Below are 274,672 nucleotides of genomic sequence, written 5' to 3'. Positions count from 1 at the left end.
TATTACATGATCACAGTATAATGTAATACCACAGCTAAATGTGACTTGTACAGACATGTAGTATCAGGATGGAACCTAGTGATTTGAAGTATCTGAAGAAGGAATCTGATGGACTAAAATCTGTGACCATTTTTAAGGCTGTGTTGTCTAGTGCAGAGAACTCTAACTCAATTATGTAATCAGGCCCTCATAAAAGTTGTATGTATGGGACATACATGTTTGACCTGAACCCCTAGCCCCCATCCCTTCTGTGTTAACAGATCTGAAGGAGCCGTATAAATGTAAGCAATAATGGTGATGGCACCATCTAGCCTTTTCAATGGGCTTTGGGGAGCTTCTGCCATATTGTTTACACCTATCCGGTTTCATGGGATCTGTAAACAACGAGGGACTTGGAGCTGCTTTCAGTCTACTCATTGTATTTCATTTGGTATAGAATGTTTGTAAAATGGAACGTAAAACTAAAATTTCCCAAGACTCAGTCCTCCCCTTTAGTCATGTCCTGGGTATTTTGTCACCTCCAGCTAGTAGCTACAGTATCTGATCCCTAGTTTTGTTAAATACATACACAGGTTATAACACGTACATGTGTGTTAAATTGGCATGTTGACAGGTAAGTGTTAATATGTAATAACTAACTAAGCAAGCCAGTTAAAAAACAAATGCTTATTTACAATGACAGCCTACCCCGGGCAAACCCTAACCCGGACGAGGCTGGGCCAATTGTGCACCGCCCTATAGGACTCCCAATCACGGCCAGTTGTGATACAGCCTGGAATCAAACCAGGGTCGGTGGTGACGCCTCCAGCACTGAGTTGCAGTGCCTTAGACCGCTGCGCCATTCGGGAGCCATCATTGTAAATGTACGAATTTGCTCTTAATTAACTGACTTGCCTAGTTAAGTAAAGGTTAAATAAAAAATCATTGAATCATTGAAATAGTTGTTGGAAGCCCATTTGATGCAATCTTCCTGGGAAAACACTGATGTCATCTAAATATATTAGGGGTGCATTTCTGAGAATTACAAGTGATGCAATTTCCATTCACATAAACTGAAAATAACTTCATAGTGCTGTTTCTGCATAAAGCTTACTTGAGTCTTAGTGGATCTGGAGCCCAAATGCATCAGGATCCTTATAACAGAGAAGGTAGTTATTCCAGAATACCTACATTTCATTTCAAGGCAATTAAATGTTTTATCATTCAAAATATCCAGGGGCGCAACTTTCACTGGGGACAGGAGGGGGGGGACATGTTTCCCCCACATTCTGAAATGTCATTTTTGTCCCCCCCCCAATTTTATGATTGGAATGTGATACAAAACGAGGCAATGGTGTGCTTTAGAAAGATGCGGACACCTGCGAGTGGTCGGGTAGGCTGTTTGGAGTGTTTGTCCGATTGGATAAAAAAGGTATGTCCCCCCACTTCTAAAACCAAAGTTGCGCCCCTGAAAATAGCTACCATTAAATTTCCATTCTATTAAAGCACTACAATAGAGTGAACCGAAAACACTTCCATATATCCAGTGCATTCCATATCATAGAACACTCCCCCTTTCTCTCTTTTCAGCTAATGCATATCTGTGATGTGACCTACCTGAGCTCCCCTTGACAGAACTGGGTTTTCTTGATGTTTACTACATGAAAGTTTGTCCTTTACATCAATTCAACGTCTATTCCACGTTGGTTCAACCAAATTTCATAGAAATTATGTGGAAACAACGTTGATTCAACCAGTGTATGCCCTGTGGGTGGTTTGCTCTCTCCCTCTCTGTTTTGTTCATACTGGGAAGGTTTTACACTCCTGTGTAACTCTGTCATGTCACACTATTTCGTGTACTATTCAATCCCAACTTGAGATATGCAAATATGAAATGACACATTTCCTGTTGATATCAATGAATTATTAGCGCTTGAGTAATGAGTGCGTCATATCTCAATGATTCTACCTTCTGTATGTGTAGAGTAGGCATATTTTATCTGTAGCACAAAAAAATGAGCAGTACTGTTTTGCAGTGATGTAAAGTTCTACTTTAGTAGTTTTGGGGGGTATCTGTACTTTACTATTTATATTTTTGACTACTTTCACTTTATACTTAATACATTTTCCCTGAAACCCAAACGTACTTGTTACATTTTGAATGTTTAGCAGAACAGGAAAATGGTCCAATTCACGCACTTATCAAGAGAACATCCCTGGTCATCCTTCTGCCTCTGGCGGACTCACTAAACACACATGCTTTGTTTGTAAATGATGTCTGAGTGTTGAAGTGTGCCCCTGGCTTTCAGTAAGTACATAAACATTTTTAAAAATGGTGCAGTCTGGTTTGCTTAATATAATGATTTTGAAATTATTAATACTTAAGTATATTAAGTATATTATAGCAATTATATTTGCTTTTGATACTTAAGTATAGTTTAAAACCAAATACTTTTAGACTTTTACTCAAGTAGTATTGTACTGGGTGACTTTCACTTTTACGTGAGTCATTTCTATTAAGGTATCTTGACTTTTACTCAGGTATGACAATTGGGTACTTTATCCACCACTGCTGTTTTGACTGGTATTTACCTGGTATTTGATAGGAAATAATGTGGTAACATTGGGTATTTTCTGGTACTTTAAACCTATTGGTGGCATGCGTAGAGAAGTGGCGCCCTCGTGCTTTGACTGAGGGTGCCACATGTTCTGACAGAGATGTACCGTTAGGCTTATTCCTTAGAACATGTAAACGCTACATTCACGCTAAACAGTAGACTACAAACCACAACAACATTAGGGTTTGAGTTACTGCTGTTATTGGGTAATAATGAATAGAAATTGGGTAATGGCAATATTAAACCATATGTACTGTAAATATATTTGTATACAAACTTTATGAGTATTCTATTTCAAGTCCATTCAGTCCAGGCCAGAAGGTAAAATAAAATAGATTTCAGGACAAGTTATAATTCCTAATTTAAATGGATGAGATGGTAATAGTTTGTCATCCTACCATTTGATGCCCTATTTGATCACAATTGGTATTTTGACATTTACTGTGTGCACTTAAACCACATTCTGTGCAGAAAGAGAATGTGTTTAAAAAAAAGAAATCATCAGTTTTATTTCAACATCAAAACATAATGATTTGATACTAAATGACCATTATCATAACACAAGATAGGCAGTGCAGCAGCTTCATTAGAATAGGGCCCTCTGTGTAACGGTTGTGAGTAGCCACTGGATGGAACTAGTAAACATCCTATCCCTACTATCTCACTCTGCACATTGTAGAAATCAGGGGTTTGCTACAGTAGATCTCAGTGTTGTATGTGCAGTTCAAGCGCAGGCTGTGACGGTGACATAGTTCCCATACGTCAGTGATCATTTAATATTCATTGATTTTGTTTATTCATTAGGCATATAAATCATTATGATGACAAATGTGTTGACATTGAGAACATGAGCATTCTTAGAAAATGGCTCACATTGTATCAACGCATGATTTTTTTTCTCCAACGTGATTTTCATGGCATTTTGACCTTTCTTAACAGGTTCCCTGTCTCTCTCAGAAGGTCGTTTGCTTAGCAAGGCCTAAGAAGCCATTTTCTTTTTCTCCAGAAGTAGCTTTCGAATTCTCACAACCTAAATGTCAAGCATATTTTCCACGGTCTTGTTTTGTACTCTGCACCTGTGTACCTGGTTGGATGTGTGTACACTACTTTGAATGGGAGCAAGCTTTTATACTCTGTACTGTACAATCAAGAATGAATGACAAGCTGTCTGACCTGCAACTTCACTCACCTGTGACATGCACGCTTCCAGTAAATGGTCCAGCCTAGCACCGTTAATCAGGTTAAAAAAAGGTTATTTGAGTCACCATTCCAAATATTAATGTAGCCGACTGTAAGCCAGAGACATAAACAAGCATTTACAAGAAGTCAGATGCCTTACCAATTCAGTGCTACATTAGTAACACTATTACAGATTGCTATTTTGTGACCAAGAAGAGGTTGTACCTACTGAGATGCAAGCCAGTTGCAGTATCACAAGACATAGTCTGTAACTGTGATAATCTTTGTTCATGGTTGCTAATGATTGCCATCAAAGGACCCAAATCGTTCACCATAACCGAAGGAAAATAGTCGTTAGTCTCAAATTATTGATCGTAAACTTTACCGCCAAACACAAAATCAGCACACATCCAAAGTCCTGCTACTTGTAACATGTTCTATAATTTTTTTTGTTTCTGGTTTCTCCATGTAATTCCATGCGATGTAACTTTTTACCCATGTTGTCTGTTGCTATCTACATGACAAACACAGCTGGACAAAGTTGTTAAAGGAAACATAAAAGATGTCCATAACACTAGTATAATCATACAATGTTTTCACAGTCTGAGTATTGAGACAGATACATAATGAGTCCATTCTGTCTACCAACTCTGTGGCATTGTGGTTAGTGTCAGCCCTGAGATTTACATTTTATCAGACACTCTTATCCAGAGCAACTAGGGTTAAGTGCCTTGCTCAAGGGCACATCGCAGAGATTTTTCACTTAGTCAGGACTTGAACCAGCAGCCTTTCAGTTACTGGCCTAACACTCTTAACCGCTAGGCTACCTGCTGCCCTGGAAGGTAATTAAGGACGATTGGGAGTTTGATCCCCGGCCGAGTTATACTAAAGACTGTAAAAGTGGGACCTGCTTGGCACTAAGCATTAAGGAGATTGAGGAGATTGAGGGTAAGGCCCTGCAATAGCCTAGCGTCCCTTCCAGGGGTGTACTTCTACATCAAGATGCCTCACACTACAGAAACAGGAGATAGACTCCTGCCTCTATTAGCCGTTCTGGCTCACACAAGCCAAGGTTTGTGCAAGGCTACTTAATTAAGTACCATTTGCAGTATGGATCTTTGCAAGGGAGAAGATACACCATTCTAGCAAAGAACTATAGGCAAATTCAAAGTATTTGATAGTTCTTCATTTTAATAACAATCTCACTGTTAATGGAACTGGTTTCTAGTATTTGTATGTATTTCTGAGTGTGTGTGTGTGCATGTGTGTGCGTGCGTGCGCACTTGTGCGTTCCTGTGGGCCATGTCAGTTTAGTGTTATTACTGTATGTAGAGGTGTGTGTGACTCCTATAGTTTAAAAGTGGACAAACAGGCAACTGCCTACATTTTTGTCTGCACCCGACATCATGACTTTGAACCCATTGGGACAGAAAATACCCGTCCTGTATCCTGTATTTACACAGAGGTAAATAATACAACCTGTTCATCAGAGGGAAGATCACTGGGTTTGCATTCCAGGTAGAACATACTGCTGGGGTCCTTGAATTAGAGTCTGACGTTAAATAGCTTGAAAGTTTGTATGAACGTTCGCTACCAGAGACAGTTTGTAAACTAGAATGGAATGTAATTGCTAAGATTCTGGCTTCGTTTTTTTATTTTATTATTATTAAACCCAGACATGTTGGTGGCTTGCTTTTTGAACCAAAGGCGCAGGGGCTTGGGGAATGGCTCCTGTTGCTTGGGGGTCACGGGTTCAAGTCCAAAAATATAATGTTGACGGGAAGCTAATGGACATGGAGGGTACAGGTGGTCGCCCATCCTTACAATGAGCTGAACACAGATGCAGCTAAAAGCATGTAATCTACAGTCCATGGCTCCACTCAGTCCAACACACAGAAAACAATAACAACCTCACACTGAGTCGCTTCCCTTGCCCCCTCCCCTCACTTGGAGGAGTGGGATGAAAGAGCAGAATACAGCTCTCAAAAAGAGCATGATGGTGCTGTGATGCTAGACAGGCGTCCGCTTTTTCAACTGCTTCATGGAAGTATAGGGCTACGTTCACCCAGTGTCAACCCACTACAACTACCACTGAAGCCTCCCAATCTCCAGTGCTGTTTGTTAAATTAGCGCAATTGAATTTATGAAAACAACAGGCGCATGATGCTCATTACACAAAGTCCTTGTTTGTGCGAGCACCTCACGAGGGGCAGCCTTGAATTGCTCAGTGACACAGCATAAAAACTCCCAGAACGGAATACCTCTTATCACACTGAGGAACTCTCTCCAAATATCCCCAAAATATCCACTTTGGGCACGTCAGTCAGGCAGAAATTCAGGAAACTAGACCCTATCCCTAACAAGTTATTAAGTTAGGTAGGGAAGTGTTGGACAGCTGTTCATTCAGTTTTGTGAAAGCCATTTAGTGCCTGCACGCTCACACAGCCACTGTAGCCCATGCCAAAGGCCTCTTCTAGGAGTTAGATTTAGCAGTCTTTTCCCAAACCTCTTCTCAAGTACCCGTGGTGAATGTCACTGTTTTGATCTATTCCTGATCTAGTACACCTGGTTAAAGTAACACGCCATTGGTCAATTCAATCAGGTGTGCTAGTTCATGAAGTAGTGACTATTTTGCTGCAGATCAAGAAGGGTGCACATGCATCAAATCCTCCCCTCTACACTGGTGGTACATAATAACACACTTGTAACAGTCGCATGATTGTGTCAGTAGCATTTCTGTGAGAGACTCACATGCCAGTAAGTAGTGTGAAGCCGATAGGCCAGTAAGTAGTGTGAAGCCGATAGGCCAGTAAGTAGTGTGAAGCCGATAGGCCAGTAAGTAGTGTGAAGCCGATAGGCCAGTAAGTAGTGTGAAGCCGGTAGGCCAGTAGGTTGTGTGAAGCCGATAGGCCAGTAAGTAGTGTTAAGCCGATAGGCCAGTAAGTAGTGTGAAGCCGGTAGGCCAGTAAGTAGTGTGAAGCCGGTAGGCCAGTAAGTAGTGTGAAGCCGGTAGGCCAGTAAGTAGTGTGAAGCCGGTAGGCCAGTAAGTAGTGTGAAGCCGATAGGCCAGTAAGTAGTGTGAAGCCGATAGGCCAGTAAGTAGTGTGAAGTCGATAGGCCAGTAGGTTGTGTGAAGCCGGTAGGCCAGTAAGTAGTGTGAAGCCGGTAGGCCAGTAAGTAGTGTGAAGCCGGTAGGCCAGTAAGTAGTGTGAAGTCGATAGGCCAGTAGGTTGTGTGAAGCCGGTAGGCCAGTAAGTAGTGTGAAGCCGATAGGCCAGTAGGTTGTGTGAAGCCGGTAGGCCAGTAAGTAGTGTGAAGCCGGTAGGCCAGTAAGTAGTGTGAAGCCGATAGGCTAGTAAGTAGTGTGAAGCCGGTAGGCCAGTAAGTAGTGTGAAGCCGGTAGGCCAGTAAGTAGTGTGAAGCCGGTAGGCCAGTAAGTAGTGTGAAGCCGGTAGGCCAGTAAGTAGTGTGAAGCCGATAGGCCAGTAAGTAGTGTGAAGCCGATAGGCCAGTAAGTAGTGTGAAGTCGATAGGCCAGTAGGTTGTGTGAAGCCGGTAGGCCAGTAAGTAGTGTGAAGCCGGTAGGCCAGTAAGTAGTGTGAAGCCGGTAGGCCAGTAAGTAGTGTGAAGTCGATAGGCCAGTAGGTTGTGTGAAGCCGGTAGGCCAGTAAGTAGTGTGAAGTCGATAGGCCAGTAGGTTGTGTGAAGCCGGTAGGCCAGTAAGTAGTGTGAAGCCGATAGGCCAGTAAGTAGTGTGAAGTCGATAGGCCAGTAGGTTGTGTGAAGTCGATAGGCCAGTAAGTAGTGTGAAGCCGGTAGGCCAGTAGGTTGTGTGAAGCCGGTAGGCCAGTAAGTAGTGTGAAGCCGGTAGGCCAGTAGGTTGTGTGAAGCCGGTAGGCCAGTAAGTAGTGTGAAGCCGGTAGGCCAGTAAGTAGTGTGAAGCCGATAGGCCAGTAAGTAGTGTGAAGCCGATAGGCCAGTAAGTAGTGTGAAGCCGGTAGGCCAGTAGGTTGTGTGAAGCCGATAGGCCAGTAAGTAGTGTTAAGCCGATAGGCCAGTAAGTAGTGTGAAGCCGGTAGGCCAGTAAGTAGTGTGAAGCCGGTAGGCCAGTAAGTAGTGTGAAGCCGGTAGGCCAGTAAGTAGTGTGAAGCCGGTAGGCCAGTAAGTAGTGTGAAGCCGATAGGCCAGTAAGTAGTGTGAAGCCGATAGGCCAGTAAGTAGTGTGAAGTCGATAGGCCAGTAGGTTGTGTGAAGCCGGTAGGCCAGTAAGTAGTGTGAAGCCGGTAGGCCAGTAAGTAGTGTGAAGCCGGTAGGCCAGTAAGTAGTGTGAAGTCGATAGGCCAGTAGGTTGTGTGAAGCCGGTAGGCCAGTAAGTAGTGTGAAGCCGATAGGCCAGTAGGTTGTGTGAAGCCGGTAGGCCAGTAAGTAGTGTGAAGCCGGTAGGCCAGTAAGTAGTGTGAAGCCGATAGGCTAGTAAGTAGTGTGAAGCCGGTAGGCCAGTAAGTAGTGTGAAGCCGGTAGGCCAGTAAGTAGTGTGAAGCCGGTAGGCCAGTAAGTAGTGTGAAGCCGATAGGCCAGTAAGTAGTGTGAAGCCGATAGGCCAGTAAGTAGTGTGAAGTCGATAGGCCAGTAGGTTGTGTGAAGCCGGTAGGCCAGTAAGTAGTGTGAAGCCGGTAGGCCAGTAAGTAGTGTGAAGCCGGTAGGCCAGTAAGTAGTGTGAAGTCGATAGGCCAGTAGGTTGTGTGAAGCCGGTAGGCCAGTAAGTAGTGTGAAGTCGATAGGCCAGTAGGTTGTGTGAAGCCGGTAGGCCAGTAAGTAGTGTGAAGCCGATAGGCCAGTAAGTAGTGTGAAGTCGATAGGCCAGTAGGTTGTGTGAAGTCGATAGGCCAGTAAGTAGTGTGAAGCCGGTAGGCCAGTAGGTTGTGTGAAGCCGGTAGGCCAGTAAGTAGTGTGAAGCCGGTAGGCCAGTAGGTTGTGTGAAGCCGGTAGGCCAGTAAGTAGTGTGAAGCCGGTAGGCCAGTAAGTAGTGTGAAGCCGGTAGGCCAGTAGGTTGTGTGAAGCCGGTAGGCCAGTAAGTAGTGTGAAGCCGGTAGGCCAGTAAGTAGTGTGAAGCCGGTAGGCCGGTAGGCCAGTAAGTAGTGTGAAGCCGGTAGGCCAGTAAGTAGTGTGAAGCCGGTAGGCCAGTAGGTTGTGTGAAGCCGGTAGGCCAGTAAGTAGTGTGAAGCCGGTAGGCCAGTAGGTTGTGTGAAGCCGATAGGCCAGTAAGTAGTGTGAAGCCGGTAGGCCAGTAGGTTGTGTGAAGCCGATAGGCCAGTAGGTTGTGTGAAGCCGGTAGACCTACACATTAATCTCATTTTGGGGATTGTCACCTTCGCACTTGTTTTTGTAGTGGTTTGTCACATTTTGAATGGTGACCATTTGATAGTGTGAGATCCCGTGAGATGAAGTGACGGTGACAATGAAAAATTAACACTGGAGGGGGGGTTCATCCTCTCCTGTCTGGCCAGACAGAAGTTCAGAGTATATTTATTTATCCGTTATTTTACCAGGTAAGTTGACTGAGAACACATTCTTATTTTCAGCAACGACCTGGGGAATAGTTACGGGGGAGAAGAGGGGGATTATTGAGCCAATTGTAAACTGGAGATTATTAGGTGACCGTGATGGTTTGAGGGCCAGATTGGGAATTTAGCCAGGACACCGGGGTTAACACCCCTACTCTTACGATAGGTGCCATGGGATCTTTAATGACCTCAGAATCAGGACACCCGTTTAACTTCCCATCTGAAAGACGGCACCCTACACAGGGCAGTGTCCCCAATCACTGCCCTGGGGCATTGGGATATTTTTTAGACCAGAGGAAAGAGTGCCTCCTACTGGCCCTCCAACACCACTTCCATCAGCATCTGGTCTCCCATCCAGGAACTGACCAGGACCAACCCTGCTTAGCTTCAGAAGCAAGCCAGCAGTGGTATGCAGGGTGGTATATAGTATACCAAACATTAAGAGCACCTTACTAATATTGAGTTGCCCCTCCACCCTTCCCTCCCTTTTGCCCTCAGAACAATTAGTCAGGGCATGGACTCTACAAGGTGTCGAAAGCGTTCCACAGGGATGCTGGCCCATGTTGACTCCAATGCTTCCCAGAGTTGTGTCAAGTGGGCTGGATGTTCTTTGGGTGGTGGACCATTCTTGACACACACGGGAAACTGTTGAGTGTGAAAAACCCTGCAGCGTTGCAGTTCTTGACACAAACCAGTGCGCTTGGCACTTACATTTTGCCCATTCACCCTTTGAATGGCAGACACAATCCATGTCTCAATTGTCACAAGGCTTAAAAATCCTTCTTTAACCTGTCTCTTCGCCTTCATCTACACTGATTGAAGTGGATTTAACAAGTGGCATCAATAAGGGATCATAGCTTTCACCTGGATTCATCTGGTCATTCTATGTCATGGAAAGAGCAGGTGTCCTTAATGTTTTCTATACTCACTGTATGACCATGTGGAAAGGCCAACCGTCACGTTCTAGTCCATGAGGCATGTATTGACTGTGATCCAGCGGTGTAGTGAACTTCACCTCTGAGTGGTGATAATGTAGCATTCATAAAGCCTTTATGAGCATGACATAGAGGGTTATAATGCTCTACATAATATTAGACTCTTTAATATACGTTTATAAAGCCTCAAAACAAATGTAGCCTCTTATGGAATGATGAGACACCTGTTATGTCCTTCATAACAACAAATAAATAGTAAGAAAGTGAGCCGGGTCTGGTTTCAGCAGAAACATCTACAGTTTCATGCGTCGGTTGGTTTCACTGTGGATCGGCATGTTACTGGCGGTCATGACGTGGAGGGTGGACTGGCACGTGTTGCTGCATGTTGTGGACAGTTCCGTTGGACACGTGTGTATTTTTGCAGCGCTCCTCCAATCTGACCTGACCATTCGTTTGCGTGTTTGGGTGCCTTGTGAATGAAGCACAACAGCAGGAGATGAGCTGGGCTCTTATCATGGCTATGTGAACGTCAACAGAGGGATGCGACCCCCTAACCCCTTCCCCATTAGAGAACAGGGGCCAGGAAAATAACCGTCTGAAAAATAGATTACATAATGGGTTTTACATAACGACCTCAACAATAGAGGGTAGAGGAGCGGAAGAATTTGGAAATTATGCAGTTGACCTTGGCATTGAGCGCCCAGACTGGTCTTTGAGGCACAGCACGGGCCTCCGAAGGGTTAGTCTCTAATGAGAATGGTACAGTGTGCCTAAATGCAGTCATAACAACAGCTATATATGCCTTATCTAATTGGATAATGGGGATTATGATTTTCACTCTCAACACAACTCTGTATTGACAGTTAGGCCTATTCCACCTGAATGGCCATTTTGTACCTAAAGGTACAAAGTGTTGTGAATAGTGACATGGTGAAAACTAGTCCAAGGGTCATTTGACAAACAACTATATTTATACGTTTCTATGGTGCCCTTATGTTGTGACAAGATTTGCCACTTCTGAAAAACAGTAAACACACCTGTGGTATTTTCAGAGTACATGACCCCAAACTAGTCATGACCTCCAGACTACTGACACTTACTGTTGCCCCCCCGTCATGGTTAGACCGTAAACATACAATACATCCCCAATGGACTTAGAAACAGCTAGAGGACAGATATGTATGTGTCCTAATTCTGACCCAGAGACAGCTAGCTGTTGAATTTAATATTCTATACACCACATTACAGACGTGGGATGTTTTAAAGTGTCATCCTGGCTCAATGTACGTAGAACAGATAGCATTTTTCCCTCCATGAAAGATAATTATTACCCAGAAATAAAGAAGAGGGAGGATATTGTTGGGGGTTCCGTTCATCCTATCTTCCGTTAGGGCAAAATATTCTGCCGATTGTCTACCGTCCAAGGAGAATTAGCTGAGGATGACTATTGGAGAAATATCCCACCCAGCAGATACTCTTAGCTCATCGTTTTGATGAGAAAATAAATGGACAAATATTGTAGCCTCACAGCTGAACTTATAGGGTTAGCTGAAGAGACTATTTGTTTACTTTTGTCCAGATGCTGACCTAAACCACAACCTGCTCTAACCATAGGGCATATCAACATACAACAAGCATTTATTCAATCCTGTTGCCAAAAGAGTAAGACACAAAAATGACTGCTTTATACCTCTGGTAGGTTTTGTGTGCTTGATCTTACAGATGAACACGTTTCGAAACTTCCAGAACCATTAACATTTTTAATGATTAGGGTACAAAAACAATGGGCTGTGATACATACATTTTACGACAAACAATCTTGAACTGGATTGTCTCGTGAAGTCAGAGGTCATTCTGGGGTCAGATGATGTACACAACAGTACACCAGAATAAGCAGAAAGTCATCTGTTAGTCAGTCACAACTGTGTTGAAGACAGATGTGACACACACAACTTGGAAGGATAATACACAACACTTAAAAGACTGAGAGGACATGGCTAAATGGTAACCCTAATAGTGGCTAAATGGTAACCCTAATGTTGGCTAAATGTTAACCGTAATAGTGGCTAAATGCCCGAATGGAGACTAAATGGTAACCCTAATGGAGACTAAATGGTAACCCTAATAGTGACTAAATGGTAACCCTAATGGTGACTAAATGGTAACCCTAATGGTGACTAAATGGTAACCCTAATGGTGACTAAATGGTAACCCTAATGGTGGCTAAATGGTAACCCTAATGGTGACTAAATGGTAACCCTAATGGTGGCTAAATGGTAACCCTAATGGTGGCTAAATGGTAAGCCTAATGGTGGCTAAATGCCCTAATGGGGCCTAAATGCCCTAATAGGGCCTAAATGGCAACCCTAATGGTGGCAAATGGTAACCCTAATGGTGGCTAAATGCCCTAATGGTGTCAATTTCCTCCATGTTGGATAAAATGCTGTATGAATCAAACACACTTCTGAAAGTGTAATGCAGAAACCCCTTTGGCAACTTTTGAATTCCAGTCAGAATTCCTGACAGGAATCATAGTGCTTTGTGTTATTATTATGTTTTACCTATTTGAACTAATTTGTCTTACCGGTAATCAATTTCCGATGGAAATCGACAATTCTATATTTATTCAGATAAAATGTATAAATAAATACAACTTCCTATGGTTTATGGAGTAGCTCTTTAGTAGTTTCCATAGTTAAAAATGTGAATTAATGTACAAATTGAAAACAGGAGACTGGAATTTGATAATTGGTCTGATGTCAAGCCAGAGTCCCCAAAATAAAAATATGGTCACAGAGAGGGACTGAACTGAGGCACCTATTACTGTATAATTTAATTTATGACCAAGACTGTGGAGCCATTGCTATACCATTGATCAAAACCTGGTGTGCATGAATGAGCTTGCATGCATGGATGAAGAGTACAAATATTACCCAGACATAATGACAAGAAGTACACCCAAATCTGAGTTGAGGAGACAGTAACCATTGTTCTGATCAAGAGTCTAATCGGAATTTAGGCAAGTACTTTGCAAAAGACGTTTGCTGAAGTGCGAAATGATGTAATGGAAATGATACCACTCAGATGTGTCGATGTTCGTGTAATTAGGGATCTTCTAACCATTCATAACGATGGCTTTTTGTCAGTGCCCCTGTTATGCATGTTTGGATTTAAAGGGGCCATCGTAAGTGACAATGCCTGTGAACAAATTGCTCTGCTGAGCCCTGTCTTAAACACTGATCCCAGAGCTGTGACTGAATGGCCCCTACCCACCTGAGTAAACAGCTAGGAACAGGGACAGGGAGCCATAGGGGGCCTTCTATTTTTCAGTTGGTTGGGGAACTTCCTCTGTGTCTGTCTGTGAGATGAACTGAGTACACAGATGTTCTCTCATGCAAAAATAGACACATTTTCACATTCACTCTTGAGTACTGTTTGTCCCTCTAACAATTCAAGTCCACGTCATGTTGAGAGCCAATAAAATACAGTTGTTTATTATTCTACAAGAACAGCTGGTGTCTGCTGTTCGAAAACGCTTGGTCTTCCTATATTTGACTCAACACATCCATCTGAAGCCTGACTTTACATAATGCATGTTAATTTTCCATCCTGATTATTGACCATATTGACCATACAGCCTAATGTATTCTACACAACAGAGTTGTAGGCTTGACTCAAAGTAGAAAAAAATATGACATGACACTCCACCCAGACTTACCAAGTCTTTCATGACTTAAGACTCCAATTTTTATGACTGAGCAACTTACGGCAAACCTTACACTAAGACCGAAAGGGTCTTGAGTAAGACTAAAACTAATGACTGAACAGATGAGTTATACCATTTCAACACCTTTTTGATACAAATACCCTTCCCACTTTCACTATGTTCACAGGACGACTTCTTGAGACTTGACGCTCTTAACTTGGAACCTTCTTGAGACTTGAAGGTCAATACTAACTGTGATTAACTACAGCAGAGGTATTGGGTTAGCATACGGTGAGTATTCTACCAAGTTCAGTTTAACACAAACTTCTACAACCTCAGGCAATCTCAGAGACATAACTTGTCTGAGTCTGAAGTGTAAGACACTCTGTATTTATGACTTGACTTGATAATAGACTTGATACGGAGGTACACACAACAGGGATGTAAGTCTGCTTGCATGTGTTGCTGCTGCACTAACATGCAGCTTACAGAACTGATGCAGCAGGCAACACTGACATCTGTGGAGTTGTACCAGTTGCGTCTCACAGCCGTCCAAAAAACATGGCTGATTTGATGTTACTCCGAACTTGAAATAATTGGGACTTGGTCCCATGTCTACTGTAACTTGACCGTGTCAGATCATGAAAATACATTGAAAATCTGGATATATACTTGGACTTTTTGTCAGTTGCTACTGGCTAAACCCTATTTGGCTCAGTGACCCCATTTCCCATCTGCTTTCTATTTGACTGACAGGTATTGGGGTTGAGCAAAAATCACTCTACTGAAATGGACACCATACCTACCCACTATTTAAAGCTGCAATATGCAACTTTTTGGGTGACCCAAACAAATTCACATAGAAAGTTATAGATCTGTCATTCTCATTGTAAGCAAGTGGTAGATCTGTTCTGTGTGCAGTATTTCTATGCTTCTCATTCTAAAGTTGAGTTTTTGTCTTTTACTTTCGGTTTTGTACACCAGCTTCAAACAGCTGAAAATACAATATTTTTGGTTATTGAAAATATATTTCACAGCGGTTTAGATGGTACAACGATTCTCTACACCAGGGGTATTCAACTCTTACCCTACGAGGTCCGAAGCCTGCTGGTTTTCTGTTCTACTTGATAATTAATTGCACCTAAATCAGTCCCTTATTAAAGAGGAACAATTAAAAAATGAAGTGGAGCTGGCTTCGAGGTCCAGAGTTGAGTTTGAAGGCTCTATACTTTCTTGTTTGTTTTGTCACATAAACTGAAATTAGCAACCAGGAAATGGCAAAGACATTTCTGCATATTGCACCTTTAAAACTCAGGGGGCTGAATAAATTTGGCTTGGCCCCTAAGACCCTAAGAAACTTTTACAGATGCACAATTGAGAGCATCCTGTCGGGATGTATCATCGCTTGGTATGGCAACTGCACCACCCGCAACCGCAGGGCTCTCCAGAGGGTGGTACGGTCTGCCCAACGCATCACCGGGGACACACTGCCTGCCTTCGAGGACACCTACAGCACCTGATGTCACAGGAAGGCTCTAAGGATAATCAAGGACATCAACCACCTGAGCCATGGCATGTTCACCTCACTGTCAACCAGAAGGCGAGGTCAGTACATGTGCATCAATGATGGGACAGAGAGACTGTAAAACAGCTTCTATCTCAAGGCCATCAGACTGTTAAATAGCCATCACTAGCCGGCTAGTGGAACACTAGTCATTTTAATAATGTTTACATACTGCTTTATCCTCTCATATGTATATACTGTATTATAAACTGAGTGATTTGAACCCTGCATGCTGATTGTCTGACAGCAGTGGTATATCAGACCGTATAACACAGGTATGACAAAACATTTGTTTTCCTGCTCTAATTACATTGGTAACCAGTTTATAATAGCAATAAGGCATCTTGGGGGTTTGTGGTATATGGCCAATATACCACGGCTAAGGGCGGTGTCCAGGCACTCCGCAATGCGTCGTGCGTAAGAACAGCCCTTAGCCGTGATATATTGGCCATATACCACACCCCCTTGGGCCTTATTGCTTAATTCTATTCTACTGCATTTAGTCAATGCCACTCCGACATTGCTCGTCCTAATATTTATACATTTCTTAACTCAATTATTTTACTTTTAGATTTGTGTATTGTTGTGAATTGTTAGATACTACTGCACTGTTGGTGCTAGAGACACAAGCATTTTGCTAGACCCACAATAACATCTGCTAAATACGTGTATGTGACTAATAACATTTTATTTCTTTTAAAGACAGATGGGCACAGTCATGGCTAAAATAACATCAGAACTTGTATAAACACTAGACCTGTTTCAATAGAGTGACTCCCATTTGGCTAACAGATCAAAACATGCAGTATTTGTTGCATAGACTCTCTTGGTATTTATAGAGCTATACCTGCAAGCTAAAGACTCACCCATATCTGATCAATACATGCTATGTTGAAAACCATTCAGCTTTCACAGAGAAAGACCAGGATAAGCTTTTATTTTATTTTACTATAAATTGGTTGCTTTATCCCCAAGAGCAAATTAGGGATTTGTTGGTATAAAAAGGTGATGTAATCTTTCCATAATACAGATGGTTTCCTATTGTTTATCTGGCAAAATGTCTGGCTATAAGTAGATTAAACAATGTAGCAACAAAATGGCATTCTCCAAAAATGGCATTCTCCAAAAATGCTAGCCAGGAGATTTTTTTCATTGCTAAATAACAAGCTAACGAATTTAAAAACATGTTGGAGGAAATGATAACGTCCCAGGGAAGTAAAAAAGAAGCTAAAATGTAAAAAGAGAGAACTATCACTTTAAGGTGTTGTTAGAACTCACTAAATCAGACATCTTACAATAGTCCAAATTACCATTCTACTATTACAGGTTGCACTAATTCTGGGTTGGGTGGTAGCCTAGTGGTTAAGAGGTTGGGCCAGTACCAAAATGTTGCTGGTTTCAAATCCCCAAGCTGACAAGGTGAAATCTGTCAATGTGCCCTTGAGCAAGGCACTTAACCCTAATTGCTCCTGTAAGTCTCTCTGAATAAGAGTGTCTACTAAAATGTAAAAAAGGGTCACACTGCACAGATCATTGTACCTTTATAGACCATACCAGTTTTTATTCCAAGTCTTTACTAAGTCCCCCCCCCCCACCTAAAGGTTTATGAACACCTGCTAAAATAGTATTTAAATCCAATTCACCATTATTACTACAAGGGAAATTCAATGGCAATTTCCAATACATCACGAGAAACAATTATTGAGAGGTTTTTGGGGGGTGGCATAGGGAGTGGGGAGGGTCTCGTTTTGAAAGCTTTGTTTTGAGTAGGATAATTGAGTATGGGAAGGTGGCGTGAGCATTATACTAGTATGAGGTTACTCTGGGGACTGTGACCCCAGTCACACCTGTCACTCCTGGCCCCTGTACCCCCGCACCCCCCCAAACCCCTATCTGTGTCCCCTCCCCAAATCTAAAGCCAGTCTATTTCAGCTAACTGGGTCAGCCACCTCTGCAAGCCATGTTTCCCTCCTCTGTGAAATACCCAACGCCTCAGCCACTCTGACGCAGGAACCTGAGGAGTGTGTGCACCATGTGTGCCCGTGATTTTACCATAAGGTACCTTTACTCAATCCCACATAGAAGTCATCATTCTGCTATATCATCCTCCCCTTTTAAACAGGCTGTTTCTTGTAATATCATACCCACCCCAAATACTGTTTATACCTCCTTTATCATAAAGCAGAACTTGTAAAAACATGGTGAATTATTGATATAGCACACTGTTACTGGCAATACATATTTAACTAGTATGTTATCAGAAATGCTTGATATCACGGTTAAATATACAAAAGGGAAAATACTTATTTCAAAGGGAATAGCGGCACCCATGCCGTGTCTGCTCTGGTGTCACCTGACTCCTATCCACAAATGGTTCCCTAGATCAGACCTACAGGTCTTCATTGCAAACTTCATTACAGTGTAGGAGTCTTTAATCACTGTCAGCTGGTAGGCACCGGTCCTCCTCCTGTGAGTGCTTTAGTAGGTATCACTCTCTAAACCAGAGCGTGACAGCTGATCTCAGATAATGCACGACAGAAGCCAGCCTCTCCGTGAAATTGTTTAGAAATAATTTATCCATTAATATTAGCAGATCCAGAATCAGAGTCCTGATAGGGAAACATTAGAGTAACATACTCACCATCTGCTGATGTACTGTAGTGTGGCAAGTAGCCTAGAGGTAGCCTAGTGGTTAAAGTGTTGGGCCAGTAACTGAAAGGTTGCTGGATCAAATCCCAGAGTTGACAAGGTAAAATGTCTGTTGTTCTGCCCCTGAGCAAGAAAAATGTATCAACCCCTACAAAAATGTCCATTATTTATAATCTGCATAATAATCAACATTTCCTGTTGCTGCAGGATTATTTTCCTGCAGCATGGTAATTTTCCTGCAGCAATTGATGTTGACAATTGATCTCTATGTGATATACCAACATGAAGTTTGCGACCAAAACATCATACTGTACATATGGGTTATGTAGTTGTCACTTAGATCAGGTGTTCCCAAGCTTTTTCATTCAGGGCCCCCTTCCAGCATTGGGGAACATTCCGCGTCTCCCCCTACATCTGTACTGTATGTTGACAATTGATGTCTATGTGATATATCCCCCCCCCCCCCCCCCCCCCCCACCTATTTCTATGGGAATAAGCACTGAATTTTGCAGCTGTTTAGCTTCTTTCCTGCAATTCTACACATTTTGTCATGGGGTAAAAATAAAATGTTGCTGTTTTAAAGCTAGTTTTCTTGCAATTCTATACATTTCATGTGGTGTTTGAGTGACAAAAAAATTACAACTATATCTATAGCTAAAATAAAGGTTAAATTAAATAAAAGTCATAGAAACAGAATGGATAAAATATGTAATTGAATGTCATATAAAACAAGGTCTCTAGAAGCCATGCTTTTCAACCCAGAACACAAAGGATAATGCCAGAATAGCATCTCATCCTCACAAGTAAAAAGCAGAAACTGACTGACCTGACTAGTGACTAGTGACATTCAAGTATGTTTTTAATCTGAGCAGCATTTGTTGTTTTTAGAGAGACTGTATGGTCAGACAGAGTAATCATGAGACTTTGCTTCCAAATCATGGGGAATATGTTTTTGCCAGTAATCACATAAACGTGAGGACTTGTCAAAGTCCTGCCATTGATCAAGATGACATGCCGCTCATGAACCACTTTATAATGTATGGCCGTCACAGTCGAAATAGTGCACATAGTAGACTAAAACTTGAACCCTGAACCTTAAAAAATGGTGTGCAAGGTAATAATGTTGCTGCTACCCGAGTGACTACTCTTGGCTAATGTCTGTCCCGAAGCAAGCACCAATTAGTCTGGAGCTAGCCCATGTTAGGCCCATTCTCCCAGCTAGCTGAAGAGGCCCATCAGCCACTCCTGGGCTACAATACCCGGACCCCTTTTACTGACGGTACGGGGCACGGAACCCCGCCGATCCTTCACGACTGGATTACGACGTAATCTGCTCGAGGAGGTACTCAACTGGCCCCTACATCGCGACGTCCCCTGAATGCCCATCTGCTAGCCTGCTAGCCGCGGCCCGCTAGCTGCTAATAATAATAATTATTATTTAATATCGAGAATTAAAATATACAGTGCAAAACTAAAATAATTCTACATACTCATTTGTTATTAGTATGACTGCTTTCTCGCTGAACAGGAAGTTGTTTTTAACTTATCAGGAAACCAAGTGGGGTTGAATATGTCCCTTTTGATTGGTTTATGGAGTTATTGATGAAACCTTGTCATGCCAAAGTTTTAAATCTGTTGTTAATTGCAGGAAAATAATTTGTGTCAATATCATCTTCAGTGCATGAATGGAGATTTTCTCATTTTTTGGTAATGTATTATATCGTTTTTAGTTTACTTAGCAGGCTTGCTCTATCGGTTCGTTGCTGACTCACAGCTTTGAGAATGTTAAAGCTGATTTTATACAGCTGACTCAGTTCTTTGATTACATTGGCTCCATTGACGTCCTCGCATCTGACTTGCTACTGTATAGAACATTTTCTATTCAACTCACCAACTATGAGGTCACTATATGAGTGTTATTACCTTGTAACAATCATTTTAAAAAATACAGACAATTGCATACAGTTGTAGGATCTTAATTTGAGCCAGTTTGCTACAGCAGGAACATAATCCTGCAGCAACAGGAAATTAGAAATATGTGGATTATAATTCATATAACTCTTTGTAGAGGTTGATACATTTTTGTAAGGGAAAATTAAATCTGAAATTTCAAAGTGGAAATTGCAAACTTCAGAAGCGTTTTTAAACCTCAAATACACTACAAGAAAAGTTATCCCGCAACAGGGTGATCAACTTATGATCCTACATCTGTAGTAGGTTGTTAGGCAATTTATGTAGTTAAAAAAAAAAAAAGTTAGCACCATGTCTTTATGAGATCTCTGTGGCTGTATATATTACACATATATTAAACCATTCATAAATTGTTGTAGAGTGGAGCAAGCATATTTATTTAATATTTTTTTTATATAACCTTTATCTTAACTAGGCAAGTCAGTTATTAACAACAAATTCTTATTTACAATTACAGCCTACCAAAATGCAAAAGGCCAACATAATTAAGCTACTTGTCCTATATCAATATTTTACCTGAAATTATGGTGACTGACTAGGTGGCAATTGTTTTTAATGCATTATTATGATACCTGGGTTATGAAAATGTAATCTATAATAAACTCATTGTCTTCATTTTTAGCATAGCTTGCCCTACAGTGATAAACTGCAAAACACTTTCCCTAATGCTCTAGGATTTAGTTATAGGATTACAAGACAACACATCTTTAGAAAAACACTGTTGGTTGTTGCAATGTTCAATTATTTCATATAAGTAATTACTTTCTTAAAATCAGTTATCTAACTGAAATTAATTTGAAAGTGAACGTGTTGAATGAAAATGCATCCACAATTGAAGGTTTTTGGAAACTTTATGCAGCGCGCGCAAACAATGGTAACCGTGCCCACTCCTTGAGTGCGTCTACTCTACAAACAGAATGTGTAGTGTCAACAAATGAATTACACCAACGTGAAGGCGCTCCAAAATCAATTGTGCTCTTCATATTGCCTACGTTTTACATATTTTAGTCGACCACAGTCACTGCCCATTATACAACGTTTATGTTCTGCCATTGCCTATCGAGGACTGTGAGATACAACAGCCAATTGGTTGCGTTCAGTCGGAGGGTGTCTTGGTAGTGAAACATGATGCTTGAAGAGTTGCCATCACATGGTGGAAATTTCCACTGTGTCGCTCGGTTGTTAAATGGGAAGGGTCTCCCTTACTGGTGTTCACTACGCTTACTTGTCCTCCACCTCTGAAGCCCCGAACAATTAAAATTTAGGTAGGTAGGTCCCCATTTAAGCTTTTTTCCAATGTTTAGCCTGTATATGTTCTCCAATAGTTGTGTAGGTATTGCATACTTGTTTGTCAACGTCGGAATTTTGAAACACTGTATCCCATTTCAATTCGCACCGGAAAGCTAATGGTTAATGTTGACATTATTGACAAAACATCCACAAGAGTAATTATCCAAGGCTGAAAATTGCCGTTTAATCTCTCAGGTAATTTGTTTAGCCAATAAATGTGTCGTTTAAAGGAACTATGGGATATTTAAAACACGTTCTTAGGTATTAGTCCTGGAGTATATTTTCTGTGTTTGGTGTAGCCTGAATGTTAAATAATAATGTTTTTCGCGAAAATAACACGTGTCGAATGTGTCGTGTAGTTTACATGAAGGGCCAATATTCTATTGTAGACCGTTAATTATTATTATAACGCCAGTAAGTGATATTACATGTGTAATTCACTTACTAGCCAAATGCATTAAATATTTTTATGTGTTTTTGGATAAGAAACAATGCAGTTTCTTCCAATGTTTGCAACTGCCCTGCGTGTGCATTTCGCATACTACAAAGGAACGTGGAAATTATTATTTTTACCATTCAATAACCTTCACAACGACACTGTCGGAGTTATAAAGTTTACCTAGGTTTAATAGTTATTTTTGAATACAATTTCTGTATGTGTGTGTTTTTAATAGTTTTACAATTATAAATATAGTAGAAATATCTGGACATGTGAAATAAACGAGAAAGGTATTTTGGAGTGTATGGTTTAGCCTACAGGCAGATTCTACCTTCTTTCGTTGATTGGGGAGGAGCGTATATCTGGAAGATTCCTAAAGGTTAAGTCATTTTAACCCGTAGACTTTTTCTTTATGTCGTTAATAGAGATAGGCTCAGATTTAATTTCACTTCTCTATTTGCTACTTTTTTATTTGAAGATGTAAACCTAGATATATTGTAAAAGTGCAGGGTTCTCAAATCCATGTGGTTTAAAAACACTCCTCTCTGTACCAGCATCAAGCTAAGGTTGTAGCATACATTATTAACCCAGTGAGCCTATCACAACAGAAGTTCAGACCAATATCATAAATACAAATAAAGTAAGTGATTCCGGGAAAGATTTATATATATTGTCTGGTGAACTCCCACTGAAACTGCATGCATTATTAGGTTACTTTTGCCACCAATAACATACTTTTTAGACTACCGTGAGATGGGATTATTTTAAGTAATATTGGTTTTGAGTTGGGCAACCAAATTCAGATGACCAGACCTCAAGTGTGTCCCTAAATGGTAATGTTTCACACATATGTATATGTTTTTATGGCATGAAGGTTCAGGAAGTTAGACATGAAGCTTTAACAAAATGTCTAACTTTTGAATGTATCACGGTGAAAGTACAGGTCTGTTATATAGAGCATACAAAAAGGGGTCATACAGTTCCCATTATTTTGAACTTTACAATGCAATTACTAAATTGTTGCTTGGTAAAATCCAACCCACATCTTGGGTTGCTGACTGTGTCCACAGACTATTTTCTAGGTATCCTTAAAATAAGGTCAATTTGTAATATGGGTAAACTATCTCTATCTTTGTGAAGCCTCTTTTGACACCTGTCAAAGGGACTATTATTAATTAAGTGTAAAGATGTGTGGTGTTTTTTATTTATTCTCACAAATGGTAACACAAATTATAGAGACAAAGATGGGAAATTACTTGCAAATGTGAGAAATACTTTTCACATTTGATATCTTGATTTCACAGCTAATCTACTGATGTAACCATTCGGTGACAGACAGAAGCCTAGGCTATTACAGAGAACACTGTACACCTTTGATTGTTTACGGTCTAATAGAAAATGGGTTCATTCTATGTCAAAGACTTTCATGTCAGCAGTGTGCAGGTGTGTTCAAATGCAGGGGCAGGCCCTGCCACTTTTTCTCTGCACACACATGTCAGTGGGGGTAGAGAAATGAGCATGCTCTTTTCATTGGTCAGTATGAGGTGTGTGATGTAGGGTCTTGAATGACCGAACAGATGTAAGTCAAAAAGCCCAGAGCTGTTCATGTTCGAGCAATGACGGCTGATGCAATTGAGACTGTGTGGAACAGAGCAAACTTACCCTTAAGCCGGTCGCAAAGTCGTGTTTGAGGTGCGTGGTGCATGGCAGCTACTATTAACACTAATCCACTATTATTTCACCAAGGAATCAAAGGATTTCGGGGTGATTTTCCAAAACACTGTCACTATGTCCTTTTGAAATCTGAGAAGGGCATACAATGTGAGGGCTGGCTATTCTTACCACTACTATTGCATAATGCAATGACTAAATAGTTTGAACAATAAGAATATGGAACTTAAATACGCCCTGCACTAGTGATGGTAAGAAATATTTCTTAGACTAGCTTTAATTTTTGTGAAATGGCTTTGAACCAGGTCTCTTAATAATTGATCTTATCTCTATGAGACTAACCTGCATTGATTAATGTAATACCACATCCTACTGCATATTTACAACCAGAGTGATTGCTCTAACTATGATCTTTCTCTTGCATTTCAAAGATGGGGGTAGAAAAAGACTGGTTGTTTTTTTCTTTGTATTTTCTTCTACCAGATCTATTGTGTTGTATTCTCCTACATTCAGTTCACATTTTCACAAACTTCAAAGTGTTTCCTTTCAAATGGTACCAAAACTATGAATATTTTAACTGCTACAGGCAGTTAGATTTGGGTATGTCATTTAGGCAAAAAATGAAAAAAGGGGGACTATCCCTAATAAATTAAATAAAGGTGAAATAAATTATTTTTAAAAATTAGTCTCAGTTTCAAATGTCTCAGGTGCCAGCACGTACTGGCTCGGATATTGCGCAATTATGAGCAAACGGCTAATGACATGCAGGGCCTTACCTGTCCCCGGGAGCACCCTCCTCCCCTAGCAAATTCAAGGCCACTCAGATGTGGGCCTACGTCAAGCAGTGCAACTTCGTCATCAGCCAACAAAAGCCATGGACAGATCAATAGGGACTGATAAGACCATCAGAACATGGGGGACCTGGGGAAAGTGTTCACAAACAAAGTTAGGACGGACCATGTACAGTACCAGGAAGCAACAACGACTACAGCCTGAATCCCATCAGGCCAACAAAATAGATCTTACTGCAGAGGTCCAGCTCAAACATGCAGGGACCATGCTTTGGGTGATCCTCTTCACCACAAACCTGGTCACACATTGTTGTATTTGATTATACCGTAGTAATAGCAGGGCCTCATACATCAGGCTCTTGTGCTGACAAGACCAATACATATCACCGCACTCTTCACAAGATCGTCATGAGTATGTACATTCATTATTATTTTTACAAAATTATGTACAGCATGAGAAATGCCTGTATTGATGCTAAGGCATGAGCAAAGAAGTATGTACAACAAGGTCACTGAGTCGTACGTATGTACATAGTCGCATGGAGACCATGTGTATTTGATACCATTCCACTTATTCTGCTCCAGACATTATTATGAGCCCGTCCTCCCCAATTAAGGTGCAACCTACCTCCTATGATTAGTACAGTACATGCTTGTGACTGTAACTCGTACTGTACCTTTGTACATTGATGGCCTCTATTTTCTTTGACCAAGCCCAACTCCAATTCTGAAGTACAATGGCTCAGACACACTAGTAGGATTGTCAAACGTTTGCCTGCCGACAGTTTTAGCACCTCTCAACAGTGTTGGCAGCCAATCTCTTCTGTGTTCAAACAGCAAAGACCTTGAAGTCGTCAGCGACTCAGCCTTATTCAAATACACCATACCAGAAGGTGGCAGTAGAGTGGTTTGGCAATGCATGTCTGTGTGTGTTGCTTTGTCTAGTCAATGTTAGCGAGCTAGATGCGCTAATGTTGCTATGGTTGTAAAAAGTCATTGTTGATACTAGCCAGATGGCCACAGCTAGCTAGCAAGACAACTTTTTTTTTATGTACTCTCCATTATCACATACAGCCCATATATACAGTTTTAGCTAGCTGGCTAACGTTAGCTAAATGGTTAGCATGATGTGCTAGCTAGGTAAAGATACTGCATTGACTCTCAACAGCTACAGGCAGCTGCTGCTTCATGGAAACAAATACCTTGTGATTTAATTATAATTTTACTAGCTACTGTGGCTAGGTAGCATGCTTGGTTAGTGTTGTGTGTATTGTGCTGCACTTACCACCTCATTTGTTTCATATGAAGTGTGTGTGACGGCATTGCTCACTAAGCAAGCTAACGTTAGCCAGCTAGCTAGCTAACTAATAAGCTAGTACACATTATCAAACCTACCAAAAAAAAGCACAAAACTCCTTACCTAGACGTAAAAGATGTAAACACTTGCTAAAGATTTTCTTTGTTTTATGCAGCTTTATTGTTTTAGGTAGAACAATTCTGATTATAAAGGGTGGATAAGCTCTCCTTTTTTCCTTTTTATTGTCACTCCTTTCGGCTTCACCATGTGGAGGTTTGTGCTCTCTGATTGGCTCAAAGTCAAGTTGTTGGCCACTGCCGACCATTGCGATTCTACGAGTACACCGAAGGTACACCTTTTGTTCTAGCAAGAGAAGGATTGGCCTCCTACTTTGATAAGTACCTATCGGCAGTCAGATTCTCTTGTGTTTCATGTTTAGCAGATTTCACTGAGAGATTGAACTTGAACAATATTGATACTTTCACATGGGTTGCCAATATATTTTAGACTAAACCAGATGTTCTCTTGAACAGTTTGCCTTGTGCACTTCTACAGCACTGTATTGGTTTGATAGATTCAGGAGTAAGTGTTGCATGAAGTGGTAAAAGAATGGCAGTCATGTCACAGCTAGTGTAGAGATGTGAGGTTCTGAGGAATGACTTATATTTAGCTCTGTTGGTATGTGGACTTTGGCCTGATGGGAGTCTCTCAGCCTCTATCAGATAATTTCTCCCACTCCAGCCCAGCTATGCTCTAAGTCAAACCCCATAGATGAATCCAACCCTGTGTTCTCAAGGATAACCTGTGTTCTCAGTGCTAAACTGTGTTCTCATTGTTAACCTGTGTTCTCTGTGCTAACCTGTGTTCTCTGTGCTAACCTGTGTTCTTGAGGCAATCTTGCTCTCTCAATGCTAACTTGTGTTCTTTGGGCTAACTTGTGCTTAATGCTAACATGGGTTCTTTAAGATAGCATTGAGAGAACAAGCTAACTTGGTTCTTAACAAATGCACTATTTGGCTGTAGTCAATATGTATGGAGATCCTCATGGAAATATTTGCATGTTTTGGAGCTTTACCCTCAACCCACATATTCATCTCCATAGACGCCAGCTCACATGCTCTGACCTGTGGGAATGCAAAGGCCTAACCAAACATGTTAGGCAAAGGCCTAACCAAACACCTTGCAAGTTTTGGGAAGGATACCTTTGGGTATTTACTGATACCAGACAGGTGAATAGCAGCAGTGTTATGAAGCAACCTTTTCTATGTGAATAGCTAAATGCTGCATTTGCAAATTTGAGTTTCCGACATTCAGAAACTATTCTCGCGAGTTGAATGGAGAGAAGGGACACCTACATTTAACACTGGGCTTAAAACTGATCAGTGGCCGACATTCAAAGCTTTTCTAGTTGTACAGATGGATACAAGGTCTCACACAGCCAACAATAGTAACTAGCTAGTGTAGATAAGCAGTGGATCAGATGCATCCAGGTAGGCTACACGAGTCAACCCCATCTTGAACTGGGCTCCCATAACACCCAAGGCATTTATGGTGGAGCTGAAATTGTGGCAGGGAGCCTCGGAGAGTGGACATGTAGAATGTGACACGTCTGTGAGAGAGAAAGAGAGGCACATGCCACTCATAATTAACTTGCATGTGCAGACAACATCTAAATAGTTGATTTGTGGGTATCAGCTTGACTGACAGGGTGGTTAGAACACATTAATACCACCAACCTTGTGGGGATATAATCCCCGACCGAGTCATACTGTAAAAAGGGGAACTGATGCGTCTCTGCTTGGTGCTTCTTGATATGTGCTTTGACTGGTTGTAAACCTCTTCGACAAATCCATTAAAGAATCTTCACGGATGTAACTCTACTCTGTGAATTTCGGAGTAGTCCCACATGCAGGATACACTTGACTTTCTCCTAAACGTCCCTGAGGTGTCAGCTGATCACTGTAACCTGAGTCTTTTTTGACATCTTGTACCCGAACTATTGGTATTGACCCCCCCACCCTTTTTTTTTACGCTGCTGCTACTCACTCTTTATTATCAATGCATAGTCACTTTACCCCAACCTACATGTGTATGTTACCTCAATTACCTTGACTAACCTGTTCCCCCCACATTGACTCGGTACCGGTACCCCCTGTATGTAGCCTCGTTATTGTTATTTAAAAAATATATATTCTTAAGCCCTGTTTTTCTTAGAACTACATTGTTGGGTAAGGGCTTGTAAGTAAGCATTTCATGGTAAGGTCTACACTTGTTGTATTTGTAACAAGTGTGTGGAAGGGCTGGTGCATCTCTTGCACTGTATTCATTCCTTATTGACCTTTCAGCATTTGAGGGATTACCAGAAGGAGCATTGTGTTATATCCTCTTTGCTTTTGAATGCCAGTGTTACACACCTGATAGTGCACAGGCTAATGGCTTCTAATGGTTCACCAGACGTAAGCATAGAGTTACATAGCAAAGATCAAAATGTGTCTCTCAACACATTCTAAACTGTTATGATGAAAGGGCCCAGACATTCTTCCAGCAATGTTAATGTTGGACGGAAAGAGATGTTGGTTTGTTTGATGTAACAAAAGCGGCACTTTCCATTACCGTCCTGGTGATATGTCATCTGGCCATTCATTCACCACCTACCGGAGCTATTTGCAGCACGTCACATGGCGTCTGGAGTACCGACTTATTTTGGTTGCCTTAAAATTCCTGCTTTCTATAATTGGTTAGAGAACTGTGGAGGCTGCTGGAATGGGGCTAGCTGAACGATTGCGCTGGCAAGAGTCTGGTGACTGGAGTGCTGTGTACAGTTTGTGAGAGTGCATGCGTCTTTCTTGGGACAAGACCCTGTATTATTGCAGTGACATGGTGTTTCAGCTGTTCCAGTTACCTGCTGGTGCCAGTGGACTGGTTTGGTGTTTTTGTTTTGGAAGATAAGAGAGGTCAGGAGGCCCCTTGGCCTGTAATTGACAACCGCTGTTAACCCAACATGTGGGTCTCCTGCTGCAGAGATAACCCAACTATAGGGCATCTACAGGCCAGATCCTACTCTGCCAACGTCAGAGGCCCCTCGTAAAAAGTGAATAAGTTGGAGGGGGAGTATTTGCCTCCAGTCCAGTGGGTTTTTTGGGAGACCACAGTTGAAGTACTTCCAGTAATGCAGTTAATGCAGGGATCTGGCTCTTGGTCTTCACAGAGACACAAAGGGAGAGAGAGTTCAAATTACTGTAAAACTACAGCAGGAAAACATTGGCTCTTATTTATAGCCCGTTATCCACAATGCTTGGTACTGTATAATCCTCCAGGTAGATGCTTGAGATTTTCAGAATAGGACATTGATTTGATTGAAGATGGCCTCTAATATACAGATGAGCCCAATGCAAAGTGTTCCGTAAGTTCCTCAATGTCAATAAGAAATGTTTACTGGAACAATAATTACAGGAAGGCTTAATTTATATCCACATTTGAAAAGGAGTGTTTGAAGATGGGAATGTTTTGACATGGGGAAATAGCTGGGGTAACGAGTGCAACTGGTCGGAGGGCTAAGCTGTTATTATTTCCGTGGTCAATCCATGTGAGGTCGAGTAAATATGCATCTTGTTTGTGAGAGATGTAATATGACATATCATGACAAATGCCATGATAAAACAATGTTGGTTAGAATGTTTCACTGGCTTCTATAATGTTGAGCATTGCCTCAGCCAATGTAGTAGTTATTGTCTTAATAACGTTGATGTCAAGGCTTTTTGTGTTGTAGTTTAGAATTTGTGTTGTAATGACTAAGCACGTCTCTGTGCGTTTGAGTAGTGGCTGGAGCATGCTTGTTCCAGTCAGTCGCTTCTCCTGTGTGACCTGGGCTGGTCTAGAACCGCTAATGATTGGCTCAAAGATTTTAGACCGTTTGGTGTGAAACCGTTGTACTTCAGAAGTGTGACACCTTTTAAGGAATACTCCCATAGCCAGAAGGAAGTCTGAAGATATCAGGCATGGTCAGTAGGACTGTCACACGAATTAACCTTTTCATTTAATTCTCCCTGTATTCATTTCTCTTACCTTCTCGTTAAAATTTCACTCTGATTGAGCTCTGATTGAATTTCTGAGCTTGTTTTTATAAATTGCACTCACCTCTGAATAGGCTGGATATTTTCCATGTAATTTGCCACAGTGGTGATGCATTGCCAATGGTAGCATAGAATAGTATTTTTGTTTGTGTTTTCGGGCTATTGATGCTTAGTATTTTTCCTAGCCACCGTGCTTCTTCACCTGCATTGCTTGCTGTTTGGGGTTTTAGGCTGGGTTTCTGTACAGCACTTTGAGATATCAGCTGATGTACGAAGGGCTATATAAAATAAATTTGATTGATTGATTGATAGTAGTAGATCATTTTCCGTGAATGATGGTTGAGGTATAAATGGAGTTGACATATCTTCCAGCTTTGGATCGTCCTGACTGACTCAGTCTTTGAATGTTTGAGATAACTTACTTGCAAAATTGGTTTGTTTTGTCTCTTAACTTGTAACTAGTTACAAATACTACATGTGAATATACAACATGCTATTTAGGTTATTCTGTGGAGATTTTAGATCTGTATGTGTGAGTGATGTTATGTGACTGTACTGCTCTGCTTCTGCAGATGTCTTGTGTGGATCAGACAATACTCTCTGCTATAACAGGTGTGGACCAGACAACACTCTCTGCTGTAACAGGTGTGGACTAGACTATACTCTCTGCTGTAACAGGTGTGGACCAGACAATACTCTGCTATATCAGGGGTGGATCAGACAATACTCTCTGCTGTAACAGGTGTGGACTAGACTATACTCTCTGCTGTAACAGGTGTGGACTAGACAACACGTTCAGTAATATTTATTTTATTTCATAAAATGTGGTGGGTTGTGGACTCAAAAGAAGCATTTCATGTGTCTGATTTGAAGTTTCTCTGTGTATAATGTGTGTGTGTGTACGTGTGTATGAGGGGGATTACAAAATTGGACTGTTAAGACCCCATCCTTCAGCGGAGTGTGACCTTGCGCTCAGCGGCACACTCAGCTGTGGCCCCTGATTGGCGGGCAGTGTCACAACCTCCCCAGTGGATGCCAGTTGTCTCTCCGCAGGTTCTGAATGCTTAACAGTACGCTGAGTCAACCCATGGTAGTAGGGAGTAGGGTTAGTGGGAAGGGAGGGGTGTGTGGTTGAGGGCAGGACAGAGTAGGACAGTGACCGCAGCATGAGGACGGTACCGTTTGCACCCAGGGAAGACCACCCGGGGTGTGTGCTTGGCGGGCCATCACAGAACAAACAGCAGTTGATGCAACAACGCTCACTGTGCAATCTTGGCCGAGCTTTCAGGATGTCTGTGTGCTGTCCCTCTCTCTCTCTCTAACCCCTCCCACTCTTCTTCTACTGATTAATTCCTCTCTCTGCCTTTCTCTCTCTTGCTTATTTTTTATTCACTAGGGGAAAGGGGGAGGGGCGGGGCATTTTTTGGCTTCAGGCTCCTGACGTGATTGGCCAGGGTGGGTCCTTCCCCTGCTCTTTAAAAGCCTTCCTCTCACCTGGGTTACAAAAAAGCAGCAGCTCTTGCCTCTCCTGGCTGCTCACTAGCACTGTCCTCATTCTCCCCCCAAACAAGCAAAAAATAACACTTCGGACCCCCTCTCTGTCATCTCTGAATGAGTGAGTATATCTCCTTTTCCACATGATTTATCTGCTTCTCATGTCAGGGAACTTTAGTTACCTTGGTCTAAGTTTGTTATTCAAATAGGCACTAAGTTGTAACTGCTGAGAAAATAAAAATTCTTATAGAAAAAAAGTGGAGGATTTTCCAGTTTTCTTGAGAAACTAGATGCACCTAGCTGAAATAGTTTGTTTTGTGCTTTTGAGATTGTGGGAGGTATTTCATTGGTTGAAGTATTCAGTTGGTTTCCTTTGAGCATTTGTTTGTGGGTTTATTAGATGTTTTGTTGGGTTGTTGAGAAAACCACGCCACTGCTGAAGTGGGACTTGCATAACTTGAGTGGTAGTTTGAGTTAGACAGAGCTAATCTTTAAGCTAATGATGTGTTGTGTACCTCCAGTAAGAATGGGATCCTCTGGTACTGTACTTTTGTTGTGTCCTTAAACTTGGAGTTGAGTGTTATTTAAGTTGCACAGACCCCCTTTCTGCTACTACTGGACAGATAAAACAAATGAAGTTCATGTTTTTCCCATTCAGATGATTGATGTCACGCTGTTGGCAAATTGGATAAGAAGAATCTCAAGTTTTGATCAGTGTTTGTTGTGTCACAGAACTGACTTTTCTATTAAAAGTGTTGAAGCCTTGTTGTATGCAAGTACACTACATTAGATTTAGGCGTTAGGCATTTTCAAGAAGGTTCTTTATTTGCACAATGTACAAGGCTTGGTATCAAATATTGTGTTTGATAATGCAATAAACGATTTGGCATACAGGTGCCGTATCTTAATTTGATCATCCTGTTGTTGCAGGAATTTTCCTTAATAGCAGGACATGGAAACTTGTAGTGTATTTGAGGTTTAAAAAAGCTTCTAATGGTTGTGATTTTCACTTTAAAATGTCAGACTTGACTTGCCCTAATGAAAAATGTATCAACCCCTACACAAAATGTCCATTAATTATAATCCACGTAATAATTTACATTTCCTGTTGCTGCAGGATTCTTTTCCTGCTGTAACACAAATGGTCTCAAATTAAAATCCTACGTCTGTACTTGCGTGCATTTATCACATTGGTTTTATCAAACAGCAAATGCACACACAGACACATTGACAAACACACTGTAACGACTTTAAATCACATTCACTCAGTTGTTGTTATTCAATATAAAACGTGTTTCAAACAATCATATGCAAAAGTACCAGTGGTTTTAACTACAGTGAGTAAAGCATACATTTCAGATGTGCATGAAAGGCAAAGGTTCAAGGATTTTGCTGGGGCTGGGTCTATGGCTATAGGTAGCTTAGTCATAGCATAACACAAGGTATATGCACGGGGAGCAGTGGAGTGCTTAGCTGCCTGGGAGGAGGGGTGAAGTCTGGTTGAGCAGGTTCCTTCTTATTTCCTCGAGGGTAGCACACTGGGGAGGTGTATTTGTATGCAATGCACACTTTCGATCACAAAGATACAAATATCTACCAATAAGAAGATAGAGGCCTACCAGTCAATCTGTCTATCTAGAGGAGACATAGGAAATACTATGACACACAAGTTCCAGGAACTAGGACACACAGCAGTTCCAGGAACGCAGCTGGTCCAGGCACAGCAGGAACTAGAATGCGATCAAACCAGAACTGTGTAGAGTAGACAAGCCAGGCAAAACTAAGTATGTAGAAAAATGCTTCGCAAACAGATAATGATTGGCTTGGCTATGCGTTTCCATACAGGGTAGGTGACAGCAGTCACAACAAAAGAGGTGTGTGTGGTAAGATACAGGTTCAGTCTGTCTATGACTTCTCCACAGCATGGAGTTAAAGGGAAACATGGAACTCCTTACAGGACCTGTTTCAGTCCCGAAGGCCATGGATCTCTGTCCTGACTGGGTACAACATGGAGGACCTACTGTGCATAGGCTCACTTACGTAATGTTTTATTGACTGTTAACGTGGCGCGCTTTGACGATCATGTGAGGATGATGGATTTTATACTTGGCCCAGTTTCATTAATGCCTTTCAATGTCTGGGGCCAGAGTGTAAATAGCCAGAGTGTAAATAGCCAGAGTGTAAATAGCCAGAGTTGAAATAGCCAGAGTTGAAATAGCAAGAGTTGAAATAGCATGTGACTGAAATGTATTTTCTAGCACTAAAACTTCCTTTCGAAGAGTTTTTACAATGCTTGTTTTTTGATGGGCAGCACTGAAATGTTAATTCATGGACTTGGATTGGTGGATGAGGTTATGTTCCAGAGCTGTTTGTTTATGGCTTTGTCACAGCGTTGGACATCCATGTGTGTTACTAAGGTTTAGATGTGTTTCACCATTGTGTTTTTCCTGGGGTGTTGGTCGGTAGGACAGGGGAGGGAGCAGGGTGCCACTTTTGGGAACCTGGATGGACAAGGGCCCTGGCTGCTCGGCTGTTTTTACCCATTCCTGTCAAAGAAGCCTTTGTATGGGAAGAACAGCACTGTGGGTAATTGGCTGTTAAAATCATTTAGCAGAGTTCTGTGTGCGCTCCCCAGTGCCTCATCTTGTTGTTACGTAATAGCAGCAATCAAATGTTCAATAGAATGGAAATAAGAACACATGCCTCCTGCTGGCCCACTACTTCAGTGCACTCGGTGCGTTCAATTGAATTGGGTTTACCGTGGACAGCAATACAGACAGGTCTTTGTAGCGTGCTCTCCCAGAGGTTAGGAACATTTGGTTGGAAACTTGCCTGCCTCATAAGCCGACCTCTTTGACCTGAATTTAGGATTCAGGCGTGTTTTTGACATAATGTTGAGACTTGCTATAACCACCACATTTTATATTGAATGTGGTTATAGCATCATAAAGGAAACTGCACAGCAGCAATAGAACATGGACTTGTGTCTGAAAGGGTTACTTAGAGGTTCTTTTAGGGGAAAATAATGTGTGCTATTCTATTAAAATACATTTTATGTAAAATTGAGGTCACAATTGATATGGGATTTTACGGTCTGTTAAGCAAAAAAAAAGACTACAATTACTTATCTACATCGACTACAAAATCCTTTTGAACTTGATACAGTTAGAGGCCATTTTGTTAACTGTCAGTGTATAGCAGAGTACAAAAGGTATCCAAAACCAGTCAGCATGGAACGTCAAGATTCCAATGCGTGACAGGAACATTGTTTATGAACGACGCCATAGTTCACTGAAATGCATGAGCTACCAACATGTATCGAATGGGGAGATAAAATGGTGCTGCGGGAGGGTGTGTGTAGAACGACACCTTTTCTTCCCCTTGAAGTGTCCTTTGTCAAGGCCCTAGACTGCTTGCCAGTCAGATACGACTCATTGAATGTATCTTCATAACATTAACAGTAACTAGCTCATTGTTGACAGATTAGACAGTCAAATCAGAGAACTTGTGGCCATGACCTTTTTGACTGGACATGTACATCTTTGTATCTTATTAGGGATATTGTCACTTTATAGAGGGCTAGTCAACGTGTAATTACAAAGAAATGATGGCTAGTTGCGGCCCAGAACGTTTAGTCAACGTTTAGACAACATTGAATGATTGGTTGTATGTTTGCTGGTTATAAGGGCTTCCTGCCACATCAGCAGCTCTCTGAATATTTACTATCTCTCCCTTTGCCGTTTTCTGCAGGTATTTGCCCTATAGTGTAAGGCTGAGATAAAGCACGCCAACCTACCGAGTACAACTGCTCTGCTTTGGACCGTGACCCCTTCCCCAGCCCCGCACCACTATAGCCGTAACCATGGACCGCATGGAGCTGAAGAAAGTCTGCACGGAGGCAGACGATGACAGCGCAGACAGTTTGGACGACCGCTTCACAGAGCCCATCGACTCAGAGAAGGCCACCATCAACAGGTGTGGTTCAATACTGTATCAATTATTTTATCTGAGACTTTCTACAGAAAGAAAACAGGAAAGAAAGCACATTTCCTTAGTTGTTGCAACTAGAATGTGTTCTTTGCCAAACTGTACAGAAATGATGTTCTTTATCATAAATGTCTTGTCTCCTACCTATCATTGTCTAATGTACACAATTATTTTCAATACACTGGTTAGGAGAATCTCTCAGCTCATAGCTTCACTGTAAACCGCCAACAGATTATCTACTCTGTAATCTCATTTCTTCAATCACCCAAAAAATGTAAATGAACATATAGAAGCTGGAACTAGCTTAACTGACCTTGTAACCACTCATAAAGTCCAAACATAGCTGTCATAAACTAGTCCTAAAGAAGTATTTTAAACTAGAGATTGATTCAATGATTGTACATCTGCAGTCACTTCCTGGATGAGGATGGAGACGCAGAGAGCCACAAGTTTCTCACTAATGGGATTATGAAGAAGAAGAAGTACGAGGAGTATCAAGAAGAATACGTAAGAAGACTGATGATGAACTATCGATGACAACACATGCCTGTTTGCTCTTGCTTATGGACACTGTATCTCTTAGCAACAACCTTGACCATTTCCTCAAAAGCTGTCTTCTTTTATTCAAACTTTCATTCCGAGGAACCCTTTCGTAGGAACTGGTAGTTACGTGTCTGTGATGGATGGTGCATGCACGTGTGTGTGTGTGTGTGTGTGTGTGTGTGTGTGACGGGTGGTGCATACACGTGTGTGTGTGTGTGTGTGTGTGTGTGTGCGCGCGCGTGTGTGTGTGTGTGAAATGTTCTTGTTTACGATCAGTTGAACTCATAGTGATCTCTCTTACCCTCTCTCTCTAACGTTTTCTCTCTCAGCACCCAGGACATACCTCCTTTGGTATGTCGGTCTTCAACCTGAGTAATGCGATCATGGGCAGCGGCATCCTGGGTCTCTCCTACGCCATGGCCAACACTGGCATTGTGCTTTTTGTGTAAGTGTGTGTCAACTTCTGCCATAGAGACCATGTGGAACGGGGTCAATGTTTGGTTTCTGCAACAGTCAAGTGATTAAAGCACCAGCTATTAAAGTAAAGTATTCTGTCTGCATCGTATAGTATTACTGATAGGACTGAAATAGCTTCAGAGTCCTTGGTATAGCAAGTGGGGTTTGACAACAGGGTGAGTGGTGGGGTATGTATTCGAGAATAGGCAGACACAGACACTAACTCTGGCTCGAAGTCAGGACCTTTTTGTGACATGCCATCCCCAGCATTTATGCAAAGGTAGAGTGAACAACCATGTCACAGCCCCGCCTCTGAACCCCAACACCCAATCCATTCCCAGCTTCCCTGGATTGTGTTTAAGGTCCGTAAGAGTCTGTTCAATTAGTCCCTATAACCAGGTTTCTCAAATGTCCAAACCAGGATGGTGATGCTTTATTTCAGTGCTGTTTCTACTGTATATGGCTGGGCTTTACCAAGAAAGAATTTGGTGACTGAGTACTTTCACTAAGCAAAAATATATCCCTGAAAGTGATTGAAGGACAGGAGACAAGGAAGTAGATTAGGAACCTACTTCCGTGATGATTATGAAGAGTTTCTATTAGGGAGTCCCCTAACGTCAGTCCCCCTCATCAGTTGCGACATCTTACTTCCGCACCATCTATTCTGGGACTCCCTGACATTCTGTAAGGTGGTATCACATAACACCCATTTGATACAGTCATTCACCTGCTTGCCTGTCTCTGGCCAACAATAGTACAGTGAGGGGTAGAGGTGCAACTCTCAATTCAAAAACAACATATGTAATTAAACAGTTAGTTTAATACGTTGGAGCCCATTGGATGCTGGATGATTGGGTTAGAGGCTCCTTGGTGACGAAGGCCCCTTGTGACCTCTTTAAGTGTAAGGATTTAAGGCTGATCATGTTCAGCCGATGCGGGAAACCCATACATCCCGTACATAACTCACAAGTTACTTTATTGACTTATATAATAGCTCAGAGTTTAGTGTGGTCTCTCAGCACTGACACGCATTGGTCTACCACTATTTTGTCTGAGCTGGCACATATATTGACATGGCATGATGGTGTCTTTGACATGTGCTTTAGGCATTGGAACATGGTCTTCTCAAATAGGCAATAAATGCATGCCAGAGAAAGCATCCAGACCCCTCCCCCCCTCAAGTTAAATACGACTGCAGTTCTAAAGCTAAGTTTACCTCCCTAAATAGGTAATGGGGAAAACAGAGTGAGAGTGACTAGGGGGGGAAACTGGTGAAAGTTATTATGTAGGGTGTTTTGTAACCCGGTTGACTCCCCTCCAAGTGTTGTTCATTGTGATTTGCGTAACATTTCCGTATGGTATAGCCCAATGCTCATGTCTGACTGGTTTCTATCCCAACGTAGAGTCCTTCTCTTGGGTGTGGCCATCTTGTCGTTGTACTCCGTTCACTTGCTGCTAATGACTGCAAAAGAAGGAGGTAGGTGTCATTTTTTAACTCATGGAAATGTCTGTCTTTCATCAGCATCTATCTGTCTGTTCTCGCCTTTCTGCTTTTTTTCCTCTGTATCTTTGAATATCACTCATCAGCACATTGTCGTTGTTCTAACAGGCTCTCTCATCTATGAAAAGCTGGGAGAGCGAGCTTTTGGCTGGCCGGGGAAAATGGCTGCGTTTGGATCAATAACCCTTCAAAATATTGGTGGTAAGTGAACAGCTAATGTTGCATTCATTTTAATGTTATGATTCTATATTGAAATGTACATTTGTGTTTGTTTGCACACAGCCATGTCCAGCTACCTCTTCATTGTAAAGTATGAGCTGCCAGAAGTGATCCGTGCCTTCATGGGACTGGAGCAGAGCTCTGGGTAGGTGTCTGTCGGTCTGTCATTGGTTAACTATTTCATCAAATCTATTATTTGTAGTTCATTTGGCACAGGTGGCACAACACGCTACACAGTTTGGTTGGTGTATTGATAGATAGATGGATGGATTGATGCTCTGTGTGTGAGACCTGTTCTCTCTGCGTTGTTTACAGTGAATGGTACATGAACGGAAACTACCTGGTTGTGTTTGTGTCCATCGGTATCATCCTGCCTCTCTGCATACTCAAAAACCTGGGTAAGTGATGTGTGTATGGGTGTATGTGTGAGTGCGTGAGGGTGTGTGTGGGTGTGCGGTTGCGAGTGTGTTTCATAGTGAGTCTTTGTATATTTTGTTTACATAAATGTGTGTGAGAATTTGCTTGATAGTACATGAGTTTCTCTCTAATTCTCTCTCTTGTGTCTAGGCTACCTTGGCTACACCAGTGGATTCTCCCTATCCTGCATGGTGTTTTTCCTGGGAGTGGTAAGTTTAACCTGCCTCCTCTTGCTCTGCTAGTTTAGCATTTTTAGCCCTCTCAATGACTGAACAATGACGGATGATGGTGTTGATATTATATAAAGTACCATCAGATGTGAGATAAGACATTTCACCTTCTGTCAATATGCCAACAACTACAGCTTTTTATCAACTCTGACATTCTTTTTCTGTCCAGTCGTGTTTCAATGCAGACAGAACATACTTGTTGCCAAAATAGTACATTTCCCCTACATTGCTTTTGTATTCTTGGCACACGGCGCCTTGATCGTACCTACTTTATCCTCCGTAAATGTCATCCTGACAGTTTGTAGGGTATTATGCCAATGCTGGCTTTGCTCTCACAGGCAATGTGGGTGATTTGCATGCCATGGTAGTTCCTAGTAACATTTAGAATATGCCTGGTGTGGTGTTCAGCTGGTTAGTTACCGTACATGAGATTAGAGATTAGTTTATCAATAGCCTTCTTTTGATATCTTAAACTCCACTTTGGCCCACTTGTTCTCTAGTGGTGTATCATATTAAACACTGATACAGTCTGTATCATCATTGATGAAATAAATCTGTGCGTGCGGCCACACAGCTCTACACAGGTTTTATACCATAGTAGCTATCAGAGAGACATCCTAAGTAGTTAGTAACCCTGAAATTACATAGTTTAGCGTTCAGCGTCTGTTTCTTTGAAGACAGAATGAAAGATTACAGGATGGAAGGAACTCATTGCTCTGCAATATAATGGAATGCTGCCTATGTAATATAATGCATTTCTATGTTTTCTAATCGTCCCCATCTCACCCCTTTGTCCCGATCTCACTCCTCTCCCCCCTCTTTACCCCTCTGTCCCATCTCACTCCTCTCCCCCCTCTTTACCCCTCTGTCCCCATCTCACTCCTCTCCCCCCTCTTTACCCCTCTGTCCCCATCTCACTCCTCTCCCCCCTCTTTACCCCTCTGTCCCCATCTCACTCCTCTCCCCCCTCTTTACCCCTCTGTCCCCATCTCACTCCTCTCCCCCCTCTTTACCCCTGTCCCCATCTCACCTCTCTGTCCCCATCTCACCCCTCTGTCCCCTCTTTCCCCTCAGCTGATCTATAAGAAGTACAACCTCCCCTGCCCGATGCCCTTCATGTACCATCATACCAACCACAGTATGAATGGAACAGCCCTGGATCCCCACGCCCTGCACAACGGCACCGCCCTCATTGACTTCTCCAGAGCTGACATGTCCCCCGCCTCCTACCTGGACGGCCACCACACCTCAGGGGTCCGCTTCGAACCACACCCCGACGACGTGGAGGAGATGTGCACGCCCAAGTACTTTGTGTTCAACTCTCAGGTGAGTTGGTGAGGTGTGGAGCTACTGTATGTGGGTGGGGTGTGTGCATACGTGTGTGTATATGTGGTGAGTCGGGATGCTTCATGTCATAATTCTGTGTTTTGGAAACAATATCCTATGAAAAACATTCCCAAAAACGGAATTAATCAAGGTTTAGAAGAACGCAATTCTTAACGTACATGAAATCAAACCAAACATAGTTAGCTGCTGTGAGTGTGTATCTGGGCCTGTGTTTCATTCCACGATCTCTTCTCCTGTCATTGCAGACAGCTTACACTGTTCCCATCCTAGCCTTCTCCTTTGTGTGCCACCCTGAAATTCTACCCATCTACAGTGAACTCAAAGAGTAAGTGCATCCAAGTGAATTACAAAAGACACGTTTGCATAGACGCTCATAGAAATTGCTGCGGTACATTTTCACCATATAACTCACATCTCAACTTGCGTCTTCCCCAGTCGCTCCCGGAGAAAGATGCAGAACGTGTCCAACCTGTCCATCCTGGCCATGCTGGTCATGTACATGTTCTCAGCGCTGTTCGGCTACCTCACTTTCTACGGTAAGATATACACACACGCACAATAAGATACATTTGCAGCAATTGTGTTACTTTGTTTCTGATTTTATTGGCGTTATGTGTTAATTTTATAAGTGAAATGTTTGAAAAAGAGCCAGTAGTATGTATTAAAATACACTACTATAACCATTGTGTGTTTGTTTACCATATCTCTCTCTTGGTATGTCTCTGACAGCTCGTATTCCTTCTTTCTCCCAAACACAGGAAACGTGGAGGCGGAGTTGCTCCACACCTTCACCAAGGTGTATAAGTTTGACACCATGCTCCTGCTGGTCCGTCTGGCTGTCCTGACCGCTGTCACCCTGACTGTCCCCATTGTCCTGTTCCCTGTAAGTACAACGAGGCATCTGCTCAAACGCACGCAGGCACACGCACATCCACACTCACACAAGCAGAGACTCGCACACACACGCATGCATGCACACAGACACACACACACCCACATACACAAAACATATGCACATATTCTCACACCTACAATTTATGCAGACACATTCACACGCTGCTCAACACCAGGGTCATTTTATCCAAATGAGCTAAACATCCATTATATATTTTAATACCAACATGAGGGTCTCTTTCTGTATTGGCTGAGTGAGTGGGTGTGTTGACACGGCTGGTTTTCTTGCTGAACTTGGTAAAGCACATACTGTTCTGATGTAATGTTAGCTGACTCATTATTTGACTTTCAGCAATCCCGTCAATCCAACTCCCCAGGTCCCAAATGAGAACCAGCCCAGGTTTTCAAAGCTCTGTTTGTCTGTCGTAAGCTTCCTTACAAGAGCACTCTGTCCCTCCTCCAATCATATTTTCAATCATACTTTAGACACACAAATACAAGCATAAACACAACTTAACACGCACACGCATATACAGCTTTGAAACAATTACACCCCTACACTGCTCCCCACATGATGCCAGACATATTCAGTCTCTTCCTTCTGGGAGACACATAGATGGACACATCAATAGACACAGCATGTGAAAGCACGGAAATGTATTCTCTTAAGTCTCTCTGTATAACAGCGTCTGATAAATGACTAAATGTCAATGTGAAAAGCAGTGGTACAATAGACGTCTTGTTCGTCACAAGCTCTTTAGCCTGGCTGCCAAGGAACACAGTGTAATGTTCACAACTCCCCTGTCTCTCATTTCCCCCTCTGCTCTAAGTTGCACATTGTCACCAGATGCTGTCCTTGCAAATAAATACTGTAAAGTCACTTGCTACCATCCTTATTTTGTTCATGTGTAAGCTGCAGTTTAGCCTTGGTTTGTACAGTTTAGCCTTGGTTTGTACAGTTTAGCCTTGGTTTGTACAGTTTAGCCTTGGTTTGTAGCGTCAGTTCAGGTCTGATACTGTGTTTCTGTTCCACTGGTTATTATGTAATATCCTGTTCATGCGTCTTGCCTGCCTTCCTGCCTGCCTGCCTGTCTGGTGTGTGAGTCACTGAATGAGAGCGTTGGCCTTGCATGGCCGTACCTGACCCCCCTACATGGCTGTGGGCTATATTTGTCTTGGCCCTAGCCTGGCACAGGAGCCCATAAAGGGCTGAGGGTATCAGAAGTGTCATGGACCTCCTTTGTAGCCTACAATGAACCATGCATTCGCACTTAGCAGTGCCCGTTAGAATGGATCCTCTCAAAGGACTTTGTTGACCCAAGGAACATTAAGATGGTAATAATAGATTAGATTTATGGAATGTTTTTTTCTCCAAGCAATCAAAGTGCTATACAGGGGAACGGCACCAAAATTCCACTGTTTACCTACAGTCACTGTAGCTTGCAGGAGTGATGGGAGAGACAGTTTTAGGGTGGAAGGGTTAATGGAGTATGTGTTGGTGATGTTGTTACACTGAGCCACCAGCAGAGGGTAGGGGAGAACTGTCAGCCCCATGGCTCAAGTCAGCCCTGCTTGGAGAGAGAAAGAGAGGTGGGGGGAGTATCCGTTTTGTCTGTGGGCTGCAGTGGTACACACACACACACACCTTGTCTGTGGGCTATACTGATACTCCCACACTCTTACACGCACACACTATCTCTCCCATACACACACACACACACACACACAGAAACTCACACTCACCAGCTCTCTCACTGTGGGAGTGAATGCTTCTTTGGTCATGGAAATGTGCGAGTGAATCTCACAGTCCCAGTGGAAGTTTACAGGAGATAAGCCCTGAGCAGACAGTGGAAAAACCCTCACTGTGACCTCCCCCTTTAGAGAGAGGGAGGGAGAGAGAAAGACAGAGGGAGGGAGGGAGAGGTAATGCACTCACTGACTACTGCAGCTGACACCAAAATGCAGTGTCAGAAGGGAGGCTATATGGACACGCCTAGTGCCCAAATGAATTACATTTCTTGCACTGAGAGTCGAGTAGAGACGAACGGATTGGGTTCAGTCAGTCCCAATGAGCCCTTCCCAGCTACCTAGTTTATGCTTGTGGCTAGAAACTTCAGCGAGAATTTGAAACTTGTCTGCCGAAGTTGAAATCATTTTGTTTTTATCTGAGTATAAATATGTTTTTGAATGTAACGTTAGACGTTAATGCAGGAGTTGTACATTTTTGGTGAAATCTGCAATAAATGTGCTTCAGCTGTCACCATGGTCTGTTATTGGCTACGCTATCTAGCTACCCTTTCCTTACTGTGGCAAGCGGAAGCGAAGTACACTGTTCCCAGTGTTGTTGTGTTGCATGCTTGCAGCACAAACTCTCCCCATTGAGCAGTAGATTGTATCCAGATGGTTACTACAAACATTAGAAGTTATTTATTGTCTAGGCTTCTATCGTACTCGGAATAAAATTATGTTGGATGGAACAAATTGGAGATGGTGACCAATAAGACAAGTTATTTCTCCCTCGCCCATCGACATAATCATCACATTCTTTAACAGGTTTTAACTAGTGCCATGCTGCTGCTGTTGCCAGGTAGCCAGCATTACCTATCTGGGAGAGGCTTATCAGGATGACTAACTGAACCAAACCCCTTTGTCTCGACATTACTCTCAGCTGCGTCACATACACTTCATGGCCAAAAGTATGTGGCACCTTCTCGTCGAACATCTCATTCCAAAATCATGGGCATTAATAATGTGTTGGTCCCCCCTTTGCTGCTGTAACAGCCTCTGCTCTGCTGGGAAGGCTTTCCACTAGATGTTGGAACATGGCTGCTGGGACTTGCTTTAATTCAGCCATGAGAGCATTGGTGATGTTGGGCACTGATGTTGGGCGATTAGGCCTGGCTTGCAGTCGGCGTTCCAATTCATCCCAAAGGTGTTTGATGGGGTTGAGGTCGGGACGGTCTGCAGGCCAGTCAAGTTCTTCCACACCAATCTCAACAAACCATTTCTGTATGGACCTCGCTTTGTGCACGGGGGCATTGTCATGCTGAAACAGGAAAGGGCCTTCCCCAAACTGTTGCAACAAAGTTGGAAGCACAGAATCGTCTAGAATGTCATTGTATGCTGTAGCATTAAGATTTCCCAGATTCGTCCATCGGACTGCCAGATGGTGAAGCCTGATTCATCACAGAGAACGCATTTCCACGGCTCCAGAGTCCAATGGCGGCGAGCTTTACACCACTCCAGTTAACGCTTGGCATTGTGCATGATGGTCTTAGGCTTGTGTGCAGCTGCTCGGCCATGGAAACCCATTTCATGAAGCTCCCAACGTACAGTTCATGTGCTGCAATTTGGAACTCGGTAGTGAGTGTTGCAACCGAGGACAGACGATTTTTACGCGCTTCAGCATTCGGTGGTCACATTTTGTGAGCTTGTGTGGCCTACCACTTCTCGGCTGAGCTGTTGTTGCTCCTAGACGTTTCCACTTTACAATAACAGCACTTACAATTGACCGGGGCAGCTCTAGCAGGACATTTAACCCAACTCCTCTGAATCAGAGGGCACCAGGCGTGTCTGTACAGCCTCTCCCATAGCAGAAAGGCTCCTTGAGTAGGCCGTAGTCAAGCACAGAAATGAAGGGAGGCGATGTGAACATAAAGCAAGTACAGCATGTTGAATACATGTTTGGACACAATCATGTTGATGCGTCTGCTGCCGTGTGCTCTGTAGCCATTGGCTACTGGTCTGTTACACCTGAAAAACTGTGGGGCATAGCATATGCATGGCATCTTTTCCAAACACATTAATCCAGGCCTAGATAACCCAGCAGCAACATCAAACCATTGATTTTCCCCACCTTAACTGCTGCTCAGGCTTCAACAAAGCATCACGTGCACCTCAGCATTTACAGCGCAGTGAGTTCAGTTCACCGAACAATCTTGAGGATATAGCTGTGGAAACATAGGAGAGGTGAGATGAAAGTAACCAGTCATGCTGGCATCACGTTGCCAGGTGTCCAGCCCTCTGAATCACGAGACGTGACATTTGAGATCTTCCCTTGGGAGTCCTTTGCCCTTCATTTGGCAGAGAAGCCTTCAGCACTCAGATTAACGTTTGCTTTGTCTCTCAAGCACTATGTCCTTTATTACAAGCAGGAGGGCTGGGCTTGTGTAGGAGGGGCGTAGAGGTGAAAGGGTGGCCTCAAACAGTAAAGAACTTAAAGGCAACAGTAAAGATACTTGGTCACGAACCAGCAGGTTTTAATGAAACAGTGTTTAGATGTGGTAGGCAGACTTGTCCAGTTCCCATGCTCTCTTTGTTTCATGGCTCCTCAATAACAGGAACACAAATATTTAAATTACCTCAAGTCAACTGTTCATTTTGATGTTTTAAAAGTCACTTAAAGCATTCTTAAGTGTAATGATTCCTGTTTTTATGAGTAATTTTAATTGACCTACTACATTGTTTTTGAATGTTGGTGTGTGATATGATCTGTTATGTTGTGATATTCTATGGCCTCATCTCAAGGTGGTTGACCTTTTCTTGATCGTATCTCTAAATAAAGCAGTGGGACCACTTGTCTGAGAAATATAAACGCAGGAAATAGGTCCTTCTATCTATTAACCTTGGTATTTTCTGCTGCTTATGGCTCTGTAATAAGAAGTGATTCTGTTTGTGTTGCAGTCAGTTATGATGGTTACATTGGCCTAGTAGTGATGTTATTCTTGTGATGGGGTTGTTAGGTTGCTGCTGAGTTTTCCACTAGAGGGCAGGTCAGAGAAGGCAAATCCTGTGGTGCACAAGCACAGTGCCCAGTTGGCTGTGACCAAAAGTAGCCTGCCATGCATGCTGTCTTTTCACAGTGACTTCATGGAAAAACAGCTTATAGTTAGTGAGTTAATGATATATCTGCCCTTGTTATTGCTGTAATACACTATTTTCAGGGTAATTTGGCTGGCTTTACAAAGTGAACCCTGTCACCTGTCTTTGACAGTGGTTGAATAGGCTTGTTGGATGTGGTGGGAAAGGGTTTAACATGGGTTTTATTTCTGATGGTCAGTCAATTGAGGATTTCAAACATCTCAAGTTAAAACCTTTCTATCTTATTCCTGACTTTATGGTGTGATTGTTTCTCTTAATCTTGGATTTACCTTTTTGCTCTTCCCTTTTTAATGTCTTCCTCCCCTATGAAAAAAGCAGGGGCAAACCAAGGCGTAGTAATACTATGCCATATATCTAGCTGTAGCTGAAAAGGTTGCAGCATCTTTCACTTGGTTGGAGCCCAGGAGGCTCCCTGGTTTTGGGCCATGTTGCTAGCTTTTGGCTGGCCTGGTAGACCCGGGTACCTTAGCAGCGGTGGCGCTTTGCCACATATCTCACCCCAGTGAGAGCTGTCATAGCAGGTGGGGGGAGGGAGATGCAGGCAAATATTGCATGGTGCACTCCAAAGGCCCTGTGCAGGATCTCTGTTGGGCGCGGAATAGTTCAGAGCCTTGGCGTACAGGTGGGTAGAAATGTCACGCCCAGGCGCCAGGTTTTCACCGGCCCAATTATGCCATGACTGCTGGGAGAGGGGATTGTTTATTATCAATATGGGGGGGGGGGGTTACTGCCACTCCCTTAAAACAAATAAGGGTGTAAATCTCTGCCACTCCTTCATTCTTTCAGCAAGGTGTCAGTGTCGGCCATTTTGGCTTTAGATCCACAACTCAAGAGAGCAGCGCGCCCTCAACCCTCACCAAACAAGAATTTAGACTGAAACATGAACCAGCCAAGCGTCTCGTCATTCTGCTCTCTAAATGTGTACATAGGAAAGGTATCATTAGTGATAAGAACAAATGAGAGGATATCAGTAAAGGGAGAAAAGGGAAACTGTTAATTGACAAGCGTTGCCTAGGGGCAGAACACGCCTATCCTGCTGCCTTCAGTCCCTCCTTCTCTGGCCCTCGGCTGATGCAATCCCAGGGTGTCGTTGCAGGAGGCTCTCCTGGAGTTAATCCTCTGCCTTTTGAATGGCGCGTTAAGCCCCGCCTCCTCAACCTTTCCCCCTGTGGCCGGCTGGCCCATAGTAGTTCCTTTTCACCTGATGCCCATGACCTCTCACCCAGTGAAATCTTTTACTCAATGCCTTGAGCTGTGCAGCTCTCAGCCTCTTAGCTGGTGGCCTCCTTCCCTGCCTCTCTGCCTGGCTGCCTACTTAGACTCTCACCTGCTGCAGTTGACACACTTCAGTCAGCAGCCAACTGTGGGAATTGGCCTGTGGGCTTAGACTAGTTTGCAGACGTGACTGACGATATTGTTACCTACTCTCCCTTGAATTTGACTATGTGTGTGTAATTGTTTGTGTGTGTGTGCGTTTGTGTGTACAGTGTGTGTGTGTGTGTGTGTGTGTGTGTGTGTGTGTGTGTGTGTGTGTGTGTGTGTGTGTGTGTGTGTGTGTGTGTGTGTGTGTGTGTGAAAGAGAAATAAAGACAAAAAATTGCTGTATTAATCAACACATAAAAAACACTTTACAAGTGTTATCCTAATTGTCAACTGATCGTCAGTATGTCGCGGTTGATCAGACATTATAAAGAGGTTTGTGTTGCAGATCCGTTCCTCAATCAATACGATGCTGTTCAGCCAACGGGAGTTCAGCTGGGTGCGTCACATGCTCATCGCCGCCTTCATCCTCCTGTTCAACAACCTGCTGGTCATCTTCGTCCCCACCATCAGAGACATCTTCGGCTTCATCGGTGAGTCCTCAACCACAGCAGTGGTCCCCAATCCATTCCTGGAGAGCTACGGGGTGTGCAGGCTTTTGTTCCCACCAAGCACTAACACTGATTGATGTCTTGATGTGGAGGTATTTCGTTGAATGAGGTGTTAGTGCTGGGCTGGCTCAAACGCCCGCACCTCCTGAGGCTAGTGCTGTCTAAGTGAGGACATTTGTTTCCCCTCTGACAGGCTCCTCTGCAGCCACCATGCTCATCTTCATCCTCCCTGCTGCCTTCTATCTACGCCTGGTCAAGTCTGTGCCGATGCGCTCCATGCAGAAGATCTCGGTAATTGTGCAGGAAACGATGGTGCACAAACACACGCACACAAACACTCAACTCAAAATCACATACGGTGACTCACACACAGAACAGCCACTCTGACAAACGCAACATATGACACACACATGACATAGCCTGACGAAATTAGCACCCATCAACATGCCCACACAGACACACCATAGCTGTTATTAGAACTGACCCCCATCCACAACAACCCTGATTTACAGCAGTCCCCCAAAACAGGGTTTCCCAGAGGCCCACTGAGATTCTTGCCAAAAAATGATTGCACTGAATGTACAGATATGAACACTTCACACAACCTCCTCTCACAGTGTCGTTATTATTTTTCCTGATGTCTTTTAGGCGGCCATTTTCCTGGTGGTGGGCATCATCTTCATGTTTAGCAGCCTGTCGCTCATCGTGATGGACTGGATCCACAACCCTCCCGGCTCCGGCAGTGGTCACTAAGACGACCCCCCTTACCTCCACCCCCTCTCACCTCAAACCCCCTCCCCTGACTGTGCCTTGGGGGTAAGGTCACCAGGCCCGGGGGGTGCCCCCACACATCACCCACAGACTGAGTACATCAGCGTACTGTAAAGGGGCGGTTCGCTTTTCTCAACCCCCACCCCTTTCCACAAAGTATTACTGGAGGGGACTACGTTCTACGACTGAAACAGATTCTTTTAAGTTCGTTATTCTTTTTCTTTCTTGTTGTTGTTGGATGGTTTAGTTCTGTAGAATCCTCCACAACAGGGGCTCGCCGAAAGGACACAAAGTAATCAAGGAGGACGGTCAGAAACGGGAGAAAAGACGTCAGACGCTGCGGCTGTTGCTGCGCTCCCTGCCGCAGTTGTCTAGATTGCCCATCATCCCTACTCTGTGATATTACCTGAGCAAAGGAAAAATACGAGCAGGGACCTCAACCATTAAACTGTCAAGAGAACCCAAAGAGAACGAGACCTGATCTAAGAGCTGCCACTATTGGAGCTGGTTGTGACTGCAGGTGTGGCTTCAGCGCCATGGGCTCTGCACACATGAAGATTAGAGAGAGAGGTGGGACAAGGGTTCAAAAACAAAGAGCACTTTTAGCATATGTTTCAAGTTTTAATGTATTTTTAACACATCCAGACACACAAAAAACACACACACATACAGCACGCCATCTACACTAATTGGAGCTATTTTGCTTACTGTCAAAATGTATTTTTGTACACCTAGGGGGAGTAAGAAAAGTCGATGACAGGTGTAGTATCTTTTTCCGAGTTAGAGCCTGGAAAAAGTTATTCTGAGGGATATTTGTAAATTAGGTTTGGTAAAGTAGTTTATATCGTATTTTATACTTTTACAATCAATCAAATCACCACAGTTTATGTGCACACACAAATTTCTCAGTGGCTAGTGTGTTGCTCTCAAACATCCCTTGACAGCAATCATGAGATCAGACGTTAGCAATCATACACATTGACAGACACATACACTAAGTCAACATTTTCAGCCATGTCCATTCTCCCAATCAACACTTAACGCGATGATCAACACACACTGTCAGCCATTCTGAAACAGCCGTGTAGACTGAGCTTCAAACAAGAGACTCCATTCAGTGTTATTGTCGCAGAGATTTGAATGTTGCCGAGTTTTGAATGTACCGGTACTTGGCCAAACGTCTACTGAATGACAGTTTACGTGTTTCTTTCTTTGCCTTCTTGTCCAATGTGTCACACTACAGAGCCCTTGGGTCAATTGCAGCGAACAATACCAGGAGATGAGCTCATGTTGATGGCTTGAGATCATTTTCAACTTGTAACTCCATCTCTTCCTAAACTTCATGTGAAGTGAACTGTGCTATGAAATACAACTAGTGAACGCTAGTTTCAGTGAAGAGGAACAACAACAGAACTCTATGAGAGTTAAAGAAGGTCTACTGGCAGTATACCATACAGGTGATTTAGCTATTTGACTTGGCACAGCGATCCTATAACCCATGAGAATGTTTTTCTTTTATCCCAGTGTGTAAAACGATATCTTGTGACAAAATTCAATTGTGGGAAAAAATATTGTGGGTAAAATAAGAAATGGATTGAACCTCCAGACTGTGCTGTTTCTGAGATACAAGATACATTGTTTTATCTGTGTTTGCAGTTCACATCTTAAAGGGGAAATCTGCAGTTGCTACATCTTGAAAAATATAACTTAGAGCTTAGTTTAACCGTCGTACCCCATCAGATCCCAAAATATATGATTAGTTTACTCCAATGTTTGTAAACAACGTAAATGTAAACAATATATAGCCTCAAAACATGGTTAAAACCATCATTTTGATATCATGGATGGTCAGTCCTTGCATCCGTATACCTCAACCTTCAGCTTTTTCCGGAACAGCCGGGGACTACACGTTGTTATTGCTTCAACTGCTGATTGCCCCTTTAAGTTCAACATGGGTCATAATGTCAAATGTGGAAAAGATTAGAGAAATGAAATGCATCTACTGTTACTTAGCAGGCTTATCATTTGGTGATGTTTATACCAGCGATTTGTTTATGCCAGATTGCTGCTGATAGTAGAGTTAACATAAACAGTATGTGTTTATTACTGTAATTGTGACTATTGTTACTGTAATTTACATCATTTCAACAGACCTCTTAAAATGCCCTAATTAATTAACTAACACCACGATAAAGGAATTTCAAAATGTTGTGCAAATTGTGCCGTGCTGAAAAAACATTAGCAGTTTGCATTCGAAGCATAGAATACCTGTTTTCTAAGGTGTTAAAGCGGATGCTTTTTCTGAATGGATCCAGCCAGAGTGGACAACATTTACAGATCCTTTGTGGATCTACATATGCATGAAACAAATTGACATTTCAAATGAAATGCTATGTTATGTGTATGTTTTGGATTACAAACATGGTCTTTTCTGACAACTTGTATATGCTTTGTAAATAATCGTATTATATGGTACTCACTGAATTATGTGTGTGGGGGGTTGTAAGGGATTTTACCAGAAGTCTTCTACAATGTTATTTCAGTATTCAATGTTTTTGATTTTGCTCTATGATGATATTTCTTTCTTTTATGGAAGCTTGTACATTTGTAGAAAATCTCTATCCCTTTTCATTTCTTTATAGTTACATATCTGGAGGACCTAGACCTTGAATTAATGAATGGTTTTGTCGGTAATGTTGTCTGATTCCTCAGTCCTACAGGGGCTGCAGGGTCCAAGTAGAATGTCAGTGTTGATGTCTTGCGAGACTTAGGTAGATATTGCCTATGTTGAGCTGAAGTATTTGATTCATGCCATGCGGGTGGGTGTGCTGTCAAAAGATCAATGACGTTCAGATCACATGCTTTTAGGAAGAACCACCCTACAGCCACATTTGAGATGCGGTCCGCATCGATAGGGGCTGCTGGGTCTTTGCTGAAATTCCTCCTGAGCCTCAGTTACTGTATGTGAAGATTGACAAAAACCTTACTATTGAGTGAGAATGCAGAAACCAATCTTTGCCTTAATAATTGCAAACTTCAGTTCATCTAGGGAGCAAACCTTAGGGTCAGGCACGGCACCAGATGTAAGACCCTCATACAGTGATATTCTCCTTTTTTTCTCTCCCAATGAAGGACCAGAGCGGAGACCACAGATGTTGGGGTCTCAGACACTCAAGAATTGGGTTGGGGAGGGGATCTTTCAGCGCTATGCCCTCAATATCACTCATACTTTAGACTGTCGTAGCATGACATGCTGTAGTCACGACAGCTGACTTTAATATACGTTAAATGACCAAACACTGGCATGCAAACTGCGTGTCATGCATTTGACAATGTAAAGTAGGCTTCATGCCAGAGGGTTTGAGTAATGTGTTACCCCAAAATCATCTGCCTTATCTGTAACCTGGCCTGAAAGAAGCACTGGGTCAGCATCAGTGTCCTGCCGTTCAGTGTCTGCTTCCTGTGGATCAACTAACATTCAAATTGTATATTTGCCTGAACAAAGGGGATTTTTGTATCAGAGAAGCTGTTTCAATGTCATGTAACATGAACAATAAAAATGTGAAATAAACCTGGCTGGATCTCTCTGCTGTTGAAATGAGGTAAAAACAAGGAGTTGTGCCTAGAGTCCACCAGATCAGAGGCAGTAGGGGTGACCAGGGATGTTCTCTTGATAAGTGTGCAAATTGGACCATTTTCTGTCCTGCTAAGCATTCAAAATGTAACGAGTACTTTTGGATTCCAGGGAAAATGTATGGAGTAAAAAGTACATAATTCTCTTTAGGAATGTAGTGAAGTAAAAGTTGTCAAAAATATAAATAGTAAAGTGGATACCCTAAAAAACTACTTAAGTAGTACTTTAAAGTATTTTTACTTAAGTACTTTATACCACTGAATAAGGCTCCTCGGGGGTTTGTGATATATGGCCAATATACCACTGCTAAGGGCTGTATCCAGGCACTCCATGTTGCATCGTGCATAAAAACAGCCCTTAGCCGTGGTATATTGGCCATATACCACACCCCCTCGGGCCTTATTGCTTAAGTAGTACCCAGAATAAACTAAAAATGCAACTAAAAATTGCTCTGATTATTAGCTACTGAAAAATACGACGTGATTTCTTTAGTAATGCATCTTAGAAATTCCTTGACCACTTTAGTATAATCATTTAAGTACCATACCGTAACTCTTTGTAAGTATGTGAAATATTATTGTTATTTTTTTAACATTTGACAACGAGGTCTAATTAAATGACATTTGATTGAACCTCAACTTATGATAACATTTGAATTGAATTTCATTCCTTCTCTTCTACAGCTATAGTGTTAATGTTAATTCATCATTATCTTTCAAGCTCCGCAACAAATATGCAGTATGGCTAATGGACGTGTGCATGTGCATGTGTGAACTTGCTTGGGGTTGTATCTACTCACCAAATCCCCTCTCTCCCTGCCCACAGCTGGTGTTACAACGCCTCACAGGGCATAATAACTCTTCATTTGGGAGCAATTTTACTGGTGTAATGACACAGTGCACTCTGGCCTGTCCAGAAATATACCTTTGTCCTGTCTATTTAACATCCAGCCCTGACATCTAGCACCCGCTTGTCATGTTCCAGGACAGGTCACACACTGGTGGTCAGGTAGGAGCTAGGAGGTGTTGTTCTCTACCCTCCACCTTACCAAAAACATCTAAGATCAGGAATCAGCCTTCAAATTCTGTGGAGCAGGTTGTGAGTTTCATTTGAATTAAGACACTATTCCAACTGTACTGGCTGTACAGTAGCTCAAGTGCATTCAGTTCATGTTTTTTATTTAACTAGGTAAGTCAGTTAAGAACACATTCTTATTTACAATGATGGCCTAGGAACAGTGGGTTAACTGCCTTGTTCAGGGGCAGAACAACAGATGTTGACCTTGTCAGCTCGGGGATTTTATCTAGCAACCTTTTGGTTACTGGCCCAACACTCTAACCACTAACCATTATGAATGCTTTAAATGTTATTTTATTTATGTTATGACATTTGGTGAAATACCATCAGTAAATTTCAAGAAATTGGGCTATTAAGACATACCACTACATTTTGTAGTAAAATATAACAGTAAAAAAATAGAATACTACTTTCTTGTATTATTGAATTTGTTGTGTGTGTGTCTGTGTGTCTGAGTGTGAGCACCAGCTCATAGCCTCACTCAGGATGCAGGTCACACTCCTCTGCATGGTTCCCTGTGGATCTGGTTACATAACGCCTCTGGATCATCCCCTGCCTCTACCACCCCCCTCTCTCTTTCTCCCTCTATCTCTTTATCCTCACCCTGTCCCACCAAGGACACATACTCACTTCATTTCCAGTGATGCGCTGACCCTCCTTCTCTGTGTCCTTCTATGACACTGTGATACAGTAATTCCTCCAATGAGACGTCTCAGAGATCCCATTTCAAAACAGAAAGGTCTAGGCCAATGCCATTTCTGTTGATATACGGCTCTGGTCTAGAGAATTCCATATACAGTAAATATGCTGTACCACAATACTGTGTTTGTTGAAGAGGTAAGTACAGAATCCTCTGTAGTAAGGCTTGTGTAGCACTGTCATAGCAGTGACATAATATGCATTATATGCAGTCATTAACTCTTATGACAGATGACTTAAAGTACTTCTCCAGAACTTTTGTGTAATTTCAGCCAGTAGTTTTTAAGGGGTGCTCACGAGCCAAAACGGGTCTCTGTTTTTTGTGTAGTACGTCATTCAGTTATGTATGATATGTTACGTCCTGCAAATTCACATGAAATGTTACATTCGTACAATATTTTATGAATTTGTTGTGCTTAAGGTGCCGGACTGCATCTTTAACACTATGGCAGATGTCAGCTAATTGACTATCTGTAAGTTTAACCAACTAGCTTAACAAAATAACGGTTTGTGTCACAACTGAGTTAAGTTAGTTGCCATGAGCTGACATCAGCTGTCATGACTGCTTAGGGCATCTGTTATGTCATAGTTTATTTAACTAGGCAAGTCAGTTAAGAACAAATTCTTATTTACAATGACAGCCTGCCAATGTCAGGCCTTACCAAGAAGTGATGAGGTGAAGTGTTACCGTTGAGGATAAATTCCTCTATGCCTGCTGATTTCATTTCCCATTAACCAACAGCACATACATCAATATCTCCTGGCAAAGAATCGGTAGGAATTGATTGTAGCCGGCAAACTGACATATTCACATGAAACTGAGCCATGGTGTGTTGGAATTCAAATGCTGTATACATCTAAGACACATGCTGATGCAGATGCTATTTGAGGTTGTGTACATGTGAGTCATATACAGTGAGCTCCAAAAGTATTTTTGAACAGTGACACATTTTTTGTTGTTGTGGCTCTGTACTCCAGCACTTTAGATTTGAAATTATACAATGATGATTGTGGACTACAGGAAAAGGAGGACGGAGCACGCCCCCATTCTCATCGACAGGGCTGTAGTGGAGCAGATTGAGAGCTTCAAGTTCCTTGGTGTCCACATCACCAACATACTAACATGGTCCAAGCTCACCAAGGCAGTCGTGAAGAGAGCACAACAAAACCTATTCTCCCTCAGGAGACTGAAAAGATTTGGCATGGGTCCTCAGATCCTCAAAAGGTTCTACAGCAGCACCATCGAGAGCATGGTTGCATCACTTCCTGGTATGGCAACTACTCGGCCTCCGACCGCAAGGCACTACAAAGGGTAGTGCGTACAACCCCGTACGTAACTGGGGCCAAAGTTTCTGCCATCCAGGACCTCTATACCAGGCGATGTCAGATGAAGGCCCTGAAAATTGTCAAAGACTCCAGCCACCCTAGACATAGACAGTTCTCTCTGCTACCGCATGGCAAGCGGTACCAGAGCGCCAAGTCTAGGTCCAAGAGGCTTCTAAATAGCTTCTACCCCCAAGCCATAAGACTCCTGAACATCGAATCAAACGGCTACCCAGACTATTTGCATTGCCCCCGGCACCCTTTTACGCTGCTGCTACTCTCTGTTTATTATCTATGCATAGTCACTTTAAGAACTCTACCTACATGTACATATTACCCCAATTGAGGGGCTGATAGTTGTCACCCACTTCACCTGAAAATTAGTTTGCCCTATAGCCAATTCTGTCGATTCAAAAGAATTTGCAAAAAACAATCAGATTTCGACAGAAATATGGCTGAGAGGCAAAGAAAGTTCAAGGAGAGGGGCTACAAAAATGATCAGATTAATATTGCCATTGAGAAAATTCAAAACAAAACGAGACATTACCTTTTTCAAGGTCAGTCTCGCAAAAAGACGCATTCTTGTGTTCTAACTACCCGCTATTCAAAGCGTTCTGAACAAATTAAGGGAATTGTTCACAAACATTGGCACATCCTAAAATCCGGTGATAGTCTCAGTAATGTGTTTTCGGACCTTCCCTTGATCGTATTCTCGTGAGGCAGAAATCTCAGAGACCAATTGGTATACTCCGATTTACCACCCCAAGATATTCCTGAACAACGTCTATTTGCACCCCTACTGGATGGAAATTACAAATGTAATGGCTGTGCTCAATGCAATGGCACTTATAAATGTAGATCCTTCAAACACCCACAAACAGGGAAATCGATCCCAATCAAAGGTGTTATTATGTGCTGCACTAAGGCAGTTATTTATCTTATAACTTGTCCTTGTGGTAAAAATGATGTGGGTAAAACAAAACGCTAATTAAAAGTGACCTTGAAAATGTATTGTTAAAACGAGAGGCTGCCTGGAGCTTTAACATAAAGACCCTTGCTCCCTTCGGTCTTAACGGAGACTTTGATCTGAAGCCATTCTTGGGATTATTGTGACTTTGCCATTGTAATTGTTTATAAGCTTTTGTAGTCAAATGAATTTATGATCGTATGCTATCCATTTGTTGTTTGTATGCTGTTCTTTGTATGCCATTTTAATATTTGATAATTAACCAATGATATTAGGCCACTCTTGGCCATGATTACAGACACTGTGTCTTTTGACACTACATAAACGAGTCATCCCGCAGTGTTTGTGATTATACCCTGATGAAGACAGCTTGGCTGTCGAAATGTTGGTAATTACATGTTTGCATCTGAGCTCCTAGAGTGTGTGGCTCTCTTTAATTTTCATATTACCTCAATTACCTCGACTAACCGGTGCACATTGACTCTGTACCGGTACCCCCTGTATATAGCCTGCACATTGACTCTGTACCGGTACCCCCTGTATATAGCCTCCACATTGACTCTGTACCGGTACCCCCTGTATATAGCCTCCACATTGACTCTGTACCGGTACCCCCTGTATATAGCCTCCACATTGACTCTGTACCGGTACCCCCTGTATATAGCCTCCACATTGACTCTGTACAGGTACCCCCTGTATATAGCCTGCACATTGACTCTGTACCGGTACCCCCTGTATATAGCCTCCACATTGACTCTGTACCGGTACCCCCTGTATATAGCCTCCACATTGACTCTGTACAGGTACCCCCTGTATATAGCCTGCACATTGACTCTGTACAGGTACCCCCTGTATATAGCCTCCACATTGACTCTGTACCGGTACCCCCTGTATATAGCCTCCACATTGACTCTGTACAGGTACCCCCTGTATATAGCCTGCACATTGACTCTGTACAGGTACCCCCTGTATATAGCCTCGCTATTGTTATTTTACTGCTGCTCTTCAATTATTTGTTACATTTATCTTTTTCTTTTTTTAGGTATTTTTTATTAAAACTGCATTGTTGGTTAAGGGCTTGTAAGTAAGCATTTCAATGTAAGGTCTACATCTGTTCAGCGCATGTGACAAATACAATTTGATTTGATTTGAACTACAGTGCAGACTGTCAGCTTTAATTTGAGGGTATTTTCATTCATATCGGGTGAACCCGTTTAGAAATTACAGCACTTTTTGTACCATAGTCCCCCCAGTTTAAGGGACCAAAATTATTGGGATAAATGCAGTTATATGTACATTAAAGTATTAAAAAGTTTCGTATTTGGTCCCATATTCCTAGCACTCAATTATTATGTCACACTTTTGACTTAACCAACTTGTTGGATGCATTTGCTGTTTGTTTTGGTTGTGTTTCAGATTATTTTGTGCCCAATAGAAATGAATGGTAAATAATGTATTGTGTCATTTTAGAGTCACTTTTATTGTAAATAAGAATATAATGTTTCTAAACACTTCTACATGAGTGTGGATGCTACCATGATTATGTATAACCCTGAATTAATCGTGAATAATGAAGAGTGCGAAAGTTACATAAGCACAAATATCATACCCCCAAGACATGTTAACCTTTCCACATTACAATAACAGGGGAGTTTAGCATTTTGGGGGGTATGATATTTGTAACGTTCTCATTCATCATTACTCACTATTCATTCAATACCTTTGGAGCTCAGTGTAGTTGCGTTGTCTTTTCACCATTGACAACATGACATTAAAACTACTCATCTTAAACAGTAGTGCCCATTACAGGACTGGCCTTTCACTTCATATACCAGGCAATTTAGACAGTCTCCCCTGTAGTTATATTGCATGGCTTTTATGGTCCCATACAATCCATATAACCACAAGGTTCCATAATTACTTAGCGTGTATGTATGTAGGCTTAACTGGGCCCCGCCCGGCCACTGACCACACCCATATTTACTTAAATAGTAGTCTTGTTTATTGTTCATCAATGTTCTTGTGGACTAATTATTTGGATTACTTCATACAGACTCCACTGACTTGGTTGGATAAAACATTTTGACATCTTTCTAGACATTGGATTTTGGGTGTCGTCCTCATCCCCATATCATTCTGCAACGTTGAAGATCTTTGGCTGTTGCCAAGGCTGTGTTTATTTAATAGCTACTGCATTCACAGGCAACTCTATACCTTGTGCACACTCTTAATAACTTAACCTGGATCAGTTTGTTATGTTACACAGTGGTGTGACTGCCATGACGAGGTAAATAAAGGCTTGGCTACCCTCTCCTTTTCTCTTCACATCCTCCACATCTTCCGCCTCTCTTTAACCCCTCCCCTTCTCTATTTAACGCCTCAATTCCTCACTGTAACCCCTCCCTCTATTTAACCCCTCCCTCCTTTCTTTAACCCCTCCCCTCCTCTCTTTAACCCCTCCCCTCCTCTCTCTCTTTCTTCCACTCCCACTTTCACCCACTCCGCTCTCCACTACTCTCTCACGCCATCATAAATCACTTTATGTGTTACAGTTGCAGTCAAATATATTGGCATCCTTGCACTTTACAATGATGTGCAATGGAATAGAATGTTCCGTTTGGTCTTTTAGAAAGTGGTTGAATGGCTATTTATACCCTGTAGGCACCTGAAATGTACCACTGGTGAGATAAGTTACACGTAGATGAGAATCACTTGCGTCCAACCAAATTCATTATAATTTTTAATAGTTTAGTCCGGGCCATTTTATGACTTTTTTTTTCTTGGCCCTGTGCAGTTGTATATCAAACAAATACATACAGTATGTGAAATAAATAAAAATCGACTTGTTTTAAAAGAAATAGTAAATTGTGCAAGGGTGCCCATATATTTAACCACAGCTTTATGTCTTATACCTCATCCCTCCATATTCCTCTCATCCAATTTCCTTACCCTCTTACCCAATGTCCCGCTCTTCCTCCTCTTCCACTTTAACTTTAGACATTCTTACCCTATGTGCCTATTTATTTATTTTCCCCCTAAAGTTTCTGTCCCTCTCTCTACCTTCATTTCTTCTCACTCCTTCCCCTCCCTCCCTCAGATCATTATTTTATGAGGATTAACAGTCCTGCACGGTGGGGAGAATTCCAGGAAAACTGTCACCTTTAATAATCCAGTGTCCATGTTTGAGATGCCCTCGGTCAGATCGCATAGTCCTGCCACCCTCGTGTAGCCTGCATTAGGAACATACCGTATGTAAGGGAAACGTCTGGGTCGTATTCACTAGGCACCAAGTGGAAGAAAACGGACTGAAACAGGGAGGCACTAACCTAAACTTGTCCAATAAAAAACTTTAGTTTTCGTTGCAAAACATGTTCGGTTTGCACTAATGACCCTGATGGACACAATCACAGACTAACTGGGGTAGTTCTGTTTCTCCCACTTCTGTTAATGTTTACACAAAGGTTGAAAGTCGTATGTAGGGTTGTGTGACAACGATTATTTGTTTGAGTTTGGAAAACTAGAACTCTCTAGTTCTGTTAGAGATAACTGCTGAAACGTTTTGATCAGCTATTTTGGAGATATCAGTGATGATCAGCTATTTTAGAGATATCAGTGATGATCAGCTATTTTAGAGATATCAGTGATGATCAGCTATTTTAGAGATATCAGTGATGATCAGCTATTTTAGAGATATCAGTGATGATCAGCTATTTTAGAGATATCAGTGATGATCAGCTATTTTGGAAATAACAAAATGTTATCATTAACTTTTAGAGATATCAGTTGTGATCAACTATTTTAGAGATATCGGTGATGATCAGCTATTTTAGAGATATCAGTGATAATCAGCTATTTTGGAGATATCAGTGATGATCAGCTATTTTAGAGATATCAGTGATGATCAGCTATTTTAGATATAACGAAATGTTATCATTAACTTTTAGAGATATCAGTTGTTGTGATCAGCTATTTTAGAGATATCAGTGATGATCAGCTATTTTAGAGATATCAGTGATGGTCAGATGTTTTAGAGACGTCAGTGATGATCAGCTATTTTAGAGATATCGGTGATGATCAGCTGTTTTAGAGATATCAGTGATAATCAGCTATTTTAGAGATATCAATGATCAGCTATTTTAGATATAAGTTGAAATGTTATCATTAACTTTTAGAGATATCAGTTGTTGTGATCAGCTATTTTAGAGATATCGGTGATGATCAGCTATTTTAGATATAACAGTTGAAATGTTATCATTAACTTTTAGAGATATCAGTTGTTGTGATCAGCTATTTTAGAGATATCGGTGATGATCAGCTATTTTAGAGATATCAGTGATGATCAGCTATTTTAGAGATATCAGTGATGATCAGCTATTTTAGAGATATCAGTGATGATCAGCTATTTTAGATATAAGTTTAAATGTTATCATTAACTTTTAGAGATATCAGTTGTTATGATCAGCTATTTTAGTTACTTATAGCCTATACACAGATAAACTATTTCAGTGTACCCCGTTTTATCTGTTTTGGTGGAGTTCAATGGTTTACTGCTCCTACGTCCTTTGCTGGAAGCTGTTGTGTCACACACAAGTGGTGGTCAAGACCCTGTAAATGGCGACACGGTGAGAGAAGCAGTCACTTGGTGTGAGAGAGCAACCTTTGACCACCACCTCCACTCAGAATGACCATGATTCTGACCTCTCAGAAACCCTTGTTACCTGGTCAACATGTGATTGACAAATGGTCCAATCACAGAGACACAGGCTAAGGCGTAATGAGAAGCCATTGGCTTTTCTGAAGCCACGAGAGCCCATAGGCATTTTCCCGTCCCTGGGCTAAACAACCGTAAGAGCACTTCCATGACTATAGGCTACAGATATGTAGAAATAAAGTATTATTCGTGTATGAAAATGTAATGTGATGACATTGCCTTCAATGTTTACATTTTTGACTGTTGCTAAATGAGTCTCACATGCATCAGACTTTAGAGGTCAAGGCAAACAAACCAGCTTGCTTACCATGTTTCTAAATGTAAATACAACTCAAATGGAACCGTGAATGAAGCAGGTTTGGACAATGGCCTTGGAAACTATGCTTAGTTGGCCAATTCAATGCCACAGTCTTGAAATGTTAGCATGCCAGTTGATGGTCACAGTTTGATCCTAATGTACCAGGACAGAAAGTCCTCGAATCCTGAAGTTGATCTCCACTAAGGACCATCACAGAAGCATTCTTCAAGTGGTGCCTGTATGTGCCCCTTTTTGTCACAAACAGGAAATAGATTCATCATGGCACGTTCAGTCTTTGAAAGCCACTGAAATTGATTTACCATGGGTTTTATTGGGGTTTTATTGTGGAATCCCGTTTATTGCATCCTGTTGATAAGATACACAGCTTTGATCCTTTCTGAGTCGCTGGTGTTGTAGCCCTGAAAGAACGTGAGCTTTTCCAATGACATTCCAAACACAGTGATAAGCCATCTCGTGAAGCAGATTGCTCCCACCTAAATCAATGGTTCAGTCCAAAGGTCCTGCTGTAGGATTGAAAGAGACCCTTGCCCACAGAATGGTCTTCGAGACACTTTTCAGACCACTATGTACAGTACACTTTGTTGTTATGATGTGGCAGGACAATGGTCTTTGACAGTATATCCTGTGGCCAACTCATACCATAGAAATGGATTGTATTTGTATGATCCTGCCAGCTCTTAGGAGGGAAAGAGCACTGTCCCAAAAGGAAGTATCCATTTAGTAATTCCCACTGTCTGACAGACTAGTGCTGGATATGAGTGACGCCACCTACCGGAAGACAATTTACTCTTTTTTTTACACTGCATACATTTTTGTACTGGTCCCCCATGGGAATCAAACCCACAATCCTGGCATTGAATGTGCCATGCTCTACCAACTGAGCCAGACGGAACCACAATGGGTCATTCCTAACAGAACCAACCACGTAGCTTTTCAAGCCAACCGCTCTACTCTTAAGACTTACTTTATCAATAGCTACAGTATCTGAGGTAAAAATCAATGATTGGATTGGTATCAGGATGACGGACGTGAGTTGACTAACATTACCTGAAAAGTGCTCCTTAGCTACCCGTATCTTTCATGTGTGAACTTCAAAAGCTGTTCACTTGTTCTTTGGTGGCACTGTTTGTTTTTTGGGAGGAATGTAACAGCAATGTTTTCAAAAAGAAAACGCAGAGTCATCCGGAGTTGCGATAGAGTGGCCATTGATGTTCTCTCCAGGTGTAAACCTGAGAGCACCAGAGGGAAATGACTGTGCAGGAAATAAATTAGACTAGAGACATACAATGAGAGGCATCTACACCGCTAAATAAAAGGACATTTTTGGGCACACATTCTCTCCTTCTTTATAACCATTACATGTCGATCATAGGTGATCCTAGACCAGTGATTAGGTTGTTGCATGTTTTTCCTTGACATAATGCTGATAGCTAGTGTGTTTAGCCTGATTGGTTCATTATGGTTATACAAGCTGAAGGGGAATGTTAATGTTAATAGGAGGATGGATAGCATTACGCTCTTTCACAGGGTATGCGATGCTTGGTGCTGCCACATGGATCTTCCAGGAAAGTAGCAGTAAAGCAACTAGATGACTGCGGAACCAGGCCTATCTGTATATAATGCTGTGGGCGGAAACGTGATGTTATAACATGAGGGTAACCTGTTTGTCGTGTTCCTAGACGCTACCGATTACTGTCCACTGTCCACTGTCATTTTTCCCAAAAGGGAAAAATTGAATGATATACTTGACTTTTCATCTTTACCCTCTACTGTAATTTAACTGAATCCATCTTTGAAAGTAGCTAAAGTTGTAGCTTTTTGGGGAGGAAAAACAGCACGTAGGTCCCTATACTTGCTAGGTCATGCCTGAACACATTTTTGGAGACAACATTCAATATGTTGTTGTGAAAAAAACGATCCAATCACTTATGACGACAGCTACGTTTGCGTGTGAACAAGTTCCTATTTTCCTACAGCACATACCAAGAACTTGAGTGAATGTGAGTGCCTATGTAATAATGAGACTACACAAATAACCCCTGCACAGCGGTAGAGATCATTGGCAGTATGTATCACTGTCTCATATGATCTATCTCAGTGGGTGGGTGAACGGACACCGTAGATTTATATAATCAACGTTGGACACAGAAACAGACAGTCAGAGAGCCAGGCGGCTGTGGGTTCTGAGGAAGAAGCGACTGAGAGGAGAGAAAGCTCCAGGTTTTCATGGGTCCCTGGGTCAGATTCCACAGCCTCTCCTGACCCTTCCATAACTGTGCCGACGGGCCCCTTGCCACCTGGTAACCCAACTCTTCTTTCTCACCCCTCCAGAGGTTCACGCAACTCAAGTCAACCCAGTTCTCTTGGCTCGTCTTGGTTTTTGAAGCACTTGATGGTCATTGCAATCCGTACTCTTTGGTTCTTCCAGACTATGTTCTGACTTTCATAGTCTTCCTCAAGGCAGGACATGAATTGTCACATATGGTATCCTCCATTTTGAACTAATAGCTACAGTCTCACTACCAAGTCTGCAAATGCTGCTGGAATCGATAGGACTCAACAATAATTTATGACTGAACAGCATTAGAAGTGCAGTTTTAGAATGAACCGCCAAGTAAAGAAACAATCATGAAATTCCAAACAAAACTCTTATCAAAGTGTGGTCCACTGTAGAAGGTCAAAGATGCTAGCTATGGTAAGCCATGAAAGTGCACAGTCATAATCCTATTTTTCTTAATCCTGGGCCCTTTTGTCAATTACATTTCTGCATTGAATTTTACTGTATCGTGCTCATCAGTCTTTCTACAATAAAATGGAAAAAAATAAGCGGATGACGTAGCTTATATTAGAGTTTAAATATGGCTGAAAGTGGGTTTAGGTCCCACCTGGCATCTGGAAAGGAGGCGGGATGGAGTGTCTGTGTGTGTCAGGAGCTCCTAGTGTGATGGCCTTGTGAGTAAAGTCCACAGAATCACCTGTTGAAAACCATGAAGGTCAGAAACCAAGGAGAAGAAGAAACAACAAAGATGGGAACATGTCTTATATGGGTCAATCTGAAGACACTGGGAGGTTCAAACAGTCTACACTGGGAGATTCAAACAGTCTACACTGGGAGGTTTAAACAGTCTACACTGGGAGGTTCAAACAGTCTACACTGGGAGTTTCAAACAGTCTACACTGGGAGGTTCAAACAGTCTACACTGGGAGGTTCAAACAGTCTACACTGGGAGGTTTAAACAGTCTACACTGGGAGGTTGAAACAGTCTACACTGGGAGGTTTAAACAGTCTACACTGGGAGGTTGAAACAGTCTACACTGGGAGAGATTCAAACAGTCTACACTGGGAGGTTTAAACAGTCTACACTGGGAGGTTCAAACAGTCTACACTGGGAGGTTCCAACAGTCTACACTGGGAGGTTCAAACAGTCTACACTGGGAGGTTGAAACAGTCTACACTGGGAGGTTCAAACAGTCTACACTGGGAGGTTTAAACAGTCTACACTGGGAGGTTGAAACAGTCTACACTGGGAGGTTTAAACAGTCTACACTGGGAGGTTGAAACAGTCTACACTGGGAGAGATTCAAACAGTCTACACTGGGAGGTTTAACCAGTCTACACTGGGAGGTTCAAACAGTCTACACTGGGAGGTTGAAACAGTCTACACTGGGAGGTTCAAACAGTCTACACTGGGAAGTTCAAACAGTCTACACTGGGAGGTTAAAACAGTCTACACTGAGAGGTTCAAACAGTCTACACTGGGAGGTTCAAGTAGTCTACACTGGGAGGTTGACACAGTCTACACTAGGAGTTTCAAACAGTCAACACTGGGAGGTTCAAGCAGTCTACACTGGGGGGTTGAAACAGTCTACACTGGGAGGTTGAAACAGTCTACACTGGGAGGTTCAAACAGTCTACACTGGGAGGTGCTAAACAGTCTACACTGAGAGGTTTAAACAGTCTACACTGGGAGGTTTAAACAGTATACACTGGGAGGTTCAAACAGTCTACACTGGGAGGTTCAAGCAGTCTACACCTTGGGAGGTTTAAACAGTCTACACTGGGAGGTTCAAACAGTCTACACTGGGAGATTGAAACAGTCTACACTGGGAGGTTCAAACAGTCTACACTGGGAGGTTGACACAGTCTACACTGGGAGTTTCAAACAGTCAACACTGGGAGGTTCAAGCAGTCTACACTGGGAGGTTGAAACAGTCTACACTGGGAGGTTGAAACAGTCTACACTGGGAGGTTCAAACAGTCTACACTGGGAGGTGCTAAACAGTCTACACTGAGAGGTTTAAACAGTCTACACTGGGAGGTTTAACAGTCTACACTGGGAGATTCAAACAGTCTACACTGGGAGGTTCAAGCAGTCTACACCTTGGGAGGTTTAAACAGTCTACACTGGGAGGTTCAAACAGTCAACACTGGGAGATTGAAACAGTCTACACTGGGAGGTTTAAACAGTCTACACTGGGAGATTCAAACAGTCTACACTGGGAGGTTTAAACAGTCTACACTGGGAGGTTTAAACAGTCTACACTGGGAGGTTTAAACAGTCTACACTGGGAGGTTTAAACAGTCTACACTGGGAGGTTCCAACAGTCTACACTGGGAGGTTCAAACCTACAATACATTCACACCACTCGGTAAGTAGGTCATTTTGGATTTACGATGGATATACTATCAGCATCCTGTCATGAATCTGCTTACATGTTCTATGTAGGAAGTAGATGATCATGTTTTTTGTGTGCAATTTTCATTACTATGATTATTATTGGCCATACACGTTTCTCAACTTTAAAACATTAAATTGTCTTTTTTATCACAATCCTTCACCCACGGCACATAATTACTTTAACATTTATCATCATTAGAACTGTAGTGCAAACTACAAAGCAACATTTTAAATGTTTTCTGTTCATATTTTGGAAGCAAAGTGAGCCCTTAAAAGAATCCGACATGCCAACGTTCAGCTCTAGTAACACACTCACACAACTTGCAAACACATCTTTTCCAAGAAAAGCTTGTCCGCACTAAAGGATTGTACTGCTCAAATAAAATAAAAGAGTTGTTCATCAAAAAATGACATGTAAGCAATGAGAGAACAGGACGTATTTTGGATAGAAATGTGTTTAGAAGTGATGTGAAACTAACCTCAGACAAATGTGGTGCTGTTTTCTTTCTGTCTGATGTGGTTAAGCACTGCCTGACTCTGACAATGAAAAGAGCAGTAACAATTTGCAATGAGGAACTATTGGTCTACTAGTTGTAGAAATACTAGTAGTCCGGTCTGATGTTTACGCCACCATTTCAACCACTGTTTCAGCCACCATTTCAGCCACAGTGGAAAATGTGCTTGATTAACATCACAACACCACATTTCCTTCCCCTTCCCAGAAGACACTTGAAAACACTTCTTACAGCTCTTCCTGAGAACATATTTCCTTATCTTCTCCAATGCTGACACTATGTCAGACAGGAAGCTGTGTCATAATGCCTTATGTCTGTCCCCTTAACGTCCTGTCCTCCACAGGAAATGGTCATGGAGATGGTATTTCACAGCACTTCCGGCATGGTACACTGCGACAATGCCGTTGAGCAAAGCGACCAATATCACGCAACAACGACTGGAAGACAGGAACTTTGACTGCCGTTGCTGTGGCAGAGGGAAAACAGTGCACTCATCTGTAAGTAGACCTCGCCTGCATGTCTTCTTCACAGCCTTGTCTCAGTGTCTCTGTTGATGTTTCTTTCATGCTCTACCACTTGTTGAGTGTACCACTTGTGTGTCTAATTACCTCCGCGTATGCTGTTGGATCTTTGTAAGTCTCAGAGTACTTTCTCTAACACTTACAAAGAGTTAGGCCAATGTGTTAGTGGTCTAATTGAGTCTTATCTTAAGCTTGTCTTTATAGTGCCATCTTAAGCCTATCTTTCTAGTGTCATCTTAAGCCTGTCTTTCTAGTGTCGTCTTAACCTTGTCTTTCTAGTGTCGTCTTAAGCCTGTCTTTCTAGTGTCATCTTAAGCCTGTCTTTCTAGTGTCATCTTAAGCCTGTCTTTCTAGTGTCATCTTAAGCCTGTCTTTCTAGTGTCATCTTAAGCCTGTCTTTCTAGTGTCATCTTAAGCTTGTCTTTCTAGTGGCATCTTAAGCCTGTCTGCCTGTCTCTCATTGAGTCTCATTGTATGCCTGTCTCTCTGTCTCTCATTGAATGCCTCTGTCTGTCTGTCTGTCTGTCTGTCTGTCTGTCTGTCTGTCTGTCTGTCTGTCTGTCTGTCTGTCTGTCTGTCTGTCTGTCTGTCTGTCTGTCTGTCTGTCTGTCTGTCTGTCTGTCTGTCTGTCTGTCTGTCTGTCTGTCTGTCTGTCTGTTATTGAGTGTGGTGACTGTTATTGTCAGTGGTATAGTGGTGCTTGGAGAAGTGGGTATACTCTAACTTTGCAAAACATTTTCCTATAGTTGTTTCATGTTTTCACTCTCAAAATTGCACTTTTTAAAGATGTGACGTTTAAAGTCCATAACTGGCTACTGATGTCTTACAATTCCGTGAGCTGCTCCATGCGTCAACAACCAGTTGAGAGCTATGTGCTCTTGCTGCCTGATATTCCGCTAAAACTAGCAATGTGTGCAGCGTGCATGTGAATAGCCTATATTCACATACTTTGCGATTGTGTAGGCTACTTTGTGCATGATTTCGCTATTGTACTACATAATTGAAATGGCGTATACCTTCACTATACTACTTTGATACGCATCAGTGGGGATTATGAAGTAATATGCAATTCCCACTGGAAAAAAGTGGGTATACGTCGTATAGCCCCCACTACACCAATGCTCATTGTAAATCTCTCTCTGTCTCTCTGTCTTTCATCGTGTTCCAGCGTGGGCTGCAGAGAATGTTGTGACTGACGTGCCCTGATTAGTGTGTATGTATACGCATATGTATGTGTGAGTGTATGTGTGTATCTGGCCACCTTTCCCGCTCTTGATCCCCTTAATCCTCTCAGCCCGCATGGCTCAAACAGCCCTGCATTCCCGCAGCAACACCATTTCCCTGAGTTTCCCATCCAGATTGAACCCAAACCACCCCCAATCACCTCGGCCCCCACCTCCCCTCGCTCCCTCCCCCCACCTCTCCATCACATCACACACTGTGCAGAGATGTCAGCGGGTTCACTGCAATGCAGGCGGGCAATCCCATCCCAGGAACTCTTCATGGAAAGTTTTGAAGAGCCTTAGAGGGAGTGGCCTACCCTGAACCCAGGCCCCTCGGGGCAGTGATCCCCCCCATTTGTGCTGCTGTTATAAAGAATGCACCTCTAAACCACTTTCCCACCACTAAGAGGATTACCAAGGTAATGCTTCATATCAAAAAGATGCTACGGCCGATGTAGCCGCTGGGAGACTGAATTGAATTATTCATGTAGAAAATTGATGTCAGACTTTTCAGACTGGACATGGACGCCACTGTCCTGTACTGTGACGAAAACCTAATATATGTCCACGTGAGGGTCAAGACCATGTTGCAAACCATGTCAGTCCACAAACATAACTGATACTGTAGTAACCACTGTAAAAGCACTTTAACTTGCATAAGTATACCTTTTCAAATCACCCTGTTTTAGGTCACATGCTGGGAGAGATAAGATGGGTGGAAGCTAATGACAGCTATTAGCATAGAAATTGAACAGGATGGAAATGAATATTGAATATAGGATGCTTAGCCCTGAAGTCAACAGTCAAAAAGTCTAAATGTGTTCTATAATGTCCATGACCTAATGTACAGACCTTAACATTATAAATATACTACACATTGTTTTTAAAACTCTTTACTGTATTGCTGTTAGGTATCGACAACCAGTTGATGGTCCATTCTATAAAATAAAACTTTTCCACTGCGTCAAATGATTCTGCCTTCATTTTAGCCGTCATCCCACATGACAGACAGTAGTGTTGGTGTCGTGGGTCCCCTCATGCTTTGGTTTTCCACTCTTTGTGATGGTGTTGATGTAGGCAATGTTTACGCACTGTCTCCTGGCCGGCACAGACATCATGTCCGATCAGGATCAACTGGTGTGTGTGTGTGTGTGTGTGTGTGTGTGTGTGTGTGTGTGTGTGTGTGTGTGTGTGTGTGTGTGTGTGTGTGTGTGTGTGTGTGTGTGTGTGTGTGTGTGTGTGTGTGTGTGTGTGTGTGTGTGTGTGTGTGTGTGATACCAAAACAAAACTCACTTCCTCTTTGGCGACATGTTTGCCTTTCAGTCTGATGGCTACTAGCCCTTTGTGTGTCCAATGTGGAATGGCACTCACTAACCTATTTTCTCCCCTCTAAACTTGACAAACGGTGTTCAAGGTAGTACATCCTAAATGCCCATCACCTCATCCCTGAAATGTACATGTTTTGGAAAGCATTGCTTCGGTCACCTGCAAATGAAATCAATGCTATGTCTGTTGTAGAAAAGGAATACAATCCCATAAAAATGTATTTTTTATATATGAACATTTTCAATTTTGATTTGAATGGATAAGTTACGTTACATAGATTCATTAGTAGATATGAACTCAGCGTTCACTTTTAAGTCATTTTGTCTCATCTTTCAGTTAGGATGTTTTACAGATGTTTTGCACTAACTGTTCAGTAAAGATCTGTTACAATCTGTTTCCCTGGCTTTAATTACTTTTGAGATAACTCATGGGATGACGTCATCAGTTTCCACAGAATTTGTCCCTAATGTGGTGCCACCAACAATTATATTTATTTCACTGCTGTGTCCAGTTGCAGCCTTGAGTCATGGTTCATACTGCCTTCCAAGTGTAACAGTAAAGCTTCTGTCCCTCTCCTCGCCTCTACCCGGGCTCGAACCAGGGACTCTCTGCACACACAGACAACTGACACCCACGAAGCATCGTTACCCATCGCTCCACAAAAGCAGCGGCCCTTGCAGAGCAAGGGGAACCACTACTTCAAGGTCTCAGAGCAAGTGACGTCAACGATTGAAACGCTATTAGCATGCACCATCACTAACTAGCTAGCCATTTCACATCGGTTACACAAGGAACAGTCTCCTACCATTAGGACCACTGAGAATGCATTTGAATATATCAAACTCAAATCGCAAATGTTTATGAGTCACTTACTTGGCATGTACTGCATGTTGTAAGCTTTATTTTTAGAAAAGCAATATAATTTCATTTGATATAACACATGACCTTTAAATTTTTAAGGCAACTTCATAACAAAATAAAACTCATATCCATTAAAATGATTATTTACAAACTATTGTGTAACATCATAGATAAGGTCAAGACATATTTTTACAGAAAAGTTTACTTTCAACTGCAGTGGGCCTTTAAAGAGCAGGATTGTCTGTGTGTTGTGTGGTCTAAATGGCCAGACCATGAGACTATTGTTGCCATTGTCCTTAAATGGACTCCAAGACTGACTAGGGCAGAGTTTTGTGACCTCAAATGTGACCTCACACTGAAGGGTACATTCCAGTGTCCTCAAAGGCAATAGCAGTCTCATTGGCCAGCTTATTTAAAGGTGCACCATGCAGGAATTGCTCTGCCATTTCCTGGTTGCTAAAATTCAAATAGTTTGCCTAATTTCAGTTTATGTAACAAAACAAGCAAGTATAGTGTAGAGAATCATTGTACCATCTGTGAAATATACTTTTCATGACCAAAAATATAGCATTTTCAGCTGTTTGAAGCTGGTGTACAAAACCTAAATTAAAAGACGTAAAAATGAGAAGCATAGAAATAGCGCACATAGAACAGATCTACCACTTCTTTTACCAGCTATCAATGGGAATGACAAATCTATAATTCCCATTTCTATGTGAATTTGGTCAGGTCACCCTAAAAGTTACATATTGCAGCATTAAGTAGATGAAAAACTGTCTTTGAACAGATGATCGTGGACTTCAGGAAACAGCAGGGGAGCACCCCCCTATCCACATCGACGGGACAGTAGTGGAGAAGGTGGAAAGTTCCTCAGCGTACACATCACGGACAAACTGAAAGGGTCCACCCACACAGACAGCGTGGTGAAGAAGGCACTACAGTGCCTCTTCAACCTCAGGAGTAGAAATTTGGCTTGTCACCAACAACACTCACAAAAACACTCACGTACCAGGCTGTATCACCCACCGCCTGGTACGGCAACTGCTCCACCCACAACCGCAAGGCTGAGGTCTGCACAACGCATTACAGGGGGCAAACTACCTGCCCTCCAAGACACCTACACCACCCAATGTCACAGGAAGGCCAAAAAGTTAATCAAGGACAACAACCACCCGAGCCACTGCCTGTTCACCCCGTTATCATCCAGAAGGTGAGGTCAGTACAGGTGCATCAAAGCTGGGACTGAGAGACTGAAAAACAGCTTCTGTCAGACTATTAAACAGCCATCACTAACATTGAGTGGCTGCTGCCAACATACTGACTCAAATCTCTATCCACTTTAAGAATTAAAAATTGGATGTAATAAATGTATCACTAGTCACTTTAAAAAATGCCACTTCATATCATGTTTACATACCCTACATTACTCATCTCATATGTATATACTGTACTCTATACCATCTACTGCATTTTGCCTATGCCGTTCGGCCATCCCTCATTCATATATTTATATGTACATATTCTTATCCATTCCTTACACTTGTGTGTATAAGGTAGTTGTTGTGAAATTGTTAGATTACTTGTTAGATATTACTGCATGGTCGGAACTAGAAGCACAAGCATTTCGCTACACTTGCAATAACATCTGCTAACCATGTGTATGTGACCAATAAAATGTTATTTTATTTGATGTGTGCAGTGTAAAGGAACCTCAGCTGCTCTCAGTTGCTCTACCAACTATGTGGTAACATCCTCAGTTACCCCATAAACATGTTGACCCATGAAAAATTTCAGTAAATCTCCTGAAACTGCCTCTGGACACAACAAATGCCCTTTACTTGACAGGCAGATTTGATTGTTTTTAATTTACTTTCTAAAGGCATCCAAATTGAAATATCCCCTACTTAGATGAACCTTTTCAGAATCTGAGTTTTGGGAAGGTGGATAAAGGCTTGGAGTAGGAAAATCCTTCATTTAAACCCAGGCAAAATGAAAAGTCTTTATGAAACAGAGAAGGGTAGGGTAGGGCTCTCGTGCTAGCGAGCTATGTGCCAAGGTTAGCGATCGGACTTCGAAGCCAGTGAGTGTGTGTACGTGTGTAGAGAGAGGGGAAAGCGGGATGCCATGAATGAGTCGGATGCATTGAGAATAACTATTTATCTAGTATCCTTGTGGATAAATGATAACGAAATGGGCCCTCTGCCAAGACAATGGGGAAATTATCTTTGGCCTGGACATGGGTGTGACTGGTTTAAGGCTGTTCTACCCCTACTGGCTGCCATGAGGGTAACAAACATTGCAACAAGTGGCACATAAATGATATGCCATTTTGCTCTGTGCGAACCAGGGGTTGGAACCAAAATGATTTCCCAATCGTTTCGTTCAGAACAGAACCACCATTTTTTTCGTTTCGTTCTACTATTGAAGCAGCAAATTAAAGTTCTGAACTGGTTCAAATCCCCCCCAAAAAGTTGTGATTTATATGGTTCCTGTCTGTTCCTTTTCAACCTGTGAAAGCAACAGTTTTTTACATTTAGTTCATTCAATTACTTCACAAATAAGTGCAGATAGAGCAGGCAAGCTAGTTATTTACATGTGTGATGGACAGACAAGTGTAGCCTAATTCATGGAGCAAGATGCAACTGAAATTTTGCCGATGGGGAGAGAGTGAGAAAGGGTTGAGGAGGAGGCTTGAAGCGCCGGGCATCTTGTTATGACATGCATTATCTGAATTAGGTCCACAGAATTATACCTGGGAGGAGCTGCTTTTATGGAGGAACGTTGAATGTCATTTGATCTAGCTAGCTAGCTAAAAGCTTGTGTGTGCAGAGCAGCAGCATAATTAAATACACTTACCTTTTGGTAGTTAATAAATCCTATGTGAAACGTGATAACTAGACACATATTATCCTTAACTAGCACTGAAAAGTAAAACCATTCTTCTCTTGCTAATAAAAAATCCCTTTGCCTATCTTCTGAATCAAGCTTGTAACATCAGTACAGTAGCCTGGGTGAGGGGCAGGTAGACTAAACATGCACAGACAAATATTTTCAGCTTGCAAGCAGACACGGATATGTTCCTGAGTGAAATGAAACCAAAAGCATCTCTTACAGTAATATACTATATTTGCACTTCGTGCAGATACTTTTAACAGTTGCGGTTTTATTTATACGATATTAATGTGTAATAATTCATATGAATCCATATTATTAAAATATATATATATACAGTACCAGTCAAACGTTTTGACACACCTATTAATTCAAGGCTTTAATTTATTTTTACTATTTCATACATTATAGGATAATAGTGAAGACATCAAAACTATGGGCTAGACAATCTGGACCCTTTCTTTCTAAAAATGATCTGCCGAAATTGTTGCCACCCCTATTACTAGCCTGTTCAACCTCTCTTTCGTGTCGTCTGAGATTCCCAAAGATTGGAAAGCAGCTGCGGTCATCCCCATCTTCAAAGGGGGGGACACTCTTGACCCAAACTGCTACAGACCTATATCTATCCTACCATGCCTTTCTAAGGTCTTCGAAAGCCAAGTCAACAAACAGATTACCGACCATTTCGAATCTCACCATACCTTCTCTGCTATGCAATCTGGTTTCAGAGCTGGTCATGGGTGCACCTCAGCCACGCTCAAGGTCCTAAACGATATCTTAACCGCCATCGATAAGAAACATTTCTGTGCAGCCGTATTCATTGATCTGGTCAAGGCTTTCGACTCTGTCAATCACCACATCCTCATCGGCAGACTTGACAGCCTTGGTTTCTCAAATGATTGCCTCGTCTGGTTCACCAACTACTTCTCTGATAGAGTTCAGTGTGTCAAATCAGAGGGTCTGCTGTCCGGACCTCTGGCAGTCTCTATGGGGGTGCCACAGGGTTCAATTCTTGGACCGACTCTCTTCTCTGTATACATCAATGAGGTCGCTCTTGCTGCTGGTGAGTCTCTGATCCACCTCTACGCAGACGACACCATTCTGTACACTTCTGGCCCTTCTTTGGACACTGTGTTAACAACCCTCCAGGCAAGCTTCAATGCCATACAACTCTCCTTCCGTGGCCTCCAATTGCTCTTAAATACAAGTAAAACTAAATGCATGCTCTTCAACCGATCGCTACCTGCACCTGCCCGCCTGTCCAACATCACTACTCTGGACGGCTCTGACTTAGAATACGTGGACAACTACAAATACCAATACCCATATCAAACACCTCCAATCCAAAGTTAAATCTAGAATTGGCTTCCTATTTCGCAACAAAGCATCCTTCACTCATGCTGCCAAACATACCCTTGTAAAACTGACCATCCTACCAATCCTCGACTTTGGCGATGTAATTTACAAAATAGCCTCCAATACCCTACTCAACAAATTGGATGCAGTCTATCACAGTGCAATCCGTTTTGTCACCAAAGCCCCATATACTACCCACCATTGCGACCTGTACGCTCTCGTTGGCTGGCCCTCGCTTCATACTCGTCGCCAAACCCACTGGCTCCATGTCATCTACAAGACCCTGCTAGGTAAAGTCCCCCCTTATCTCAGCTCGCTGGTCACCATAGCATCTCCCACCTGTAGCACACGCTCCAGCAGGTATATCTCTCTAGTCACCCCCAAAACCAATTCTTTCTTTGGCCGCCTCTCCTTCCAGTTCTCTGCTGCCAATGACTGGACTGAACTACAAAAATCTCTGAAACTGGAAACACTTATCTCCCTCACTAGCTTTAAGCACCAACTGTCAGAGCAGCTCACAGATTACTGCACCTGTACATAGCCCACCTATAATTTAGCCCAAACAACTACCTCTTTCCCTACTGTATTTAATTAATGTATTTATTTTGCTCCTTTGCACCCCATTATTTTTATTTCTACTTTGCACATTCTTCCATTGCAAATCTACCATTCCAGTGTTTAACTTGCTATATTGTATTTACTTTGCCACCATGGCCTTTTTTTGCCTTTACCTCCCTTATCTCACCTCATTTGCTCACATCGTATATAGACTTGTTTATACTGTATTATTGACTGTATGTTTGTTTTACTCCATGTGTAACTGTGTCGTTGTATGTGTCGAACTGCTTTGCTTTATCTTGGCCAGGTCGCAATTGTAAATGAAAACTTGTTTTCAACTTGCCTACCTGGTTAAATAAATAAATAAATAAAAATAATAAATGAAATACCACATATGGAATCACGTAGTAACCAAAACAAGTGACCAAATATTTTACCCAAATATAACCAAATATTTTAGATTTTAGATTCTTCAAAGTAGCCACCCTTTGCTTTGATGATAGCTTTGCACATGCTTGGCATTCTCTCAACCAGCTTCATGAGGTAGTCACCTGGAATGCATTTCAATTAACAGGTGTGCCTTGTTAAAAGTTAATTTGTGTAATTTATTTCCTTCTTAATGCATTTGAGCCAATCGGTTGTGTTGTGACAAGGTAGGGGTGGTATACAGAAGATAGCCCTATTCTTCAGTGCAGTCGCAAAAACCATCAAGTGCTATGATGAAACTGGCTCTCATGAGGACCGCCACAGAAAAGGAAGACCCAGAGTCACCTCTGCTGCAGAGTAAAAGTTCACCAGCCTCAGAAATTGCTGCCCAAATAAATTCTTCACAGAGTTCAAGTAACAGACACATCTCAACATCAACTGTTCAGAGGAGACTGTTTGAATCAAGCCTTCATGGTTGAATTGCTGCAAAGAAATCACTATTCAAAGACACTCTGCCACTGCGAGGACAACCAGCTGTCCGTCCTCTCTCCCTGTAACGCTGTTTTAGGCGTCTCACAGTACGGATATTGCAATTTATTGCACTGGCCACATCTGCAGTCCTCATGCCTCCTTGCACGTTCACGCAGATGAGCAGGGACCCTGGGCATCTTTCTTTTGGTGTTTTCAGAGTCAGTAGAAAGGCCTCTTTAGTGTCCTAAGTTTTCATAACTGTGAGCTTAATTGCATACCGTTTGTAAGCTCTTAGTGTCATGTTCCACAGGTGCATGCTCATTAATTGTTTACGGTTCATTGATCAAGCATGAGAAACAGTGTTTAAACCATTTTCAATGAAGATCTGTGAAGTTATTTGGATTTTTAAAAATTATCTTTGAAAGACAGGGTCCTGAAAAAGGGACGTTTCTTTTTTTGATGAATTGTTGCTCTACATAAAAGATGGCCTGGGCTATAAGAAGATTGCCAAGACCCTGAAACTGAGCTGCAGCACGGTGGCCAAGACCATACAGCGGTTTAACTGGACAGGTTCCACTCAGAACAGGCCTCGCCATGGTCGACCAAAGAAGTTGAGTGCACGTTCTCAGCGTCATATCCAGAGGTTGTCTTTGGGAAATAGATGTATGAGTGCTGCCAGCATTGCTGCAGAGGTTGAAGGGGTGAGGGGTCAGTCTGTCAGTGCTCAGACCATACGCCGTACACTGCATCAAATTGGTCTGCATGGCTGTCGTCCCAGAAGAAAGCCTCTTCTAAAGATGATGCACAAGAAAGCCCGCAAATAGTTTGCTCAAGACAAGCAGACTAAGGACATGGATTACTGGAACCATGTCCTGTGGTCTGATGAGACCAAGATAAACTTATTTGGTTCAGATGGTGTCAAGCGTGTGTGGCGGCAACCAGGTGAGGAGTACAAAGACAAGTGTGTCTTGCCTACAGTCAAGCATGGTGGTGGGAGTGTCATGGTCTGGGGCTGCATGAATGCTGCCGGCACTGGGGAGCTACAGTTCATTGAGGGAACCAAGAATGCCAACATGTACTGTGACATACTGAAGCAGAGCATGATCCCCTCCCTTCGGAGACTGGGCTGCAGGGCAGTATTCCAACATGATAATGACCCCAAACACACCTCCAAGACGACCACTGCCTTGCTAAAGAAGCTGAGGGTAAAGGTGATAGACTGGCCAAGCATGTCTCCAGACCTAAACCCTATTAAGCATCTGTGGGGCATCCTCAAACGGAAGGTGGAGGAGTGCAAGGTCTCTAACATCCACCAGCTCCATGATGTCGTCATGGAGGACTCCAGTGGCAACCTGTGAAGCTCTGGTGAACTCCATGCCCAAGAGGGTTAAGGCAATGCTGGAAAATGATGGTGGCCACACAAAATATTGACACTTTGGGCCCAATTTGGACATTTTCACTTAGGGGTGTACTCACTTTTGTTGCCAGCAGTTTAGACTTTAATGGCTGTGTGTTGAGTTATTTTGAGGGGACAGCAAATTTACACTGTTATACAAGCTGTACACTCACTATTGTGCATTGTAGCAAAGTGTCATTTCTTCAGTGTTGTCACATGAAAAGATATACTAAAATATTTACAAAAATGTGAGGGGTGTACTCACTTTTGTGATATACTGTATATATATATATATATATAAACTCATATACAGTATATACAGTTGAAGTTGGAAGTTTACGTACACCTTATTCAAAGACATTTAAACTCAGTTTTTCAAATTCCTGACATTTAATCCTAGTAAAGATTCCTTGTCTTAGGTCAGTTAGGATCACCACTTTATTTTAAGAATGTGAAATGTCAGAATAATAGTAGAGAGAATTATTTATTTCAGCTTTTATTTCTTTCATCACATTCCCAGTGGGTCAGAAGTTTACATACACTCAATTAGTATTTGGTATCATTGCCTTTAAATTGTTTAACTTGGGTCAAACGTTTTGGGTAGCCTTCCACAAGCTTCCCACAATAAGTTGGATGAATTTTGTCCCATTTCTCCTGACAGAGCTGGTGTAACTGAGTCAGGTTTGTAGGCCTCCTTGCTTGCACACACCTTTTCAGTTCTGCCCACAAATTGTCTATAGGATTGAGGTCAGGGCTATGTGATGGCCCCTCCAATACCTTGACTTTGTTGTCCTTAAGTCATTTTGCCACAACTTTGGAAGTATACTTGGGGTCATTTTGCATTTGCAATAGCCATTTGCGACCAAGCTTTAACTTCCTGACTGATGTCTTGATGTGTTGCTTCAATATATCCACATAATTTTCCTCCCTCATGATAAGATCTATTTTGTGAAGTGCACCAGTCCCTCCTGTAGCAATGCACCCCCACAACATAATGCTGCCACCCCCATGCTTCACGGTTGGGACGGTGTTCTTCGGCTTGCAAGCCACCCCCTTTTTCCTCGAAACATAAGAATGGTCATTATGGCCAAACAGTTCTATTTTTGTTTCATCAGACCAGAGGACATTTCTCCAAAAGGTACGATCTTTGTCCCCATGTGCAGTTGCAAACCGTAGTCTGGCTTTATTAGAGCGGTTTTAGGGCATCTTCACTAGGTCCTTTGCTGTTGTTCTGGGATTTATTTGCACTTTTCGCACCAAAGTACATTCATTTGTGTTCTGAATGTACATTCAAGTACATTCAGAACACGTCTCCTTCCTGAGCGGAATGACGGCTGCGTGGTCCCATGGTGTTTATACTTGCGTACTATTGTTTGTACAGATGAACGTGGTACCTTCAGGTGTTTGGAAATTGCTCCCAAGGATGAACCAGACTTGTGGAGGTCTACAATTAATTTTTTTAGGTCTTGGCTGGTTTCTTTTGATTTTCCCATGATGTCAAGCAAAGAGTCACTGGGTTTGAAGGTAGGCTTTGAAATACACCCCCAGGTACACCTCCAATTGACTCAAATGATGTCAATTGGCCTATCAGAAGCTTCTAAAGCCATGACATCATTTTCTGGAATTTTCCAAGCTGTTTAAAGGCACAGTCAACTTAGTTTATGTAAACTTCTGACCCACTGGAACTGTGATACAGTGAATTATAAATGAAATAATCTCTCTGTAAACCGTTGTTGGAAAAATGACTTGTGTCATGCACAAAGTAGATGTCCTAACCGACTTGCCAAAGCTATAGTTTGTTAACAAGAAATTTGTGGAGTGGTTTAAGTGTATTTAAACTTCAGACTTCAACTGTATATATATGAAAACCGGATGTAATTATTGCGGTGATATTAGCCTTGCAGAGACAAAGAGGCACAATCTTCAAGTAGATCTCCTTTGCTATGCCTTTTTGGTCCTTTACTTTCAAGTTGGTCGCTTCCTTTCCGAGAAAGTGAACAGGAAATGGTTGATAAATAAAATATCTCTACACCTCTTGCAGCCAATCAGCTGACAGTAGGCTTTCGGTTTAGTAACACACTAGAATGCTAGAATGCTAGAATGCTCAGCAGAATTTTAAGGAGGTAGTAATGCTTTAAGCTACTCATACAGGTATTTGGGACAGTAACAGGGTACAGAGGTGACAAACCAAATGATAATTTAAACTACAGTGTCCTATAGAAATATATAATTGGGTGCATTCCATCCAAATCCATAGACAGACATTGACAACATTTAGACTTCACACTCTTGTGTATCAGTCAAAAGTTACGTTAATTTAAGATAATTCCCACTCCCGAGGTGCCTGCCCCACGGCCTGTATCTGGACGCATCAGCTTAAATTATGTTTTAATGTAGCATGGGGCCATGGCAAGGCTGGGGAATCGGCCCAAATCCAGGCCCTGCTCCACTTTCCTGATCCGTCTTAGTTTGGCAGGGTCATTCTAAAGCCCCAAACAATGGCTCCCACAGACCTATACACAAACTAACTCATGTGTGACTGAGAGGGGAATAATGTGTGTGTGTATCTGTGTGTGTATCTGTGTCTGTGTGTCTGTGTCTGTGTGTCTGTGTGTGTGTGTGTGTGTGTGTGTGTGTGTGTGTGTGTGTGTGTGTGTGTGTGTGTGTGTGTGTGTGTGTGTGTGTGTGTGTGTGTGTGTGTGTGTGTGTGTGTGTGTGTGTGTGTGTGTGGTGTGTACATCTGTGTTGCTACGTTTTGGTCTATAGGCTGGGAGGTTGTTCATACCCACACAGGGTTAGTATGTTTTGCATTGTATACTGTTCTGCTATCACATAGAAATTAACCTGGCACTAATAGTGGACATTGTAGGTAGGACTAGTGGGCTCTTTACAGTAATATCTCCTGAATCAGCAACTAACCCTAACCACTGAGGTCCAACTGGTCCACCAAACAACATTAACTTTGTTCATCTGCAAACTTGTTCTCAGAAATCCCTATTTTCTAACAGTGCCATGGGTTCATATGTACTTGAGTCACAAGTTCATGAAGCATAAGTAAAGACCCGACTGCTGCTAATATAATGAATGAAAAAGGGGTTATGAACCCCTCTCTGTTACGAAACTGTGTGATTTCACCTTAATGTCAGACACCCCAGCTGAATCCATCAAAAAATGTGTGGCATACTGAGAAACATTGACCCTGCTACGGACAATAATAAAGTGATAGCCTAATACATGTGTAATAGCCTAACATGTATGGTGTGTGTGTGTGTGTGCGTGTGTGTGTGACACAGATAACAATAACAGAGACAGAGCCTGTGTGTGAAGTCAGGGGCAGCTTAGTTTGTTTAGAAAGAGTGTGTAAACATAACTTTAACAGCATGGGTGAGAGAACCAATGCGTTGCTTACACTCGCAAAGGAGCAGAGTGTGAACCTAAAGCAGATGTAAGGGAGTCACTTCATGACAAAGGATTGGGATGACAAGGATTCCTGGCGCGCTCACTGAACCATCGTCACATGATTCGTTTGCGTACGTTAATCTTCTTAATACTGGGAGGTCTTCTTTGAAGCTTTAGTCGCATTTAAAATTCGACTGACACCCAATCTTGTGCTTTCTCATCAGTTCATCGTCTTGTCAATTTCATGTCCGGGAACCAAATAAAAAACGGTCCAGAAAAGGAGTCATGGCCTAATTATCGGGGTGGGTTAAACCAAAGGAATGTTGGCCTAGACTACTATGGGCTATAGTTTAAAGTATAGACTATTGGCTAGGCTCAGTGCAACACACAGAACAAAACTAATGAGGACACAGTGATCCAAATACATGATCAGAATTTGACTTAAACTTTTTCAATGAGCAGAAATCAAGATAACCGATTGCACATTGTGAAGGGCGGACTGAACCACCCCCTTTCCTGTACCGTGTGTTTGTACACAAACCGCGTCATTCATTCTGGTGTGTGTAAAGTCTATGCCTGTCGCCAAGGCAAAAAGCCACTCCCCTTCCTCCTCGAGCTGATGCAATGCTGGATAGATATAAAGGTGCAGACAAACCCCTCCTCGTTTAGACAACGTAAATTCAAGTTGCGCATCACATCATTGGCAATTTGATTTAATATAACATCTTAAAATTGAGCTTTTAAGCAATTATTATACAAGTGTATCCACATTTTAAGTTATTTTCCTATTTAATTGGGACAATTTCATTGTATCTGAAGTACATTTATTGTTGCTGATAATTGGGAATTTAAAACCTCAAGGATAAATAGTTTTTAGTAGAATATTGGAGACATTCAACGGTGAAGGAATTGTTTAAATTAAAATTGCTAAGGATCGCCACTTTTTCATAGGGATTTTATTCGTTTTATCAAAGGTAAGATTCTGTCTGCGCCGCATCTTTTACTGTCTACCAGGAAATATGCTGGGTTACCCGGTGTAGGCTAATTATCTTGTAATTCTCTATTTATAAATTGTAATTTACAATTCTATAGGGCTAATAAATTGCTGTATTCTGTATTGTAAGTAATTAAGTCTATTCTATTGGAAAATGGGTGAAATAATTAGCCCAAATATTGTGTAGTGAAATAGCGGGCCGATGTATATAATCTCTTGCATGTTATTTCCCTAGTCAATTAGTCAAGATCAGTTAGGCGCAAAGATCAAATGTATTAGGTTATAGCTTTTTATTTCTATATTCTTTATAATATTTATGATGCTATGCTATAGGCCTAGGCTACACAGCGCAACGGGCCAGACTCGCAAGTATATAAATAAATATCACTGATGCTGTAGGCTAGTGGGCCACATTCTTTCTAGAGGAATGTCGTCGGGGCGGTAACCAAGGAAGGAATGTAATGGATTTGATGGTTGAGTCTTTTCACTTATTTGGGATACTTGTAAATAAGAGACATCAACGTCCAATAAATTATGCAACCCAAATGAATCATGCAACTGTAAGCTACAGTTGAGGATATCTAAGACAGATATAGGACTTAGAGCTCTGCGCAAAATGGTGCCAGTCCATAATAGACAAGCACGTGCCTTTGTTTCCATCAGTCAGTCATGGAAGAAATCTTATTAAATGGAGCCCAAAATCGAATTATTGAACAGTCCCATGTCTAAAATGTTTTAGATTAGGCTGTGCTCTATCAAAACCCTAAACTAATAACATGATCTCACATTCTGTTTGAATACACGGGATTTGTTAGTTACATATATTGGCTGATTAAAATGGCAATTCTTCTTATTTAACACGTTGAAATTGGGGATGAAAAGACTTGCGCAATGCTTTTGTCATTCATATTGGGTATGTGACGCTGCGCTGATGTGGATAGACGCGGATGCCGGGCGGCTGGTATTTTTCCACTGGCTCCTGGGATGAGTCAACCCCCCTTCGTCTGGTCACATGACTTCAAATTTATGAGGTAGCTGCAGCGCATTGAGTAGCCTAGTCTCTCCCTGTCCAATATTGATTATTCGACGTCCCTGGTAAAACTCACGGTACAATAAAAAAAGAGAGTGGGAATGGTGCAGGCAAGAAGTTCACAAATTAACACAAATTGCTTCAAGGTTTTCCGTTTGTTTATTTTACAGCATGAAACAGGCCACTGCAAAGACAGAGATGAGCCGCTTCAGCATTTCCCCGGATGAGGATAGCAGTATCAGTTCCAATAGTCATGAATACAGTTCCTGTCCAACCAAGAAGGTTCCTATTGACAGGTGAGGCACTGCAGCCTGCTGGGTCTGAAGATGCTCTGCAGTAGACTTATGCCTGTGTTTCTAACCGCAGAAATGTCATCAACTTGCATATTTTTGTGGAACTTGTATTATGTTTGTTTTAACGGCTGAATTGGAATGGGATTAATCCATTAAATAAATGATTAATGCGTGTTTGATTTCCAGTCAATATCCCGATATGGATGCGGAGAGTCAAAACTTCCTTCCAGACTACCACCTGGACAAGAAGAAGTATGAAACAGATTATGTAAGTGCTGGACTGATAACATATAGGTTACCCAATTTGAGGCTTATGGTTTACTATGTTTTTATTTGAGTTTTTTTTCTTACTGAGTAAATTTGACTTTATTCTCAACAGCATCCAGGCACCGCCTCTTTTGGGATGTCAGTCTTCAACCTGGGCAATGCTATTATGGGCAGTGGCATCCTTGGTCTCTCCTATGCCATGGCCAACACTGGCATTGCACTCTTTGTGTGAGTACTGTTCTTGTGTTCCTGTATGCCAGTGTCAGACTTGGGTTTCAATGAAATCAATTGCACATCTGCATTGCTTGTTGTTAGGGGTTTTAGGCTGGGTTGCTGTATAAGCACTTAGTGACATCTGCTGATGTAAAAAGGGCTTTCTAAATAAAAACTGTAAACTGTACTGCGGGGTCAATCAACGTTCACACTGTGTCATCCAATGGCAATGTCTGCAGCTGGCAAGGTGTGACGAAGAGATAGTGGTGTCTGTTTTAAAGAGGTTAACACCAATGATATATCCCAGGATTGCTGATGCTATGTATTGGCCAATGAGAGGCTTTGAAGCCACCGGTCGGCCATATTGGCAGTCCCCAGAAAGAGTAGTCCTCCATAGGAATGAATGGAATTCTACAGTATTTCAATACAATTTTTCAAGGACAAAATTACATGTATTTAAGTATTTTGTTGTTGTAGAGGGGACAGTAACATTAGTACCATTCTACTTTAAGGAAAAACGTTGTATATATATTTTTTGTGCTTTTTTATGTTTAACTCAAATAATATACTTTCAATTATGCATTTAGGTGTCTGTTAACTCAATAAATGTGGCAAAAACAAATGTACACATTAATACATGTATTTTATTTGATAGCTTCCAAAATTGTTTTTTACAATGGTGGGAGGGTGCCAAGATGAAGGCGCAGTAGCATCAAAACAGCACCCCCTGTCAGTCAACTAGTGTATATATAAATAATTGGAATGAACATACACATCCACAATTGAAATGGAGCTCAGCTTTATGAATCTGGGAAGTAGGTAGTAGGAATTAGGAGTGGCAGGTAACCTAGCGGCTAAGCGGGTTGGGCCAATAACCCAAAGTGTTCTTGTTTGAATCCCTTGGGTGAAAAATCTGTCGATGTGCTCTTGAGCAAGGCCCTTAACCCAAATTGCTCCTGTAAGTCGCTTTGGATAACAGCATCCACTAAATAACTCAAATGTAAGTCAACATCACATTGAATAGAATGCAATATAGAATATCACTGTATGTCACTGTATGTTGCTAGTGTAGAAGATAGTTTGTGGAACTCTCTGAGTCTGAATGCACTCAGTCATATCAGAAGCAATACAGCACATTCTAAACTTAGCAGTGTGATATACCACCAGCTACAGCACAATAAGGTCACACATCTCAATATCTACCAATGTGAGGCATAGATACTGTACATACAACCTGAGCACAGCATTTATCCACAGTCTACTGGAGATGTGTCCTTGTCTAAGACAGGGCATTGGATAACCCTGAAGGGAGTTAGAGTAAGCTGGTGAGACAGCCTACAGAGATCAAAGCTTATGCTACCGCAGGGCACGGTAGCTAGTAGCCACGCAGGTCAGTGTTTACAAACAGCGGGCGTACGATTGTGAGCGCTGGGGTTGGGTGTGTGGCGCACTAGGGGGCCTTTCATTTGGGCCAGTCACTCGAAGCCGGGGGGAAGCCGCTTAGCAGCGCTAATCTTTCTGCATTGGGGCAAGAGTTATATAAAGTGTAAGGTACTGTAAACGGGCCTCACATGAGATCATGAATGGAGCCCCCCCCCTCCCCCGCCATTCCAGTAGACTCTTCTTCTCTCCATTACACTCATTACAAGTCATTTCAACCAACGTTTAACCAAAATCCAATGACATTACATTCTTTGTTGATTTCACGTTGAATTCACGTTAGTTGACAAATCAACCAAATTTAAATCAAAACTAGACGTTGAAATGACGTCTGTGCCCAGAGGGTAGCCAGTCTGAAGGGCCACTTTCTCCAACAGCTTATGAATATGAATTATGAATATAATACCTCTGATTATTTGTGTATCATTGTGAAATAGGAGAAATTCTGTAAAATATATATACCATACTGAAAAAAACCTGGGCACTCAATGCAAAACCCTTTATTCATTTGGCTTCTGCATTTCCGCCAACATACCATCTTCAGTGTATAAAATCATTTGTGTATTTTCACAAAGGCCTCCGTTTAAAAAAATCTTTGTTTGCAAAAGGTTTCCACACCATGGGACTTGCAAACACTTCACCGCTGGGTAGATTCAGTATTTACAGAGTGAAAACAATTACCTTGGGGTCATCTAAGGTATATTTGGTGAGTCAGTGAAGTGCATATGATATGATAAAATGTAGACTAAACTATTATGGGCAGAAGTGTAAACGGTGACAAGTAGCTGAGTTGAGTAATCATCTCTATACCACTGTGTTGTGGTTCTGAAATTGTGTGTGTGAGTGAAATGATTTTCACAAGGCCTTCATAATGTGACCATAGCTTATATTTTTCTCAGTGACAGTGTTAGCTCTGCACGGCTTGGCTGCTAGATAGAATATCCTGACCTGGAGCCCATTGTCCAAATCACATCCCTGTATCTGGATTGTGCATAGCTGTGTTGCATCAAAACTGTCCCCATGACAAGGTCTTTGCAGATCAGCTCACAGACAGAACCTATTGATCCCTGTGTTTGGGTGCTACAGTACAGTAGAGAAGTCGCTTGTATGTCACTTCCCCAGCCTCAACATGGTCAACATGAGATGTGTCCTTGCGATGGTCAGAACACATTTTCCATGTGAATTTTAGCCTTGCGTTGACCTATGGCGTTTTTTGTCTCCACGTTCAGATGGAACCATCGGGAGATCAAGTCAAAATAATGTGTTTGAATTGGGACTGGTGAAATGCACCGAACGGAAACCAAGCTTGCACTTATCCAATATGCACCTATCAGTAGTCAACTGGGTTACAGGGTGTCCGTGTGGTTAATTCCAGTCGATAATAGCCCTTACCAGTCTTGCAGGCAATAGCAGTCCTTTGGCCTGGTTCCGTACCTTACTCGTGATACAATGTTCCTCTTCTCTCCACAGAATTCTCCTGGTGGCTGTGTCCATCTTCTCCCTGTACTCTGTGCACTTGCTTCTAAAGACAGCCAATGAAGGAGGGTCACTGGTCTATGAACAGCTGGGTTACAAGGCCTTCGGCATGCCCGGGAAACTGGCTGCATCCATCTCCATCACCATGCAGAACATCGGAGGTGAGAACTAAGGACACTTCAATGGTCATTCAGAAAGACAGATCAAAGTCAGGGAGACAGTCAACTCCTAGTGGATCAATGAGACTATGTGGAAAAAAGTCCAAAGTCTAAATGTCAGTGGTCACACTCAGAAAAGGAAGAGCAGCCCATTTCCCATAAACCAAATGGTTCTGTAAATGTTTACAATAAATATTTGCAAGGGTACTAGACTTTTCAATGGAACAAACATCCCTTCTGCGAACCAACAGGCCTATTCATCCTTAGTTAGTGCTTCTAGAACCATTTATGTCTCAGAGATGTCTGTTTTGGAACAAAATAAGGCATGTTTTGATGCAATATGACTTTGACTAACCGTGACTTTGCTTTTACCTTTGCAGCCATGTCCAGCTACCTCTACATTGTGAAGTACGAGCTGCCGATCGTTATCCAAGCCTTCGTGGGAGCTACCAACGGGTAAGCAGCTTTGTCTCTAGATTCTGTGTGTGCGTTGGTGTGTGTGTGAGTCTTTTAGTCTGCTGTTAGAGTTTGGTTTGAAAAATGGCCCATGGTTGATTTTGAGAGGTCGACCCTCGAGGTGAAGCAGTGACTTTGGTGTCATTCAAAATGGCGGTGGGTTGTTTTTGAGTGCTGTGCTGGGAAGATGTGAAGAGGCCTCTTTGTCCCTCTCAGCAGAGAGAGGGAGGTGGGACAGTGTGTTGTCGGCAGCCGTTCAAAGGGTCCTTTTAGAAGAGCCAGTGCTGCACAGAGACAGACCTCTGGATGAGCTCATTCAGACCAACCAACTGGCCCATCAAACATTCATGTAGTGTTGCCAGCATGTAGCTAGACCACCCTAAGTGCAGGCTGCTATTTCTGTGTGCATTGCAGACATTCTGCCATGTTTGTATTTTACAACACCAGTCAAATGGGAAACGAACGATACAAAAGTTTTGATATAGGTCATATTTTTTCACAAAAGCTAGATAAATGCTGGGATATGAATGTGTGTAAGCGTGTGTGGGTGTAACTGTGTGTTATTATATTAAACTGTGTGGTGATATGTGTGTACAGTGTATGACGAGGTCTTGTCTCTCCTGTGCGTTCCAGAGAGTGGTATGCGAACGGGGACTATCTTGTGATCTTGGTGTCAGTTGTCATCATCCTGCCACTCTCACTTCTCAGAAACCTTGGTAAGACACAATACAGAGTGTGGCACTTTACTTTGTGTGTGTGTGGTGTGTGTGTGTGTGTACACGTGTGTTGTGAAATGCAGCACTTGTGTAAAATGTTGGGAAAGGGTAGGGGATCATGACGCACTTTGGCAACGTGTGTGTGTAATAGGGGCCAGAACAGTTTGTTTACATTAGATTCCTTTTTGACTGATAAAGTTAATATATTGCCTTAGAAGAGTACATTCTTATTCATTGTAATATGGTTTTAATATATGTTATAACAGGGATATTACACAATTGTTAGTATATTTACTATCTTACATTTCCATAGTATATGAAGTACTCAATGTTTTTTTCTCTCTCTGTTACCTTACTTCAGGTTACCTTGGTTACACAAGTGGTTTCTCCCTGCTTTGCATGGTGTTCTTCCTGATTGTGGTGAGTCAACATCCTAAACTACTCCGCTGTTGTGGTCTTTACAGTTCAGGTTATTGTAGTGAATAGCTCACCTACAGATATGATATCTTAATTTTATCACTCTGTTGTCTAAGATAATGTTCCTGCACAGTAGGAAATGCAAATTGTAGTGTATTTAAGTTTTTTTTTTCACCTTTATTTAACCAGGTAGGCAAGTTGAGAACAAGTTCTCATTTACAATTGCGACCTGGCCAAGATAAAGCAAAGCAGTTCGACACATACAACGACATAGTTACACATGGAGTAAAACAAACATACAGTCAATAATACAGTATAAACAGGTGTGAGCAAATACGATGTGAGCAAATGAGGTGAGATAAGGGAGGTAAAGGCAAAAAAAGGCCATGGTGGCAAAGTAAATACAATATAGCAAGTAAAACACTGGAATGGTAGATTTCCAGATAAATCTTGATTTATCCTAACTAAAATGTATCAACCACATTTCCATTAATTATAATCCATACAGAAATTCAAAATTCCTGTCGCTGCAGGACTATTTTCATGCAGTGAGAAACTGGTCAAATGAAGATAGAACACCTGAATAACTGACACATTGGTTTACAATTCTGACCTGCTCACACTAGCCGGACCATGACCAAGCATTTCAAATGACCTATCCCCTCTATTGTACGTTGCTTTCTAAAAGTAATGAGTTTTAATCTGTAGTAGTTATATCACCAATTAGCAATGTATGTAGCCAATAGTCTGTACCTTTTGTATGGGAGTCTAAATGGGCTTGGTTGCTTTTCCAGGTGATCTATAAGAAGTTCCAGATCCCGTGCCCTTTCATCCCTAACATGGACGTGATACTGAACGAGACGGTTAGCAAGGTCCTGAACAACACGATGGGCTTCCTCAATACCACCGCCGGTGTCTACAACGAGGACGTCTGCACACCCAAATACTTTGTCTTTAACTCTCAGGTGAGAAATGGACAGATTTGTTGAGTGGTAAATCGATAAATAGAAAGAGAACTACTTAATGGATGCCCAAGTGCTTTCGTACCTGTATTAGTTTTTTTTATGTCTGTGCATGTGTCAAATGTCTAACGGTCTTGTCTAACGCTCTCCTTCAGACTGTGTATGCTGTTCCTATCCTGACGTTTGCCTTTGTCTGCCACCCCGCCGTCCTGCCCATGTACGAGGAGCTTAAAGAGTGAGTCTATTGCTGTTTACCCAGCTGCCACACACAGAAGTGCACAATCACACACAAACACACACACAGTTTATATCTGAAGTATCTGTGAAGGAAGAAAGAGAAAAGAGCAGTGGTTCTGTGTTGTCTAAACCTCCTCTTCTTTCCCAGTCGTTCCCGTAGAAAGATGCAGGGCGTGGCCAACGTGTCTTTCCTGGCCATGTTCATCATGTACCTGCTGGCTGCTCTCTTCGGATATCTGACCTTCAACGGTGAGCCAGCCCCGCCCCCCTTAGAAACATATTCATCCATTTTTTAACAGTCGGATACAAAACTAGTTTGAGAAGGAAACAGTCCGTTTCGGGGCTCATACAAACAGTTGTTTTGCAAGGACTGTCCCCCATGAGAAATACACCAATGATCCTGTATATTTGTTATGGCAAGGACATCGCAGCAGGTGTCCAGCCATGTTCCAGACTTCCCTAAAAGTATGGCTACGCAATGGCCCTCGTTAGCAAGGACGACATGACGAAAACGAATGAACGAGGGTGCGAAAGTTACGCACAACCTCGAATAATCTTAGCTGTATTCCAATTGATCTCCCAATCTCAGTTTGATTTGGCTGGACATGTAACAGGCAGGCTACAAAGACCTTTCTGAACGAACACCAATAATACAGCTAAATGAGTCAATGTTGACCGTAGGGGTTATTATAGAGCATTGCTGACCAGGGTTCGATACCCGGTTGGTCACACATGGGCCCTGTGTCTGGATATCTGAATATTTGAAAGGTGTGGAAATGAATTGAATATGTGGCTTTATAAGTGAGAAGGAAACAAGCATAAATTAAATGACCGTATTGGATTGGCTTTACAGTGCATGTGGAGTCCGAACTTCTGCACACCTACTCCAAGGTCTACAAGGCTGACGTGATCCTACTCATCGTTCGTCTGGCCGTGCTGACAGCTGTCACCCTGACTGTCCCTGTGGTGCTGTTTCCCGTAAGCCCGACATCTATCTATCTGTCTGGCTGGCAGCTTGTCTGTCTGTCCATCCATCCAAAACTTGTGAGCGTTGTCAAGTTCGGTATTGCCACCATGTTGACCTTGGTCCCCCGTCTCTGTCTCTCTGTAGATCCGCACGTCGGTCAACCAGCTGCTGTGTGCCTCCAAGGAGTTCAGCTGGATCCGCCACACCATCATCACCGTGGTTCTGCTGGCCAGCACAAACTGTCTGGTTATCTTCGTCCCCTCCATCAGAGACATCTTCGGCTTCATCGGTGAGTGAATGTGTTCAGCTGGTCAGGTGCAGTTCTAGAAGTTGAACAGCACAGAATCCAGAAGTTGTAATAGAGAAAGAAAAGAGGTGAACATCCCCACTGAGCCTGTCATCTTCCTCTTCAGGTGCATCTGCGGCAGCCATGTTGATCTTCATCCTGCCCTCGGCCTTCTATATCAAACTGGTCAAGAAGGAGCCCATGAAGTCTGTGCAGAAAATCGGAGTAAGAAACCATCCCTCTCATTTTTAGTCCATGCAATTGATGTGTTTGTGGGTGTTGTGGTCTGTGACTCCTGGCAAGGAGCGACAATCGTATAGTGGAGAAGAAAGCCTTGTTGTGTTTGTTGTGCTAAGCCCAACCGTCTTGTCCTCCCTCTCTCTCCAGGCATCCATCTTCCTGTGCAGTGGTTTCTTTGTCATGATCGGCAGCTTGACCCTCATCACCCTGGACTGGATCAACAACGCCTCACAAGCCGCCAATGGACACTAGGATACCTCATCCACCAGGGGTGGGCACCACACCATCCGCAGCTCAGCCGCTAAACATCTGACCGCTAAGACTGCTACCCAAGAAGAAGAATATGACCTCACATACAACAATGTTCGGCTTTGAACTCTAAGCAAGAGACTATACCATTCCAATGAGAATGTACTGAACTTTGTACAGTATGCAGTTAAGCCACACAGGTGGTGATTTTCTTTTTTCCTTTCGTTGTGCTTTCTTTGTTTCGTTTCCCGTTTTGGACTTTCTCTTTTTTTGTTATTCTGGTAGAGTTGAAACATTTGACGGTGCCTCAAACAGGGATGGTGTAGTTGTAGAGTTCCAATGCAGCTCATATTCAGGTACTGCGTGTGAGCTCAGCTTTTTGGGCACGGCGACAACTTTTCTCAACCAGGGCCGCACGCAACCGCGGACATCCTGGAATCCCAGAACTCATTAGAGGTGAAGAACGTGACAGCAGACTCTACTCGACGTGAATAATTTAGTGTTCAACTTCTTATTTTTTTAAAACATTGCCAAAAAAGGTATTTGTAATATGTGTTTATATATTTAAAAAGCACTTAATGTTCAGCACACTCGTGAGGAAATTGTATGTTCACGGACTACTAGACCGCTTATCAGTATTTGTACCAAGGCTGTGTGACCTAGCTAGTGGTGTCGGCTTCACTTGTAAAATGCTTAGTATGAATCAACGAAACCTGCCTTCTCAAAACCCCACACTGGAAGTTGCAAAAGATCTCTTTTAAAGAAATGTATTACGCATTGTAATGTATTGAAGACCTTGTTCAAATCTAGCACAGCGATGATACTACTGCTTGTAGATGGGGCATGCTCCCTGTCAAATCCCCCGGATGCTAAGGGGAGGGGGACGTTACACTTTTTCTTTACGGAAGAATATCTTGAATTTGACCACATGCGTGGTTGTAATGTACCTGTTTAACTTGCTAAAATAGTTTGTTTTATGGCGGTTTTGAGACCGCACATAACCAAACGTCACATCAACGTTACATAATGGCTTCCATGCAGAACTGAGGGAAAGCGGAGGAATGTCATGTGAGCTGCTCAGTGTCTGTCAAAATGTCAGTGTTATTCTAACGGTTGGCAGCTTCTCCTTATTAAACATAACCGTAGGTACAAAAAAAGTTACGAAATGATTGATACGGATAGTGTAAAGTTGGCTTGTCACCTCGTCACAAACACGAGGTGAGCGGCTCCCTGCTTCCAATGTTAACCTCACACATCATCCAAACTGTTATTGTCCTGCGATTATTTATGGAAGAACATGAAATCAATGTAATTTTATCTATTTTACTATATTTATATATTGTACATATATATATATATATATATCTATGAGTTGAACTACTGTATATATGCTATGTTTTGTTTAACCTTCTATTGGCATTTCACTAAACTATAAAAATAGCTGGTGAATTTGGTCTTTATCAATTTACCCCCCTATGATTCAGTATGGAGCTGTTCACTTTCATTTCTGGAACCATAGTGAGAGGGTTTTCCCTCTTCCACTTGCTGTAATTCTGAAAGACCATGTTTAAAGTGGAACCTACCAAAGCATAGTGGCAGTGGTCTTTGTGTAACACACTTCTATTTGTGACCCTGATAACCTGTTCTCTCATGCTTTATGCACGTCTTGGTTAGAGAGTATGTGAGCCATCTCTTGACCTCAGGAGCAGAGGGCATCGCCCACCAGTGTTACACTCTTGTTTCAATGAAACACTATGTACATCATGTAATTATTGTCTAAATAAAGTCAAAGATAACCCCACACATTGTCAGGTCTTTGTGTCAGTTCTATTTTGCAGACCAGCTGATTGTGGTGTGCTTTTGCAGGGAGCCCACCGTATGTTGGGAAAGTGATGGCAACTCCTGAGACAAAGAACTGGAACCCCCTCTATTTTGATTAATAAACTGCAGATGAACAAAACAATTTCAGGAGAGAATATTAGATTGTCTAAATATTGTGGTGGGAAATTATGCCACAAGTGAATAAGTTACAGGTCTGTGAGAGCCAGAAATCTTGCTTGTTTGTAGGTGACCAAATACTTATTTTCCACCATAATTTGCAAATAAATTCATAAAAAATCCTACAATGTGATTTTCTGGATTTTTTTTCTCCATTTTGTCTGTCATAGTTAAAGTGTACCTATGATGAAAATTACAGGCCTCTCATCTTTTTAAGTGGGAGAACTTGCACAATTGGTGGCTGACTAAATACGTTTTTTGTCCCACTGTATGTAAATTGCCTCAATATTGCTGCAGCAGCAAATGGGTATCCATAATAAAATACAAATATTGAAATAAGCTTGGAGTCAGGCAATGACATGGTGTGTGGTCCTCCCACTATGAAATGAATTATGTTGAACTTCACAGGGTGGTGAAAGTGCACGGACCAGTATGAGTTTGATGCTCCTTTCCAATAAATATTGAGGGTCTTATTCTGGTGACATGATGATCGATACTTGACTGCCGTTTGACAAATAAAAATGTTCTCGCTCTTATCATTAATAATCTCATCATATATTGTAGACTATCCTACTTGCTGAGCCTACCCGCACAGTATCTGCAAGCTGTTTAGCTAAAGGGCATGTGCCAAGACCAGACTAGGCACATTTGCTATTTTAATGCAACACTTTTTGTGCAAAAACTATTGGTAGAGATGCAAAAGCGATGGAAACACATTGAACCATTGCATTTTTATTCGGTACATGAAAACTTAAGCAAAAAAAGTACATTTTGTTGCACTATGTCAACATGCACTGATTTTTATCCTCAAGGAATCTGTTTGGTAGAAACACACCACTGGGGGGAAAATGTGCATATTTTATTTTTGCATATTTTTTGAATATTCCCATGAAAATCTGTCGTCAATTGGATGAAAACCTAGCCATTTGAAGTGATTTCTGTAAATGAACCACTGTGACAGTCAAGTGGGGTCATTTACCTTCAAATTGCACAATAACACTACAAAACCAACCACATATGATCAAACTCATCCCTCCCCAACCGCCCTGTGGGTTGTCCCTGCCAGTGCGTTCCAGAAACAGTGTTTTATTTTGGGAGCCCTAAACCAGATTTGGTTGAGGGGCCCCCCACCTCACAGGAAAATATTTTAGTGGCCCCCCTCATGATGGTGGAGAGAAAAATGTAAATCTACACATTTTGCCATGGGGCGTATAGAAAATAAATTCCGTTTTACAGCTAATTTCCTGCAATTCTACCCATTTTTCCATAGGGTGGAGAGATATTTTGGCAGTTTTAAAGCAATATTTCGACAACTTTAGTAATGACTTATGCCATATTAATATGATATCTGAGTGAGAATGATTTACAAAATTAATGGGGGCCCCCTGGAGGTAGGTATTCAGCCATGATTACTACAAGTTTAGATAGTTGGCTAACTACTAATAAAAAAATTGTTAGCTGACATGGCTAATTGAGCGACTGTCAGTAGCTGAGTTTCCGTCCAATTGGCGACAGATTTTCATGCGAATCTTCTAAAATCTGCATAGAAACAATATGTGGTTTTTCCCACCAGAGATGTTTCCATCAAATTGACTTGCTGTAGATAAAAGGCTGTGAGTGATGACGTATTGCACAAAATACAAGTTAAATCGGTTTCCATCGCATTTTCAACTCTACTGATTGTTTTCTCACAAAAAAACTCTGGTATTGGCACGTGCCAATACCGCGCGTTATCTGCGCGATGTTGGTTTGCGCGCACCAGGGAAAAACGTTTTATTTATTTTTATATTTTTAAAATCAGATAACAATTAAAACAAAAAAATAAATATTGTGTTAATAAACACATGTAAGACAGTTATATTGCAAATTATATTTTTCATATTATAGTAGTGAAAATGACTTCGAGCCAGGAGTAATGGTTTAGTGACATATTGAGTCAAAATATTTATTTTTCTTTAAATGTCACAATACAAATTAAAGTATTATAGCTGTTTAGGGAATTACTTGAAATATGAACTACATATTATAAATAATTTACAGGAAATAACTGTCCCTCAATGTCATGTCACTGGTCACCCTAAATAAAAAAACACCACTTTGAAAAAAATGACATCCTTGTCAACTTTCTGGTTCAAAGGTTTGTTGGAGGCGGGGCTGTTTTTAAGAGCACATGGTGAGTGCACCCTCTCTTCATATTAGCAATATATGATTAAAATAATTGATCACATTATTACATTTACAATTTAATAAGTGTGGTTTGAGCTACTGTGGCCCCCATTTTAGATATGCCATCTTGTCAGCAGATTTGTCACCGGTGTTACGTCCCTGATGTTACTGTTCCTGCTGGTAACACCAGTGACAATCAATCACACTGCTAACTATTTATATCAATGTAAGGTTTTATACTGTTTCAATATTGTACTTTGTATGGCTTTCCTTTTGATAGATAGAGCAAATAAAAAAGTGCTGCTGAATAGCAAAGGCTCTACAGAGAGCGCAGGGATGCTACCCAGACCGCAGAGAAGCCTACATAAAAAAATCTTACTTATTTATAGGATTTAGATAGTCAAAAAAGAAAGAGAGTGAATGATCTCACATAAAGAGGAACAAGACAGTAGCAAAAGCAATGTCGGGTCAGTCAGAAAAACAGAAAGATGTTGAGCAGGATAGAGAGACCGCTTCTTTTGCAGGGAAAACCCCTTTTGGGTGGTGACACCACAGGAGAGAAACTTGCCAGTGCAAGACTCCTGAGAACTTGCAGTTTACAATGGATAAAATGCACAAACTTGGTCTTTCACAGTCCAGCAACCTGGAGGAGATTGCAGATAGCACAGTTTGCAACAATTCAAAGGCATGCACCTATGGCGAATGGCAAGAAAGTGAACACTCCGCTGCACCGCCTGCTAGACAGCAAATCCAACGAAGAGGTGGAGTGGGGGGTTCACTAAAGTGGACAGTTGACCTCGGTCCGCCACAGGAAAGACAAAGGATACAATGTCTTTCGATAAGGAGGTAAGGGACTCTGGCACTCAAAATACATTGTCAGTGAGGAAGCAGTGAAATGTAAGGCACAGAAGATTTATGGTGTAACCATAAAAGGAACCATGCAAATGCTCCAGGTTCTGAGTAATCACGCCTGGCATCCTAAAATACAGAGACATAAGTTGTCTCTGTTAAGCAGTGCAAAGCATGTGGGATTTCCCATGTCATGGACTCCAAGAAATCACTCTCCCGACAGTGGTGTCTGGACAAGACAGAGCACAACAGAGCAAATGAAGAACAAGAGAAAATTAGCTTAATCACTATGAAGAAGGATATAGCCATAACTGAGGAAGAGCTGGTTACCCAGTTCCAGTATCGGCTCTTTAAATTTAGGAAACATCTGTTCAACAGCCAATGGCAGTACCACAGCTACCGGACCTTGAGAGAGAACCTAACCAATAACTGCCTGATCCATATAGATTTGAGTGAAAACTTCACAAGCAGGTGACGCTCCACACTGATGTCTTCTATGTGGCAGAGGAGTCCCCCATCTCCTTCTGCACCATCTCACCCAGTTTGAAGGCATGACCGCGCAGTCATATGGGCTCCCCTGGACCCCATCTCGGGCATGATTAAACAGCAGTAGCCTACCGTGCAACACTTCTTCAGTAATGGCCATGCCACCCAATATAAACAAAAGGGCAACTTCTATATGGTTGGCACTGAACCTTTCAAGAAGGGTTTCCAGGGGAGTACGTGGAACTTTTTTTGAGCCCAGTCATGGAAAGGGTGCTCCAGATGGAGTGGGGGGTTCACTAAAGAAGACAGCTGACCTCTTGGTCCAACACAGGAAAGACAAAGGATGCAATGTCTTTCGATCAGGAGGCAAGGGGCTCCGGCACTCAAATCAAATTCAGATTTGAAATTTGATTTGATATGAAATACAGTTGCATTATGTCAGTGAGGAAGAAGTGGAAAGTAAGGCCCATAATATTTATGGGGTAACCATAAAAGGAACCATACCAATGCACCAGGTTCTGAGTATCACACCTGGCATCCTAAAATACAGAGACATAAGTTGTCAACCAGCGCAAAGCATGTGGGATTGCCTATGTCATGGACTACAAGATATCACTCTCCCGACAGTGCCGGCTAATGGCAATGGTCTTTCACCTCCACATCAAACAGATGTCATCGACCCGGATACCTCAGCTCCACTTTGTCCAGATGTCAGAGGCTCACCACAATGGACAGTGGTGCATTGTGAACCACGATGAACCACCATACCCTGGCGTTATACTAGAGGTCAAAGAACATAACGTCAAAGGAATGAATGTCACAGGAAGGAAGTCAACAAGTTCTTCTGGCCAAGCCCAAGAGACGATATCAACCGGTATGGGGATGACCACATTGTGTGTCTGATGCCAAAGCCACTGCCAGTGAACAAAAGATCAGCTCAGATTGGCCACAGTATCTGGAAGTACTTGGAGGAGCACCTGAATGTGTGGAAGTGGCAGATGTGAACTGGCTCCCAGAGAAGAAGGCGTCAGTGGTTAGAAAGCAAGGGAGACTGGCTCGGAGATGCTAACATATGGACATGAAACAATAACATGGCAAAGACAAACATATGAACAAACTTTTCTAAAAACAAACACATCTCAAGTAAAAGTGATGTTAGAATGTGAAATAATTAGTACAGGAAAAGTTATTACAGGAAATAGCATGTTAACATGTTTTACTGCATACAATAGGTTTATATCAGTGCTTTTGGGAAGTCTTTGTTTACGTTCAATGTTTGGTTTCACATCGTGTCACTGGTGTTCAAATCAAATTTATTTGTCACATACACATGGTTAGCAGATGTCAATGCGAGTGTAGCGAAATGCTTGTGCTTCTAGTTCCGACAATGCAGTAATAACCAACGAGTAATCTAACCTAACAATTCCAAAACTACTACCTTATACACACAAGTGTAAAGGGATAAAGAATATGTACATAAAGATATAGGAATGAGTGATGGTACAGAACGGCATATGCAAGATGCAGTAGATGGCATCGAGTACAGTATATACATATGAGATGAGTAATGTAGGGTATGTAAACAAAGTGGCATAGTTTAAAGTGGCTAGTGATACATGTATTACATAAAGATGATATAGAGTACAGTATATACAGTGGGGCAAAAAAGTATTTAGTCAGCCACCAATTGTGCAAGTTCTCCCATTTAAAAAGATGAGAGAGGCCTGTAATTTTCATCATAGTTCATATTCAACTATGACAGACAAAATTAGAAAAGAAAATCCTGAAAATCACATTGCAGATTATAGTGGAAAATAAGTATTTGGTCACCTACAAACAAGCAAGATTTCTGGCTCTCACGGACCTGTAACTTCTTCTTTAAGAGGCTCCTCTGTCCTCCACTCGTTACCTGTATTAATGGTGCCTGTTTGAACTTGTTATCAGTATAAAAGACACCTGTCCACAACCTCAAACAGTCACACTCCAAACTCCACTATGGCCAAGACCAAAGAGCTGTCAAAGGACACCAGAAACAAAATTGTAGACGTGCACCAGGCTGGGAAGACTGAATCTGCAATTGGTAGGCAGCTTGGTTTGAAGAAATCAACTGCGGGAGCTATTATTAGGAAATGGAAGACATACAAGACCACTGATAATCTCCCTCGATCTGGAGCTCCACACAAGATCTCACCCCGTGGGGTCAAAATGATCACAAGAACGGTGAGCAAAAATCCCAGAACCACACGGGGGGACCTAGTGAATGACCTGCAGAGAGCTGGGACCAAAGTAACAAAGCCTACCATCAGTAACACAATACGCCGCCAGGGACTCAAATCTTGCAGTGCCAGATGTGTTAAGCCAGTACATGTCCAGGCCCGTCTGAGGTTTGCTAGAGAGCATTTGGATGATCCAGAAGAAGATTGGGAGAATGTCACATGGTCAGATGAAACCAAAATAGTAAAAACTCAACTCGTCGTGTTTGGAGGACAAAGAATGCTGAGTTGCATCCAAAGAACACCATACCTACTGTGAAGCATGGGGGTGGAAACATCATGCTTTGGGGCTGTTTTTCTGCAAAGGGACCAGGACGACTGATCTGTGTAAAAGAAAGAATAAATGGGGCCATGTATCGTGAGATTTTGAGTGAAAACCTCCTTCCATCAGCAAGGGCATTGAAGATGAAACGTGGCTGGGTCTTTCAGCATGACAATGATCCCAAACACACCGCCCGGGCAACGAAGGAGTGGCTTCGTAAGAAGCATTTCAAGGTCCTGGAGTGGCCTAGCCAGTCTCCAGATCTCAACCCCATAGAAAATCTTTGGAGGGAGTTGAAAGTCCGTGTTGCCCAGCAACAGCCCCAAAACATCACTGCTCTAGAGGAGATCTGCATGGAGGAATGGGCCAAAATACCAGCAACAGTGTGTGAAAACCTTGTGAAGACTTACAGAAAACGTTTGACCTCTGTCATTGCCAACAAAGGGTATATAACAAAGTATTGAGATAAACTTTTGTTATTGACCAAATACCTATTTTCCACCATAATTTGCAAAAAAATTAATTAAAAATCCTACAATGTGATTTTCTGGATTTTTTTTCTCATTTTGTCTGTCATAGTTGAAGTGTACGTCTGATGAAAATTACAGGCCTCTCTCATCTTTTTAAGTGGGAGAACTTGCACAATTGGTGGCTGACTAAATACTTTTTTGCCCCACTGTACATATACATATGAGATGAGTAATGTAGGGTATGTAAACATTATATTAAGTAGCATTGTTTAAAGTGGCTAGTGATATATTTTACATCAATTTCCATCAATTCCCATTATTAAAGTTGCTGTAGTTGAGTCAGTGTGTTGGCAGCAGCCACTCAATGTTAGTGGTGGCTGTTTAACCGTCTGATGGCCTTGAGATAGAAGCTGTTTTTCAGTCTCTCGGTCCCTGCTTTGATGCACCTGTACTGACCTCGCCTTCTGGATGATAGCGGGGTGAACAGGCAGTGGCTCGGGTGGTTGTTGTCCTTGATGATCTTTATGGCCTTCCTGTGACATCGGGTGATGTAGGTGTCCTGGAGGGCAGGTAGTTTGCCCCCGGTGATGCGTTGTGCAGACCTCACTACCCTCTGGAGAGCCTTACGGTTGTGGGCGGAGCAGTTGCCGTACCAGGCGGTGATACAGCCCGACAGGATGCTCTCGATTGCATCTGTAGAAGTTTGTGAGTGCTTTTGGTGACAAGCCAAATTTATTCAGCCTCCTGAGGTTGAAGAGGCGCTGCTGCGCCTATCACGATGCTGTCTGTGTGGGTGGACCAATTCAGTTTGTCTGTGATGTGTACGCCGAGGAACTTAAAACTTACTACCCTCTCCACTACTGTCCCATCGATGTGGATAGGGGGGTGCTCCCTCTGCTGTTTCCTGAAGTCCACAATCATCTCCTTAGTTTTGTTGACGTTGAGTGTGAAGTTATTTTCCTGACACCATACTCCAAGGGCCCTCACCTCATCCCTGTAGGCCGTCTCGTTGTTGTTGGTAATCAAGCCTACCACTGTAGTGTCGTCCGCAAACTTGATGATTGAGTTTGAGGCGTGCATGGCCACGCAGTCGTGGGTGAACAGGGAGTACAGGAGAGGGCTCAGAACGCACCCTTGTGGGGCCCCAGTGTTGAGGATCAGCGGGGTGGAGATGTTGTTACCTACCCTCACCACCCGGGGACGGCCCGTCAGGAAGTCCAGTACCCAGTTGCACAGGGCGGGGTCGAGACCCAGGGTCTCGAGCTTGATGACGAGTTTGGAGGGTACTATGGTGTTAAATGCTGAGCTGTAGTCGATGAACAGCATTCTCACATAGGTATTCCTCTTGTCCAGATGGGTTAGGGCAGTGTGCAGTGTGGTTGAGATTGCATCGTCTGTGAACCTATTTGGGCAGTAAGCAAATTAGTTAGTGCATGGACACTGGTGTTCTGGCATCATTTTTATAGAATTTTTAATTTGTATCTACCCAACTACTGCTGCATGCATTAGTAAGCATTTTAAGCATATGATAATCAAATTTTGATGACTCAACCTCAATTATTTCTGATGTTACAACACAAAACACATGGTAGAAATATAAAAATGTCACACACTAGAACTTTCTACATACAGTTTTAAAGTAAATTATTACAAATCTAAACAATTCATGAATATTTGCATGAACCTTTTCAGTCTTTGATTATATATGCAAATTAAAATGTGAAATTACAAATCAGGAAAGCCTGAATTGCCATCTAAAATATAGGTAATGCCAGTGACAAAAAGGCAGCACTAGCATTTTTTTAGGCAATTAATTACAAATATTAAATTGAATTAAACTGGCATGTATGTTGATATATAATGGTAAAGGGTTAACTATTATCTGACTAAGTTTTGTAAAAAATATATACACTGCTCAAAAAAATAAAGGGAACACTAAAATAACACATCCTAGATCTGAATGAATGAAATATTCTTATTAAATACTTTTTTCTTTACATAGTTGAATGTGCTGACAACAAAATCACACAAAAATTATCAATGGAAATCAAATTTATCAACCCATGGAGGTCTGGATTTGGAGTCACACAAAATGTGTGGAAAACCACACTACAGGCTGATCCAACTTTGATGTAATGTCCTTAAAACAAGTCAAAATGAGGCTCAGTAGTGTGTGTGGCCTCCACGTGCCTGTATGACCTCCCTACAACGCCTGGGCATGCTCCTGATGAGGTGGCGGATGGTCTCCTGAGGGATCTCCTCCCAGACCTGGACTAAAGCATCCGCCAACTCCTGGACAGTCTGTGGTGCAACGTGGCGTTGGTGGATGGAGCGAGACATGATGTCCCAGATGTGCTCAATTGGATTCAGGTCTGGGGAACAGGCGGGCCAGTCCATAGCATCAATGCCTTCCTCTTGCAGGAACTGCTGACACACTCCAGCCACGAGGTCTAGCATTGTCTTGCATTAGGAGGAACCCAGGGCCAACCGCACCAGCATATGGTCTCTGAGGATCTCATCTCGGTACCTAATGGCAGTCATTCTACCTCTGGCGAGCACATGGAGGGCTGTGCGGCCCCCCAAAGAAATGCCACCCCACACCATGACTGACCCACCGCCAAACCGGTCATGCTGGAGGATGTTGCAGGCAGCAGAACGTTCTCCACGGCGTCTCCAGACTGTCATGTCTGTCACATGTGCTCAGTGTGAACCTGCTTTCATCTGTGAAGAGCACAGGGCGCCAGTGGCGAATTTGGTGTTCTCTGGCAAATGAAAAACGTCCTGCACGGTGTTGGGCTGTAAGCACAACCCCCACCTGTGGACGTCGGGCCCTCATACCACCCTCATGGAGTCTGTTTCTGACCGTTTGAGCAGACACATGCACATTTGTGGCCTGCTGGAGGTAATTTTGCAGGGCTCTGGCAGTGCTCCTCCTGCTCCTCCTTGCACAAAGCCGGAGGTAGCGGTCCTGCTGCTGGGTTGTTGCCCTCCTACGGCCTCCTCCACGTCTCCTGATGTACTGGCCTGTCTCCTGGTAGCGCCTCCATGCTCTGGACACTACGCTGACAGACACAGCAAACCTTCTTGCCACAGCTCGCATTGATGTGCCATCCTGGATGAGCTGCACTACCTGAGCCACTTGTGTGGGTTGTAGACTCCGTCTCATGCTTCCACTAGAGTGAAAGCACCGCCAGCATTCAAAAGTGACCAAAACATCAGCCAGGAAGCATAGGAACTGAGAAGTGGTCTGTGGTCACCACCTGCAGAACCACTCCTTTATTGGGGGTGTCTTGCTAATTGCCTATAATTTCCACCTGTTGTCTATTCCATTTGCACAACAGCATGTGCAATTTATTGTCAATCAGTGTTGCTTCCTAAGTGGACAGTTTGATTTCACAGAAGTGTGATTGACTTGGAGTTACATTGTGTTGTTTAAGTGTTCCCTTTATTTTTGTTGAGCAGTGTATATGTTAGCTCTTCAAAATCCACCATATAGCCTACATGATCAGATTATTATTATGGACAAAAGAGCGAGATTATTTATACTTGTCAGACGGAAGCCAAAAATCGATCATCATGTCACAAGAATAAATCCCTCGATATTTACTGGAAAGGAGTATCAGTCATCACCTTGCACTTTCACCACCTTGTGAAGTTAACCTGATTTCTTTCCCGATGAGCCCTAATGGGAGGACCATACATGTCATTGTGTGACTCCAAGTTTACTTCGATATGGTTATTAAGCCTATCAATATTTGCACATAAAAATATTTTCGCATAATTCATTTTACCAACACAAAAAGATCCCATCTTGTCCAGTGTATTCTTTGTCAACATTTGGAAAGTTGAGCGTAAAATGTTCTGTTTCCATCAGGCTTGTCATGGTATGTTTTATCCGTCATGTACTTTACTCGCATAAAAAGGTTGGATGGAAACCTGGTGCGTGTCATAAGAGAAAAACAGCGGATGCACAACCAAATTTTGAAAATTCACCTGGTGTATTCTACAATTTTTACTGGATGAGACCCCAACCTAAGCGACCGTTTGTCGCTTATAGCTGGAAAAGGCCCTAATTGCCAAAGTTCTGTGGATTGTCATGTTAACTGTGTTCAAATCTTTTTTATGAAATGGTGGGTTTATAAAAAAAGAAAAACCTGAGATGGTTTTGACAAAGGCTCGCCCTACTGGTGAAAATAGTGAAGCACATTTTCAAGTTAACACTCGACTGCTTGTGTGAAACATTGGCAAGTGGGTCTTCATGACCATAACAAAATATGTCTGTCCTGTGAAACTGTGAAAAATTATGATGCCCTTTTAGTGTTACCAGCTGTTTGAAAAGAACCTGAAATGTCAGTCTGTTTTGGTGGAATGGAGTTTTGGCCTGCTAATTACAGCTACCTTTCAGTTTTCCCCTCCTCACACAGACCTCTTCCCAGACAGTCCTAGTTAAATTCTTGATTGAGAAATTGCTCTTTGCCAATAAGCTATTTATGTATATTTTCTTAAATTATTTTTTAAACAACCACAGTAAAGTACTTAATAGTTACCCAGAAATGATTTGTAGAGAAAAACAGCTGCGTTGGACCTTTACAAAATAGAAATTCTGATGTTAAAATTGATGGATGAGGTCAATAACTTTTCCATGATTGACCACAAACACACACACATAGCCAGACATGAAGCAGCTCATTTATTTCATTGCTCTCTGGTTATTTCGCAGCACATTTAACAAGTAAGGGACATGGCCGTTTTCACCTGATCTGCCAGACCCATACCGTACGCTACAAATTCACTGCTGATTGGACAACTCATCTCCAACTCTCAACCAATGAAGTCCCTGATACAATTACACTCAAAGACATATCCAGTCTACAAGCTTTGAGCTGTGACGACTAAGGATGCATTCTGATCTTTTTCCACTAATTGGTCTTTTGACCAATCAGATCTTTTCCAGAGCTGATCTGATTGGTCAAAATACCAATTAGTGGAAAAATATCAGAATTGGGCTGCACGTGTGATGCAGCCTAGACAGTCATAAAGGCAATGCACATTTACCTAGGCTTTCTCCAGAATGATCATAATATAATATTTATAAAACAAAAACAAAATGAGAAACAATGACAATACTTTTAAACTAAGAAGTAATTAGGAGGACCACGGTGGAGAAGGAGAAATTCATCATACCAGCTGGCTCCACGAGAGGGTGCTCTCCTCTGTACTACCCATAGCACCATGTCCATCTCACCAGAGAACAGGTGCTAACCTTACTGCTCCAGCTACTCTGGGCATCTATCTCATAGTAGTTCCCAAGCCACAAGATCTGCTTGAAATAACGGTCTTCTCACACTACAGTTCCCGATTGGATTATTTCTAAACAAAATATGAAATCTATAGAAAAATCTTCATTCGGTAAGAGATATCAAAAGTCGGGCTCCAGTCTGTCAGCCGGGAGGCTGTTACACCTGGTAGAAATTGCACTTAAGCAGATGGGCTGAGACCGTTTCCCCCTCAGCAGATGTCAGGGTTCATTTCTTGCGAGCGTGTTTGTATTTGTCCACGTAGGCCTTCACCAAGTTTGCCACTTTCCCAGAGTTCACCTCTCCACTCTTGCTGTGGCAGACCTGAAATGTAAAATGCACTCAGCAAATCAAAAAATTCTAAACAGACTGTTTTGATTTATTGGACACCCTATGAGTTCTGCTGGGTTATTTGTCTTATTTTTAATGCTCCTTAAAGCTAAGTATTTTTGATACTTTCTAAAAGTGAAGTATTTTTTATACTACTAAAATCTAAGTGTACTCCTAAAAGCTAAGTATTTTAATACTCCTAAAAACTATGCATTTATAATACTACTAAAAGCTAAGTGTTCTCCTGAAAGCTAAGCAGTTTTAATACACCTAAAAGCTAAATTCAAATACCAATGTCAAAATGTTACTGGAGGTTTATAACCACTCACTTTTTCAACAGCTTTGCGTACAATCTCCTTGTACTCGTCCTTGGTGATGTCCTTGTTTTGGTAGTAGGGTTTCATGGCTGCTTTCACTTCATTGACAGCTCTCTCATGGATCTGTTGTTTCCAAAGCAGATATCAAGTTAAGAAATCTAGTTCTAATCTAATAAAAGGATCCTTAATTATCTGGGTCAGAATGCAAACACAAATCATTCACTAGCAAAGTAGCTCCCCACAGTATATACAAAACAGAAAGTTTAGGAAGCCACTTGAGAATATTGCCTGGTGCTGTGGTTGTTGTTAGTGGCGGTGACATTACCTTTTCTTTCTTGGAGCTGTCTGGGGGGGCGGCCCTGCTGTGCTGGGTGGTGGAGGATGGCATGGCCATGCTGTGGGCCTGGGCTGTGGTGGCGCCACCTACTTTGGTCATGGTGGGCATGAAGGGGGCTTTGCCATGGCCTGCCATGCTGCTCATCATCTGGGAAAGAGACATGGAGGTATTCAGGGGGACAATTCCCTCCAACCGGGACACACTACTATGCAAATACAACACACTTCTGAAAGTGCTATCCCGGAAATACACTATCTACAGTTGATTGAATTAAGTATGTGAGAAGTGAAAATACTCAAACATTGATTGGGTCCAGAAGATTATATTTTGACAAAGGATACAAAATTCTCCTGTCCTTACCTGTGTTGTGCGGCTATCTGCCTGTATGGCCGTCATGCTGCCCTGCTGCAGGGGAGGTGGTGGTGGAGGTGGTGGCGGGAGGCCCTGGGCAGCTGTCACAGGGACCTGCAGGAGAGGCACTGAGGAGTGGTGGTGCATGGGGACCTGAGGAGGCATCCCGAAGGGGGGTGGTTGCAGGCTGACAGGTGGGCCTCGTGGGCCCATTGGGTAATGCAGGACATTCAGTTGGGGAGGCATGACGTTCAGGGTGGGTGGAGCTTCTCCTTGGGCATTGGGCTGGGCATTGGTCTCACTCTGAGCTGGGTCTGAATAGATAAAAACAAATATCAAGAATAATATTACCTAATGTACATCCGGGCTTTTATTACGTTTTGCTGATGCGCAACAGGCATCAGCAATACCATTTCGATATGCATAGTGAAACTAGTAACAGTAATGAGTGCATACACGCCATGTTACACAATCTAAGGGTTCTGACCTGCTGTTGACGTCTCCTCCTGCCTGCTCCAGCTGCCAGAGCCTGCACCTCCCCCTCGATCTCTCCTGGAGTAATAGTTCTGCACGTCTGCCGGGAGTGTCCTCCGCACAGCCCAGCTGGAAGCTGATGACCAGCCAGAGCGGTCCATCATCGATTCGCCCATCTCAGGCTCCTTCCTGCGGCCTCCACGGTTCTCGTTGAATCGACTGTACGCGTCGCTACCTGAATTGTTTGAGGTCCCTGAGAATGTGTTTCTGGGCTGCCAGCGGTTTTCTGCCTGCTCCCCCTGTTGGTTGGAGGTTCCGTAGGCGCCACGGCCTCGTCCTGTGCCTCGTCCACGATCTCCACCCCAGCCTTTATCTTCCCAGCGAGGGCCACTTGTCACCCTGGCCTCTGTGTCAGCACGTGCCTTCTCCATAACCCAGTCAGGATTTTCCCTGCTGGGGGAAACATCTGCAAAGCCACCGTTTTCAGAGCGGCCCGTGTCTCTGGCCGGCCTCTCGGGGAAATTCCTTCGAGAGGAGTCGCTACCCGGCCCAGCCCTCCATCCATCTCCAGTCCAGCGATTCCTCTTCCGTGGTGACTGGCCCCCTGAGTCCGGGCGCTCCGGGGACGTCCCTCTTCGGTAGGACCTGTTTCTGGACCTGGAACTAGATCTGGAACGACTCTTAGAGCGCTTCCTGTTTTTCCTCTCACGGCTATGGTCACGGCTACGGCCCATCCTGGGGGCGTCCCTCTCAGCGTCCCGTTCCCTGCTGCGGCTGGAGGGGGGGCTGCCCGAGGCCTGGCGCTCCTTGTTGCGCTCCCGAGATCTGGACCGCGACCTCCTCAACGAATCCTGCTTCGACTCTCTCTTGGGAGACCAAGTGGTGGCAGCAGAGTGGAAGCGTGACTTGCGCTGCCTGCCATTCTTCCTTTCCTCTACCTTTTCCTCTCCGACCGAGCTCTCCCGCTCCTGCCTGCTACCATTCCTCTTGTCTTCCGGGGCCTGGCTTGTGGACTCGTGAGCTGTACTTTCAGTCTCTTTTGGTGGATCAGAGGCCAGGTTGGTGCTGCGCTCACTGCTGGGTGAATCACAGTCTATCGGTATTGCTTCTGTGTCATCCTCAGACAGACCATCCTCTTTGCTGCCGGCTGCTGGTTTTTCATTTATGACATCCTTTGGATCATGCCTGTCCTCCTCGGACACTTTTGCTTCTGAGGTGCCTGAAACTTTCTGGGACGCGTTCCCTTCTGGAGAGTCACAACGAGTAGAGCCAGCGCAAGATTCAGGCTCTGCAGTAGGGCAGGGAGAGGTCTCTGCTTTCTCCTCCTCCACTGAGGCTTCATCTGATTTCACTTCTGTTGGATCGGCAGTGGCTTCCACAGCGTCAGCATCTTCCTCCCCAAGTTGTCTTGACTGCCCAGACTGGGGGCTCTCCAATGGTCTCTCTGGTGAGTTGGAAGAGGTGGATGAGTTGCTTTTCTCTGGATCTTCTATTTGGTCCGGGTGTTTCCCCCTTGCACCTTGGTCCCTGTCGGGGGAGAGCCCAGGGGTATTCAGCTCTACATCTGACGACAGTGATTTCTGGTCCACTTCCTCACCATCCTCCTCTTCCTCCTTCCCACAATTCTCTTCCTCAGAAAGATCATCATCTTCGCATGGCTGGTCCTTCAGGGCATCACAAGCAGAAGGTTCGGGACGGCCTTCCTCCTCGGTAGGGCTGGAGGTGCGCTGCACAGCCTGTGGGCTCACTGCAGTGTCTGAGAGCTGCTCCCTTTCCTCTACCTCTTTCCTCTGCTGTTCTAATTCCTCCTCCTCTTTGGCTTCCTCTTCTTCCTCACTTCCTGTTGGGCTACTGAGAACGACTTTGGAGGCCTTTTTTCTAGCTGGGGCTTTCCTCTTGGCGCTGGGCTTTCGCTGAGCTGCCCGTTTGCCTTTCCTCTTACCAGCGGCTGCGGTGCTTTTGCCCGCTTTTGTGGGTGGGTTTGTGGAAGTGTCGGAATCTGAAGAGTGGGACTGCGAAGATGCAGGGTCTTGTGTAGGAGCTTGTTCCTCGGCCCTGCTGTGGCGGCCAGAGCGCCTAGTCGTCAGGGCCTCTGTCTGTTTGGAGGGGTCTTTGGAGCCAGATCCACAGGTGCCCTTCTTCTCCTCTCCTTTGGGGCAGGTGACTGCGCAAACTCTTCCCTGAAAGACTATTATGAGACATAATCATGAATTTTAGAAGTATTGTGAGAAACTTAACAATGGTCTTATGTAGCATAAAATTAGGCATAACCTATGGATTAAAAGGTTTGGTTTTGGTGCCTTCACAAAACTGAACTCATGATGCCAGGATACTGAACAACCCACACACATGATGGAAATTATTCTGAAAAAGTATCTTACTGCCACAATGTAGGTTAGTGTAGCGAAGCAGCTTACAGTCCAGTCACCTTGCGTGATCTCATTCAAACCCTGTGATTCAAGCTAACATACAAGGTTTTGGGAGGGGGGGGGGGATCCAAGAGGGTTCCTTTGAACAGACTCACTAAATGGTTGATAAGCATTTCAAAGCATGACTCACCAAAATGCCCCGAGCCAAGATGTGAAGCAATAGTAGAGAACGGTGAGAGGGGTCTCAGAGGAAAGGGGCTGCTACTCCACTCAGAGGGATGGAATAACTGCCTGGGAGGGAAATATCAGATCAGAGCTTCACTCCTCACAAAAACACACTTAAAATCACTGTTTCTATTGAAATACTATCACCCTGCCCAGGGTATTTAACTCACCCTACAACCTATATAATACACTGCTCAAAAAAATAAAGGGAACACTTAAACAACACAATGTAACTCCAAGTCAATCACACTTCTGTGAAATCAAACTGTCCACTTAGGAAGCAACACTGATTGACAATAAATTTCACATGCTGTTGTGCAAATGGAATAGACAACAGGTGGAAATTATAGGCAATTAGCAAGACACATAAAGGAGTGGTTCTGCAGGTGGGGACCACAGACCACTACTCAGTTCCTATGCTTCCTGGCTGATGTTTTGGTCACTTTTGAATGCTGGCGGTGCTTTCACTCTAGTGGAAGCATGAGACGGAGTCTACAACCCACACAAGTGGCTCAGGTAGTGCAGCTCATCCAGGATGGCACATCAATGCGAGCTGTGGCAAGAAGGTTTGCTGTGTCTGTCAGCGTAGTGTCCAGAGCATGGAGGCGCTACCAGGAGACAGGCCAGTACATCAGGAGACGTGGAGGAGGCCGTAGGAGGGCAACAAACCGGGCAGTAGGACCGCTACCTCCGCCTTTGTGCAAGGAGGAGCACTGCCAGAGCCCTGCAAAATTACCTCCAGCAGGCCACAAATGTGCATGTGTCTGCTCAAACGGTCAGAAACAGACTCCATGAGGGTGGTATGAGGGCCCGACGTCCACAGGTGGGGGTTGTGCTTACAGCCCAACACCGTGCAGGACGTTTGGCATTTGCCAGAGAACACCAAGATTGGCAAATTCGCCACTGGCGCCCTGTGCTCTTCACAGATGGAAGCAGGTTCACACTGAGCACGTGACAGAGTCTGGAGACGCCGTGGAGAACGTTCTGCTGCCTGCAACATCCTCCTGCATGACCAGTTTGGCGGTGGGTCAGTCATGGTGTGGGGTGGCATTTCTTTGGGGGGCCTCCATGTGCTCGCCAGAGGTAGCCTGACTGCCATTAGGTACCGAGATGAGATCCTCAGACCCCTTGTGAGACCATATGCTGGTGCGGTTGGCCCTGGGTTCCTCCTAATGCAAGACAATGCTAGACCTCATGTGGCTGGAGTGTGTCAGCAGTTCCTGCAAGAGGAAGGCATTGATGCTATGGACTGGCCCGCCCGTTCCCCAGACCTGAATCCAATTGAGCACATCTGGGACATCATGTCTCGCTCCATCCACCAATGCCACGTTGCACCACAGACTGTCCAGGGATTGCCGGATGCTTTAGTCCAGGTCTGGGAGGAGATCCCTCAGGAGACCATCCGCCACCTCATCAGGAGCATGCCCAGGTGTTGTAGGGAGGTCATACAGGCACGTGGAGGCCACACACACTACTGAGCTTCATTTTGACTTGTTTTAAGGACATTACATCAAAGTTGGATCAGCCTGTAGTGTGGTTTTCCACTTTAATTTTGAGTGTGACTCCAAATCCAGACCTCCATGGGTTGATACATTTGATTTCCATTGATAATTTTTTGTGCGATTTTGTTGCCAGCACATTCAACTATGTTAAGAAAAAAGTATTTAATAAGAATATTTCATTCATTCAGATCTAGGATGTGTTATTTTAGTGTTCCCTTTATTTTTTTGAGCAGTGTATATACACACATTCCATCTACATACATTCATTGTGTGTGGACCAACTCACCTCGAGTTGCCACTGGCAGGAAGGGGTACAGCAACAGGCAGAAATGGGCAGTCCTGTGTTTTGCGGCTACACTGTTTACAGTCATCCTCAGACGGCTCCTCCTCGGGCACCCAAAGGGGTTCTGCACTGCAGAGTAGACAAAGGACACAATATACACACAGAAAAAGGACATCTTTCACTGGTTGTCTTTTTTTATGTCAAAAACATTAACTTGAGATCGAAAGAGTGGATCTATTTCAACTTTGTTAGGACAAATGATGATTAGAACAGGGTTTCCAACAAATTGTGAAGTACCATAAGAAGTAGTTACTGTGTCTCTGCTCGGTGAGCTGCAAATCAAAACCTTAACAAAGTGGCCTACTCACATGCACTGTGTCAGAGTCCCCATTGCTGTGCCTGTCTGGGCCGCAGACCAAGAGCACAGAGGTCCTCTCACCTAGAAAAGAGAGAAAACCGTTCAGGAGGAGGCTTGGCTGTTGCAAATACCAGACAAGCACCCAGTGGGAACAAATGGGCCTATGAGGACAGGGGGCCACGTTGATACTACTTATTCTATGTCAGAGTATTATTGAAAACTCTTGGCTGAGCAAATACGAACATGGGAAATCTAAAATCAAATGTAATGTCAAATGCGCCGGATACAACTGGTGTAGATTTTACAGTGAAATGCTTGTTTACTAGGCCTTCCCCTTCCCTAACAATGCAGAGTTTAAACAAAGTAGTAACACAAGAGGAATACAAAACAATACACAAGCAGATATATACAGGGAGTACCAGTACCAGATCAATGTGCAGAGGTACAAGGTATTTGAGGTAGATATGTACATGAAGGCAGAGTAGTGACTAGGCATCAGGATAGATAACAATAAGAGTAAAATAAATAAAGAGTAGCAGCAGCAAATGATGTGTGAGTAGGCATGTGTAATGTCTATGTACAGTGCATTCAGAAAGTATTCAGGCCCCTCGACTTTCACCACATTTTGTTACGTTACAGCCTTACTCTAAAATTGATTAACTAGTTTTTTCCCCCTCAATCCACACACACACACAATGACGAAGCAAAAACAGGCTTAGACATTACGGCAAATGTATTAAATATAACTGAAATATATTTCCATTAGTATTCAGACCCTTTACTCAATACTTTGTTTAAGCACCTTTGGCAGCGATTACAGCCTTGAGTCTTATTGGGTATTACGCTACAAGCTTGGCACACCTGTATTTGGGGAGTTTCACCCATTCTGCTCTGCAGAATCTCTCAAGCTCCGTCAGGTTGGATGGAGAGCGTCGCTGCACAGCTATTTTCAGGTCTCTCTAGAGATGTTGGATCGGGTTCAAGTCCGGGCTCTGGCTGGGCCACTCAAGGACATTGAGACTTGTCCCGAATGCACTCCTGCGTTGTCTTGGCTGTATGCTTAGGGTCGTTGTCCTGTTCGAAGCTGAACCTTTGCCACATTCTGAGGGCCTGAGCAGGTTTTCATCAAGGATCTCTCTGTACTTTGTTCTGTTCATCTTTCCCTCCATCCTGACTAGTCTCCCAGTCCCTGCCGCTGAAAAACATCCCCACAGCATGATGCTGCCACCACCATGCTTCACGGTAGCGATGGTGGTAGATTTCCTCCAGACGTGACGCTTGGCATTGTGGGCAAAGTGTTCAGTCTTGATCAGACCAGATGATCTTGTTTCTCATAGGCTGAGTCCTTAAGGTGCCTTTTGGCAAACTCCAAGCAGGCTGTCATGTGCCTTTTTACTGAGGAGTGGCTTCTGTTTGGCCACTCTACCATAAAGGCCTGATTGGTGGAGTGCTGCAGAGATGGTTGTCCTTCTGGAAGGTTCTCCCATCTCCACAGAGGAACTCTAGAGCTCTGTTAGAGTGACCATTGGGTTCTTGGTCACCTCCCTGACTAAGGCCCTCTCTAGGAAGAGTCTTTGTGGTTTCAAACTTTTTCCATTTAAGAATGGAGGACACTGTGTTCTTGGGAACCTTCAATGCTACAGAAATGTTTAGGTACCCTTCCCCAGATCTGTGCCTCGACACAATCCTGTCTCGGAGCTCTACGGACAATTCCTTCGACCTCATGGCTTGCTTTTTGCTCTGACATGCACTGTCAACTGTATGACCTTATATAGACAGGTTTGTGACTTTCCAAATCATGTCCCATCAATTGAATCTACCATAGGTGGATTCCAATCAAGTTGTAGAAACAAGATGAACCTGAGCTCAATTTCGAGTCTCATAGCAAAGTGTCTTAATACTTATGTAAATAAGGTGTTTTCATACACACACACACACACACACACACACACACACACACACACACTTGCAAAAATGTCTAAACCTGTTTACGCTTTGTCATTATGGGGTATTGTATGTAGATTGAGGAAAACAATTTATTTAATCCATTTTAGAATAAGGCTGGAATGTAACAAAACGTGGAAAAAGCCAAGGGGTCTAAATACTTAACGAATGCACTGTATGTGTGTTTGTGTTGGTATGCGTATGTTGTTTCTTAGTTGCATCGCATACATTACATATCTGGACAGTTGGACTCTAAACCCATAAAATCTTGCAAGAACCATACATATTTATTATGAAATAGATGCCCCTACAAGGGGTCTGAAATTACTAACCTTCTTCTTGCTCAACACAGAGGGGTCATCATCGCTGCCTGGGGAAAACAATTTATCTTGTTACACCTCATGAATAAAATGCCAACAAATGAGGGAAAGAGGATTTATGCGAGGAGAATAAGCACATACATTTCCGAATAAGGCCTTTGACTTTGGCTTCTGATGTCCTCTCAGTCTTCGTTCTCCTCCATCTTCCTCCTTGTTTCCTTAAAAAAACAAAAACATGTCATAAAAGGAGACTAGATTCAGCCACAGGACAATTTTTTTCTTGACCGGATGGTCAGGGGGCCAGAACAGGGGGCCGGAACTTGTAGACTGCAAATTAACTGCAAGAATCCCAAACAGATATTTGACTAAACATAATCATTTCAAACCTTGTTTACATTTTTGTGCTAAGAAAACTGTGTGTGTGTGTGGGGGGGGGGGAAGCGCCAGTTGGGGAACCCTGGTCTATGGTTTACAAAGGATGGTGCGACAAACAAAAAACATCCAGTCAGTGATAGGTCCTGTGGGCAAAAACAGCTTGTTGATGAGGGGGTCAAGGGAGAATGGCAAGAATTGTCCAGGCTAACATGCAGGCCACAAACAGGCAAATAACGGCGCAGTATAACAGTGGTGTGAAGAATGGCATCTCGGAACACACAACTCCTGGGGACTATTTTCCTGGCACACATAAGGTCTCTTGATAGAAATTGTGCAACGTTTCCATGCCACAAAGACTTCCAGCTGAACTGGAGGCAAAGGGGGGTCCGACCCAGTACTAGATGGGTGTACGTAATAAACTGGCCACGGAGTAAATTTAAAAAAAAATTGTTAACATATGCCACTGCACTGAGGCTAGAAAACACTGTCACCACTGATAAATCTACGAAATTCGATAATTTCAATAAGCATTTTTCTACAGCTGGCCATGCTTTCCACTTGGCTACCCCTACCCCGGCCAACAGCTCAGCAACCTCTGCAGCAACTTGCCCAAGCCTCCCCCGCTTCTCCTTCACCCAAATCCGGATAGCTGATGTTCTGAAAGAGTTGCAAAATCTGGATCACTACAAATTAGCTGGGCTGGACAATCTGGACCCTCTCTTTCTAAAAGTATCCACCGAAATTGATGCAACCCCTATTACTAGCCTAGCCTGTTTAACCTCCCTTTCGTAATGTCTGAGATCCCCAAAGATTGGAAAGCTGCCGCGGTCATCCCCCTTTTCAAAGGGGGAGACACTCTAGACCCAAACTGTTATAGACCTATATCCATCCTGCCCTGCCTTTCTAAAATCTTTGAAAGCCAAGTTAACAAACAGATCACCAACCATTTCGAATCCCACCGTACCTTCTCCACTATGCAATCTGGTTTCTGAGCTGGTCATGGGTGCACCTCAGCCACGCTCAAGGTCCTAAACGATATCATAATCGCCATGCAGCCGTCTTCATCGACCTGGCCAAGGCTTTCGACTATGTCAATCACCTCATTCCTATCGGCAGACTCAATAGCCTTGGCTTCTCAAATGACTGCCTCGCCTGGTTCACCAACTACTTCTCAGATAGAGTTCAGTGTGTCAAATCGGAAGGTCTGTTGTCCGGATCTCTGGCAGTCTATGGGGGTGCCACAGGGTTAAATTCTCGGCAGACTCTTTTCTCTGTATATATCAATGATGTCGCTCTTGCTGCTGGTGATTCTCTGATCAGCATCTACGCAGACAACATCCTTCTGTATACATCTGGCCCTTCTTTGGACACTGTGCTAACAAACCTCAAAAGAGCGTCAATGCCATACAACACTCCTTCCGTGGCCTCCAACTGCTCTTAAATGCTAGTAAAACTAAATGCATGCTCTTCCACCGATTGCTGCCCGCACCCGCCCGACCTAGCATCACTACACGGGACGGTTCTGACTTAGAATATGTGGACAACTACAAATATCTAGGTGTCTGGTTAGACTGTAAACTCTCCTTCCAGACTCACATTAAGCATCTTCAATCCAAAATTAAATATAGAATTGGCTTCCTATTTTGCAACAAAGCCTCCTTCACTCATGCTGCCAAACATACCCTCGTAAAACTGACTATCCTACATATCCTTGACTTCAGCAGTCATTTACAAAATAGCCTCCAACACTCTACTCAGCAAACTGAACGTAGTCTATCACAGTATCATCCGTTTTGTCACCAAGGCCTCATTTACTACCCACCACTGCGACCTATATGGTCTCGTTGGCTGGCCCTCACTACATATTCGTCACCAAACCCACTGGCTCCAGGTCATCAATAGGTCTTTGCTAGGTTAAGCCCGCCTTATGTCAGCTCCCTGGTCACCATAGCAACACCCACCTGTAGCACGCGCTCCAGCAGGTATATTTCACTGGTCATCCCCAAAGCCAACTCCTCTTTTGGCCACCTTTCCTTCCAGTTCTCTGCTGCCAATGACTGGAACGAATTGCAAAAATCACTGAAGCTGGAGACTTATGCCTCCCTCTCTAACTTTAAGCATCAGCTGTCAGAGCAGCTTACCGATCACTGTACTTGTACACAGCCAATCTGTAAATAGCACACCCAACTACCTCATCCCCATATTGTTATTTTTACTCTTTTGCATCCCAGTATCTCTACTTGCACATCATCATCTGCACATCTATCCTTCCAGTGTTAATGCTAAATTGTAATTATTTCACCTCTATGGCCTATTTATTGCCTTACTCTTCTACATTTGCACACACTGTACATATACTTTTTCTACTGTGTTATTGACTACATTTGTTTATCCCATGTGTAAATCTTTGTTGTTGTTTTTGTCACACTGCTTTGCTTTATCTTGGCCAGGATGCAGTTGTAAATGTGAACTTGCTCTCAACTGGCCTACCCGGTTAAATCAAGGTGAAATAAAAAAATAAAAGGTGGGAACAGAAAGACACCTGACAACAGAAAGATTTGGCTGCTACTATGCAAGACATTGTTTGTGGGGAAATTACCTCTGCCCTCAACTTGCAATTAAAACTGCTAAATTAATCTCTTGCACTGCTCACTTAATCAAATGTTCCAGCTGTCTTGATATCCTAGCAAGAAACCATATTGATATAGTAACGCTCCAAGAAATACACCTACTCCAAAGGCATGCAGATAGAATACAGAACCATTTGTAGAAACTGGCTGCTTTTCCATCAGCCCTAAAGGTGTATTCGTATTAATACAAACTCAAAATCACCATCTTGGTTAAGGCGAAGACCAAGACGGCAGAATCCCTTTCCTTAAAATGTATCCATAATGGAAATAAAATGTACTTTATTTATATGTATGCTCCACCTTTGTTTGATCCCAATTTTTTTTATTCTCTGAACAGCCTATTGTTAGAATGAACTGAAATCCAACTAGTTTTTGGGACAGATCTAATAAAGACCAACTACAAACCACACGCAACCAAGGCTCTCCAACATATACTCTCTGATTACAACCTCACTGATGCCCGGTGAGCACATACTCCTAAAGCAAGAGTGCACTTTCTACTCAGAGTACTCGATTTCTCTCTTATCTATACCTTTATTTTCTAAAATTAAGAAAATAGAAATTCGACGTAGTGCCTTCAGAAAATATTCAGACCCCTTGACTTTTTACACATTTTGTTACATTACAGTCTCCTAAAATTGACAAAATTATTTTCCCCCCCATATCAATCTACACACAATACCCCGTAATGACAAAGCGAAAACAGGTTTTTAGAAGTTTTTATTCAGACCATTTGCTATCAAATTGATTGGAGTCCACCCGTGGTAAATTCAATTGACTGAACATGATTTGGAAAGACACACACCTGTCTATACAAGGTCCCACAATTGACAGTCCATGTCAGAGCAAAAACCAAGCCATGAGTTCGAAGGAATTGTCCGTAGAGCAACAAGACAGGATTGTGTCGAGGCACAGATCTGAGGAAGGATACCAAAACATTTCTGCAGCATTGAAAGTCCCCAAAAAGAAAGTGGGCTCCATCATTCTTTAATGGAAGAAGCTTGGAACCACCAAGACTCTTCCTAGAGCTGTCTGCCCGACCAAACTGAGTAATTAGGAGAGAAGGGCCTTGGTCAGGGAGATGACCAAGAACCCGATGGTCACTCTGATAGAGTTCTATAGTTCCTCTGTGGAGATGGGAGAACCTTCCAGAAGGACAACCATCTCTGCAACACTCCACCAATCAGGCCTTTATGGTAGTGGTCAAACGGAAGCCCCTCAGGAAAAATAGGCAAATGACAGCCTGCTTGGAGCTTGCCCAAAAGGCTTCTAAAGACTCTCAGACCATGAGAAACAGGATTCTCTGGTCTGATGAAACCAAGATTGAACTATTTGGCCTGAATGGCAAGCATCACATCTGTTGGCAGCATCATGCTGTGGGGATGTTTTTCAGTAGCAGGGACTGGGAGACTAGTCAGGATCGAGGCAAAGATGAACAGAGCAAAGTACAGAGATCCTTGATATAAACCTGCTCCAGAGCACTCAGGACCTCAGACTGGGGCGAAGGTTCACCTTCAAACAGGACAATGACCCTAAGAACACAGCCAAAACAACACAGGAGTGGCTTCGGGACAAGTCTCTGAATGTCCTTGAGTGGCCCAGCCAGAGCCTGGACTTGAACCCGATCCAACATCTCTGGAGAGACCTGAAAATAGCTGTGTAGCAATGCTCTCCCATCCAACCCAACAGAGCTTGAGAGGATCTGCAGAGAAGAATGGGAGAAACTCCCCCAAATACAGGTGTGCCAAGCTTTTATCATCATACCCAATAAGACTCAATGCTGTAATTGCTGCCAAAGGTGCTTAAACAAAGAACTGAGTAAAAGGTCTGAATAATTATGCAAATGTGATATCAGTTTGTTATTTTTAGTAAAAATGTCTAATCCCATTTTTGCTTTGTCATTATGAGATATGGTGTGAAGATTGATGAGGGAAAAAGTTAATACATTTTAGAATAAGGCTTTAAAGTAACAATGTGGAGAAGGTCAAGGGGTCTGAATACTTTCCGAAGGCACTGTATGAGCTTGTCTGATCATCACGCTTACTACTGCCAACTACAAATGCCAGAATTCTATGGAATGCCATTAAAGGTTTTATAAAAATAATGCAACTGCATTTGCATCTCGGTTGAATAAATCACAAAAATCATCATGGGAAATGTTAACTGCATTTTCAAACAACCCTTTTTTTCAGACCAGGTACCTATTACTATTTCCAAAGTCAAGACAGAACTTAATTTACTGACAAGATTAAGCAGAATTTCTTTACATACCAATTGTATTACTACAAAATCCTGTGTGATCAATATACGGTAATAATTTCTCAGTATGTATTTCTTAGTGTTATTATCCTTTAGAGTACAGGTACAGTGCCTTGCGAAAGTTTTCGGCCCCCTTGAACTTTGCGACCTTTTGCCATATTTCAGGCTTCAAACATAAAGATATAAAACTGTATTTTTTTGTGAAGAATCAACAACAAGTGGGACACAATCATGAAGTGGAATGACATTTATTGGACATTTCAAACTTTTTTAACAAATCAAAAACTGAAAAATTGGGCGTGCAAAATTATTCAGCCCCTTTACTTTCAGTGCAGCAAACTCTCTCCAGAAGTTCAGTGAGGATCTCTGAATGATCCAATGTTGACCTAAATGACTAATGATGATAAATACAATCCATCTGTGTGTAATCAAGTCTCTGTATAAATGCACCTGCACTGTGATAGTCTCAGAGGTCCGTTAAAAGCGCAGAGAGCATCATGAAGAACAAGGAACACACCAGGCAGGTCCGAGATACTGTTGTGAAGAAGTTTAAAGCCGGATTTGGATACAAAAAGATTTCCCAGGCTTTAAACATCCCAAGGAGCACTGTGCAAGCGATAATATTGAAATGGAAGGAGTATCAGACCACTGCAAATCTACCAAGACCTGGTCGTCCCTCTAAACTTTCAGCTCATACAAGGAGAAGACTGATCAGAGATGCAGCCAAGAGGCCCATGATCACTATGGATGAACTGCAGAGATCTACAGCTTAGGTGGGAGACTCTGTCCATAGGACAACAATCAGTCGTATATTGCACAAATCTGGCCTTTATGGAAGAGTGGCAAGAAGAAAGCCATTTCTTAAAGATATCCATAAAAAGTGTTGTTTAAAGTTTGCCACAAGCCACCTGGGAGACACACCAAACATGTGGAAGAAGGTGCTCTGGTCAGATGAAACCAAAATTGAACTTTTTGGCAACAATGCAAAACGTTATGTTTGGCGTAAAAGCAACACAGCTCATCACCCTGAACACACCATACCCACTGTCAAACATGGTGGTGGCAGCATCATGGTTTGGCCTGCTTTTCTTCAGCAGGGACAGGGAAGATGGTTAAAATTGATGGGAAGATGGATGGAGCCAAATACAGGACCATTCTGGAAGAAAACCTGATGGAGTCTGCAAAAGACTTGAGACTGGGACGGAGATTTGTCTTCCAACAAGACAATGATCCAAAACATAAAGCAAAATCTACAATGGAATGGTTCAAAAATAAACATATCCAGGTGTTAGAATGACCAAGTCAAAGTCCAGACCTGAATCCAATCGAGAATCTGTGGAAAGAACTGAAAACTGCTGTTCACAAATGATCTCCATCCAACCTCACTGAGCTCGAGCTGTTTTGCAAGGAGGAATGGGAAAAAATTTCAGTCTCTCGATGTGCAAAACTGATAGAGACATACCCCAAGCGACTTACAGCTGTAATCGCAGAAAAAGGTGGCGCTACAAAGTATTAACTTAAGGGGGCTGAATAATTTTGCACGCCCAATTTTTCAGTTTTTGATTTGTTAAAAAAGTTTGAAATATCCAATAAATGTCGTTCCACTTCATGATTGTGTCCCACTTGTTGTTGATTCTTCACAAAAAAATACAGTTTTATATCTTTATGTTTGAAGCCTGAAATGTGGGAAAAGGTCGCAAAGTTCAAGGGGGCCGAATACTTTCGCAAGGCACTGTACATGTGGTATAAACTAAGTGTGTAAATGAACATGTATATTGTACCTGTAACTCCCACCTCCAACAAAAAAATGACAAAACAAATAAAAACGTGGTAAAAAATGAATATAATAATGCACCACAAAGTGACTGCCATTAAGCTGCACACTGTTTGAATGCTCCCCAAGTTTAAAGACAACGTTTCGACCACAAAGGGTCTTTGTCAGGTTAACTCTGCAGCAGGGCAACCTTTTCACTAACGCAAGACCTCTACTCACTTTAACAAACAGCCACTGGCTTCTGGGTCTGTGCAGCCACACTTCTCTGGCTCTGATTGGCTGACTCTCTTCTTCACAGGAACCTGAGATTCACATCACAACTGAAGTCACAGCACATAAATTCTCCCTGCATAGTGACTAAAGTTATAATATAGCTTGTGAATGACATTTATAAATCGTGAAACATAGAAGGTAGCCAGTGGAGACTTACCGTCACACATCCCAGCACAGCGTCACGTTTGTAGACAACATTGAAAGGCTGCCTGTCCACTGGGCAAGATGGAACTGCCTGCAACTTAAAAACAGACAACAAAAAAAACATCAGTCCACACACATTTTAACCATGTATCGTCTCCTGAGCCTCACCATGGCTTATCACAATAGACAACTTGCCAGTTGCAGCACTATCTGTTGCCAATGAGAGTAATGTGCCTAGGGGGTAGGACAGTACATGGTGCTTACCTCTGCCCATCTGAGGAGGCAGCTGAGGCAGAATAAATGGCAGCAGCTGTCGGGCATGGCCAGGACACAACGGCCCAGGGCGCCCAGGCAGATAGGACACCGCTCCGCCTCTTCCGGCTCCGGGTCTCCCTCTGGGGTCTGTCCGTCTGACAACCAGAGAGAGGTGGCACAACAGCTTGTCATTCAAGAACAAACTTGAGGGTAGAGACGTTTAAATTAAACCATGGTGCCAAAGCCCACTGAAAGATCTTTTTCATGATGACTGGCTGGCAGTTACTTACCATTTCCCGATTCACCCGTCATCTTTGGCACTGTTGCTTTGTCCCTAATGACCAGATGACCCCTGGAAATAAAAATGTATGAGAGATTCTTGTTAACAACCCAGTCACAGTGCCATCATTTAATTACATTGAACTTGAGATGTGTGTGTAACCAAATTGTCAAGCAAGTTTTCCATAGACTTTAATGCATTATTTACACAATGGACAGCTTAATCCTTAAGAGTCTATTGACACACCTGTCCGTTTAAACTAGAGATATCAGTATTTTTACATGGCCTGCGTCGCAATCCACCGCATCCGACTATGTCGGCCTTCCACATCTGCGGTGGAAGGTGGCTGAGCTATAGCTGTGTTTGCCAGACCACGAGACATCCCAAAAATCTGTCTTCTCACGAAAACGTCTGTAGCATTCGAACGTCCTACAAACTATTACTACTCTATGGAAAGGGGAGACTCTCACGAACCCAGCAATGTTGTTTTTTTAGGTCTCACTGCTTTAGTAAGAACTTCTCACTTGTAAGTAATTGTAAAATAGATTTCTGGGGGTTGTATTTTTTTTTTATAGGTACTCAAATGTATCTATCCCATTGTCTGTGAACATCTAATGATACCCGGTCAGCCCATAATTTAAATGCATCATCAATCATACTTGGCTTAAAGTCGCCGTCCATTACAATTACTCGCAGGTCGATCAGGTCTGTTTAGATGCCTTTTATTTTGGTGATCTTTGTCCAGATCTTTATAGTGTTATTTATACAGGTATTTTCTATCTTCCGAGTGTGTGCATTGATTGTCCTCATAAATATAGTTGCACTTATAGTTTTTCCATTTGGTGGATTCCATTTAGCTGTTGATGCCGGGTTTATCCAAACAAAAAATGATTTTAGTTGGTCACCTATATAATAATTCATTAGGTTTGGTAATGCTAGTCCCCCTGCTTATTTACATTGTTTGATTGTTTTAAGTTGGACACAGACTTAATCCTCTCCATATGAATTTACTCAGGAGTTTATCCCACTGTTTAAAAGTGTTTGGAGTAATAGTTTTTGATAGATTCTGGAACAGGAATAAAAAATCTTGGGAGGACATTCATTTTAATAGTTTAAATTATTCCTGTTATTGTTAAAAGGCACCAATGTACATATTTGTAGGTAGGTCCTGTTAAACTCGTTTCCCAGAATTGCAAAGTCAAGTCTTGGGGGATAGTAATCAATAAGTATTTCAGTTTATTTTGATCCCATTTAAGTTTAAACTTAGTTTTGATGTCTTGGGATATTGGTTGACAGTAATTAGTTCTGATTTCCCAGTATTTAGTTTGTATCCAGATACAACATATTGTTTTATTTCATCCATAGCGGCGGGAACTCTAGAGAATAATGTACCATTTACCCTTATTCTGACATTTGGTGTTTTGTACATCATTTGCAGCAAGTTCAGGAAAGTTTCACTAAAGTATTATTTGTTTCTGCATCTAGAGTTAGCATAAGCAATTAGTTTTTTCTTGAGCGTGTTCCATTCCATTATTTATTTCTATGAATTTAACTAGGCAAGTCAGTTAAGAGCAAATCCTTCTTTACAAATGACGTCCTACCCCGGACAATGCTGGGCCAAATGAGTGCCTCCGTATGGGACTCCCAAACACGGCCGGATGTGATACAGCCTGGATTCAAACCAGCGACTGCAGTGACGCCTCTTGCACGGAGATGCAGTGCCTTAGACCGCTGCGCCAATCACATTAAACGTTTGCCTAACATTATCGCTCAGAAGTCTGCTGGACACAAAACCCATTTGCTCAGAGTTTATGATATCTGGGATTATATTACTTAATCTATTTGCAAAAATTGATGTAAGCAATTTTTTTTCGCCGTTCAGCAACAATATTGGTCGATACGATGCACATTCTGCTGGATCTTTACCTTCTTTATGAAGAACAGTAATAATAGCGGAGTTCCAGGTTGGTATGTACTAGAGGTCGACCGATTAGGATTTTTCAACGCCAATAGCGATTATTGGAGGACCAAAAAAAGCAGATACAGATTAATCAGCAGTTATATATACACATACAGTGCCTTGCGAAAGTATTCGGCCCCCTTGAACTTTGCGACCTTTTGCCACATTTCAGGCTTCAAACAAAGATATAAAACTGTATTTTTTTGTGAAGAATCAACAACAAGTGGGACACAATCATGAAGTGGAACGACATTTATTGGATATTTCAAACTTTTTTAACAAATTAAAAACTGAAAAATTGGGCGTGCAAAATTATTCAGCCCCTTTACTTTCAGTGCAGCAAACTCTCTCCAGAAGTTCAATGAGGATCTCTGAATGATCCAATGTTGACCTAAATGACTAAAGATGATAAATACAATCCACCTGTGTGTAATCAAGTCTCCGTATAAATGCACCTGCACTGTGATAGTCTCAGAGGTCCGTTAAAAGCGCAGAGAGCATCATGAAGAACAAGGAAAACACCAGGCAGGTCCGAGATACTGTTGTGAAGAAGTTTAAAGCCGGATTTGGATACAAAAAGATTTCCCAAGCTTTAAACATCCCAAGGAGCACTGTGCAAGCGATAATATTGAAATGGAAGGAGTATCAGACCACTGCAAATCTACCAAGATCTGGCCGTCCCTCTAAACTTTCAGCTCATACAAGGAGAAGACTGATCAGAGATGCAGCCAAGAGGCCCATGATCACTCTGGATGAACTGCAGAGATCTACAGCTGAGGTGGGAGACTCTGTCCATAGGACAACAATCAGTCGTATATTGCACAAATCTGGCCTTTATGGAAGAGTGGCAAGAAGAAAGCCATTTCTTAAAGATATCCATAAAAATTGTTGTTTAAAGTTTGCCACAAGCCACCTGGGAGACACACCAAACATGTGGAAGAAGGTGCTCTGGTCAGATGAAACCAACATTTAACGTTTTGCATTGTTGCCAAAAAGTTATGTTTGGCGTAAAAGCAACACAGCTGAACACACCATCCCCACTGTCAAACATGGTGGTGGCAGCATCATGGTTTGGGCCTGATTTTCTTCAGCAGGGACAGGGAAGATGGTTAAAATGTATGGGAAGATGTATGGAGCCAAATACAGGACCATTCTGGAAGAAAACCTGATGGAGTCTGCAAAAGACCTGAGACTGGGACGGAGATTTGTCTTCCAACAAGACAATGATCCAAAACATAAAGCAAAATCTACAATGGAATGGTTCAATAATAAACATATCCAGGTGTTAGAATGGCCAAGTCAAAGTCCAGACCTGAATCCAATCGAGAATCTGTGGAAAGAACTGAAAACTGCTGTTCACAAATGCTCTCCATCCAACCTCACTGAGCTCGAGCTGTTTTGCAAGGAGGAATGGGAAAAAATGTCAGTCTCTCGATTTGCAAAACTGATAGAGACATACCCCAAGCGACTTACAGCTGTAATCGCAGCAAAAGGTGGCGCTACAAAGTATTAACTTAAGGGGGCTGAATAATTTTGCACGCCCAATTTTTCAGTTTTTGATTTGTTAAAAAAGTTTGAAATATCCAATAAATGTCGTTCCACTTCATGATTGTGTCCCACTTGTTGTTGATTATTCACAAAAAAATACAGTTTTATATCTTTATGTTTGAAGCCTGAAATGTGGCAAAAGGTCGCAAAGTTCATGGGGGCCGAATACATTCGCAAGGCACTGTATATATACACTGCTCAAAAAAATAAAGGGAACACTTAAACACAATATAACTCCAAGTCAATCACAATTCTGTGAAATCAAACTGTCCACTTAGGAAGCCACACTGATTGACAATAAATTTCACATGCTGTTGTGCAAATGGAATAGACAACAGGTGGAAATTATAGGCAATTAGCAAGACACCCCCAATAAAGGAGTGGTTCTGCAGGTGGGGACCACAGACCACTTCTCAGTTCCTATGCTTCCTGGCTGATGTTTTGGTCACTTTTGAATGCTGGCGGTGCTTTCACTCTAGTGGTAGCATGAGACGGAGTCTACAACCCACACAAGTGGCTCAGGTAGTGCAGCTCATCCAGGATGGCACATCAATCAATGCAAGCTGTGGCAAGAAGGTTTGCTGTGTCTGTCAGCGTAGTGTCCAGAGCATGGAGGCGCTACCAGGAGACAGGCCAGTACATCAGGAGATGTGGAGGAGGCCGTAGGAGGGCAACAACCCAGCAGCAGGACCGCTACCTCCGCCTTTGTGCAAGGAGGAGCAGGAGGAGCACTGCCAGAGCCCTGCAAAATGACCTCCAGCAGGCCACAAATGTGCATGTGTCTGCTCAAACGGTCAGAAACAGACTCCATGAGGGTGGTATGAGGGCCCAACGTCCACAGGTGGGGGTTGTGCTTACAGCCCAACACCGTGCAGGACGTTTTTCATTTGCCGGAGAACACCAAGATTGGCAAATTCGCCACTGGCGCCCTGTGCTCTTCACAGATGAAAGCAGGTTCACACCGAGCACGTGACAGACGTGACAGTCTGGAGACGCCGTGGAGAACGTTCTGCTGCCTGCAACATCCTCCAGCATGACCGGTTTGGCAGTGGGTCAGTCATGGTGTGGGGTGGCATTTCTTTGGGGGGCCGCACAGCCCTCCATGTGCTCGCCAGAGGTAGCCTGACTGCCATTAGGTACCGAGATGAGATCCTCAGACCCCTTGTGAGACCATATGCTGGTGCGGTTGGCCCTGGGTTCCTCCTAATGCAAGACAATGCTAGACCTCATGTGGCTGGAGTGTGTCAGCAGTTCCTGCAAGAGGAAGGCATTGATGCTATGGACTGGCCCGCCTGTTCCCCAGACCTGAATCCAATTGAGCACATCTGGGACATCATGTCTCGCTCCATCCACCAACGCCACGTTGCACCACAGACTGTCCAGGAGTTGGAGGATGCTTTAGTCCAGGTCTGGGAGGAGATCCCTCAGGAGACCATCCGCCACCTCATTAGGAGCATGCCCAGGCGTTGTAGGGAGGTCATACAGGCACGTGGAGGCCACACACACTACTGAGCCTCATTTTGACTTGTTTTAAGGACATTACATCAAATTTGGATCAGCCTGTAGTGTGGTTTTCCACTTTAGTTTTGAGTGTGACTCCAAATCCAGACCTCCATGGGTTGATAAATTTGATTTCCATTGATAATTTTTGTGTGATTTTGTTGTCAACACATTCAACTATGTAAAGAAAAAAGTATTTAATAAGAATATTTCATTCATTCAGATCTAGGATGTGTTATTTTAGTGTTCTCTTTATTTTTTTGAGCAGAGTGTATATATATATATATATATATATGTAATAATGACAAGTACAACAATACTGAATGAACACTTATTTTAACTTAATATAACACACCAATAAAAATCTATTTAGCCTCAAATAAATAATGAAACATGTTCAATTTGGTTTAAATAATGCAAAAACAAAGTTTTGGAGAAAAAAGTAATATGTGCCATGTAAAAATGTGTGCTATGTAAAAAAGCTAACGTTTAAGTTCCTTGCTCAGAACATGAGAACATATGAAAGTTGGTGGTTCCTTTTAACATGAGACTTCAATATTCCCAGGTAAGGTTTTAGGTTGTAGTTAATATAGTATTTATAGGACTATTTCTCTCTATACCATTTGTATTTCATTAACCTTTGACTATTGGATGTTCTTATAGGCACTATAGTATTGCCAGTGTAACAGTATAGCTTGTGTCCCCCTCCTCGCCCCTACCTGGGCTCGAACCAGGAACACATCGACAACAGCCACACTCGAAGCAGCGTTACCCATCGCTCCACAAAAGCCGCGGCCCTTGCAGCGCAAGGGGAATTACTACTCCAAATCTAAAAGCGAGTGACGTTTAAAACAGTATTAGCGCACACCCAGCTAACTAGCTAGCCATTTCACATTGGTTACACCAGCCATTAGGCTGATAGGCTTGAAGTCATAAACAGCACTGTGCTTGCAAAGAGCTGCTGGCAAAACGCACGAAAGTGCTGTTTGAATGAATGATTACGGGCCTGCTGCTGCTCAGTCAGACTGCTCGATCAAATCAGACTTAATTATAACATAATAACACACAAATACGAGCCTTTGGTCATTAATATGGTTGAATCCGGAAACTATCATTTTGAAAACAAAACGTTTATTATTTCAGTGAAATACGGAACCGTTCTGTATTTTATCTAATGGGTGGCATCCCTAAGTCTAAATATTCTTGTTACATTGCACAACCTTCAATGAATGTCATATTTATGTAAAATTCTGGCAAAATAGTTCGCAATGAGCCAGGCAGCCCAAACTGTTGCATATACCCTGACTCTGCGTGCAATGAACGCAAGAGAAATGACACAATTTCACCTGGTTAATATTGCCTGCTAAACTGGATTAGTAGTTATAACTAGTGATTATGATTGATTGTTTTTTTATAAGATAAGTTTAATGCTAGCTAGCAATTTACCTTGGCTTCTACTGCATTCGCGTAACAGGCAGGCCACTCGTGGAGTGCAATGGTTAGAGTGTTGGACTAGTTAACTGTGCGGTTGCAAGATTGGGACCCCTGAGCTGACAAGGTGAAAATCTGTCGTTCTGCCCCTGAACAAGGCAGTTAACCCACAGTTCCTAGGCAGTCATTCAAAATAAGAATGTGTTCTTAACTGACTTGCCTAGTTAAATAAAAGGTATAAAAAACGTGTATTTTTTATTTTAAATAATCGGAAATTGGCGCCCAAAAATACAGATTTCCGATTGTTATGAAAACTTGAAATCGGTCATTCCGATTAAATTGGTCGACCTCTATGCCACAGGGTTCAATTCTCGGGCAGACTCTTTTCTCTGTATTCATCAATGATGTCGCTCTTACTGCTGGTGATTCTCTGATCCACCTCTACGCAGATGACACCATTCTGTATACATCTGGCCCTTCTTTGGACACTGTTAACAAACCTCCAGACGAGCTTCAATGCCATACAACACTCCTTCCGTGGCCTCCATCTGCTCTTAAATGCTAGTAAAATTAAATGCATGCTCTTCAACCGATTGCTGCCCGCACCCGCCCGACTAGCATCACTACTTGAGACGGTTCTGACTTAGAATATGTGGACAACTACAAATATCTAGGTGTCTGGTTAGAGTGTAAATTCTCCTTCCAGACTCACATTAAGCATCTCCAATCCAAGAATCTAGAATCGGCTTCCTATTTTGCAACAAAGCCTCCTTCACTCATGCTGCCAAACATACCCTTGTAAAACTGACTATCCTACATATCCTTGACTTCAGCAGTCATTTACAAAATAGCCTCCAACACTCTACTCAGCAAACTGGATGTAGTCTATCACAGTGCCATCCGTTTCGTCACCAAAGCCCCATATACTACCCACCACTGCAACCTGTATGCTCTCGTTGGCTGACCCTCGCTTCGGCTCCAGGTCTTCCATAAGTCTTTGCTAGGTATAGCCCCGCCTTATCTCAGCTCACTTGTCACCATAGCAGCACCCACCTGTAGCACGCGCTCCAGCAGGTATATTTCATTGGTCATCCCCAAAGCCAACTCCTGTTTTGGCCACCTTTCCTTACAGTTCTCTGCTGCCAATGACTGGAACGAATTGCAAACATCACTGAAGCTGGAGACTTATGTCTCCCTCACTAACTTTAAGCATCAGCTGTCAGGGCAGCTTACCGATCACTGCACCTGTACACTGCCCAACTGTAAATAGCCCACCCATCTACCCCATCACATTATTATTTATTTTTGCTCTTTTGCACACCAGTATCTCTACTTGCACATCATCATCTGCACATCTATCACTCCAGTTCTAATGCTAAATTGTAATTATTTCGCTACTATGGCCTATTTATTGCCTTACCTCCCTAACCTTACTACACTTGCACACACTGTATGTAGATTTTTCTATTGTGTTATTGACTGTACGTTTGTTTATCCCATGTGTAACTCTGTTGTTTTTGTCGCACTGCTTTGCTTTAAATTGGCCAGGTCGCAGTTGTAAATGAGAACTTGTTCTCAACTGGCCTACCTGGTTAAATAAAGGTTAAATAAACTTCAAAAAACAAAAATATACACTGTCAAAGTGTACATAGCCAGTTGATAAGTCAACGTCTGCTTGGTGAGTGGAGCAACGGGAAGGTTTGTACAGCTGAATGCATTCAACTTAAATGTGTCTTCCGCATTTAACCTCTGAATCAGGAAGCAAAACAACACCGTCCAGTGAAAGCCAGAGCAAACGGGTTTACCACAGTGGCAAGGGTACCACAAAAGGCCTTGCTTAGCCAGTCTGTCAGCTCTGACTAAAATACAGGCAGGTCTGGACAGAGGCAAAAATATTCAAATTAAATGGGTTACACTGGTCACTGAAGCCAACACTCTCTACCATGTCAAAATAACTAAACGTTAACTAGCCATGTTCTATCATCCAATGCCATCTTGGATTCTTTAATTTACCAGCTAGTTAGCTAGCTTCCTACCATTTAGTAAATTTGGCGAGTTGTGGTCTTGTATTTTATTTTCTGTCCAGCTAGCTAACCAAATACCTCGCAGCTAGCTATCACGTAAGTTACTATTTAATTTAGTAAACATTATGAAATGCCCTGCGGTCGCTGACAATTTAAACTTTGATGTGGCCCATGTGTGATGTAACATGACCCTTCAACTTATACTATTAGAAGTGTGTACTAGTCCCCCTCAAAAGTCAACTAACTTGTTTCGCTGGCTAACTAGCTACTTGTTCTTTCTACTAGTTTGATAACTAAGTTAACTAGCTAGCGTTAGCTGGCTAGTTTGCAATTCAGATAACGGTAACAAGATGGTCATGATCAGGCGCTAGTCAGTTAATTTACCTCACTACTTTTGGTTGATATAGGCTAGTCAGCTGTTAGCTAACGTTAGCTGGCTAGTAACAACGTATTTGTATTTAGGTCAGTAACAAGAAACAAACATGTTCATAGCTAGCTAGTTAATTATTCAACTTGATTGGCTAACGAGACTGGTCTGGCCTACAGTACAGACGCTATATTTGCCACGATAACAGCTACCTAGCTAGCAGCTAACGATATATATATTTTTTGCTAACGATACGTTTGCTTGCTAAATGGGTTAGCTAGCTACGTGTTTGTTGACTTACCCGAAGCTAAATCAATAGCTAAAAAATTGGCCTGGTTGTTTATTTTTTGTTGTCCCACTTATTTCCGTGTATTGGTTAGTCTCCAAAGCTAGACGAGAACCTGAACATAGCCGGATAGATTGCACTGCTAACTCGTTATACATTTAAGAACGTCTCGGCCACATGTCTGAAACCTGTGAAGTTTAAAAGGCACCGCACAGTGTCGCTGCAATACATTTTACACTAGGGAAGAAATCCTTCAACTGTTTCCGGTCCCAGATATAACCGGTATCTGTTTTGTAGCCAATGAAATTAAAATATTTTCAAGAAAGCATTGATATTTTCCTTGCCTTTCCATTGAACGGAATGTATATGCAGTAAAATGACAAACATAATTATACAGGTAACTGGCATGGGGGCTGAAAGTCTAATTTCATAAACAGTAGCAGGAGACTGACAGTTTTAGTGACAGGCCATCAACAGGACATCCAAGTAAAAGGTAAACTACACTCAGAGCCATATATACCCAATTAAGGTAGTTTGGGGGGGACAAACCTTCAGATTGAAAACCATTCTGATCTATTTTCCACTGGGAGGGATGATCTCACAATTAAACGTTCTAAAAACAGCTCAACTTTCTGTAACTGTGTTGTAATTTGATCAATAGAATATACACATTTAGGGGAAACCATTTTCCATTTAAATATGTGTATTTAAAAGGGGATGATCACAGCCATGTAACATTGTAGAACAGAGGCACCCATTGCCTCCTCACACCACAAAACAAGAGCACCAAAACAAAGACAAATAGTTCAGTCTTTTATTTAAAAACTATAAACAGTCACCAAAGTAAATAAAGCCAATCTAACAGACTTATGTCTATGTATAATAGCACATCCTACTGACACTGCAGAAATGAGGATGGGTGGGCTGCCCCGCTCGGACGCTAACAGGCAGTCATTAATGTTACACAACACTCCATAGAGAGGATAGTCTGAGGACGTGAGCCGGAATGTGGCATGGTATTATGAAAAAAATAGTACAATAAAACTCCACACTATATTAACATAGAAAAAAAGTAGTGAAGAAAATATACCTGCACATAAAGCAAAGAACACAGGAGAAAACCTGTATAAAACTCCATGTATTTAAACCAATTTACAAATACAAAAAAAAAAATGTACGCGCACTGTGCTTGTACAATGACAAACGTTTACAGTGGATACATGTTGGGGGTGAGGGGTGAGAGAATACCTTCAATATTATTTTCTTCTACAAAATGACATGAGATATATTATTCCATACTCTTTCAGCCAGCAAAATGAGTTCTACAAGGTATTATAATACAAAAAAAGTCAGTTCCACAAAAAAACTGTTTTCCCCCCTTAACTTTACAGCATCAGTACCTTTGCAGAAATATTTACAGGTTTTAAGTACATTCATCCACTGCTGAGTATAGAATCACATTAGATACAAGTAACCAGGGATCATAAAAAAAAAAAGGTTCTACCAAAGTAATGCTTCTATTACTCCACAGAGCAAGTTCCCCAGTGGCTGTATCGGCATGAGAGGATTTTCTTTATATATATATATTCACAAATATTTACAAGATTATTTTCATTAATTGTAATGGTATTCATTTCAATAATAAATAAGTGAAAATATATTGACTCAAGTAAGAAAACCACGCTATCAAGTTCTAAAGAAAAACAATCGAGCCAGTCTCCTGCAGCTGCGTCTCCCTCCCCCTCTCCAGCCATTCCCCTCCCCCGGCACAGCAAAACCTCAACGTACTGCCGCTCCTACTCAAATAAGTTCTCTGCAAATAGTCCCAGGATTACAAAAATGTGCTCGTATTTAGGGTTTCGGTAGGAGAGTCCCTCAGGGCAGCAGTCTAAAGAGCTCCCCCTCTTGGGCGGCTGGTGGAAGACCCCGTGGCAGTTTGTTTTGTGAAGGAGATGGGGGCGATTTGAGCACAGTGGGGTTAGGGAGGGGAGTCCGAAGGGCATAGTCTGGTGTTGCCCACCTGTGTGCCCCACTGTCATGACACCCCTGAAGGATGGTTCTCCAATTTTTGGGGGTGGGGTTGCTCTTGTGGGCTCAAGCTTGGAGAGAGCGAGTCAGTTCGTAAAGGCATTTGGCGAGCGTTGTGGAGACCTCCATGTTACTGAGTGCCAGCACAGAGAGGTGGCTCTCATGCCTCTTCACCAACCTGAGAAGACAGGAAGCTGTCATTAAACACACTCCATCAAACAGTAAACATTTGTTTAATTGATTATGATTAATCACTCCGAACAAACACAGCACGAGGAGTCCTCAGATAACCCTTCTGTAAATGTGAATGTATACAAAAAAAATTGTTCTTACTTTCGACCGCAGTCTGAATACTTGGCAATGTTCTTTAGCGTTAAGGCAGCAGTTAGTCTTATGTGTTTGGTCATTGGTCCCTCTTTTTCATCCTAAGGAAAATGATTGTGAAATTCATCAGTTACAAGATATATTGATAACAAAATATTTCCAAGTGGGAATATATGATAAATATGGAGTAGTCAAGGACTGCAATGTTTAACATCTTAAATCTTATTTCCAGGTATAAAATCATAAATTTCTGTCAAAAGTCAGCCGGACACCTTCAGTGTAAACAAACAGCTAAGCTCAGCCATACTCACAGTGAAGTCCCTGAACACCAGGTTCCGAGAGCCTCTGCGTAGGGCCATAAGGGCTGCGCTCGGATGATTGACAATAGCTTTCTGTGCTCGGGGGGCTGGAGTGCTGCTTGCCACTGGCTGAGGCCTGTGGAACAATGCAAAAGACAGTCAGCCACACATAGCGCATTCTAGCATCACCAGAATGGACATTAGCACTAGCATACTAAGCTAACCAGAGGGTACATACTTGGAAGTTTTCTGATTTGGGTCTTGCGTCTGTGTCGGTTCCTGCTCCAGTTTTAGTGCGGCCAATAGGGCATCTCGAGAACAGTGCTTATCCTGCAGGAAGAAAATAGGATAATTGTCAGCAAAAACCCACAAACATGGACTGATTGATTGAGAGGTGAGGGTGTAGTTTTACCTGTAGATGGGTTATGAAGGACAGTCTCTGTCGTGGGAAAGGTTCACATCCCTCCCAGAGGCACTGGCCTGGGTATAGCTCCTTGCCACCATGCTGCGTGGCTGCATGGTAGAACACTCTAGACGGCGTCTCAAACCACCTGGAAGAACACGGATATAAATGGGACAGCCAATGAACAGGCCACAAAGACTCAATTCTGATGTTTTTTCCACTAATGGGTCTTTTGAACAATCAGCTCTGAAAAAGATCTGATGTGATTGATCAAAATACCAATTAGTGGAAAAAAAATATCAGAATTGAGCTGCCTGTCTAAACGCAGTTTTAGTTAGCCATGACATGAACACACCTTTCACAACAAAGGACTTCTCTTTAATAAGTATGTCAACTCAATATGGACAGAGATTAACTCACCGTTTACAGGACTGCCAAAGACACTTGAAGTTCTGTCCCGCTTTCCTGGTCTGTTCTGGGGGTGCCACCACGGCTTGTGGCCCAGAAAGGGAGGCGTTGGGGCTGGCGCTGCCACCCTGCACAGGCTGAGCCACTGTTGGCAGAGGCTGCGTAAAACCAGGGAAAGAAGCAAAGCTTTATCAGACCAAATAAGCAAGTGGTATTTTGTGTTGTATGATTGTGTTTGACTATTCCCCAAATTGCATTTCTTTTACCTTTTTAAAAAGTATGACAAGATAAATTGGTAAATTAAGCTAATTTTGAAGAAACACATTTAGATTCTAGCCTATCTACCCTCTGCTTACAATAGATTATACAATATGAATAACCTACCACTTGCTTATTAGTTATTTTCAGAAATTAATTAAACAGAAATATGAACAGAGTTTGAATAAATTATTCAAGGTCCTAGATCCTGAAGACTTTCATCGTTGATCTTGTTTTATGCAAGTCATTTGCTTGTAAAAAAACAACAACTGTAAGCCCTGCATTGTTATTCGATGAAATTAAAGATCACACACACCTGCCAATCCAATAAGTGCAATATAAAACACAATTGCATCTTTTCAAAGTCAGTCTGTATAAATAATTAAATGGCCTCTAACCCTACTCATCACAATGCAGTTGATTTTCCCAAATAACAGCAACAGAAAAGCATTGTAGTTGCATGTGATGGATAGACATTCAAGGTCAGATGTTTTACTTGCAAAAACTCAAGCACCCCCCCCCCCCCCAAATAACACAATCTTTGCATCATTGACAGATCCACTTTACAAAATAACATGCATGACTACATTTTTTACCATAGAGAATCAGACAAATGTAGGCTACACTGTCTGTAGGCTTCTTTCCATATTCAAGCCTATCTGGAATTACAACACTGCCCCTTTAAGGCTCTCCTGGAGATTGGTTGGCCACCCTTTGTAGCCTATAAAATATTGCAACATTACAATTACAACCAAACACTTTTCTTTATAAAATAATTCCCCCCAGGGCTTCCCGTTGTCCCTGGAACGATAAAAAATATGTCTACGGTTCATAACAGACTTGGGGATGACAGATCCCAAATTCATACAACCACTGCACATTAAAACACTTAAAAAAGCAATGAGGCTGATGCCTCAGATCAGACTGTTTAGCTTAAAATGTTGATAACGTTTTATTTCGTTATACAATAAACTCAATGCGCACTTGGCTGTAGGCTATGCACGAATGTTCCAAAATGCAATTTGCAGGAAAACATTGTTCTCAAAATCACACCGCATGAGATATGAAAATATCTGTTAGAAATAAAGCAAGGGGAGATCTAAAGATGCATCAACTAGCATGGGTTTCTAATGACTAGGATTATGCTTGGCTACTTTGAAACAAGGTAAGACGTGCTTCATAAAATGACAAAACATCAAGGTTTCAAACAATGAAGTTAATAGATAAAGGGCAACTCCACCAACCTCTTGTTCATTATCTCCAGCACAAAACCAGTTTCAACATTTACGAAAACGGTGCATTTATACGTCTTGTAGGAAAAAAACAAAAGTAAAAAAAGTTATACTAGAATACATGATCAGTTATTTTCAAACAGATTCAGTGATGGAGGTATTTTCTTGCTCCCCACCTTGGGCTAAAAACACATTGCAGGTTGATTTACATTTTATTTTTTTATATCTTACCCTATGATGTCACAGAGAAGCATTTCTTTAGGACTTTCCTTCTCATCTTTGTAACTACAGATTGTTAAAAAAAAGTGCTGATTTCACATATGTATACACTGGAAATGATAAGAGGTCGAAAAGTGGTGGAATTGCCCTTTAAATAGCTTCAAAATGCAGACCCCACTCAGAATCAAGATGGGTGATGTGCGGTGCGCAACAGGCCGGTCTTGTGACCATTTGATCTGAACGAACCGTGCCTTGAGTATGTCGAATCAAGCCTTTAGACGTTAATGGTCCTTTATTATATTTTTCAAACATGACTGGTGTTCAACCTATATTTATGTAAGTAAAAGTCTGGCTACATTTTCTGGTGCCTCCCTCATGTCAGCATTCAGCATCGGTTTGGACGCGAGGCTGTAGCCAAGATGCATATCATCTACACTTTGACATGTAGGCTTTTTTATTAATGTGCATAAAAAAATAGATTGGAATATTATTCCAATGTCGGCCTCTGATCAAATTCTGATCTGAGTAATTGTTTGATGTGAAAAAAGTGTATTACTTTTGTCCAAACTTCAATCTATATTCTTCTTGTCCGAGCATCGTTTTTACTTGTCCCGGACAAGAGAACAAGCGTTAATGTCGAGCCCTGCATTTTATGTTTGTGAAGAAAAAACGTAGTCACATGTTTTACCAGCAGGGCAAGAATGTCAATGATCCAATTAATTATTCAAGATAAGTCATCAATCTAATGAGCTTGCTAGCCAACTAAGTTGGCACATCTTGCAAAACTGGGACAAGAAACAAATTGTTGAGTTATGTGACACTCACCGTAGAGCTAGATGCCTGTATGGTGGAGCAGTTCCTCTGCTGCGTGGCATTCTCTATTGCTACTTTGGCTACTGTGCTTGGGTCGGCTCCAGCAGGCACGGCCACCATGGTGGCACTGCAGCCCGCCTTGTTGGGGTCGCTGATGGTGATGATCCTCACTCCCACCTTACAGGGAATCACAGACGCCCCCTTGTCCTCCTCCGCCGGCCTCTTGTGCGCACGGCTCTCACCGCTCAAACCATTGGCCGGCAGGGTCCCTGGCCCCGTGGCGCCCTGGGAGTTTACAGTGACGGTGGGAAACAGCTGCTGCCTGAATGCAGGCAGTGCGTAGTTAGGCCCCGGCCCCATAGGTCCGTTAGAGAAGGGGCCTGTTGCCTGAGGCCCATTGGCAAGGCGCTCTGCCTGCTCAGCTTTGGCAGTATCCTGCTGGGGGACAGAGGGCTCCTGGGGAGCCCCATGCAGTTTCTGAGGAGGACCCACCTCCCCGTTCCCCAAGTGTTTGGAAGCGAAATGATTTGGAATGTTTTTGCTTAAGTGGGCACCTGTGGAGGCGTCCCCTCTCTCAAAGTCACAGACCCCGTTGACGAGAGCCTTTTTGGGGTCGACATGGCCCTCCTGTGGGTTAGCCAGGCCAGAGGTCTGCTTCCCGTTGGTAGGGCAGCTCTCGCTGGCTGGTCCGTTGGCACAGGCCCCCTGGCTGTTCCCTGAGTGGTATGGAGGTAGACTGGAGTCCATGCACTTCCTCCCGTTAAGCAGCTTGGCCCCTGGAGCATCAGCCCCTGCCAGGTCCCCGTTGCTGGTTTTGGTGCCAGCCCCATCGGCCAGAGAGGAGTTCTCCATCACCTCGATCTTGCGTTCGTGGATGTGCAGACCCGTGGCGTCCTTGGCCTCCTCCTCCTTCTGGCAGATTATCTTGTCCCCCCTGAAGGGCAGCGGTGGCCCGTGGAGGGTGTTGCCTGTCTGGACCGCTGGCAGGCCTGGTGCAGCGGCTCCTTGGCTGACCTGGGCGGCAGCTGCAGAGGCTGAAGTGGTGAAGCCTGTGTTGGGCACCACAGTGAAGGTGACCTGGCCACCAGGAGCCTGGCCCTGGATGATGGTGGCGGGGCTGCTGGTGGAGATGAGCTGCACCGTCTGGAGAGGCCCCCCTGGGGACTGGAGCTGGCTGGGGACCAGCTGTACATTGAGCTGCTGGGGCTGAGGCTGGCCCTGTGAGGCCAACTGGTAGAGCACCTGTGGGCTTGGGGCACGCTGCGTGCTGCTAGGGGGAGGCACCTGGGGCGCGGGCAGAATGAGCTTTCCGCCCGGCGTGGAGGGCCGCTTTGGAAGCAGTAACTGTTTGATCAGGCTGGACTCTGTGGAGGTAGGCTGGGGGGGCTGCTGCTGCTGAGGCAGGGGTTGGGACTGAATCTGAAACTGCTGCTGGGGGTGAAACTGCTGCTGGGGGTTCAATTGTTGTGGTTGCCGTTTGACCGACAGCATCTGACTGACAGAAGCAGAGCCCTGCATTGGGATCTGGGTGTTGGAAGGAGTGGGCAGGCCCTGGGGCAGTGGAGCGATGGTGGAAGGGCAAGGTGGGGGTTTGGAAGGAGCGGGAGGCTGTCCTGCCAGTTGGATGGCCTGGCCACCAGACATGGTGGAGGGGTTGGCCAGAACAATCTGATGGATAGCCGGGGCATAGGCCTGGTTCTGCTGGAGGTTGGGGCTGACGATGACAACGCTGGACTGCTGCTGCTGGTTATGACTGGCTGTTGGTGGTCCACTGGCCTGCGAGGGTGCAGGCTTGGGGGCGATGTTCTGGAAAGTGACGCGGGAGCCCTGGGTGTTGGACACGCCGGCAATGGTGAACACCTGGCCCCCGCCCACCTGGAAGTTTTGCAGCGAGGAGCAGGGGGCCGACACAGCAGCGTAGTGTGGGGGGGAAGAGAATACAGCCGTCTCCTGCTGGGGGCCCTGGGAGAGGGCCTGGGGTACTGAGGAGGGAGTGTGTGGCAGGGGCGGCCGTTGCGCGATGGGCACCCCCTGAACCCGCGCCGTGAAGATGTGGCCCTGCTGTACCTGTTGGAACAGTGTGACGGGGGTCCCGGTAGGCGCCATGACTTGTTGATGGTGGAGCTGTTGGGTCATGCTGGGGCTGTGGTTCTGGACCACCTGGCCAGAGGTGGGGATGGAGCTCTGGACCATGGCCGTCTTGAGGATATCCCCTGGCTTGGCCTGCTGAGCAGGGTGGTGATGCGGTGAGGCCTGGGGGTGAAGGGGGAGCCGAGGAACAGTCTGAGCCACTTGGGGGTGAGGTACACCATCCTGCATGTTGGATGCCACCTGTGGCGCTGCCGGGTTAGCAGTAAGGCTGGGGACTGGAGGCCGGGCAAACCCAGGATACCCAGGAACAAAGCGTAAACACAGAAAGAGATACAACAAAGAACACATTAGAATCATTGACTGAGGTCTAATTTGCACATCTGCAAAGTATGTCTCACCATACTCCAAGACAACATGTATAGCAACTATGTCTTCTGACGTTTGCTGTGATAACATTCAATGTATGTGTAAACTTAAATTTTAATGCCACTAACTACAAAATGTAGTTAGTTGTACAGTGAGTTTACCTGACGGGGATGCCTGGGGGTCGACAGGGACGTCGTGCCTGGGCCCTGGTGTGGGGCTAGCCTGCTGCTGGTAGTACAGCTGGATGGGCAGTGGGATGGCCCTCCGTTTGACCCCCACCACGTGTATGTGTGCCTGAGCATTGGGCTTGGTGTCCTCCAGCCGCTTCACTGTGTGGTTTGGGAAGATTGTCCTACAAAATGATAAGAGACATGGTGTGAGTGCAGTTGACACTGAAACCTTGTCAATCATGCTTCTCAAAGTAATTTAATTTGGACCACTATATTGTAACTTGTCCATAGGGTGATTTCTTGGTTGAAAACACAACATGAATGAATATAAGGCTTCCAGGACCACAGTTGGAAATTCAAAAAAACGGAACTTCTAGTTGTGTGTTCTCCAAATGATGATGGTTTTCAATTAAATCTATTGATTTAATATGGGATTATTCCAACCAACCGTAGACATTTGAGGAAGCCTTGGGAGGCCAGGATGCCAGCGCGTCCCATCTTGCTGCATGTGGTGAGGTACTCCGAGTACATCTCTGAGCGCAACACGGAGCTCTCGCCGCTCACCTCGAAGTGGGCGTTTAGCCTGGTGGAGACAAAGGGACTCAAACTGTATCTATAGCTACTCAGGGGTCAATTGTGACCAGCAAGCTGACTGCTTGACCCGAAAACTACCGTTCAACTTACAGAGAAACTAAAGAGCTAAAATGTGTCACAGAGAGAGCATAACTATGAGAGGGTGTGTGTGTGTGTTTGAGAGACTCACCACTGCACTGTAAACTTCTCCCCATCTAGCTCAACAATACCAGGAGGAGGGGGAGTGGACTGGACAGGGACTCTTGCTGCTGAAGTGAGATCTGACATCATTATTGAGTCTAATTTGATCAACTTACAAAAGTTTTTGAATAAACCCATTCTCTATGCTGAAAACACTTTTGTTCTGATGTGAGACTGAACTGTCAAATCTGCAGAACATTGCTCCCTTCCTACATGGTGTGTTTAGTGTGCTGTTCCTCATTTTTCCCACTAGGGAGCAGTGACAGTACTGTACAAGCAGACTGCTGTGTTTTCCCTAGCTTGAATTATTCCTAGCACCTCATGCAAACATCAACTTTAGCTGATTGATTGCATACAATACGGGTTACACCAGTTTGCCTGATCATCCATGTTTCTAAATCACCAACGGATGGAAAGTCTCTACAGAACAGAGTGGATGCAGAGGCTTATGGGAGGCGTAAACTGATGAGCTGTCAGCTTTCGATCAGTCTCTAACGTACACGACAAGGAGCAAGGCTCCACAGAGCTGAGCCTATAATCTCAGGCCATTGTCTCAGGGAACTGTTCCTTTATACCATATGTCTAATTATTGCCCTCACACAGTTTGCTCTAAATTCTGATTTTATGTACAACATGAATATAACCCGGGTTCATTTAATTTCTATGTGCATCTGAAGATCAGGGGACAGGGTTTAAGTGTTAAGATGCTCACCTGGGATGGGTGCGCCCTGCAGCGGAGCAGGCAGCTGTTCTACAAGCTGTGGCCGCACCTCGGCCACCTGGCTCTGCCCAGCAGCCTGGTGCTCCATCAGCCTCACGGCCGTCAGAGCATCCGGACCAAACGTGTGCAGGTCCACTGACACCAGCCGTACCAGCAGATCTGCCCAGGGACACACATATACACCGTTTAATAACGTACGTCTAAATTGTTGCATGACGGTTGTTTTGGATTTCCCAATTCTGAAAATGATTGAATTTCCTATTTCTCCAAGAGACGACAAATATCTTCTGTGCAACCAGTTTGTTTCCCAATTCATGTAGCTTGGTTGCTGTGCCATGCTAAGAGACTATACTTAATCAAACTGTACTCAAACACTCCATCAGTTGTTAATGCTATACATACTTTATCTTGGTTAGACGGTTCTCCATCCCCTCCATTCTGGTTGGTTGTTTATACTACTGCATGTATCCTCAATCCTGACTAGTGTCTAGGTTACTAGTACCATGGTTAGGGCTAGGTTGTTGGTATCTCACCTATGCTCCTGTCCACGGAGGCGATCTTGCTGCAGGGGATCTCCCCCAGCTGGGCCAGCAGGTAGAGGACCTCCAGGGAGGACATGAGGAGCATGAGGTCAGGCAGCGACAGCAGGCTGATCACCTCACGGTATGACTCCTGGTCCACGTACTCACAGATCAGCACACTGTTGTCCTCCGCCTTGCTCAGATTACCCAGGATCTCCATGGCTGAGGGGAGGAGGAACAAATAGTCAGGCTCTGGGGAAAATCATCTCTACTTTTATCACAATTTATGCTTACTGTTTTTACATAAAGACATGAAGTTGCTTTCGCATTACAAGGCCAGTGATATAAAAATAAATCTGACATTGAATTTGTAATAAAAAGACCCAGACACTGACAAAGATAAAGTATGGGCTCTTTCACTCACCCCTCATCTTCAGGAACCTGTCCCTTGACATCAAGCATTTGGTGATGGTGTGAAACATTAGGTGGGTTGTTCGAAAGTCAACAGGATCTAACTGAAGCTATTGGGAGAGAAAACAGAGATATTAATTAATGGAATCATCAATAACACAAATGCTCTGGAACAGCTACAGCCTTGTCTAACATGATACTGAATAGTACTACTTAGCTCCATACTGCACAAAAGTAATAACATCCAGAAGATAAATATAACAGTAAAAACGCCTCACCTCTGCGGCCACGTTGCCGAGTGTATCCAATCCCAGCTGCCGTAGGGAGATGAAGTGGCAGTGGGCGCACAGTAAGAGGAACCGCAGACAGGTGCGGTTAGCAGCAAGCAGTTTGACGTTGGCCTCCTCGAAGGAGAGGTTGCGGAGGATGACTCCCACCTGCAGGACCCGCTGACCCTCGATGTCGCTGATGCCTAGGTTGCGTGGCGGGTGGAAGAGGGCGCCCCAGCGCTCGTCCCCCAGCGTAGTGTCTGTCACTGGGAGAAGAGCAGAGAGAACAGTGAATGTCTGATCCCCCAAGGACATCGAGGGTCTGAGCAATGGTTGAGAAATCTTCAAATACTTTATTACACAAAAAGTCCACAAAACAATGTTGCCGTAATATTTATTTGACGTGCTATTTTTACCATTGATGTGCAAAAAATATTTTATTGTGCCATGGGTCTTTTAAAATTGGGTCTGTCGGCATAAATTGCTTACCTTGTGTCAGGCTGGTCTTGTCCCAGATGAGGTCCCAGACTTCAGAATCCTCTACCACATCCTTCCAGAACTGTAGAATCATATTCACAGATTATTATTGAAATAGTGACTGCCGAAAAGATGCATTGCTACAAAAAACAAGAGCGGTTAAGGCTGATGTACTCCCGCGAGGACATATCACCGTATTCACGAAGATCCCTGAACGGCTGGAGGCGAGGCAACTGTTTTTTTTTCTCCCTCTGACCAAAAGCCCTGTAACTTACAAACCTATAGTATACATATATAGTGAGTCTGTCAGTCAAATCTACCTTCATGAAGTCCCGGGAGGTTTGCTCCTTCCAGTCCATCCCAAATACAGAGGAGAAGCTGCCTAGTGCTGCAAATTCACAAGAGTACCGTTAGAGAGAACATTCCAACCCTTACATTCTGAGACAGAAGGTACTTTCACACCTGAGGGATCACAACAACAAAAAAGGTTCTGCTATGGCAGTGCCTTGAAAAGGAATGCACAGTGTTCACATTTTGTTGTGTTAAAGCCTGGATTTCTGCATTGAACACAACCTTCTTCAGACTATAAATTAACAAGTTTACCAAGGAGGTAATAACTCATCTAGTCTCCATACAGGCAAATGAAAGGGAATAAACTACTGACTCCCCATTTCCACTTTAACCAAAAAAGGAAACTGAGCACAGTAGTGCGAGTGTCTCAACATTTCCCCCAAGTTCCCATGATAGACAAAGATTACAAAAACACACATCTTTCTAATTACTGTCCTGCAAAAATAGATTTGGATACTAATGAAGAATATTTAAAGGTGTTGAAGACGTACAGTCATCGAAGACACCTGCATGTGCCAGTAGCAGCGTGATGAGTTTGGGGTCTTTCTCCAGCTGCATGGCATGCTTGCTCTCGTTGGAGAGGAGAGTGCAAACGTTGATTGCGAAGTCCACTTCATTGGGCAAGCCCGACAGGAGAGAGAGCACCAGTTTGTTATAGTCGCAAGGGGCCGTGAACTCCATGGACAGTCCATAGCTTTGGCGGAGATAGTCTGGGGACAAAAAAAACCCACAAATCCAGTTGTAATTTCAACTTCAAAGTGAATGTAAAGAAAGCCTGATGAAAACATACAAAAACATTATAATGTTGCGCTATAAAGACCTTGAGAAATTATACTTTTATTTAGACTGTTTAAAAAAATGGATTGCAACTGCATGCACTGGGACACCTGCCTGATAATGAATATGCTTTCAAAGATAGGAAACAGTAATTAAAGTCACATGCAGGGGGTGGGCTTAACAAGTGCAACTTCCTGAAGCCTCAGTCACTTGGCATAACTTTGCTGGCATGGCAATGATTGTATGGTATATTTCAGTTATTTGAAATTGATTACGGTGCAATCAATGGGATATAAATAGCCAACTCCTCACAGCTGGCAGCTTTGCATCTGTTTCACACGTGTGTGTGTGTGTGTGTGTGTGTGTAGCTGTCAGGACTCCTGAACTAGAGCTACTTCACACATAGCGGGCATGGTGGTAATGCACCATCACACAGCACCATGGTAACACACTGTTGCAAATTGCCTGCATGCCTGCGGAAATGACAACCTCAGTTCAGATACACTCTTACTGATGGGGGTCTCTCAGGCCTGTGCAAGATTGTATTACAATTTTTGTCCAAAGTCAAGATTATTCAAACAATTATCTCAACAGCCATATGAGGGAGGATATGAGCTTCTGGTGGCAGAGCACTGGTTTAAAGGCCCATATGTTTGCACATAAACAAAAGGAGTATAAATGTAGCAGCCCAAATACCGTATGAAGTACATTGCGTCTCAGTTCTGAAACAGCTCAAAGACTAATCCTAGTACAACTCCTCTTTCTTGGAATATAGGCTACTTTCATCATACATTTTAAGATCTTGTTGTCTTGCTAACATTCTCCTCTCTTGAGCTTTCCAAATTATATCTTGATGAATCTATGATTATGTTATGAGGTGGAATAAATTGTCTGAAAAGACAAAGCAAACAAGCCTGCAGTATATGCACATTCAGATGACTAACGAATGTGTGCTTTGAGTAGAGAGAGACCTAGTTCTCCCAGTCAAGAGTGTTGCGAGGAAGTTCAGTGCTGAAGGTGGCCATAATGTTCTCCATTTGAGTCGTAAAGTTTCAACTCAAACCAGAGTTGGCGGTGTTCTTCAACAGCCACATCACTCGATACTTGAAGAAATATCCACCTTGATAAACACACACCAAGGTTGTCCTCTGACCTAAGAGTACTTTTATTTATTTCACGGCATCCCAAAATCCACCAAAGGGTGGTTGCTTTACCTCACAGTATGGATACAGTAGAGTATCACAATTTAATTTTTGCTGGTTTTACATCGTTACTGTGACTATATTATTAACGTTAGTCAGGTGTACGTACCTGCCCCACATATCAGGTATTTATCATCCTGTAGCTTTTTCTCCATCTTATTTTTTATATATATATTTTTTAATTAAAAAAGAAAGCATGTTGAGCCAACAACGTGAGCACTTTAACCTCCACAACTAGTTCTCATGGCTTTCTCTTGTCCCTCTGCAGCAAATATACAGTATAGTGAGCATGTGTTTGGAACATCGAATCGCAATACATACAGAATAGTGATACATATACAATCTCAATACATGTCTTATCGGCATCTAAGTATAGTGATATTGTATCGTGAGGTCCAAAGCAATTACTAGGGCTGGGAATTGCCAGGGACCTCACAATAAAATATTATCACAATATTAAGGTGCCGATTCGGCACGCGATTCTCATTATTCTATGTGTATTGCGATCAGATACTGTGATTTGACTGTGATTTGATGTTCCAAATATATTGCTCACCTTATGTCTGCTTATGGCTGCAGAGGCACAAGAGCGAGCCATGAGAAAACTAGTTTTGATCAGTCAAGGAAATAAAATAGCTGAAAAGAAGATGAGAACAAGTCATCAAGGAAAAATACTGGAGTTTTGGGGCAGGTACTACCGCAAAATGAATACTGCGATGCTGTCAAAACGATATATCAAAAATAATATCCCAATATGTAACCATCTATTTTTCCCCCCACCACTAGCAATTACCCAGCCCTACCTCTCAGATACCTGTCCAATAAAATCACTCTTCTCAAAGTGTCAATAAGAAACTAAGTTTTTATCATACTTGCATCTGTTTCTTTCCTGGAATATGCCACCATCCTGAAATACCACTGTCCCTTTAAGAACTAGCTCGAAAGCAAAATATGGGGCCATCCCTTCAAGAATCGTTATTGTACTTCAAGTCCTAGCCCAACCAACAAGATTTTGGCAGAACTTATGTAGCCAATTATTGCTTTGTGGTTGTTTGAAGACACTTTGTAAAAGAGAGGGAAAGCTTTACCTGATACAGTGTGTTGCTGGTAGTTATAGGAGCAGGGAATTGCACCGATTGGAAGAGATGGTTTCGGGTTCCCAGGCTGCACCTCGTCATCATCCTCGCCGAAGTGATGGACCTTTTCATACTTTTCTAAATATCTGTAGACAAAAGAGAACTTAATGCTCAGAGGGTGACTGATCCAAGACCCCACCTATTCCTACTCTCCCCCCCAATATCGAATTTAGAATGGCTTCTCTATAGCAAATAATCCTGTTTCACCCGATCCTCAAATCTCCCTAACTAGGATAAGTCCTGTATCCTTAGACTGTGGCTTCAACATCAACTGTTGTGCCTCCAAATCCCTGATAACAAAACTGGACACCCTGGCACATTCCCACCATATAAATTTGCCAATGGAGTATGACAGCCACTCTGAGGAATTTGGTTAATGCCTGCAATCACACAAGTAAACTGGTAGGCTACACTCCGGCCTATAAAGACTCACAAGCCTACTTCTGTGAACTCCTAACATTTTCAAAGTCCTCCTACAGACAACACTAATGTTGTTGGGCTATCTGTGCCCACATTCTATTCCAACCCCAGTCACAAAGCAATTCCACTACTCAGTCGCAGCAGAGTGGAACAAACTACAAAACTGGGCTTACAACACAACCAATGTCTCTCGCCTACTTCTAAAATCGACAGAGTGAACATGAATGACTACACGACAAAGCATGAAATGAAAATACTGCCAGAGGGGGATAAAAATCCAATCCAAGTTTGACATAGAGACCATCGGTTATGTTGAAATAATTATGTTTACGCCTAGCTGACTCAAGAATCAAAAGACATGTGCAAGTGTTTAAGCAGAGTACAAGTGATGAATCCTTTGTGCCCTATTGCTTAGGGCAAACTAGTTTATCAAGAGTCACAACCAATACCAGTATTCCTTAATATGTTTATTCAGCTTGGATGTGACACAGGTGGGGATGATATGACCTTATCATCAGCACAGACAGAATATTCCAGACACTGGGGTGATGTCCTCATTCAAATGACCAACCGCTCAGCTGGGGAGGAGTGCAGAAAAGCAGAGGGAGTTTCAATGAAAGAAAAATACTGACAGCTTTCTGTCTAAAGCCAAAAAAGTCTACAAAAAAATCTGCAAAACCTTACTTGAGTTGAGAATGTCTAATAAGTGCTGCAGCCTTCTCTCACATGTTTAGGTAGGGAGGAACCAACACATCTGCACATTGAATATTTGTTTACACAGACACATGCTGCAGTGGTGGCAACAGAAAATACCTCACCAGTGGTAGCGTGGAAAGCCCTGGCTAAGCGCGGAGTGTGTGTGCTGCCGTGAGTCAGAGTGAGAGCTCCAATCTGAACGGAGTCCCAGTGCTGCTGCTGGTTCGCCGTGACCAAGGTAATCCCCCGTCCACGGCGCGTGACACACTGGACTATAAATACACCAACTCTCCGTTTGGAGAGGCCCTGGCTCTGCACAGCGTCATCACACACTTGTCTGGGCACGGGCAGAAGGGGAGGCGGGATGTGTGGTGGTGGTGGGTTCTGTTGCAGCTGCTCATGTATGCACTTCCCTTTTCATACATGGCTGGCAAAAAGCACCCATTCTTCTGACAAGACAACAGCCAGAGTGCCACAGAAAAGCAACACAGAATTAGGAGGCCTTCTCATTATCAGTGTCCAATCAAGTTGACATTTAAAAAATAATGTCATTGCATGTGTCATACCATCAGCTGGGGAAAAACAAGCAATTAAGGTAGAACAGGGCTCTTAACTCATTTTTTTGTCCCCAGCAACAACAAAAAATATATATACTTTTTTTTTTTAAATCACATTTTTTCAATTAATCTGAACGGCACACAATAAAAATGTAGGCAACCAACTGAAGCCATAGATCTACCACTGCAAATGGTGACTGTTTGAGAACTGATGTAATTTAGGGTTGTCCGGATCATACAAGAGCTGATAGGACATAAGAGCAACCCTCTCAATAAAGGCTGCCTCAGTGAGTGAGTGAGTGTGAGAGAGAGAGAGAGAGAGAAAATTGGGTGCCGCCTGTTGGACAAGCACACATACAAACACACAATCAGATTGAGTAAACTAACTGGCATTACTACTGTTCTATAAACAGGTATATATTATTGTACCTTTAAATTAAACGCTTGCAGATTCATTTGAGTAGACAGAGACAACTTATTAAACATGGGGCATTCAACAGAGACCGATGAGCAACATTAGAAATCCAGATTATGTAGCCTAAAGCTATGTCAATTGATAGGCTGGTTTTATGGCTGATAAAATAATAAATGGAAGCACTATATACAGGCCACTACTGAGAGTGGGGGTGGGTGAAATCCAGGTACTAGGTTGTGGACAAGAAACTGGTCTGGGGAGACAATGAGAAGACACCGAGAAGAAAGCTAACAACCACAATCAAGGTGGGAATCACAACAAATATAAAATAATGCCATTAGACAAAAAATAAAACACTTTGGCCTCAAGACCATGCTTAACATAATGAGAATGGTGGCTAAGTTTAATTTGTCAGCCCCCTAAATACATTTTCCACAAGTGTAGTTAGCTTGTTGCAAAGTTAAAGTCCGTCTCACTTTCTATCCAACAGAAACATTTCATTTCAAACATTTCTTTGTGTGATCTGCAGAGAGCTTACCACAGTCAAAGAACATTGGGACAGCATGCCCAATCTTAGGCCAGTAGCAGTAGTAGTGTTGCCTACCTCGGCTAGCTTTCGCTAGTCCCAACAGCTCCAATCCCCACCCCTGGACTGTTATATCTGTGATTCAAAACCTCTCCTAGCTATTGTTGCTGACAAGGTTTAACAATTTTAAAAATAGTAGAGAAAGGCATGGGAAGCAGATAACCAGTGACAAAATAAGGGGGTATGCTGAGGGAGAGCTAGCTGTGGCCTCACACAGTGGCGGAAAACCAGAACAAAACCTAAGCAAATAACCATGGCGCTTCACCTGTAATCAAATTGCAAACAAGCAGACGTTCTATAGTTTTCTTTGTCCAACACAAGGTTAGGTCCTACTTGCCAGTCAAGTCTTGTAATGTATGCCAGGCATTGGAAATAGGATTTGGAGTAGGGAGAGCTGCTCTTCTTAAACAGTGGTTCCCGGGTGTACCTTTTTTATAGAGTGAACAACTTCTGCTGCCCATCATTCGCAACAGTTTGTCCTATCGACTTAAGTGGGGAACTATGGAGTTACTCAACTTTAGCGGATTGTAATTGTTAGGCCTACATCTGATGATAGAAAACACCAATTTCACTGTTACAGTTCATATGAGGAAATCAGTCAATATAAATAAATGCATTAGGCCCTAATCTATGGATTTCACATGACTGGGATGACAGATATTCGTCACAGATACCTTTTCTTTTTTTCTTTAAGTAGGGGTTGTGAATCAGAAAATCAGTCAGTATCTGGTGTGACCACCATTTTCCTCATGCAGTGCGACATCTCCTTCGCATAGAGTTGGTCAGGCTGTTGATTATGGCCTGTTGTCCCACTCCTCTTCAATGGCTGTGCGAAGTTGCTGGATTTTGGCGGGAACTGGAACACGCTATCCCAAAGAGCATCCCAAACATGCTCAATGGGTGGTGACATGTCTGTTGAGTATGCAGACCATGGAAGAATTGGGACATTTTCAGCTTCCAGGATTGTGCACAGATTTTTGCGACATGGGGCTGTGCATTATCATGCTGAAACTATGAGGAGATGGTGGCGGATGAATGCCACGACAATGGACCTCAGGATCTCTGCATTCAAATTGCCATAGATAAAATGCAATTGTGTTCGTTGTCCATAGCTTATGCCTGCCCATACCATAACCCCACCACCAGAAGGCACTCTGTTCACAACGTTGACATCAGCAAACCACTCGCCCACATGATGCCATACACGTGGTCTGAGGCCAGTTGCACGTACTGCCCAAATCTTTAAAATGACGTTGGAGGCGGCTTATGGTAGAGAAATGCACATCCAATTCTTTCAACAGCTCTGGTGGACATTCCTGCAGTCAGCATGCCAATTGCACACTCCCTCAAAACTTGAGACATCTGTGACATTATGTTGTGTGACAAAACTGCACATTTTAGTGGCCTTTTGTCACCAGCACAAGGCGCACCTGTGTATTGATTATGCTGTTTAAATAGCTTTTTAATATGCCACACCTATCAGGTGGATGGATTATCTTGGCAAAGGAGAAATGCTCACAAACAGGGATTTAAACAAATTTGTGCACAGCATTTGAGAGAAATAAGATTTTTGTGCATATGGAACATTTCTGGGATCTTTTATTTCAACTCATGAAACCAACACTTTACATGTTGCGTTCATATTTTTGTTCACTGTGTTTTCCAAGCTACAAAACACAATACTTAACATACAGCAAGTTTTTAAAGGACCAGAGATGTCTGCTTTGTGTTTTCATTTTTGCCATGTAAAAAATATCACGATACTAGTATCGTCACAGCCCTAATTTATATGACACTGGTTTAGAAAGCAAATTGACTTTTCATAAAAATGAATATGGTATGCACGCTTGGGTTACACCAGGAAACTGTTGACATTGTCTGCAAAATCTTGTTGAAATAACATGCATTTCCAAAGTTTCAGCAGACTCGCTACAGTTCTGTGGCTCGCTGATACATGAGTTTTGCTATATCATTTTAGCACCCTCTATTTAACATCAGAAAGAGACATACAGATATCAGGGGACATCGGGGTAACACCGGATCTCTAAACGCTGTTGCCGCGTTTCACCTTTGTTGAGGTGCCAAGGCTAATCTCACTAGCAAACGATGTGTGAATGAGACAACTTGATTGCCTCGGACTTCACTTATGCATGAAAACAGCGAGGTAGTTCTAATTCAGCTCTTGTTTTGGCATGGGCATCACAGTGCTAACATCATGATGTTGGGTACAGTCTATTCACGAGCTGCATCTGTCTTAAGAGACCTCCTCTCCTGCACCTGAACTAAGGTGAAGGAAATTGACAGACAAAAGCCAATTTACTGTACGCAGTAGGCACAACATCAATATTGCTTACCCCCATGTATCAGGTTCAAACCAATGCAGATAAAAGGATACAAGGGGAAGCAACCACTAGACTGTTGAACTTGTGCCTCAACATGATGGTTGTAGTGACTTGAATTGAGCTGCAACAACTCATTTATTCCATGTTTGTCTTTCACATAAGTGGAATTTTTATTCCAGTTTTACTAAACGACAATCAGAGGTCAACTATTGAGTCTATTGCTCAGATTCCCATGTTGTATGATTACTTACTATTTTCACTGACAAGTGGCTTGGCAATGTTGATTTAAGTAGCGGTACAAGAAGACCAACAAGCAAACGACTCCCTACTTCAATACATTTCTGACTATTCAGCGTTTGCCCTTAAGACCGCGTTGGTATTGAGCTACACCTCCCAGTTAAACCAAAGGGCTCTTTGGTTCCAATAAGTTTCACCGTTACAGGCTTGCTTACCCTATAATAGAGACCTGGCATTGGGCTACATCTCCCCCTTAAACCAGTTTGAGTTGATGGTAGAAGGCTGTCTTAGCCTGGCCAATTCAATTTTTTGTTTGGTAAAGACACAGGAGTGTGGTAAAAATAAACAACATATATAAGCTGTGAAAAAAATCTTCCAAGGAATGGTAGTTGTAGACCAGAATGGTCAAACTTCTATGTGATCCCAGTGGGCTGTGTCATGAGGTAAAACCCAGGAAAAGTTTCAGGCAGTCAGGTCAAATGCAGGCTTGAAATGGGTTAGGCCTGTGCATTTGTTTGAAAATATGAGGCAAAATAAAGCATGTATCTGGGCAGCTCCCAACAGCTCCTTCCAACCTGCTGATGTTCTGTCAGTTAGGCTATTTATATCTCTGTGTTTCAGTCAAACATTGTTTTACAGGGCTCTACGCATACTTTTTTTTTTTTTTACAAGGAGCACATGTGCGAACTAAGTCGGAAAATGTAGCCAGGTGCACACAAAAAATATTTGAAGTAATAATGTTAGAATCCTTCATTCTTCTAGGCGCACTGGTGCTCCTAAATAAAATATCACAATACTTGTACTTGACGATACACATATGCGAACTGTGACGACATTGTATATGTGAGTAAAATGGTCACATTGTGGAGCCCTGCATTATAAATTAGCCTATGACTCTTCAAATGACAATTTGAAAGTGGGGAAATTTGTCTCACTGGGTGCGGGCTTTTGTTCCCAGCCAAGCAGCAACACACCTGTTTCTTGGTTGAAGACCATGTAGGCCTTGTTGATTGGTAGAATCAGGTGTTGCAGCTGGGCTAAAACAGCCTGCACCCACACCTCGCAGGGTAACATTGCCTGCCCAATATCAAATCAGCTTTGCATGGGAAGTTAATGTAAAAATATTTTAATTCAACAAACTCTTATAGGGTATCAAGCGTTACTATTGTTCATCTGATAGCAAGAATGAAATCCTTTGCTAAAAATGCTGGAATAACCAGGACCATTTGGAAACACTTCATTACTGTGCTTGGCCTATTATTGGCTCTGCATGTAGGGCCTATACAAAATCCCATGATGACTTAAGAGAGGTTGGCAATAACATCTTTAGGCCTATGCCGAGTTGTTCAAATTCATAAGCCATATCTGTAGGCAGTTATGATACTTAGGTAGAGTCTGTGTGAACCTTGTTAAGAATTTGACTTGCCTACAAGATTGGTTACTTGCAGACTGTTGACCTAGAGCTCTTTAAACCATTCCCAAATTGTGAAGGTGATTAATGCAACAGGATTATTAAAGATATGTTGCTTCAACTAACTGGCAACGCAGCGTCGTATAAGCAGCCTCTAGGCTAGACTGGTGAATATGATCCTTCCTCTTAAAAGCAGGTGACCGTGTCAATGATGGCAATATTTTGGAGGGAAAATGAGACTTGAGTAGAGAAGCAGCTCCACAATGGCCAAAGGCTTACTGCTGGTGAAACATCTACACCGAGGGCAAAAGGTGTTTAGGGTAACGTGCCGCTTATTGCAGTTGTGGCAACGGCTAGCCTATTCAATTGCAAAATGACCAGCCAGCATTCAGTAACACACAAATCATGGACCATTTAAAAAGCATTCCCAGTTCATGTCCCTTAATAATAGTTTAAATCTACAAAGAGAATATGTATGGCAGAATCCCCAGCAGTAAGACATGGCATAACAAACAAACAATTATATATATATATATATATAAAATAGTGATCTGCATTAACCCAGTAAAGTTTAGTAAATTTTACATCAAAACATACTGCTATGAGGCATAAATATTGCAGCCAAGGTAAGGTCCAGTATGGTGTTTTTGTTTTCCGTGTTCAACATCTTTACAACTGTCAGCAATGCTGGATTGTTGCATGGTCCTTTCCTGCTTCCAGCCTCTCAGAATTTGTAAACATTTGCCACATGCTGTCTGAGTGTAGTAGCTAATACAAGACCATGCCACTTACCGAAGGTAGTACTGTTTTAAAACAAATGCTGCATTTGAACAACTCCTTGGGAAGTTAAAATCTTCACCCAGCTCTGACCACTGATTCTTGTCAGAAACCTGTAAAGTAAATAAGGATGTTATTACACATTTTTCAATTAAGCAATATCAGGATGCATAAAATATGTATTAGATGAATCATAAACAATCTGATTAGCATCTAGTAACAAGATGTTAATGTTAGCTACTTTTATTAGCTAGAACTGTGTATTTAATTCCATGTTTGCAAGCAACAACTCACAGCTAGCTACAGCTTGAACTGGATGGCTTACTTACAAGCTAGTGTTAGCAATCTGGCTAACATTACTTTTCTGGCAAGCCAAGCGTGCAGGCTAAATGTGGTAGCTTCCAAAGCCCGAGACAACGATGACCCGCTTCAGCACAATGCTAGTAGCAATGATGGAATGAAGGCGAGCAGTCTTTATTTGGGAAATCATTTTCACGTTTACAGTTTTCAATAAATAGGCCTGTGTGCGGCCTACATTTGTCTTCAGCCATAGAGCCAAAGATGGCTAATGCGAATAACTAGCTTCCCCCAAATTATCGTAAAAAATCTACTTGCACAAAATGTTACCTATCCCCCGCGGCGAATAGTTCCTCCTAGCCAGTGCCGATAATCGATGTTAAACGTGCCCGCTAATTTTGAGTTGCTCTTACTGCACTCAGACTCCGAGCAGTGCAGCTACCGTACGGACTTTCAATTCAAACCATACACAACACAAGCCACCACATTGCATAGATGGCAAACTAGCACAAGGCCGACCGCAATCATCTCTCTCCTACAGCCGTTTTAGTATGAAATAGCTATTCGGGATGCCGAAAGAGAGTTCTCTAGCTGTTCACTGAAAACCGAGAGTGCGAAAATGCACTTTTTGTTGCACTCACCTTAGCAAATCCACCTAACGAAATGACTCTGATATAGAGAGCATTAAGATCTAGTTCTTTCCCACCCACGATAGGAATCTTCTTGAACGGCGATCTGAAGGAAAAATAATGAAATACATGGAGAATAGTATTAGTAATTGTTTGTAAGCATCCATAGTCATATGTACATGATGTTTAAAGGTGTATTTAAACGCCCCATTCTCACCCTCTGCTTCGGTGAAATTGCCGCAGCTCGTCCAGGAAAGCCAGTCCCTTCCTTCGCTGATCTAGTACATTTTTCCCCGTCGAATTTGCCATTGTTTTTGCATGTAAAAACGGTTAAACCCCCACTCACTCGCTTCCTAAGACACCAAGGATCCCATACTCCGCCGGCGCTCAGTCATTCGCGAAGCTGAGTGTTTAAAAAAGTTAAAGAAATAGCTAATAGCAAGAAGAGCGCCAGCTCGCTAATAAAGACTGATGCACAGCTATACACAGAAAACAAGCCGATTCTGCAAGTTGTAATAAACACTTAGCCAGAATAACGGCCGATTTCAACGGCAAACTACAACTGCCATTGTAAAATATGCTAAATTAATAGTTTTGGTATCAAATGTGTTCGTTTGGAGTGGTTTGACAGTGTGTTACGGACGCGGCTCCAAGCAATCGCACACACTGTAGAGCGGCAGCGGGATCCAGTTCCAGACAAAAAGATCTGAGGCCTCGAGCTCGTACTGCCACGCAGCGCCCTCTACTAGAAACAACGGTATTGCACTCCAAAGCGGTTTATTGGAACAATAGACAGTGTTGTCTTTTTTAGAGCTCATCTGAAATGTACAAGAACCGTTCAAACAGAACAAAATTACTACTGTTCGTGGGGGAGGGGCGCTTTTGGATATATTATAAGAATAATAATGTGACAAGTTGACAACCATTCAAAATAGATTATTCAGAGTTTCCACATATATTTTCCTGTGCTGTGATAGCCCTACTTTATTCTCAAAGTTGGCTGGCTATATGTTGATCAATATTAGATGCAACTGACATGCAATTAATTTGTGTAATGGTTTCATCTTAATTGTAAAGTTTGGTGAAGTGACTGCTTTCTCTGAATATTCTTAACTAAGTAGACTAATCATTACAGTTTATAAAGTCACCACAGTAAATTCAGTTTTGCTAATTTCATCCACAAAATGAGTGCTTCGTGATATTAATTATCTCAGTGCAGTATCCCATTACACCACATTGCTTTACACCTGTATCAAAGCGGTGACAGTTCTTAGCTAAATTGGCTGGACCCAGACCGGAACTCTAAACTGTCAATGTAGAAATGAAGACGAGTTATAATAATGTATCATTACTGTACTGTTTGTTTACAAATACTTTCTCTTGATTATATTGTGATAACGAAATCACCTGGCTGTTTCAATAGCCGCAACTCTCCTTTCTACCAAATCTAGCTACAATTTCAAAGTGGTAATGCCATATTGTGTAATATCTTAATTGGAGATAGCTAGTAATGTAACTTTATTCCAGTAACTGCAGCCCTTGCCTGAGAGCAACCGGCTACCAGGTTATCACCGGTGTTGGACCCAATAGCCTAGCAGTCAGAAATTACTTTTGTCTCCTGAGATGAATGGAAATTGCTCATGATCCCTTTTCTGTAACTGCCAGACGGATATCTATTTGACGAGGTTACAACATTCAACCATTACACGTACTCCTGTGCTCAGAGAAATTTCTGTCACAAAATGGCGGAGACAAACGTTAATAGACCCCATTTTGTGGAGTAGAAAGTCTATGGATGCAGCTAACTTTACCCACTGGATATCAACGATTCAGCGAAATAAATAGCAACAATACTGAGATTAGCGGCTCGTCAACATTGAGGCATTCGATTTCGGATTTACTAGTTGACGGTGGCTGCTAGCTAGTTAGCCACATTTAGCCAGCAGCTAACGTTAGCCACATAGCTAGTCAGTTTTAGATCCAGGATAGTTTATGAATGGGTTTGGAATTAAGCAAATGTTTCGTGTTTCCTTCCATGGGCAGAATGGTTTTATTTGCTGACATGGTGGCAACGTAGCGAGCTATTATTGGATAGCTAGTTGTAACGTTACCTATCTTGCTAGAGGCATATTGGTTTTGAACAGCTCATGTTAATAACTACGTCAACGTTCCTGAATAATCCCCCATCCAGGGTTAGTTTGCTAACCCCGAGGGATTATTTAAATAGTATACCCATTACTTTATTTTAACTGTCCAGCTAACGTTAACTAGCTAATATAGCTAACAACCATATCAACTTTACTCACCGGAAACTCTAGCTAACGTTAGCTAGTTAACGTTTTCTAGCTGGCTAACAGTTGTCAATCTTCTAATTTAGCTAATGTTCGCTGAAGCTGTTGATTGCTGGCATGTGTGTATTCGCAGTAACTAGCTAACTATAATCTCACAATCAATATAAACAATTTTAGCAAATAATTTCACGTTTTGACACAAGACAGTTGCTAGCTACAAAATGGACGTGTCCTCCCACAGGCTGGCTACAGATAAACTGAAAGGCAAAGTTTCGCGCGGTTAGCTAGCAGCACGCGCTCTGTATACTTAGTCAAATCTAGCTACTTGGAAGGCCTGCAAAAAATGTATACTGATGGCTGCATTGTAAGCGATTCACATAGCTGATGGATCAGTATTGGAATTTACTTTTTCGATACTGGATCAAGCTCAAATACAGACAGAAACAAAGTATTCACAGCAAATTTATAACATGTAATCACGTAAAATAAAATGCATATATTCAGTCAAACAACTGCCTGTTATGCTCGGCATGAACGTTTTAAACAATAATTTCCTCTGTTGAACAGGATACTGCTTAAAAATAGATTTCAGATGCCAATATAATTATATAAGAGAATACATACAGTGATATAGTCAGCAATACCTAGCCATTTTATAAAATAAATAAATACAATTTTCCTCAAAATCCCTGACATTACCCACGTTTCTAATGTGATTATGTACTGTATGAGCATTGCTCTGTAGCTTTGTATGGGTTTCAAAAAATACATTCAGGTGCAATATTTTGACTGATATCAAAAAGCTGGTCGGCCATCACTGGTTTGAGACATGAAGCTGAAAGCAGTGTCCATCCAGTGATGAACTGCATGCATGGTCGGTTGTGATGTCACATGTTGGTCTTCATTAGGTCTAAAAAACATTTTATAGCAAATGGCGCAAAAGGGGCCATTGTCCACGCTGCCTCTGCACACCTAGACAAAAGATCTCAGCAGGGTTATAATTGCATGTAACGTCCTTGTCTTCCAGGTCCTTGACATTTCCTGGATCTCAACTGGAATACATTGAATTACTGCTGGTAAACCCATAACGTGAAAAAATAGCTCCCCCTTGTGGAGATTTTACTTGCAAGCGATGCGTTGAATATGTTGCGTTTCATGTTCAAAAATATGAGGCGTTCTATGTCCTATGTAAGAAACGTTACTAATAAATATCAAACCAATACATTATCAGGGAAAAAATAATTTGCAAAAATATATTGATTTGTTTTAGAAATACCAGGGAAATGTACAGTTACAAAGGCCAGCTGTCACATGTGTATTTGTAATGGAAAACCTGTAATATATGCAAACATGTATATAATACGCACTATATTTCATCCCCCCAAAAAATCCATATCCCTGGACACTTCAGCGGGTGACTATCCAGGAAAATTAAGAAAAAGGTGCATTCTGTTTCTGCATAGATCAGAAATGTATTAACGAGACATATATTTTCAAGTCCTTCATCACCTGATTCCCTTTTTGTTCAAACTGGGCTGAAGCGTGCTTGGGTATACTTTCCTTACACTATATTTAATGTTATGTATAGAATTACATTTTGACATATTTTATGGGAAATGAAATGTATCTTCTTATTTCTCGTGTTTTTTTCTTCTAGTATTACATTGTTATTGATTTTTGCATTGTTGGGTTTTGAGTTTGCAAGAAAGGTTTTTCACTGTACTTGTGAATGTGACATTAAAACTTGAAACTACTCAGTTTTGCGTAAGGGTGAAGGATGCTTCTTTTGTTTGGGTGTTTGTGGAGACATTGCCCAACCTGATCCGATGCCTGTGTCATTGTACAGACAGTACACCATCTAGAATCATTGTGTCTACACTCTGCACTGTGTAAAACTGTTCGTTGCCCATCCAGCCACACTGGCTCAAATCCCTGTCCAAATTAGGTCTCCCTCAAACCAGATGTCTGCTGAGCCTGATTCAAGTCCCAGTAGTTGTTCCAGTGGTCTCACTCTCTCCCTCTCTCTCTCACGCACACACACACACATGCGCACAATTGGTGGGCCCAATTTCAATATATTTTATCTTAGCCTATCTTTAAACAAGGGCACATTTTTTCTTTTGGTTGACTTCAAAAACAACATATAAAAGCTAATACTGCAAGAAGTAGAGAATATGTCATTTGTTTATTGAGTTCACTCAGTTGAAATTTCCCCCAGAAAACAGTCTTTAGCCTGTAGTAACGACTAACAGCCTTGGAGGGGTAGTATATATCTGCTTTTGATCCAGAGACAGAGGAAGAACTTTTGCCTCTTCAATTCACTTCAATTCAAGGGGATTTTTGGCATGGGAAACATGTTAACATTGCCAAAGCAAGTGAGGTAGATAATATACAAAAGTGATATGAACAGTAAACATTCCATTAACATAAGTTCCTTATTCTCTCTCTTTCTCTTAATTAAATTCAAAGGGATTTATTGGCATGGGAAACATATGTTTACATTGCCAAAGCAAGTGAACTAGATAATAAACAAAAGTGAAATAAACATCAGAAAATGAACAGTAAACATTACAAACGTTCCAAAGGAATAGAGACATTTCAAGTGTCTCTATCTCTGTGTGGTCTCTCCCAGTGTCTCTTTCCCAGTGTCTCTCTCAGTGTCTCTATCTATGTGTGGTCTCTCCCAGTGTCTCTCTCTCAGTGTCTCTCTCTCAGTGTCTCTATCTATGTGTGGTCTCTCTCAGTGTCTCTCTCTAGGTGTCTCTCTCTCAGTGTCTCTATCTATGTGTGGTCTCTCCCAGTGTCTCTCTCTCAGTGTCTCTATCTATGTGTGGTCTCTCCCAGTGTCTCTCTCTCAGTGTCTCTATCTATGTGTGGTCTCTCCCAGTGTCTCTCTCTCAGTGTCTCTATCTATGTGTGGTCTCTCCCAGTGTCTCTCTCTCAGTGTCTCTATCTATGTGTGGTCTCTCTCAGTGTCTCTCTCCCAGTGTCTCTATCTATGTGTCTCTCCCAGTGTCTCTCTCTCAGTGTCTCTCTCTCAGTGTCTCTCTCTCTCTCTCTCTCTCTCTCTCTCTCTCTCTCTCTCTCTCTCTCTCTCTCTCAATTAAGGGAAAGGAGGGGTACCTAGTCAGTTGTACAAATGCCTTCAACTGAAACGTGTCTTCCGCATTTAACCCAAACCCTCTGAATCCGAGAGGTGCGGGGGCTGCCTTAATCGACATCCACAGTGCCCGGGGAACAGTGGGTTAACAGCCTTGCTCAGGGGCAGAACGACATATATATATATATTTTTGTTTTACCTTATTAGCTCAGGGGTTTGATCCAGCAACCTTTAGGTTACTGACCCAACGCTCTAACCACTATGTGTGTAATTTACAGTATTCCAGATCTGTGACAACTTGTCATTGACAAGACTTGAAGATGTGTGGAACAAGAGGTCTGCAACAACAATATTTATAATACATTTTCCAGAAGTCGTCCATAAATGTCCAAAGTTAGCCTATGATGGGAAAGTAATTGAGTGCTGAAAATATAGTAAACAAATATGACAAAATAACATAAATGGGGTTTGATTTGTCACGATATATTCATAAACCACAATTTATTTGTCTATATCAATATTGATTGCGTATTCGTGAGTTTAGCCAAACTCCACCTGGAGCGTCGTTTGGGTCCGCCTACCTGCTCTTCCAGCAGGAGCTTCACCACGCCCCTTTCCACGAAGAGCTTCGGCTGTGCTCTGGTTGGTTGTTTCGAACAGTGCATGCACGCTTGGCGAGAGCTATAATTGATCATTAATGACAGTGAACTCAAACTTTAGGAAATTTTCAAGGAAATCTCGACGAGAGACGGAACGGGTAATTTATATGCTGGTGAGTTAACGCGAGACATAATTGTTTCCGTGGCGTGGACGAATCTGTCCTTTCCTTTATACAGCTCACGAGAAAGCAACAAGTGCCCCGTGGCTGATCACTCTCCGGAGTGGAAGACTAACTTATTTCATGTAGTTTCTAAGTTCTTAAATCTTATTATAGTCTGCACAATAGACTAGATTTGGTCTTATGGTTTGTAATGAAATGCGTGTAATTTGGTAGCCTGCTTAGATGACTGAACTTGTTTTAGATTTAATGTGCAATTTGGCCGACATCTCTGAAAATCCGTGGGAAAGCGTTTTAAACACACATTTCGAAATGGGCCATGTATTAACCTGCATAATGAGCATCATCATCATGTCACACAGGTTATAGACGCCCTACTAATGACCGTGTGTTTGAAAATGTTGCCTTGGATACAAACTGCAAGGAACATACATGATTGGCCTTGGACAAACATCCACCTTGCCAGAAGATACTGACACTACCGTTACGCTTGTTAACACTGAGCTACACTGAGATCGGAACACAATCATGGTTACATTAATTAAGTATAGTGGTCAAACGTTCATCCTGCTGCACAGACCCTACGGACGCTCTATTCTAGAGTGCCTGGTTAAATTGCGTTTACAGGCATTTTAAACTCTGTCCATGGTAAAGTAGTATGATCATATATTAAAGTGTTGAATTACTTGGGCATTGAATTATGTTATATTATTCAAATTTACCCATGGTGGACATAGTGTGTTACTACATTATAAGACTAATGTTTTCACCACATGAATTGCAGGAAATACCCATCCTTTTTACCTCAGATTGGTGATGTTGGTATTAAAGTTTATAGTCATCTGTTTATGATGACTTAACTGCGCACACAGTTTATAGGCCTTCAGATTGGCGCAGCGATCTAAGCCACTGCATCTCAGTGCTAGAGGTGTCACAACAGACCCTGGTACGATTCCAGGCTGTATCACAACTGGCCGTGATTGGGTATCCCTTAGGGTGGTGGACAATTGGCACAGCATCGACCGTGTTAGGGTTTGGCTGGGGTAAGCCATCATTGTAAATAAGAATTTGTTCTTAACTGACTTGCCTAGTTAAATAAAGGTTAAACAAAAAAAATATATAAAAACAAATCTAGAAGTCACAAAATCTATTACTTAAAACAGATGATTATCTTTGGTTTTAGTACCGGTGTTTGTCATAAACGGCAGTCTGTAGTTGGACTTAGAACGTATCTGTCATTTTCAGGCCATGGTGGCTTGAAAATAAATTGCGCGCTCATCCCATAAAAGTCTCTGGCCTCAAATTAATGGATTTGAGTTAAGCTATCACATATATCACTAATTAGAAACTGATGTGAGGTAGTGATTCATTGACATTATCCTGTAAAAAAACGAGGTCAAATCATGAAGTCAGTGAACTTCAGGTTGGAAAGGCGGAGCGCTATAAAGATGCCTGAGTTTCCGAGTTGGATGACCGTTCAAAAACTATTTTCCCCAGTTGGATCAAATTTTTTTCTCAGAATTCCCAGTTGTCTTGAACGCTCGGAAGTTGTAGATTTCCGAGTCCCCAGTTGTTTCGAATACGGCATTAGTCTCAGCGGAGGGAGAGAATAGCAATCATGAAAATGTGTTTGTCCTGGCTACATTCATGACCCTGAAGAAGGCACAGTGATGCCGATACGTTGTTAGTTCACCCAATATATTACTAGGCGCTTGTATATAGTGTGTGTGACTCTCTTTTATTAATGTTTATGTCCTGGCTACATTGACACAGTTAAGCCGGCGTGAGATATGGGTCTGAAAATGTACCTCACTGCAGGAATGGGATATGCCACTGTATCCAAATTTGACCTTTACCCACACTGCTCCATAGATAAGATTAAAATACTACTTGTGTTCCTCTAAAACTTCCCATTTCGTACTCATGCTAGCTACCAGTAGCCACAGCAGCCATTATGAAATGGCACAAGATGTTGAACAACAAAGGATCTGATTGGCTGAAACTGCCATTTTAAAATGGCTGCTGTGTCTACTGGTAGTTAGCATGAGGACGAAAGGGGCAGTTTTCAGCTGTATTTTTATCTGCTCGATGTATCATTGTGTTCGTCAGCGTGCTTCAGTTTGATGTATCATTGTGTTCGTCAGCATGCTTCAGTTCGGCTAACCAAACGAGTGTGCTCGCTTACTTCCTTAAAAGACCTTCTCTTTAAAAACAAGAAACAAGTAGCAATAGTACTTTGTCAATTTTGAGACACCGTAACACAGTATACACTTCCTCAAAATAAATAATTTATCTAAGTCAAGAAATCAGTCATTCATTTTGATGATTTTGCTGAAGATTTTACATCTAATTAAGATGTTTGAAGTATTTTTCAATGGGAAAAAATTACATGAAAATGAGTCTCTCATTGAATGACAAAAAAAACACTATTGAAGAATCCCTACTGATAACCAATCGCAGACGAAGGGACGTAGACTTCGGCTCTGACCTTTGGCTTGCCTCCAGAAAAAATGTGTGCCCGAACTGCTGAAAAAAAACTCACGGAAGTCCAAAAAGTGATAAAACCCCCACAAAATGTCATCATTATGTATGTACAAACTCTACCGAACTGTTTCAGCTGGGAAGCATGTGGACGCCTTTAGGAAGTAGAGACACTTGTGAGCCCTATTGACAAGAATGGTGTTGGTCCAATGTGCACGCCGAGGAACTTAACTTGTGACCCTCTACTGCAGTCCTATTGATGTGGATCGGGGCATGTTCCCTCCTTTGCTTCCTGAAGTCCACAATCAACTCCTTTATTTTGCTCACATTGAGGGAGAGGTTATCATGACGCCACAATGCCAGTTCACTTACCTCCTCCCTATTGGCTGACTCGTTGTTGTTGGTTATCAGCCCTATAACCGTGGTATCGTCAGCAAACTTGATGACGTTGGTGTTGTGCAACCATGCAGTTGTGGGTAAAGAGGGAGTACAGCAGAGGACTGAGTACACTCCCCTGGGGGGCCCCTGTGTGAAGAGTCAGGGGGTGATGTTGCCAATCCTCACAGCCTGTGGTCTACTCGGCAGGAAGTCCAGGATCCAGTTGCAGAGGGTGGATGGTTGCCAGAAGATACCTGGGTCTGTATCTTCTGGCAACCATCCACCCATCATGTCTGGAAAGGAGATGCCCTTGATTTTATTGCTTACTTTTAGCCTACATAATGTTAAGCAATACCAGAAAATATATGGCTCTGGCTATGTAGCCTACCGTTACAACTTGAGATGGATAGAACATGTTTGACTACAGTCAGATTTTTATGTCCATTTTAAATCTCCCTGTTCCTTGTTTCCTGCTAGAGGAATTCCATAATAGCAAGGTTGTGCAGGTGCTTCCCTTTGCTTAAGTGTGCTGCTACCTCTGAGGAAGACAATTTCACCAACAACAAATGGATCCTAAATACTATACCCATTTTAGAAACTCAAGTAGACCTGCTTATTATTTCTTTAACAGACCATTTCTGCATCTAAATTGAGCTGTAATGTGAAAAGAAATCATTTTCATAGGCATATCTCATATGTAGGACTACCACACAAATAAAATAAAAATTCCCCTTTGTGCTGCTTTTGTCAGACAACCCTCTTGTGGTAGCTTGTGTGACAGAAATAATAACATTTAGGCATAGGGTCATACTTGAGCTCTGGACTGGAGCCAAATGAATGCATGCACGAGGAGGAGTGTGCCCCAAAACAGCCCTGATTCTGCCCCTCTACCCCCTAAACACCATCTGGCTGATCTCTGGCATTATAACTCACATTTTGGGGAAGTGGCATCTCCAGAAGGAGGCCAAACCAAATAAAATCCTGACTAATCCTGCTGACTAATGGGAAGACTGGGACCAGTGAGAGCGGGGAAGAGGAATGGTTATAGGAGAGGGAGAATGGACTGAGACTAAATAAATCAATTATTGTTTTTGGTCATGAACACATGTTTAGCAGACGTTATGGCAGGTTCAGTGAAATGCTTATGTTTCTAGCTCCTACAGTGCAATAATACCTAACAATACACACAAATCAATTAAGAAATATTAGCAGGTGCCATGTCAGAGTCTGGATTATATACACAGAGTATACTAAATATTCATATAGAGTTGCACCAACCCTTTTGCCCTCAGAAGATCCTCAATTCATCAGGGTATGGACTCTACAAGGTGTCAAACATTCCACAGGGATGCTGGCCCGTGTTGACTTCAATGCTTCCCACAGTTGTGTGATGTTGGGTGGTGGACCATTCTTGATACACACGGGAGAATGTTGAGTGTGAAAAATCCAGCAGCGTTGCAGTTCTTGACACAAACCGGTGCACCTGGAACCTACTACCATACCCCGTTCATAGGCACTTAAATATTTTTGACTTGCCCATTCACCCTGCACTGAGTATCCAAAACATTAAAAACACCTGCTCTTTCCATGACAGACTGACCTGGTCAAAGCTATGACCCCTTATTGATATCACTTGTTAAATCCACTTCAATCAGTGTAATGAAGGGCTGGCGACGGGTTAAGTAAGGAATTTTTAAGCCTTGAGACAAGAGAGACATGAATTGTGCATGTGTGTTATTCAGAGGGTGAATGGGCAAGATAAAAAATGTCTTTGTCTTTGAACCGAGTATGGTATCAGGTACCAGGCGCACCGGTTTGTATCAAGAATAGCAACGCTGCTGGATTTTTCACGCTCAACAGTTCCTTGTGTGTATCAAGAATGGTCCACCACCCAAAAGACATCCAACCAACTTCACACAAGAGTGAGAAGCATTGGAGTCAACAAGGGCCAGCATCCCCATGGGATGTTTTCAACACCTTGTCGAGTTCATGCCCTGACAAATTGAGAATGTTCTGAAGGCAAAGGCGGATGGGGGGGGGCGCAACTCCATATTAGGACGGCACTACTAATTAGAGGTCGACCGACTATGATTTTTGATCGCCTATACCGATTTATTGGAGGACCAAAAAAAGCCAATACTGATTAATAGGCCAATTTATTTATTTGTAATAATGACAATTACAACAATACTGAAAACTTTTATTTTCACTTAATATAAGACATCAATAAAAATCTATTTAGCCTCAAATAAATAATGAAACATGTTAAATTTGGTTTAAATAATGCAAAAACAGTGTTGGAGAAGAAAGTAAAAGTGCAATATATGCCATGTAAAAAAGCTAACGTTTAAGTTCCTTGCTCAGAACATGAGAACATATGAAAGCTGGTGGTTCCTTTTAACATGAGTCTTCAATATTCCCAGGTAAGAAGTTTTAGGTTGTAGTTATTATACGAATTATAGGACTATTTCTCTCTATACCATTTGTATTTCATATACCTTTGACTATTGGATGTTCTTATAGGCACTTTAGTATTGCCAGTGTAACTGTATAGCTTCCGTCCCTCTCCTCGAACCAGGAACACATCAAAAACAGCCACCCTCGAAGCATCGTTATCCATTGCTCCACAAATGCCGCGGCCCTACTTTAAGGTCTCAGAGTGAGTGCCGTCACCTATTGATTCGCTATTAGCGTGCATCCCACTCACTAGCTAGCCTTTTCACATCGGTTACACCAGCCTAATCTCGGGAGTTGATAGGCTTGAAACGGCTCAATGCTTGAAGCACAACGAAGAGCTGCTGGCAAAACGCACGAAAGTGCTGTTTTAATGAATGCTTACGAGCCTGCTGCTGCCTACCACCGCTCAGTCAGACTGCTCTATAAAATATAAAATCATAGACTTAGTTATAACATAATAACACATAGAAATACGAGCCTTAGGTCATTAATATGGTCGAATCCGGAAGCTATCAATTCGAAAACAAAATGTTTATTCTTTCAGTGAAATACGAAACTGTTCCGTATTTTATCTAACGGGTGGCATCCCTAAGTCTAAATATTGCTGTTACATTGTACAACCTTCAATGTTATGTCATAATTATGTAAAATTCTGGCAATTAATTACGGTCTTTGTTAGGAATAAATGGTCTTCATACAGTTTGCAACGAGCCAGGCGGCCCAAACTACAGGCACTGCTTCGATTATATGCAACGCAGGACACGCTAGATAAACTAGTAATATCATCAACCATGTGTAGTTAACTAGTGATTATGTTAAGGTTGATTGTTTTTTATAAGATAAGTATAATTTTAGCTAGCAACTTACCGTGGCTTCTTGCTACACTCGCTTAACAGCTACACTCGCGTAACAGGTGCAGGCTCCTCGTGGAGTGCAATGCCAGGCAGGTGGTAAGAGCGTTGGACAAGTAACCGGAAGGTTACAAGATCGAATCTCCGAGCTGACAAGGTACAAATCTGTCGTTCTGCCCCTGAACAAGGCAGTTAACCAAATCAAATCACATTTATTTATATAGCCCTTCGTACATCAGCTGATATCTCAAAGTGCTGTACAGAAACCCAGCCTAAAACCCCAAACAGCAGGCAATGCAGGTGTAGAAGCACTGTTCCTAGGTCGTCATTGAAAATAAGAATGTGTTCTTAACTGACTTGCCTCATTAAATAAAGGTTAAAAAAATATATAATAATAAATCGGCCACAATCTGTGTTTAAAAACGCTGATTACCGATTGTTATGAAAACTTGAAATCGACCCTAATTAATCGGCCATTCCGATTAATCGGTCGACCTCTACTACTAATGTTTAGTATACTCTCTCTGTGTGTGTGTGTGTGTGTGTGTGTGTGTGTGTGTGGACAGTATATGAATAGAAAAGGTGTGTACAGCAATAGTTATATAGGATGAGCCTTATCTAGAATAGAGTATATACATACAGTGGCGAGAACAAGTATTTGATACACTGCCGATTTTGCATGTTTTCCTACTTACAAAGCATGTAGAGGTCTGTAATTTTTATCATAGGTACACTTCAACTGTGAGAGACGGAATCTAAAACGCAAATCCAGAAAATCACATTGTATGATTTCTAAATAATTAATTTGCATTTTATTGCATGACATAAGTATTTGATCACCTACCAATCAGTAAGAATTCCGGCGCTCACAGACCTGTTAGTTTTTCTTTAAGAAGCCCTCCTGTTCTCCACTCATTACCTGTATTAACTACACCTGTTTGAACTCGTTACCTGTCCACACACTCAATCAAACAGACTCCAACCTCTCCACAACGGCCAAGACCAGAGAGCTGTGTAAGGAAATCAGGGTTAAATTGTAGACCTGCACAAGGCTGGGATGGGCTACAGGACAATAGGCAAGCAGCTTAGTGAGAAGGCAACAACTGTTGGCGCAATTATTAGAAAATGGAAGAAGTTCAAGAGGACGGTCAATCACCCTCGGTCTGGGGATCCATGCAAGATCTCACCTCGTGGGGCATCAATGATCATGAGGAAGGTGAGGGATCAGCCCAGAACTACACAGCAGGACCTGGTCAATGACCTGAAGAGAGCTGAGACCACTGTCTCAAAGAAAACCATTAACGCACTACGCCGTCATGGATTAAAATCATGCAGCGCACGCAAGGTCCCCCTGCTCAAGCCAGCGCATGTCCAGCCCCATCTGAAGTTTGCCAATGACCATCTGGATGATCCAGAGGAGGAATGGGAGAAGGTCATGTGGTCTGATGAGACAAAAATAGAGCGTTTTGGTCTAAACTCCACTCGCCGTGTTTGGAGGAAGAAGGAGGAGGAGTACAACCCCAAGAACACCATCCCAACCGTGAAGCATGGAGGTGAAGACATAATTCCTTGGGGATGCTTTTCTGCAAAGGGGATAGGACGACTGCACCGTATTGAGGGGAGGATGGATGGGGCCATGTACAGTGGGGCAAAAAATTATTTAGTCAGCCTCCAATTGTGCAAGTTCTCCCACTCAAAAAGATGAGGCCTGTAATTTTCATCATAGGTACACTTCAACTGACAGACTAAATGAGAATTTTTTTTCCAGAAAATCACATTGTAGGATTTTTAATTAATTTATTTGCAATTTATGGTGGAAAATAAGTATTTGGTCAATAACAAAAGTTTATCTCAATACTTTGTCATTGCCAACAAAGGGTATATAACAGAGGTCAAATGTTTTCTGTAAGTCTTCACAAGGTTTTCACACACTGTTGCTGGTATTTTTGCCCATTCCTTCATGCAGATCTCCTCTAGAGCAGTGATGTTTTGGGGCTGTTGCTGGGCAACATGGACTTTCAACTCCCTCCAAAAATGTTCTATGGGGTTGAGATCTGGAGACTGGCTAGGCCACTCCAGGACCTTGAAATGCTTCTTACGAAGCCATTCCTTCGTGTCCCGGGCGGTGTGTTTGGGATCATTGTCATGCTGAAAGACCCAGCCACATTGCATCTTCAATGCCCTTGCTGATGGAAGCAGGTTTTCACTCAAAATCTCACGATACATGGCCCCATTCATTCTTTCCTTTATACGGATCAGTCGTCCTGGTCCCTTTGCAGAAAAACAGCCCCAAAGCATGATGTTTCCACCCCCATGCTTCACAGTAGGTATGGTGTTCTTTGGATGCAACTCAGCATTCTTTGTCCTCCAAACACGACGAGTTTTTACCAAAAAGTTATATTTGGTTTGATCTGACCATATGACATTCTCCCAATCTTCTTCTGGATCATCCAAATGCTCTCTAGCAAACTTCAGACGGGCCTGGACATATACTGGCTTAAGCAGGGGGACACGTCTGGCACTGCAGGATTTCAGTCCCTGGCGGCGTAGTGTGTTACTGATGGAAGGCTTTGTTACTTTGGTCCCAGCTCTCTGCAGGTCATTCACTATGTCCCCCCGCGTGGTTCTGGGATTTTTGCTCACCGTTCTTGTGATCATTTTGACCCCACGGGGTGAGATCTTGCGTGGAGCCCCAGATCGAGGGAGATTATCAGTGGTCTTGTATGTCTTCCATTTCCTAATAATTGCTTCCACAGTTGATTTCTTCAAACCAAGGTGCTTACCTATTGCAGATTCAGTCTTCCCAGCCTGGTGCAGGTCTAACATTCTGTTTCTGGTGTCTTTTGACAGCTCTTTGGTCTTGGCCGTAGTGGAGTTTGGAGTGTGACTGTTTGAGGTTGTGGACAGGTGTCTTTTATACTGATAACAAGTTCAAACAGGTGACATTAATACAGGTAACGAGTGGAGGACAGAGGAGCCTCTTAAAGAAGAAGGTACAGGTCTGTGAGAGCCAGAAATCTTTCTTGTTTGTAGGTGACCAAATACTTATTTTCCACCATAATTTGCAAATAAATTCATTGTAGGATTTTTTTGTGATTTTTCTGGATTTTCTTTCCTCATTTTGTCTGTCATAGTTGAAGTGTACCTATGATGAAAATTACAGGCCTCTCTCCTCTTTTTACGTGGGAGAACTTGCACAATTGGTGGCTGACTAAATACTTTTTTGCCCCACTGTATCACGAGATCTTGGCCAACAACCTCCTTCCCCCAGTAAGAGCATTGAAGATGAGTCGTGGCTGGGTCTTCCAGTCTTCCGTAAGAAGCATCTCAAGGTCCTGGAGTGGCCTAGCCAGTCTCCAGACCTGAACCCAATAGAAAATCTTTGGAGGGAGCTGAAAGTCCGTATTGGACAATTCCAGAAAAGGGTGTCATGGCTTTAGAAGCTTCTGATAGGCGAATTGACATAATTTGAGTCAATTGGAGGTGTACCTGTGGATGTATTTCACGGACTACCTTCAAACTCAGTGCCTCTTTGCTTGACATCATGGGAAAAAACAAATAAATAAGCCAAGGCCTCCGGAAAAAAAGTTGTAGACCTCCACAAGCCTGGTTCATCCTTGGGCGCAATTTCCAAACGCCTGACGCTACCACATTCATTTGTACAAACAATAGTATGCAAGTATAAACACCATGGGACCCCGCAGTCGTCATACTGCTCAGGAAGGAGATGCGTTCTGTCTCCTAGAGGTAAACGTACTTAGGTGCGAAATGTGCAAATCAATCCCAGAACAACAGCAAAGGACCTTGTGAAGATGCTGGAGGAAACAGTCACAAAAGTACCTATATCCACAGTAAAACGAGTCCTATATCGACATAACCTGAAAGGCCGCTCAGCAAGGAAGAAGCCATTGCTCCAAAACCGCCATAAAGCCAAATTACGGTTTGCAACTGCACACGGGGACAAAGATCATACTTTTTGGAGAAATGTCCTCTGGTCTGATGAAACAAAAATATAACTGCTTGCCCATAATGACCATCGTTATGTTTGGATGAAAAAGGGGGAGGCTTGCAAGCCGAAGAACACCATCCCAACTGTGAAGCACTGGCGTGGTAGCATCATGTTGTGGGGGTGCTTTGCTACAGGAGGAACTGGTGCATTTCACAAAATAGATGGCATCCTGAGGGAGAAATATGATGTGGATATATTGAAGCAAAATCTCAAGATATCAGTCTGGAAGTTAAAGCTTGGTCACAAATGGGTCTTCCAAATGGACAATGACCCCAAGCACACTTCCAAATTTGTGGCAAAATGGCCATCATAAAGCCCCGACTTCAATCCTGTAGAAACTTATTGTGGGAAGCTTGTGGAAGGCTACCTGAAGCGTTTGACCCAAGTTAAACCATTTAAAGGCAATGCTACCAAATACTAATTGAGTGTATGTAAACTTCTGACCCACTGGGAATGTGGTGAAAAATAAAATCTGAAATAAATAATTCTCTACTGTTATTCTGACATTTCACATTCTTAAAATAAAGTGGTGATCCTAACTGACCTAAGACAGGGAATTTTTACTAAGATTAAATGTAAGGAATTGTGAAAAACTGAGTTTTTAAATGTATTTGGTTAGGGAGAAGGAATCTTCCGACTTCAACTGTACATAGGGCAGCCAGCTAGTAAAGTGACTAAGGTTCAGGGCAGGGTACTGGGCGGAGGCCGGCTATTGATGGCTATTTAACAGTCCGATGGCCTGCAGTTAGAAGCTGTTTTTCATTCTCTCAGTCCCAGCTTTGGTGCCCCTGTACTGTCTCTGCCTTATAGATGGTAGCGGGTTGAACAGGCCGTGGTCCTTGATGATTTTCTTGGCCTTTTTGTGACAGGTTGCTGTAGATGTTCTGGAGGGCAGGCAGTGTGACCCCAGTGATACCTACATACATTCATGATTATAAAATGTTTTCCTAGCCAGGATAGGTTGGTTGGTTTGATAACTCTGGTGTGTTGCCCTAGGGCAGTCATTTAAGCTCACTTTGTTCCGCAGCAGTTCTTCTCTTTCTGCTAAACATATGGCATGCTAGGCTACTGGTTGTCAAAGTACACATTCAAAGGATGCATTCACCAAGGGTTTGAATATTTCATAGTGTCCCCAGCACAAATGTTTCTCTGTTGGCTTAAATGTCTTCTCCTTTGGCCAGGTTTCAACTGGGCTGTGGCCTGTCTGGCTTACAGCGAACGTCTCTATTGTCTCACACTCTACCTGCCAAACCCTCATGGCTAATGACCCCATTCAATATTTCAGTTCTTCTGATATAAAAACGAACATAATTTGAGGGTTGTATTTTCATGGAATCTTATATTACAAGAGTTGACATACTTCTATAGGTAGGGCCTTACAGAAATTACCTCGCTGACCTGACTCAATGAAAATCGTGTGAGAGGGGTCTATCTTTTAGGAGTCCTGTGTAGGGTTACACATTTTGGGGAATATTCAGAGGTGGAAACTCTCTGTGGGAATTTATGTAAATATATGCATATTAATATTAATACCATTTTAAATGTAGATGGTTTTTGCACTGGATATATTTACCATATCATATGGAGACATAAACATTTTTACCTTATCATAAGTAGACATAATTGCAAATGATTAAATGTTTCCAATAGAAGTAAAAATAAATAAACAAGTTTAAAAAAAAAGAAGATTTAATTACGAATTTAACTTTAATTGAGTTGACTCTTCACATGGGATGATTTCACTGAACAACAAAAGGGATTATTGAATGATCTGCAATGGTCCATCGCATCTCCCAAAAATGTTTTCAACATTTCAACAACAGTAAAATGATAGTCTAGAAACTAAAGCTTTGGTTATCATCCTCTCAGGCTTCCATGTCTTCTCCCTGAACCTGCTCCAATGTCCACCTCTTGAACATCAGACTGAGGCCTCATCTTCACTGTCACTTTCCAACCTTGAGGATGGCTCAAAAAGTCTAAATTTTGCCTGGATGGCCACCAATTTTTCAACCCTTGTATTGGTCAGCCTGTTGCGTGCTTTGGCATGTGTGTTCCCAAACAAGGACCAGTTGCGCTCTGAGGTGGCTGATGTTGGTGGGATTTGGAGGATGATGGAAGCAACAGGGGAAAGAGCCTCAGATCCACCAGGTGGCTGATGAGATATGTTGGCACGACTGCCATATTGCATCTCCATCCCAAAGCCCTAGCTTGGAAGTGTACTTCGCCAGACCGCCAAAAACCTTGCCCTCATCCAGGCCAAGGTGGCAAGACACAGTAGTGATGACACCATAGGCCTTGTTGATCTCTGCACCAGACAGGATGCTCTTGCCAGCATACTTGGGGTCCAACATGTACGCTGCAGCGTGTATGGGCTTCAGGCAGAAGTCTTCACGCTTTTTTGATGTATTTCAGAACTGCAGTTTCCTCTGCTTGGAGCAACAGTGAAGTGGGCAGGAAAGTATGGATTTCTTCGCTTACATCTTCAAGCAGATTCTGATCATCAGATAGGATGGCATCCAGCAAATGAGGTAGATAAAGCATGTCTGATTGGAGGGGTGTATGCTAGGCGAAGAACATTCAGAAATCTCTTTCAATACACATTGCCTTTGAGCATCAGAGGTGAACCAGTTGCATACACAGCTCAAGCAAGACATTCATCAGCATTTCTGATGACGTTTCTCCATTGAGTCAAAAAAACTTCTGATTCCAGGAGGACCATCGATAAGGTGTCTGATTCATCATTTTCACCTCAAATAGAAGTAGTAACTTTTGTCAGAGGGTGTTTGTTGTGAGCGCTGAGGGAACTTTATGCACTTAGCCAGATGATTCTGCATCTTTGTTGCATTCTTCACATATGATTTGGCACAGTATTTGCAAATGTACACAGATTTTCCTTCTACATTAGCTGTGGTGAAATGTCTCCGCCCATCAGAAGGTGCCCATGGCATTTTCCTGTAAAGATTAGTTAGAAGACATTTGTTAAAAAATATATATACAATTCCAGGTACAGATAAATAGTTAAACAGTTAGATTAATCAACTCGTTTGTAAGATACATTTTTTTTAAATGAAACATGTATGGAAACAGGTAAATTAAGACTCCTCCATTAGCAGGCTCAAGCAACTTAAAACCCACATGGTATCAAAAACTAACTAGCAGAAATTGTCAACAAGTTAGAAATGATTTAGACACACTTTGCAGTAGACTACTATTTACTAGTTAACAAAAAATCATGTATGTTCTATAAAATATATTCACCCCACCCAGTATTGTTATCAAAACTTACCAGAAGGCATGTAGTCCTTGGCTCAGTCAGTGTGGTAGTGTGGGCTAAATAGCATCTCATTCTGTGCAAGCTCTTGAGAATCAGCTGTCCATGTGATGGAAGAGTGCACAGTCCATTCTTCCATCATGTGCAGTGCATGCAGAGGGTTGCAATTCCATTGAATTTGGGATAGTTTAACCAAAATATGCCACAAGACCTAGTATTGCCATATGTGTATCCCACAAAAACAGGTTCACTGTTATAAGCTAACTTGTTTTTGATGAATTTAAGCAAAATTCCCCAAATTCCCGGGCTTAACTTCCCATGAAAAGTTTCTGGAAAAATTCTGGAAATTTACTGGTAAGTTTCCAACCCTTTGCAACCTTAGTCCTGTGAATATATCCAGTTTAATTCTAGAGGTCTTTGGACTCCTCTACGACAGATGATGAGTCCAGTTTCAAAACAAAGAACAGGATGAGAGGAGGATGCTGAAAGGGTGTTTGGAGGTCTTTGTTAATGACAGCAGGTCATTAGTTAATGACAACAGGATCTATGGTAGCTTTTGTTTTTACTGAGGGCTGAGCCTTTCATGTTAAGGTAAAAGGTTTACCCACTCCCTTCCCCTTTATCCCTGGGATTATCATACAAGCAAATAACCCTCCTTACCTGACCTTCTGCGAGGGTCTTCTTCAGGGCCTCGGACGTCTTGTAGCTTATCTGACCACTTTGATAAAGCCGGTTACAAATTAGCTGACACGTTAGGCCCATATTTGGTGTTTGCATTGTTCCAATTTCCTTTCAGGATTTTCTTTTTTGAATTTTAGGACAATGGAGAACACAAGTCATACAATTTGAAAGGTACAACTGGTCTTGTATACCATCAAATTTAAAAAAGTATGTTCCTATCATAAGAGCATTTCAGCATACACACAGAACATTTCCTCAACACCCTCTTTAAGCAAAAGCCCTTTTTCTATTCTGTTGACATCATCCAGTCATAGTTTCAGATGAGGTCATTAACGGCCTTGTCCTTACAACTGACCCATTTTTGAATACAGCAGCTTCTGCAGTTGTTGCCATCACTGCAATGATCAGATCACAACCCTCTCCTTGATAATCACAGAATCTCTTCCTGATGACTTTGTCAGTATGGCCATGGAACCCTATTCATTCTGGAAAATGTGTTTAAAGCAAACGTCAACATTTGACACTGTCAGGTTAGATTAGTGCTCTTGGCGGTCTATGGGACATTCTTAGGTACTTCAGTTGGGACTGTCGGGATATTGTTTTCTGAAGGGATGATGTCATCTGCGTTGGCTTACAATTCAGTGGCCTAGCCTATGTTAATCAGCGAGCAAACTCTCCAGATGAATGGGCAAGCTGCCAGTCCTGTCTGCCGCAGCTTAATGGGCACAATCACCCTATAGGAGGCCTAACTCGATACCAGCTCCCTTTGACAGCTTTCATTTGGTTGCCTCAGTTTCAGACTTCAGTAAATCCACAAGTTTTTTACTCCCTACCAGAAGTGTCGACTGTCTTCAAATACCTTCTTTTTTTTTTGACAAGACAAACTTCCCAGCAGCCTCAAAGTGCATGCTGTGGAGCAGAAATAGACTAATCAAACCAGGATGAAGTGGGATTGGCAGGTGTCTCCTCAGTTCACACCTAAAAGTCAAAGAGGGGCTTTCCTGGCGACCCGTCATCTTCAGGACAACTCTTTTTGAAGGACATGGGTTTGAGCCTAAATGATGTACGCTACACTTAGGCCTAATCCTGCCTGAATGCACCTACTCCCATAATGAATACAAGGTCCATTTCTGATGGAGAGGCACCGAATGAAACCTTCAACTGACAGGCCAATTAAGTTGAGACACAAAGGGCTCAGCAGGAGAAGTCGAATGAATGAGGAGTTGGTCGTCTCTGGGGAGAGTGGAGCAGACCCCATTTGGTAGGAGAGCAGGGTAAAAAATAAAAAACCTATGGCCCCATGTGCTGGCTACAGCCCCTTTCCACTCTTACGTTAGACTAGCGCAGCTGTTCCATGCTATTGGTAAATAAGCGAATCACCCCCCCAAGTCAATAATTCGCACACACTTTACAATGCACTGTAAAACAAATGAACATGCAACCCCCCCAACATTGTGTGGTCTCTCGCTGTGCGCTTGAATGCAAATCAAACACATGATGTACATCGACTGCAGCTCCATCCATGTGCCACCTGCCACGTGCTACATTCTACGTGCTGTCTGTAGTATTGTGATCAGTGAGGGTGGATCGTCCATGTCTGGAATAGCCCCTGATCCTCTTAAATGATTAGAGGCAAGATGTTGACCTGCGTGGGGAACATGTGGCCAGTCTACCCCTGCTCCCTCATCCATCTGTGTGTTTTTCCTTCAAGACTACAAAGAGGCTTGGTTAATGTTCCTCTACTTTATTAAACCTTCCCATTTACTTCCTCACAAAAGGAGACCCACCATTTCAATTAATTTAAAGGGCTGTCTTGGTAGGAAGCAGGTTGTAATATCACATCCCGGTTCTATCAAAAACAAAACGCATGAATCAACATCAAGTAAAATGTTATTTGTAGACTAACAGAGAAATGCTTACTTACGGGTCCTTTTCCAACAATGCAGAGTTAAAGATAAGATAAAAAAATCTAATGAATTTACCCAACAATGTACCAATGCATAATGTACCAAACAAGGTTTACATTGTGAAGCAATAATAAGCTCCAATGCATATTCATTCAAACATTCATTTTTGCTGGACCCAAAGGTCATTGTTGGAAGACCGGTTTTGATTGAACAAGGCTGCCAAGAGAGAACGGGCGTTGTTCAAGTGTTTCAGCAACCTCTGGAGAATGTGCAAGGCAGCGCCCCATGTCAAGTGTCGAGCCTTGCCCTTTCCGCAGAGACACTCGCACATTCATATCAGCCAACCCAGCAGCATTAAACACATTCTGTTTTTGAATGCCTCTTTTCATTTCTCGCTCCCTCATTCGCATTGACATTTGGTGGGGGGCAGCACATTCTAGAGACGAGTGCTCCCTTTGTCCTCTGCTGTCAGCCACATACTCCTCTCTACTCAAATTAATTGGTTCTCTCTTTCTCCCCCTCTGTTTGTCTACTGTCCAGTAGTTTAGACCTACTGATCTGCTCCAGGAGCAAGTCTTGCCAGGGTTCCAACTATGGCAGTGCTTGTCACCTTTTAGCAAATCAGGACATGCGCACTGGCCTGAGCACCCGCATAAGCATTAGACAATGAACACTTTGGTCCAGCCAGTATTCTGAGGGCATCCCAGATCAGGGACAGTCGCAATGTGTAATTTGATCCCTGGCCCTTGCCCTTTCCTCTTCTGTCTTCCCCACACCATACTTTCCCCTTGCTATCATGTTGTTGTTGTTGTTGTTGTTGTTTTTTTTTTTTTTTTGGGGGGGGGGGGGGGGTGAGGAAGTGGCTGGTTCCCCTGCCCCCTAGCGCTCCATTTCCACTAGCTCATTGCAGGGAGCTCCCAGGGTAGGTGCAGAGTTGGGGGATGATGGACGCGTGGGGGGCCTGGAAGGGGGGATGCTGTGTAACAATGGGTGCTTTGTGAGAGGAGGACTGGCCGTCGCAGGAGTGGGGGGCCTCTGCAGCGCTGAGCAGAGCCACTTCATTAGTCAAGGCTCTCCCTCCTCCCTCCATTCTCTCTCTCCTCCTCCTGTCATTCTCTCGCTCGCTGTCGACATAACACACTCTGAAGTCTGGAACCAGCCAGTAGGAGCCTGCGTGGTTTGTGTTGCGCTTTCTGTTTTCCGGTCAGAAGCAGGGTGGAGACGGGGTTTTTCCGACTATCTGAGGGTTCTACGCAGCTCTTTTTGTACATGACTACTGTCTTCCTCCTGTCCTAAGGTAATTCTGCTTGTCTGCACTGCTGTCATCTTGTCCTCTGCCAAGAGCAACGCATCACAGATGAGACATTAATTGATTTCTCTCATGCTGTGTCAGAGTAACTGAATGCACATTTTTGTGCACGTAAGGAGCGGTCTATCAGATGACAACAGCGTATTAAGTAGCTGCAATGTGAATCTATCATTAGGGTTGCAAAATTCTGGGAACTTTCAATAAATTCCCTGGTTTTCCAGAAATCCTGGTGGAGGATTCTGGATTTTTTTGCTTCTTCCCACCTGATTCCGGGAATCCTCCAACTGGGATTTCGGGGAAAACCAGTGAATTTATTGAAAGTAACCGGAATTTTGCAACCCTATCTATGACATTGAAATGCGGTCATAGTGCTAGGGTTTTAGTTTGTGCTGCCTGCCCCTTGGGTCTATGGTGACGTTTGAGTACTGAAGCTCAGCCCAGTAGAGAAGTTTAAATTGGGTGGGTTGCTGAGGGAGAAAGGGAGCTGTTTTGGGGTGTGTATATGTTGGGGGGGGGGGGGGGCTGTGTTTCTTGTTAAATAAACTGTCAAGAGGCTAGCTAGTATAGTGCAGCTCATTGTCTCTCGCTCTCCTTCTCTCGTTCTCACACACACACACACACACACCTTTGGGCCAAGGAGATGGTTATGGGTCTGGGTAATCCCCTACATCCTGGGAGGAAGGAGGGAGAGCTTTACATTTTGTAAACATTCTGATATATTAGTTTAATTCGTATATCTGTTTTCTATAATTGTTATACTTAATAGCCTCGTGTCTGTTTCAGGATGAAAAGGTGAATCTCCTCTGATTGCAGCGATGGCAGTGCAGGCTGGCATACAGGTAAGAAAATGACTTATGAACATACAAGGATTTTTGGAAAGTTTTTTGTTGTTCAGAAGGGGTAACTCCTTTTCTCTCAAAGGCCCAGTCCAAAGACCTCTTCTCATACCGTGGCCCCGATCCCTGCTGTATTTACATATCTAAAGGATAGGAGCAGCAGTCAGGTGTTAGCAAAACGGCTCGGCTACAATGGCAAAGCAAAATCATGACCTTCTCGTCAGTTTAGGACCCTTCACGAGTTATTCAAAATCTCTAACGCTTTCCTGGTTTAGTTTGTCCAAGGCTGCCCAACCCTCTTCCTGGAGATCTACTCTCCTGTATGTTTTCAGTCCAACCCTAATTTAGCATATCTGATTCAGCTAGTTAAGGTCTTGTTGAGCAGCTAATGAGTAGAATCAGGTGTTAAAGTAGGGTTGGACTGAACCCACAGGACGGTAGATCCAGGAAGAGGGTTGGGCAGCCCTGAGCTAGTCTATTCAGGAGGCGGATTGACACCAATCACTTTATTGTTTTTACTGGTCTTATCTCCAGCAACATAATCTGTTTGTTCTCAAGGCCGTCTGATATCTGAGCAGGCCAATAAACCCTGTGGGCAGGGCTGTAACTACATATGAGGACAGAGGAATGGATCTCATACATGTTTTTTTAAATACATTTTTTGGGGGGGAACACAGTCAGGGTCTCAACTTACTGTTGAGTTAGGATCGTAGAATACACTTGGTGCCATTTTGTGCATAAGCAGTTTTCCAATTATGTTACTCACCAATGGCAGTAAAAAAAAAATATTGGTAAATTAGTTTAGCCAACTATCTAAACTTGTAGTAATCATGGCTGAATTACCGACACCCTGCGTGTGCCCAAAAAAATGTCAAAGTTCATTTGTTTACTTTTTGTCAATAAAGTAATTTTGCTGCAAACAGATCCCTCTGTACGTATTAATTGTATAGCTTATAGGCTATGTGTTTGTAGATGGACTGAGGTGAATGAAGCAACAGCAACCAATGTCATAATGGCTAGGGTTATTTTTGCTGTTCTTCAAATAGCAAATAGTTCCCCCCTGTCCAGACCTCACTAAAACTCAGACCTTGGTTACGGCCCTGCCTGTGGGGTTTCTCCTCTCTGAGTCAAAGGTCATCAAGAACCATGGGAAGATTTCACAACTAGGAGGAGCATAAAGGACTAGCAGGTGTAACTCTGGCCCTGTTTGAATCCTTCCTTCCTCTCGTCCTTGACGTTATCACTGATCTGATGTAGGGCTGGGAATTTCCAGGGGCCTCGCGATACAATATTATCATGATGTGTCGGTGCCGATACTATATGAATTGCGATTCAATACTGTGATTTTATTATGCTTTGATGTTCCAAACATATTGCTCACCCTATGTCTGCTGCAGAGGGATGAGAGAACCATGACAAAATGAGTGTTGATCAGTCATTGAACTAAAAGTGCTGAAACCATGTTGGCTTACTATTTTATAAAGAAGACGGAGAACAAGATTTCGGATGAAAAATACTGGCATTTTGGCACAGGCACAGTGAAAATATAAATTATAATATTGTCCAAAATATTATTGTGATATGTATTTTTCCCCCATCACTAATCTGATGTGACATTATTAGTGAAAGCAATGTAGTGGAAACAGTTTTTTGCACTCAAATCATGTGATTCCGTTAAGGAAGGGTGAAAGGATGCATTTGAGAAGTATTCAAACTCATTGGCTTGGTGTCTGTCTTGTGATCACACCAACATGCAATCGAGAGGCCTAGTATGTGTACATATATGCGATCCACATCATTTGATTTCTTCATTAAGAACGAGTTAGGAATGTAGATTTTCTGTTTAAAATCCCTTTTCTATGTTCCATTAAGAGGGAGCTTTAAAGTCCAATGTTTGTAAGAGTTTTAATCTCCCTCCCCTATCTGCCATATTTACCAGGATTATGCTGTGTTTGTTTACACAATTAGCCTACTTGCCTGTACACAGTACCTTGCCTGTACACTTATGCTGAAAACTAAACGTATACTTGGGAGGAGTCTAAAGTTTTCACAGTACCCAAAACTATTTAGCAATTTTATTTGGACACAGGAAAGGTGGTAGGTATTCTACTGCACAAGGACTACCGCTAAGGATCAGTTGAATTGATGTCTAACTACAATAAGCCCACGTGAGGGCTACTAAAGCTTTAATTTCTGTGAAACCTGCATCCAGTCAGGTGACGCTGGAGAGGTCACCACAGGTAATCCCCAATGGTGTGGTGGTAATCTCCACATGTTTATGTAACTCAAACTCTCCCCTCCTCGTTGCCTTTTCTCTAATTAGCTGTATTCAGTGCGAGTAAGATGGAAAACAACATAAGTTGTGGGGTTGCCTTGCCCAAAGCACCAGCCAGGCACCTTATCCTTAGAACACAGTTATGTAAGGGAGAGGGGGTTGGGGAGGAGGAGGAGTTGCGAGAATTTCTTCTAATTTTTGTGTTTTAATTAAATGCACCTCTTTTTGACAACCAGACAGCATTTTAAATGCTTTCTACTGAGCAGGGCCATTTACGCTCTCACTCTCTTTCTCTCTCACACCTCTTGCTCTCTCATATCTTATTTTTCTCACTTTCTCTTTCTCTCACTTTCTTTCGCGCTCACTTTCTCTCTCATACTCTCTTTCTTCTCAGTCTGGGATGTTTTCTGTGACGTCAAATATCTCCAACAGTGAACTTGACTCGCCCTCGTTCTCTACCCCCACTGAAGTTTTTGAGTCACTCAAATGGGATCGTGGAAAAACTCCCAAAGAACAACCGAGACCTTTCTGTGAGGCTAAACCCAGGGAAAGTGTCAATCATGATATGCCAATGAGGGTGTGGGAGAGAGGCAGCGATAGCGGATATACTGTCAGCTGTGTGTTTATTTATTTATTTATTTATTTGTCACCTTTATTTAACCAGGTAGGCAAGTTGAGAACAAGTTCTCATTTACAATTGCGACCTGGCCAAGATAAAGCAAAGCAGTTTGACACATACAACAACACAGAGTTACACATGTAATAAACAAACAGAGTCAATAATACAGTAGAAAAATACATCTATATACAATGTGAGCAAATGAGGTAAGATAAGGGAGGTAAAGGCAAAAAAAAAGGCCATGGTGGCGAAGTAAATACAATATAGCAAGTAAAACACTGGAATGGTAGATTTGCAAGGTAGAGATAGAAATAATGAGGTGCAAAGGAGCAAAATAAATAAATACAGTAGGGGGAGAGGTAGTTGTTTGGGCTAATTTATAGATGGGCTATTTACAGGTACAGTAATCTGTGAGCTGCTCTGACAGCTGGTGCTTAAAGCTAGTGAAGGAGATACAGTGCCTTGCGAAAGTATTCGGCCCCCTTGAACTTTGCGACCTTTTGCCACATTTCAGGCTTCAAACATAAAGATATAAAACTGTATTTTTTTGTGACGAATCAACAACAAGTGGGACACAATCATGAAGTGGAACGACATTTATTGGATATATCATACTTTTTTAACAAATCAAAAACTGAAAAATTGGACGTGCAAAATTATTCAGCCCCTTTACTTTCAGTGCAGCAAACTCTCTCCAGAAGTTCAGTGAGGATCTCTGAATGATCCAATGTTGACCTAAATGACTAATGATGATAAATACAATCCACCTGTGTTTAATCAAGTCTCCGTATAAATGCACCTGCACAGTGATTAGTCTCAGAGGTCCGTTAAAAGCGCAGAGAGCATAATGAAGAACAAGGAACACACCAGGCAGGTCCGAGATACTGTTGTGAAGAAGTTTAAAGCCGGATTTGGATACAAAAGGATTTCCCAAGCTTTAAACATCCCAAGGAGCACAGTGCAAGCGATAATATTGACATGGAAGGAGTATCAGACCACTGCAAATCTACCAAGACCTGGCCGTCCCTCTAAACTTTCAGCTCATACAAGGAGAAGACTGATCAGAGATGCAGCCAAGAGGCCCATGATCACTCTGGATGAACTGCAGAGATCTACAGCTGAGGTGGGAGACTCTGTCCATAGGACAACAATCAGTCGTATATTGCACAAATCTGGCCTTTATGGAAGAGTGGCAAGAAGAAAGCCATTTCTTAAAGATATCCATAAAAAGTGTTGTTTAAAGTTTGCCACAAGCCACCTGGGAGACACACCAAACATGTGGAAGAAGGTGCTCTGGTCAGATGAAACCAAAATTGAACTTTTTGGCAACAATGCAAAACGTTATGTTTGGCGTAAAAGCAACACAGCTGAACACACCATCCCCACTGTCAAACATGGTGGTGGCAGCATCATGGTTTGGGCCTGCTTTTCTTCAGCAGGGACAGGGAAGATGGTTAAAATTGATGGGAAGATGGATGGAGCCAAATACAGGACCATTCTGGAAGAAAACCTGATGGAGTCTGCAAAAGACCTGAGACTGGGACGGAGATTTGTCTTCCAACAAGACAATGATCCAAAACATAAAGCAAAATCTACAATGGAATGGTTCAAAAATAAACATATCCAGGTGTTAGAATGGCCAAGTCAAAGTCCAGACCTGAATCCAATCGAGAATCTGTAGAAAGAACTGAAAACTGCTGTTCACAAATGCTCTCCATCCAACCTCACCGAGCTCGGGCTGTTTTGCAAGGAGGAATGGGAAAAAAATGTCAGTCTCTCGATGTGCACAACTGATAGAGACATACCCCAAGCGACTTGCAGCTGTAATCGCAGCAAAAGGTGGCGCTACAAAGTATTAACTTAAGGGGGCTGAATAATTTTGCACGGCCAATTTTTCAGTTTTTGATTTGTTAAAAAAGTTTGAAATATCCAATAAATGTCGTTCCACTTCATGATTGTGTCCCACTTGTTGTTGATTCTTCACAGAAAAATACAGTTTTATATCTTTATGTTTGAAGCCTGAAATGTGGCAAAAGGTCGCAAAGTTCAAGGGGGCCGAATACTTTCGCAAGGCACTGTAAGTGTTTCCAGTTTCAGAGATTGTTGTAGTTCGTTCCAGTCATTGGCAGCAGAGAACTGGAAGGAGAGGCGGCCAAAGGAATAATTGGTTTTGGGGGTGACTAGAGAGATACATCTCCTGGAGCGCGTGCTACGGGTGGGTGCTGCTATGGTAACCAGCGAGCTGAGATAAGGGGGGACTTTACCTAGCAGGGTCTTGTAGATGACCTGGAGCCAGTGGGTTTGGCGACGAGTAGGAAGCGAGGGCCAGCCAACGAGAGCGTACAGGTCACAGTGGTGGGTAGTATATGGGGCATTGGTGACAGACTGTGATAGACTGCATCCAATTTATTGAGTAGGGTATTGGAGGCTATTTTGTAAATGACATCGCCTGAAGTCGAGGATCGGTAGGAACGGTCAGTTTTACAAGGGTATGTTTTGCAGCATGAGTGAAGGATGCTTTGTTTGCGAAATAGGAAGCCAATTCTAGATTTAACTTTGGATTGGAGATGTTTGATGTGAGTCTGGAAGGAGAGTTTACAGTCTAACCAGACACCTAGGTATTTGTAGTTGTCCACATATTCTAAGTCAGAACCGTCCAGAGTAGTGATGTTGGACGGGCTGGCAGGTGCAGGCAGCGATTGGTTGAAGAGCATGCTTTTAGTTTTACTTGTATTTAAGAGCAATTGGAGGCCAAGGAAGGAGAGTTGTATGGCATTGAAGCTCGTCTGGAGGGTTGTTAGCACAGTGTCCAAAAAAGGGCCAAAAGTATACAGAATGGTGTCGTCTGCGTAGAGGTGGATCAGAGACTCACCAGCAGCAAGAGCGACATCATTGGTGTATACAGAGAATTGAACCCTGAGGCACCCCCATAGAGACTGCCAGAGGCCCGAACAACAGGCCCTCCGATTTGACACACTGAACTCTATCAGAGAAGAGCGAGGCAATCATTTGAGAAACCAAGGCTATCAAGTCTGCCAATGAGAATGTGGTGATTGACAGAGTCGAAAGCCTTGGCCAGATCAATGAATACGGCTGCACAGTATTGTTTCTTATCAATGGCGGTTAAGATATCGTTTAGGACCTTGAGCGTGGCTGAGATGCACCCATGACCAGCTCTGAAACCAGATTGCATAGCGGAGAAGGTATGGTGGGATTTAAAATGGTCGGTTATCTGTTTATTAACTTGGCTTGGATTTCCTTTCCCTCACTGCAAGTGGAATATCACCGCAGACATCTAGTAGGCCGTCTCAGAGGACTTGCTTGTCTCGACAATATCCTATTTCTATTCTTCTTCCATTTTAGAGTCTTACAAAACGCTGCTCAATCTCCAAGGCAACCTTTCCTCCGTCTATTTGCACTTCAATCTTATTAGTGTAGCTGGATAGTTTTTTGGGGGTGGCCAAATGTCGAAATTGTATACTGATGAATATCAACATGTTTGAAATTGATATGCTTGAATCATGTTATTCTTGCCCTGACGAAGGCGCAGTCTGTGTGCCAGGGGCTGAGTTCTCGTAGCCTGTGTGAGTGAAGTATTTTGGATTTCTCCCCCGGCCTATCCCACTGCCAACAGAGTCTAAACCCACTTCCAGTGATCCGTGCAGCTCCTTTAGTCTACGAGCATTTGGATACAATCACTATCGTGCTGGAATCTATTCTGAAAATGACATCCTTTGCCAGGCTGACACCACTTGTAATATAATGGAAGGGTTGCATGACGGATGAATGTAAGCGATATGCTAGGAACATTTAATTGTCAGCCCCCAAAACCTTTTTCTGCACTCTATCCCCATAGTAATGGCACTAGCTGGTGGTAGTTTGTCACTCAATGTGTCCTCTATCTTTCTCTTTCTATCTTTAACCCCCCCCCCCCCCCCCCCCCTTGCAGGTGTGGTTCAGGGAGAAGTTTGACACGCCCCTGCAGAGTCCACGCAGCCCTTTGACGCTGCGCCATGGGCCGGGCTTGGCCGATGTCTTCCAGTATGACCAGTGGCTGGCCGTGCGCCACGAAGCCACACTGGTACCCATGCAAGAGGACCTGGCCATCTGGCTCACCGGGATGCTGGGTAAGACCAGGAGGGTTAAGGGGGAAATAATTCAAAAAGTGTGTCGTCATCTTGTTTCTGTGGCATTATTTGTACCCTGAACCTGGCAATGGAAGTTTTTGGATGTGCAGCCTAGAATTCTTCCTTTTGTTAATCATTTGGCCTTAAATGTCTCGCCCTGTCACTCACCCCTCACTCCCAACAATAAACACTAACACACTATTTTCCTCTCTGTATCTGATACACAGGAGAGGAGGTGAGAGCGGAGAGCTTCATGGCGGAGCTGAACAATGGGGTGAAGCTGTGTCAGCTAATCGGAGCTTTGCAGAGCAGGATCTCGCGGAGCGGCGCCTCGGATATGGGCAAGGTGAGTTGTGGGGACAGGAATGGCAGGGGGAACAGGATATTAAGGAAAAGTAGGCGAGTGGGGAGAGTGGTAAGGATAGGGTAGTTTGAGTTGGTGGTCTGTTTCCCATCTGAAACGAGTTGGTGCGTTTGGTTCTGAAATTATTGTTTTTTCTGTCCATTTGAAAATATCATGGTCATATGTCAACTATGTCAACTGTGATGCAATGCATGTGTGGTTCATTTGTTATACTTTTTGAATGCTTTTCCCTGCAGTTGTTTCCCATGAAGAAGGTGGCATGCAAGTGCAATGCCTCTCCAGGGTCCTTTTTCGCCCGTGACAACACTGCCAACTTCCTGGTCTGGTGTCGCCGCATAGGCGTGGAAGAGACGTACCTGTTTGAATCAGAGGGCCTAGGTACGTGTTTTAGTTTGGTGGGGAGGCTGTACTGACCAGTAGGCACAGTAAGTAGGAGCTAATCACAAACGGCCATCGCTCCAGACAGTTTTGAAGTGCATATTTGGTGGGGGGTTTTCCGGCAGCCTCTAGTTAGCTTAGCATTCTAGCATGAATGTCCACAGGTATCAATCAAACCAAAACCCATTCAGTCTTGTGTAATCAGTGGAGCAGAACCATGGTTGTACAGTTGAGGTAGGGTCCAACTCCATTCCATCCCACCACTCTTGTAACATACTACATTATCCTTGGAGTTAATTAATGTTACTATATTACCCTAGGAGTTGATTAATACATTACTATGTTGCCCTTGGAGTTTGATACATTACTACATTACCCTGGGAGTTGATTAATTGCTCCTTAGCTTAATCGGTTCAAAGGAACATGGGCTGAGTTGTAAGCCTTTAATGACTGAACGGAGCAGATGCCTCCACTGCAGCCATTGTCTGGCTTTTGTTTAAGCCATCCTCCTTAATAACATAATAGGATCCACCATAGAGAGCAATTAACATAAGTTCTCTATGTGGACACCTCCTCATTATAAGTAATGGGTTTGTGACACTGCTGCTATACTATACAACCATGTCATCTCTCTACAGTATGTATTTTCTCTGTCTCTCAGTTCTGCACAAGGATCCCAGGCAGGTGTGTCTGTGTCTGCTAGAGATTGGCCGCATCGTCTCCAAGTAAGTTTCCCTTGGTTGATAGATGATGTACAGTACCAGTCAAAAGTTTGGACATGCCTACAGTGATTCCATGTGTTATTTCATAGTTGTGATGTCTACTATTATTCTACAATGTAGAAAATAGTTTTAAAAAATAAAGAAAAACCCTTGAATGAGTAGGTGTGTCCAAACTTTTGACTGGTACTGTGTGCTGTAGGTGTTGCACTGTGACAAATGTAAGATAAGATCATTCTAGAACATGACCACCACGTTTTGTTTTGATCTTTTTGATCCTGTAGTTATGCAATGTGGTATGTTGCAGCTGTTTTGGGGTAGAAAGATGGACAATGCAGCAAAAGTGAATATGTGTGGCATCTTTTTTCAATTCCTAACAGTCCCTTTAAAGCACTGTACTGATCTGTTTTTCTCCATAGGTATGGTGTAGAGCCTCCGGTGCTGGTGAAACTAGAGAAGGAGATTGAGCTGGAGGAGACCCTGCTGAAGACGACAGAGCCTGCTACTGCAGTCAAAACCTTCACGGTGTGCTGCCAGCACGGGGGCCTTTTCCAGCATGGTGTAAGTCATTCCAGGAGTTAAAACTGTGCTATTGTCAAATTTCTACTGACTAAATAGGGACTCGACTCTCCACTTTCCTCTCCTCTCATCTCGCTTGTTGTTCTATTAAAATAGTTAGTTGGTGACCCAGTTCATCAGATCCAAAATGGAGGCAGCGGTGGCTCTAGTTGCCTCACTGCTCAGGGCTGTATGAGTCATTATGGTCCTCGTGATGCTCCATCCATCTGGGGTCATGTGACTCTGTAGCCTGTGGCACCAATGCAGCTCAGTCACAACATCAACAAACATCAGAATAACACTTCCTGTGTCCACAGCCTAAGCTGCATGACACTTAGCCTTTGATTAGTGTGTTTGCCAAAGCGGTCCTCTTAAACTACAGTATTCAGAGGCTGCTACTGAGTGCTGCTCTCTAGCCTTTCAAGTCTTTGCAACTTAAAATTGGTTCATTTGAGTTCATCGGTTCATTGCGTTTTCCTGTTAGCAACTGTGCTTTCTCCTTAGGCGATGGGTTAATGAAACAGGGTTTCTCAATGTTTTAGAAAATGTCTTTCCCATGTTCTTGCTTCCTTAGCCAGGACTCTATAGGCCCATGTTAATTCTCCCTCTGTGTTACAGGAGCAACATCTGACGGACGAGCCTCCGTGTAACTGCTCCCAGAGAGTATCTATTGAATACCTGTCAGAGGGCCGTTACAGACTGGGAGACAAGACCCTCTTCATCCGGGTGAGCAGCACACACTGTATAGTGTGACACACTGAACTCTCCCAAGCATTGAACACAAGTTGTTGGGGTCAATTCCACTGCTAAGTGAGCATTAGACCTGTAGCTAGTGACACACCCTTTCTGTCCTCTGCCAAGAGACCAGGAAACATCTCTCTACCGTAACCTCATTCATTACCTGGCCATTAATCCAAAGGTTCAGTCTCGGTGTCTGGCACAAGCTTGGCTGTGTCAGCACCGTAGACATTAAATTACTACACTTGATGTAATTCTATGGTCAGTACCTGTCGTCTGGTCCTTTTTATACCTTCACATACTATAGACCAGATAGTCTTGTAGACTTGAGACCAACCTACTACATAGACCAGAGAGTCTTGTAGACTTGAGACCAACCTACTACATAGACCAGAGAGTCTTGTAGACTTGAGACCAACCTACTACATAGTCTTGGAGACTTGAGACCAACCTGTTATATAGACTAGATAGTTCTGTAGACTTGAGACCAACCTACTACATAGACCAGAGAGTCTTGTAGACTTGAGACCAACCTACTACATAGTCTTGGAGACTTGAGACCAACCTGTTATATAGACTAGATAGTTCTGTAGACTTGAGACAAAGCATTTTGGAAAAGTCAAGTAAGCTTATTATCAATGTTGGGTATTTAAGGCTGATAAAATGGTGATACAACTGGAAAGTAAAAAACCACGCCAAGTATAAAAAGCAGCGTTGTAGGATAAAGGAAGCTGTAAACGTCTGTCTCAGTTGCTCATGGTTCCACACAGCAGCAGATCACACCCTAAGCTCATTAGGGAAGCAGAGTGGATCTCGTTAGTACTGGACAGGAGGTCGGGCCAAGGAACAGCGTTAACTTATTGGCCAAGGAACAGCGTTAACTTATTGGCCAAGGAACAGCGTTAACACTTCCATTAAACAGCAGCTGAAAAAATAGATGGTAGCTGGAGATAGTAGTTGGCAGCACTGTAGAAATTAGTTGGTGGTAGTAGGAGTGAGTAGTGAGAAGTTAGTAGTGGTGGTAGGTGGTGAGTAGTGGTGGTATAGTGGTTCCTGCTTTAAAAGCTGTGAGCTTACACCGTGGGATTTAGAGGTAATTTGACGTTTAGCACGGTACCCTGCATCACCACTTCACTGTTAACCCTTTAAAGAGACCAACTGAAATGTCTCACATTTATCCCTGTCTCTCCCTCTCTCACTGTGGTAGATGCTGCATGGGAAGCATGTGATGGTGCGTGTGGGGGGTGGCTGGGACACCCTAAGGGGTTTCCTGCTCAAGTACGACCCTGGCCGGGTGCTCCAGTTCACCACTCTGGAGCAGAAGATCCTGGCATACCAGAAGGGGCCACCGGGCTACGGCTCTGCAGCAGTGGCCCCTCTACCTGACATGGACCCTCTTGCTGCAGTCAACCTCATCCCCTCGTCTTCCTCCTCGTCTTCCTCTGGTTCGGCCTCCAAAGCTACCTGCACCCCCGTCTCGACCCCAACTCTGCCCAGGAAAGCAGCCGCAGCACCCAAAAAGATCCTGCAGATGCCCCTTCCCTCCCCCAAGAAGCCCACCCAGAAGCCCTTGCCAATCCCCAAGAAGGTGGCTGCTGTGTCACCCACCCTGTCTTCACAGCAGGGCCCAAGCCCTTCACTTCACAGTGGCAAGAGCCAGCAGACGGCACCACTGCTACATTACTCTTCTGCCCCCAAGCTGAAGCTCAGGCCGTCCCCTTGCGGCGCCCTCTCCCAGCCCCGTAGCCCTGTGTGCCCCGAGCCCTCCTGTAAATGTCCTAAACCCTCCTCCACTCCATCCACCCACACCTCCATCACAGTGCCTCGCCCCGCCACAGCCCCATCGAGGGTCCCCTTCCAGAAAGATGGCCGACCCCCAACCGGCGCCACCCAACGCCGCTTGTCTCAGAGGCTGCCCACCTCCCCGGCCTCACGCCTTCGTCTGGATGTTGCAAGACTGGTTCGTCCAACCCCCCGGGTGGCTGTGCCAACACCCAGGCCTGCAACGGCCCAACCCACCAGGGCACTAACCCCTACCTCCAGGACTGCCACAACAGCCCTGCCCAAATCCAACATCTCGCTCCCCAAGAGCAAAGACACAACAGCCAAAAGCCAGGCCCAAACCAGGTTCATCCCCAAAGTGGTTGTGCCTCCATGTGGTGGCACCCCTGGGTGGGTACCAGGGGCCCCTAGTGTCTCTTCCGCTGTTGGCAAGACCAACCAGAGAACGGTACCAACTGCACAGAGGGCAGGACGGAGGCAAGCGCCTACCACCAACACCCCCTCTCTCAAACCAGAGCCCACCAAAACGGCCCCCCGAAAAACCAGCCCCAACATCAAAGCCCTCCCCTCCCAAAAGAACACTGCTCTCACAAAGAAGACCCAACTCAAGAACAAAAGCGAGGACCCTTATTTTGAAATGAACGGTAGAAGGCATCAGAAAACGTGAGACGTAGTTGGGCGACGTAGTAACGTGACGGGGAGGGACTGTACTGTCTTACTGAACATTAATGCTTCCATCATGGTATTTGTCTGAAAAAGTCCCCAACCAGGATTCAGCAGAACACCAATGTCCACACAAATGTATACCCAACCGGTTATAGATGCAGCAACTGTCAAGACACAAGCTAGTGTGTAACTTTCAAATGCCATTTGCAATCTACCATTTTTATGTTTGATTCTTTTGGTTAGATTTTTTTTTGTTACTTTGTCTCCTTTTATTGTCCTTTTGTCAAAAGCTCATGCTTCAATAGCATTTTACAAGATGTACATTTTTATACTGTCTTTGAATGGGTTGAGAAGTGAGTGATACTGATTTTATCTGAGGTCAGCTCAATTCAGTCTTTAGCCTAACAGAAACACTCAATGGAAGTGTTGTCAACCAACATCCCTTCAACAGCCTTTTGTTTCTTATCCTTTTTCCATCATTTGAGTGTTTTTGAAAGCTTTCTAACTTCTATTCGTATGTCTTGAGGTTCCCTACAGAGGGTTCTATCTTTGTCCATCTGATCTGATACATATTTTTTCTCTGCATATATAAGTTTGACTTTTAAACATTGACATTTTCTTTTCAGAAAGGGTCATTTCTGTGCAAAGCAGAGCTAAGTAAGGCAGCACACTTTGAACATTTGCTTTTTGAGTTTTCAATATTCATTACAAGCAGGTTACTGTAACCAAAGTTTCACGTTTGACAGAAAATATAACTGGACTGAATGTTTGTCCTCTGTGTGGATAAGCATTTCATTGATGGAGGTATGATTGAATACAGACGTTTGTTTCTCTTTGTCACAGACTAGATGATGAATATGGTATTTTCCATTTTAGAGGTCAAATTAAGCACTGTTGGAATGTTTCTCGTGTGCCTTTTAGGAATGACTGTTGTTGCTGAGTGGCTTTAAGAATGTACTAGAAACTAGGGTTTTAATATTTGTTTTTACAAATGAGAATTGCACAAAGTACAAGCACTCGGACTGAGTTTTTTTAAATTATTACATGGTCAAATCTCAAATGAATTACTACTGATAATAATATGCCTGTAAAACATCCTTTGAACACATAGTAGACAACAAAGGGACAAGCGAAGCCCTTAATCATTTTACAGAGGGGGAAGTTAACGTGAGGTAGATTTTAATTTGTTTATTTTCATTGATCATGTTTTCACTTTTCTATGTGAGCTTCATGTCTAAGTTACTTTATCTGTTTTCTTGGTCAGCACTTTATGAAAACCTCTCGGTGTGTTTGTCACTTTGAATGTTGATTCTGTTGATTTGTGTTGTCTGATCTACCTTTGTTACATTGTCCAATAAAAGGCCAAACGTTGGCAGACTTTCTGCAAAACATGTCTGCGCTTCATAATTGACAGTAACATTTGAAGTCAGTGGAAAGGATATTGATATTGACTTAATTTCCAGAAACTAAGCATACTCATACCCTTTTCACACTCTTGTGCTAACCATACTTCGCTGGCTTTCACATTGTCCTTTCCAGCTTAGTCTTAGAAACTACAATGGATGCGTAACCAGGCTGGCACAGTAGAGCGTGGCTTGGCCTAGAATCATCCTAGGGTTTGGCTCAGTAGTGTGAAAAAGGTATGAGTAGATGTGCAGCTGAAGTACTAGAAGGTCTTTGAAAGTTGATCTGTGCAGTCAGAGTAGAGCCATATACTTAATTCAATATGGATTCATATTTCCACTAGTCCTTGGTTACCACTTCATTTACTTGATCAGCTCAGTGATGGCTGCTTTATTGAGGAACATTTTTACTCCATGTGATGGTTGGTTGTCTTAGCTGGGGACCTTAAAACAGCAATCAGCAGTTGAAACAATAACAAATTGTCCTCCCTGTTTTGGTAAAAAGCTGACAACTGGAGATGGAGAAATGTAACCACTGAAATCCATAGAGCTATGGTTGCAAGGAGTGACCATCTGTAATATACAAATTATAGTTTTAACCATGTTTTGAGGTTAAATGGTGTTTACATTTACTTGGTTTACAAACATTGGAGTAAAACAAGCTTGTATTTTGGATTCTGATGGGGTAGGACAGTTGAACTAAGCTCATGAGGCATTTACACTGAGTGTTAACATAAACACTTTCCTAATATTGAGTTTCACCCCCCTTTGCCCTCAGAACAGCCTCAGCCTCATGCACTACAAGGTGTCAAGTGTTCCACAGGGATGTTGATTCCAATGCTTCCCACAGTTGTGTCAAGTTGGCTGGATGTCCTTAGGATGGTGAACCATTCTTGATACACACAGGAAACTCTTGAGCATGACAAACCCAGCAGCGTTGCAGTTCTTAACACTCAAACCGGTGCGCCTGGCACCTACTACCATACCCTGTTCAAAGGCACTTAAATATTTGGTCTTGCCCATTCACCATCTGAATGGCAAACATACACAATCCATGTCTCAATTGTCTCAAGGCTTAACAAAAACCTGTCAGTACGGGATCATAGCTTTCACCTGGTCAGTCTGTCATGGAAAGAGCAGGTCTACCAAATCCATTCATTTTATTACTTCTCCTTGCCATTATCATTCACCTGATAAGACAAGACATGAAAAAATGTGTTGCTAACATGATGGGGTGGGAGTCGCTGGGCATGAAAAGGTTAAAGATCCCTGCTCTAGATCTCTCTTTGTATGTGTTATGTGACTATTGTTTTCCCAGTAATTATATCTAATAAAAAATGTTTTTAAATATAATTTGTCAAGGGAGATTTGCATTACAGCCTGAATTTAAAATGTATTAAATATAGATTTGTTTTTGTCACTAGCCTACAAACAATACCCCATGATGTCAAAGTGAAATTATGTTTTAACTGAAAAGTTGAAATGTCAATAAGTATTCAACCGCTTTGTTATGGCAAGCCTAAATAAGTTCAGGAGTAAAAATGTGCTTAACAAGTCACATAAGTTGCATGGACTCACTCTGTGTTTGATAATAGTGTTTAACATGATATTTGAATGACTACCTCATCTCTGTACCCCATGGCAGTGATAGGAGAAAACTGAGGATGGATCAACAATATTGTAGTTACTCCACAATACTAAATGACAGAGTGAAAAGAGAAAAAATATAAATTAAATATTCCTTTGAGCATGGTGAAGTTATAAATGACACTTTGGATGGTGTATCAACACACCCAGTCACTACAAAGATACAGGCCTTCCAAACTCAGTTTTTTTTTACCATGAGCCCAATGGTGACTTTAAAACAGTTACAGAATTTAATGGCTGTGATAGGAGAACTGTGGATGGATCAACAACATTGTAGTTACTCCACAATACTAACCTAAATTACAGTGAAACGAAGGAAGCTTGTACAGAATAAAAATATTCCAAAACATGCATCCTCTTTGAAATAATGCACTAAAGTAATTCTGCAAGAAATGTGTCAATTACATTTTTGTCCTGAATACAAAGTGTTACACATTACTGAGTACCACCATTCATATTTTCAAGCATATTGGTGGCTGTATCACGTTAAGGGGACCGCTTGAAATCCTTACGGACAGAGGAGTTTTTCAGGATAAAAAAACAGAGGAAATCCTGGTTCAGTCTGCTTTCCACGAGAGACTGGGAGATGAATGCACCTTTCAGCAGGACAATAACCTAGAACACAAAGCAAAATCTACACTGGAGTTACATTCCAAGAAGACAGTGAATGTTCCTGAGTGCCATACATGGTTCTGCAAGGGGGGACTCAGGGTTGTGAATACTTATGTAAATTAGATATTTCTGAATTTCATTTTCAACAAATTTGCTAAAATTTGAATTCAGGATTTAACACAACAACATGGAATAAGTGAAGGGTTATGAACACTTTCTGAAGGCAATGTATGTCATGGAAAGAGCAGATCCTAAAGTTTTGAACACTCAGTGTATAAATTATATTCTTCACGAATCAATAGGTACATATCATTAATTTAAAAGTCCAAAAATTGATGTAGCAATTAAATATTTTCTATGGATGTAGAAGATTACCCCTTTAAGATGAGTGCACTAACTGTAAATCTCAAATAAGATTGTCTGCTAAACAAATAAAATGTTATGTAAATGTAATACCCAGTGCCATTTCTTAAAAGTGATGAGATTCAATCCATCCACATTTGCTATGGTATGCATGCCCTAATGAATACGACCCTGGTAACCATATAATAATCTTGCAAACTTCCATAGTGTAAAACAACAGACTGTCTGAATTAACCCAACTGAAACAAATTTAAAGGGCAATCAATGCCAAAATGCCTGTGCCTCAACTCCAGCATTTAAACTCCCAATTGTAAGGTTCTATATGCGGTACACTCAGGCCTCCTGGTGGTTTGAACTGGAGGTGAAATAGGACTAAAATTGTGACAGAAAAATGTAAAAGACAAACATTTATTTATCATACTCCAAGAATTCAAACATATTGCACAAAATAATATTTTACACAAATAATTTTACTTATTTTTTGGGGGTCACATTTGACCCCAAAATTCTCAAGGGTAATTTTCTGCTAAATTTCCTCTTGGATCACTGAGGTTAGGATATGTACTTACAGTGCCTTCAGAAAGTATTCATACCCCTTGACTTATTCCACATTTTATTGTTTTACAGCGTGAATTTAAAAAAGTGTTACCTTACCTTCAAATATCATGTTAAACACTATTATTGCACACATAATGAGTCCATGCAACTTATTATGTGACTTGTTAAGCACAGTTTTTACTCCTGAACTTATTTTGGCAAGCCATAAAAAAAGTTGTTGAATACTTATTGACTTAAGACATTTCAGCTTATCATTTGTAAATAATAAAGAAATATATATATATATATATATATATACACTACCGCTCAAAAGTTTGGGGTCACTTAGAATTATCCTTGTTTTTGAAAGAAAATTTAAAAAATTGTCCATTAAAATAACATTAAATTGATCAGAAATACAGTGTAGACATTGTTAATGTTTTAAATGACTATTGTAGCTGGAAACGGCAGATTTGTAATGGAATATCTACATAGGCATACAGAGGCCTATTATCAGCAACCATCACTCCTGTGTTCCAATGGCACGTTGTTTTAGCTAATCCAAGTTTATAATTTTAAAAGGCTAACTGATCATTAGAAAACCCTTTTGCAATTACGTTAGCACATCTGAAAACTGTTGTCCTGATTAAAGAAGCAATAAAACTGACCTTCTTTAGACTAGTTGAGTATCTGGGGCATCAGCATTTGTGGGTTTGATTACAGGCTCAGAATTGCCAGAAACAAAGAACTTTCTTCTGAAACTCATCAGTCTATTCTTATTCTGAGAAAGGAAGGCTATTCCATGTGAGAAATTGCCAAGAAACTGAAGATCTCGCACAACGCTGTGTACAACTGGCTCTAACCAGAATAGAAAGAGGAGTGGGAGGCCCCGGTGCACAAGAGGACAAGTACATTAGAATTAGATTAGAGTGTCTAGTTTGAGAAACAGATGCCTCACAAGTCCTCAACTGGCAGCTTCATTAAACAGTACCCGCAAAACACCAGTCTCAACGTCAACAGTGAAGAGGCGACTCTGGCATACTGGCCTTCTTGGTAAAGTTGCAAAGAAAAAGACATATCTCAGACTGGCCAATAAAAATAAAATATTAAGATGGGCAAAAGAACAGACACTGGACAGAGGAAGATTGGAAAAAAGTGTGATGGACGGATGAATCTAAGTTTGAGGTGTCAGGATCATAAAGAAGAACATTCTTGAGATTCCGAAAAAATGAAAAGAAGCTGGAGGAGTGGTTCGTGGAGGCAATGTGATGGGGGTGCTTTGGTGGTGGTAAAGTGGGACATTTGTACAGGGTAAAATGGATCTTGAAGAAGGAAGGCTATCACTCCATTTTGCAACGCCATGCCATACCCTGTGGATGGCGCTTAATTGGAGCCAATTTCCTCCTACAACAGGACAATGACCCAAAGCACAGCTCCAAACTATGAAATAACTATTTAGGGAAGAAGCAGTCAGCTGGTATTCTGTCTATAATGGAGTGACCAGCACAGTCACCAGATCTCAACCCTATTGAGCTGTTGTGGGGCAACTTGACCGTATGGTATGTAAAAAGTGCCCATCAAGCCAATCCTATTTGTGGGAGGTGCTTCAGGAAGTATGGGGTGAAATCTCTTCAGATTACCTCAACAAATTGACAACTAGAATGGCAAAGGTGTGCAAGGCTGTAATTGCTGCAAATGGAGGATTCTTTGACGAAAGCAAAGTTTGAAGGACACAATTATTATTTCAATTAAAAACCATTATTTACAACCTTGTCAACATCTTGACTATATTTCCTATTAATTTTGTAACTCATTTCATGCATGTTTTCATGGAAAACAAGGACATTTCTAAGTGACCCCAAACTTTTGAACAGTAGTGTATGTACAGTTGAAGTCGGAAGTTTACATACATACACCTTAGCCAGTATTTGGTAGCATTGCCTTTAATAGCCTTCCACAAGCTTCCCACAATAAGTTGGGTGAATTTTGGCCCCTTCCTCCTGGCAGAACTGGTGTAACTGAGTCAGGTTTGTATAGGCCTCCAGGTTTGTAGGCCTTCTGCTCACAAATTTTCTATAGGGTTGAGGTTAGGGCTTTGTGATGGCCACTCCAATACCTTGACTTTTTGTCCTTCAGCCATTTTGCCACAACTTTGGAAGTATGCTTGTGGACATTGTCTATTTGTAAGACCCATTTGTGACCAAACTTTAACTTCCTGACTGATGTCTTGAGATGTTGCTTCAATATATCCACATCATTTTCCTACCTCATGATGCTATCTATTTTGTGAAGTGCACCAGTCCCTCCTGCAATTGTGCATCGCCCCATGTACCACCGGGTCGCGGCTGGCTGCGACAGAGCCTGGGCTCAAACCCAGAGTCTCAGTTGGCACACTGCGATACATTGCCTTAGACCACTGCGCCACCCGGGAGGTCCAAACAGTTCTATTTTTGTTTCAGACCAGAGGACACTTCTTCAAAAAGTACGATCTTTGTCCCCATGTGCAGTTGCAAACCGTAGTCTGGCTTTATGGCGGTTTTGGAGCAGTGGCTTCTTTCTTGCTGAGCGGCCTTTCAGGTTATGTTGATATAGGACTCGCTTTACTGTGGATATAGATACTTTTGTACCTATTTCCTCCAGCATCTTCACAAGGTCCTTTGCTGTTGTTCTGGGAATGATTCGCACTTTTCGCACCAAAGTACGTTCATCTCTAGGAGACAGAACGTGTCTCCTTCCTGAGTGGTATGACAGCTGAGTGGTCCCATGGTGTTTATACTTGCGTACTATTGTTTGTACAGATGAATGTGGTACCTTCAGGCGTTTAGAAATTGCTCCCAAGGATGAACCAGACTTGTGGAGGTCTACAATATTTTTTTCTGAGGTCTTGAAATAATCTGTCTGTAAACAATTATTGGAAAGATTATTTGTGTCATGCACAAAGTAGATGTCCTAACCGACTTGCCAAAACTAATGTTTGTTAACAAGAAATTTGTGGAGTGGTTGAAAACAAGTTTTAATCACTCCAACCTCAGTATATGTAAACTTCCGACTTCAACTGTATATACACTACCGTTCAAATATCATTCCACTTTGAAATTATGGGGTTTTGGGTGTAGGCCAAAATATCTACATTTAATCCATTTTAAATTCAGGCTGCAATACAACCAAATGTGGAAAAAGTCAAGGGGTGCAAATACTTTCTGAGGGCACTCTATCTGTTTCATAATAATTATTATGTTTTTTAAATCAGATATTGTGCATTTTACCAAAATTTGCACAAAATGGTCATTATCGTAACAGTCCAAAAAGGTTCTAAACCAATACATTTCTATTATTTTGTTCACATTTCTCGCCAAATGAAAAAAGAGTTAAAAATTACACTGAAAATAAATTAAATGATACAATTATTATAAAATTATATCAGACTTTTTTTCTCCAATTTGAGTGTTTTAGCAGTTTTGTAATGAGAAGGTCAAGTGAGGTAAAGTGGGTGATTGAGAATAAGAACCTTTATCTGAAGGCATTTAAATTAATAAATTAATTTTACCTTAACTACTGCTCTGGATTATGCATCATAGGTTAATAAAACTAAATATGATAGTTTAATGTAAATGTCAACTTGTATTACATTTTTGATTTATGGACAAACTACAGCAACATATTTAGTGTTTTATTCAAATAAGATTGTTTTTTCTAAAGTAAAATTGTATACAATTTTGGACCCGAGAATTTAGTCTGAATGCATTTCAGGTAATGAGAATTTGGTATGAAAATGTACAAAATTCTTTCGAAAACTAAAAATGGATTTCAAATTTACATTTTTCCCAAAACTATACATCTTAGTCCTTAGAATGATAGATGATTTTTGCAGATGCATCATGGTTTTGTAACTGAATTTGCTAGAGATATGTTTAAAACTGGTTTCATGATAATCACCCAGTTGCTGTTTTGTTCAGTGATTTAATTACATTTAAAATCAGTGTGAGGTTACAATCTCTGTGCTCTGGAACGCCCGCCAGGACTAGGGACTGGGACCTGCCCATTTTGTTTTGACGCCTCCTGGGGAAAGGAAGTGGCTTGCAGCAGTTGACATTTGTAGTACGTTTGAGCGACCGGACGTGGTTGGAGTTGTTCCGCGGAAGCAACAACAGCAATGAAAACGAATTTGTAGCCACGCTATGTTGCACTGGCCTGTCGCAGGAAAGCCTTTATTGAATATCTCACCAAATGTATTGCAAGTGAATGTAGCAGACTAGGAAGTAGGATCGTGGGCCTGAAGAAAATGCCGTCCTCCTGGCTAATGTACATATTTGTATATGTCTTGGTCTGTGATGGAGTTGTAGCACAACTGGAAAGTAAGTCGTGCTTTTAATCTTTTAAAATAAAATTGCCATTTGATGAACTTGTAGAATTTTTAGATTACATCAAGGTTGCTGGCTGAAAGCCAATCATACATGAAGAAGATATATACGCCTTCTTTGAATCAGGGATATCAACTTCACTAACTTAATGAATTGTTCTTCACATTGAGGCTGGAGAAATTTGAACCACTCTCAAATTCATAGATGGAACTGTGGATGCACGGGCTGACAGTCCATGACATGAACTAAGGTTAACTAGTTGTATTTTGAAATGGCATTGTTTGTTTTGCAAAGACTCAATTATCAACAAAAACAAACAATGGAGTAAAACATCCTTATTGTTTGGGTTATGATGAGGTGAAGACAGTTGTACTAGTTGCTGGAAAAGGGGAAGCATAACAGTATTCAATATGTCTTCAACAGTAAAATAGTTATGTGGAATTAGTCTGGGATTTCAAAATAGACTATTCATGTATGCATTCAAAAATACATATTTCTCTTATGGAATCTAATTCCTTTACTACTACATATAATTGAAATGTAGGGCTAATTACACTGCAAGTGAAATGGTCGCTAGTGAGGCATCTTCGGATTGGCCCTAGTGGACAGGTTGGATGCCATTGACATTTAATGCTTGTGACAGCAGCAGGCATTAGGAATTGGCTGCCCCCCCCCCCCAGCACATGTTAAACGAAAGGAAAAGAACCCAACATGGTAGTCATGCTTCTTTTTCAGTCTAACCTTTGTATCGGTCATGATGAGAATACAGTATACCCATGCGCAAATGACCCTTGTACCCTGACAAACCATCTCATGTCTTGGAAGATTCAACAGAGAGAGACAAGAGACCAGTGGGAAAGACTGGTGACAATTCAGGGGGTATGGACAGACCGAGAGACCATAAAAGTAGACAGAAGGCTGCACAAAGGAAGGGGAGCAAGAGAGTAGAAAGTGAAAAAGCCATATGTAATACACAAGCAGTGAGAACATCCAGTTGCCTATTTGGAGATGAGCTAAGCAGTGTTGCAACAGTTACAATACAATAGTTGTGTTGTGTGAGGATCTGGACTGCCTTGTTTTTGGTTTATGTTGTGGATTGAAGGTGTCATTCTCAGATGTACTTACGATAGGCTCACATCCTGGATGATGTTGTCACAACCACAGGCGCAACCACATAGTCACAGCAACCTGTGCGAGATTTACCAGTGGGCCGTCAACGAAAATCAGAACAGCAGAACTGGAAAGACATTCACACTTACGGGTGAACCAACTCATAAAACATTTTAGAAAAAGGCTCAGTGCCGTTATCCTTGCAAGGTGAGGTATTGAAGACAGCGGTGTCAATATTTGTTTGCCATACATTTTTGGGGAAAAAAGTATTATTAGTTCATCTCTTTCTCTGAGCAATTGTATTCGTATAAAATTATATTTCCAAATTTGTTAACTGTCAATAATTTTGGAAGCCCACTGTATATAAATGAACCTAATAACAGGTTGTGGATAGCCTGGGATGATAATGCTGTAACATATATTTCCTCTCTCAGATCGGGTGGTTTTCCTGTTCAACACCTTTCAGAACGTGAATGTGAATGAGACAGTGCAGGCTGTGGTCTCCAGAATCCCCCTTGACGTGGCCTTTATCACCCTCCAGTTCCACACACAGCACAGCAATGCTACGCTGTCCTACACCAGGGTAAGACACTGGCTCACGCACAAACACACACACTCACAGTAAAATAAATTTATCTAATAGTCTAATTCAGGTCAGTGTTCATTCATTCAATATGACCTATTACCCTATCAAACACGTACAAACAAACATGATTGACACACACATGATTGGCACTGATTGGTCCACTGACTTGTGGAGGGAAGTCAGATGATGTGGAACCAGGCTGGTTGCTCATCATGGGAGGAAGCATGAGGCAAGGGTAAGATGGATTGACCAATCCTGGCCTTGGTCCCAGAGATCCTAAGGGCTGGGTGAAGAAACAGTCGCCAATCACCCTATCACACACACCGTTTCTAGTGACCCACTTGCGACAGTGTCTTGTGAGATTTGCAGACACTCTGACTGAGTAGAGCTGTGATCATGTGTTAGGCTGGTCACAAGCTCTTTGGTGCTGACGGAAAACTTTGAACGCCTTTCCCTCTTACTACTGAAAACGCTTTCAACTAACTCAAAGTAGTCCTAACTCATGGTGAGAATAGGCTAAAGCAGTTAACACGCTCTGACTAGTGTAGTCAACAATGAAAACAGTCCCCAACTGTTAAGGGGAAAATGTACCAAACATAGCAAAGACAGTTAATGAGTGTCATCTGGAAGTGAATATCACTACAAGTCATTCTTTCTCCACTGTCAAAACCATCTGGCAGGAAAAGCCTACAGCTAGGTGAGAAGAGGTGGTCAGCCGGGCGTCTGTGCACATGTCAGTAGTACTTTACATTACAGCACGGAATAAAGCAGTAATTTGGTGACTGATTTGGATGGATTAGGGCTGTGTTGTTGACTGACTATTTGAGTGATTTTCTGGTTGTCTGGTTGACTACTTTGGGCAGATGCCAGGGCTGGGCCTCTCTCTAACAGCAGTGGACTCGGGCCTTCTCTCACCCCTGATCCCCGGTCAGACCAAGCTTTCCTGGTTCCTGCTGGCCCCTGATGGCGACTCTGTGGCCGGCACTGGGGTCATCCTCCCCTACACCAGCTCTGGTATGTATGCCCTTCCATCTCCACTTCCCAAAATAATCCACCAATTCCTCTACAGTTTTAGGTGGCCTCCCACTATCTGTCAAGGGGCTGTATCTCTGTTACCTTACATCACTGTTAGCATTCCAGGATATTTTACCTCTCACTACTCACCCTCAATCCACCACTGTTTTAAGCACTCAATATACCATGTCAAAATAATAGCAAGAGTATCTAGTAGATATGAAGCCCGTTTCAAACAAACCCCAAAACAAAGAATGCCAGTTGGATTATTGAACAAAACAAATAGTTGACTGAGGACAAATTTCAAAGCTGTTTTGCCATCCACCAAACTGATTGTATCTGTGTAGAGTATTCTGCACTCTACAACTTCTCCACAGTCACCAGTAGGCCATCTGCATAGACCAATGGTACAAACTCTCAACAGTCTGCTACTGCTACTACTGCACTGTCAATGGACTTCAAGAAAAAACTTTGACTTTTGATTGGCTGGTTTTAATTACGTGTTTTCTCTCTCTCTGCAGACCCAGTCCCTGGAGCTTGTAATCTGGAGTTTGACCTGGACATTGACCCAAATGTCTATCTCCACTACAACCTTTTTGAGACTACTATCCGCTTTGCACCTGCAAATATTGGATATTCAAGGTAACGACACACTAGAGGGTTTATATATGAGCATCTTGTATGTAACCAAACAAATGTGAGGCAGGGCACTCTCTGCATATGTTTTTGATTATATGTTTTAAAGTTAACCCTGGTGAAAAGTCAACAATTAGCCAAAGAAATAGTCCTGTGACTGAAAGACAATAATGCAATCTTATGAGTGCATTATGTGCTGTCCTACATTTGTGTGGCTTTCGTTGTGGTGGAAGCAGAGTAAGACATTTCCTAATGCCAAGGCTCTGGCTAGGAATGTGCTTTAGTAGAGCAAAGAGATTTACCCACAAGTGTTGAGGTACAGTGATTGGAACCCAACCTCTTCATCATTTTTGGATAGGGAAATCATTGATATTTTATAATGTAAAAAAAGAAAATACTTTGTTGCTATTAATCTGGCTATGGTGCGATAATCTGTTGACCAGGCTATGGGAAGTGCTGGCTCGCATTAAACGCACCACAGAGCGGAAACACACACACACTCCTCTCAGGGCCAAGCAGACTGCAGAGCGGAAACATACACACACTCCTCTCAGGGCCAAGCAGACTGCAGAGCGGAAACAAACACGCACAATCTTCCTGTTAAAATGTTACATTGGCCTGTGGTCTGTAGACTGAACTGTATCTAAATTTACCTGGAACAAAAATAAACTGATATTTTGAAAAGCAAAAGACCAGGGAGGTCTGGGGTGGTCTGTGGCAAAACATTTTTGTTGTTGTTGAATGAGACAAAAGTGATGGGGACACTTCTTTTGCGTAGTCTCTAAATGATATATATTTTTTTTAAAGAAAGAGACTTGCATTTTCATATTGCTGTGTTTATTATTATTTGTAACAGCCCTTCTGAGCCATCTTATTTAATTGTGAAAAATATATGTTGAAAAATTGTTATAATAAAAATCAACATTTCTGTTTTAAAGCTAGAATCGTTAGTGGTGAAAGTGCCATGTCCGTTTAGGATATTACAACAACAAATAAGTTACTGTAAACGACCACTGTTTTTCTCCTCTGACATCACTGCACACACGATAGAACAGCCAAATATGCAGTGCAATTTTTTTTTACCACGCTGCCACTCTTCTCTGTTGTCATCAACAAAACAATAACAAAGGCACTGGGGTGAACAGTGGCACTGTTTCCCCAAATGCATATTCGTACTTTAAAGCAAACTTTCAGAATCCATTGTGAACTGACCTCTGTTGGCACCTCCTCAGGGGCTCCAATCCACCTGCCTGTGACACTGAAGTGGGTGAAAACACTCGCTGGCGCCTGAGGTACGACATCTACCAGTACTTCCTGCCTGAGAGCGACCTATCAGAGCAGAGCCTCATCACCAGCATCCAGAGTGTGGCCAATGTGCAGACCATGAGAGAGCATGGGAAAAGGGTGAGTTGATAATAGTGTGAATGTAGTGCAAAATGGACATGTATAAAAATACAGATTGGGATTGTAGACTGTAAACTTGCTGGTTGTGGTGTAATGGTATGATAAGCTTTTCTCATTTTTTTTCTCTCCCTGTAGCTCATGACACTATCATCCAGTGATAAGACAGAGGTAGTGTTTAGCTCCATCCCGGGCCAGGGTGTCATCTACTCAGTCATAGTCAGAGACCCAGTGCTTAACACCTCTTCCTCGTATATCCCTGTCCACACCTACGCCTGCAGCTTCTCCTCCACCTTGGATGGCTGTGACACTCTGGGTAAGTGGGACAACCAGCACTGGGCCAAAGGGGTCTTTTTGCAGGGAAACGTCAGTCAATATATGTCTATAATGGAGACATTTCCAAAGATATCTGACTATTCCTGTCTGAATTCCCGGGGCCTTATTCAATTAGACTTGTTGTTGAGTGGAACGAGAGCATAATGTCATTCTACACAGAAGACATTTACTATACTGCAATCGTTCTGGCTGAGACCTTGAGGGCTATTTCCGTGGAAATCTTATGAAATGCACCTTGAAGGACATCATGCATTTAAGACCAGGGAAGATCAACACCAGTCCCCTGGGAATATGTTGTCAGCTGATTTCAGCCTCTATTTTGATTAGTAACTGACTTATGAGCCCATATGTCAACTCTCGTCAACAGTAACAAACTGTAATGGAGCAATAAGCATTTTCAGAGCAGGAGAAAGAAGACAGTTGACACAGGGTCTGCAGGGTTAGACCAACAACAAGTTAGACCAACTATGGGGAAAGACAGAATGACTAAAGGCTGATGCACTTTCTTTTCTTCTAGGGAAGATATCCACAAGGATCTTCTTCACCATTGCTGGTTTAGCTGGCCTCTTCGTGTGCTTCTTTGGGCACCGCTTCTTCAAATGTGGTGAGTAGGGGGAAACAAGTGTTGACTTACCAAGTTTTCCACTACATCACTGGAAGATAAGTCTGGGAAGTCGAGGGCTTTTCCTCCCTATAGAACACGAGTAATAAATAGCCGCTCCCAACTAGCTGTATCCCAGTTATTTATAGTTTGTGAAAGTCCAAGTCTCATTTAAAGTTCATGCCAGCCAGCTAATGAAAATATGGCCTGGAGGTTAAAGTAAACTGTTGCTCCCACATAATATGAAAAAGTAATGTGAAAGAAAAATAATAAATACTCTTCGCTGGTCATGTTTTTAGTCCAGTAGCAGGTTTAATCTGAGTCTGGGAATCCAGTCCTAGATGTCATGCTAGAAAATAGTGTTTACTGTGTTGCTCTCCCCTATTAAACTTTCCTCCCTTGTTCCCCTCTCCATCTTCCTCTCTCTTAGAGCTCTTCTGTATGGGCTTTGTCTTTGCAGTGTTTCTTTTTTTTGTCCTGATCACAAGAACTACAAAACTGGACTATGACAGTAAGTTCAAGTGATTTCAAATGAACATAAGAAGATTGTTGACCTTGTCAGCCAGGTTGATAAGGATATTAATTATGTCGTTTTTTTCTATAGTAAACATTGGCTTCAGTTTATTTGGTCATATGCTTGTTCAGTTCTCTCTGTACTCCCTCTGTAGTTTTTAATTAGTCTCCAAAGCATACAGTATTTTGGAATGAAATTAGCCGTACAAACAGGCTTTGCGGCCAGACAAATTGCATTAATCATCACAGGTCTCTCATAAATGCGAATTAGATAGTCATGCCATATGAATATGATTTTCCCCAAAAAGTATCCTATTTTCATTTGGAAAGCTGCCCCCTGAAAGCATGGAGGTTTTCTGTGATTCAATCAGGTCAGCTCAGTTGAAAGAAACTCCTGTTGGTCTCATTAACTGGGAAATGCAATCAGATTAGCCCGTGCTAAATCAGTACAGTTGTTACAGTATGGAGATAAGTGATGATATGGGACATGTGCCCCACATGCCATCCTAAAAGGCTGAGCAAAATATGTCACGTTTGCATTTTATGCTTATGTTACAGTTTGTCTATGTTGATTTGGAGAAACCTAGAATGGCTTGCATTGGTGTTCGTGCTCCCCATATGCAAGGTGATGTCAGTGTTGGCTTGTATGTGTTAGTCATAGAGGATGGCTGTGAGCGTATGAATTCATAATTACACACTCGAACCCTAATGTGATTTGGTCAGTGGTGGAGCTGATAAGTTATCCAGGATGCAATGGGAAACTTCCCCAGTGCACAACACACAGTTCAGTTTGAAACAACACATTTCTCCATAGAACAAACATCTCACTGTAAAAGCACATGTTCCAGTAATTAAGTTGGCGCACGGGTTCCATCATGCTGAAGAGCACATGGTTTAGTGTAAAGACAATTTAAAGAATGTTAATCTATCTGTAGAGCTTTCATTTATTTGGGTTCAGTCTGAGTTGTACCCCCTGCCAGAAGTTCAGGTTATCATTCTTCTACGGCTCTATGAAAAATAAAGATATTTGTCCAACTCCCTCTCCGTCTGACCCTGACAGAAGTGTCTGTGTTTCCTCCCTGCAGTCCGCCTGACCCTGACAGCAGTGATTGGCGTAGTGGGGGGAGTTATCCTGGTGATGAGCTGGTGGCGCTTCGGCTCAGTTATGTCCTGTGTCATCGTCGTCGGTCTCGTGCTGGGGTTCCTCATCTCCTCCATTGTCTTCTTCACGCCTGTCGGTAAAATAACCCCAAAATACCTACATCAGATGATCATTTATTTGATTGACTAGTTCAAGCAGGATAATGCTCAATCAGATGAATGTTGTATGACACAGAAAGTATTGTAACAACGTTGTAAAAACATTCTCATCACTTCCTCAGGTGACATACAGGTGTTCCGTTCGAATGTGGTGTTCTGGGTGACGTTCAGCTGCATCGTGGTGGTGGTACCGCTCTTCTTTGTCCGCTGGCCAAGAGAGGTAGATCCCTACCCGTCTGCACTTTCTTTACAGTGGCTGTGCAATTCAACGCCATAGTCCCCTCCCGCTTTAAACTCAAGAAGGGCTTAGAACTTTCAAAGATTTGGGAGGACAAATGTGGAAATGGAGCCTCTGGGTAATATTGCTGTGTGGGTGTTATCTGTCTGCAGGGTAACATCACTACGTGTGGTGTAGCTGGAGCCTATGCTGTGGTGCTGGCTGTGAATGCTTACATCTATACCAGCCTATCCTACATCACCCTTAACATCCTCAAACGCTTCCTCAACGACAACTTCAGCAAGGCCTTTACTGATGTGCCTTTCCAGGACATTGGTGAGTAAAATCACTTCAGAGTTTTCTTTTATTTAACCTGCAGGCAGGCCATATGTTGGGCACCTGATTTTGACCTTTCAACCTAACATATTTTTGTCCTCTTGGTCTTCCAGATTTCATCATGATCACAGTGTGGGTGGTTCTGGGTGTGTCTGGTATCGTGCTACAGCTCTACCGGGAACGCACACGGCCCTTCTTCCCCCCCAGCCCTTACCTCATGTGGCTGCAAGAGCGGGAGCGCCGCAAGACCAACGTTCTGGACCCAAGCCACCACACGTCCTCACTCCCTTCCCGTCTCCTCGCCCGTGCCCGACAGCTGACTGGCAGGAGAGAGTCCGCTGGCGAGCGCACACCCCTCCTCCTTTAAACCCACCCACTCAACTTAGACCCATTTTACCTAGCCAGGTAGACAGATTCACCCCACTAGGAGGGTGCTATGGGGCATGGGCTCTCTATCTACGGGGACGCACCATTGCATTTGGAGTCTTTCTATTCCAGATTATGGATGTTTTGATTCCATTGATGATGGTAACAGTCCATTAAGGTATTATTTATATATGCTCGGGAGGAACTTTGCCATAAAGTGCACACAGAGAATTTTCAAAGCATTATTTTTGAGAATGAATTGTTTCACTTCCTCAGTCTTGTGGTATTTGGCTGCATTTTCTTAGAGGGTACTGAGGAAGCTGTTACCGCTGCCACATAATATTGTGCCAAAATAGTTGGGCACCCTCTCTCCTAGTACATCACAGTGCCTTTAAACAACTAGGGTTACAGCATACCAGTATGGGCAACATATGTGTTTTAATACCACTGAATAGCACAAGAAAACATTTGGAACCTTAAGATGGAGATGCATCATGCAGCCAGTCATTTTGAGGTGGCTTTGACTGCCACATTTGGTAGGTAGGTATTCATTTTGTGTAAAAGTAAGTATACTTTGTTTATCTTAATACCACTCAATGAAGTTTTAATGGGTATGACACCACTGTCGGAGTTCTGGGTATGCCCATTTAGGCTCCAATGGATGTAAATTGTTTTTAATGTTTTGTCAACATTTTCAAATGCAAACGGTCACTTTTACACCATGTTTTGTAAAACTGTATTTAGAGGCCACTTTTTTTCTTTGCTTTCTACAAATATGAACAATTACATTTTTAAGAAATATGAGAGCTGTTATATTGAAATGTGTTTTGGGGACCCTTTTTGTGAAACATAGTTGTTGAGTCAAACACTATTAGTGGTATGGGTGTGAACTTGCAGCCTAAAATGTATCCTCTCTTGATTTCATGGACATGTTTGATAGCACTCTAAAATCATAAACCACAAGTGGTAGGTTTAGGTGGATCCTGAGCACTGATGTTTATAGGAAATTGTGATATAGCCAAGCCCTTCAGTATTTCCTGAAGTGTTAAGCAGTAGCAGGAAGAGCAAACGACAAGTGCCACAGCCTCTATTTCTCTGTCAGGTGGCCTAACGCATCATTAAAGTGGGCCTGCTGTTTATGTTCTCTCTTGCCAGCTTTCGTTTGGTAAAGCATTTCCTGTGTTTCCCCTATTACTTTTTTTAGCAGTGGTGCAAGGGTAGCTGGGTGGGTGCATAGCTAGTATTGTAAGCACAATGTCCTGCCAGCTGTTCCCATAGACATCCAATCATTTGAGCCAATGACTATCCCTTTAAAAGCATGCCTCTGCAATTTATTGCAGCGGTGGGCCACCGCTAATTGAACCTAGGGGAAACACTGATTTTAAGGGAGTCCAATATGTCTTCTGGAACTTTTCTTTAGGTTCTTTCTCTCTCATTACCCACACAGTATGTGCTTTGGTATGAAAAGCTGGCTTGAGGCATTAATGATGTGTACAGGAGTTTGCCTGCAGAGTCACATGACATGGTTTATTAATGCATTACATGAACAATGTCAGTTTTTCCTCCAAATGTAATATTGAAGCTTGATTAAGTGGATAATTTAAGAGATTATTTTTCCTCTTGTGCAAAACAAGGTATCCTCAGAGCAGTGTAATATCCCACCAGGGATTTTGTAAATCCTCGCCATTTGCACACGACAGGATGTTGAATTAAAATGTATTGATCTTTTATGATTATCACCTGACAGGATTAGGATTAGTGTCAAGGATGAAAGATTGAAATGCAAGTAGAAATGGCCATTTCTACTTTTCTCAGTTTCCAAACCAAAACACACGGGTGAGGCTGACATTGTAAAGTTATAGCCATACTGTTGAAATGCCTCACTAGGAAATGCTTCTATGCACTAACATTACTGATGAAGCTTTCTTAAAGGTTAAGGTTGCCTTTCAGTATTTTTCACTACAGCTCTTAGGTACTTACCTTGTCATGTTTTAAAATGGACTGTTTGTCTGTGTTTGTTTTGTTGTGTGATAAATTGTTTTTCCTAAAAATCACTTGTTCATTTCTCTGCTCCTCTGTTCCCAAAATGTGGCATCAGTTACATTGTAATGTATCATGGTGCAACCATTAGGTCCAATTTAGTCTACATACAGTAAGTTGTGCATTCAAACGAGTCCTGTTCACGCATACGGTATTTCCACCACTGGGTTTCAGCTCTGGAGGGCACTAGCCAAACTTTAACATGTTTCTTTCAAGTGTTTTATTGTCATTCAACAGCAGCACTTTCACTCATTCACACTTTAAAACCCCACAGGCTCATCAGATAGCACAATGCATGCCAACACAAAAAATGCATGACAGACTACACCGCTGGAGGATTTTCCCATTTGTCTCAGAGGCTTCCTAATGTATACCTCCATTGTAGTGTGACAGGTGGGCGGCAGTATGACCTGGGGCTTCGTTCATTGTTGAGTGCCCTCTGGGAGTTTGTGTGGTTGTAGGTGATTGGGGGGCATGGGCTGTACAAGGTGGCAGCGGGGGGGGCATATATACACACACACACTCCAAGCTAGTGCTGGTGTGGGCCTAACTCTTCCGGAGACTGATGTCAGCGCTGGTCAACAGGGCAGACAGGGATGTGCTATCCGAGGCCTCCTCTCTCGTCAGAACTAGGAAGGCCTCTCGACTGATCCCTAGCAGCTCACGAAGACCACTGTTCTCCAGCTGCCCAAAAAAAACATGCATACATTTTTAATAGTATGTTTGAAATAGTAGTACTGTTAGTACTCAGTCAATGCTTTTAGTAAACAGTGAGAATACAGACAACCTGTGTGACTCACCTCTAGTTGCTTAATCCTCTCCTCGTCTTCACACAACCTCCCCTCATCCACTTCGATAGCCTTCCTCATCACTGTAGCCATCTCATTGATCTTGTCTATGTGCGCTTGCATTTCCTGCAGAGTCAAAATAGAAACTATATAAATATTTGCTTTGAACTTCCTCAATACAAGAGGAAAGGGTAGCTCCTGAGTATGATGTGACACTAGAAGAAGGTGGGTCACTTACAGTGGTGTGCTGCTCCTTTAATTGGGTGACGATGGCTGGGTCGTCCTTCTTACTGGCCATGAGGAGTCTGAAGACCTGCTCCCTGTATTTAGTCATGATGAGCTCTATGGCCGACTGGTGTTCCTCCAGGGATGTTCTCAACTCTGCAGGGAGAGAAGACATGGATACACACATTATACTCACACTTCTGTGGATTTATCCAGACAGGGTACTTTTTCAACTGGTAATATCCCTGTATTATGAAACTAATAAACAGAGTAGCTTAATAACAACATGCTTCAAGCAGACCACCATAGTCCCTGTGCCCAAGAACACAAAGTTAACCTGCCTAAATGACTACAGACCCATGGCACTCACGTCCGTAGTCATGAAGTGCTTTGAAAGGCTGGTGATGGCTCACAACACCATTATCCCAGAAACCCTAGACCCACTCCAATTTGCATACCGCCCAAACAGATCTACAGATGATGCAATCTCTATTGCACTCCACACTGCCCTTTCCCACCTGGACAAAATGAACACCTATGTGAGAATGCTGTTCATTGACTACAGCTCAGCGTTCAACACCATAGTACCCTCAAAGCTCATCACAAAGCTAAGGAACCTGGGACTAAACACATCCCTCTGCAACTGGATCCTGGACTTCCTGACGGGCCACCCCCAGGTGGTGAGGGTAGGTAGCAACACATCTGCCACGCTGATCCTCAACACTGGAGCTCCCCAGGGGTGCGTGCTCAGTCTCCTCCTGTACTCCCTGTTCACCCACGACTGCATGGCCAGGCACAACTCCAACACCATCATTAAGTTTGCTGACGACACAACATTGGTAGGCCTGATCACCGACAGCGACGAGACAGCCTATAGGGAGGTCAGAGACCTGGCAGGGTGGTGCCAGAATAACAACCTATCCCTCAACGTAACCAAGACTAAGGAGATGATTGTGGACTACAGGAAAAGGAGCAGCGAGCACTTCCCCATTCTCATCGACAGGGCTGTAGTGGAGCAGGTTGAGAGCTTCAAATTCCTTGGTGTCCACATCAACAACAAACTAGATTGGTTCAAACACACCAAGACAGTCGTGAAGAGGGCACGACAAAGCCTATTCCCCCTCAGGAAACTAAAAAGATTTGGCATGGGTCCTGAAATCCTCAAAAGGTTCTACAGCTGCAACATCGAGAGCATCCTGAATGGTTGCATCACTACCTGGTACGACAATTGCTCGGCCTCCGACCGCAAGGCACTTCAAAGGGTAGTGCGTACGGCCCAGTACATCACTGGGGCAAAGCTGTCTGCCATCCAGGACCTCTACACCAGGCGGTGTCAGAGGAAGGCCCTGAAAATGGTCAAAGACCCCAGTCATATACTGTTCTCTCTACTACCGCATGGCAAGTGGTACCGGAGTGCCAAGTCTAGGACAAAAAGGCTTCTCAACAGTTCTTACCCCCAAGCCATAAGACTCCTGAACAGGTAACCAAATGGTTACCAGGACTATTTGCATTGTGTGCCCCCCCACCCCTCTATTACACTGCTACTATTCTGTGTATCTTATATGCATAGTCACTTTAACTATACATTAATATACATACTACCTCAATTGGCCCGACCAACCAGTGCTCCTGCACATTGGTTAACCGGGCTATCTGCATTGTGTCCCACCACCCGCCAACCCCTCTTTATGCTACTGCTACTCTCTGTTCATCATATATGCATAGTCACTTTAACCATACCCACATGTACATACTACCTCAATAAGCCTGACTAACCGGTGTCTGTATATAGCCTTGCTACTGTTATTTTCAAATGTATTTTTTACTGTGTTTTATTTCTTTACTTACCCACACCCACACACACACACACACTTTTTTTCTCTCCGCACTATTGGTTAGAGCCTGTAAGTAAGCATTTCACTGTAAGGTGTTGTATTCGGTGCACGTGACAAATAAACTTTGATTTGAATTTGTTTTTCAGCTTATCGCACTCTCTCACACACGCTACCTTTGTTTTCCTGCTGTAGGTCACGGATCTGCCGGTTTTCCTGCTGGATGCCCATGACGAGACTGGAACGGGGCCGATGCCGGGCCACCTGGTTCAGCGACTCAATCTCTTCCTGATACTGCAAATAGAAACATAGAACTCCAGTCAACTCAGCTCAACTCAACAAACGTTGGTTAAAGGCAAGTGTGTACCCTTTCCAACACCAATCAAAAGAGCTGCACCACCAGTGACATTGGCATTACCTGTTTCATGGCCTCCACCCTCTTGTTAAGGGACGTTGTCTGTTCGATAAGTACCTCCGCTGCATTGTCATGGTTGCGGAGTCTTTCCACCAGCGACTTGGCGTCTGACAATACATTTTCTAATGAACACGTCATCCCTGTTTGAAAAGGTACACTGGAAGGAAAATAAATAAGGTTAAGATGTCACTCCAAAGCCTCACCAAACATGAATACATAATTACATTTCTCCCCCTTCTCCTTAGAATGTGCACTTGCTCACTGCCCCTCAAGGATTTGAAAGCATTGTATTGGTATAAGAATGTGCTAGACTAGAAGGAGATCCAACCATATTTATCAAATCAGTCCTAAAGTAACTTAGAGGAAGACTTAAGATCTAAGGCAAAGTTACTCATCATGCAAGGCTACATCTTGGCATCCATTACATAAATACCTGACTCAGATCTTGGCACATAGGTCCTGAGCTTGTCAAAATGCATGGACTAAAATTCTGACAGAGTCACCATATCCAAACAATACTAAACATCATGATCTGATCCCTCATTCATGTACGAGAATGCCTAAGTAGCTAGCTAACTCGTATCTCCCGGTCAGCAGGGGCGTATTCATTACGTAAACCGTTACCCTTTAAGAACCAACCTAATTTTCCTTCCATTCATGCTTAATCGGAATGGTGTAGTTGGGTAGTTGTCAGTCAGATATTAGCTAGCTATCGTTACAGCTAGCGGATCAACAAGGTTAGCTATTTAAATGCTACGGAAATCAGGTGAATCGGTCACTAAAAATACAAGCAAACAAAAGCTGAAAGAGTCTAATGTTGGCATTGTATTTCATTTAAATTTGATATACTTAGCTGTCATAAGAAAAGTGAAATTACACATAAAACAAACCAATACTCGTAGATTTACCTTAGCGATAAAGTCCTTAGCCAAGCGGTACACTTCCTGTTGTTACTGCTGCAGTCTGGGAAATGTATGGGCACGTTCTTCAGATCAGAAGCGCTGCGCTACAGTCAAACTGGATAGCATCGCCTCCTATATTCCAGTTAGAATAAGTAGGTCTATCAGACACTTTTCCCCTTTCGGATACTGATTTCATTATATAGTTAAACAAAGGTTACGTAAAAAATGTATAATGATGAAATCCAAGTATATATACATATATATCCTTGGATTTCCGGACAGACAAAGACGTTTCTTAGCGTGTTGTTGCCATTCGCAGGTTGGAGTAAACAACGAACAGTGAAAGAAAATCAAAGAAAAGAAAACTGGGAAAGGAGATCAGATATGTTGTGTGTGTGTATATATATATATATATAACAGTTGTGTACTCCAACCTGCGGATGGCAACAACCCGCTAAGAAACGTCTTGTCTGTCCGGAAATCCAAGGAGAAGGAGAAGGAGAAACAACAAAGATGGCGGACAGGCTAACGCAACTTCAAGATGCAGTCAATTCTGTATGATTAATTTAGCTATTAGTACACCCCACAATTGTTTTCATGCTCAGCAAATTGTCATGTCACGTTTAGATTGACTGATTTAGTATTTGGAAGCGGACTAGGCTGAATAATGACAGCTAGCTAGTTGGCAAAATTATATTTTATTGGTTCTTGGTTGCAAGGTTTGCTGATACAACTCTAGCGACCTAACAAATAATCGCGTTATTGAATGTCTTATGATTGTGTTAAATCAATATTATCTCGTGACAATATGTTCATGACATGTGGTTTTGATGTCCTTCAGCTTGCTGATCAGTTTTGTAACGCAATCGGGGTGCTGCAGCAGTGTGCGCCGCCAGCTTCGTTCAGCAACATACAGACAGCAATCAACAAGGACCAGCCATCGAACCCCACTGAGGGTAAGGATATGTCAGATATTAGATCCAAGTGGGATACCACCGTTTGCTACAATTGACAAGTTATTTGTCACATGCGCCGAATACAGCAGGTGTAGACCTTACAATGAAATATTTACTTACAAGCCCTTAACCAACAATGCTCTGGTGTCAGAAGTGGGTTGTACTCCACAGAAATGGAATCCTTGATTCTATTTCTATGATGTACTCTCCTGTGATGCTGTTGGAGGTAAGGACGGACATAGGAAGGCACTTGAAAGAAAGTTGGAGTGCTTCCAGTTCTGAGGGGTTTGTATAAGGAACCTAGCCAATGTAAGTAAGTCTGTTCAACCTTCCCCAAGTTGGAGTAGTGGTCAGTGTGTTTGCCTTAGGACAGGGTGACCCAATTTCAAGACACACCCTTGCCATTCACTTACATTGTTAGCCACTAGCAATGTGAGTAATTTGACACTTTGCTGATACAAATTTAATCTCATGTTGCACAAATATATTACAATTTGTCAGAAATCATGACATTGACCGGACAGCGCTATTTGCATATGAAAAGTTTACAGATTACACCTTTTAATTTGAAATGGGGTTGTTTTTTCTTTCCCTAGAGTATGCCCAACTATTTGCTGCACTGATTGCCCGGACAGCTAAGGATGTGGACGTGCTGATTGACTCACTGCCTAGTGAGGAGTCCACGTCAGCTCTACAGGTATGGAGGCTGAATTTACTCAACGGGAGTGGAAAACAACCAACAAGAGTGCCATTCCCATGTTGAAAATGATTGTAGTACGTTCTTTAAAGTGAAAGCGATAGTTCACTTCTAATTCTGTATTGCTATACTCTTACTTTGGAAATAGCTTGTGGGGCCTGGGGAGGGTTGGCTGGAATATTAATTAGGGACGATTTCAAGTTTTCATAACAATCGGAAATCGGTATTTTGGACACCGATTTGGCAAAAAAAAATGTTTACACCTTTATTTATCCTTTATTTAACTAGGCAAGTTAGTTATTTATCTTATTTTCAATGACGGCCTAGGAACGGTGGGTTAACTGCCTTGTTCAGCGGCAGAATGGCAGATTTTTACCTTGTCAGCTTGGGGGATTCAATCTTGCAACCTTACAGTTAATTAGTCCAACGCTCTAACCACCTGATTACATTGCACTCCACGAGGAGACTGCCTGTAATGCGAATGCAGTAAGAAGCCAAGGTAAGTTGCTAGATAGCATTAAACTTATCTTATAAAAACAATCAATCAATCATAATCACTAGTTAACTACACATGGTTGATGATATTACTAGTTTATCTAGCGTGTCCTGCGTTGCATATAATCGATGCGGTGCCTATTCGCGAAAAAGGGCGGTCTTGCTCCAATGTGTACCTAACCATAAACATCAATGCCTTTCTAAAATCAATACACGTATATATTTTTAAACCTGTATATTTAGTTAATATTGCCTGCTAACCTGGCTCGTTGGAACTCTGTGAAGACTATTTCTTCCTAACAAAGACAGCCAACTTCGCCAAACGTGGGATGATTTAGCAAAAGCACATTTGTGAAAAAAGCACAATCGTTGCACGACTGTACCTAACCATAAACATGCCTTTCTTAAAATCAATACACAGAAGTATATATTTTTAAACCTGCATATTTTGCTAAAAGAAATCCAGGTTAGCAGGCAATATTAACCAGGTGAAATTGTGTCACTTCTCTTGCGTTCATTGCACGCAGAGTCAGTGTATAGGCAACAGTTTGGGCCGCCTAATTTGCCAGAATTTTACGTAATTATGACATAATATTGTGCAATGTAACAGGAATATTAAGACTAATGCCACCCGTTAGATAAAATACGGAACGGTTCCGTATTTCACTGAAAGAATAAACGTCTTGTTTTCGAGGTGATAGTTTCCGTATTCTACCATATTAATGACCTAAGGCTCGTATTTCTGTGTGTTATTATGTTATAATTAATTCTATGATTTGATAGAGCAGTCTGATTGAGCGACGGTAGGCACCAGCAGGCTCGTAAGCATTCATTCAAACAGCACTTTCGTGCGTTTTGCCAGCAGCTTGTTGCTGTGCTTCAAGTATTGAGCTGTTTATGACTTCAAGCCTATCAACTCCCCAGATTAGGCTGGTGTAACCGATGTGAAATGGCTAGCTACAGTGCCTTGCGAAAGTATTCGGCCCCCTTGAACTTTGCGACCTTTTGCCACATTTCAGGCTTCAAACATAAAGATATAAAACTGTATTTTTTTGTGAAGAATCAACAACAAGTGGGACACAATCATGAAGTGGAATGACATTTATTGGATATTTCAAACTTTTTTAACAAATCAAAAACTGACAAATTGGGCGTGCAAAATTATTCAGCCCCCTTAAGTTAATACTTTGTAGCGCCACCTTTTGCTGCGATTACAGCTGTAAGTCGCTTGGGGTATGTCTCTATCAGTTTTGCACATCGAGAGACTGAAATTTTTTCCCATTCCTCCTTGCAAAACAGCTCGAGCTCAGTGAGGTTGGATGGAGAGCATTTGTGAACAGCAGTTTTCAGTTCTTTCCACAGATTCTCGATTGGATTCAGGTCTGGACTTTGACTTGGCCATTCTAACACCTGGATATGTTTATTTTTGAACCATTCCATTGTAGATTTTGCTTTATGTTTTGGATCATTGTCTTGTTGGAAGACAAATCTCTGTCCCAGTCTCAGGTCTTTTGCAGACTCCATCAGGTTTTCTTCCAGAATGGTCCTGTATTTGGCTCCATCCATCTTCCCATCAATTTTAACCATCTTCCCTGTCCCTGCTGAAGAAAAGCAGGCCCAAACCATGATGCTGCCACCACCATGTTTGACAGTGGGGATGGTGTGTTCAGGGTGATGAGCTGTGTTGCTTTTACGCAAACATAACGTCTTGCATTGTTGCCAAAAAGTTCCATTTTGGTTTCATCTGACCAGAGCACCTTCTTCCACATGTTTGGTGTGTCTCCCAGGTGGCTTGTGGCAAACTTTAAACAACACTTTTTATGGATATCTTTAAGAAATGGCTTTCTTCTTGCCACTCTTCCATAAAGGCCAGATTTGTGCAATATACGACTGATTGTTGTCCTATGGACAGAGTCTCCCACCTCAGCTGTAGATCTCTGCAGTTCATCCTGAGTGATCATGGGCCTCTTGGCTGCATCTCCGATCAGTCTTCTCCTTGTATGAGCTGAAAGTTTAGAGGGACGGCCATGTCTTGGTAGATTTGCAGTGGTCTGATACTCCTTCCATTTAAATATTATCGCTTGCACAGTGCTCCTTGGGATGTTTAAAGCTTGGGAAATCTTTTTGTATCCAAATCCGGCTTTAAACTTCTTCACAACAGTATCTCGGACCTGCCTGGTGTGTTCCTTGTTCTTCATGATGCTCTCTGCGCTTTTAACGGACCTCTGAGACTATCACAGTGCAGGTGCATTTATACGGAGACTTGATTACACACAGGTGGATTGTATTTATCATCATTAGTCATTTAGGTCAACATTGGATCATTCAGAGATCCTCACTGAACTTCTGGAGAGAGTTTGCTGCACTGAAAAAGTTGCAAAGTTCAAGGGGGCCGAATACTTTCGCAAGGCACTGTAGTTAGCTGGGTGCGCGCTAATAGTGTTTCAAACGTCACTCGCTCTGAGACTTGGAGTGGTTGGCCCCCTTGCCCTGCAAGGGCCGCGGCTTTTGTGGAGCGATGGGTAGCGCTGCTTCGAGGGTTGCTGTTGTTGATGTGTTCCTGGTTTGAGCCCAGGTAGGGACGAGGAGAGGGAAGGAAGCTATATACTGTTACATTGGCAATACTAAAGTGCCTATAAGAACATCCAATAGTCAAAGGTATATGAAATACAAATCGTATAGAGAGAAATTGTCCTATAATTCCTATAACTACAACCTAAAACTTCTTACCTGGGAATATTGAAGACTCCTGTTAAAAGGAACCACCAGCTTTCATATGTTTTCATGTTCTGAGCAAGGAACTTAAACGTTAGCTTTTTTACATGGCATATATTGAACTTTTACTTTCTTCTCCAACACTTTGTTTTTGCATTATTTAAACCAAATTGAACATGTTTCATTTTATTTGAGGCTAAATTGATTTTATTGATGTATTATATTAAGTTAAAATAAGTGTTAATTCAGTATTGTTGTAATTGTCATTATTACAAATACATTTTTTTTTAATCGGCCGATTAAACGGTATCGTTTTTTTTGGGGTCCTCCAATAATCGGTATCGGCGTTGAAAAATCATAATCGGTCGACCTCTAGTTACCATAGCCCTGCCCCGGACATACAAACAAATAGCTGTGGTAAATCACCTTATAAGAAGTGTAGGTGGGAATATTGACTCTCCACTCTCACTTTGGCACACATTACTTCAATGAGTTAACGCTCAAATAACTGCTCAAATAACTACAATTTCTATGCATTTTGTATGGAGATTTGATCAAACTTTCTTTGCTTCCTCTTTTCCCCCTCACCCCCTCTCACCTTTTCTTATCTTACTCCCTGCCCCTCTCCCTAGGCGGCCAGTCTGCGGCAGTTGGAGGAGGAGAATCATGATGCAGCGGCACGCCTCGAAGAGGTGGTATACCGAGGGGACTTGCTACTGGAGAAGATCCAAAGCGCCCTGGCTGATATTGCTCAGTCACAACTTCGTACTCGCAGTGGAGGGCCCAACCAGACCACACCGCCTGAATCATGACCCCACACAACATGGAGCAAAGACATTCTCACATCACATCACTTTCTCACATAAACACACCAGAGGGTGCAAATGTGTGCAGGAAATCAAATAAAGAGCCCACCTGAACAGCTGACCTCTCAAGGAGGTGAATCTGTGGAAAATACTTTTCGCAATATGTGATGGGACATTGGGAAGTTGGTGCTTGGGGAATTCAGTGAGGCCATGAACCCGCATGTTCCTTTACACAAGGACCTTGAGTTCTGCCAGAAAGGAACTGTTTACTCTGTCCTTTTCTTAGCACACTATTTTGGATAAAACAGCACTGCTCTGACGTCAACATCTGCTGTCATTTTCTTAACCCTGGTTATTTTGAGGATGCTAGTTAAGGGTCTGCTGACTGCTGTTGGTAGACATTTTTGTACATACTGAAAGAAACTGGTAAAAATAACAACTATCCTAAATTGATAGAAGCCCATTTTACATGCTGCATGCCAGAAAATAATAACGCTTTACAAGCAAGCCCTGTTGTGTTTTAGAAAGTCATGTTTTGTATTTTGTACCAATGTTTTTATTAACTGTTTATTTCAAGGCATGAATGGCATTTTAAAATGAAGTCAAGTGTTTGCATTTTATATGGAATGTTAGTGCTGCACATTTTGATATGCAACACAGACAAACCTTGGCCCCACAGAAAGATGGCTTTCAGAATGCCCCTGTTTTATTAACCAGTTATGCATTAGGGGGCGCTATTAAAATTTTTGGATGAAAAACGTTCCCGTTTTAAACAAGATATTTTGTCACGAAAAGATGCTTGACTATGCATATAATTGACAGCTTTGGAAAGAAAACACTGACGTTTCCAAATCTGCAAAGATATTATCTGAGTGGATTCGATTAAGCAGGCCGGGTTCACCAGGGCTATGGCCCATCACGTGACTGGGCGAACTCAGTGAGGGAGGCGCACCCTGCTCAAATCGGACGGTAATCTGCGCAGCTCGGTGATCTTGTCAATATTGTGCATCATTCAGAAACATACTATTTTCCAAAAAATATATGTTTGAATTTATCTCGTTTTCATTGGGACGGCAGATAAACCCTTACATTCAAAAGCAATACCTTTGCATGTGAAAATACAATCCTACTCATTACTACGCATGCTTAACCTACATCACTTTTGTTTTGAGCAGACTTGGGGCACCTGGCTCACCAAGGGAGGCAGTTTCAAAACGAATGAAAACAACGCTAACCCGATTCACCCGGCAAATAATTAAACTCCTTCACTAGCTGGGAAACCGGCCTTCAACGTTTAATAGACGTGAGAAGTGTTCCCGAGGCTGCCTACATTGCAGTCCTGTCAGATCATTAAATCATTTCCTGTATTATACTGTATTTTCAATTACTACAACGTATGCGGCTTGGAACGCAAGTATGCTCAGGGTAAACCCATGGACCGACCTGAAAAAGGCATATTACTTTCCTCTGATTGGTAGATAGCTAGGTTACGTCCCCAAATATTTTCACGAGCGATTGGTTAAAATAAACATCTCTTTAATTTTTTCTTCTTCTATTGGCCAATCTAGGTGTCATTCATTTAGCATGTACTTACGTGGAGTGAGAGCATTATGTATTTAATGCGTCCATTCCCGGAGTAACGTTAATTGGGTGTTTTACTAGTTATAGGGTGGGTTCGAGGTCGAAGATGGTTGAAAGGAGACGAGCAACGCTTACCAAACCCTTGTACTGATAGTCTTGTTAAATATCAGAAATAGTTGTCATTGACTCAAGTCTTATTTTCTCCATACACCGTCCGTGTTTGTAATGTGTGAAGCTAGTTCACGCTAGATCGCTAGTACCGAACGTCGAGTCTTTCCCCTCATCCCGTAGCAAAATTTACGGACCTAAATTCTGTCATATTGGAGCAGGGCTAGGCAGCTAGCCTAGCCATCAATTGAATCTGGAGCAGGATACAGAGGTAGGTAAAAGCTATTATTAAAGCCACGTCTGTCTGTCTGGTGGGAGGGCTTTTCGGTATAGTTTTGACATTATGGTCAACGTCGATCAGCAACTATGAAGAGTGATAGCATTCAATACAGTTCTCTTATTTTTGGCAGACTTGTCTTGTTGCATGTATAGCTGTGGGTTTGTCATGTTTACGTCTGTTTGTTACGCACCCCAATGCACAAATCATGGCAATGACGTATTCATTATCACCTGCTCGTACTGTCCTTATTATAAACACTGGCGCCACATAAGCAGCGTCTTCATCATGGGCATCTTCTTATAGACATCGAGTCATTGTAAGGACGTTATTTCATTCAATTCCATTCTAATTTTGAGTCTAAGTCCAATCATTTTCAATTTTGGATTTAGCTAGGTATGGAATTCAATAGTTAAAAATGCTAAAATAACAGTGGGCCCTTCGAAACACTGGTTTCAAATCAAACATCACAATTTACAAGCTTTGGTAAGGCCATCAGCAATAGCCCTATTTCAATTATGCCTGAGTAGTGATAAGATACAGAATGTCTGAAATCCACACAACAAAGGACGTCACTACTAGCTTAAATCTCAGGAAAATGCAATATGTTGTTGTTGCTAAATTGACATACCTACAGGTATAATTAAAAATGGCATTTGCATAGGTGTAGCAGAAGAAATTTCAAGGTTGAAGTTTTAGGTAACCGGAGCAGGAGCCTGGTGCACAACTCATGAAAACAGGCATAAGGAAATTGTGTTGTGATTCATTGGCCTGGTACATGAGCTCAACCCTAGTGACCAGTTCCCCAAGACACTCTTCCTTGCTGCCTATTGAGATGTAGCTGAGGGCATGTAGCTTGGTGTTCTTTTTGGCTGTGTGTATGTGTCCCAGACAGTCCCCCTCCCTCTGGCATCATGACTGGGTCTTTTCATGCTGAAGGGGAGTTGCTTCCTGTCCGGTGCTGACACACAGGGTGGAGACCTCTTGGTTGCATGTTTGTTAACATTCCTTTTTCCCCCCCACTGCACACAATGGCCCCTCTCTCTGCACCTGTCTTTCAAGAAAGAGTGAACTTGCATCAAATCAATGTTTTTTGGGTCATGTACACTGTTTCGCAGATGTTATAGCGGGTGCAGCAAAATGCTTATGTTACTAGCTCCTAAAAATGCAATAAAATGTCAAGCAAGAACACAAATAATACAAGATTTAATCAAGAAATATCTGATTAACTTAACAACCCAAATAGCACTAACAGTCATCCAAATGCAATCTATACCCATCTACATTGGATGAATTTACATAAGATATGCTAAGAATAGTACAGCAGTAACATTAGATGTGTTAGAGTGGGCATCACTGAGACCAGTTTAAACAGGCTCCTCACTGCTCGTAAGAGACATTAGCAATACAATGTCTCTCAGATATTACTCAACTGGAACTAAAAGCTATTGGATGTACAGTAGGCTTATGTTGAATATCAGTACATGTGTATTGGACCTCAGTCAGTGTTGTCATTGTTTCCCTTTGCCCTATAGGATAGTATGGCCATGACGGGAGGGACTGCAGCTGCCCTTCCCATGAGCAACCACACCCGGGAGAGGGTGACCGTGGCCAAGCTGACAGTGGAGAACTTCTACAGCACTCTGCTGACACAACACGAGGAGCGAGAGACGAGGTGTGTCTCCTATAGGCCACCCATGCATGTGACAGCCAGGTGTTCTGAATATTTGCATTTGGCAATGCAAGCTTGTTTTAGGCTACATTTTTAAGAGGACCCAAATAGTGGGTTGTTATGTTGAGAACGAGAGACTTTGTTCTTTATAAAGTGGCTGGGGTTTATTCCAACCCGAGCATCCTCACATTTGTGAGCTAGCGTCACAATCACAACTGTTTAGCCAGACTATGTCAGAGTAACTAGACTGGGGTAGACTGGTTTCAGAGTAACTAGACTGGGGCGTACTGCTTCAGAATACCTGCATGTTCCCCTCTGTTTTTCCAGGCAGAAGAAGCTGGAGAAAGTCATGGATGACGAAGGCTTGATAGATGAAGAGGTAAACCTCCACTCGTGTGGAATGATGGCTTTAATTCCAATAATGGATTGGAATCAATGTTGTGGGTAGCACTTTCTTTGCATGTTTGTCACATCTACTATTTTAGAAGAAACCATATGGAACTGATTATTGGTGTCTCTGTTCCTATGTTTCTCAACAGAAGGTCATGCGACGCTCCCAGCACGCCAGGAAGGAAACAGAGTTCCTGCGGCTGAAGAGGACCCGGCTGGGCCTGGATGACTTTGAGTCACTAAAGGTCATTGGTCGAGGTGCCTTTGGAGAGGTAGGTTATTATATCTCTCTCTCTCTCCAGTTTATTTTCTTTATATGGACCTTTGCGTGTATGCTGGTATTGATTGTGGATTAATATGGTCTTTACTGAAGTTTTCAAGGTTTGCAATGCATGGTTTGGTCTGACCACTCATTTATAAAGCAGTTAGCAACTAATTACACTTAAGCCTCTCAAATGTGGCATACTCATGTGTGACTCCTAAGTTTGTCCTCAGGTCCGCTTGGTGCAGAAAAAAGACACCGGGCACATATATGCCATGAAGATCTTGAGGAAAGCTGACATGTTGGAGAAGGAGCAGGTGGCTCATATTCGGGCAGAGAGGGACATCTTGGTGGAGGCGGACGGGGCCTGGGTGGTTAAGATGTTCTACAGTTTCCAGGATAAGAGGAACCTCTACCTCATCATGGAGTTTCTACCTGGAGGTGGGTCTCTCTTGCTGGCCACAGTCTGACTCCACAAATGACATCAAACCATTTTTTTATTAGATATAATTACTGGTAATAAATATAGTGACATTACACAGTGTACAAAGAGACCATCTAGAGCAGGGATCTTTAACCTTTCCCATCATGTTAGTAATAAAAACAACTTTCACATCTTATCAGGTGAATGATGATGTCAAGGAGAAGCAATCATTTAATAGATTTGGTAGATAGTTTTTCATTATTTTAACCTCCCCACATTGTAATTGAAAGAGTGAGGTGTGAACTCTAACCTGGCCAAAAATGTCCAAGTTAAAGTTTACCAGCAGCTCCGTTGAGTGTAATTAACGAGTGTAATTAACAAACATGAGTGTAATTTGGTCCGACCAATCCCGGTTCTTGTTGTGTCATGCTGATGGCAGCATCTGGTTTTGGCTTAAGCAGCATGAGTCCATGGACCCATCCTGTCTGGTGTCTACGGTACAGGCTGGTGGTAATGGTGTGGGGAATGTTTTCCTGGCACACGTTAGGTCCCTTGATACCAATAGTGCAACATTTGACCGCCACACCTTGTACTATCCATGCCCCGACGAATTCCGGCTGTTTTTTAGGCAAAGGGGTGGGTGTACCTAGATGGGCGTACCTAAGAAACTGGCCACTGAGTGTATATTGTTTAATTTAATTGGTCATCTGTTACTCACATCATGTAAAAAAACAGGGGGTTAGTGGCATAGTGTCGTTAATATCAATTCAATGTGCAGGTGACATGATGACCCTGCTGATGAAAAAGGACACCCTGTCTGAAGAGGCTACCCAGTTCTACATAGCTGAGACTGTCCTGGCCATCGACTCCATCCACCAGCTGGGCTTCATCCACAGAGACATCAAACCTGATAACCTGCTTCTGGACTCCAGGGTGAGACACTGGCCTGGTCCAGGCCTACCCCTGTACACAAACAGACACATGCTCAGAGAAGCATTCACTTACAGATGGCCAATTAATGTTTATAATAACCATTTTGTATTGAAGGTGTGATCGGAGAGTCTTATTTTTCTATTCTGCAGGGCCATGTAAAGCTGTCTGATTTTGGTCTGTGTACGGGGCTGAAGAAAGCCCACCGTACAGAGTTCTACAGGAACCTCACACACAACCCTCCCAGTGACTTCTGTGAGTCATTCTTTACAACTTGTGAATCATTCACTTTTATTTTCACTCAGACAAAATATAATTTGTTTATTCAGTGGTTTTTATGGTAGAACACTGCCATGTCTTTGAACTTGAAATATTCCACAGCTTTCCAAAACATGAACTCAAAGAGAAAAGCAGAGACCTGGAAGAAGAACCGGAGGCAACTGGTAAGAGTTTGTGCATGTGGAGGCTATATATTTTATTGCCTATTATCTTTGGTACCCCCCTTCTCATTGGTCCTTTGAGTAGGATCCCTCTCTGGGATCTCATTAGTGTTTTTTGTTAAGGATCCTCTGAGCACCAGACCATGGGCTGTGAAACAAGCACACCCAATACTGTAGCCTTTGGGTTGGTTTTACTTATTAGTGTCTCCCCATCTGTTTGTTTAACCAACAGGCCTACTCCACAGTGGGAACACCAGACTACATTGCCCCAGAGGTGTTCCTGCAGACGGGATACAACAAGCTCTGTGACTGGTGGTCTCTGGGGGTCATCATGTATGAGATGCTGATAGGTATGTCTATGTAACCGAGTCAATTACAACATGCCCAAGTCCGTGTTTCATTATGAACTCAAAGATAGCCAGCTAACTTTCTGAAATAATATCCTAACTCATTGTTCCTACTTTGTAACATACTGACATTCTTTCCTGGTGTGTCTCTCAGGGTACCCCCCGTTCTGTTCTGAAACACCCCAGGAGACGTATAGGAAGGTGATGAACTGGAAGGAGACCTTGGTCTTCCCCCCCGAGGTGCCCATCTCAGAGCGGGCCAAGGACTTGATTCTCAGGTTTGTGGTCATATGATACCTTATAGGATATCCATTGGTGTGTATATGTATCAGTGTATTGGCCTCTTAGGAAAAAAGTATTATAGCACTTTACTGGTATAATTCTTTAGTACTTGTTATAAACATGTATGAACCTTTTTGAGTCTTATGTTAGGCCTATGTCTCCCAATTTAGAAAATTTGAAACTAACTCAAAATAGCTGTTACTCAGTCATGATCATTAACAAGACATAAGATGGTCATACATGGTAATGCCATGTCTTAAAATGCATTATAACTGGATTGTAAGTCATATCTGCAGGCTGAGTTACCAAAATGATCACATAAGAATTATTCCATTCACATCCACAAAAACATGCAGTAAAACTGCAGTGAAGTAGACATTTTATTTCAGCACAATGGATTTCCTCTTGTCAAACAAAGGCTTTGGTGCTCCAACAACATGAATCCATTTCAGGTACTGTAATGACGCTGAGAACCGTGTTGGTGCTGTGAGCATTGAGGAGATGAAGAGTCACGCCTTCTTTGAGCCTGTGGACTGGGAACACATCAGGTATGTGTTTTGTTCTTCAGGACTTGCATGTGTGATGGCAAAGGAGGTATAACCTGCAATCACATCCCCAACAAAAGCCAAGTCACGTAGCCTTCATTGGGTTGTCTTTGATGCGTTTCAGCAAAATGCATTTGGAAAAAGGTTTTAAATAGACCAACGTCTCACATTTGCCTTCCTTCCATAGAGAAAGACCAGCCGCCATCTCCATTGAGATCAAGAGCATTGATGACACATCGAACTTTGATGAGTTCCCAGAATCGGACATCCTTCAGCCAGGTAATAATCACTAATTTTCATACATGAAATGCAGCTCAGTTCTTCACGATAAGCATGAAATTATAAAAATAAACTATTAAAGCAGAAGAAACATTTGTGCTGTAGTGCAGGTTTGCTTTGGTGTACAGGAATCTTTTGAGTAATCTCTGGCGCAACTCCAATTTCAATTAAATAGGACCCATAGTCCTGTTATTCACACATTCCTACAGTTCTGAGGTCTAGATTAATTTCCTATTCTGTGTTGCCCTCTAGTGGCAAGGAAGAGACAATAACACTGGTATTAACCTTAATACACTGTTGTATATCATTTACAATCTTGTTTCAGTTTCCAACGTGACAGAGCCAGACAAATCGAAGGACTGGGTGTTCCTGAACTACACCTACAAGAGGTTTGAGGGGCTGACTCAGCGAGGCACCATCCCCACATACATGAAGGCAGGGAAGGCCTGAGATGAGGAGGGAAATGGGAGAGACAATGTGGACACAGGGTTGGGCGTTAAACCCCTGCTGTGCCGAAAGCACAGGATCAAGAATGATGAGGAGGTTCTTGGTTTCATGCTTCACTGGGGTTTTCCTGTTTGGTCACCATCCATTGGGGCACCAATGGCAAGAGGAACAGGGATATAAATAATACATGTATCGTCTTAGGCCTTGCTTGGGCTGTTAAAGGGGAAGTTTGTTTTACAACTTAATGTTCGATGGTCACTCAACCTGAAAAAACTGAACTTCCCCTTTTGAAATGACTACTACTAGGTGACTAAATCAATGTGCCGTTCCTCTACCCAGGCGTTGCTGAAGTGTGCCAGATCTTACAACACTTGGATAGGTATTTTACCTATTGGCTAACCACATGTTATAGCAATCTGGTGTAGTCGATGACGAGATATGCAACGTTTGAGCAGGGGAACGTGACCATCATATCTGCATGTTTACACACTGATTTGCAGGGTCTAAAACACTGTAGAAGGACTGCCCCACACACAGGGTATTTGTTGAGGGTTATCCTAGTGTCCTCATATGACTGAAGAAAAATGAATATAGTTAATGTTAAGTAAACGTGGTTTGCTAAACTTGTAGGTATAAAAAGTTCTAACGTTTCAAGTCTTTTATGGGTGCCATGTTAGCCAAAAAGTTTCATTCTAGTTACAATGTAATCCTTCCGTCATGGTGAGCCATCCATACATGGATTAATCCCAGAGCCATAGATACATTGTGGTGTCTATTTAATGCCTTGATAATCTGGAATTAATATCTCTAAATTATTTCATGGTGTCAAAGATGCATAGAAAAGTGTCTTCTTCTAGTGGTTGAAGTAAGAAACGGTCATGTAGAATCAGATTCGTTTTTGCAAGTTAAGAGGACGAGTCATGGATGTCAATGACAATTCAAGGCTACTAATACTTAAAGGTAGCAATATGATGCAGAAAGTAGACGGCGTATTGGGTCAATTTCCGCAACAACTAAGAGTGTTGAAGCGTGATACTCAACTTCTCTGCTTTTTTGGTCTCGTGGCTACCACGCTGTATACGGTATGAAGCGCAGATGCTGTGTGTGTGACTGCGAGAGCGCAATGTCTTGCATCTCGCTCATATCAATATCTGCGGTGCTGCTCGTGGCAATGTCATTTCGCTTAGTCTAATTTTACAGTAATTACATTTCTGTTCAACTTTATTGACAAAGATGGCGCCTTTTTATACTTTTAAGAACATCGGAAATCATGTTTGATCTTCACATCGCTCCCCAAAATGCATCCATTTAAATTAGGAACTACATTTAATTAAATGTACCTTTTTTATAGTCACCCTTTAGTGAACACCCGCTGTGTGTGATCGATATTCAAATTTAGGAGTCAAACATTTTCAGCGACTCTGATTTAGTTGTGCAGAGGTGGTCAGCACAACTTGCATATCCAATAAACTAAATTCATGTAATGTTGTCCTGGCTATCTGGCACAGGTCAAAGTTCAAATGCTTTGATCTGGAGCAGGTGTAAATTCAATGTATCAAATTATTTATTTTGATAATGAACAAATTGATAAATCCCCAAATGTTTGCAGTAGTAAACACACCACAAATTAGGGTGCATCATGTGTTAATGACGAATGAAAGTGTTGATGACTAAAACAAAATACCTAAAATACAACAATGCAGAAAATACCCATAGACTTCGTTATTGCGCTAACGCTAGTTAGCATTAACTTGGGAAACTACCTCTAAGTACCGTCATACTGGACACAGACCTAAAAAGGGTAACCAGGACTTCATCTGACTCTGGGGAAGTAGATAAAGGGCCTCATTTCCAAAATCCTAAAGTATCCCTTTAACTTGTAAATGATTCAAGAAGGGAAATAAAAACATTTATGTAACTGTAACTCTTCTCTAAACTACTTTTCATAAAAGTTGACTCAAATTCATTATTTGTTCATTCTGAACTCCATTTTGTCTTTCACCAGAACATGTTACAAAATATATTAAAGGGATAGTTCACCCAAATTACAAAATTACACATTGGTTTCTATCCTTTTAGCAGTCTATGCTTTGTTACCAAATGTTAATGTTTTAGCATTTGTGGCACAAATACTTGTCATTTGGGTGAACTATCCCTTTAATATAACTGGGTTGGCGCAGGGAGGGGTTGTGTATGTGTGGTAGAGGATTTGCACAAAATGCTGAAACCTGGTTTGTTACATTTATTTTCCCCACAAAAAAATCATAAGTGCTAATGTTTTAATGAAGCCTGAAATCAGAAGAGGATTTCCTTGGATGGAAGACTTGATATAAATCAGTTGTTCAACTGTTTTTCACAGCAGTATATTCCAGGTACAATCTCATAATATAGGCTACTTTGAATTATGGTCTTGAAGACAGTTGGACTAAGCGATTGTAGTGCATATTGTATAACTGCAATAGATTTCTTGTTTGTTACATTTATAATCGCTGTTTTTATTAACTAGTTAGGGAGCCACATAGATATGACTGAACTGGAAGCCTACCGTGACGTAAATACAGTGGGGCAAAAAAAGTATTTAGTCAGCCACCAATTGTGCAAGTTCTCCCACTTAAAAAGATGAGAGGCCTGTAATTTTCATCATAGGTACACTTCAACTATGACAGACAAACTGAGGAAAAAAATCTAGAAAATCACATTGGAGGATTTTTAATGAATTTATTTGCAAATTATGGTGGAAACTTTTGTTATTGACCAAGTACTTATTATCTCAATACTTTGTTATATACCCTTTGTTGGCAATGACAGAGGTGAAGACGTTTGACAAGGTTTTCACACACTGTTGCTGGTATTTTGGCCCATTCCTCCATGCAGATCTCTAGAGCAGTGATGTTTTGGGGCTGTTGCTGGGCAACACAGACTTTCAACTCCCTCCAAAGATTTTCTATGGGGTTGAGATCTGGAGACTGGCTAGGCCACTCCAGGACCTTGAAATGCTTCTTATGAAGCCACTCCTTCGTTGCCCGGGCAGTGTGTTTGGGATCATTGTCATGTTGAAAGACCCAGCCACGTTTCATCTTCAATGCCCTTGCTGATGGAAGGTGGTTTTCACTCAAAATCTTACGATACATGGCTCCATTCATTCTTTCCTTTACACAGATCAGTCGTCCTGGTCCCTTTGCAGAAAAACAGCCCCAAAGCAATGATGTTTCCACCCCCATGCTTCACAGTAGGTATGGTGTTCTTTGGATGCAACTCAGCATTCTTTGTCCTCCAAACACGACGAGTTGAATTTTTACCAAAAACTTATATTTTGGTTTCATCTGACCATATGACATTCTCCCAATCTTCTTCTGGATCATCCAAATGCTCTCTAGCAAACTTCAGATGGGCCTGGACATGTACTGGCTTAAGCAGGGGGACACATCTGGCACTGCAGGATTTGAGTCCCTGGCGGCGTAGTGTGTTACTGATGGTAGGCTTTGTTACTTTGGTCCCAGCTCTCTGCAGGTCATTCACTAGGTGTGGTTCTGGGATTTTTGCTCACCGTTCTTGTGATAATTTTGACCCCACGGGGTGAGATCTTGCGTGGAGGCCCAGATTGAGGGAGATTATCAGTGGTCTTGTATGTCTTCCATTTCCTAATAATTGCTCCCACAGTTGATTTCTTCAAACCAAGCTGCTTACCTATTGCAGATTCAGTCTTCCCAGCCTGGTGCAGGTCTACAATTTTGTTTCTGGTGTCCTTTGACAGCTCTTTGGTCTTGGCCATAGTGGAGTTTGGAGTGTGACTGTTTGATCTTGTTATCAGTATAAAAGACACCTGTCCACAACCTCAAACAGGTGCCATTAATACAGGTAACGAGTGGAGGACAGAGGAGCCTCTTAAATAAGAAGTTACAGGTCTGTGAGAGCCAGAAATCTTGCTTGTTTGTAGGTGACCAAATACTTATTTTCCACCATAATTTGCAAATTTAATTAATAAAAAATCCTACAATGTGATTTTCTGGATTTTTTTTTTTTCTTATTTTGTCTGTAATAGTTGAAGTGTACCTATGGTGAAAATTACAGGCCTCTCATCTTTTTAAGTGGGAGAACTTGCACAATTGGTGGCTGACTAAATACTTTTTTGCCCCACTGTATTTCCATGAAAGCTCAATGATCAATGATCTTTTGGTGTGTACCTCGCCAAAACCAAATTAACTTGAGCAAATGGCCTCTGTCTCACAAGGTCTTGCACAGGCAGCCCAATTCTGACATTTTTTTCCCACTAATTAGTCTTTTGACCAAATACATTTAGATATTTTCACATCAGATATTTATCAGAGATGATCTGATTGGGGGGAGACACATTTGTGGGGAGACACATTTGTGGAAATATTATCAAAACTGGTCCGCCTGTGCAGCCTTAGTTTTGTAGCTTAACACAGCCTTAGTTTTGTAGCTTTTGTTTTATTCAATAGGTTCTAATCGGTCATTGTTTTGCATGCCCATTACCTGTTGCCGCAGGACAATGCTCCAGTGTTACTGAATGGTAAATGGAATAACTGAACACTGACCAAGGATGTCTAACAGGCTGACTACACCGCGTGCTTGAGCGTTGCAAAATAAATTTAGAAATCTGTTATTCAACGATTGCACCCACACTGCTCGTGCGTGCCAACAAGTGTCTGCGTTGCCAAGGGATAAAATAGAAATCAGTTCTATTTCTGATGCCGATAGCGCTGCAAGTCCTGCCTCTCCCATCTCCTTATTGGTTTATAGAAGCAGGTACCCATGTACCATCTCATTGGTCATACCCACGTGGGTGAGTGAAAGACGAACGAGGTCAGTGGCGGTAATGCACCTAATTTATGAAAGTTGCCAATGCAATATAAAGGCAAGAGAAGAAAAAGCCTGGAAGGAACAGAGATGACTAGAAACGATTCGGTTGACCGTTTTATGTGTGGATTAATTGGTGGAGTAGAGGATCTTGTGCATTTCAGGTAAAATAACAACTCAATGTTTATATCCCAGGACACATTAGCTAGCTAAATAGGACAAATTAGCTAGCAAGCTAACTAGCTAAATTGCCATAAATATTTAATGTTGGGAAATATGATGTTAATTTTCAAACATTCATGTATTAAGTTCGCATGCATTTGTAGAGACGGGGTGGATCTTCTTAGCCACTGATGACGCAAATACAGTTGTACCTTTTAACCAAATGAAGGATGTTGTGACATTGCATGTAGAACTACAATGCTATGGCTACATAATAATAAATCCTGTCTCACGGTTGTAGCCTATGATTTACCATCCATTGGAGTCACCTATTGTCACTCAGAGACATAGGCCTATTATTAGCCAAGGCAAGACGTTTTGCCAAAACACAGCCTATTTTACAGACTTATGACAATGTTTTGTAGGCTAGATGGTAGCGTAAATACATGGAGGCAAAGTCGTGGTGCAATGTATTTATTCGCAGTGTCGTGACAATTTTAAAATATCAGTGACAAATGGTCATGCGTAAAAGGCAACTCGTTGTAAATGTCCTCAATCCATGACGATTAAGACTAACCTATACATTTTTTCCCCCCACACATTTATATAACGTATGTGGGGCTGTAAAGTGCTCAATTCCGCCGATTCAGTTGCAAACAGTTTCTTAAACGGGAGCAAACGGAACGAACGTGGAGTGACTTGCCTTAATTTGTCCAATAGAAACTTGTTTAGTTGCAAAACGGAATGCAACTGTTTGAACGATTACACCCCGGGCTTCAGACGGGTTTAGGAGACAGCTGCTACACGTGACGGTTATATGGTTGTATAACGCAACAATATTTAGGTCAACGCGATTCTTGTTTGGCACGTGCACACTTACCACTTACAAAAAGTCTCGTGCAGAGGTCTCGAATAACAACAGGTGAGAGACAAATATGTTCGAAAGAGGGGGGAAAAAAGACCACTCGAATGAGTTTACTTATATATGGTAATTTGTCAGGTTGGACACGGATATTTACCCGAGAAAGCAGTGTTTTCACTCACAACACGAAACCGTTCAATTATAGGGAGCCTGTGTAGTGTGGTAGCCTATATAGACCATCACTTTTCCCTCAAATACATGCAAAATGACACTTTAGCCTATAATTTTAGAGGATAAAATGAACGTTTCATTCTTAAACCAGGCTGAAATATGAGCCTATTGATAATGGACTCATGCAGAATACTCTTTACAATTGTAATGAAAGGGAAATCTTGGTATTTCATGAATGGTTGTCCTACTTGCTCTGGGCTAGACTATAGCCCACGAAACGATTGCGTGTGAATGCAAGGAACAGTGTCCCCTTCACGGGTGGTTTGAGTGAATGAATGCGAGTGTCGTGGTGACTGGTGATAGAGAAGACAGATTGACCTCTTCCGCGTTTTCCTTGAGTTGTGTTACCCAGGAGGCTACTTTATCCTTGCACGTGTCTACGTTTGTATGTCTACCCCCACCCTGCATTAGTACAGAGAGAGAGGAAAAAATAAAGTAAATTTATACAACAATCCCCCGCCTCTTCTTACCATCTCTCCTACAGTAGGCTACTTGTACCACATTTAGGCTACACTACCACTTCCTCATGTTCTGCCGGGCTGCTGCTGACCGGATCCAACCATGTCCGTAGAGAATTTAGCCGCCGGCGGCAATGACGGGACCACAGACAAACGATCAGGTACCGGTACACCTAGTTGTACCGCGTTCAAGACAACTCGAACTCGGAAACTCGTAAACTGAGCTCCAGGTTGAAAAGGATCAGAATCAACCAATAGGAAACTCTACGCAAAAACCGTACGCACATTTTCACTTGGAGGTTCTGATCTTTCCGAGTTGTCTTGAAAGCACCACGTGTGAGTTATCTTGGCTATGAGGTGATAATAGTTTATTGTAGTCGATGCTATGCGCCGGGTGGGATTGGGGGAGCTGTTTCCATGTCTTTCGCTTTGAAAAACAATTTAGGTTCTCCCCCAAAATGTAGATCAATGGACCAAACGCACACTCGAAGAAGTCCTGGGACGCGCTTGTGGAATAATAATTAATAATAATTTTAATAATTTTGAACATATTTGTGGCATTTTACCATGTAATTTCGCAGGTAGGAGTTGGCGTGATTTCATTAGAATATGTGCATGGTGGAATTGTATTTATGGTAAACCTTGTGTAAAATAGATCTGTCCATGCCTTTGGTAATAATCTATGTCGGTTAGCCTGTTAATCAAATAAAATGGCACCAATCACGAAATGTATGCTTGGATTAAGTTTGCACCATATCCTGTTCAGTCGCACGTATAGCCTAAATTATGTTTTATATATGTGTTTGGGTAGCCTAAAGTCATATCCTAGCCCACATGTTTTCATAGTTGTAGAATTTCAATGTATCGCGGCAAATTTGTATTTTTGGTGACGAGAATTCCCTATGTGTTAAAGCATTCTAATGCATTGTCACATGTTCGTAACTTGATCTCCAAGACCGTATTGTGATTCTGGCGATGCATGGTCAAATGTTAAAGTTAGCTATGAAGAAGTTTCCCAATTATCAAGGTGGGTGGGTGGATTTATTAGAACGCAGCCCAAAACAATTATTGTTCGTTCCCGAACGTGCAAGCTAGGCTAATATGCTGCATGCGTGTTTAATAACAATTTCCCACTCTGTAATTTGTCCATAACATCCAATAATGTACATGTTATGAATGTAATTGAATATGGTCACTCGTGTCGCTCCTTTTGAAAATAATATATATTTTCAGCATAAAACATTTGTAAAAAATGTTTAGGCCTGCCCGGCACATTTTAATTGAGCCTATATGCTACATCAAGTAGGCTAGCTGCGCTTTGGCCAATATGTAATTTGTTTAGGCTATATAGGCCTGTGTTCAGTTATTTTGTAATATACCAGAGCCTATAACTTGATATAACTATTCAACGCAAGCTGCACGTGTGCGTTTGGACTCTTATATAGGAGGTAAACTGTGGGTCAATCGCTGGACACTTGGGATTGTTTTTATCTTGCCTCTAGTCTTTATGCATTACCACCATACCCCAATAACATGTCCTGGGTTGGTTTATATAGGACTATAGTTTCACGTTAACAATATGAAATGCAAAGGGGCACAATAAGCAAATATGGTGTGACTTTCCTTTATCAATAACATTATCTTTGTTAGGAGACTACTGACAGTCTTTCTCTGGACATAGGTTGACAATTCTTAAGTTGTAGGCTTATCAACCAATTACTGTAACAATATTTATTTATTCCTGACCTTAATAATTATTGAACTTAAAGTAGTACCAGACCTAAAGGTGTTCTAGGATGACAAACGTTACACAGGAACGGATAAAGAGAATGGACAGAGGAAATAATGTATTACATAGCACTCTGTTAGGCAACCAATTGTTAAAACCGTATTGCCAACAGTCAACTGTACTTCACCTGAATAGCATAGATTCCCCCATTACAAGATGTATTCCCTCTGTTTTGTATATTGAATAAACAAAATGTATTCTACTGTCAGCCCTCTTTCTTAGTATTGTACCTCATGTATGCATGTGTCCAACATGATATTGCCGATTTTGTCTGGCCCCTAGTATTATTCAAAACCAATGCAGAGGTTGGTGTGGGGGTGGGGCGATTCCTGTGGGAGTGAAAGGGGAATGGCTGTCCTCAGGTGAACTCGTCAGATTGGCCAGTGTGACAGGTGTAGAGTTGCCTTTCTTTTGTTGGCTTAAAAGACTGCCAAAGGATTGTTTTTATTATCTGAAAATAGTTCCAATCTTCCTTAAATGAATGGAAGTGTAAAGCTAACATTCCTCTGACAGAAAATGTGCAAACACAAGGAGGTATGGTTAGCCAAAATTTGCCGGGGAGGCAGGTAGCCTAGTGGTTGGAACGTTGGACTAGTAACCGAAAGGTTGCAAGATCGAATCCCCAAGCTGACAAGGTACAAATCTGCTGTTCTGCTCCTGAACAAGGCAGTTTAACCACCGTTCCTAGGCCGTTATTGAAAATAAGAATTTGTTCTTAACTGACTTGCCTAGTTAAATAAATTAATGATTAACCAATAATTAATTCTAGGCTTTTACATGTAAGATTGATGAAGATGTTTGTGCAGGACAACTTCACTGGAACCTCCCTTTTTCCATGAGAGGTTATGATGTGGAGATGAGAATAAAGTGCATAATGTAAACCTGGACACTAATAACTAGCCTATCGGGTGTCGATTTCCTACAAGTATAATATAGAATTTGAACGGAGAAAGATGTGTGTAATGTAAAAAAGGGTACTTATACTAATTACTAGCTTATCAGGTGATAAACTACATGCGTTTTTTTCAGTGAATATAATAGGGAATCTGAACTCGGATACTCACCAATACTGCTTTAACTATATACTGCCAGAATGTCATACTGCTTTAACTAGATACTGACATAACGTCATACTGTCTTAACTAGATACTAGCTTAACTAGATACTGCTATAACTTCATACTGCAATAACTATATACTGCTGTGCTGTCTAATCAACTTTTAGACATAAATGTTCTAGTTGTACCAATGACCCTATCGACACACTGGGGTTCTTGTGTGAGAGCGAGTTCTTATGTGAGAGTGGCAGGTGAGTAGTGAGGAATAGGGGAGGTTTATTATGAGGCACCAGCCACAGGAAGCTCATCTGAGGAGGGAGAGTCCTTTTGAGGGGCCATTCATTTATATGGGCTGTGACTGCCAGGGTTTCCATCATCAGCTGAAGACTTGGTCCAATGGAGTAGTGCGATCCTCGCCACATTTATCCAGCCAGGAGAGAGCATCATCCATGGAATGTTTAGCGGCTGCATTATCAAGCTCCAATGCAGAGGCGTCTCACTCCGCCACACAAGCCTCACTTGCTATACAGTCATCTCTTAGGAAGCCAGGTGCAATTTAGTGTATCATTCATGATTCAATTTACCTGGTTTCTGCACCACCCACTCATGTCCTGCACAACCAGGGAACTTGTTGATGTCTGGTTCCCAGTTGTCAGTGAGTTTGTGTTTCCCTCTGCATCTCCTATTAGCGACAAGAACTGGATCAACATTTAAGAAGAATTACTAAATTTTTTCTTTCAGTGAACAGAAATGAGTTTCTGCTTGTATCCCAATCCCCCTAAGACACATACACCCTAAGGGGTTGGAAGCACACTGAGCATATAAGGGTTAACTGTCTTGTTCAAAGGCACAACAGCAGGAGATGACATGGAGAGAGGCTGGCCTAGCCAGGAAATGACTGCGTATTTACCAGGGGTTTCTCCGGTTCCTTGGTAAACTTTGATCCGAAGTAGGCCAACCAAATTAATGTGTAGCACAACCATTTCCCCACATAACTACCTAATTGTATTTGATATGACATTTGTCTTCCCCTTTAGTTAGTTACTGCAAAATAGGGATCTCCACTCTTCCCTTTACAATTGTTGGATTTTATTAAATGTATGATATTCTAATTTATATCCATTTTCAGTTAATAAATGTTAATGGATCAAAGCATTCTAAATTTACCTCAACCCTGAGCTACTCACTCACTGTCTTTGTCAAACATCCAAAAGCCACAATGTTTCTACTTGATTGGGCAACAAACGTAGTCAGATTTGCCTTAACTATTTTCATGAAAATTGAAAAATAGCTAAATGAAGATTATCCCTACATGATGATACAACTACAGAATTAGCAAAATTATAAAAATTACGGTAGTTCCACTACCATCTCTCTACCTGTGGAATATTTCCACTTGTTTTGCTTTTATGCTACTACAGTTTCTCATGCTTCGTGAGATGCCTGCAGGAAAAGGAAGAGAGGGCAGGGCTGGAATAGTTTCGGCATTCCACCTCAATGCCAGAAATTACCCCCAAAATCCTAGATATAGCCTAGTTCATTAACCATTATTTATAAACATTTGTTACATTAGAAGCATTAGAATCCCAAAACATCTTCCACGTTTTAAACAATATTTCAAATAAAATGTCACCGCTTAAAGTAGAATGGGGAGTCGTGCAGGAAGTAGGTCAATGTTGCAGTATTATATAAGCAGTGAGGTAAGGCGATTGCAGAAACTATCACGTCAAACATGCTGGGGGAAAACTGGGATAAAGCCAGTGTTAGACGCCCTCTTATGGTACTCATCACGTGCTGCACGACAGCCGGGAGAAAATGTCTGCCAGTGGTTGGTGTCTGGTAGGCAGATTTAGGTTGGAGAGTTCATTCACTTCACCTGCCAGGTTTATGGCTTTCAAGATGATCAGTTACAAGATGTAAGGCCATTTCCAGTTAGCTGAACTTAAAACTAATTTACACTGAGGAACATGTGTCAATGGGCTTACAATTGAGAGTTTATTTACAGTCCTCTCAAGTGGATGTTAGTTAGTGCATACACGCGTATCATGTGACTGATCAACACAAGAACATTTATATTTATAAGACGGATTAAAATTATTTTATTTTGAAACTTTTGACACAATATTTTGCACACTCCCAGGCAGCTTGTAGTGAGTGATACACACTGGTTGGAACGTTGTATGGGATGCTTGAGGTCAACATCCATTGAGTTGGTATTTTGGCCGTCTTCTGGGGAAAGCAGGTAACTGCATTCATTCGTTATTTTATTTTCTCAGTCCTCAGTTGAGGGTTTCAGTTGATTATCGGGGATATGTGAATGTTCTTCATGGAGGTTTTCAACATTGGCAAATATAAATATCTGGTGAATTAAACAAAACACCAACCCATTTTGTTTCTAGGCCTCCGTAATAGTGTCAGTGCTACAATAATGCATCAATTTGACTGTAGGTGAATTACAAATTATGAGAAATCAAAGCTAATGTGTCAGTTTTGTATGGTTCTTGTGCCTGTGGTTTAGGACCCTTGCAGTTAGGAGAAACCAATAGCCTTCCTGTTTCTCGGCCTTACGTCATAACGCCCCACCTGGCAGGAGCCATGCCTGATGTCATAACCCCCCACAAGGCAGGAGCCATGCCTGATGTCATAACCCCCCACCTGGTAGGAGCCATGCCTGATGTGATAACCCCCCACCTGGCAGGAGCCATGCCAATCCAAGAGCTGTCTAGGAAACGGAAGGGGGATCTAGATAACAGGTAAGAGCAGAGAGACCTCACCTTTCACAAAGCAGCATAAAAATAACATTCTTATGTTTGTCTCTTACCCGGTGGACTTATATGTTGTTTTCTCGATGTCTTGCAGGGAAAATGGTGATGCTCAAATAGAGGAGCAACAGAGCAGGTAATTGAAGATTCTTTAGCAATTAATTTTATTTCAGCACTAATCTTGGCAAGATCTCTCAGAGCCAGGCCAAGTGCTGAAATGAATCATTTTAAATAATCATAACTATTTCCAATTCAGATCGGAAGACGATGATCAACAGGTGAAAATAAAGTGGTTCAGGTAAGAGCCTGGCATACATATTCATTTGGTATATTGATAGGGAGTTAAAGGCCAATGCAGCCATTTAAAAATCAAATCACTTCTGGGTAACAATTAAGTACCTTACTTTGACTGTTTTCAATCAACATGGTCAAAAAGAAACACAAATAGCTTCTTAGCAAGAACAGATTCTCGAGCAAGAATTTCACTAGGACTGTCTGAGAGTGGTCCAGGGAAAACTGAAAACGAGCAGTTTGGCAGATTCACCAGGCAGGCCAAAACTCCATCCCACCAAAACTGGCTGAAATTTCAGGATGTCATTTCAAACAACTCTTACACTAAAAGGGTATTATCATAAATTTCACAGTATTATTCCAACATCATGTTGTGGAAATATATATAAAACACAGGAAAATCCAATTTTTGACTGAACTTGCTTTAACAAACAGGAGGATACTTTAATATTATATATGACATAATACTACAGTATTAGTAATACTAATACTGAAGCTGGTACGATGCGAGCAACCACATCAACGTAAAGCCAATAATAACAATAACACACACCCTTTCATGTGTTGTTGCTTTTATAAATGATATCATGCTGACTTGATAGCAACCCATCAGACACCTGTATACTTAAGTGTGTTTGTGCCCTCACTCACAGGGAGCCACACAGCCAAATTGAAAAGCGGCGAAGGGACAAAATGAACACTCTTATTGACGAGCTGTCAGCCATGATCCCCTCTTGGAACCCCATGGCCAAAAAGCTTGACAAACTCACGGTCCTGCGAATGGCTGTGCAGCACCTCAAAGCCCTGAAAGGTAGGCCTCATCATCCCAAAACTGCCCCTACAATACATTATCACACCAGGCAATCTGTGCAGCACCACACATCTCTTTAAGGTAGGTCTCATGAAGCTATACAAATGCAGTAACAGCCTAGGACACATTGTGGAGGCAAAATACACAGCTGTGCACAAATAGCTTGGTTCATTGCTGATAATATAGATTTAATATTTCTATATATTTGTAACTCAATTTATGATAGAAATGTCAAGCTTCTAAGGGACAGGTACAACACAGACAACAGCTCAGTGCTGTGTTCGTCTCGTCAGCAGGTGCCAGCAGTTCCTTTACTGATGTTAACTACAAATGCAAGCCTTCATTTCTGCCTCAGGATGATCTCAAGCACCTGGTGCTCACGGTAGGCCGCCATTCAATCTCTTTCTTCAATCAACCAAGATCAATCCCATTTGGTATTGTGGCAGCAGTCACAACAGTGGGACAGGATTATGTGGTGTGTCAATTTACAGTTTTTGTGTGTTGAGTCTTTTAGGCTCCAAAAATAGCTGATCATTTTGGTATTGATATGGGAAATATAATATGAATCAATAATATATCAGTGACCTAGGGTTATTCCTTTATGATTACGGTGATGGTGAAATCTACAATTGTGTGGGTTTTATTTTCAAAGTGCTGCATTTTATCCAATGTTATGAGAGCGTGGTGGTCATGTTTCTTCTTCAGACTAAGTATACACTTTATTTTTTGGACAGTAACACAGTATACTCTGGTATACTCTGGTATTTTTCCATTCAGTTACTAACTAACTTTACTCTAGAAAATCCCTAATTAGAACAGGATGTGTCAACCGCTCAATTCTATGTAGAATTAAATCATATAGAAATAGCCAGTTCTTTCCCCTCGCTTGGAGTGTTCTGTTGTATAACCTTTGCCAGCTCTGATCTCCCACAAGTGTGCATGTTTGTCACACAGTCGGCCATTTTAGAGTTAGCAGAGAGAGTAGATACACACGGATGGTTTATACACTGTAGCAGTGTCAGTGTTTTCATGGACCCAGAATTAAATATATTGAGGTCGTTCCGTGTCTCATTTCCCCAGGCTACAGATGGGTTCCTGTTCGTTGTGAGTTGTGACAGGGGGAAGATCCTCTTTACCTCAGAATCCGTCTTGAAGTTCCTCAACTACAGTCGGGTCAGTGAACTGGTTATACTTAAGCAATAAAGCCCGAGCGGGTGTGGTATACGGTCTGATATACCATGGCTTTCAGCCAATCAGCTTTCAGGGCTCGACCCACCCAGTTTATAATATACAATAAGCAGGTCTGGCAGTCTTAATTTGCTACTTAATTCTAAATTGAGCTAATTATTGAGGTGGATTCCAACAATGTCACTCACTCAATCCTATCTGTTATCCACTTAAATACTCTCAATGACAACTTTAGGAAAAGTCCATTACTTAACAGTGCTATACCATTCATTTAGTTCCATGGTTTGGTTTTCTTTGGTCATTTGTAACAGGCACCCCATGCCCCTACCACTCTCATTGATTGTTAGCTAGTGATGGCTAAAGTTAGCTGACATTTGTAGTGGCTGTCTAAAGAAAACTGAACCATGGATTATATATTCTCCTGGCCTATAGACTACTTACATGGTGAGGAACTATCTAACATCAAAATGTAAAATACTGAAATTCCCTTTTAATACCTTAGAATTTCTGTACCATAGTAAAATTGTACCTGAATCTGTTTCATGCTTTATATTGTGGAGATGATGCTTGAAGTGGAGACCGGAGGTTTAACCAGAAAGTTCAGGTGGTTCTGAAGTGGGTATCTGAATCAGTTGTTTCCCTAGTTCAGAAGTATAGTTGGCTGGCTAGCTAGCTAGCTCACACAAGATTTGGTTCCGGGTTCTGAGATGAATATAGTTTGGTTCTGATAATTAAAGTGCTGTTTTTGTTTACAGTTGGAACTAATTGGACAGAGTCTTTTTGATTATGTCCACCCGAAGGACATTAGTAAAGTGAAAGAGCAGCTGTCAGCCTCAGGATTATACCCTCGCGAACGGCTCATAGATGCCAAAAGTAAGTCTGCAAAGACTTTATTTAAATGTATCTGTTGCTGGGACTTTCATATCTATTTCTCTCTGTGTTCTGTTTTGTTTGTGTCTTGTTGAGATGCAGTTAAAGCTATGTCACCACTATAACGGTATTACTTTAAAGAAAGTTGCAGCTTTTATCTCGGTTCTATTAGCACAGGGGAAAGAGCAGAGAGCCTGGGTTCTGTTTGTTGTTGCTTTACTGGTTTCCACTTTGCCCTCGTTCTCTTTTGAGGTCACAGTCACTTTCATTTTATTTTCTGTCTTCAATGTGTTTTTTAATATTGTAAATATAAAATGATGTTGTTGGATCATAGGCTCTCCCGGTTCTTTAGCAGGGTTACAGGTGCAGGACCTTCCTGTGGGAGCAGTTCAACTGTGTACAGGGGCACGGCGCTCCTTCTTCTGCCGCATGAAGCACAGCAGAACAGTTATGAAGACAGAAGACAAAACCATCCAGCCCAGCAGCTCCAAGAAAAAGGGTGAGCGAGCCATGCAGAGACACCTTCACTAAATACATCGTAAGAACAGAGCGAAACGTGGTGGTCATCAACCCAGAAGTACAATTTATTTTTCTTGATTCCACCTCACTGAGGTTAGACCTGATAGGGCCTTGATTGGAATTGCATGTAGGGGTTAAGTGTAAACACAAGTTGTATGTACACTGTCTCCCCCTGTAGAGTCTCAACGATACTGCACTGTCCATTGCACTGGTTACATGCGGAGTTGGCCCTCCACCCAGCTGGGTGCTGAGAGCGACGATAACGAGTCCTCCCATCTGTCCTGCCTGGTTGCTGTGTGCCGCGTTCACCCTAACAATGCCTGTCAGCCCTCACGAGAGGTCAAGGTCAAACCCACCCAGTTTGTCACTCGCTTTGCAATTGACGGCAAGTTCATCTTCGTGGACCAACAGTAAGTTGTGCCTCTTATCCCCTCCTCAAACCTTTTTGCGATTTTCGCTCATTATTAAATATTCTTGGCAAGTGTTGGCATAATTTTGAACCAATACTGTTCATAAGGGGGCATTTGTGGGCATAGCCTTCACGTGGTGAAAAACACTAGGAGGAAAATAAAACTGAATCTATACCCTGTGAAAGTAACCGCCCCTTTCGATTTACTTCTGGATCAAGTCCGCTAATCTTTTGAACAGGCTTACCGATTATATAATCTAATCCGTAATATATACAGTATATACAGTTATTTGTTTTTGCACTTAAGACCATTGCACTACGTTTTTGCCCATTGAAGACCATTCAAAAAGCCTACAAAAGTTTTTAAAAACTACAAGGCTGAGGGGCAGGTACTTCCTGGTAACTTTCATAGAGTATTGTTCTCAGAGTTTTGTTCAGATTCTCTTTCAGCTGAGTTGAGTATGTTTTGATACATACTGTAATGTTAGCCAAGGCTAAGTTAAATTGGCCTTGGTTAACATTACAGTTATACCCTGGGTAACCCAACCTGTGCTTGTATTAACAGCGAAAGAAAGAAACAAATAAAGAGAAAAGCAATGACGTTGGTTAAGGCAGGCCTGGCAGGCAGTCATCTTGGATAGGGTTTGCCATGGCACCCCCTACCCATACCACAGTGGCTGTAAGTGTAATGGGGCTACCCCAAGTTTTCCAGCAACTGGTCTGAATGCATTCCAAATGAGACAATATACCCCTTGAAGAGATGACTGTACTGATTATTTCAAGCGATGGCAACAGTACAATACTAATACTATTGGTTTGAAATACAGATTATAAATTGAAAAATGTTTACTTGGAACATTGTGTTGGTAATATACATTTTTATATAGTAAGCATGTCAAGATAAAGACCTTCTAACTTCTCAATTGTCAAATAGGCAGCTCCAGTTCACAACAGGAGCCTTTTCACATATGTGGATTTGTTATTGTGACCCAGGCTGTCCTAAAATGTAACACTGGTGGTGAGATCTTCTGACCAACAGCAGAGAGTGCATTGAAGGCGTCAGTCCTGTTTGATTTACAGTTGAAGTCGGAAGTTTACATACACCTTAGCCAACTACATTTCACAATTCCTGACATTTAATCCTAGTAAAAATTCCCTGTCTTAGGTCATGTCACGAACGTCGTTGTAAGCATCGGACCAAAATGCAGCGTGGTTTGGGTTCATCTTTTATTATGAGATCCGGCACAAAAAACAATAAAGAGCAAGGAGGCTCTGGACTGCAGACCATCGCTGGAGGCCTGTTGCGTGGAGCTGACACGGCGTACCAGGCTGGGGAGACACACAGGAGGTCTGGAGCGTGGAGCTGGCACAGGGCGTACCGGGCTGGGGAGACGCACTGGAAGCCGGGTGCGCGGAGCCGGCACAGGGCATACTGGGCTGTGGAGGCGCACTGGAGGTCTGGAATGTAGAGCTGGCACAACGTGTCCTGGACAGATGACAACCTTAGCACGGCAAGTGCGGGGAGCTGGCACAGGACGTACCGGGCTGTGGAGGCGCCCTGGAGACACAGTGCGTAGAACCGGCTCACATTGTACCGGAACGATAACACGCTCCTCAAAGCGAGTGTGGAGAGCTGGCACAAGACGTACTGGGCTGTGTAGGCGCATTGGAGACCTGGTGCGTGGAGCCGGCACAGATGGTACCGGACAGATGACACGCTCCTCAGGACAAATACGGGGAGCTGACACAGGTGGCATCGGACGGTTAACATGCTCCCCAGGGCGACTGTCTTGCCTCTCCAGCCAAACCAGCAGCTCTTCCACTTCATTCTCTTCACATTTCGCCAACCACTCCTCGAAGGTCTCTATCTCACCCCTCCGTTCACTTTCTCTCAATCTCTCCATCGCTTCCTCCATGGTCTCTGACTCACCCCTCAGCGTCGACGACCACCCCGTGTACCCCACCCTAAAAAATGTTTGGAGGCTGCTGCTTGGGCCTACGTCGTGGCCACTTACCCCAGTGTCGTCGCTGTCCCTCCTTCGCTGCTTCCGCCTGCTTCCAAGGCAGGCTTTTGTCTCCTGCCATTATTTCGTCCCAAGTCCAGGTTGTCCTCCACTCCTGGCTTTCCTCCCAGGCCAGGATCCCTGCTCCTCCTGGGAACGCTGCTTGGTCCGTGGGTGGTGGGATCTTCTGTCACGAACGTCGTTGTAAGCATCGGACCAAAATGTAGCGTGGTTTGGGTTCATCATCTTTTATTATGAGAACCGGCACAAAAAAACAATAAAGAGCAAAGAAACGAACGTGCAGTTTTATCGTGCTCAAAGGCAACAATACAAAAACAAGATCCCACAACAAACAGGTGGGAAAAGGCTGCTTAAATATGATAGACAGCTGCCTCTGATTGGGAACAATACCAGGCCAACATAGAAATAACAAAACTAGAATGCCCACCCTAGTCACACCCCGACCTAACCCAAAATAGAGAATAAAGGATCTCTAAGGTCAGGGTGTGACAGGTCAGTTAGGATCACCACTTTATTTTAAGAATGTGAAATGTCAGAATAATAGTAGAGAATTATTTATTTCAGCTTTTATTTCTTTCATCACATTCTCAGTGGGTCAGAAGTTTATATACACTCAATTAGTATTTGGTAGCATTGCCTTTAAATTGGTTAGCTTGGGTCAAACATTTCAGGTGGCCTTCCACAAGCTTCACACAATAAGTTGGGTGAATTTTGGCCCATTCCTCCTGACAGAGCAAGTGTAACTGAGTCAGGTTTGTAGGATACCTTGCTTGCACATGTTTTTTCAGTTCTGCCCACAAATGTTCTATGGGATTGCGGTCAGGGCTTTGTGATGGCCACTCCAAGACCTTGACTTTGTTGTCCTTAAGCCATTTTGCCACAACTTTGGAAGTATGCTTGTGGCCATTGTCCATTTGGAAGACCCATTTGCAACCCAGCTTTAACTTCCTGACTGATGTCTTGAGATGTTGCTTCAATATATCCACATGCACCAGTCCCTCCTGCAGCAAAGCACCCCCATAACATGATGCTGCCACCCCCGTGATTCACGGTTGGGATGGTGTTCTTCGGCTTGCAAGCCTCCCCCTTTTTTGTCTCATCAGACCAGAGGACATTTCTCCAAAAAGTATGATCTTTGTCCCCATGTGCAGTTGCAACCCGTAATCTGGCTTTTTTATGGCGGTTTTGGAGCAGTGGCTTCTTCCTTGCTGAGCGGCCTTTCAGGTTATGTCGATATAGGACTCGTTTTACTGTGGATATAGTCACTTTTGTACCTGTTTCTTCTAGCATCTTCACAAGGTATTTTGCTGCTGTTCTGGGATTGATTTGCACTTTTCGTAACAAACTACGTTCATCTCTAGGAGACAGAAGGCGTCTCCTTCCTGAGCGGTATGACGGCTGCGTGGTCCCATGGTGTTTATATTTGCGTACTATTGTTTGTACAGATGAACGTGTTACCTTAAGGCGTTTGGGAATTTCTCCCAAGGATGAACCAGACTTGTGGAGGTCTCCAATTTTTTTTCTATGGTTTTGGTTTATTTGTTTTGATTTTCCCATGATGTCAAGCAAAGAGGCACTGAGTTTGAAGGTAGGCCTTGAAATACATCCACAGGTACACCTCCAATTGACTCAAATTATGTCAATTAGCCTATCGGAAGCTTCTAAAGCCACGACATAATTTTCTGGAATTTTCCAAGGCACAGTCAACTTAGTGTATGTAAACTTCGGACCCACTGGAATTGTGATACAGTGAAATAATCTGTCTGTAAACAATTGTTGGAAAAATGACTTGTCATGCACAAAGTAGATGTCCTAACCAACTTGCCAAAAGTATAGTTTGTTAACAAGGAATGTGTGGAGTGGTTGAAAAACGAGTTTTAATGACTCCAACCTAAGTGTATGGTAACATCCGACTTCAACTGTATGTTTACAGTATAATTCATATTATCTGTAAGTGATTTTATTTGTTACTTTTGAGTGAGATCCTTTCTACTTTGGCATTTGATCCCAATTCAGAGACCAAGAACCAAGCTCACTTTACCGTGGTCGAATGTTTGACAATCATTCCATTTACTCTTTTCCATAGAAACAGAAAGGCTGCATCATGTACATTGATGGTTATAGTTAGCATTTATTGCGCCTTTCTGAAATGATGTACATAGTTAGAGCTGGTAAGTGGACAGAAGATATCAACCTGGGACTGTTGTAGGTTTAGAAAGAAAAACAGCATCCTTGTCTCTGTCCTTCAGAGCCACTACTGTTCTGGGCTACTTGCCACAGGAACTACTGGGGACGTCTTGTTATGAGTATTTCCACCAGGACGACCTGCAACACCTCGCAGAGACACATAGGAAAGGTAATGGAGAATAGTTTGGTTGTCTTTCGTATCTACATATGGGTGAGAACCATATGTTCTCCAGATGTGCAGGGTGCTCAAGCAGATATGAATTATACAGTGCCTTGCAAAAGTATTCGGCCCCCTTGAACTTTGCGACCTTTTACCACATTTCAGGCTTCAAACATAAAGATATAAAACTGTATTTTTTGTGAAGAATCAACAACAAGTGGGACACAATCATGAAGTGGAACGACATTTATTGGATATTTCAAACTTTTTTAACATATCAAAAACATAAAAATTGGGCGTGCAAAATTATTCAGCCCCTTTACTTTCAGTGCAGCAAACTCTCTCCAGAAGTTCAGTGAGGATCTCTGAATGATCCAATGTTGACCTAAATGACTAATGATGATAAATACAATCCACCTGTGTGTAATCAAGTCTCCGTATAAATGCACCTGCACTGTGATAGTCTCAGAGGTCCGTTAAAAGCGCAGAGAGCATCATGAAGAACAAGGAACACACCAGGCAGGTCCGATATACTGTTGTGAAGAAGTTTAAAGCCGGATTTGGATACAAAAAGATTTCCCAAGCTTTAAACATCCCAAGGAGCACTGTGCAAGCGATAATATTGAAATGGAAGGAGTATCAGACCACTGCAAATCTACCAAGACCTGGCCGTCCCTCTAAACTTTCAGCTCATACAAGGAGAAGACTGATCAGAGATGCAGCCAAGAGGCCCATGATCACTCTGGATGAACTGCAGAGATCTACAGCTGAGGGACGAGACTCTGTCCATAGGACAACAATCAGTCGTATATTGCACAAATCTGGCCTTTATGGAAGAGTGGCAAGAAGAAAGCCATTTCTTAAAGATATCCATAAAAAGTGTTGTTTAAAGTTTGCCACAAGCCACCTGGGAGACACACCAAACATGTGGAAGAAGGTGCTCTGGTCAGATGAAACCAAAATTGAACTTTTTGGCAATATTGCAAAACGTTCTGTTTGGCGTAAAAAGCAACACAGCTGAACACACCATCCCCACTGTCAAACATGGTGGTGGCAGCATCATGGTTTGGGCCTGCTTTTCTTCAGCAGGGACAGGGAAGATGGTTCAAATTGATGGGAAGATGGATGGAGCCAAATACAGGACCATTCTGGAAGAAAACCTGATGGAGTCTGCAAAAGACCTGAGACTGGGACGGAGATTTGTCTTCCAACAAGACAATGATCCAAAACATAAAGCAAAATCTACAATGGAATGGTTCAAAAATCAACATATCCAGGTGTTAGAATGGCCAAGTCAAAGTCCAGACCTGAATCCAATCGAGAATCTGTGGAAAGAACTGAAAACTGCTGTTCACAAATGCTCTCCATCCAACCTCACTGAGCTCGAGCTGTTTTGCAAGGAGGAATGGGAAAAAATGTCAGTCTCTCGATGTGCAAAACTGATAGAGACATACCCCAAGCGACTTACAGCTGTAATCGCAGCAAAAGGTGGCGCTACAAAGTATTAACTTAAGGGGGCTGAATAATTTTGCACGCCCAATTTTTCAGTTTTTGATTTGTTTGAAATATCCAATAAATGTCGTTCCACTTCATGATTGTGTCCCACTTGTTGTTGATTCTTCACAAAAAAATACAGTTTTATATCTTTATGTTTGAAGCCTGAAATGTGGCAAAAGGTCGCAAAGTTCAAGGGGGCCGAATACTTTCGCAAGGCACTGTATTTCGGTTGCACTTTATTTCGGGTTACAGAAAATGACCAGGTTCTTACCTTTGTCGCATGGTGAAATGGTAAATACACCATAATACCCTGTGCATTACTTGTTTTTTATTGGGGGTGGGGGGTTATTCAAGCACATTTCAGTGATAGAGGTGCTGTTTTGTGTCTCAACAGTTCTCCGCAGTAAAGAGAAGATTGAGACCAGCTGCTACAAGTTTAAAACAAAACTTGGCTTCTTCGTCATGCTTCAAAGTCAGTGGTTTAGTTTTATAAACCCTTGGACCAAAGAAGTGGAGTTTATTGTGTCAACAAACCAAGTTTTGTAAGTGCCTTTTCACATTAGGTCTAGATTGTGGGTTGGCCTCCCGGGTGGCGCAGTGGTTGCTGTGTCACCAGAGACTCTGGGTTCGTGCCCAGGCTCTGTCGTAACCGGCCGCAACCGGGAGGTCCATGGGGCGACGCACAATTGGCCTAGCGTCGTCCGGGTTACGGAGGGTTTGGCCGGTAGGGATATCCTTGTCTCATCGCGCACCAGCGACTCCTGTGGCGGGCCGGGTGCAGTGCGCGCTAACCAAGGTTGCCAGGTGCACGGTGTTTCCCCCGACACATTGGTGCGGCTGGCTTCCGGGTTGGATGCGCACTGTGTTAAGAAGCAGTGTGGCTTGGTTGGGTTGTGTATCGGAGGACACATGATTTTCAACCTTCGTCTCTCCCGAGCCCGTACGGGAGTTGTAGCGATGAGACAAGATAGTAGCTACTAAAACAATTGGATACCACGAAATTGGGGAGAAAAAGGGGTAAAATTCAATAACAACAAAAAAAATAGATTGTGGGTTGAATAATCTATAATGATATTCAGTAAAAATATATTTAATTTAATTATCTGCTTCGAATCAAGACAAAATTTCAGTCAAAATTGTCCCATTCTGGACCCAAAAATGTAGCTGCTGTTCGAGAATCCTCAGCGTTGTACTAATGACATCATACAAGGGATGTACAATGATTTGTCGTCTGTTCCCTCTCCACACACAGGGGACCTGGTCACACAGAAACTGAACAGCCGAGCAGTTCCGAGCTGTTGGACGGTAAGGAAAGGAATATTCGTCCTGGTCATTCTGGATATAGTTTGGGTGTAGTTGACTGACCTCAGCTCACTGTCCTGACCCCTCCCTCTGTTACAGAAGAGAGAAAACGTACTATCCTTATCCCTGGCATCTGCAGTGGCATGGCCACTATGATCTATGCTGGCAGCATAGGGACCCAGATAGCAAATGAGCTCTTGGACTCCAACAGGTTTGTTGCATGTATTATGGCATTGTAATCCAAGATGGCGTAGCAGTCAGACGTATTTGTCCTTCGTCTTGTCGTGTCCTATGTATATATATTTTTCTTCGCATATCTTTTTATATTTTTCGAAACCCTTACTTCAAAATACTCTCCTGCAACCCGCCTCACCCAATGTGGTGTGGACCTGCTTTTTCTCTAACGTATTTTTCTTTGCCTCTTACTGGAATCTCTCCAACATAAACTAGCCAGCTAACTAGCCAGCTAACGAACATCAGCTAACCTTTGTACAACGTGATTCAACCAGAGCATACCGGACCTATTTTCTTCTCTCCATGTCCCCGGATTCCTATCGCAAGCTCTGAACCTTCTTACCTTCCGACCTTCGCAGCTAACATCCCCTGAATGCTAGCTGTCTAGAGCACAACGGACTGTTGGCTTACGAGGCCCATCAAATACATTCCGAAGCCACTAGCTAGCAGTCAGCTATCCTTTGCTAGCGGTCATCAGCTACCTTTATCCCAGACAACTCTCGCCAGTCTGTACAGCGTGACTCAAACCAGAGCTAGTCAGACTTATTCTTCTCGATATCGCCGGATTCCTACCGCAAGCTCTGAACCTATTTTATTTATTTTTTTACATTTTTATTATGATTTTTTTATATATTTTTCCCACCTGGAATTATAGCAGCTAACGACCCCTGAACGCACAGCCGCTAATCTGCGGCCTGCTAGCTATCTATAGCACATTGGACTGCTGACTTAAGAGGCCATTCGGACATATTTCTTCGGCCACTATACATATTTTGCCAATTGGCCTGGTTTACCACACGGAGCCTTGCTGATCCGTCCGCTGATGTAACTGCACGAGGGGGGCACAACAGACTTCCCTCCGTCGCGTCATCCCTGTAAGGCCTTTCTGTTAGCCTACTAGCCCCGTGCCGCTAGCTGCTTGAAGCCACGCACTGGACTTATATGATCACCCGGCTACGCATGCCTTTCCCTAACGTCACCATGCCGTGTCGATTGCTGTTCTGGTTTGTAACTATTGTTTTATTTCACTGTAGAGCCTCTAGCACTGCTCAACACGCCTCGGCTAACAATTTAGTTCCACCCCCCACACACGCAGTGACATCACCTGGTTTAAATACTATTTCTAGAGACAATATCTCTTTCATTACCACTATATGCACAGGTTTACCCCCACTGTATTCACATCCTACTATACCTTTATCTGTACATTATGCCTTGAATATATTCTACCGTGCCCAGAAATCTGCTCCTTTTACTCTCTGTTCTGAACGTACTAGGCGTCCAGTTCTGTTAGCCTTTAGCCGTACCCTTATCCTACTCCTCCTCTGTTCCTCCGGTGATGTAGAGGTTAATCCAGGCCCTGCAGTGTCTACCTCCACTCCCATCCCCCAAGCTCTCTCATTTGTTGACTTCTGCAACCGTAAAAGCCTTGGTTTCATGCATGTTAACATTAGAAGCCTCCTCCCCAAGTTTTATTCACTGCCCTAGCACACTCCACCAATCCGGATGTCCTAGCCGTGTCTGAATGCTGGCTTAGGAAGACCACCAAAAACCTTGACATTTCCATTCCTACATTTTCCGACAAGATAGAACTGCCAAAGGGGACGGTGTTGCAATTTACTGCAAAGATAACCTGCAGAGTTCTGTCTTACTATCCAGGTCTGTACCCAAACAATTTGAGCTTCTACTTCTAAAAATGAACCTTTCCAGAAACAAGTCTCTCACCGTTGCCGCTTGCTATAGACCACCCTCTGCCCCCAGCTGTGCCCTCGACACCATATGTGATTTGATTGCCCCCATCTATCTTCTGAGCTCGTGCTGCTAGGTGACCTAAACTATTACATGCTTAGCACCCCGGCCATCCTACAATCTAAGCTTGATGCCCTCAATCTCACACAATTTATCATTGAACCTACCAGATATAACCACAAATCCGTAAACACGGGCACCCTCATAATATCATCCTAACTAACTCACCCTCCAAATACACCTCTGCTGTTTTCAACCAAGATCTCAGCGATCACTGCCTCATTGCCTGCATCCGTAATGGGTCTGCGAGCAAACGACCACCCCTCATCACTGTCAAACGCTCCCTAAAACACTTCTGCGAGCAAGCCTTTCTAATCGACCTGGCCGAGGTATCCTGGAACGACATTGACCTCATCCCGACAGTAGAGGATGCCTGGTTATTCTTTAAAAGTGCCTTCCTCACCATCTTAAATAGGCATGGCCCATTCAAAAAATGTAGAACCAGGAATAGATATAGCCCTTGGTTCACTCCAGACCTGTCTGCCCTTGACCAGCACAAAAACATCCTGTGGCGTTCTGCATTAGCATCGAATAGCTCCCGTGATATGCAACTTTTCAGGGAAGTTAGGAACCAATATACACAGGCAGTTAGGAAAGCTAAGGCTAGCTTTTTTAAACAGAAATTTGCATCCTGCAGTACAAACTCAAAAAAGTTCTGGGACACGGTAAAGTCCATGGAGAATGAGAGCACCTCATCCCAGCTACCCACTGCTCTGAGGCTAGGAAACACTGTTACAACCGACAAATCCACTATAATTGAGAATTTCAATAAGCATTTCTCTACGGCTGGCCATGCTTTCCACCTGGCTACCCCTACCCGGTCAACTGCCCGGCACTCTCCACAGCAACCCGCCCAAGCCCCCACCATTTCTCCTTCACCTATATCCAGATAGCTGATGTTCTGAAACAGCTGCAAAATCTGGACCCCTACAAATCAACCGGGCTAGACAATCTGGACCCTCTCTTTCTTAAATTATCTGCCGAAATTGTTACAATCCCTATTACTAGCCTGTTCGACCTCTCTTTTGTATCGTCTGAGATTCCCAAAGATTGGAAAGCTGCCGCGGTCATCCCCCTCTTCAAAGGGGGAGACACTCTAGACCCAAACTGACCTATATCTATCCTACCCTGCATCTCTAAGGTCTTCGAAAGCCAAGTTAACAAACAGATTACTGACCATTTTGAATCACATCGTACCTTCTTCGCTATGCAATGTGGTTTCCGAGCTGGTCATGGGTGCACGGCACCTCAGCCACACTCAAGGTCCTTAACGATATCATAACCGCCATCGATAAGACACATTACTGTGCAGCTGTATTCATCGACCTGGCCAAGGCTTTCGACTCTGTCAATCACCACATTCTTATTGACAGACTCAACAGCCTTGGTTTCTCAAATGATTGCCTCGCCTGGTTCACCAACTACTTCTCTGATGGGGGTGCCACAGGGTTCAATTCTCGGGCCGACTCTCTTCTATGTATACATCAATGATGTCGCTCTTGCTGCTGGCGATTCTCTAATCCACCTCTACGCAGATGACACCATTCTGTATACTTCTGGCCCTTCTTTGGACACTGTGTTAACTAACCTCCAGACGAGCTTCAATGCCATACAACTCTCCTTCCGTGGCCTCCAACTGCTCTTAAACGCAAATAAAACTAAATGCATGCTATTCAACCGATCATTGCCTGCACCTGCCCGCCCATCCAGCATCACTACTCTGGACGGCTCTGACTTAGAATAGGTGGATAACTTCAAATACCTAGGTGTCTGGCTAGACTGTAAACTCTCCTTCCAGATTCACATTAAGCATCTCCAATCCAAAATTAAATCTAAAATCGGCTTCCTATTTCGCAAAAAGCTTCCTTCACTCATGCTGCCAAACATACCCTCGTAAAACTGACCATCCTACCGATCTTTGACGATGTCATCTATAAAATAGCCTCCAACACTCTACTCAGCAAACTGGATGTAGTCTGTCACCAAAGCCCCATATACTACCCACCACTGCGACCTGTACACTCTCGTTGGCTGGCCCTCGCTTCATACTCGTCGCCAAACCCACTGGCTACAGGTTATCTACAAGTCTCTGCTAGGTAAAGCCCCGCCCTATCTCAGCTCGCTGGTCACCATAGCAGCACCCACTCGTAGCACACGTTCCAGCAGGTATATCTCACTGGTCACCCCCAAAGCCAATTCCTCCTTTGGTCGCCTTTCCTTCCAGTTCTCTGCTGCCACTGACTGGAACGAACTGCAAAAATCACTGAAGCTGGAGATTCCCATCTCCCTCACTAGCTTTAAGAACCATCTGTCAGAGCAGCTCACAGATCACTGCACCTGTTCATAGCCCATCTGTATACAGCCCATCTATCTACCTCATTCCCATACTGTATTTATTTATTTATTTAGCTCCTTTTGCACCACAGTATCTCTACTTGCACATCCATCTTTTGCACATCTACCATTCCAGTGTTTTAATTGCCATATTGTAATTACTTCGCCACCATGGCCTATTTATTGCCTTAACTCCCTTATTTGACCTTATTTGCACTCACTGTATATAGACTTTGTTTTCTTTTTTTCTACAGTATTATTGACTGTATGTTTTGTTAATTCCATGTGTAACTCTGCGTTGTTGTATGTGTTGAACTGCTATGCTTTATCTTGGCCAGGTGGCAGTTGCAAATGAGAACTTGTTCTCAACTAGCTTACCTGGTTAAATAAAGGTGAAATAAATAAATTAAATTAAATTGTTTTCAATAGCATTGTTTTTACAGAGCTTTCTGGTACTTGTACAGTCAGCTTACATCGTTTTTTGTTTTATTGGCTCCTGAACATTTTGTTACATTAGTTCTGCTTTCTTCCACCGCCAAAATGTCTCTGTTGCATAGACAATGTCTCTGTGTCTGTGCAGGGTCAATTGTTCTCCATCGAGTGGAACCTCCAGTCCCTTCTGTCCATCTCAGGACAGGTCTCCAATGGTCTCCTCTCATGCCAACGTGAGTCGCAATACCTAACGTCCCTTCTCATCCTACATTGTCTTTAGGGCCCTAGGCAGTAGTTGCATGTTGACAAAAAAACAATACTATTTTCATTACAGCATAAAGGGAGAGAGTATGGTGTTTTTTACATGCAGGTCACAACCATAACCCATTAGATACTCCCTATGAACATATGCCTTGTATAGACTACAAACTTTTAAACTGATTGTAATATTTTGATGTACTTTAACTTATCAATAACCAGGGTAAATATTACCCCTCTTAATGTGTGCACTTGAATTGTTTTGTGAATGGAACTTTGTATCAAAAAATCTAGAATAAAGAAGCTATGTATTAATATGTACCCACTTGTCCTCTTGCAGATGCCAAATGAGGAGGTGACTGACTCCGATACAGTGAGCAAGTCTGGATCAGAGTCTGCTTCAAAGGGGGCCACATACGCTGGCAGCAACACACATATGGACACAGGTAGTTACCATTTAAAATCCTATACAAAGTAATTTTTTATTAAAAACATTTATTTCACCTTTATTTAACCAGGTAGGCCAGTTGAGAACAAGTTCTAATTTACAACTGTGACCTGGCCAAGATAAAGCAAAGAAGTGCAACACAAACAACAGAGTTACACACGGGATAAACAAATGTACAGTCAATAACACAATAGAAACATCTATATACAGTGTGTGCAAATGTAGTAATACTAGGGAGATAAGGCAATAAATAGGCCATAGTGGTGAAATAATTACAATTTAGCAATTAAACACTGGAGTGATAGTGCAGAATATGAATGTGCAAGTAGAGATCCTGGGGTGCAAAGGAGCAAAAAAATTAATAACAATATGGGGATGAGGTAGTTGGGTGGACTATTTACAGATGGGCTGTGTACAGGTGCAGTGATCGGTAAGATGCTCTGACAGCTGATGCTTAAAGTTAGTGAGGGAGATATAGACTCTAGCTTCAGTGATTTTTGCAATTCATTCCAGTCATTGGCAGCAGAGAACTGGAAGGAAAGGCGGCCAAAGGAGGAGTTGGCTTTGTGGAGGACCAGTGAAAAATACTTGCTGGAGCGCGTGCTACGGGTGGGTGCTGCTATGGTGACCAGTGAGCTGAGAAGGCGGGCTTTACCTAGCAAAAACTTATAGATGACCTGGAGCCAGTCAGTTTGGTGACGAATATGAAGTGAGGGCCAGCCAATGAGAACATACAGGTCGCAGTGGTGGGTAGTATATGGGGCTTTGGTGACAAAACGGATGGCACTGTGATAGACTACATCCAATTTGCTGAGTAGAGTGTTGGAGGCTATTTTTGTAAATTACATCGCCGAAGTCAAGGATATGTAGGATAGTCAGTTTTACGAGGGTATGTTTGGCAGCATGAGTGAACGATGCTTTGTTACGAAATAGGAAGCCGATTCTAGATTTAATTTTGGATTGGAGATGCTTAATGTGAGTCTGGAAGGAGAGTTTACAGTCTTCATTGATCAGTGATCGGTTGAAGAGCATACATGTAGTTTTTCTTGCATTTTAGAGCAGATGGAGGCCATGGAAGGAGTCTTGTATGGCATTGAAGCTCATCTGGAGGTTTGTTAACACAGTGTCCAAAGAAGGGCCAGAAGTATACAAAATGGTGTCGTCTGCATAGAGGTGGATCAGCGAATCACCAGCAGCAAGAGCGACATCATTGATGAATACAGAGAAAAGAGTCAGCCCTAGAATTGAACCCTATGGCACTCCCATAGAGACTGCCAGAGGTCCGGACAACAGGCCCTCCGATTGCATGACACAAGTCATTTTTCCAACAATTGTTTACAGACGGATTATTTCACTTATAATTCACTGTATCACAATTAAAGTAGGTCAGAAGTTTACATACACCAAGTTGACTGTGCCTTTAAACAGCTTGGAAAATTCCAGAAAATGATGGCTTTAGAAAATTCTTATATGCTAATTGACATAATTTGAGTCAATTTTAGGTGTACCTGTGGATGTATTTCTTCAAACTCAGTGCCTCTTTGCTTGACATCATGGGAAAATCTAAAGAAATCAGCCAAGACCTCCGAAAAAAATTATGGACTTCCACAAGTCTGGTTTATCCTTGGGAGCAATTTCCAAAGGCCTGAAGGAACCACGTTCATCTGTACAAACAATAGTATGCAAGTATAAACACCATGGGACCACGCAGCCGCCATACCGCTCAGGAAGGAGATGCGTTCTGTCTCCTAGAGATGAACGTAGTTTGGTACGAAAAGTGCAAATCAATCCCAGAACATCAGCAAAAGACCTTGTGAAGATGCTGGAGGAAATAATCTATATCCTCAGTAAAACAAGTCCTATATCGACATAACCTGAAAGCCCGCTCAACAAGGAAGAAGCCACTGCTCCAAAACCGCCATTAAAAAAAGCCAGACTACGGTTTGCAACTGCACATGGGGACAAAGATCATACTTTTTGGAGAAATGTTCTCTGGTCTGATGAAACAAAAATATAACTGTTTGGCCATAATGACTGTCGTTATGTTTGGAGGAAAAAGGGGGACGCTTGCAAGCCGAAGAACACCATCCCAACTGTGAAACACGGGGTGGCAGCATCATGTGCTTTGCCTCAGGAGGGACGGGTGCCCTTCACAAAATAGATGGCATCCTGAGGGAGGAAAATTATGTGGATATATTGAAGCAACATCTCAAGATATCAGTCTGGAAGTTAAAGCTTGGTTGCAAATGGGTTTTCCAAATGGACAATGACCCCAAGCATACTTCCAAAGTTGTGGAAAAATGGCTTAAGGACAACAAAGTCAAGGTATTGGAGTGGTCATCACAAAGCCCTGACCTCAATCCTATAGAAAATGTGTGGGCAAAACTGAAAAAGCATGTGTAAGCAAGGAGGCCTACAAACCTGACTCAGTTACTCCAGCTCTGTCAATCGGAATGACCCAAAATTCACCCAACTTATTGTGGGAAGCTTGTGGTAGGCTACCTGAAATGTTTGACCAAAGTTAACCAATTTAATGGCAATGCTACCAAATACTAATAGAGTGTATGCAAACTTCTGACCCACTGGGAATGTGATGAAAGAAAGAAAAGCTGAAATAAATCACTCTCTTCTATTATACTGACGTTTCACATTCTTAAAATGAAGTTGGTATCCTAACTGACCTAAGACAGGGAATATTTACGAGGATTAAATGTCAGGAATTGTGAAAAACTGAGTTTAAATATATTCAAATCAAGTCAAATCAAAGTTTATTTGTCACGTGCACCGAACACAACAGGTGAAATGCTTAATTACAGGCTCTAACCAATGGTGCGGAAAAAAAGGTGTGTGTGTGTAGGTAAGTAAAGAAATAAAACAATAGTAAAAAGACATTTGAAAAAAGAGTAGCAAGGCTATATACAGACATCTGTTAGTCAGTCTTATTGAGGTAGTATGTACATGTAGGTATCGTTAAAGTGACAATGCATATATGATGAACAGAGTAGCAGAAGCGTAAAAAGAGGGGTTGGCGGGTGGTGGGTGGGACACAATGCAGATAGCCCGGTTAGCCAATGTGCGGGAGCACTGGTTGGTCGGGCCAATTTAGGTAGTATGTACATGAATATATAGTTAAAGTGACTGTGCATATAAGATAAACAGAGAGTAGCAGCAGTGTAAAGTGGGGGGTTACACAATGCAAATAGTCCGGGTAACCATTTGGTTACCTGTTCAGGAGTCTTATGGCTTGGCGGTAAGAACTGTTGAGATGCCTTTTTTCCTACACTTGGCACTCCGGTACCGCTTGCCATGCGGTAGTAGAGAGAACATTCTATGACTGGGGTGGCTGGGGTCTTTGACAATTTTTAGGGCCTTCCTCTGACACCGCCTGGTGTAGAGGTCCTGGGTGGCAGGCAGCTTTAATCCAGTGATGTACTGGGCCGTACGCACTACCCTCTGAAGTGCCTTGCGATCGGAGGCCGAGCAATTGCCGTACCAGGCAGTGATGCAACCGGTCAGGATGCTCTCGATGTTGCAGCTGTAGAACCTTTTGAGAATCTCTGGACCCATGCCAAATCTTTTTAGTTTCCTGATGGGGGAAGGTTATGGGGATAGGTTGTTATTCTGGCACCACCCGGCCAGGTCTCTGACCTCCTCCCTATAGGCTGTCTCGTCATTGTCAGTGATCACTGTTGTGTCGTCAGCAAACGTAATGATGGTATTGGAGTTGTGCTTAGCCATGCAGTCGTGGGTGAACAGGGAGTACAGGAGGGGACTGAGCACGCACCCCTGGGGAGCTCCAATGTTGAGGATCAGCGTGGCAGATGTGTTGCTACCTACCCTCACCACCTGGGGGCGGCCTGTCAGGAAGTCCAGGATCCAGTTGCAGAGGGAGGTGTTTAGTCACAGGTTCCTTTGCTTGGTGATGAGCTTTGAGGGAACTATGGTGTTGAACACTGAGCTGTAGTCAATGGGCAGCATTCTCACATAGGTGTTCATTTTGTCCAGGTGGGAAAGGGCATTGTGGAGTGCAATAGAGATTGCATCATCTGTGGATCTGTTTGGGCGGTATGCAAATTGGAGTGGGTCTAGGGTTTCTGGGATAATGGTGTTGATGTGAGCTATTACCAGCCTTTCAAAGCACTTCATGGCTACGGACGTGAGTGCTACGGGTCTGTAGTCATTTAGGCAGGTTGCGTTTGTGTTCTTGGGCACAGGGACTATGGTGGTCTGTTTGAAGCATGTTGGTATTACAGACTCAATCAGGGACATGTTGAAAATGTCAGTGAAGACACCTGCCAGTTGGTCAGCACATGCCCGGAGCACCTGTCCTGGTAATCCGTCTAGCCCCGCAACCTTGTGTATGTTGACCTGTTTAAAGGTCTTACTCACGTCGGCTACAGAGAGCGTGATCACACAGTCGTCCGGAACAGCTGATGCTCTCATGTATGCCTCCGTGTTGCTTGCCTCGAAGCGAGCATACAAGTGACTTTGCTCGTCTGGTAGGCTCGTGTCACTGGGCAGCTTGCGGCTGTGCTTCCCTTTGTAGTCTGTAATAGTTTGCAAGCCCTGACACATCCGATGAGCGTTGGAGCCGGTGTAGTATGATTCAATCTTAGCCCGGTATTGACGCTTTGCCTGTTTGATGGTTCGTCGCAGAGCATAGCGGGATTTCTTGTAAGCTTCTGGGTTAGAGTCCCGCACCTTGAAAGAGGCAGCTCTACCCTTTAGTTCAGTACGAATGTTCCCTGTAATCCATGGCTTCTGGTTGGGGTATGTATGTACAGTCACTGTGGGCACAACCTCCTCAATGCACTTTTTGATAAAGCCAGTGACTGATGTGGTGTATTCCTCAATGTCATCGGAAGAATCCCGGAACATGTTCCAGTCTGTGATAGCAAAGCAGTCCTGTAGTTTAGCATCTGCTTCATCTGACCATTTTTTTATAGACCATGCTTCCTGCTAGTGCTTCCTGCTTTTAATTTTTGCTTCTAAGCAGGAATCAGGATGATAGAGTTGTGGTCGGATTTACCAAATGGAAGGCGATGGAGAGCTTTGTACGCGTCTCTGTGTGTGGAGTAATTGTGGTCTAGAATTTGTTTTCCCTCTGGTTGCACATTTAGCATGTTGATAGAGATTTGGTAGAACTGATTTAAGTTTCCCTGCATTAAAGTCTCCGGCAACCAGGATCGCCGCCTCTGGGTGAGTGGTTTCCTGTTTGCTTATTTCCTTATAGAGCTCACTGAGTGCGGTCTTAGTGCCAGCATCTGTCTGTGGTGGTAAATAAACAGCCATGAAAAGTATAGTTGAGAACTCTCTAGGAAAGTAGTGTGGCCTGCAGTTTATCACAATATACTCTACTTCAGGCGAGCAAAATCTAGAGACTTCCTTAGATTTATTGCACCAGCTGTTGTTTACAAATAGGCACAGACCACCCCCCATGACGACATGGATATTCAGCTAGCGGGATACACGCCGGTGCAGCGTGTATCCCGCTAGCTGAATATCCATGTCGTCATTCAGTCACGATTCCGTGAAGCATAGGATATTACAGTTTTTGATGTCCCATTGGTAGGATATTTGTGATCTTACCTCGTCTAGTTCATTGTCCAAGGATTGCACATTGGCGAGTAATATTGACGATAATGGCAGCTTTCCTAGTTGTCTTCTGCGGGTCCGAAATAGGGATCCGGCTCTTCGTTCTCTAGGTCTTTTCCTTTTGCGAATAATTGGGATGTCTGCCCTGTGGGGTGTTTGGAGAATATCGTGTGAGTCCCGCTTGTTGTTGTTGTTGAAGAAATCTTTGTCTAATCCGAGGTGAGTGATCGCTGTCCTGATATCCAGAAGCTCTTTTCTTCCGTAAGATACTGTTGCAGAAACATTATGTACAAAATAATTTACAAATATCGCAGAAAACCCCCACATAATAGCACAATTGGTTAGGAGACCGTAAAACGGCGGCCATCTCCTCCGGTCCCATTTGCCTTATTTGGCTAAGGTGTATGTAAACGTCCATCTTCAACTGTATGACTAACATAACTTTGTGTATTGGTTGATTTTGATGACAGCCCGTTCCCCCCCAGCAGAGAGCTCCCAGATGGACCTGGACAGCATGGTGGGACCAGGCCTCGGTATCCTGAGCAACGACGAGGCTGCCATGGCCGTCATCATGAGCCTGCTGGAGACTGATGCCAACCTGGGGGACGCAGTAGACTTTGACAACATGCACTGGTCTCACTAGCAGAGATTCAAATGCCATGAATTCAGGAGAAGAATTTAGATTCCAATTCAAGATTTGAAAAATGCTATTTATTCTTATCTACATTACTTCATTTATTTAAGCATTTTCAAAGAGGATTTCTACCAATTCCTGAATTGGGATTTCAATTCACTTCCAGAATTGAAATGGAATTGACCCCCAACTCCATCAGTCCTTAACTCTGTAGTTTATGGTTAGACAAACTCCATCCAGGGACTATTTTCATGTGCTCCGCTACCAATGAAACAGATGTATGTGCTTCTGAGGAACTTCTACAGCTCTCTGTTTAAGTTTCAGCAAGAGAAATCCAGCCTGAGCTAAAATCAGCAAACTCTTTGGTGGCTTGCACAGCTGGTTCAATTGGTGGGGATTTTTTTGATCAATGTTTCAATGTAACAATGTGTACTAAAACCACCCGAGTTTGTCTATATCTGAGGGGTCACAGATCGATACCAGTTCGGTACTCTTGGGGTTCCCGCAGGTGTGAAAGTGATCAACCCAAATTCCAAGGGAGTGGACAAAGGCATAGGTTAATCAATTACAAAGTATATTAACTTTGAACACTGATCACTTGTGGAATAACTTAAAATGAAACATTACAACTGTGTCTTCACTCAAATTTTCATTGTCTGTTATTACAAAGTGAAATTGTATATTGTTCTTTTTGCTCTTGCGTTGTAGGCTTCTGTGTAGATGAATCAATATTGCTGCCATGTCTATTGCATAGACAAAGAGGCATACCTTTTTCTGAAGTCACTCAGAAGTAGAGCTACTTCTCTTGAAATGTTTTATTTACACTGAAACAGAACACCCTGAAGATGCACCTGCAGGGATGTGATGGAGGCTAAACGCACAAACACTTTTGTATTTTGTGAAAAGCATTTACACATTTATTATGCAACGTTGGCGTTCTTAGCAATAGCGTGTGCGTTGCCTATCCTAGAGCAACACAATGGAAATAAGCTCTCAGGCTTTATTATGTTTTGTCCTCAATGGTTTTAAGTATCTGGTCTTCAACTTTTTAATGATCAAATAAAATACTCACTGCCTGTCACCACAACCAGCGTTCAGCTCTTACTCACTATAATTCTTTACCACTACATCCCTGTTCATCTGAGCTCATACAAACACATCCTAGTTTGTTTGAAATGTGGAGGTGTGAAACAATCCAGTCAAGGAAAACAATGCTTGCAAACAACCTTTTGAACCTCGATCCAATCTAAATGCAGTGTACATTTTGTTCTGCAATTGTGATTACCACTTGAGGGACAAAAAGGAAAAATATCAGTGAATCCATAAAGACTTGAATTGCAATGATGTGTGCACTCCTGCAGTGTTGATTTTTGTTGAACTTTTTGGGTGAGGGAAGATCATGGCTTCATGTGCAAAGAATCAAGTAATCTGGCACAGAAAAGCAAATGAATTGGCTGCATGTCAAACTTTGATATTCTTTTGCTCTGACCAATGTATCCACGCAATGCAATTGCAAAAAACAAATCTGAACTCATTAACAAAGTTTTATATAAAATGTTTTTATCTTGAAAGTTTGTAAATGTCATTTATAGGCATGACTTAAATATAGAAAATCTGAAAACAGCATTTCAACTCAGATTAAATATTAAAAAATATGTATGTGAATGCAATAGTTATCAAGAGTAATTGTCGTTAGGAGTACTATGGTCCTTACACTACCCTCTTCCTTTAGAAAGTGAGTCCCTCTGCTTCACTCTCACAAGTCCCTTGTGCTCGTACTGATGGGAAATCATTTTTATGACCTCTCAGCAGCGCTATCCCACTTTTGACACCCAACGTAGTTAATTCAGGGGGTACCGACCAAGATTTGATCCCGGTCCCTGTGACTGTCAGTTCAACACCTTAGCCAATACTGTATGTGTGTGCCACCTAAATTATGTCTTCCATAGAGATTAATGTGTTGACTTAACAGACAATTGAAAAATAATTGGCTCAGTTGGTAGAGCATGGTGCTTGCAACACCAGGATTGTGCGTTTGATTCCCGGGGCCACCCATACCTAAAACATATGCAAGACTAAGACGCTTTGGATAAAAGTGTTTGCTAAATGGCATATATTATATTACTTTTGACCAGGTATTTCCTAAACTAAATCAGAGGGCAATTTCCATGGTCCAATTAGAGTGGAATTTTTGCGTTATTATTTGGCTTAACTTACGGTAAGCTATTTCCTTGTTCGAGTAACTCAGCATTTCTCTTAGTGTCATAGTCTCTGAGCACAGTTGAGGCTGTATCTCACTAAAAGCGGTAAGCATTCCCACTTCCTGTTTTTAGGATCCTATTAAATCAGATGTAGTTGCTGACTTACTTTGTTTGTCTGTATAAAATCAAGATGTCTAATATCTGACAATGGATAAGAGTCCAGTCTTTAAGTACAGGCACTGCCCTCTCTAAATATGAGCTTTACATTGCCAAAGCTAACACCTGTACACAGATCTCATAGTAGGTAACTAATAGCCAGCATATTGTGGCAAAGAAGGGGGTCGAGTGATAAATGGCAGATATGTGAGAGCAAAACTAATAAACGGGCTCTGCACTCTCACTAAAATGGCCACCCCGATCAGAACTACATATTGCAAAATGGCCGACAGCCAAAAAGACAATACCCAGGAGCAAGAGGAATGCTTAGAAGGTGGGGCCAAGCCACAGATAAGGGGTCAAGACAAACCAGGAAGAGAGAGTGGAAGGGCTGGAAGGATCTGTGAGCCATAGACAAAGAGACAATATATATCGGCTGGATTTGTATGAGCTGGACTGTTTGGACTTACCTGTTGGTGTTTGGACCTGGACCTACTGAGAACCCGATTCGTGTACCGAACCCTGCTATCCTTGACCTCGCCTGCGGCCTGGGTGGACCAGGACAGAGAAACAAACACACAGGTATTGTCCTGTTCGAAGAACTCTCATTCTGGGGTGATTTTGGTGACGGTTTCCCGCTTAATTTGTAACAAACTCTCCTAATCTTGAAGAGGTTTGTTACACGTGGTGGAGAATGCGGGAATATGGACTGACCATACTGCTTGTTAGGTAGAAGAAAACAAATGTTCAGTTAGCACTCGAAAGGGGAGTCAGGTTATTTTTGTGGCTTTTGTTTGGTTAGGACAGTTTGCTGGGGGAAATGAGTATGGAGTATGAGGCAACTAGAGTTCAACAAATATTTCATCAGGATGCAATGCCAATGTATCAGGACACGTTACAGGTCCAGCACCTCAGCAATCAGCTGCTCAGAGAAGAGCAAGAGAAAAACACCCGGGAGTTAAGAGAAGGCCTAAAGGGGCTAGCGGACCAAATTTGGGCTCAGTTACCAGCTGCAAATACCCAGAGGCGGGCCAATCATTTTCTTCAAAAAATGACAAAGCAGGATGATGTGGAAGCATATCTCACCACATTCAAAAGGACGGCAGAGAGAGAGGATTGGCCGAAAGAAGAATGGGCAGGGCTTCTGGCACCATACATTGCAGGGGATGCTCAAAAAGCGTATTTCGACCTGGAGTTGAAAGATGCACAGGATTACGATAAACTAAAGGGATAGATTTTGACTAGACTGGGAGGGACCGATACCGTGAGGGCACATCGCTTCCACCAGTGGTCCTACCGAACTGGACAACCCCGGAACGCAGATGTTCGACTTGATTCACCTGGCATGGAAATGGTTGCGACCGGAGAACAGTTCATCCGCCGAGATCTTTGAGACCATCGTACTCGACCAGTTTCAGCGAGGTCTACCCCAAGAAGTTTGACGATCGGTTGGCCAGAATGAGGTACTTTCCGCCGACCATCTCGTGGGCCTGGTTGAACGGTATTGTACAGCAGGAACAGCTGAGCAGGCACAACAAACATGTGTATGATAAAGGTTGAAGGGAAAGGGGTTGAAGCACTGTTGGAGTCCGGCAGTATGCTAACCCTGGTCGTTGCAAACCTAGTGCCGACTCATAAACTGGATACAAGTCAGGATATCAGTATTACGTGCATTCATGGGGATACCCGCTCATACCCCACAGCCTTAGTGAGCATACAAACCGAGAACGGGCTGCTAGATTATGAGGTCGGCGTGGTCCCAAAGATGCCATATGATGTAATACTGGGTAGATACTTTGCGAAGTTAGGCCAAAAGAACGGCATTTTTGAGAAGACAACAACCCTGACCAAGCAGGAAGTAGCATGTAGCCTTCAACCAAAGCCAAGAAAAGAGAAGGTCTCCCTCAGCTCCCAGCTGTGCCCTGGACACCATATGTGAATTGATTGTCCCCCATCTATCTTCAGAGTTCGTTCTGTTAGGTGACCTAAACTGGGATATGCTTAACACCCCGGCAGTTCTACAATCTAAGCTTGATGCCCTCAATCTCACACAAATTATCAAGGAACCCACCAGGTACAACCCTAAATCTGTAAACATGGACCCCAACATAAATATTATCCTGACCAACTTGCCCTCCAAATACACCTCTGCTGTTTTCAATCAGGATCTCAGCGATCACTGCCTCAATGCCTGCATCCGCTATGGGTCTGCGGTCAAACGACCACCCCTCATCACTGTCAAACGCTCCCTAAAACGTTTCTGCGAGCAGGCCTTTCTAATCGACCTGGCCTTGGTATCCTGGAAGGATATTGGCCTCCTCCCATCAGTTGAGGATGCCTGGTTCTTCTTTAAAAGTAATTTCCTCACCATCTTAAATAAGCATGCCCCTTTCAAAAACGGTAGAACTAAGAACAGATATAGCCCTTGGTTCACTCCAGACCTGACTGCCCTCAACCAGCACAAAAACATCCTGTGGCGTACTGCAATAGCATTGAATAGTCCCCGTGATATGCAACTTTTTAGGGAAGTCAGGAACCAATACATGCAGTCAGTCAGGAAAGCAAAGTCTAGCTCTGTGTTAACAAACCTCCAGACGAGCTTCAATACCATACAACACTCCTTCCGTGGCCTCCAACTGCTCTTAAATGCTAGTAAATCTAAATGCATGCTTTTCAACCGTTTGTTGCCCGCACCGGCCCGCCCGACTAGCATCACTACTCTGGACGGTTCTGACTTAGAATATGTGGACAACTACAAATACCTACATGTCTGGCTAGAGAGTAAACTCTCCTTCCAGACATATTAAACATCTCCAATCCAAAATTAAATCTAGAATCGGGCTTTCTATTTCACAACAAATCATCCTACACTCACGCCGCAAAACATACCCTAGTAAAACTGACTATCCTACAGATCCTCGACTTCGGCTATGTAATTTACAAAATAGCCTACAACACTCAACTGGATGCAGTTTGCTGAGTAATCACAGTGCCATCTGTTTTGTCACCAAAGCCCCATATACCACCCACCACTGCGACCTGTGTGCTCTAGTCGGCTGGCCCTAGCTACATATTCGTCACCAGACCCACTGGCTCCAGGTCATCTATAAGTCGTTGCTAGGTAAAGCTCACCTTATCTCAGCTCACTGGTCATGATAACAACACCCACTCGTAGCACTCGCTCCAGCAGGTATATCTTACTGGTCATCCCCCAAAGCCAACACATTTGGCCGCCTTTCCTTTCCGTTCTCTGCTGCCAATGACTGGAACGAATTGCAAAAATCGCTGAAGCTGGAGATTTCTATTTCCCTCACTAACTTTTAACATCAGCTATCTGAGCAACTAACCGATCGCCGCAGCTGTACATAGCCCATCTGTAAATAGCCCATCCAATCTACCTACTTCATCCCCATATTGTTTTTCTTTACTTTTTCTTTTCTACAGATTACAACATGGCCAACAGCCAAAACTACAATTCCCAGAAGCAATGGGAACGCTCAGGTGGGCCCGACCCACAGATAAGGGGTCAAGACCAACCAGAAAGACAGAGAGGAAGGATCTGTGAGCCATAGAGAAAGAGACGATATACAGTGGGGAGAACAAGTATTTGATACACTGCCGATTTTGCAGGTTTTCCTACTTACAAAACATGTAGAGGTCTGTAATTTTTATCATAGGTACACTTCAACTGTGAGAGACTGAATCTAAAAGGAAATCCAGAAAATCACATTGAATGATTTTTAAGTAATTAATTTGCATTTTATTGCATGACATAAGTATTTGATACATCAGAAAAGCAGAACTTAATATTTGGTACAGAAAATTTTGTTTGCAATTACAGAGATCATACATTTCCTGTAGTTCTTGACCAGGTTTGCACACACTGCAGCAGGGATTTTGGCCCACTCCTCCATACAGACCTTCTCTAGATCCTTCAGGTTTCGGGGCTGTCGCTGGGCAATATGGACTTTCAGCTCCCTCCAAAGATTTTCTATTGGGTTCAGGTCTGGAGACTGGCTAGGCCACTCCAGGACCTTGAAATGCATCTTACGGAGCCACTCCTTAGTTACCCTGGCTGTGTGTTTCGGGTCGTTGTCATGCTGGAAGACCCAGCCATGACCCATCTTCAATGCTCTTATTGAGGGAAGGAGGTTGTTGGCCAAGATCTCACGATACATGGCCCCATACATCCTCCCCTCAATACGGTGCAGTCGTTCTGTCCCCTTTGCAGAAAAGCATCCCCAAAGAATGATGTTTCCATCTCCATGCTTCATGGTTGGGATGGTGTTCTTGGGGTTGTACTCCTCCTCCTTCTTCCTCCAAACACGGCGAGTGGAGTTTAGACCAAAAAGCTCTATTTTTGTCTCATCAGACCACATGACCTTCACCCATTCCTCCTCTGGATCATCCAGATGGTCATTGGCAAACTTCAGACGGGCCTGGACATGCACTGGCTTGAGCAGGGGGACCTTGCGTGCGCTGCAGGATTTTAATACATGGCGGCGTAGTGTGTTACTAATGGTTTTCTTTGAGACTGTGGTCCCAGCTCTCTTCAGGTCATTGACCAGGTCCTGCCATGTAGTTCTGGGCTGATCCCTCACCTTCCTCATGATCATTGATGCCCCATGAGGTGAGATCTTGCATGGAGCCCCAGACCGAGGGTGATTGACCGTCAACTTGAACTTCTTCCATTTTCTAATAATTGCGCCAACAGTTGTTGCCTTCTCACTAAGCTGCTTGCCTGTAGCTCATCCCAGCCTTGTGCAGGTCTACAATTTTATCCTTGATGTCCTTACACAGCTCTCTGGTCTTCGCCATTGTGGAGAAGTTGGAGTCTGTTTGATTGAGTGTGTGGACAGGTGTCTTTTATATAGGTAACGAGTTCAAACAGGTGCAGTTAATACAGGTAATGAGTGGAGAACAGGGGGGCTTCTTAAAGAAAAACTAACAGGTCGGTGAGAGACGGAATTCTAACTGGTTGGTAGGTATTCAAATACTTATGTCATGCAATAAAATGCAAGGAATTACTTAAAAATCATACAATGTGATTTTCTGGATTTTTGTTTTAGATTCCGTCTCTCACAGTTGAAGTGCACCTATGATAAAAATTAAAAAGTTTAAATCCTTTGTAATTTTTCCAACCCACTCTTTCAAATGGTATAATATAAATAGTTTTCTATTTTATTATTTTAAAATGTCTAACCTGTAAAATGTATATTTTGGTAGCGTTTTTCCAATTTTCTAATATACCTTTTTCTGTTTGAAAAATGTAAGTTGAAATATTGTTATGATTTGTAGGAAAAACAGTGATTTCTAGGTCAAGTGGATGCCACCACTACAGTGAGGGGGAGATCAACCTAGTCTACCTACACTGTAGTGCATTCATGCCTGTCCAAAGTGCACTGAAAAAAAGGTTCTTAAATGGTTCTTCCTTAGCTCTTAAGGTTAATTGGAGAACTCTTGCCCGATAAATAACCTTGGAGTTAAGTGAGGAGTTTGACATGGCATCCACGATTTTTCAGAATTCTAAAAGGTACTTGAAATGTTTGGAGGTTAATTACCTATAGTTTTAATTTTTCAGTTTAACATTTATAGTGTTGTTTCAGGAGTTAAATGAACACCCAGTGGTGTAAAATAACCCTCATGTTGGTGTAAATAACCAGACTTGAACCAAAACCACGCTGATGATTATATTTCCCAGCATGCTCCATTGCAGGGAAGATTTTTCATTTTATTTTCCAATAGCTATAGCTATTAATTGATTAATTAATCTTATGCTACCCCAGTTATAAATAACACTTTTTTTCTAAACGAATCCAATCTGTTACTTGGACTTTTTGCAACCATTATTGAATTGGTTGTTCCAGTTTAGAAGTTTTAGGTAGTCTCATCATTCAAATATCCCAACCCTGACAATCATTCTGAATACAGGTTAGGGGTGAATAAAAATGTCAAATGTTTACACATCACTTTGAAAGCCAGCATAATGTGACTTGCAGGCCTGATGTGATTAGTTTCAGGCCACTGTACTAGGGTAAAATTAGGCCATCAAAATAATTGTATGTTTAAAAAATATATATTTTGGAAAGGTTTTATTGAAGCATTTTCCTTTAAAAACAGCTCATAATTCTTTTACATCATTTGTATATACAGTGGGGCAAAAAAGTATTTAGTCAGCCACCAATTGTGCAAGTTCTCCCACTTAAAAAGATGAGAGAGGCCTGTAATTTTCATCATAGGTACACTTCAACTATGACAGACAAAATGAGAAAATAAATCCAGAAAATCACATTGTAATATTTTTAATGAATTTATTTGCAAATTATGGTGGAAAATAAGTATTTGGTCAATAACAAAAGTTTATCTCAATACTTTGTTAAATACCCTTTGTTGGCAATGACAGAGGTCAAACATTTTCTGTAAGTCTTCACAAGGGTTTCACACACTGTTGCTGGTATTTTGGCCCATTCCTCCATGCAGATCTCCTCTAGAGCAGTGATGTTTTGGGGCTGTTGCTGGGCAACATGGACTTTCAACTCCCTCCAAATATTTTCTATAGGGTTGAGATCTGGAGACTGGCTAGGCCACTCCAGGACCTTGAAATGCTTCTTACGAAGCCACTCCTTTGTTGCCAGGGCGGTGTGTTTGGGATCATTGTCATGTTGAAAGACCCAGCCATGTTTCATCTTCAATGCCCTTGCTGATGGAAGGAGGTTTTCACTCAAAATCTCACGATACATGGCCCCATTCATTCTTTCCTTTACACGGATCAGTCGCCCTGCTCCCTTTGCAGAAAAACAGCCCCAAAGCAGGATGTTTCCACCCCCATGCTTCACAGTAGGTATGGTGTTCTTTGGATGCAACTCAGCATTCTTTGTCCTCCAAACACGACGAGTTGAGTTTTTACCAAAAAGTTATATTTTGGTTTCATCTGACCATATGACATTCTCCCAATCTTCTCCGGGATCATCCAAATGCTCTCTAGCAAACTTCAGACGGGCCTAGACATGTACTGGCTTAAGCAGGGGGACACGTCTGGCACTGCAGGATTTGAGTCCCTGGCGCTGTAGTGTGTTACTGATGGAAGGCTTTGTTACTTTGGTCAGCTCTCTGCCAGCTCTCTGCAGGTCATTCACTAGGTCCCCCCGTGGGGTTCTGGGATTTTTGCTCACCGTTCTTGTGATAATTTTGACCCCACGGGGTGAGATCTTGCGTGGAGCCCCAGATCAAGGGAGAATATCAGTGGTCTTGTATGTCTTCCATTTCCTAATAATTTCTCCCACAGTTGATTTCTTCAAACCAAGCTGCTTACCTATTGCAGATTCAGTCTTCCCAGCCTGGTGCAGGTCTACAATTTTGTTTCTGGTGTCCTTTGACAGCTCTTTGGTCTTGGCCATAGTGGAGTTTCGAGTGTGGCTGTTTGAGGATGTGGACAGGTGTCTTTTATACTGATAACAAGTTCAAACAGGTGCTATTAATACAGGTAACGAGTGGAGGACAGAGGAGCCTCTTAAAGAATAAGTTACAGGTCTGTGAGACCCAGAAGTCTTGCTTGTTTGTAGGTGACCAAATACTTATTTCCACCATAATTTGCAAATAAATTCATAAAAAATCCTACAATGTGATTTTCTAGATTTTTTTTCCTAATTTTGTCTGTCATAGTTGAAGTGTACCTATGATGTAAATTACAGGCCTCATCTTTTTAAGTGGGAGAACTTGCACAACTGGTGGCTGACTAAATACTTTTTTTGCCCCACTGTATAGAAACGGCATAAGATGCATTGAATATTACATTTACATTTAAAAAAAAATAAAACAACCATGAATACAAGTACTTTTTCTTGTAAAAATCCAATCTGTAAAATGTCATTTTAAAATGTGCACAAAGGATTTCACAAAAGTAAAACATTCAGAGGAAACACTGTACACCTAGCAACCTGGTCAGCATGCACGGCACCCAGCCCGCCACAGGAGTCACTAGCGCACAATGAGACAATGATATCCCTGCCGGCCAAACCCTCTCTAACCCAGACGACACTGGGCCAATTGTGCATCGCCCCATGAGCCTCCCAGTCACAGCCAGCTGCGGCAGAGCCTGGGCTTGAACCCAGGATCTCTGGTGGCACAGCCTTAGACCACTGCGCCACCTGGGAGGCGAGACATTTCACATTCTTAAAATAAAGTGGTGATCCTTACTGACCTAAGACCGGGAATTTTTACTAGGATTAAATGTCAGGAATTGTGAAAACTGAGTTTAAATGTATTTGATGAAGGTGTATGTACATTTCCGACTTCAACTGTAGGTGGTGACTGTAGGTGGTGGGGAGCCTCAAGTAAAGAGAAGTAATGTGGGCCAGAGTTGGCCGCCTGTCTTGTATCCAGTCCACTGCTGTCAGTGGCATCAGTTTTGTCCATTGACATGAACAGTGCCTTCAGAAGGTATCTGAACTTATTTAAGCTTGCCATAACAAAGGGGTTGAATTCGTATTGGCTCAAGACATTTCAGCTTTTATTTTTCTAAATACATTTCTAAAATATTCTACAAACGAAATTCCACTTTGACATTATGGGGTATTGTGTGGAGATCAGCGACACCAAATCTCAGTTTTGTAAGGTTCTGCTTTTCTTTTCTTAGTCAACCTTGTGTTCTTTTTCTTTGTGTTTTTGAACGTAGCCCTGTTTCTTTGTGTTTTGGAACGTAGCCATGTCTTTCATTTTTGTTCAATGATTTCACCTGTGTTCGTTTCTCACATAGTCTCATCAGCTCCCTGTTTAGTTCAGTTCTTTCTGTTTGTATGGTTGTGAGGTATTGTTTGTTTTTGACTGCCTACCTGTGTTTGATCATTGCTTGCCTGTGACCTCGATTCCTGCCTTCTGGGAAGGTGTAATAAACATCTGCCACACTCTACGCATGAATCTACAACTTTTTCTCCCTGAGAATTTTTTGTTTAATCCATTTTGAATTCAGGCTTTAACATAAAATGTGGAGAAAGTCAAGGGGTATGAATACTTTCTGA

The 274,672-nt window shown here is 42.6% G+C and overlaps 10 protein-coding genes and 1 long non-coding RNA gene across 31 annotated transcripts; 8 read left to right on the top strand and 3 right to left on the bottom strand.

The window, feature by feature from the left end:
- The first annotated feature begins 21,068 nt into the window (after positions 1-21,068).
- Positions 21,069-51,908, top strand: LOC110490512 (sodium-coupled neutral amino acid transporter 4). 4 transcript variants are annotated; one of them, XM_036944895.2, is made up of 16 exons: positions 21,069-21,430; positions 34,971-35,195; positions 35,618-35,714; positions 36,080-36,195; positions 37,610-37,683; positions 37,816-37,908; positions 37,990-38,071; positions 38,242-38,324; positions 38,494-38,552; positions 39,648-39,899; positions 40,166-40,245; positions 40,356-40,456; positions 40,679-40,803; positions 47,404-47,548; positions 47,760-47,857; positions 48,215-51,908. In XM_036944895.2, exons 2-16 carry the CDS (start codon positions 35,083-35,085, stop codon positions 48,317-48,319), a joined length of 1,623 nt encoding a protein of 540 aa, XP_036800790.2. In that variant the 5' UTR covers positions 21,069-21,430; positions 34,971-35,082; the 3' UTR covers positions 48,320-51,908. The 4 variants fall into 4 exon arrangements, with proteins under 4 accessions (XP_036800790.2, XP_036800791.2, XP_036800792.2 ...); XM_036944896.2 differs by having other exon boundaries at positions 21,316-21,434; XM_036944897.2 differs by lacking the exon at positions 21,069-21,430 and adding an exon at positions 23,415-23,586.
- Positions 51,909-81,303: 29,395 nt separating this feature from the next.
- Positions 81,304-92,892, top strand: LOC110490511 (sodium-coupled neutral amino acid symporter 2). Its single transcript, XM_021563934.3, has 15 exons — positions 81,304-81,664; positions 82,885-83,010; positions 83,194-83,275; positions 83,387-83,502; positions 86,398-86,564; positions 86,942-87,017; positions 87,651-87,733; positions 88,095-88,153; positions 88,945-89,115; positions 89,268-89,347; positions 89,498-89,598; positions 90,203-90,327; positions 90,461-90,605; positions 90,730-90,827; positions 90,990-92,892. Exons 2-15 carry the CDS (start codon positions 82,886-82,888, stop codon positions 91,092-91,094), a joined length of 1,533 nt encoding a protein of 510 aa, XP_021419609.2. The 5' UTR covers positions 81,304-81,664; position 82,885; the 3' UTR covers positions 91,095-92,892.
- An 11,380-nt stretch (positions 92,893-104,272) lies between these two features.
- LOC110490509 (uncharacterized) lies at positions 104,273-131,073 on the bottom strand. Its single transcript, XM_021563933.3, has 15 exons — positions 130,824-131,073; positions 121,703-121,764; positions 121,422-121,567; positions 121,171-121,254; positions 120,960-121,042; positions 113,844-113,920; positions 113,715-113,752; positions 111,449-111,519; positions 111,084-111,209; positions 109,261-109,361; positions 106,715-108,889; positions 106,237-106,541; positions 105,865-106,023; positions 105,552-105,662; positions 104,273-105,216 (listed from the first exon to the last, which is right to left on the bottom strand). The coding sequence occupies exons 2-15, from the start codon at positions 121,722-121,724 to the stop codon at positions 105,121-105,123; spliced, it is 3,594 nt and encodes a 1,197-aa protein (XP_021419608.3). The 5' UTR covers positions 121,725-121,764; positions 130,824-131,073; the 3' UTR covers positions 104,273-105,120.
- Positions 131,074-131,608: 535 nt separating this feature from the next.
- Positions 131,609-156,998, bottom strand: LOC110490508 (AT-rich interactive domain-containing protein 2). 2 transcript variants are annotated; one of them, XM_021563931.3, is made up of 21 exons: positions 154,643-156,998; positions 154,438-154,531; positions 153,515-153,612; positions 146,011-146,144; positions 143,435-143,653; positions 142,913-142,980; positions 142,605-142,674; positions 142,125-142,381; positions 141,860-141,956; positions 141,448-141,657; positions 140,906-141,073; positions 140,183-140,261; positions 139,868-140,002; positions 139,411-139,601; positions 136,805-139,158; positions 134,283-134,428; positions 133,872-134,010; positions 133,698-133,789; positions 133,472-133,595; positions 133,170-133,261; positions 131,609-133,014 (listed from the first exon to the last, which is right to left on the bottom strand). In XM_021563931.3, exons 1-21 carry the CDS (start codon positions 154,732-154,734, stop codon positions 132,903-132,905), a joined length of 4,971 nt encoding a protein of 1,656 aa, XP_021419606.2. In that variant the 5' UTR covers positions 154,735-156,998; the 3' UTR covers positions 131,609-132,902. The 2 variants fall into 2 exon arrangements, with proteins under 2 accessions (XP_021419606.2, XP_021419607.2); XM_021563932.3 differs by having other exon boundaries at positions 140,183-140,258.
- Positions 156,999-160,411: 3,413 nt separating this feature from the next.
- On the top strand, positions 160,412-192,389 carry LOC110490507 (uncharacterized). 2 transcript variants are annotated; one of them, XM_036944888.2, is made up of 9 exons: positions 160,412-160,588; positions 178,722-178,777; positions 185,618-185,795; positions 186,023-186,141; positions 186,396-186,537; positions 187,199-187,262; positions 187,676-187,817; positions 188,433-188,540; positions 189,760-192,389. In XM_036944888.2, exons 2-9 carry the CDS (start codon positions 178,754-178,756, stop codon positions 190,999-191,001), a joined length of 2,019 nt encoding a protein of 672 aa, XP_036800783.2. In that variant the 5' UTR covers positions 160,412-160,588; positions 178,722-178,753; the 3' UTR covers positions 191,002-192,389. The 2 variants fall into 2 exon arrangements, with proteins under 2 accessions (XP_036800783.2, XP_036800785.2); XM_036944890.2 differs by lacking the exon at positions 160,412-160,588 and adding an exon at positions 177,519-177,926.
- Positions 192,390-199,540: 7,151 nt separating this feature from the next.
- LOC110490502 (transmembrane 7 superfamily member 3) lies at positions 199,541-210,350 on the top strand. The gene is made up of 12 exons (XM_021563924.3): positions 199,541-199,917; positions 201,468-201,616; positions 202,483-202,633; positions 203,155-203,275; positions 204,502-204,673; positions 204,809-204,986; positions 205,524-205,610; positions 206,038-206,118; positions 207,206-207,358; positions 207,503-207,600; positions 207,771-207,933; positions 208,047-210,350. Exons 1-12 carry the CDS (start codon positions 199,845-199,847, stop codon positions 208,298-208,300), a joined length of 1,680 nt encoding a protein of 559 aa, XP_021419599.2. The 5' UTR covers positions 199,541-199,844; the 3' UTR covers positions 208,301-210,350.
- Positions 210,351-210,535: 185 nt separating this feature from the next.
- On the bottom strand, positions 210,536-214,670 carry LOC110490505 (FGFR1 oncogene partner 2 homolog). Of its 2 annotated transcripts, none has more exons than XM_021563926.3 (6): positions 214,508-214,670; positions 213,603-213,756; positions 213,361-213,478; positions 211,366-211,508; positions 211,140-211,253; positions 210,536-211,023 (listed from the first exon to the last, which is right to left on the bottom strand). In XM_021563926.3, the coding sequence occupies exons 2-6, from the start codon at positions 213,735-213,737 to the stop codon at positions 210,886-210,888; spliced, it is 648 nt and encodes a 215-aa protein (XP_021419601.1). In that variant the 5' UTR covers positions 213,738-213,756; positions 214,508-214,670; the 3' UTR covers positions 210,536-210,885. The 2 variants fall into 2 exon arrangements, with proteins under 2 accessions (XP_021419601.1, XP_021419602.1); XM_021563927.3 differs by lacking the exon at positions 214,508-214,670 and adding an exon at positions 214,033-214,237.
- Positions 214,671-214,926: 256 nt separating this feature from the next.
- LOC110490506 (mediator of RNA polymerase II transcription subunit 21) lies at positions 214,927-220,928 on the top strand. Its single transcript, XM_021563928.3, has 4 exons — positions 214,927-215,056; positions 215,343-215,457; positions 216,054-216,154; positions 219,997-220,928. The coding sequence occupies exons 1-4, from the start codon at positions 215,015-215,017 to the stop codon at positions 220,174-220,176; spliced, it is 438 nt and encodes a 145-aa protein (XP_021419603.1). The 5' UTR covers positions 214,927-215,014; the 3' UTR covers positions 220,177-220,928.
- Positions 220,929-221,726: 798 nt separating this feature from the next.
- On the top strand, positions 221,727-230,120 carry LOC110490503 (serine/threonine-protein kinase 38-like). The gene is made up of 13 exons (XM_021563925.3): positions 221,727-222,130; positions 223,672-223,811; positions 224,136-224,187; positions 224,348-224,470; positions 224,694-224,901; positions 225,663-225,817; positions 225,967-226,069; positions 226,196-226,257; positions 226,487-226,604; positions 226,756-226,879; positions 227,336-227,431; positions 227,616-227,707; positions 228,033-230,120. Exons 2-13 carry the CDS (start codon positions 223,678-223,680, stop codon positions 228,155-228,157), a joined length of 1,392 nt encoding a protein of 463 aa, XP_021419600.1. The 5' UTR covers positions 221,727-222,130; positions 223,672-223,677; the 3' UTR covers positions 228,158-230,120.
- Positions 230,121-234,574: 4,454 nt separating this feature from the next.
- Positions 234,575-264,385, top strand: LOC110490501 (basic helix-loop-helix ARNT-like protein 2). 14 transcript variants are annotated; one of them, XM_090200797.1, is made up of 17 exons: positions 234,575-234,849; positions 240,053-240,287; positions 240,394-240,432; positions 240,553-240,594; positions 241,241-241,398; positions 241,695-241,780; positions 242,479-242,571; positions 243,342-243,459; positions 243,812-243,955; positions 244,154-244,385; positions 248,658-248,764; positions 250,647-250,794; positions 251,505-251,557; positions 251,654-251,765; positions 256,512-256,596; positions 256,962-257,067; positions 263,153-264,385. In XM_090200797.1, exons 1-17 carry the CDS (start codon positions 234,792-234,794, stop codon positions 263,305-263,307), a joined length of 1,971 nt encoding a protein of 656 aa, XP_090056923.1. In that variant the 5' UTR covers positions 234,575-234,791; the 3' UTR covers positions 263,308-264,385. The 14 variants fall into 14 exon arrangements, with proteins under 14 accessions (XP_090056923.1, XP_090056918.1, XP_090056920.1 ...); XM_090200792.1 differs by having other exon boundaries at positions 263,135-264,385; XM_090200794.1 differs by having other exon boundaries at positions 243,809-243,955.
- A 1,620-nt stretch (positions 264,386-266,005) lies between these two features.
- LOC149978148 (uncharacterized) lies at positions 266,006-273,272 on the top strand. 2 transcript variants are annotated; one of them, XR_016486852.1, is made up of 2 exons: positions 266,006-266,237; positions 269,100-273,272. It is a non-coding gene; the product is annotated as an uncharacterized LOC149978148 (long non-coding RNA). The 2 variants fall into 2 exon arrangements; XR_016486853.1 differs by having other exon boundaries at positions 266,006-267,118.
- The last annotated feature ends 1,400 nt before the right edge of the window (positions 273,273-274,672 follow it).

The sequence above is a fragment of the Oncorhynchus mykiss genome, chromosome 15, assembly GCF_057628025.1.
Source record: "Oncorhynchus mykiss isolate SJ-2025 chromosome 15, ASM5762802v1, whole genome shotgun sequence".
In the NCBI taxonomy this organism is placed as follows: Eukaryota; Metazoa; Chordata; class Actinopteri; order Salmoniformes; family Salmonidae; genus Oncorhynchus; species Oncorhynchus mykiss.
The sequence above is the reverse complement of the archived record's forward strand: the minus strand, read 5'-3'. Positions and strand labels throughout refer to the sequence as shown.

What these genes read in the sequence shown, in the direction of transcription:
- LOC110490512 (XM_036944895.2), top strand. Translation starts at nt 35,083, where the DNA reads ATGGACCGCATGGAGCTGAAGAAAGTCTGCACGGAGGCAGACGATGAC. An exon ending in GGACTGGAGCAGAGCTCTGG is followed by an intron (nt 38,072 to 38,241) that starts GTAGGTGTCTGT and finishes CGTTGTTTACAG; the next exon opens with TGAATGGTACATGAACGGAA. An exon ending in ACTTTGTGTTCAACTCTCAG is followed by an intron (nt 39,900 to 40,165) that starts GTGAGTTGGTGA and finishes CTGTCATTGCAG; the next exon opens with ACAGCTTACACTGTTCCCAT.
- LOC110490511 (XM_021563934.3), top strand. Translation starts at nt 82,886, where the DNA reads ATGAAACAGGCCACTGCAAAGACAGAGATGAGCCGCTTCAGCATTTCC. An exon ending in CTCACTTCTCAGAAACCTTG is followed by an intron (nt 87,734 to 88,094) that starts GTAAGACACAAT and finishes ACCTTACTTCAG; the next exon opens with GTTACCTTGGTTACACAAGT. An exon ending in AGTCTGTGCAGAAAATCGGA is followed by an intron (nt 90,828 to 90,989) that starts GTAAGAAACCAT and finishes CTCTCTCTCCAG; the next exon opens with GCATCCATCTTCCTGTGCAG.
- LOC110490509 (XM_021563933.3), bottom strand. Translation starts at nt 121,724, where the DNA reads ATGACGGGTGAATCGGGAAATG. An exon ending in GCCAGTGGCTGTTTGTTAAA is followed by an intron (nt 113,921 to 120,959) that starts GTGAGTAGAGGT and finishes TGTTTTTTTAAG; the next exon opens with GAAACAAGGAGGAAGATGGA. An exon ending in ACAGCTCCAAGAAAGAAAAG is followed by an intron (nt 105,663 to 105,864) that starts GTAATGTCACCG and finishes TGGAAACAACAG; the next exon opens with ATCCATGAGAGAGCTGTCAA.
- LOC110490508 (XM_021563931.3), bottom strand. Translation starts at nt 154,734, where the DNA reads ATGGCAAATTCGACGGGGAAAAATGTACTAGATCAGCGAAGGAAGGGA. An exon ending in CCTCCCGGGACTTCATGAAG is followed by an intron (nt 142,675 to 142,912) that starts GTAGATTTGACT and finishes ATGATTCTACAG; the next exon opens with TTCTGGAAGGATGTGGTAGA. An exon ending in CTTTGGCAGTCCTGTAAACG is followed by an intron (nt 134,011 to 134,282) that starts GTGAGTTAATCT and finishes GTGTTCTTCCAG; the next exon opens with GTGGTTTGAGACGCCGTCTA.
- LOC110490507 (XM_036944888.2), top strand. Translation starts at nt 178,754, where the DNA reads ATGGCAGTGCAGGCTGGCATACAG. An exon ending in ATTGGCCGCATCGTCTCCAA is followed by an intron (nt 187,263 to 187,675) that starts GTAAGTTTCCCT and finishes TTTTCTCCATAG; the next exon opens with GTATGGTGTAGAGCCTCCGG. An exon ending in ACAAGACCCTCTTCATCCGG is followed by an intron (nt 188,541 to 189,759) that starts GTGAGCAGCACA and finishes TCACTGTGGTAG; the next exon opens with ATGCTGCATGGGAAGCATGT.
- LOC110490502 (XM_021563924.3), top strand. Translation starts at nt 199,845, where the DNA reads ATGCCGTCCTCCTGGCTAATGTACATATTTGTATATGTCTTGGTCTGT. An exon ending in CCTCCCCTACACCAGCTCTG is followed by an intron (nt 202,634 to 203,154) that starts GTATGTATGCCC and finishes CTCTCTCTGCAG; the next exon opens with ACCCAGTCCCTGGAGCTTGT. An exon ending in GGATGGCTGTGACACTCTGG is followed by an intron (nt 204,987 to 205,523) that starts GTAAGTGGGACA and finishes CTTTTCTTCTAG; the next exon opens with GGAAGATATCCACAAGGATC.
- LOC110490505 (XM_021563926.3), bottom strand. Translation starts at nt 213,737, where the DNA reads ATGACGTGTTCATTAGAAAATGTATTGTCAGACGCCAAGTCGCTGGTG. An exon ending in GGGTGGAGGCCATGAAACAG is followed by an intron (nt 213,479 to 213,602) that starts GTAATGCCAATG and finishes TTCTATTTGCAG; the next exon opens with TATCAGGAAGAGATTGAGTC. An exon ending in AGAGGATTAAGCAACTAGAG is followed by an intron (nt 211,024 to 211,139) that starts GTGAGTCACACA and finishes TTTTTTGGGCAG; the next exon opens with CTGGAGAACAGTGGTCTTCG.
- LOC110490506 (XM_021563928.3), top strand. Translation starts at nt 215,015, where the DNA reads ATGGCGGACAGGCTAACGCAACTTCAAGATGCAGTCAATTCT. An exon ending in TTCAAGATGCAGTCAATTCT is followed by an intron (nt 215,057 to 215,342) that starts GTATGATTAATT and finishes GATGTCCTTCAG; the next exon opens with CTTGCTGATCAGTTTTGTAA. An exon ending in AGTCCACGTCAGCTCTACAG is followed by an intron (nt 216,155 to 219,996) that starts GTATGGAGGCTG and finishes CCCTCTCCCTAG; the next exon opens with GCGGCCAGTCTGCGGCAGTT.
- LOC110490503 (XM_021563925.3), top strand. Translation starts at nt 223,678, where the DNA reads ATGGCCATGACGGGAGGGACTGCAGCTGCCCTTCCCATGAGCAACCAC. An exon ending in AGAAGAACCGGAGGCAACTG is followed by an intron (nt 226,258 to 226,486) that starts GTAAGAGTTTGT and finishes TTTAACCAACAG; the next exon opens with GCCTACTCCACAGTGGGAAC. An exon ending in GCCAAGGACTTGATTCTCAG is followed by an intron (nt 226,880 to 227,335) that starts GTTTGTGGTCAT and finishes AATCCATTTCAG; the next exon opens with GTACTGTAATGACGCTGAGA.
- LOC110490501 (XM_021563919.3), top strand. Translation starts at nt 234,792, where the DNA reads ATGTCCGTAGAGAATTTAGCCGCCGGCGGCAATGACGGGACCACAGAC. An exon ending in TTCATCTTCGTGGACCAACA is followed by an intron (nt 244,386 to 248,657) that starts GTAAGTTGTGCC and finishes TCTGTCCTTCAG; the next exon opens with AGCCACTACTGTTCTGGGCT. An exon ending in CAGTTCCGAGCTGTTGGACG is followed by an intron (nt 251,558 to 251,653) that starts GTAAGGAAAGGA and finishes CCTCTGTTACAG; the next exon opens with AAGAGAGAAAACGTACTATC.